Raw genomic sequence first — 288,358 nt, forward strand, 5'->3', positions numbered from 1 at the left:
ACAGTGAACTCGTAACTTCTGATGGCATATTTCTGGTTGACGTCTCTGTTTGACTTGGCAAGGACCATGAGCCTTCCGTACAGTTCCTTAGTCTCCTTCAGATCCACAGTCCTGTCTCTGAGTTTCACTGTGGTTCTCTTGTTCACAGACGTGAACATCTTCTTGTTCTCCTTCTTGACTGGTGCCCAGAGGCTAACATCTCCATTGATACGCTCCGACGCGTAGTCTTCATACAACTTCTGACCAGTGACATCAATGTTCAAGATCTGTGGTACATACTCGTCTGGGATGTAAGCATTCGTTATCACATTGTGCATCTTGTCACCTTCAGTGTCAAATGGATTCCCGTGACTCAGTATCGCAGCCTTGATCTTGTTTATTGCTTTATGCTCCCTCTTGACTGCACTTGGACCAAGGTCATGATGTTCTGTGATCTTGTCACCTTCCAGGCCAAACTGACTCTTGAAGTCTTTTGACAGGTGTGATAATTCTGGTGTAACCATGAAGAATCTCTGTCTAGCATTGGCATTGTTAGAGATGCCAATCAGTCCAGAGTGAATCTTCATCAGCTTGTTCAGATGTTCACATGCATGATCTGGTCCAATGGATACAAACGGGATGTCATTCTTGATTACTGATAGATTGCCAGCTCCTAGTTCTTCCCAGGTCCTAGGGTGATTGGTTCTTAGGTCATACATGTCTGCGATGTATCGGAGCTCCACATAGGAGCTCTATGGTCATGTCTAGCCTATCGAACTTGTTACCATTGGATTCGGGGCCCTTGAAAATGTATGTTTAGCCGTTAGAATCAAAGCTCTATGTTATTTAGAAGCTGAGATATTGAGAAAAATTAGTTCTATGGTGGCAATTTTGAAAATCCAAGATGGCCGCCATACAGGAGTCTGTGCAAATAGCAACATTGGTTTTCTGACTGACTATACAATATAGTTTCCAAAAATATATAGTTTTCCAAATCCCCCAAAAAATCCAACGAAACTTTAAATCTGGACATACTGAACCTGACTATGTAACTTATCATGAGGAAACCATGTACGAAGTTTGAAATCATTAGCATTAAGAGTTTAGAAAAAAAGTCCGGAAAACTGTTCTTTGTGTGACGGACTGACGGACTGATAGACGGAGGGATGGCGTGCAAACCTATAGTCCCCTCCGGTGTACACCGGTAGGGGACTAATAACATATGGATTGAAACGCCAGTTGTAGGAAAATAAGATATGGATTGAAACGCCAGTTGTAGGAAAATAAGATATGGATTGAAACGCCAGTTGTCGGAAAATAAGATATGGATTGAAACGCCGGTTGTAGGAAAGAGATATGGATTACAATGACGGTTGTAGGAAAGAGATATGGATTGAAACACCGGTTGTAGGAAAAACATAATGGATTTAAACGCCGGCTGTAGGAAAGAAATATGGATTGAAACGCCGGTTGTAGGAAAAAGATGTGGATTGAAACGCCGGTTGTAAAAAATTAAAGATATGGATTGGAACGCCGTTTGTAGGAAAGTGATATGGATTGAAACACCGGTTGTAGAAAAAGATGTGGATTGAAACGCCGGTTGTAAAAAATTAAAGATATGGATTGAAATGTCGGTTGTAAAAAATTAAAGATATGGATTGAAACGCCGTTTGTAGAAAAGAGATATGGATTGAAACACCGGTAGTCGGAAAAAGATATTGATTGAAACGCCATTTGTAGCAAAATGAAAGATATGGATTGATATTCAGGTTGTAGGAAAAATATATTGATTTAAACGCCATTTGTAGCAAAATGAAAGATATGGATTGAAATGCCAGTTGTAGGAAAAAGGTATGGATAGAAAAATTCAGTTGGAGGAAAATAAGATATGGATTGAAACGCCAGTTGTAGGAAAATAAGATATTGATTGAAATGCCGTTTGGAGGAAAATTAAAGATATGATGGAAAATGTTGGTGGTCGGAGGCCGTTGAGATTTCTTTCACCATTTTAAAGCTCTTAACTATTTAAGCTCTCGCAGTGTTGTTATTGAAATCAAATGATAAAACAGACTGTTGAGGGGAAAAAGAGGGAGGGGCAGTCAGGGAACCACACAAATGAGGGAAAAGTGATTTTAGACAAGCGTTACGCGTCGGTCCCCCGTCGGTGAAGTGATGTGAGTTGACAAAGTAGAGGACGCAATGCGGCCATCTTGGATTTTGACGTGGCGACCCAATGTTCAATAGCGTTCTCCCTTATGCGTAGATACACCCACACACCAGATTAGAAGTTAGTAGTTGGTTTATTAGTCCCCGACTGGTGTACACCGGAGGGGACTATAGGACTTAGGTTTGCACGCCATCCTTATCCTCCCCCATCCACCATCTCTTATCCTCCCCCATCCACCATCTCTTATCCTCCCCCATCCAAAACCTTGATCTTTTCTACCCCCGCTAATTTCGGTCCCCTTATGTTTTATACCTCTTCCCCCCCCCCCCCACCCCCTCCCACACCTCCTGCCCCCAAGCCCTCTCCCTCCCACACTTCTCCCTGCTCTCAAATGTTGTGGTTGTGTGCTTCCCCTTCTCTCCCCATCTTGTCTTCCGCTCCCTCTTTTTGTATATTTTGTTTGTCTGGTTGATTTGTTTGTGAAATAAATGTTAGCTCTTTCACGAGCTTCGATTCAATATACAAAACAAACAAAAAAAAATCCCTCCGTCCGTCACGCAAAGAACAGCTTTCCAGACTTTTTTTTCTAAACGCTTAATGCTAATGATTTCAAACTTGGCACATGGTTTCCTCATGATAAATTACAGATCAAGTTCGAACTTCACGACGTTTCGATCATTTTTGACAAAGTTATGGCACTTTGAACTTTGGGAATTCTGATGATCCTTAACTCGGTGCCATTTTAAGTTTTAATTTCCTTTAAAAAAGATTTTCCTCTACAATAACTGGACCGATTGAGATCAAATTTTCACCGGAGGGGGGACTCGGTCTGTGAAATATTTTAATCGTAATTATGACGTCACAGGTCACGTGGTTCGGCCGCCATATTGTTTTACATGTAAACACGAAAACCCCTTTTTCTCTGCAACGGCAGATCAGATCAAGGCCAAGCTTTGCAGGCAGAATCGCATACCCATGACGAACAAAAAAGTCAGGAAACATGACGTCATGCATCACATGGTTTCAGCGTTATGACGTTTTTAAGCATGAACCTTCAAAACAGAGCTCCTCCCTCATTTTTGACCCAATCGAGGGGAAACTTCACAGATCTGTTCAGCATGTCAGTCGACTAAAATGTCCTTTTGGAATTTGCAATAGGGCACGTGGTTTGCCAGATATCGTTAAACGAAAATATTTAAAAAAAATGGATATCTCTTGAATCGCTAGTATCTCAGACCGTGAGTTGGTAATTATATAATTCACACAGTGCAATACCTGCAGGCTGCTCCACGGAGCGAACTTGCGGACTTATCAACGAGGCGAGGCGTGACACACGTGTCTCACCATACCTCAGATCAAGTTTGAAAACCATCACCAACCGTGCATAAATTTGCAAATTCGATCATTTTTGACAAAGTTATGGCACTTTTAACTTTGGTAGGGACATGCATTGCACCGCAATACTCAGAATGCTTGTTAGTCCCCTGCCGGTGTACACCGGAGGGGACTATAGGTTTGCACTCCGTCCCTCCGTCCGTCACGCAAAGAACAGTTTTCCGCACTTTTTTTCTAAACGCTTAAGGGTAAAGATTTCAAACTTGGCACCTGGTTTCCTCATGATAAGTTACAGGTCAAGTTCGAACTTCACGACGTTTCGATCATTTTTGACAAAGTTCTGCACTTTGAACTTTGGTAAGTCTGATAATTCTGATGATCCTTAACTCAGTGCCACCCAGTGCCGGTCTGTAGAATATTTTAATGGTAATGATGACGTCACAGGTCACGTGGTTCGGCCGCCATATTGTTTTACGTGGAAACACGAAAACCCCTTTATCTCTGCAACGGCAGAACAGATCGAGGCCAAACTTTGCAGGCAAAATCGCATACCCATGACGAACAAAAAAGTCAGGGAGCATGACGTCATGCATCACATGGTTTGAGTTATGACGTTTTTAAGCATGAACCTTTAAAACCGAGCACATCCCTCATTTTTGATCCAATCGAGGGGAAACTTCACAGATGTGTTCAGCACTAAAATGTCCTTTTGGAATTTGCGATAGGGCACGTGGTTTGGCAGATATCGTTAATTAAAGGAAAATATTGTAAAAAATGGATATCTTGTTTATTCTGGAGTTCTCCTCATGCCGCACCGCGCACCCTCAGCCTTGTTTCGCGAACGCCAACAGCACAACACAGCGCGCGCTTTCGGGAGGGGCGGAGCCAAGCCGAGCAACATATATGTACACATCGATCATTGATCGTGAACCGGAAAATATAATAAATTACTGATGGTTTCAGAGTTATGACGTTTTTAAGCATGAACCTTTAAAACCGAGCCCCTCCCTCATTTTTGATCCAATCGAGGGGAAACTTCACAGATCTGTTCAGCATGTCAGTCTACTAAAATGTCCTTTTGGAATTTGCGATAGGGCATGTGGTTTGGCAGATATCGTTAATGAAACGAATTTTTTTTTTTTTTTTTAAACTGGATATCTCTTGAATCGCTAGTACCTCAGACCGTGAGTTGGTAATAATTTATATAATTCACACAGTGCAATACGTGCAGGCCGCTCCACGGAGCGACCTTGCGGGCTTATCAACGAGGCGAGGCATGACACACATGTCTCAGCATACCTCAGATCAAGTTTGAAAACCAGCTTCAAACGTGCATAAATTTGCATATTCGATCATTTTTGACAAAGTTATGTCACTTTGAACTTTGGTTGGGGACATGTATTGCAGCGCAATACTCAGAATGCTTGTTTTTCCAAGATATTTCGCTCACAAGGTTCAGACATATATATGGTGGTGGCCATCTTGGATTTTGACGTGGCGACCCAATTTTCAATAGCTCTCTTCCTTATGCCCAGATACATCCACACACTTGATTAGAAGTTGGTACTTCGCTTATTTTTCAAGATATTCCGCTCACAAGGTTCAGACATACATGGCGGCGGCCATCTTGGATTTTGACGTGGCGACCCAATTTTCAATAGCGTTCTTCCTTATGCCTAGATACACCCACACACCAGATTAGAAGTTGGTACTTCGCTTATTTTTCAAGATATTCCGCTCACAAGGTTCAGACACATGGCGGCGGCCATTTTGGATTTAGACGTGGGTTGCACCCACACCAAATTAGAATTCGGTCCTTCGCTTATGCACGCACACACGGACGGAGGGGAAAACCATAGTCCCCCTTTCGCACCACGGTGCAACAAAAATGTAAAAAAAAAAAAACTACCGAGAATTGAGTAATTAGGAAAAAATAACGAGATGTGGTCGCTGGATCAGTGAAAAGGAATAACCACACGAACCACCTTTTGTGGGTATTTATCCACCAATGAAGCTGCGCCGTAATTTCATTTTAATTACGAATTTAATTGTCATACGAAGAAAGCGGAAATTGCTGCACGGTCCATATGGCACAACACCACAAACGAGCCCAGTGTTTTAGTTTTTAAGACTTCGTCGGCAAAGGCATTATGTTTTCAGGTTGTCCGTCCGGCTGACCGTCCATCTGATAGATTTTTGTTACCACGATAACTTGAGAACAGATGAAGGTATCTCCATCAAACTCAAACTTGATGTATAATGAGGTGAAGATGAACTGATTAGATTATGGGGTCACCAGGCCAAAGGCCAGAGGTCATGTCAGGTAAAAATGTGATAACCTGAGAACAGCTGAAGGGATTTATATCAAACTTGGTACCGGTATGTATAATGATGTAAACATGAACTGATTAAATATTTGGGTTGAGGTCAAAGGTCATGTTAACTAAAAATTATGTTGCCACACCAACTTGTGAACAAGTGATGGGATTTCGAACAAACTTGGTTTAAGTATATATGATGCAAAGATTAACTGATTGCATTGTGGCATCAAGAGGTCAAAGGGCAGAGGTCATATCAGGTAAAAATGTGATACCTTGAGAACAGCTGAAGGAATTTAAATCAAACTTTATACAAGTATGTATAATGCTGTGATAATGTGGACGCAGACATATCGGTCGATAACGTGACGTCGAAGAGTGTCTTTGTTTCTTTTAAACTGGTAACGAGGTAAATTGGAGAGCAGAAGAGTAGGTTCAAGACCCAGCATTGGAGAGGATGGGAGGCAGAGAAAAACGTGGTACTGTTGGTAAGGGATTGATACATGGTTTCAGCAAGTGTAGTAAAGCTCAGCGGGTTCAATAGACCATAAGGTGGAGGTGATGGTGGACAACAGATAACATTTTGGAGGGAAGAGCTCAACAGGACCAGGGAAGGCAGTTTCATTGGAAATGAATGGAGATGAGCATTTAGACTGAGGGTAACGGAGGTTTCTGGCACAATACTTGTAACCTGAAAGCAACGGAGGCTGGTCTACAGAAGCAAGGCTGGAGTCTGTAAAAAACCAGAGTAGGGAGGTAATTAACTTCACATCCATGAAACCACCCACACTGAGCAAGTAGCACACTTTGAGACTTGGCCTCCTGTCACCTTGCACCAATATAATGAAGGCCTCGACTTCCACAGCCTCCAAGGAGGAAAGATGGAAAGCAGGAGCATTCTGCATTGTACATTTGAATGATGCTTGTACAATGAATGAAAATGCTGTCATTTGGAAAGCCATATTCCATTATAACCTGAGGACAGCAAATGAAATATATGACCCCGCAAAAATCGATGTCCCAAAACAGATTACAAAGTCTTCAGAAAGTATTCGCACCCCATGACTTTTCCACATTTGGTTGTTAAAGGCTGAATTTAAAATGGATTCAATTGAGATTCTTTGCCACTGATGGACACATAATACCACAATGTCAAAGGAGATGTATATATATATATATGAATTTTTTTTTTAGAAATGCTTACAGAGATAGAGAGAGAATAACATTAACAATGGCTAGCTGAAGCCAGGCATATGGAACAACATGGAACAAGCACAGGAACTACACCTCATAATTTTGCAAAGCAACAGTCATGATAGTAGTGGTGGAAAGAGAGGAAACTGCTCAATGCTACGTTAGGAGCAGAAAGTAAGAGCTGTCACACGCATGCAAACGACATTTCCAACTTTTATGCAGTTGACAACCTCCCCCTCCTCTGCCTCTCAACTCGAATGAATTGTGATGCACGTTTATTGGTGTATTGGGTACCATTTTTAAACGTAGTCATAAGAGTTATCTTCTTCTTTCAGTATCATGGGCTGAAGTCACAGCTGTGCAGCTGACGCAACACCCTCTGTAGGTTAGAGCAAGAATTTGTAATTTGTTCATGGTGCTGGCGTCAGCTTGCAGTGTACTCTTCACGAGTGACACAGCGAGATCTTAACGCCCACCAACTAATGCCAGCAGCAGATGAGAAGTCCAGTTTAACATCCATCCGAAGGACGGCACACAAATTGATGAATCACCTTTCCTGCAAAACACCGGAATGACAGTTTATATCTGGGTTTGGATTAAAACCCAGGATGGACAGCTCAGAGATGGTTGTGCGTACCACTAAGCCACACTGCAAAACAAAACACAGACAGACAGACACACACACACAAACACACTATAAAAGTTATCAAAGTTAGGTAAACCTTTTTTGGTACAATCTTTCCACTTCACAAGCCATAGCAGCTACATAACCTGGGCTGCACTCACCCTTAATCAGAGCTGAAATTATCAGAGCCATGTACACTATTAAGTGAGACAGATCCAGTTCTGCCTTATTCGAACACATTGTCCTTGGTGTTTGTACTTGAAGGGGTATTTAAATACCCGACATACAGTTTAACACATTTAATGGGTATCATTGATAATATTTGGCATCATCCCAACTAAAGCCCAAGTAACACTTCTTCACATTAACCACCACTGTTGAATGAAACTGAAGGATGTAGAAATGTCCCGAGACGAAACTGCTTCCCTGACCATTATTGAAACCAATATAAAAGCAAACCACCACAATTATTCGGTCTAACGTTTAAAGTTGAAGTAGTTATTAAATCAAATCCAATAATCTGGAACTTAGAAATGCTATAAAGTCAGATTATTTAAAGCAAAGAGTAAGGTAAAGCAAGAATTACCATTACAGTATATCTAAAATCAAAATTTTCACTAAATCCTGACATGAAAATGAACCATTTAGCAAAAATAAATAAATAATAAATGCCCCTTTTAAAACCTCTCAGTAACTCGTGGAGGTGGCTGTTATTGTCCATGGATGGCTGAAATAAGCTACATACCTTGTCATTATGGGATTGCATATCAGTACTGGGCTTCAGTAATAAAGCAAATCTTGGGTCAAATTCATAACTGAGCTGCAGGTGTGTGCCACACATGCATTCGGGTGGGCATTTGCATTGTTTGGTGTGCTGCTGATAACTCTTCACCTATTCGCAAAATACACCGTGGTATCTATAACGTCCAAGGACCAGTGCTGACATCCGGCTCAACATCCATCCGACGAACGACTGACACATCGATGGCTCGCCCTGCATGCGACACCAGAGATGACGGTTTGTATCTGCGTTGAGATTCAAACCCATGCTAGACGGCTCAGAGGAGCGTGCACATACCTCTCGGTCTAGCCTCTACTGCCATCCCACATCATGTCCAAACTTCATTGAACCAACCGTGAATAAGACACTGCTGCATCTATGGCAATTACTGGAAAATTTTCAAAAGTTGCATTTTGCTGTTTCATGGTGATCGTTTCCCATACAAGGATACAAATGGAAAGATTTGATCATGAGCAGTTAACATGCCCTGTTTTTGAATTTTTTTTCTTTGTTTCACATTTAATACATCATGGGATATTTAGTATTCACAAACAATGATGATGGGACAGCCTGGTTAACGGCCTTTTCAAAGTATTACGCAAACATACCATCACAACGCAGTTAACTTCAACTTAAAAAAAAAAAAAAAACCCCTATAAAAATAAATCACAATTAATCTTGGAAACCAATTGGCAAAACACCATAGAAGATGTATACAGACTTAGCTCGCTGTGCAAGTTGGTATTACCACGAAAGCACATGATTACAAACCTGGATCATCGTGTCTTGTCTGATAAAAGACAGTGTTCAAACTTTGGCAAAATGTATTTTATTTATATTGAATCTTGACATTGAATTATAACCTAAACTATGAGAGATAATTTGAAAATAAACTTAGAAAATTTTAATTACCAACTTACCTACTAAGCACTTACATGGGAGGTTAGCAAATAAATGAAATTTTTTTAACCAAGCGAACTACCAGGTCGCGGTATGTTTTTCCACAACGGCAGTGCGCTACATGCAGGAGAAACACTGCAAACAGCCAAACAACCTCCAAACTGATTAAGTATATATTCACGGAAAAGTACAAAAAGTTGACAGTATGCAAACGGTGACGTATTTACAGCCCGACCCATGTGGCGTGCAAACCCTAGCCATTGGCAGCAGGTTGACTTGTGTGGAACTGCATCAACCAAGTACAACAGATGCTTCTGAACTTCACAAAAAAAAATTAAAATAAAACATGTTGTAACAGAAACACAAAGTGCCAAAAACTCTGTTTAACCGAGTTTGAGGACTGAACTCGGTTTTCATGCATTCTGGCACCAAACCTGAAGAAAATGTGGACAGGTGGTATGGAGGAGGTGGGTGAGGGCAGATAGGCCATTGTTCGAGAGAATGACAAAAAAAAAAAAAGCTACTAGAAAACAATATTGGATCCCTTGCAATTACGAATACGACAAACATCACAGGACAGACCGTGGGACCCGACCCCATCCCAATCAAACCCATTTAGACACTGTACATGATGGAAGCATCTAGTGAGGGGTGTACCAAGCAGCATAGAGGAAAAGGAAATGTCTGGAGCCGGCAATGAAAGTCACAAACAATTGTCATTCCCCTGCCCCCTTTCCCCACAATTTCCGCCTTTCAATGTAAAACGAAGTCGGTCGGTGGAGTGCCAGGCTATACATCCCACATGACCCATTGTTGTAAATCCTCATTCAATTTTGCATTCTTACATCACCTTAGTTTTTAAAACCTCAGTGAGAGATTGTTTCAGCATGGTGAGTGTTGGCTCCGACTGGGCCCATCAATGCAATCCAGTCCACTTTCATCCCACACATCTCCTCCCCTCCCTCCCTTCTCAATCCAATCGGTTGCCAAGAACGTGAAATATCATCACACACTTTCTTAACCGACTACCGACTCCAACAACAAACCTCTGCCTACAAACTTGTAAAAGGCGTTTTAACTTTTGAATTTAACATTTCAACAACCACTTTTGCAAAAACCCATCTTATGAGCTTTGATTCACTTCGCTTCAACCAAAAGAATCCTTCCTAACGAATGGCCACCACGGTTGTATTTTAAAGGCGGTTGGCAATGCCATCCACATCCAGATAACTGAACTATTGACTGTAACCCAACATACTGCCTGAGATTGTGGAGAAATGATCTGCAACGGTTTAAATTAAAAAAAATAAAATAAAAAAATATACAAATCGCTGTACCCTCCGAGATGGTATGCAAGCAAGAGAGCTAAGGCCAGTGGTGCACAAACCACTATTCTTTTTGCCTCCCCCTTTACTCACCTTCATACAACGTTCCAACCAAGCTAATTTGGACTTCAGAACATGAGATACTTGTGCATTTACCGAGATACTTGTGCATTCACAGTAATGCCAGCTAAACGAGTAATAGTTACCCATTTACCTAACCTCACTTTTCATTTTCCTCACATTGCTAATCTGTACAATGAGAATTGCACAGCTATTTTAACAGAGCTTGTTAGTCCCAAAAATAGATTTTGCCCAGAGGTTGATAAATAGTCCGAGAAAATATTCTCTTTAAAAGCTTGTTTTCAAACTTGATCTTATTTTTTGTCCTGTGCAATGTTCATCAGCATCATTAACAAGCTAGAACGTCATCTCAAACTCCCCCCAAAAAACATTTTCAATTTCCTTTGAATTTGTGCATTAAAAAACAACAAAAATAAAATTAAAAAAAATAAAATAAAAAAACGCTTTCAGAATGCCAAATATCAGACCCACACCTGCTTCTTAAGCCTGTCCACCATCAGCTCCACTGCTACTCACAATGCTCTCCACAACAGAGTGACTCACTATAGCCATATTTCTCTTCATTATTGAACCAATTTTCTGCCATCACTGCCCACTTCCAGTACCCCCTAGCGAAGCTTCCATTGAAAGTAGAGCCTGCACTGTCTCTAAGGGGACTCCATGCGCACCGCCAACTCCCCCTTCTGCAACAATGACCACGTCGGCGCCGCCATGACCCGTTACAAATTCTTCGGGGTTCGGGTGTGGAATAAGCAAGCCATCACGTGTCTGCAGCAACACCCGATGGTGGGTGTGCACCATCAACCCTTCCGAGATGGCGGCACCATTTGCTACTGTCACACTATCCCCGATAGCCCCTAGTTGCTTTGGGACCTCGGCAAGTATGATTGGCTCTTGAATTTGGCTTTGATCACCAACACCGCCTTCCCCGATCTCCTGTGGAGCTTCAACAGAGGAAAGGTCAAGACAACGCGTGGCCACATCATCCGCCAAGGCCTCGTCGCCAAAGCTCGGCGTTTGAATGTCCATGGCAGTATGATTGTCGGAGTCGTCACAATCGGGGACTCCAGAGTCAGGTGGATTAGAGGGCTCCATCATGCCGGCCTCCTCAGAACTTGGTCCATCCATTCCTTCCGCTCCCTGGACGAGGGTATCAACAAAGCCGAGCACCTCAATATGGGAGTTCTCAGGCTCAAGAGTTGACTCGGGTGCTGTGGCACCTCCATTCACCACCTCGGCTTCGGCAGTTTTAGCCTCTGCCTCATTTTCAACACAACCAGCCCACACTCCATTTACTGTGTTCTCATCTGCTGCTTGTGCACTGCCACTGGTTGTTTCTGGCTCAATCACAAACACGTCCGGAGACTGTCGACCAACTGACACCGTGTTAGATGAGACCTGCAGCTGGATATTTTCACAGTCTGCAGACCTACCACCTTGCAATCTCTCTGTGGATTCCAAGACTGGCTGACTGGAAGATTCCGACACCAGCTGGACATCGGGTGATGACGGGCTTGCTGCTTCCGTGACATCGCTAGAAGCAGAAACACCAGGCAATGGGCTGCAAGCTGTGGTGGGGGGAAAAAAGGAAAAAAAACAACGTATAAGGTTTGCAGGCTGGAAGAAAATTAAGGAATTGAAGAGGGGAAGGAAATGATCGCTGGAAAAAAAAACAAACCCCAGGAAGCAAAAACGAGAGAGAGAAGCAACAACACAGCACAGAAATGCTGGAGGAGTAGGAGAGAACAACGATGAGTACTTTACTTGGAGCAAATGTCATCTACCAACAAATGGTGCACCGAGTATTGGAAACCATATTTCCAATCAGTTGAACCAAAAAAGGAAGCACCAGATGAAGAGCAACGTTTCACTGCAACTGCAGAATACTTAACGGGCAGAAGGCCCATAATGCAAAACTGAAATCAAGGTGGTGAAACCGTTCATCTGGAACTCACGAGTTTGTGAAGCGGATGAGGTACTTGGAGCAACAGGTTTCCCCGCTGACGGACACGGCGCTGAATCCGGTCGCAGTCTCTTCCTGGGTGGTTCACCCGATGTGCCTTTGTTTGCAGCCTGTGTGCAGACAACATGTAGCAGTGAAGCAACTGAAAAAGCGAAGGGTGGTGAGAAACATCAGAAAAATAATTTGTGGAATAAGGTCGGAATGCAAGTAAGCATTGGAGGGAAAAAGCAAGCAAGTTGAAAGAATCGTACCTCCAGAGCACGCTTCTGTGCATTCTGTGAGGAGGCCGTGACGAACACCAGCTTGCAAGGAGCGGTGCGGTCATAATTTGGCTCACCCACAAGACCAGAAAGCATGCCCAGCGTTTCAGCAACCTGATTTGCACAGAGACGAGCATATTTTCAAGTCTGGTACAATATCCCTTAAAAGGAAGTAGGGCTTGAAGCATACAACACACTGCAAGATCAAAAGATATCATTATCATCATACACAAGTGATTTTAAGAAAATAATTATATTAAATCAAAACTACCAGAGAAGGGTAAGACCCAAAATCATTAAGATAATCTCCTATAAACAAGGAAAGGGAATAAGAGACAACCATAATTAATAGACAAGCATCACCTGTACACCAGTCCAGAATGAGCAGGCAGATTTCACCATCCTGAAGGGTCTTAATGAGCCAGTTCAGTTTTTAAACCGACAATCCATTAGAGACGTGGAAATTTGGAAACAAAAAGTAGCATTATAATCCTGAATACCACTGCCTTTGGCTGGATTTAGACACACAAATACGCTGGATCTGGAACGCCAATACTCCATCCTCACAAACAAGCAACCACTATGTTATATCCACTCAACTTACCCGGTCCGAATACTTATTACTTTACCTGGAGTTGTGTTGCACGTGATGAGACCCGAGTCCATATTAAATTTCTAATTCTGATGCACCAACAGGAAAAAGATGTCACCCAACCTCACAGGTTCTCTCTGATGCCAAATTGCTTTACCCCTCCCTATACGTACTTTAATCACCCTTTCCATAAAGATGTTGTTTAATGTGTACATTTAAACTTTTATTGATTGAAAAATGCCTCGATCTAGAGTTGCAGGTCAAAGATTCCAGGCTAAAGGTTTGAGTCCCAAGTCTTGTTCAGTCTTCAGCTACCTGCGTATCCATCAAGTCACAAGCTACAAATGTGACAAGTCCATTTCACGTCTTTTTCCCATGATCTAAGGCTCGTAATGAAGCTGTCACACACACATCCACAGCCATGGATATACAGACGAATACAAGACACAACAAAGGACTGTTAGACAAGACTGAGCATGGGGGAAGTACCATCACTTCCTGGGGAACTCTGGATACCAGCAACACCACACCAATAGCGCTGCCTTTGATATTTGATATTTTATTTCAGCATTACATAAATGCAAACTGTTTCATCAGTTTGAGCAAAGTATGACTGCATACAGAAAAAAAGGAACATCATAAGCAAAAGCTTGAGTGATGTCCTTTAATAACTTGCATTATATATTGCTGTGATAGTTCAAAGGAAAGAAAGAAAACAAAATTAAAAAAATTAATTTAGCATCATTTACAGTCGTGGCCAAAAATATTGGCACCCTGGCACTTTTTTAAAATAATGCACCATTTCTTCCAGAAAATTGTTGAAATAAAAAAATATTTTGGTATCCACATATGTATTTCTTTGGTTTGCAGTGGAACAAAACAAACAAAAAAAAACTGAAAAAAATTATAAAATCTTAGCTTATTCCACACAGAAATCCTAAAATGGCCCGGACAATATTTTTGGCATCTTTTAAAAGTTGTTAGAAATAATTGGATTTCAAGCAGGTGATTCTCCTTTACTTTAGAATTGAACTCACCTATGGTGAGTTGCAGCTGCCTGCAATATAACAATCACTCATTCAACCAGTTTGAATAGAGAAAAGCAGTCATTCTGCTGTTTTGTGTCACTGTGTGTACAGCAATGGGCATGGAGAAAATAAAGAAAAACCAGAGAATTGTCTGAGGAGGTCAGACACAAGATGGTAGCCAAACATGGACAATCTCAAGGTTACAAGTCCATCTCCAGAGACCTCGATGTTCTGATGTCCACCGTACGCAATGTTATCAGGAAGTTTAAGGTCCATGACACTGTAGCCAACCTCCCTGGACGTGGCCGCAAGAGAAAACTTAATCGAGGATTGCAGCGAAGGATTGTTCAAATGGTGGAGAAAGCACCTTGATCAACTGCCAAACAGATTCAAGCTGACCTTCAGACACAAGGTACGACAGTTTCAACTCGCATCATCCGTCGCCAACTCAATGAAAGGGGGTTCTAGGGTAGGAGACGCAGGAGAACCCCTCTGCCGAGAAAGCCTGACTGGAGTTCGCCAAAACACACCTGAACAAGCCAAACTCCTTCTGGGAGAATGTCCTGTGGACAGATAAGACCAAATTAGAGTTTTTGTGGTAAAGCACATCATCTCCATGTTTACAGAAAACAAAATGAGGCCTTCAAAGAAAAGAACGCCTTCCCTACAGTCAAATATGGAGGAGGCTCAGTGATGTTTTAGGGTTGCTGTGCTGCCTCTGGCACTGGATGCCTTGAATGTGTGCATGGCATCATGAAATCAGGAGATTACCAAGACATTTTGGAGCGCAATGTTCAACCCAGTGTCAGAAAGCTGCGTCTCTGTCGAAGGTCATGGGTCTTGCAGCAGGACAATGACCCCAAACACTCTTCAAAAATCACCAAGGAATGGTTCAAGACAAAACACGATGGACTGTTCTGAAGTGGCCAGCAATGAGTCCAGATCTAAATCCCATTGAACACCTGTGGGGAAAACAGCAGTTGGGAGAAGGCACCCTTCAAATCTGGGAGAACTGGTGCAGTTTGAACAAGAAAAGTGCTCCAAACTGCCAGTAGCGAGGTGTAGGAAGCTCATTCCTGGCTATAGAAAGCACTTGACCAGTTATTTTGTCCAAAGGCCATGCTACCAAATATTAAGTCTAGGGTGTCAATGCCATTTCTTTATATATTCTGATTTAAAAGGATATATTAAGTTCTGAATCAAAAACAAAGGTTCTGTAATATTAATGGTGAAATAAAGAATTGTGGAGACCAAATACTTTTGTCAATTTCAACTTATTTTTGGAGAAAATTGTGAGTTATTTGAAAAGAAGTTATTTGAAGTGCAAGGGTGTCAATATTTTTGGCCACAACTGTACGTATCAGACTCCAATCATATGCCTTCATTACATCAGCCACCAAAGGTGGATGGTTATAAACGTTACATTGCTCAGACTCAATTGACGAATTTGATTTAAACATTTCTATGTTCACACACATGGGTAAGATGTCACTGGGTACGGAAGGTCCTCCATGGGGAGTTTCATTGTGAATACCTCCCCTGTGAGCGATTCTGAGCGTCGGTAAGCTATTGAGCAAACCAGTGAGGAGAAAGCAAGCAGGCAGGTGCACAACCTTGGCATGTACCTTCTTAGCACAACTCCCCTGAGTGTCATCGGTGACCCCTGTCAAGCAGCCGAGGACCTACAGCCCCTTGGGTAAAGCGAAATATCTGGCTGCAACCAAAATATGCCAAACAATGACAATCAGTCACAGAAAGTGACGAAAGGGACACAGACCCCTTGTTGGCTGAGGCTTAATCTGTGCGGCCACACCAAGCAACCAGAATGTGTGCTGTAAAGGATAATGACTGCACCTTCCCCAATGAGGAAGGGGACCCATGCCTCACGATAAGACAGAGCTCCACACCAAAGCTAGAAGCTAAAAAGGTGTCACCTGTTCCACAACCAACTACTAGGTTCCAGCCAATTCGGAGAAGATTAAATGAACAGAGCTGGAGCTTAGAGAAGATCACCCTCCAGGGCAAAACGTACACTACGCATGAAGCATGTGGGATTAACAGTAAAGGAGAAAGATTCATGAACCATTTGAAACAAACAAAGCCAGCAGCCAAGGCCAAAAGAGTTCCATTAAGCAAAATCAATCTACAAGTGGAGGCTGTCAGAGGTTCAGCGAGGGTTTTAAAAAGAGCCCTTGGAACAAAGCTATGAGAATGAAGTTTCACAATCTGGTTCATGAATAATGATCTTTTACTGAAAAAAGGAGGTGGAGATTTTTAGTTCTGCGAAAACTTCCTCCCACTACCTAAAACCTGCATATGGAGATAACAACCTACAGGAGTAATAAAATGCAACAGAAGGGTGGGGAAGGTGGTGAAAAAACCCCCCAAATCACAATCGAATCAAATGAGATCAAGTTGGGGGGTTTGGGGGGGAGGAGGAGGAGGGAAGGGGTACACGGTCGGTATAAAACAAATTTACAAAACTAGGAATTTTAGGAAAGAAGTTGGAGATTAAAAGAGGTGGATTTGGGGTGTTTTAACAGGGGTAGAAAAGATCAATGTTTTGGATGGGAAAGACCAGAGATGGAGGTGAACAGCTGTTTTAAACACCTGGAGGGAGGGGTGGGATTGAACGGAGTGTAAGAGTTTGTTCCAGGGGTGGGAAAAAAGAGGAATGAAAGAGTGAAGGTGAGCAGAGAGTCTTGATTTTGATGGTTTCACCAGAAAAGGGTTACTGGCAGATCTTGTGCATCCTGCAGGAAAAATTGGAGGACAAAGCACAGACAGAGCAGGGGGAGCTAGGCCGGAGAGGACTCGGTAGAATACCTCTTTATGTTTAGGTATAAAACCAACCTGCATGCGGTGAGAGTGTGCAAGGCCCGTAGAATCACCTTCATCGTGGGAGATTCCAATGATTCTGAAAGCTTTGGTTTCAATAGCGTGAAGCTGAGCTACGTGTGAGGCAGGAGAAAAAGAAGACCAGAAAAAGCACAGGGCCCAGAACACTGCCTTATGGAACTCCAGCCTGAACAGGAAGGGGAGATGAGAGAATTCCATTCAGGGCCACACGTTGACTGTGACCAGAGATGAAGTCGGCAAGCCATGTGTGGAGGTTTCCATGGATACCATAGGAGGAGAGTTTGGTGAGCATGGTGGGGTTCCAGACTGTATTGAAGGCACGAGATATGTCAAGGGAGACAGCTCTGATTTCCTGTTTGGCGTTGAGGGCCTCCATCCATTGTTGAGACATCAGAAGCAGCATGTCCAGAGTAGAGTGACCTGGTGTGAATACAAATTGATGATCAGAGATCAAGCCATTGGAGAAGAGGAAGGATTTCATATCAGAAGCGATGATTGATTCCATTACCTTGCTGATGATTGGGAGCAGGCCGATTGGTCTGAAGTTGCAAGGATCCGTTTTTGTAACTTTTTGTGTAAAGTGGTAATGTTGGCTGATTTCCAAGCAGATGGCAGATGACCTTGAGCAAAAGAGAGGGTGAAGATAACAGAGAGAGGGTGAGATAGAGTGGCAGAGCAGGATTTTAGGACCCGTGGGTTGATGCCGTCTGGTCCAGTTGCAGAATCAGAGTCGAGGTTTGACAGAAACATCTCCACCTTGTCAGGAGAGAAGGACACAGAGTTCAGGAGCAGCTGGGTACGACTGGGTAAGGTGGGTACAGAGAGAGATGGGTTTGGGACACAAGATTTTGAAGCAAACACAGAGTTGAGGCATTCGGCTTTTTCACGTGCAGTGTCAGCTGTGTAGCTGTTTGAGGTAAGGGAGGGGTGGAAGGGAAACAAACACCAGAAACAGATTTGACCAGACACCACCAGGATTTGGAGGACGGAGACAGGTTTGAAAGTTTAGTCTTGAGATTCGTGAGATATTGTTTCCTGGCTCTCCTGAGGGTAGACACACACTTGTTCCGAGCTCTGTGAAAGGAACTGAGATTACCTTCAGTTGGATTTACCTTCCATGAGGCAAAGGCAGGTTATTTTAGGGCAACTGTCTCACCACAAGATTCAGTGTACGATGGATGGGAGGAAGGGTATGACAACTGAAGATGAGATGGGATAAATCTGTGCATGAATGAATGAATGAATGATCGTTTTAAGGCCATTTTCCCCGCTAGAGCGGGGGTTAGCCTTGCGGGCCCCATGACAATCATGGTTCCCTGTTTGAGGCAATGTTTTTATGGCCGGATGCCCTTCCTGACGCCAACCATTGGTCACGCTCTTACGATGCGCAGGGATACGGTGTACCTATTCTAAATCGGGGTACACACTGTGATCATTCATCCCAGCAAACTGGTACTCAATTTGCCGACCTCGGAAGGATGACAGGCTGAGTCAACCCCCTTGGCGTTAATTCAGCGATCGACTGGGATTCGAACCCAGGATCCTAGGATCCCAAGCCGGCACCTTAACCGCTAAGCCAACACCATGAGAAAGAGCAATTTACTTTGGAAGAATTCCCAGGATGAGTTGATGTCAGAGGCAGTTGAGATGGGATAAAACATATTATCTAAAGTAACAAGTAGTTCATGCAATTTATACCAAAACATAAAGAGGGCAATTTGATAAAAATGTGCATCTGAAATTGGTAATGTATACTACTGTGTTCAAAAAGTATCCGACCTTTATTTTTCGTGCGTAAAAAAAAAGAAGCTAGGGAGGCGTTGATTGGTGCACGTATGTAGGCGATCCTAATGCGCACGCGTGAATTTTTTCCCACCTGCAGAAGCTGTCATTCGACGGCAGACCGCCGATGAGTGAGGACATGTAAGCGAGCACTGTCGGATTTTCGTTTTTGACAAAATGACAGAAAAACTTGAACAACGCTACTGCATCAAATTTTGTGTAAAGCTTGGCGATTCCCAAGTGGAAACGATCCGCAAGATTCAACACCGTTCATTCCATTATGAAGGAGGATTTGGGCTTCAGGAGAATCTCAGCGAAGTTCGTACCAAAGCTGCTAACGATTGAGCAGAAGCAACTCCGTTTGGAGATCGCACAGGACATGCTGGAGACTGTGAACAGCGATCCCAGCTTCCTCAACACAGTGATCACTGGCAATGAGTCCTGGGTTTATGGGTACGACCCAGAAACCAAGTTGCAGTCATCACAATGGAAGCATCCAACATCCCCGAGGCCAAAAAAAGCAAGGCAGGTCCGCAGCAATGTCAGTCATGCTGACCGTCTTCTTCGACTCCAGAGAAGACATCATGCGGAATGCGACGGACCAGCTGCGCGCCATCCCAAAAGAGGCGTTCCAGCACTGCTTCCGACAGTGGCAGAACCGTTGGGAGAAGTGTGTGGCACCCCAAGGGGACTACTTTTAACGAGATTATTTTAAAAAAATTTTTATCTGGATACGAGTATGTTTTATGAACAACGGTCGGATACTTTTTGAACACACTACGTACATCTGGAAGAACAAGGATTCCATATTAGCTAAGTCGTTGGCATTTGTACAAATGCAAATTATCTTCTTTGGCAGGACGAAAATAGAGTTTATCTTTGATTTATGACATGCCCAACACGTTATGTATGACAAGATGATCGAGTTGTATCCAGGAATTAATATTTGCAACCGTATATCGGTTTTCATTCTCTACCTGACCGCCTACTCAACGTGACACAGAAGTTACAATGTTATGTATCTGTGCATTCCAGTTCAAGTGTTGCTCGATTGTGATGCCTAGAAATGAAGTGCATTCTTTATTCTCTGATATGATATGATTCCATCAATGCTAAGTTCAAACTGTAAATCATTTCTAAATGAATAACTTTTAAAATGTATATAGTTGGTCGTATTCATGTTCAAGGATAATTTGTTACTTCTGAAACACATGGACGTTTTTGATAATTCAGTATACAGGGTTGATACAAGTGTTGCAAAATCAGAATGAGAATAAAATATAGTTGTGTCATCAGCGAAAAAAATTAACTGAAGTATGGATGAAGTATTATAAATATCGTTTATGTAGTTAAGAAATGGTGGAGATAAGAAATAAAAGGATCCAGTATGAACCCCTGCGGCACACCACATATCATAGGACCATCAGAATCAATCGAACAAAATGTTGTACACCGTTTTCTATTTGAAACCAAATTAGAGGAATTACCCTCGCTCCATAATATTGTAATTTCTCTAATAGAATATCATGATCAAGAGTGTTGAAGGATTTACTCAAGTTCATGAAAACTCCAATGACAATCACCTTGTGCTAATGAATTTCTAATTTTGTCAATTAATGAAATAAGGGCTAAATTAGTGGAATGGGATTTTCAAAAACCATATTGACATGATGTAAGCAATTTATTTTGAGTTAGGAATTTGTAGTCTATTATAAAACCATTGGGTCAATACCCTTAGTGCTCACCTATAGAATAAATAGTATACTGCACTAACTAAAGGTATTTTAAACCAATTTGAATGTCTTCTCGAAGACAGGGCAGCATGTAGAATCATACTAACATAATAATAAGACTTTAAACAACCAAAAAACACCCTATTTTGGAGGGCAACCCCTACCCCTCTCACCCCCCATCCTGTATACCTCCTCAGATCCCAATTTTTCTAATTCCTTGAACAAACATTGGTACATCACAGGTGATGAAGTTTGTGGTGAAGTTTCAGTGAAATTGCGTGTGTAGTTTCTGAGAAGAAAGCAAATGCCTATTTTGGGGGGCACCCCTCCTCCCATAGACTCCTAAAGGGGCAGATTTTTTAAATGCTGTGTACAAACTTTGGTACATCACGAGTGGTGAAGGTTGTGGTCAAGTTTCATCGAAATAGTGTGTGTAGTTTCAGAGGAAAAAGCAAATTCCTATTTTGGGGTGGGGGGTCAAACCTGGGGAGTTTTTTTTGGGGGTGGGGGTGGGGGGGGGGTTATGTGAGTTAAATGCATTTGCTGCTTCTCTTGGATTTTCATAACCTTGAGTTACTAGACCATGATGTGAAAATTGTTGTAGCAATTTAGATTCTTTCAATTTATCAAATAAAGTATTCACCCTCCTTTATTTGAGTTAATAAATTATAAATTACTGATTGCAGATAGGAAAATATAGGAAAAGTAGAAAAAGTGGTAAAAGAGGCGCATTGTACTGCACATTAGAAGTTCACTTTCATTCAAAATCAGACGATTTCTTTTCGGCGATTGATAATGTTATTACAAACATTGTCACATTGCTACTGGAGTTCTCTATGCCAATGTATTTATCTGACTATTTATCAATATTTTCCCCGTTTTTGTTTCATCACAACATAATTCCTTTAAAGATGGTGACAATTTGCTGATGATAAATTTCACTGTTGAAAATGTATCCCTCTTAAATTCTGATCTTTGCAAAGGTAGGGATGAAGTCCTCATGAGAGTTACAGTGAAAGATGCATATAATATTTTTATTACTAAATTTTATTTCTATCTGAACAAAAACATTCCTAAAACTAGAAGGGCATTCGGTGGAGTGTATATCTCCACCAGGCATACCTACATTTTGTATCCACTGACAGGTCGGATCTGAGTTCGAACCAGAACCAAAATTTGAACGGCTTATTGAAAACCCAACTCGTCCACAACGTTTTGCAATATCGTGCTACACAGACGGACCCCGACATTTGCGGTCCCAACATTCGCGGGCCCGCGTATTCGCGGCTGATACAATGCGACCTGCTTCAACATTCATGGCCCTGTGCCCTGCATATTCACAGGTGCAAGAAAAAAACCAAAAACTCCCACCAGCCATGCCCAAGACGCTTCTAAAACAACTTTCACACGGCACGCACGCATAAAACCACTTCCAAACATGCATAAACTACTTCCCACCAGCTGTGCACATTGCAGTTCTTAAAGCATCTTCCACTCGTCACACAGAAAGCCACCACTATACGTGTGCAACCACGTGATTCGACATTCTTTTTGCGAGCATATTCACGGTTTTTCTGACCTGCTTTGACATTCGCAACCCTGTGCTTCACATATTCGTGGTTTTTGGTGGGTGTGTTCACGGTTTTTCACGGGATTTTTGATTTTCCCTTATGAATCACAAACCACAAACAAAGTCAAGCGAGGAAAAATCACGTACCATTTTAAAGTCTTTACTATGACTCTGCCAGGGTTTGAACCACTGACTTCCCAGACTCGCAGCGGACGGTCAAACTTATTTAAAGAATTAGTATTTAAAACAAAAATAACACCAAAATTAAGTTGCTCCCAGTTATTTGATAGAGTCCAAATAAACGACGTGACATTACTATTTAAGGTAACATTTCCAAAAATAAATATTTATGTAATTGCACTTGATGCTTTAAAATGAGAATTGTGCACCTGCCTGAATGGACCAAAATTTACAATCAACAAAAATCGTCTGATTCATGACCGAGAGCCATCTGAAACCCTGTAGATGATGCAACAATGTCGTGAAAACAAGCGTTGCACCTCAGGTGTGGGCATGACACCTGCGCTCACAGAGACTGAGGGAAAGCAGACAAGTGGTTTCAAAGGCCTTTGATCAAGGGACAAATGGTGGTGCAGAGTCGTTAAGCCTAACTGGCACCTTATCACCAAAGAAAATGATGTGACGTCCACTCCTGCATCATCAGATGCATATGGCTGCCGAAGCAGTTTCTTGACTAATGGACACAATCCTGTTTGGGGCATCCTGTTCGTTCAGGCCACTCAAATGGCTCGCTCATTCATGCCATTAAGCTGGTACTCATTTCGCCGACCTCGGGAGAATGACAGGCTGAGTCAACCCCACCTGAGGTTAATTCAACGACCGACTGGGATTTAAATTCAGGACCCTAGAATCCCAAGCCAGTACCCTAACTCTTAAGCCAACACCAGGTTTTCACCAAAGAAAAGCAACCTGATATTTGAAATATTTACCTGTTTTGAAGAAAACAAATAGGAAGCATTACTTTTCAACACCCCCTCGTATATACACAAAGACAATTGCCTTATATTACTTACATTAGCCATGTGGGCTCACACAGAGCAAAGCAAAATGTGTTCAGGAATACCTCGCTTAACACTCAGGATGAATTTCTGTAAAAGAGAGCACTAATCGAGAATGCATAAAGGGGGGCCTTTATACGATTTTTTAAATGCCTCCGCTGACAAAGTTGCAGGAGTCATTATGTTATTCGGGTTGGCCGTCCAGCTATCCGTCCGTGATATGCTTTTATTACCGCGATAACCTGAAAACGTTTTATTTATTTATTTTGTATACAGAATCGAGGCTCGTGAAAGAGCTAACATTTATCACACAAACAAATCAAACAGACAAACAAAATATATAAAAAGAGGGAGCGGTAGACAAGATGGGGAGAGAAGGGGAAGCACACAAACACAACATTTGAGAGCAGGGACATCAGGAGATGTGTGGGAGGGAGAGGGCTTGGGGGGGGGAGGAGGCGTGGGAAGGGGGGAGGTGGGAGAAGTATAAAACACAAGGACACCAAGGACTTCCAGGAAAGAGGTTGGTATTTCAAAAAAGTGGATTTTGGGTGAAATTAGCAGGAGTAGAAAAGATCAAGGTTTTGGATGGGGGAAGATAAGAGATGGTGGTGAACAGCTGTTTTAAAGACCTGGAGGGAGGAGTGGGATTGAAGAGAGTTTGAATCGTTCGTTTGAAGGAATCCAAATCAAACTTGGCACAGCTAGTCACGCAAAAAAGTAAGTACACCCCATGTAAAGTTTTGACTTTTTCAACATATTTCAACAAACAGCTATTTGATCTTCATTTCAACAATATTGATAGATAAAGGTGATATAATATAACAAATATCATGAAACATTTACATTTTGTAGTCCATTCTATAATTTAAATAAACATAAATGCAAATTTCGCATGTGGAAAAAGTAAGTACACCACATGAAATGTAAAAAAAAAAAATCTTTTTAACACATGTGGACATATCAATATTTGATCTTCATTTAAACATAAACCCTGGTGTTGGGCTAGCGGCTAGGGTGTCAGCTTAGGATCCTAGGATCCTGGGTTCGAATCCCGGTCGATCGCTGAATTAACGCCAGGGGGGTTGACTCAGCCTGTCATCCTTCCGAGGTCGGCTAATTGAGGACCAGTTTACTGGTAATTCCCTGTTTGTCGTTAAAGGCGGCAAAAAGGGTTGGCGTCAGGAAGGGCATCCGGCCGTAAAACATTGCTTCAAAAAGGGAAACCGAAAAACAACAACAACCACGGTTCCCGAAAAAGGCCAACCCCCGCTTGCGGGGAAAAATGGCCTCTAAAGGTGGTTTTTTATTTAAACAGTATCTATAGAAAGTCCCATAGTGTAGCAGCATAGCAAACCTGTTGTGCATTTTGTGATACAAGCACCAAATTTGGCACAAATGTACATTAATATGTTGCGAACATTTTCAGATATTGGGCCACTTGAAATTCCGTAATTTTTTTTTTCAAATTTTTTCAAATTTCGTAATTTCAAATTTTTCGGGTGACACCGTCACAATTTCGGTCTTCGAGGCCGGCCGATATAGTGGGGCGGCTTAGCCCAAATATTCAAAAGAATTGTGCATTTTGTGATACAAGCACCAAATTTGGCACAAATGTACATTAATATGTTGCGAACATTGTGTGGTCAGCAATGAAGACGAGAGTCTGAATTACATGTATGCAAAAGACCTTGTGAACCAGTGAAGCAAATACACGGGTAAGCATGAATTAAATCTAGGGCATGATATAATTTCCATGATGTTTACCTCTACACTCAATGGTGGAAGGAGGTAATGTTTTGATCCCAGCTTGTCTGTATGTCTGTTTGTCTGTTAGTCCACAAAATTCCAGACAAAGCTTGTAGTAGTGGTAGTTGTAGTGGTAGTGGTAGTGGTGATAACAGAAATTGTTATATAGAACTGAACTTATATTATTATTATATGCAGAAAATAACTTCATTTCTATATGCCCTGCAGTGGACAGGTTAATTGGTTTATGCACTGAAGGGGTCACCCTGGTGTGCACTGCTGTGTTCTGCCTCACTGAGTTGTTCAGGTATGATGTACTCAGCACAAGCTTCCGGTCGGCCCGGAGGTGGGGGTGCGGGGCCTGTCACGGAACGTCAAAACAAACGGCCTGCCGGGGCCGCCCAAAAGTCGGGCATGAGGGGCGCGTCCACTAATGGAACGCCTCTCGCTTCCCAGATCGAGGGCCATGTGGTCAGGAGAACCTCGTCCCTTCCGGTCACACTTTGCCTATCGGCCGGCCTTGAAGACCGAAATTGTGATGGTGTCACCCGAAAAATTTGAAATTACGAAATTTGAAAAAATTTGGAAAAAAAAATTACGGAATTTCAAGTGGCCCAATATCTGAAAATGTTCGCAACATATTAATGTACATTTGTGCCAAATTTGGTGCTTTTTTCACAAAATGCACAATTCTTTTGAATATTTGGGCTAAGCCGCCCCACTACCAGTCAAAACTTTACATGGGGTGTACTTGTGGCGGACACGAAAGCCCACTGGCGTGGTGACATCATTCCGCGCACCAAGTGGGCGGCGGCCACGCCCGAGGGGTAGGCGTGGCCTCAGGATATACACCGGGCGCGCAGCCCGGAGCAGGCCAGTGCTACAGTGACCTCTTTGAATAAAGAACATTAAACTTACCGCGTTGTCCGCTTCCTCCTTGGTAGCAAGTCGCGCGCGTAGCACCGCGTGCTTCATTGGTGCCCTCCGACATTCGAGTCAGCCGTCGCTGACCACCCGAAACCGCCGCAACAATGGCTACCAACGCGGTCTCCATCAAGCTCCCCGAATTCTGGGAGTCACAAGCCGAAGTTTGGTTCCTGCAGGCGGAAGCCCAGTTCCGACTTCGAGGCATCACGGTGGACGAGACCATGTACTGCCACGTGGTCGCCGCCCTCGGGCCCGGCACGGCCACCCGCGCCGTATCGGTCCTAAGGGATCCACCTGCCGACGGCAAGTACGAGGAGTCAAGCGTCTCCTCCTCGCCACGTTCGGCCTTACGGTGGACGCACGGGCCGATCGCCTCTTGGACCTCCCCGAGATCGGGGACACGCGACTGTCGGTCCGTATGGATCATATGCTGGCGCTCATGGGCGACGAAACCCCGAACGCTCTATTCCGGGCGTTATTTCGACGCCAGCTGCCAGCACGAGTCCGCCTCGCTTTGGCTGGTTCCGCGTTAACGGAACCCCGTGCGTGCACTCGCTGCCGAGGCCGACAAATACTACGCGGCTTTGGCCACGCAGGCGAGTCTTGGCGCGGTTGCCGCTCCCGAGGCTCCCGAGGCTTTCCCCGATGCACCGCACCTCGTGTCCACCGCCACGCCCCGCCCACCACCACCGCCGCGAAGAAAACCGTGGCCTCCGACGCCGCAGCTGCCCGCCTGGTGTTTCTTCCACGCCAAGTTCGGCCACGAGGCTCGGCAGTGTCGCCCGCCGTGCTCATTCGGCAGGTCGGGAAACGGGCGAGCCGGCGCTCGGTGGCAACGGTGAGCGTCGGCAATTCAAACAGCCTTCTGTACATAACGGACACCTTGTCCGGGTGCCGTTACCTGTGCGACACGGGGGCGCAGGTGAGTGTCGTTCCTGCCGGTACGTCCGACAAGCACACCGCGGGCCGAGATCCCGCGCTGCTTGCGGCCAATGGTACGTCTATACGCAAGTACGGAAAACGCTGTCTCTCTCTGCGGTTCGGAGGGCAGGTTTTCCGTTGGTCGTTCGTTACGGCCGACGTGCCCATGGCACTGCTCGGCACGGACTTCTTATGCGCTAATGGATTACTGGTCGATGTAAAGCGCAGAAGGCTTGTCCAGGCTGAGACGTTCAGCTCGCTCGCGTGCGCGCTGCCCGCCTCGTTGAGCAGCTCACAGAGCGGCTTGCTGAGCGGTTCCGTTCCGGCCAGGTTCATCTGTACGCTTCCGGCAGCGGACGAATTCGCACGCCTCCTCGCGGGTTTCCCGGCCCTCACGAGGCCCACCTTCTCGGCGGGGACCGTCAAGCACAGGGTGGAACATCACATCCCCACCGCCGGGCCACCGGTCTACGCCCGGGCACGCCGCCTCGAGCCGACGAAGCTCGCCGTAGCTAAAGCGGAGTTCACTACGCTGGAGCGGCTCGGCATCGTGCGGCGCTCCGAGAGCGCGTGGGCGTCCCCGCTCCACATTGTGCCCAAGCCCGGCGGGGGATGGCGACCGTGCGGGGACTACCGGGCACCGGCGCCTCAACGACGCCACCACCCCCAACCGCTACCCCGTCCCCCACACCCAGGACTTCTCCGCCCGGTTGGCGGGGATGTCCTTCTTTTCAAAGGTGGACCTCGTACGCGGCTACCATCAGGTCCCTGTCAGGCCGGAGGACATCCCGAAGACGGCTGTCATCACGCCATTCAGGCTTTTCGAATTTCTTCGGATGCCCTTCGGTTTGAAAAATGCGGCTCAGGCGTTCCAGCGCCTCATGGACAGCGTCTTCTGCGGCTTGGATTTTTTGTACGTCTACCTGGACGACATCCTCGTCGCCAGCGCGTCCCGCGAAGAGCACCTTCGTCACCTCCGCACGCTCTTCGAACATCTGGGCCAGCACGGCCTGATCGTGAACCCCGCCAAGTGCCGGTTCGGTGTCGCTGAAATCGACTTTTTGGGGCACCGCGTCACCAGGCACGGGGCCGTCCCCCTACCGGCCAAGGTGGAGGCGGTGAAGGGGTTTCCGCACCCCCGCACGATCAAGGGGCTCCAGGAGTTCCTGGGCATGGTAAACTTTTACCATCGGTTCCTGCCCCGCATCGCCCAGCTCCTGCGCCCCTTACACGAGGCCCTTCGAGGGAAGCCGGGCAAAGGTGACATTACCTGGATCGAACAGATGGACGCGGCGTTCTCGGGCGCGAAGCTCGCCTTGGCCAACGCCACCATGCTCGCGCACCCGGCGCCCGATGCACCGATCGCCCTCACCACCGACGCCTCGAACTACGCGGTGGGCGTGGTGCACGAGCAATGGGTGCGTGGTGCTTGGCAACCGCTGGCGTTCTTCAGCCGGCAGCTTTGCCCACCCGAACGCCGTTACAGTACCTTCGACCGTGAGTTGCTTGGGCTTCACCTGGCGGTCAGGCACTTCCGCCATCTGCTCGAGGGCCGTGCGTTCACGGCCTTCGTCGACCACAAGCCGCTGGTTTTCGCGATGGGCAAGGTCGCCGAGCCGTCGTCGGCCCGGCAACAGCGTCACCTCGCGGCCGTGTCCGAGTACACGACGGACATCCGACACTTCGCGGGAAAGGACAACCCGGTGGCCGACTGCCTTTCCCGGGCCGTCGCCCACGCAGTCCACCTTGGCATCGACTATGCCCGGATGGCGGCGGACCAAGCCGCCGACCCCGGGGTCCAGGCCTTGTGGACCGCCGTCACGGGCCTCCGTGTCACCGAGGTGCCCTTCGACGGCGCGGGCACGGCCCTCGTTTGCGACGTCTCCCTCGGGCGGCCTCGCCCCATCGTGCCCGCAGGCTGGCAGCGCCAGGTTTTTGACGCCATCCACGGCCTGTCCCACCCGGGCACGAAGGCCTCCCAGAGGTTGGTCGCCGACAAGTTTGTCTGGCATGGCCTCCGGAAGGCCGTCCGCGGCTGGACCAGGACGTGCCTCGCGTGCCAGCGCGCGAAGGTGCACCGGCATACCCAGGCCCCATTGGCCCCATTTACGGCGCCGGCACGTAGGTTCGACCACGTGCACGTGGACCTGGTGGGACCTCTGCCCCCCTTGCGGGGTTTCACCCATGTCCTTACCATGGTGGACCGCACCACCCGGTGGCCGGAGGCCGTGCCTTTGGCGGCGACGACGGCGGCAGACGTCACGCAGGCGTTCATCGCCACCTGGGTCGCCCGGTTCGGCACCCCCTCGGACATCTCGTCCGACCGCGGCCCCCAGTTCACCTCGGAGCTCTGGGCCACGGTCGCGCGGGGGCTCGGGGTCGAGCTGCACCGAACCACGGCCTACCACCCCCAGGCCAACGGCCTGTGCGAGCGGTTCAACCGCTCGTTGAAGGCCGCGCTCCGGGCCACCCTCCGCGACGGCGGCTGTGTCGACAGGCTCCCCTGGGTCCTGCTGGGCCTCCGGACGGTGCCCAAGGAGGACCTGCGCACATCCGCGGCGGAGTTGGTCTTTGGACAACCGCTGCGGGTGCCGGGCGAGTTCCTCCCCGACCCCACGGCACCTTGGTCCGCGGCGCAGGAGCGTTCTGCGCTGCAGGAGACCGCCCGGAGGTTCGCCCCCGTGCCCACGGCACACCACGGGCACCCTCCTACACACGTCACCCCGGAGCTTTGCACCGCGGAGTACGTCTTCGTCCGGCACAACGCCCACCGGACACCACTGCGGCCCCCGTACGACGGGCCTTTCCGCGTGCTGGAGACCGGGGTGAAACATTTCACCCTGGACATCGGCGGCACTCCTGACCGGGTCTCCATAGACCGCCTCAAGCCGGCCCACCTCGACGTGGACCACCCACCGCCGGTGGCTCGGCCCCCGTGTCGGGGCCGCCCCCCTGTGGGCGGACCCCCGGCACCGCCCAGCACCGCAGGCACGCCGCCCCCCGGTCCGGCACCCATCCCGGGTACAGCCGGGGGCATCCCACCTGGCATCCCTGCACCCCGGACGCCAGAGGGCGCTTCGGCCGGGTCATCCGTTTGCCCCGCAAACTGGCCCTCCAGGTGCGCGGGAATTCTGGGGGGGGGGCGCGTGTGGCGGACACGAAAGCCCACTGGCGTGGTGACATCATTCCGCGCACCAAGTGGGTGGCGGCCACGCCTTGGGGTAGGCGTGGCCTCAGGATATATACCGGGCGCGCAACCCGGAGCAGGCCAGTGCTACAGTGACCTCTTTGAATAAAGAACATTAAACTTACCGCGTTGTCCGCTTCCTCCTTGGTAGCAAGTCGCGCGCGTAGCACCGCGTGCTTCATACTTACTTTTTCACGTGACTGTATGTATGATGAAGTAAAGATTAACTGATTCGATTTTGGGGTCAAGAGTTCAAAGCTCAGAGGACCTGTTAGATAAAAATTCTGTCACCGAGCCAACTTGTGAACCAGAGATGGAATTTTGACCAAGCTTGGTAGAACTATATATTACTAGGGCATGCCCGTACTATATATATGCCCGTACTATATATCTATCTAAAATTATATCCCCCCCCTCTATTTACATGAAATGGTTTGGTTCATTCGCAACGCCAAAGCGAACGGCGAACGGCTTGCGAGTACAGTGACAATCCCCCCCCCCCCTCTATTTACATGAAATGGTTTGGTCCAAAGCGAACGGCTTGCGAGTACGGTGACAATCCCCCCCCTCTATTTACATGCAATGGTTTGGTCCAAAGCGAACGGCTTCCGGAGTTTGGTAAAGAAATCGCCATCGCGTGCACAAACGCGCAGGAAAGCGAATGAATCGCAAATTCGGTTTTATTAGTTTTAAAACATAGTTTAACGCCAACATAGTTTGCAAACGTGAAATAAATGAATACGCTCTCAAATGTGCCATCCGAGGCAGAGTGTGTCCTCCACGTTCGGCACACGCGATCGTTCGCTGCTCTCTGATTGGTTGAATCGTTTTTTGGACATAGCTCGGTAAGTAATTGTCCGATTAATATGAAACCTTGAAAAGGCACATCCTCGGGTCCCCAGCAATATACCTGGCAAGTTTCAAGTATATCGGACCGGTAGTTGTCGAGAAACAGCGGTCACAGACAAACAAACAAACGTACAGACGTACAGACAGACAGACAGAGATTACTGGAATTATAGATAGATGATGAAAAGATGAACTCATTAGATTTCAGCATTTAAAATGGCGCAGGTCATGTCAAGTAGAAATGTGATACATGAGAACAGCTGAAGAGGTTTAAATCAAATTCGCAAATCAAATCAAAAACTTGGTGCAAGTATATATAACTAGGGCATTGCCCGTACTATATCTATATCTAAAATTATATCCCCCCCCCCCTCTATTTACATGAAATGGTTTGGTCCAAAGCGAACGGCTTCCGGAGTTTGGTAAAGCAATCGCCATCGCGTGCACAAACGCGCAGGAAAGCGAATGAATCGCAAATTCGTTTTTATTAGTTTTAAAACTTTATTAAAACATAGTTTAACGGCAACATAGTTTTCCAACGTGAAATAAATGAATACGCTGTCAAATGTGCCATCCGAGGCAGAGTGTGTCCGCCACGTTCGGCACACGCGATCGTTCGCTGCTCTCTGATTGGTTGAATCGTTTTTTGGACATAGCTCGGTAAGTAATTGTCCGATTAATATGAAACCTTGAAAAGGCACATCCTCGGGTCCCCAGCAATATACCTGGCAAGTTAAAAGTATATCGGACCCGTGGTTGTCGAGAAACAGCGGTCACAGACAAACGTACAAACAGAGATTACTGGAATTATAGATAGATGATGTAATAATGTGGGCGGAGGTATAACAGTCGACGTCACGACGTCGAAGAGCACATTCTCGTTTATATTGAGACAGCGTTATTTCTTAGGCATGAGGGCTTCAATGCGGTATCCGTCATAGCGCTAATAATGCAGGTGGTAAACATTGTTCGAGAATTTTTTTTTTTTTTACAATAATAATAGACATTGACCAATATGGGGTTTTCAAGGGCCGATGCCGATACTGATATTTATAGAGCATGGGGGCTGATGACCGATATAATATATTATAGAATACAAGACCCGTCGACGGCTGGAGCAAGCAGATGCACGGACACAAATGGAAGCATACCGCGACAGAACTCCTTTTATATAACACTAGCAAAATTACCTGGCGTTCCCAGGTAACAATGAGTCACTTCCTGACAGGGGAATTAAAAAAACAGATCCAGGTGCAGTGGACAAGTGGCGTATCAAGGAAAAATGATGCTCGGCGCGAGATGTCAAATTGCCGTCCCTCGTAACTTCCCAGTTCCCATAACTCTTTGAATGGTGTGTGTGTGTGCGTGCGCGGTGTCCGTGTGTGCGCGCGCGCGTGTGCAGTGTCCGTGTATGTGCGCGTGTGCAGTGTCCGTGTATGTGCGCGTGTGCAGTGTCCGTGTATGTGCGCGTGTGCAGTGTCCGTGTATGTGCGCGTGTGCAGTGTCCGTGTATGTGCGCGTGTGCAGTGTCCGTGTATGTGCGCGTGTGCAGTGTCCGTGTATGTGCGCGTGTGCAGTGTCCGTGTATGTGCGCGTGTGCAGTGTCCGTGTATGTGCGCGTGTGCAGTGTCCGTGTATGTACGCGTGTGCAGTGTCCGTGTATGTGCGCGTGTGCAGTGTCCGTGAATGTGCGCGTGTGCAGTGTCCGTGTATGTGCAGTGTCAGTATGTGTGTGTGCGTGTGTGTGCAATGTCCGTGTGTGTGCAATGTCAGTGTGTGTGCAATGTCCGTGTGTGCGTGTGTGTGCAATGTCCGTGTGTGTGCAGTGTCCGTGTGCGTGCGCAGTGTCCGTGTGTGTGCAGTGTGCGCAGTGTCCGTGTGCGCGCGCGGTGTCCGTGTGCGCGCGCGGTGTCCGTGCGCGCGCGGTGTCCGTGTGCGCGCGCAGTGTCCGTGTGCGCGCGCAGTGTCCGTGTGCGCGCGCAGTGTCCGTGTGCGCGCGCAGTGTCCGTGTGCGCGTGCAGTGTCCGTGTGTCCAGTGTCCGTGTGCGCGCGCAGTGTCCGTGTGCGCGCGCAGTGTCCGTGTGCGCGCGCAGTGTCCGTGTGTGCAGTGTCCGTGTGTGCAGTGTCCGTGTGTGCAGTGTCCGTGTGTGCAGTGTCCGTGTGTGCAGTGTCCGTGTGTGCAGTGTCCGTGTGTGCAGTGTCCGTGTGGGCGCAGTGTCCAGTGTCCGTGTGTGCAGTGTCTGTGTGGGTGCAGTATTTGTGTGTGTGCGCGTGTGCGCGCAGTGTCCGTGTGTGTGCGCAGTGTGTGTGTGCACAGTGTCCGTGTGTGTGTGTGCAGTGTCCGTGTGTGTGTGTGCAGTGTCCGTGTGTGTGTGCAGTGTCCGTGTGTGTCCGTGTGTGCGCGCGCGCAGTGTCCGTGTGTGTGTGCGCGCACAGTGTCCGTGTGTGTGTGCAGTGTCCGTGTGTGTGCAGTGCCCGTGTGTGTGCGCAGTGTCCGTGTGTGCGCGCAGTGTCCGTGTGTGTGCGCAGTGTCCGTGTGTGTGCGCAGTGTCCGTGTGCAGTGTCCGTGTGTGTGTGCAGTGTCCGTGTGTGTGTGCGGTGTCCGTGTGTGTGTGCGGTGTCCGTGTGTGTGTGCAGTGTCCGTGTCAGGGCTGTAACATTTTTACCATTTGGGTTTTGTCATTAAATGTTCACCACAGCTTTATTATGAGAATATGGAGAAGGCAAATTAAAAATTTCTTAAAAGGTCAAAGGTCAGCATCACATAAAATAATCAATTTTCATACGATTGCCCCGTATTTTTCAGAATTTGCATATTGGGGCAATTAATTTGTGGACAGCATAGAGGAAAGACACAAAAACGGCAACACAAAGATTTACCTTTGAATAGTCCTCTATGAATGTGAAAATCAAGCAGCAAAACAATGACAAAGTCTCTGGAAAATCAGCGAAATGCAGAAACCACTGAGAGCAGACAAAATGTTGGCATTTACATTTGCAATGAAATCGTTTGACATGGCGGACATTTGATTCGAGTTCTAAACACATTAGAATTTTTTTTTTTTTATGTGTATTTTTGTAGGTACATTCATATAACGATTAATACAATGAAAGTATATCACACAAAAATGTGAGCTCTATCTGCTGTAACGCCATGGATTGCAAAAGCAGTCTGAATAAAAACAAAAAGGGAGCTCTGTCTACTGTAACGCCATGGCTTGCAAAAGCAGCCTGAATAGCGTTCAGCAGCACTCCAACGAAATGGGTGATAAGGAACAGCTGGCTTGGCAAGCGATAGCAAGCCGATTGCTTCTGGTTGAAATGGCCCAGGAAATTTAAAAACAGATCACAGGTACATTGGATTAACACTCTATCCCATGGAAGTATGAATCAAGTTAAAAATTAAGTTAAAAAACAAAAAAACAACAAAAAAAAACGAACCCCAGAATGAGAATGACAGCCTCGCTTAAATAAATGCATATATACATTTAGTTATAAAAATCGCAAGAAATGGAAAATTTTGTCAGATTTCATTCCAAATTTGGACATTTTTTCAGTCTCCAGCATCCAATCCTCATATCCAAATCCAGATTTTGATGATATGCTGCAATTATGTAATGATTGTTATGAAGTTAAATAAAAACAAGACCAAAAGTCTAACAGTGGCGTAGCTGGGCTTGTAAAATATTATAAACCACAAACATACATGATTAGCTTTTTAAACAGTCGCCAATGCTGCTTATAACATTAAACCAAAAAATTTGGAGGAATGCCGATATCCGTGAGGTAAGTTTTACTTAGAGAACTGAGCGAAGATCTACTGTAATCTTATATACCCCACATGGGTTGGGGGTGTGCTCATTTACCAAGCAGCTAGCTTGCGCTTGCCAAGCCAGCCGTTCCTTAACGGTTTTGAATGGAGTGCTTGCTCGAATGCTTAACCACTTGGCAATCTCTCCACAAGAAACTTGGTAAATGAACACACACCCAATGTTCTTGAGACAGACCATAGATCGACTGTAATCTATATACCCCAAAGAGGAATGACCCTTCCTGTAGCTCCCGTAGTGAGCGGGTGTACTCGTAAATTAAAATGTCAGTCAATGGAGTTAGCCGTCGTCATGGCATCATAAACGTAATGACATAACAGACACAAAACTGCCGCTACTTTAATATGTAGAAGATGATATATTTTAACTTCCAGTAAGTTTGCAGTCACTACGACGGGATTAGTGTTACGATTAGATTTACTATAATATTAACGTTACGTTATCATTATTTCAAAAATGATATTAGTATTAAAAAAACCGAGGCTAATTCCTCACTTTTATTCTCCGTTAATACTGCGGTTATTAATATTAGTGCCGAACAACGCTCATCATTGATTCATGAACCATACACTGCTTCAATCCATTAACTTTGTCTTCATGGCATTGGGATTAAAGTTTTATGGTCATATTTACTATATTAATATTATTATTACGAAAACGATACTACTGAAACGATACACTCCTGTATTAAGAAATCTGGGCTTAATTTGTCCGAAGCGGTCCGAAGATGAGGCATAATGCCTAAGGCCTATACATACCGTTTTGATGGAAGAGCCGTAACGCCGATGCTTTCGATATTTGATGGTCATTTTAACAATCAGCTCGTTTGTGTTTCACACTGTATGAAAAACGAAAAGGGAGAGCATGGCGATTGTGATATATGACAGGTTCGACGATATGTTCGGCCTGAACGGCATATAAATCAAAATGGCGGTGTGTGGAGTCAGCTGCTGCACCGCCATAATGACATCAGACGTAATCACATCACCCTGTCATGTGACCAGATCCTCAGCTCTGATTGATATACGTTTGAGGGGACATACATACATACATACATACATACGGACGGATAAACACTGTTCTAGACGGTTTTGCCCGATGGGCTAAGCCGTAAAAAAACTAACCCCAGAATGAGAACGACAACCTTGCTTTAACCCTTTGAGACGGGATTTTTTTTGATAAAAATACCCCCGTACGGATTAATTTGGCATTACGGGAATGCAACCACGTACTGACGATCTATTTATAGGTATAGTCGATGACGTGTAGTAACGTCATCCATACACAAAACTTTTCCGTGGGTTGCGGCACTGAACATCATCCGTACTCAAAGGGTTAAATAAATGCATGTATACACTAAGTTACAAAATCGCTAGATTATGGTTAATTTTGTCAGATTTCACGCCAGATTTAGACATTTATTTAGTCTACAGCATCCAATCCTCACATCCGAATCCAGATTTTTATGATATGCTTCAATTATGTAATGATAATCGATCGTGTTTCCAGGGCAAGGCATGTTTGAGGAGGCCGAAACAAAATGGCGGCTTAAGAACCCAGCAAGTGGCAGTGGGCTGCAAGATGGCGGGCCGCCATATTGGTGTCTTTTTTTGTTTGTTTTTTTCTTATGAGCACCTCATTCATTATCTTGAAAAAGGGTGTTATAACTAGACTACGGATTTTTATGTTAAGAAAATAGGCCTTTTATGTTTTGAAAAGCAGAAATATTCTTTTTTTATGGGAAAAAATCCCGAAATATTTTTTTCCCCCGTTTTATTAATTTTTTATTATTACCAAGTTTTTCAGAAATCAGTCAAAAAAAGAACAAAAAATGGCAAGCTTTTTCCTGCACAACATTAAGCACTCTGGGCTAGTAAACAGGTAAAAAATGACGTTCAGGTACCTTTATTGCAACCGCATTGTTTGATAAGTAGAGGACTAGAAGAAATTGACAAGACCCTTTTAGGAACGGTTAAAGTAGGTGTTTGAAATCATTATCTTGGTAATGTTCTCCTTGGTGAGGCGGTGTCGGCGGTCGGTGAGGACGTTTCTGTAGACGGAGAAGGACCTTTCCATGTCGACGCTGACGATGGGGCAGTATCTCAAGAGGGGGATGTCGGCAAGCTTGACTCCAGCCGGCACACCAACCTCAGATCCGTGCTGATCTCCATCCAGGATCAAAGCCACTGTCCTCAGCACACCAATGTCGGGATTGTGCTGCAGCACCGCCTTGAACTTGGTGAGCAGGATCTCCTTGCGGCAGCCTCGGATCTTTTTGAGCTCCTCCTTGGCCTGATCAAGGAGCTGGAAGGCCTTGGCCAGCTCCATGCCGGCCTCCTCCAGCTGCTTAAGGATCTTCGGGATGAACGACACGTGGGCATTTAAGAAGACCAAACTGAGCTTGATGTCCGCCTTTCCAAACAGGTCCTTGGCACTCAGGATTGCTATCGCGTCGTCATCGTTCAGCTGGTCCACAATGTCCTTGACGGCCTCGAAGTGCTCGGCATAAAACACCGCGGCGTCGATCCACGCCCCCCACCGAGTCAGAATGGGCTCCGGGGGGAGAGAAAGATTGGGCTGCTGCTCCTTCCAAAGGACAACACGCGACGGGGCTTTGACGAACACCTTCTTCGTCGTGGCAATCAGGTCATTGACGTCCTTGAACATTTCTCGGACTGTCTCGCAGACACGGTGGAGCGCGTGGGCAACGCAAGTCACATGCAGCAAGTCCGGGAAGAGTTCCTTCAGGGCCTGGCCGGCCTTGATCATATAGGCTGCGACGTCGCTGACGAGGACCTTGAGGCACTCCGGCTTGAAATCAGGCCAAAGATAGCGCAGCGTGTCATTGACTGCACGCACGTTCTCCCCGGAGTTGGTCTTCTCCAGAAACATGCACTGGACGAGGTGGGGACGAAAGTACCCCTCCTTGGACAAGCGTCCCGCGATGATGTTGGCCACATATCGACCTGCCGAATCGGTCGTCTCGTCGACGGACAGCCAGATGGGCTGCTGTCCGAGGTCGGCACGGATCCCCGCCAAGGCCTCGTCGTAGCACTTGTCGAGGTAGTGCTTTCGAATCCAGCTTTCATCGGGGATCTGGAGAGTGATGTGCTTCTCCAGAAACGACCGGAGGGCAGGGTTTTCCAATTTCGACCATGGGATGCCAGCGGCCAGCATGGCCTGGCACAGCTCATGAGCCACGACGTCGCACATGTGCCTCTTTCCGCCACCAAAGTCCTCCATGGTGGCTTGCGTGACCGTCCTCTTCTTCTTCAAGGCCAAGTTGCTCTTGTGGCGGTCTCCTCGGACATGTTGGGCCAGCTCAGACTTCTGCTTCGCCCGGAAAGTCTTTTCACAAGCTCGACAGAAAGCCGTGTCACTCGACACGTACTTGAAGGTGGCCCCATCGCCGCCAGCGTTGAATTCCTTCAGCCACTTGTCACGAAGAGCAGCACTCATCTTGATAGGAGACTTGTTCACACTTTGTGTACACTCTCTCACTGTAGTACACCGCCTCACTGCTGTACACGCTGGGGACGCAACGCACGCAACGTTTTGTTTTTGAGATCGATCGCAGTTTAAAATTTCGATCGCAGTTAAAAATTTCGAAAAATTCCCTAATTTTTTTTAGCATTGCCAGACATTTTCGACCAAAAAGGGCATTTTATTTTATTTTTCCCGAAAAAGGGCCAAATAGTTCTTTTCTCCGAAAATAGCAAAATAATTTATTTGCGCGCAAAAAAGCCGTTTTATGTGAAAAAATATTTTTTATTTTTTCACATAAAAATCCGATGTGCAGTTATAACACACCCAAATACCCAGTTTTCATCACTGCAATTTGTTGGAGGTCCAGTTGTATGCATGCAAAGTTTGGGGCCGCTCGATTTCATGGTTTTGGAGTTATGGAGGAGACAGACGGACAGACACTGCCTTTTATTATTATAGGTATATGCATCTAAATAAACGATTTAATAAAAATAAAGGGAATTACACAAAATTGTTGAACTCAAATTAACAAATTTATTTAACAATATATTAGTCACTCAAAAACACAGAAAAAATATCGTGCTCTTGCAAGCATCAGTATTTTTTTTTTTTCCAGTTAGTCTGCTACTCCTCATCTTTTTAAATTAGAAAGCCAATAAAACCAAAGCAAAAAAGATAGGAAAGACGTTAGAGAATGTTTGAAATAAAACGTTTTTGGGTATTTGTGTGAACAGTAGCATTTTCTTCAGTAGGTCTGCACTCTACATCTTATTCTGTTATATCAGTAAAGTTAGAAACAAAATGAATTGGACACACAAAAACAAAGAATTAAAACTCTTTAAAATGTCAATAAATGAGGGGTTTTAGTGCACTTGTTAACAGCAGCATTTCTTTTAGTTTGAGTTCAGTAATCCCAGTTTAGGAGCTGCAAATTGTAATGCATAAAACAAAGTTTCTCTGCATTTTCTCGAGTCAACCTGTTCCTCTTCCTTTCATAGATGGATCCAACCTCACGAAAAAGTATCTGACTTGAAATGGATGAGGGTGGAGGACAGAGAAATTTTCTTGCTACTGGAGCAAGAAGGCTAAGCCTTAGTCTGACTTCATTCTGTTTCCACCATTCTAGTGGCAGACCACTCTTCCGGTCAATGACTGGTTCTCTGAGGTAACAGTCCAGCTCATAATCAACACTCCTCCTGACTTCAGGAGCAGTGCTCTGGTGACTGCGGGCCCCAAGAAGGTTTGCATACATGCTGTCGACAAGACCAGTGGGTTCCTCTTCCTCCACCCTTTGCCTTTTTGGATCTGATCCTCTGTCTTCACTGGTCCCTTGTTGTGAGACACTGTCTTGTTCCTCTTGATCTACCTCCTCCTTCAGCCATTCTTTGGCTTTGTTCAATGTGCCATCAGATGAAAAGGCATGCCTCTTGTAGCGGGGATCCAGTAGTGATGCCAGCACTAAACATTTGGTTTCCTCAATCTTGGAGAATCTTTTGTTCAAGCTCTCCAACATCGTCTGCCGGAGGGTTTTGATTCCCCTTGTGGAGGGACCCTCTGCCTGAAGTAGAATTTTCAGCACTGCAATGCTTGGGATAATACACGAGGCAGATGCCTCTGATTTGCTCATCTCAAGTGTCACCTCTTCAATAGGGACCAAAGTCTCTATCAAATTTGATATGATATTCCATTGATCAGCGCTTGGGCTTGCAAAATGCCCGTGTTCTTCTGCGTATAAATTGAGGGCAAGCTTTTGCTCCAGCATCCTCTGTAACATGTGCAGAATGGAATTCCAGTGGGTTGGAACAGCTTGAATTATGCCATTTAGAGGGAGGCCAAGCTCTTCCTGAATAGCCCTCAGATGCTTTTTTGCAAGCCCAGAGTGATTAAAGTGGGTTGCACATCTCATCAACACACTGATAATGTCCCCCACTGCTCTCTGATTGGTGATTCCATCATTCACGACAAGCTGCAGTGTGTGTGCACTGCAGCTGAAGCCCGGCATCTCTGACAGTCGCATACCTTTAACCAAGTTGGCACCAGTATCTCTGAGAACAAGCACCACTCTTTCTCTGCTGATGTCCCATTGATTCAGCATGCCAATAAACTGCTCACTGATATAATCCCCAGTATGGGAACCATACATGGCCTTGACGTTCAAGACCACCTGCTTCCTTTGCCAATCATCGTCGATAAAATGGCACGTGAGACTCATCAATGATTCACTTACTCCAGACCAACAGTCTGTGGTGAAAGACATATGGGGGCCAGCATTCTCTGGTGAAATCAGTGTCTTTATTCTTTCCACAATATTGGTATGCACACTGTGAAGCATTTCTGTGCAGTAGTATTTATCACTTTTAAGGCTATACTTGGGTTCTGCCACAGACAACAAGCGCTGAAAGCCCACATCAGACACAACTGGAAAGGGCTGGTTGTCTGTGGCAATCATTTCAGTGATTAAAGTGTCCAGTCTTTTTGACCTGTCGTCAGACTTTGGCCATTTTCTCTGTTCATCAAACATCTGGGTAATGGTTGCATCTAATTTTTTCCACTGTGCTTCTTCATAAGTAGAGGGGTGGTGAAACTTCACGTGATTCCAAATGTTTGTCGTGTTTTTTCTCCTCCGTGTTGATGCCCCCATGCTCACCACCTTACCGCAGACATGGCACTGGGCCCTTCCTGGTGTTATTTCGGTGAAATACTGCCACAGGGGACAATATTTTTGTCCAGCCATCTGTAATTGGTCAATTCCATGATTAGTAACATTACATTTTAAGCAAATTAGCATAGCTATTTGAACTCTAGAATATCAAGATATAAGCTTTTAAAATTTCCACTCTCGTACAATGAATACATCTTTCCTAGACTGATTACAAAGTAAGAGGAGAAACAGCGAGACAGACCTGAATGTTTGAGTTGTGATGGAAAGCTTATTGTTGGTTAGCAATGTCACAAAAGAGGATATGGATACAATTGGCATGTCTACATAAAAACTTTCTTCAAGCAGAACACAGCCGAAACAGTGTAATATTTACATCATTGCTTGTTTACCGAAAAGTGCTTTGGCATATAACTTATCACAACTACTCTCATCATTTTTAAAGCTAAGGAAATCCTTACGAGCTGTTGCTCTGCCAGGCAACCAATGAGATTAGGGCTAGGAAGACGTATCCAAAAGCAAGAATACATAGCAAACATGGAATTTTAAATGACACTTGATATATGTTGCATGGGGAACACCTGCTTTCAGAGGAAGGAGGGATACATGATTCTTGTGAAAAATTCATTTGATTCTCATCGTGCATTTATTACTTCCACCAACAAAGGTGGGCGGACTTCATGGCCCAGTTGCATAAAGCATCATTAAGGAAAAATTTGAGGATTTCCTCAACTTTTCCCTTAATGGCATCCTTCAGTTGAGGATGGTTGCATGAAAAAAAATCCTCATGAATGCTTTTTCTTAAATCCTTCCTGAAAGTTAAGGAAGTCCTACCCCCCCCCCCCCCCCCCCCATGCCCCCCTGTCCTTAACCATGAACCTTTCAATTTCCAAAATGGCGCTCTTCATGGAAATTGGTCACTAAGAGGTCGATTAGCACAACACAGAGCCAAATATAACAATACTTCCACAATAGAGTGAAGATTGCATATTGTGAAAAACACTGTGGTGGCACAGTGACTTGGGATAAGATTTTCACTCTTTCATGACATCCAGAATATAATTCTTGTGGTATCGCACTGGTATTTCACTTTTATAACTTCACACTTTCACCATTGTCAAAAAGTTTCCAAACATTTACTGCACACTTGGACGCATTTATGATCATATGCACAATAAGAACTCAATCGAATTAATTTTATACAAGAATCATTTTAAAACTCCATCCACAAACATACGTTCCCTCCCTATACAACATGTAGCAAGCGTGTATGTTACAATATAACAAGCGTGTGTGTTACAATATAACAAGCGCGTATGTAGCAATATAACAAGCGTGTATGTAGCAATATAACAAGCATGTATGTAGCAATATAACAAGCGTGTATGTAGCAATATAACAAGCGTGTATGTAGCAATATAACAAGCGTGTATGTAGCAATATAACAAGTGTGTATGTAGCAATATAACAAGCATGTATGTAGCAATATAACAAGCGTGTATGTAGCAATATAACAAGCGTGTATGTAGCAATATAACAAGCGTGTATGCAGCAATATAACAAGCGTGAATGTAGCAATATAACAAGCGTGTATGTAGCAATATAACAAGCGTGTATGTAGCAATATAACAAGCGTGTATGTAGCAATATAACAAGAGTGTATGTAGCAATATAACAAGCGTGTATGTAGCAATATAACAAGCGTGTATGTTACAATATAACAAGTGTGTATGTTACAATATAACAAGCGTGTATGTAGCAATATAACAAGCGTGTATGTAGCAATATAACAAGCGTGTATGTAGTAATATAGGAAGCGTGTATGTTACAATATAACAAGCGTGTATGTAGTAATATAACAAGCGTGTATGTAGCAATATAACAAGCGCGTATGTAGCAATATAACAAGCGTGTATGTAGCAATATAACAAGCGTGTATGTTACAATATGACAAGCGTGAATGTTACAATATAACAAGCGTGTATGTAGCAATATAACAAGCGTGTATGTAGCAATATAACAAGCGTGTATGTAGCAATATAACAAGCGTGTATGTAGCAATATAACAAGCGTGTATGTAGCAATATAACAAGCGTGTATGTAGCAATATAACAAGCGTGTATGTTACAATATAACAAGCGTGTATGTAGCAATATAACAAGCGTGCATGTTACAATATAACAAGCGTGTATGTAGCAATATAACAAGCGTGTATGTAGCAATATAACAAGCGTGTATGTTACAATATAACAAGCGTGTATGTTACAATATAACAAGCGTGTATGCAGCAATATAACAAGCATGTATGTCACAATATAACAAGAGTGTATGTCGCAATATAACAAGCGTGTATGTAGCAATATCACAAGCGTGTATGTAGCAATATAACAAGAGTGTATGTAGCAATATAACAAGCGTGTATGTTACAATATAACAAGCGTGTATGTTACAATATAACAAGCGTGTATGTAGCAATGTAGCAATGTAGCAATGTATGTAGTATGTAGCAATATAACAAGCGTGAATGTAGCAATATAACAAGCGTGTATGTAGCATTATAACAAGCGTGTATGTAGCAATGTAACAAGCTTGTATGTAGCAATATAACAAGCGTGTATGTAGCAATATAACAAGCGGGTATGTTACAATATAACAAGCGCGTATGTTACAATATAACAAGCGTGTATGTAGCAATATAACAAGCGTGTATGTAGCAATATAACAAGGGTGTATGTAGCAATATAACAAGCGTGTATGTAGCAATATAACAAGCGTGTATGTAGCAATATAACAAGCGTGTATGTAGCAATATAACAAGCGTGTATGTAGCAATATAGCAAGCATGTATGTAGGAATATAACAAGCGTGTATGTCGCAATATATCAAGCGTGTATGTAGCAATATAACAAGCGTGTATGTTACAATATAACAAGCGTGTATGTTACAATATAACAAGCGTGTATGTAGTAATATAACAAGCGTGTATGTAGCAATATAACAAGCGTGTATGTAGCAATATAACAAGCGTGTATGTAGCAATATAACAAGCATGTATGTAGCAATATAACAAGCGTGTATGTAGCAATATAACAAGCGTGTATGTAGCAATATAGCAAGCGTGTATGTAGCACTATAACAAGCGTGTATGTAGCAATATAGCAAGCGTGTATGTAGCAATATAGCAAGCGTGTATGTAGCAATATAGCAAGCGTGTATGTAGCAATATAGCAAGCGTGTATGTAGCAATATAGCAAGCGTGTATGTAGCAATATAACAAGCGTGTATGTAGCAATATAACAAGCGTGTATGTAGCAATATAACAAGCGTGTATGTAGCAATATAACAAGCGTGTATGTAGCAATATAGCAAGCGTGTATGCAGCAATATAACAAGCGTGTATGTCACAATATAACAAGAGTGTATGTCGCAATATAACAAGCGTGTATGTAGCAATTAACAAGCGTGTATGCAGCGATATAACAAGCGTGTATGCAGCGATATAACAAGCGTGTATGTCGCAATATAACAAGCGTGTATGTAGCAATATAACAAGCGTGTATGTCGCAATATAACAAGCGTGTATGTAGCAATATAACAAGCGTGTATGTAGCAATATAACAAGCGTGTATGTAGCAATATAACAAGCGTGTATAATACAATATAACAAGTGTGTATGTGGTAATATAACAAGCGTGTATGTAGTAATATAACAAGCGTGTATGTAGCAATATAACAAGCGCGTATGTTACAATATAACAAGCGCGTATGTTACAATATAACAAGCGCGTATGTTACAATATAACAAGCGTGTATGTTACAATATAACAATCGTGTATGTAGCAATATAACAAGCGTGTATGTAGCAATATAACAAGCGTGTATGTAGCAATATAACAAGCGTGTATGTTACAATATAACAAGCGTGTATGTTACAATATAACAAGCGTGTATGTTACAATATAACAAGCGTGTATGTAGCAATATAACAAGCGTGTATGTAGCAATATAACAAGCGTGCATGTAGCAATATAACAAGCGTGCATGTAGCAATATAACAAGCGTGTATGTAGCAATATAACAAGCGTGTATGTAGCAATATAACAAGCGTGTATGTAGCAATATAACAAGCGTGTATGTAGCAATATAACAAGCGTGTATGTAGCAATATAGCAAGCGTGTATGTAGGAATATAACAAGCGTGTATGTAGCAATATAACAAGCGTGTATGTAGCAATATAACAAGCGTGTATGTTACAATATAACAAGCGTGTATGTAGTAATATAACAAGCGTGTATGTAGCAATATAACAAGCGTGTATGTAGCAATATAACAAGCGTGTATGTAGCAATACAACAAGCGTGTATGTAGCAATATTCCAAGCGTGTATGTAGCAATATAACAAGCGTGTATGTAGCAATATAACAAGCGTGTATGTAGCAATATAACAAGCGTGTATGTAGCAATATAACAAGCGTGTATGTAGCAATATAACAAGCGTGTATGTAGCAATATAACAAGCGTGTATGTAGCAATATAGCAAGCGTGTATGTAGCACTATAACAAGCGTGTATGTAGCAATATAGCAAGCGTGTATGTAGCAATATAACAAGCGTGTATGTAGCAATATAACAAGCGTGTATGTAGCAATATAACAAGCGTGTATGTAGCAATATAGCAAGCGTGTATGCAGCAATATAACAAGCGTGTATGCAGCAATATAACAAGCGTGTATGTAGCAATATAACAAGCGTGTATGTAGCAATATAACAAGCGTGTATGTCACAATATAACAAGAGTGTATGTCGCAATATAACAAGCGTGTATGTAGCAATATAACAAGCGTGTATGCAGCGATATAACAAGCGTGTATGCAGCGATATAACAAGCGTGTATGTCGCAATATAACAAGCGTGTATGTAGCAATATAACAAGCGTGTATGTTACAATAAAACAAGCGTGTATGTAGCAATACAACAAGCGTGTATGTAGCAATATAACAAGCGTGCATGTAGCAATATAACAAGCGTGTATGTAGCAATATAACAAGCGTGTATGTAGCAATATAACAAGCGTGTATGTAGCAATATAGCAAGCGTGTATGTAGGAATATAACAAGCGTGTATGTAGCAATATAACAAGCGTGTATGTAGCAATATAACAAGCGTGTATGGTACAATATAACAAGCGTGTATGTAGCAATATAACAAGCGTGTATGTAGTAATATAACAAGCGTGTATGTAGCAATATAACAAGCGTGTATGCAGCAATATAACAAGCGTGTATGTAGCAATATAACAAGCGTGTATGTAGCAATATAACAAGCGTGTATGTAGCAATATAGCAAGCGTGTATGTAGCAATATAACAAGCGTGTATGTCACAATATAACAAGCGTGTATGTCACAATATAACAAGCGTGTATGTAGCAATATAACAAGCGTGTATGTAGCAATATAACAAGCGTGTATGTAGCAATATAACAAGCGTGTATGTAGCAATATAGCAAGCGTGTATGTAGCAATATAACAAGCGTGTATGTTACAATATAACAAGCGTGTATGTAGCAATATAACAAGCGTGTATGTAGCAATATAACAAGCGTGTATGTAGCAATATAACAAGCGTGTATGCAGCAATATAACAAGCGTGTATGTAGCAATATAACAAGCGTATATGTAGCAATATAACAAGCGTGTATGTCACAATATAACAAGAGTGTATGTCGCAATATAACAAGCGTGTATGTAGCAATATAACAAGCGTGTATGTTACAATATAACAAGCGTGTATGCAGCAATATAACAAGCGTGTATGTAGCAATATAACAAGCGTGTATGTAGCAATATAACAAGCGTGTATGTCACAATATAACAAGAGTGTATGTCGCAATATAAGAAGCGTGTATGTAGCAATATAACAAGCGTGTATGCAGCGATATAACAAGCGTGTATGCAGCGATATAACAAGCGTGTATGCCGCAATATAATAAGCGTGTATAATACAATATAACAAGCGTGTATGTGGTAATATAACAAGCGTGTATGTAGCAATATAACAAGAATGTATGAAGCAATATAACAAGCCTGTATGTAGCAATATAACAAGCGTGTATGTTACAATATAACAAGCGTGTATGTTACAATATAACAAGCGTGTATGGAGCAATATAACAAGCGTGTATATTACAATATAACAATCGTGTATGTAGCAATATAACAAGCGTGTATGTAGCAATATAACAAGCGTGTATGTAGCAATATAACAAGCGTGTATGTTACAATATAACAAGCGTGTATGTAGCAATATAACAAGCGTGTATGTAGCAATATAACAAGCGTGCATGTAGCAATATAACAAGCGTGTATGTAGCAATATAACAAGCGTGTATGTAGCAATATAACAAGCGTGTATGTAGCAATATAACAAGCGTGTATGTAGCAATATAGCAAGCGTGTATGTAGGAATATAACAAGCGTGTATGTAGCAATATAACAAGCGTGTATGTAGCAATATAACAAGCGTGTATGTAGTAATATAACAAGCGTGTATGCAGCAATATAACAAGCGTGTATGTAGCAATATAACAAGCGTGTATGTAGCAATATAACAAGCGTGTATGTAGCAATATAACAAGCGTGTTTGTAGCAATATAACAAGCGTGTATGTAGCAATATAACAAGCGTGTATGTCGCAATATAACAAGCGTGTATGTCGCAATCTCACAAGCGTGTATGTAGCAATATAGCAAGCGTGTATGTAGCAATATAACAAGCGTGTATGTAGCAATATAGCAAGCGTGTATGTAGCAATATAACAAGCGTGTATGTAGCAATATAACAAGCGTGTATGTAGCAATATAGCAAGCGTGTATGTAGCAATATAACAAGCGTGTATGTAGCAATATAACAAGTGTGTATGTAGCAATATAGCAAGCGTGTATGTAGCAATATAACAAGCGTGTATGTAGCAATATAGCAAGCGTGTATGTAACAATACAACAAGCGTTGAGGGCCTTTCACTCACTCACCGCAGGCAGGTAGGTGGTCTTTCTGTCTTCTACCGACTCCTCTCCGGCCTTGCACCCCCAGCTCTCTCTGTGCTCTGTCCCCCAAATATTCCTACAGGTCGCACAAGATCTGCCAGCAACCCTCTGATGGTTAAACTGCCGAAATCTCGGCTCTCTGCTCACCTTCACTCTTTCATTCCTCTTTTCTCCCGCCTCTGGAACAAACTCCCTCACTCCCTTCAATCCCACTCCTCCCTCCAGGTCTTTAAAACAGCTGTTCACCACCATCTCTTATCTTCCCCCATCCAAAACCTTGATCTTTTCTACCCCCGCTAATTCACCCCAGATCCACCTTGTTTGAAATTCCAACTTCTTTCCTGGAAGTCCTGGCAGTGTCCATATGTTTTATACCTCTCCCACCACCCCCTTCCCATGCCCCCCCCCCCCCCCAAAGCCCTCGCCCTCTCTCAGATCTCTCGATGTCTCCATGTCTCTCGGTCCCTGCTCTCAAATGTTGTGCTTGTGTCCTTCCCCCTCTCTCCCCATCTTGTCTACCGCTCCCGATGTTATGTTTTATGTGTCGGTTTGTCTTTCTGTGTGATTAATGTTCGCTCTTTCATGAGCCTCGATCTTGTAAACAAACAAACAAACAAACTAACAAACAAACAAACAAAAAAAAAAAAAAAAAAAAAAAAGCGTGTATGTAGCAATTTTACAAGCGTGTATGTAGCAATATCGCAAGCGTGTATGTCGCAATATAACAAGCGTGTATGTAGCAATATAGCAAGAGTGTATGTCGCAATATAACAAGCGTGTATGTAGCAATATAGCAAGCGTGTATGTAGCAATATAACAAGCGTGCATGCAGCAATATAGCAAGCGTGGGAAGGAGTATGGACGGTTTTGAGGGCGTTCATGGGGGTTATGGATATGGTGTGAGGAATGGGGAAGGTGAAAGGATTTTGGAGTTTGCTGATGGAGCTGGTTTGTTGATTTGAAATACTCGGTTCCAGAAAGAGGTTAATGCAGTGCATTCAGAAAGTATTCAGACCCCTTCACTTTTTTCACATTTTGTTATGTTGCAGCCTTATGCTGAAATCGTTTAAATTCATTTTTTCCCTCATCAATCTACACTCAATACCCCATAATGACAAAGAAAAAAAAAGGATTTTAGAAAGTTTTGCAAATTTATTAAAAAGAAAAAACTGAAATATCACATTGACATAAGTATTCATACCCTTTGCTATGACACTTGAAATTTAGCTCAGGTGCCTCCCAAGCCTATCCTCAGTAAAAGACGCATGAACGCCCGCTTGGAGTTTGCAAAAAAGCACCGAAAGGACTCTCAGACTGTGAGAAATAAGATTCTGTGGTCTGATGAAACCAAGATTGAACTGTTTGGCTTCCGTCTGGCCACTCTGCCATGTAGCCCAGATTGGTGGAGTGTTGCAGTGATGGTTGTCCTTCTGGACGCATTCTCCCATCTCCACACAGGATCTCTGGAACTCAGCCAGAGTGACCATCGGGTTCTTGGTCACCTCTCTTACCAAGACCCTTCTCCCACGATTGCTCAATTTGGCCGGGCGACCAGCTCTAGGAAGAGTCGTGGTTGTTCCAAACTTCTTCCATTTAAGAATTATGGAGGCCACTGTGCTCTTGGGAACCTTCAATGCAGCAGAGATTTTTTGTAGGCTTCCCCAGATCTGTGCCTCGACACAATCCTGTCTCTGAGCTCTGCAGGCAGTCCCTTCGACCTCATGGCTTGGTTTTTGCTCTGATATGCATTGTCAGCTGTGAGACCTTATATGGACACTAGACAGGTGTGTGCCTTTTCAAATCATGTCCAATCAATTGAATTTATCACAGGTGGACTCCAATCAAGGAGTAGAAACATCTCAAAGATGATCAAGAGAAATGGGAGGCACCTGAGCTAAATTTGAAGTGTCATCGCAAAGGGTATGCATACTTTTGTCAATGTGATATTTCAGTTTTTTCTTTTTCATAAATTTGCAAAACTTTCCAAAATCCTGTTTTCTATTTGTCATTATGGGGTATTGAGTGTAGATTGACGAGGGAAAAATGAATTTAAATGACTTCAGCATAAGGCTGCAACATAACAAAATGTGAAAAAAGTGAAGGGGTGTGAATACTTTCTGAATGCACTGTAAGCTTGTCACATACACGTCAGGTGGGTCGACGACAACCGTTGACTACCTGATGGTGCGTAGGTGAGATAGGGGGCACCTCCGGGACACAAAGGTGATCCCCGGGGGAGGATGTTGTTTCACAGCACCACTTGGTTGTCTGCGACATAAGGGTGAAAGGTGCGATGAGAGCTCGGCGCTATAAAGTACCAACCGAGAATGAAGGTGTGGAGGTTGAAAGAGGTGATAGTGAGGGATGCATTAAAAGAGAGGCTGAGTATGACAGAGGATGATGTGGTTGAGCTTGAAAGTGGTTGGAAGTCAATGAAAGATCGTCTGTTGGGAGCCGTTGGTGAGGTATGTGGAAAGAATAAAGGACCACCGAGGCAGTTGGAAACATGGTGGTGGGATGATGAAGTTGGAAAAGAGGATTGACGAGAAGAGGAAGAAGTTAAAGGAGCGGCAGAAGGTGAAGGGTACGGGGGCAGAAAAGGCAGAACATGAAAGTTATAAGGCAGCCAAGACGGCTGCAAAGAAAGAGGTAGCAAAGGCGCAGGAGGCATGCAGGAAAATGTTCGGAGAACGCTTGGATTCGGAAGAGGGTCAGAGAGCGGTATTCAGGATTGCAAAGCAGATAGCGAAAGAGAGGTGCGATGTGATGGGGGTGAGTTGCTTGAAGGATGAAGTGGGACAAATCGTTTGTGGACCCATATGGAATTAAAGGAGGATGGAAGAGATAGATATATGGAAATGCTGTTGAATGCAGAGAATGAATGGGACGGCAACATCGAAAGCAACCCAGTTTTAGGACCGGCAGAGAAGATAACTGAGAAGGAAGTTGAGGAAGCGATAAAAGCAATGAAGAGTGGAAAAGCGGGAGGGCCGACGGGAGTTGTGGGAGATATGTTGAAGGCAGCGGGAAGTTGGGGTGTGAAGAGAATGACAGATATCTGTAATCTGGTGGTGAAAGTAGGCCGCATTCCAGTGGATTGGGAACTGAGTACCCTTGTCCCTCTATACAAGGGGAACGGTGACCCTCTGGACTGTGGCTCGTATCGAGCGATAAAGTTATTGGAGCATGGAATGAAGGTATTGGAAAGGGTGTTGGAGAGGAGGATAAGGAAGAAAGTGAAGATCGACAAAATGCAGTTTGGATTTATGCCAGGAAGAGAAACGACATCCGCACTTTTTATTGTAAGGCAGTTGCAGAAGTACATGGAGAAGAAGAAGAAGTTGTTTCTTGGGTTTGTTGATCTGGAGAAAGCATTCGATCGGGTTCCACGCAAAGTAGTGACATGGGCATTGAGGAAGTTAGGAGTGGAGGAATGGTTGATCAGAGTAGTAATGGCAATGTATAAGAGAGCGCGCACAGCTGTAAAGACGAAGGACGGGAACAGTGGTGAGTTTGAGGTGAAGGTGGGAGTGCATCAGGGGTCGGTACTAAGTCCACTACTATTTGTAGCTGTGATGGAGGTGCTGGCTCAGAATGTAAAGAAAGGTTTACCGTGGGAGTTGTTGTATGCAGATGATCTGGTGCTGATTGCGGAAAGTATGGATGGACTGAAGGAGAAGATGAACAAGTGGAAGGAATGTATGGAGACAAAAGGTCTGAAGGTGAATATCGGAAAAACGAAGGTGCTTTGCAAGTAGAAAAGCATGTGGTGAGGTGGAAAGAACTGGGAAGTGGCCGTGTGCTGCAAAGGTGTCAGAGTGAACGCCATTCAATCTACAATGTGCGCTGAGTGGATTCATCAAAAATGTAGTGGTCTGGGAGGGTCATTAACCAGTGTGGCAGCTACATTCAAGTGTAAGGTGTGCACAGAGGGAGCTGCAGATGGAAGAAATGTTGAGTTTGATCTTGGAGATAGCGTGAAGCTGGAAGGTGCGAAAACATTTTGCTACCTAGGAGACATGTTGAATGGAGAAGGTGGATCAGACTCGGCAACGGTTGCTTGAGTGAGATGTGCATGGAAGAAGTTTCGGGAACTGAGTGGCGTGCTGACGAGGGGAGTGTCGTTGAAGCTGAAGGGAAAGGTGCAAGCTGCATGTGTGAGAAGTGTTGAGGTTTATGGGAGTGAGACATGGGTAATGAATGTAGAGCAGCAAGGAAGGCTGGAAAGGGTGGAAATGCGAATGGTTCGGTGGATGTGCGGAGTATCGTTGAGAGCGAGGAAGATAAATGATGAATTGCGAAAGATGATGGGAACAGAGCCTGTGATGGATGCTGTGAAGAGAAACAGGTTGAGATGGTTTGGTCATGTGTTGAGGAAGGATGAAAGTGACTGGTTGAGAAGAGTGATGGAAATGAATGTTGAAGGAAGTAGAGGACGGGGAAGACCGAGAAAGACTTGGCTAAAGGTGGTGCAAGAAGAAATGCGGGCAAGGTGGTTAACAAGGGGAGATGCAGAAAATAGGGCAAAATGGAGAAGATTGTCATGGGGCCCGCAAGGCTAACCCCCACCCTAGCAGGGAAAATGGCCTTAAAATGCCTGTTGTTGTCGTTGTGTTGGTCTACGACCATGGTCGCTAAGTATATGCAAGTGAGATTAAACCTACATCATACTACAAGATGCAATTTGGCGTCTGTCTGTGTGTCTGCCTGATGATTTTTTGACCGCGACAAATTCCGTCGTTACTTATCCAATCTCAACCAAACTTGACAGGATGACTAAGGTTTACACAATGAAGGTTGTGGCGCATTCAATTGCCCCCATCCCCAATGGAATTTTCTTCCTGAGCGGGTTTTCCCGCCATTGCCGTCAATGGGATTGCGTGCTGATGTGTATAATCCACGTTAAGTTAGCTTTATCGTGGCATTTTTCCAAGGAACTTGGAAGGGGAGGAGATTTTTCCAAGGGGAGGAGATTTTTCCAAGGGGAGGAGATTTTTCTAAGGGGAGGATATGAGGGGGCTCCCTTGACTTTAAGGAAGGATTTAAGGATAAACTTAAGGTTATTCGTATATGCAAGCATCCTCAACTTAAGGATGTCCTTAAGGGAAGAGTTAACGAAATTCTGAAATTTTTCCTGAAGGACGCTTTAGCAATCAGGCCATGGTCCTTATGTTTCATGGAGTTTGATCTGCATCTGACTATTGGTTTCTGAGAAGATTTTAAAAGAAATTACCTGAATTTGAGATAAAACTCCTCTTTTCAGCATCTAATAGGAGGTGGATAGGGAGCACAAACTTGATGTCCCGATGCATCGTACCAAATTTGGTCCCAAGTGGTTGGGTAGTTTGTGAGGAGAATGTTAATGGACTGGACGGACATACATACGTACGTACATACATACATATACAGCTTATTTCCGAGAAATAACCTAAAAATAGATCTACAACATTAAGCTATGTGAGTGTCTCACCATGCAAGTTCAAAATAGAAACGAACAGCAAGACCCATAAACTTGCAAAGCACGTGAACTCGTAAAACCATGAGAATAAAAAGAATTACAAGCTTACCTTTGCCAAAGAAATCAAAGTAGTAATACAATTTCAAAGATGCCTTGAAAACAATTAAACACATCCACCGAGAGAGCAGTCGATGTGAACAGGCAGAGTTCACAAGAGGAAATGAACTAGATCACATGGCAGAAACATCACATGGCCATGGAATAATGTCATGCTAATAGGGGTAATTAGGCAACAAATCTACTGTGAAAATAACTCCGATCTCCTGAGGACTGGAAAGGAAGGGTCTTTTGGATGTGTGTTTCATTCATGCTTTCAAGACTGGTATTACCATCAGATTATTATGCATACCCACAGCATAAAACTTGAAAGGGATTGCATTTTACATTAAAGGCACATGACCACAAGCCTTCAGTGAAACCCAATAACCAAGAACAGAAGGAGACAAGTTATAACAAGAAGGATAATTACATAGATCGTGCAGGTTATAATTAAGAGTAAATATTGCTGTTGTGTGGTGGTAAATGTTGCAAGAATAGCTCATGAAGGAGCGACTACATGAAGGTGATGTGGCAGTAACCGAGAGGCTGCTGCATATGACACAGTATTTGTGTGGGTCTTCAATTTCCTAAATTATTGATTGTAAGAAGTTGTTGAAAGCAGCGGTGCTCAGAGAGGGTTCCGTGCGCTTTATGAGTGTGGCCTTCAAAATCGTGTACAGGTTGTTCGTAAAATATCTCTCCCCTCCATCGCATACTTTGGTGAGAAGCCAACGATGTATTTGAACCGTGTCAACTCAGTACTAATCTGCCCTACTTTGACAAAAGGAAGCAACTGCCTGAAAGGAGTTTTCTTGTAAATGAGGAAAATGTGTTTTTCTTTCTGCTCTCTTTGGCAGAAATGCCAAATATCAGAAATGATATCTCAGAAATGGAGGGTCATGTTACTTTATTTTGTGTACGAACATGTGGAGCATACCTCAAAATACCCTAGAACAAGTGATCTCAATTTCGACAAAAATGACAGTTGCTTCCTTTTGTCAAAGTAGGGCAGTAATGTTCATGGTGTAGAATTACGCTTAGATCGATCGGAATTACTCGCTGTATACCTTGCGTCCTTGCCATTAAATACTTGTGCCACTTCTCAGAGGGGCAAGCAGCTGCAGCTATGCGAGATAGAGCAATAACAGGTCTGTGATGCCCTTCAATGTAACCCTAACAACTCAGTTACACCAGATGGGTTGTAAAAAGTTGTCAACTACAGGTTTACCCCACCTGGAGAAGATTATATAGGTTAGCTCTGTCTGTCTGTCCCACCTGTGGTTTTCTGCACTTTTTTATACCCCATTAACATATTCAACTAAAACTTGGTAAATGGCTTTATTATGATGAGTAACAGAAGTAGTTTGAATTTCAGGGAATTTCACAAATTTTTCACGGAGTTCTGCCATTTTTGCTTGAAAAACAAACAAACAAAAAAACATTCTTTGGGACAAGTAGGGGACAAGTAGGGGACATGAATTGCAAAGCAACTCTCCAGTCTCCATCTTATTATATTATCAATTGCTTCAGCAGTGGACTGCAGATATATGTACAGCTATACTTGGGGTTAGCAATCGCGTTCGGTGCTGGTCGCTATCTTGTAAAAGGTAGTCTGGCTTTATTGGTACAAATATAAATGGCAGCAAGCAAATTCCAATTATTGCAGATGCATCATTTGTGAAGCAGTCAAACATGAGGGAATTAGTATTTAGACAACAACCAACCAGGCATGTATGTATAACACGTAGTTATGACTCCTGTAAATCAGATTACTTAACACGTGAGTCAATTACATCAAAAAGACGAGAAAGGCACACGGTAGAGCGCAATCCTCGGCCAGGCTGAACAGTTTACATTTTGTATCTCACCGATAAGCCAGAACTGCATCCGGCCCTTAACCAAAATCTCATCGGCTTGTTCTTCGCACCTACCCAACTCATCCACCAAGTTCTGCTATAACCCGTCTACAACTTTCTGAAATATCATGCTATATATAGTTTTTGGCCCCAACTCTCAAGGGTGAAGAATCACTTAAAAACCTACATATCTGCGATCGCAAAGCAATCGCCAAGGGTAAGCCTCCCCCGGCCATATTATTTCGGGTCACCACAGGACCTTGACCTTCAACATTTGGAGAGTGCAAATTAAGAAAATGTGTCCCCACCTCCAAACTATCCATAAAACACAACATCATAAAAATCAGAGGAAAATAATTGAGGTTATGATCAAAAAGGTGTTTTTTTTTGTTGTTAAGTAGGTTACAATCCGAAAAAGGTGTCAAGCACACAAATCAAATATCAGGTGCACAGCATCGGTACAGCCACGCTGTTATTTTGCCATGAATATCTTGGAAGGCCAAGCAGTCTGAGATTCTGCATTGGCAAAATGAGCGATAACAAAAAAAGAAAACGTCATTTTCATTTGTTCATTCAAATTCAGTCGTCCTCGTCACACGTCCAAACTGTCCACCAAGTTTAGGCCAAATACATCTAAAACTTTTTGAGATATCCTGCCCACAGACAGACAGGGGTGAAAACATAACCTCCGTCCACCTTAGGTGGTGGAGGTACAAAATAAGTCGGAGGGAATACTCGAATATTTTCATGCTACCATCCCTATATCCTTTAACATTTTTGTCCCCAACCCCTTCAACAAGGTCGGACACAGTGGACATTAAAGCGAGTTCTGACTGACCAACCAATCATCTCTCCATGCACTTTTGTGTATGCGATATTTCAAAAACCGTTGATCATTTCGCTGTCATATTGCAGGTTTCCATTCCTCATGACATCATCTCAACCCGATTAGATCATGGCAATGATTGGCTGAATTATGTTGCCATAACAACCATCTCAGGAATTTGGCTGGTTTACGTGATATTTCAAAAAGCGTTCAAGATTTAGCTTTCATATTACACAGATCTATTCCTCATACCACCCAAAAGGTGGGGGACCAAGAGTATCAGCTACTTGTCCTGTCTCTGCCACCAGAAGCGTCATATTTTCCAGTTTTCCATTCGGGTGTCTGGCATACATACTCCTTCCCGGCAAGTGTGATGCAATTGGAAGCCAAGGCGATGTTGGCGGTTGGTTAGTATAAATTAAAATACAAAGATGGATTGCAATACAAAGATTAACTGATTACATTTTGGGTTCATTATCTTGCACGCCATACCTTAAGTTAGAAACATCTGATGTCTCTTTTCTCGTCTATCTTTTTTGTGTGTCTGTCTCTGTCTGCGCCTGTTTCCTTTGGGTCTGTTTCCTCTGCGTCTGTTTCTTCTCTCTCTCTTAAATTTTTCAGGTGATCTTTAATTGAGATCAAATGTAACAATGGGTTGACAACCAACGTGGGTGGATGCATATTCATTGTTGCAATCATATCAATTACTACTTTCAAGTTTAAAATACTTTTCATTTACTTCTTTATATAGATTCCCAAGTTTACATCCAAATTTTCATAGACTTTTAAAGACAGCAAATCTAAATGTCTCTCCACAGACTTTGGAGGAATGGTGTACAGGTAGCAAGTGATCTAATCTTTTGAGACCATTTCTCAACCACAACTTACACCGTTTGCTTTCTAAAAGTGTGGTTGTGTGGAAGCTGCAACTTCGAAATGATGGATATTAATGGTTCCACGTGTTCATTTGCACATTTAAAACAAATTCCCATGGTCATGAATAGCAACGCCGTATCCGGCTTAGCTTTGAGAAAGGGGTTGTTTTTCATGGTTCGGGCTACTCCCCTTAGTTCCAGTGAAGGGAAATCTTAACGCTACAGCATACAATGACATTCTAGACGATTGTACGCTTTCAACTTTGTGGCAACAGTTTGGAGAAGGCCCTTTCCTGTTTCGGCATAACAATATCCCCGTGCACAAAGCGAAGTCCATACAGAAATGGTGTCGAGATCGGTGTGGAAGAACTTGACTGGCCTGCAGAGCCCTGACATCAACCCCATTGAACACCTTTGGGTTGAATTGGAACGCCGACTACGAGCCAGGCCTAATCGCCCAACATCAGGGACCGAACTCACTCATACGCTTGTGGCTGAATGGAAGCAAATCCCCACAGCAATTTTCCAACATCTAGTGGAAAGCCTTCCCAGCAGAGTGGAGGCTGTTATAGCAGCAATTAGGGGGACCAACTCCATATTAATGCCCATGATTTTGGAATGAGATGTTCGACGAGCACATACGGGTATGATGTTTGGTTGTCCACATGCTTTTGGCCATGTAGTGCATCTCAAAAAGTTGTGGACGGATTCAGATGAAATTTGGTGGAAAGGTTGGGTGTGTGACAAGAATGAAATGTCCATGATTAGATGATTACATGGATCCGTATATAATCATTTTTAAAGTGATTCTTCACCATTGAGAGAATTGGACAAACACGATTTAGAGCATGATATCTCAAAAGGTTATGGACGAGTTATGACGAAACTTGGTGGATGAGATGTTGGGTGACGAGAACAAGCCAATTCAATTATGGTTCAGACCCAGACTATCTGTGGGATACAAAACGTAAACTGTTCAGCCTGGTGGAGGTATGCGCTCTATGTAGTGCAGTTCTAGTTTATACTGTACTTGTTGGAATGGCACAGCACCCATTCATCTGAAAACATGTGTCGCCTGTTCCAAGTTCTTGCAACGCTCACTCCTTCAGACCTAAGCACTTGTTTTCTGTGGGGCTGAGCCTGGTGTTGGCTTAATGGTTAGGTTGCTGGCTTGGGATCCAAGGATCCTGCGCTAGAATCCTGGTCGATCGTTGAATTAATGCCGGGGGGCCGGGGGGGATTGACTCAGCCTGTCATCTTTCCGAGGTCGGCAAATCGAGTGCCAGCTCACTGGTAATTGGGGCACTGCATCAGCGGCACAAACGCGCTCATAGGAAAATGATGCAACCAGCAGCCACAGGCTGCATACAAAAGTAGATGGTATTCATAGAATACTTACCCTGCGGTCAACTTGTTGCGAGCCAGCTCTTCTGTTTTTGAACATTTTTTTTTTCTTTGATCCAATATGGCTGCCAGACCACATGAGCGATGACATCATAAATTTATATTCTCCAATATAATTGTTGCATAGATCACGCTCAATACATTTCAAACTGATCAGACTAAGCGTTGTCCTAGTCAAATTATGACGTCATAATTATGGCACCAATAACGTCATCGTTAACAACACCTATTCCACATATGGAGTTCTTCACAATAAGCCACGTTTTTAAAAAATTTCATGCAGCGGTTTTGGAGATATAGAGGTGCAACATTTTTCGGTTTTTTCAAGATGACACCTGTACCACATGATATATGACGTCATGATTATCATTAAAATATTCTAAAGGAGGAGGCGCTCCGGTGGTGAAAATGTTGTGTCCATCAGACCAACAGATGCTGAAATTTTTAAAATAATGATCAGATGGATAAGTGTTGTATTTGTCAAATTATGATGTCATAACGAAGGCACCAATGACATAATCATTAACATATCTTACTCCCCATGGGGAGTAGTTGACAGTGAACGAGGTCTCAATTTTTTTCCATGGAGTGGTTTGCAGAGATATAGAGGTGCGAAGTTTTTCCAAGGTGGCGCCTGTACCACGTGACCTATAACGTCATAATAATCATTAAAATATTCTACAGGAGGCCCTCCTATGGTGAAAATTTCGTGTCAATCGGACCAACAGTTGCCGAGAGAATGAATTCTTAAAATGCAGACACGGTGCACGTACGCACAAGAATGCTTAACCCCGTTTTCGCTTCGCGAGCGCAAGGTAACAACAACTGTGGGGCTCTCCGTTGCTCGTGATCTGCTCCACTGCACCCCGCCCCCTCCCACCCAGAGTAAATATTAATCGCTTCTTTATGGGGAATCAGTTGCATCAGTAAACAAAAGAGAGCAATCAGGGATTGCAGACCCTCGGCAGGATATGTGTTGTGGGGTGCTTGTGTGTTACATAATTAATAATACAGTAGACATAATTGATGCATTCCAATATGTTTATTTTCCCTCGTATTTTGAAAATCACCAATATGCACAAGGACTGACAAGATGGCCTAAAGGTACACACGCACCTCTGAGCTATCTAACCTGGGTTTGAATCTTGACCCAGCTTTAAACGGTTATCCTAGTGTTTCGCAGGCAGGGCGGATTCAATGTGTGTGTCTTCCTTTAAATGGACGTGAAACTCTACGTCCTATCCACCAGCATTAGTTGGTGGATGTTAAAGACCCCACAGTGTCCTTCGCGAAGAGAAGGTGAGTTATCGCTGGCACCATGAACAAATTCCAAATTCCTACCCTAAACTAATCGAACGTTAGGCCTGGCCAGCCGGTTAGTGAAGACTTGGGCCAAGCAACCGTAATTATAGGCAACCAGGCCTGTGGAGCATTTTTATGCATGGCTCGAAGCATGCTGGGATGTTATTTGCTTAATTAATACATGGGCCACACCTGTGTGGAAGCCGTTGCTTTCAATATACTCGGTGGAACTCATTTACCCAGGTGTTGACATTTTTTTGTCCACTGCCTGCATGTGTAAATGTGAAAGCACACACACACCAATTTTTCATTTAACCATTCCCACACCCACTTAAAAATTATAACATTATGCACATCTACAGAGAAAACACTGATCATCCTACTATATCAAATAAGGCAATTCTCTGAATGTGTGTATGTATGTACATCTGAATAATCATACAACAAAAAAAAGGGTGGGCCGATTTCCCAAAAAAAAATGCATAGGTGTTGGTAGTACCAGAGTCAGGTCATGGGCACAAAAAATGAATAAATAAAAAACAAGTACAGAAACATTGAAAGTACACCGCCCCCATGCCAAATACATAAATATCCCCAAGTGCCGGTATTCCATCAGACCGGTATTCCAATAAATATCCGGTATTGGGAGGGAGAGGTGCACAATAATTGATTGATTAATTGCATAATTAAAATCAACAAATAATAATCGTAAAATAATTTCTTAATCAATTGGTTAATACCACCAGTGTAATACCACCTTAATCAATAGCATACCTCAACCACCAGTGTTTCATATGAAGCTGCAACCTTTTGAAAAGTAATTAAATAAGTCATTAATCCGTTGGTCTCACTATCTGCCATGATCTTTCCTGGGAAAACCACATTTCCAAGCTGGCCTCCAAAGCCAGTCGCCGACTGGGCATCATCCATCATGCGAAGTCCTTCCTTGGCACACCTGAGCTCCTCACCACATACAAGGCTTTCATCCGCAGCTCAATGCAATACTGCTCTCCCCTCTGGGCTGGTGCTCCTTCCTCACACCGAGTTCGGCTTCACGCAGTTGAAACCAAAGCTTTCAGAATCATTGGAATCTCCCGCGATGAAGCGAACTCCGAGGGCCTTTCACTCACTCACCGCAGGCAGGTTGGTGGTCTTTCTGTCTTCTACCTTCTACTCTGTGGCCTAGCTCCCCTTGCTATGTCTGTGCTCTGCCCCCCAAATATTCCTGCAGGACGCACAAGATCTGCCAGCAAAAACCTTCTGGTGAACCTGCCAAAATAAAGACTCTCTGCTCACCTTCACTCTTTCATTCCTCTTTTCTCCCGCCTCTGGAACAAACTCCCTCACTCTATTCAATCCCACTCCTCCCTCCAGGTCTTTAAAACAGCTGTTCACCACCATCTCTTATCTTCTCCCATCCAAAACCTTGATATTTTCTATCCCGTTAATTCACCCTAGATTCCACTTTTTTGAAATACCAACTTCTTTCCTGGAAGTCCTAGCAGTGTCCATGTGTTTTATACCTCTTTCACACCCCCCCCCCCCCCACTCCACTCCCTCCTTCCCGTGCTTCCTCCCCCCAAGCCCTCTCCCTCCCACAGATCTCTCGATGTCCCTGCTCTCAAATGTTGTACTTGTGTGCTTCCCTCTCCGTTATGTTATGTTAGCTCTTACACAACCATCGGTCTTGTATACAAAAAAAATTCGAATTATTTTATTTATTTGAGCAATCATTAAATAAGAAATCGATGAATTGATTCATCAATAATTAATTAATAAAAAGATGAATTCATCAATCAATAAATCAAAAATATCATTTATGACCACCCGAGCAAGAGTGGGGTGGAGGGAAGGGCAGGAGAGGGAGGGGGTGAAGAAGGGAGTGGAAGGGGGTGGGGGAGGGAGAGGTGAGGAGAGAGGGGAGAGGGGTGAGGGAGGGGAAAGATATACGACATATACATCTTTTTGGGGGGGGTGGGGGGAGGCTTTAACAGGCCCCTCCGTTTTGGGTGAGGAGGGGAAGGGACAGAGGAAAAATTTACCAGTGCAAAGAGCGTGTTAACCTCAGTGTTGCCGAGGTAAAAAACGGAAATTGTAATACCCTCTGCCACCAACACCAGGTGGTATGACACGGTACACATTTACATAGAGACTTTACGGCCCCCCCCCCCCCCCCCCAGACCCTCGCATGAAGCCGACATAGCCTATGTTACCCTCCAGACAAAGTTGTATTTGTACAACAAATAAAGTATAAAAGTGTTTATAGCTGGAGTACACGACGTTGCTCAAGTGAAAAATAAACATTTACATATTTGAAATGAAGGCAAATATAATAGAAAAGCAATTACATCCAAATCAGAATCAATCACAAATGTCAAATCATCATTTTACCATTTCGTTGAATATATGCTGCTGAATGTGCCGTTGATCACGTTTCTGAGTTAAGTATGATGATGCTCAGGAAGAAGAGGAAGCCTTACCACCAACTTTGACCGCTTCTGGAATTGTTTGATTATAATATGTGTTCAAATGTCTGGTAATTGTTTTGGATTTATTTATGAGAATGTGTATTTGTATATACCTGTCATTAATCAAAAATTCCCGGCGTCACCGGTGTCGTTCCCGGTGTGTACCCCGGTTCTCGGTGTGTACCCCAGTTTAGAATAGGTACACCGTATCCCTACATGTCGAAAGAGGCGACTAAAAGGGTTGGCATCAGGAAGGGCATCCGGCCAGAAAAACATTGCCTCAAAAAGAGAACCATGACAATTACAACTACATATGGGCAGGGTACAGCCCGAAGTACCCCATGGGGGACCCCACTCCCTCTCGTCAAAACTCAAGGTGGGGAACCCGATCGAAGCAAGGGTGGAAATCACTCCATTTATGACAACGAAACGTCTGATGCCCGAAGTGGAGACCGGTTTCTGAGGTTTGGGACATGGAATGTAGGGACAATGACAGGGAGATCAGGAGAAGTTGTGGAAATATTGGTCAGAAGAAGAGTGGACATATGTTGTGTGCAAGAGACGAGATGGAAGGGAAGTGGTGTGAGAATGGTGAAGGGTAGGCAGGGACAGAAATACAAGTTTGTGTGGCAAGGGTGCCCGGAGGGCGTGCATGGCGTTGGTGTCCTGTTTTCTGAGGATTTTGTAGACAGTGTGGTGAGTGTGACTAGAGTGAGTGATAGGTTGATGATGGTGAAAATGATGATTGGAAAGCTCTTGGTGAACGTCATCTCGGGATATGCTTCACAGGTTGGTCAGAGCGATGAAGAGAAGGACAACTTCTGGTGTGCAATAGAGAAGCTGATGGAAAATGTGAAAGATGAGGAAGTTGTTGTGGTAGGAGGAGACCTAAATGGACATGTGGGAAGGAGTATGGACGGTTTTGAGGGAGTTCATGGGGGTTACGGATATGGTGTGAGAAATGGAGAAGGTGAAAGGATTTTGGAGTTTGCTGATGGAGCTGAATTGTTGATTTGTAATACTCAGTTACAGAAAGAGGATAATAAGCTTGTTAAATACACGTCAGGTGGGTCGACGACAACCGTCAACTACCTGATGGTGCGTAGGCGAGATGGGGGAACCTCCGGGACACAAAGGTGATCCCAAAGGGGAGGAGGCTGTTTCACAGCACCACTTGGTTGTCTGCGACATAAGGGTGAAAGATGCGAGGAGAGCTCGGCGGGTGAAATACGAACCGAGAATGAAGGTGTGGAGGTTGAAGGAGGTGACAGTAAGGGAGGCATTAAAAGAGAGGCTGAGTATAGCAGAGGATGATGTGGTTGAGCTTGAAAGTGGCTGGATGTCAATGAAAGATAGTCTGTTGGGAGTCGTTGGTGAGGTATGTGGATGGACAAAAGGACCACCGAGGCACTCGAAAACATGGCGGTGGGATGATGAAGTTGGAAAGAGGATTGACGAGAAGAGGAAGAAGTTCAAGGAGTGGCAGAAGGCGAAGGGTACGGGGGCAGAAAAAGCAGAGCATGAAAGTTATAAGGCAGCCAAGAAGGCTGCAAAGAAAGAGGTAGCAAAGGCGCAGGAGGCATGTGGGAAAATGTTCGGAGAACGCTTGGATTCGGAAGAGGGTCAGAGAGCGGTATTCAGGATTGCAAAGCAGATAGCGAAAGAGAGGTGTGATGTGATGGGGGTGAATTGCTTGAAGGATGAAGTGGGACAAATCGTTGTGGACCCAGATGGAATTAAAGGAAGATGGAAGAGATATATGGAAATGCTGTTGAATGCAGGGAATGATTGGGATGGCAACAGAGAGAGTAACCCAGTTTTAGGACCGGCAGAGAAGATAACTGAGAAGGAAGTTGAGGAAGCGATAAAAGCAATGAAGAGTAGAAAAGCGGGAAGGCCGACGGGAGTTGTGGGAGATATGTTGAAGGCAGCAGGAAGTTGGGGTGTGAAGAGAATGACAGAGATCTATGATCTGGTGGTGAAAGAAGGCCGCATTCCAGTGGATTGGGAACCGAGTACCCTCGTCCCTCTATACAAGGAGAAAGGTGACCCTCTGGACTGTGGCTCGTATCGAGCGATAAAGTTATTGGAGCATGGAATGAAGGTATTGGAAAGGGTGTTGGAGAGGAGGATAAGGAAGAAAGTGAAGATTGACGAAATGCAGTTTGGATTCATGCCAGGAAGAGGAACGACAGACGCACTTTTTATTGTGAGGCAGTTGCAGAAGTACATGGAGAAGAAGAAGAAGTTGTTTCTTGGGTTTGTTGATCTGGAGAAAGCATTCGATAGGGTTCCACGTGAAGTAGTGACATGGGCATTGATGAAGTTAGGAGTGGAGGAATTGTTGATCATTGCGATGGCAATGTACAAAAGAGCGCGCACAGCTGTAAGGACGAAGGACGGGAACAGTGGTGAGTTTGAGGTGAAGGTGGGAGTGCATCAGGGGTCGGTACTAAGTCCACTACTATTTGTAGCTGTGATGGAGGTGCTGGCTCAGAATGTAAAGGAGGGTTTACCGTGGGAGTTGTTGTATGCAGATGATCTGGTATTGATTGCGCAAAGTATGGATGGACTGAAGGAAAAGATGAACCATTGGAAGGAATGTATGGAGACAAAAGGTCCGAAGGTGAATATCGGAAAGACGAAGGTAATGGCAAGTGGTAAAGCATGCGGTGAGGTGGAAAGAACTGAGAAGTGGCCGTTTGCTGTGTGCTGGAAGGGTGTCGGAGTGAACTCCATTCAATGTACAATGTGCGCTTACTGGGTTCATCAAAAATGTAGTGGTCTGAAAAGGTCATTAACCAGTGTGGCAGCTACATTCAAATGTAAGGTGTGCACAGAGGGAGCTGCAGATGGAGGAAATGTTGAGTTGGATCTTGGAGACGGCGTGAAGCTGGAAGGTATGAAAACATTTTGCTGCCTCGGAGACATGCTGAATGGAGAAGGTGGATCAGACTCGGCAACGGTTGCTAGAGTGAGATGTGCATGGAAGAAGTTTCGGGAACTGAGTGGCGTGCTGATGAGAAGGGGAGTGTCGTTGAAGCTGAAGGGAAAGGTGTATGCTGCATGTGTGAGAAGTGTTATGATTCACGGGAGCGAGACATGGGTAATGTCTCGAAGGCTGGAAAGGGTGGAAATGTGAATGGTTCGGTGGATGTGCACAGTATCGTTGAGAGAGAGGAAGACAAATGATGAATTGTGGAAGACGATGGGAATAGAGCCTGTGATTGATGCTGTGAAGAGAAACAGGTTGAGATGGTTTGGTCATGTGTTGAGGAAGGATGAAAGTGACTGGTTGAGAAGAGTGCTGGAAATGAATGTAGAAGGAAGTAGAGGACGGGGAAGACCGAGAAAGACTTGGCTAAAGATGGTGGAAGAAGAAATGCGGGCAAGGGGGTTAACAAGGGGAGATGCAGAAAATAGGGCAAAATGGAGAAGATTGTCATGGGGACCGCAAGGCTAACCCCCACTCTAGCAGGGAAAATGGCCTTAAAATGCATGTTGTTGTTGTTGTTTGTCATTAATCAAAAAGGCTGAGGCACTACAGAGCGATTTTTTTAAAAAGAATTTTTTTTTGAAAGAAAGTTATTTTTTTGTCCACAACACTCCAAGGCACTCACTGATGAACCTCTGAAAGTTTTACGAAGATCCGTTCAGCCATCTCTGAGAAAAATGGTGACACACAGACAAAGCAGCTTCCTTATATAGTCGGGAAGATATACTCCCTTCTCCCCCAGCCCTCCCCCCTTCCACAGATCTACCGATGTCCCTGTTCTATACTGTTGTTGTGATTGTGTGCTTCCCTCTCTCTCCCCCTCTTGTCTCCCGCTCCCTTCATTGTATGTTTTATGTGTCCGAGCACGTTTTCATGTTCAATGTGTTAGCTTTTACACGAGCCTCGATTCTGCATACAAAACATAGGGGCAATACCCCTGGCGCTCACCTGGTAGAATAAACCGTATACTGCACCGTCTAGGGGTATTTTAAACCAATTTCAATGGTTACCAGAAGACAGGGCAGCATGTAGAATCACACTGACGTTATCACAAAACTTTACACAATACCTATTTTGGGGGGCAACCCCCTCCCCCAACCCCATATACCTCCGAAGACCTCAAATTTTCTAATGCCTTGAACAAACATTGGTACATCATGGGTGATTAAGGTTGTGGTGAAGTTTCATTGAAATTGCGTGTTTGGTTTCTGAGAAGAAGCAAATACCTATTTTGGGGGGCACCCCTACCAGTGGACCCCAAAGGGGCGGATTTTTTAAAATGCCGTGTACAAACTTTGATCCATCACAGGTGGTAAAGGTTGTGGTCAAATTTCATTGAACTAGTGTGTGTAGTTTCAGAGGAAAAAGCTAATTCCTATTTTGGGGTGTCAAACATGGATCCACTTTGACCCTGGTGAACCCCCTTAGACCACGTTTTTTTTTAATGCTGTGAACAAACTTTAGTCACAACACAACAATTATCATTTGTGCCAAATTTGGTCACAATCCAATCAGTGGTTTCGGAGACTAAGTTTCAAGTGTTGACGGACTGACAGACGGACGGACAACACACTATCGCACAAGCTCCCCTGAGCTTCGTTGCAGGTGAGCTAAAAAAGAAAAAAAAAAGAAAAAAAAAAGATCACTTGGTCACCATCGTGTCCGAATATCAGCTTCCAAGCTCAAAAGGAGCCTGATATATTGCCCAGATGAGAAAGAAAATAAATAAGTAATTAATAATGAAATTAAGAAATAATATTGGTAAAATAATTAAATTATTAATCAATATTGGCTAATAGAATACCTAAACCACCACCGTTTCATCTGAATCTGTAACGTTAAAAAAATAATTAAGTTATTAATCAAATAATTAATTGATTAATTGATTAATCAGTAAATCAAAAATACCCTTTACCAAAAATACCCTTTACCCTGTGAAATACCCAAAATCAGTAAATCAGCCAAATCACTTGGTCACTGTTGTGTCCAAATATCAGCTTCCTAACTTAAAAGGTGCCTGAGATATTGCCCAGATGAGAAAGGAAATTAATAACCACTTAATTAAATCGATAATAATCAAGTACTTAATCAATTAATTGATTAATCAAAAAACAAAAAATAACGTTTTAGCCAAAGCACGTGCTCACTTTTGCTGAAATTTCAGCGCCCGAGCTCAAAAGACGGATGAGATATCGCCCGGACAAATAAGAAAACAACCAAACAACCAGAGTGAAAACTGAGTACTCCCTTTCAGTGCGCGTCATCGCCGGGCCCCTTCGGTACCCGGCAATGACGTCATGCAACGCCTGGAGAAGGAATAGCATAGGAGCGGTGGACAAAATAAAATATAAATTGGAGGAAGACGACTTTTCCAAACCTTGGTACATCATGTGTGTTGAAAGGTTGGGAGGTCATGTCAGGTAAAAATGTGACACTTCAAAACAGCTGAAGAGATTTAAATTAAAGTTGGTCTAAGTACGTTCAAACTTGTCAATACGTCCATCCATAAATTATTTTTTTTCCAAAAGGGGAAGGGTCAGAGATCATATTAAAACTCCTGTTAATGTGATACCATAGGCTATGGGATTTAAACGAAACCAAGTGCATAAAACATGACACATGTACAGATTATATATAGAGGTCAAATGTTCTTGAGGTTTTAGGTCGAAGTTAGAGTAAGCAAAGACTTAATGTGGGCGGAGGCCTATCGGTTGAGGTCGCAATGTCAAAAAAAAAAAAAAAGAGCAGATTGCAAACCCTCGCCAGGATGTATTTTCAGTAGTTTTTAAGGCTTTTGTGTTAAACCAAATATGGCGGCCGAACGTGACCGATGACGTCATTATTTTTTACCTAAAACTAATTTATTCCGAGATTATGCTCAAGAAATTTCATCTTGATCGGATGAAGTTTTGTACTTGTCGAATTATGACGTCATAATGGAGGCACCTATGACATCATCATTAACATATTTTATTTCCATGGAGTTCTTTCCAATGAGCCATGTCTCAATTTTTTCTATTCAGCACTTTGAGATATTGTGGTGCAAAGTTTTTTGGTTTTTCCAAGATGGCGGCCGAACCACGTGACCTATGACGTCATTATTATCATTAAAAAATTATACAGGTGGAGTTGCACCGATGGTGAAAATTTCCAGTCAATCGGATTAACGGTTGCAGAGAAATTGATATTTTTTTCTGTGCGGACAAACAAAAACAGACAAACAAACGGACTCGAATGCAATAACCTCTCCTCTGGGTAATTACATCGTTTTCTATGATTGTCAGAGGCACACATACTAAACTCCATCGGTATTAATATTTTCCGATTCAAAATATCATTGAGCTCATACCAGTATCAAATATATATATATATATACATATTTTTTTTTTTTTTTTTTTTTTTTTTTTTTTTTTTTTTTTTTTTGTATACAATATCGAGGCTCGTGAAAGAGCGAACATTAATCACACAGAAAGACAAACCGACACATAAAACATATAACAGGGAGCGGTAGACAAGATGGGGAGAGAGGGGGAAGGACACAAACACAACATATGAGAGCAGGGACCGAGAGACATGGAGACATCGAGAGATCTGAGAGAGGGCGAGGGCTTTGGGGGGGGGGCGTGGGAAGGGGGCAGTGGGAGAGGTATAAAACATATGGACACTGCCAGGACTTCCAGGAAAGAAGTTGGAATTTCAAACAAGGTGGATCTGGGGTGAATTAGCGGGGGTAGAAAAGATCAAGGTTTTGGATGGGGGAAGATAAGAGATGGTGGTGAACAGCTGTTTTAAAGACCTGGAGGGAGGAGTGGGATTGAAGGGAGTGAGGGAGTTTGTTCCAGAGGCGGGAGAAAAGAGGAATGAAAGAGTGAAGGTGAGCGGAGAGCCGAGATTTCGGCAGTTTAACCATCAGAGGGTTGCTGGCAGATCTTGTGCGACCTGTAGGAATATTTGGGGGACAGAGCACAGAGAGAGCTGGGGGTGCAAGGCCGGAGAGGAGTCGGTAGAAGACAGAAAGACCACCTACCTGCCTGCGGTGAGTGAGTGAAAGGCCCTCAGAGATAGCTTCATCGCGGGAGATTCCAATAATTCTGAAAGCTTTGGTTTCAACAGCGTGAAGCCGAGCTAGGTGTGAGGCAGGAGCACCGGCCCATAGGGGAGAACAGTATTCCATTGAGCTGCGGATGAAAGCCTTGTATGTGGTGAGGAGCTCAGGTGTGCCGAGGAAGGACTTCGCACGACGGAGGATGCCCAGTCGGCGACTGGCTTTGGAGGCCAGCTTGGAAATGTGGTTTTCCCAAGAAAGATCATGGCAGATAGTGAGACCCAAAATCTTGAGCGACAGAACTTCTTGGAGAGGATTGTTGAGAAAGTAGATGGGAGGGTTGTCCAGTCGATCTTTTCGGAGAGACATAGTAAGAGTGTGAGATTTGTCAGGATTGAAAGACATGTTCCACTTGTTTGACCAGTCTGTGATTTTGTCCAGGTCTTCAGAGAGTGAGGAGGCAGCAGACTGCCGATCTGAGGGAAGAGGAATGGAGCGGCAGAGAGTGGAGTCATCAGCAAAGAGATAGAGAGGATTTTCGAGAGAGTCAGAGAGATCATTGATGAAGACCAGAAAAAGCACGGGGCCCAGAACACTGCCTTGGGGAACTCCAGCCTGAACAGGAAGAGGAGATGAGAGAAACCCATTCAGGGCCACACGTTGACGACGACTAGAGAGGAAGTCCGCCAGCCATACGTGGAGATTTCCATGGATACCAAAAGAGGAGAGTTTGGTGAGCAGAGCGGGGTGCCAGACCGTGTCGAAGGCACGTGATATGTCGAGGGAGACAGCTCTAATTTCCTGTTTGGCATTGAGGACCTCCATCCATTGTTGAGACAGCAGAAGCAGCATGTCCAGAGTAGAGTGACCTGGTCTGAAACCAAATTGATGATCAGAGATCAAGCCATTGGAGAAGAGGAAAGATTTCATATCAGAAGCAATGATGGATTCCATGACTTTGCTGATAATTGGGAGAAGGCTGATTGGTCTGTAGTTGCTAGGATCTGTTTTTGCACCTTTTTTGTGCAAAGCGGTGATGTTGGCTGATTTCCAAGCAGATGGCAGTTGACCTTGAGCAAAAGAGAGGGTGAAGAGCACAGAGAGAGGGTGAGATAGAGCAGCAGAGCAGGATTTTAGGACCCGTGGGCTGATGCCGTCGGGTCCAGTTGCAGAATCAGAGTCGAGGGTTGACAGAAACTTTTCCACCTTGTCAGGAGGAAAGGACACGGAGTCCAGGAGCAGCAGGGTACGACTGGGTATGGTGGGTGTAGTGAAATTATGTTTGCTCGGAATCCAAGGTGAACCCAGGGTGCTCGCTACGGAAGGGGCCGTCTATAAGAGCGGGACAACCGGGGCGTGCGGTCACTTCAGCGGGACTCACTGTGACATTATCCAGTAGTTGAATGGTATGTACGCCCCTCCCCAAATGCCGCGCTGCGCTAACCATGGTTAAATGGAAACTATCTTTGCTGCTCATGAATGCTCTGCTTTGATACCTGTATGTATGTATGTATTTTCACAGGACGTATTACCGATCTAAAATGATATTAAACCTACCCAGAGGTCAAGTCGTGTCTGAGCTTGATTTCCACGACACTTAATATCATTTTATTTCGCCGAATGGCTGCCCACCGGATGATCGTGGTGCTGATTCTCGGAGCCGACCCACACGCTGAAGGATCTGCTACGGCGTTTGCTCATTGGCGTTTACACCGCAACCGCTCAGCCGAGCTGAAGCGCCTCTACATAACGACACGGAGCGCTGTGCACGGCCGGCGTCAACTCTCGCAGCGGAGACAGCCAACCGACTGCATCGATCGATCGCTTCGCGCAGGGGCCATGTCGTAAATTACTTAATCGTAATCCCTCTCCTGTCATCGCTCCTGCACTGCTCGCCTCGGAGAGGAATGCCCAGCGGAGGACCCGTCGAGCTAGCTCCAGCAACGGAGCTCCGACTACTCTCGCTGCCGGCCTGCCTCGAAAGAAGGGACGTCGCAAGCCTTTTTGCGGGACCGCGTCGTCAAAACGCGACCTGCTCTCATGAGACCCGAACGCCAGAGCAGGCGTGGCGGACTCCGGCTCGATGCCTGGAGCACGACGCTACTGGGCAACGTCCTGCGGCTGATACCCCGTCGGAACGACGGACCCGCTTGGAGCCGCCAGCCGACCCGTCCGATCACAGCTCGGAAGCGCTAACGGCTCCGTCCGAGGGATTCATCCTAGATATGCGTGCCTCGGCCCGAGTTGAGATTCCCACGTGAGTGATCACGTCTCCCATGTCGGCCATGCCTCCACACGACCGGCTCTCTCCGACCACTCGCTACTCGGTGGCCCATCTCCTATGCGCTGATCGCGCACTGCTCGTCGGAATCACGCCGTCACGACCGGCTCACTCCGACCACTCGCTACTCGGTGGCCCATCTCCTCTGCGCGAACGCGCGCTGCTCGGAATCACGCCGTGCCTCTCACGACCGGCTCCACTCCGACCACTCGCTACTCTGTGGCCCATCTCCTCCGCGCGAACGCGCGCTGCTCGTCGGAATCACGCCGTGCCTCTCACGACCGGCTCCACTCCGACCACTCGCTACTCTGTGGCCCATCTCCTCCGCGCGAACGCGCGCTGCTCGTCGGAAGCACGCCGTGCCTCTCACGACCGGCTCACCCCGACCACTCGATACTCGGTGGAACCACCTCCTCCACGCGAATCGACGTGCACTGCTCCCATCGCGTGCTACTATTCTGGGAGGCCCGCGATCCCATCCTGATTCCGATCACCTCCTACACGTGGCGCCCTTCGCGTGGCACCGCACCGTCGCTGGAAGGAATCACTACAAATGCACGACGCGCCAGTTGCGCGCGCCGCCTCTTCACTGGATGGACCCCTTTGCATGCGGTTCCTCTCGCGGGCACTCTGTGAGGCCGGCGATTCTGATCGCGGCCCTCTCTGCGTTGCCGGCGATTCCTCGCTGCTCGTCGGATCCCCTCTTACACACGCATCACGCGCCGCACCGTCGCTGGATGGAATCCCTACTATGCACGACGCGCCCGTTGCGCGCGCCGCATCTTCGCTGGATTCCTCTCGCCGGCCCCACTGAGTAGGGGATCGCCCGGAAACGCCTCAATGGAGGCTCGCTTGGGCCCTGGCGAGGACTCGTCGCAGCACGGACGAGTTTTTATGGACGTCGAGCGGGACCTTCATAGCCTTTCACGACACACGGGCATATGCTTCTAATGGTTGATCGTATACCTGACTACCATGTGTATTCTATAAGTGATCGTTCTTCTTCGTCCTTTGTTTTACTTGATCAAACGGCGTATGCGTTAACCACCTGCGACCATTGTAAAAATGCTGTGCATGGAATGTATGTGGACCGAATGCTTTCATTCTTTTTTATATACACCCCGCGTTTCACCCAATTATTTACTTCGATAAGCTGTTGGATTGCGTTATATTGCGTTTATGTAGTGTTGGTGTAGAGCAGGCTTGACGGACTGAAAGGCCTCCTCTTCATCCTTCATGCTCGATGCACCTCATATGCGATGCTACTTCAGGGCGTCGTATGTGATCGCTCCTTAGACCCGACAGCCAGGCAGGCGGGGCGCTGCTTCGGGTCGTGCGGTCTGTCGCTGCCGGGCGTGCTCGCCATCTCGACTCGGCGTGCTCGCCCCTCGGCTCGGCGGGCTCGCCCGCTCTGGATCACCGGGCCGAGACGCGGCTTTCGGTTTCCCTCGTACGCGGTGCGCCCTAGATGATGCTTTCGCCGTCGGCCGGGTTCGTGTGCTGTGTGCCGATCTCGGGCTCGCTCGGGTGCTGCTGCGCGCGAGACGTTGGATTTCGGTGTGCTGCTTTGCTCCGTCTGGGGATGCCGTTCGGCTGGAGCTCGCCGTCAAACCCGCCCGACCTACTTGATGACGTCATCAACTGTATCACGCGTACGCTTTACAGCATCTTAGACGCGTTCGCTTCGCGGCGTCATTTCGCCCGCATTTCGTCATGACGCCCGACCTACTTGATGACGTCATCGACTATATCACGCGTTTGCTTTACAGCGTCGTACTTGCGTGCGTACATTAGCGTCGTACATTAACGTACTTGCGTGCATCCCGCGATCTCATCGGGGATTCGTTTACATTACCCTGTTCCTTGGTAAACTACGTACCATTTGTCCTTTACGTAAACGACGTAGACAACGTAACGCGGCGCTACCTCAGGGTCGCGCGCCAGCGCCATTTAGGGAGTACACGGTGACCTCGTGAAATGGTGACATACATTGAGCGTCGCGCCAGACTCCCTTGCCACCTGCGCGCGCATGTAACGGGGGCACCGTACTGCCTGCTCGCCCTTGACGCTGGGCTCGCTGTTTATCGGCCAGAGCTCTTGGCTCGTACATTTCGAGACTGCGTGACGCCTAGTCTGATTCCTTTTTCCCTCAGCCTGACCCAGACTGTGAAGGTCGTCTGTCTTCGGTATGCCGCGCGCTGCTACTTCCTCGGGGGGTGGGGTCGGGTGCCTTACGGGTGCCTTACCAGATGTTTACGGGTGCCTTACCAGATGTTTCGGCTACCTCGATAATCTTACGGTTTGTGGATATGTCCATATGACCATGATTCCTAATCTGCAGCGCTTCCTTGGGGTCGCGCTGGTATCACTCATGTGCTCGAGGTTACGTGCGAATACACCGTGACCCATGGAGCGTCTGCGTCTGCGACCTTTTCTCGACATGGCCCCTCCCTGTGATTGGGCCACCTCGCCCCTTTGTGGGGGCCCGGGTGGGTATTGTTGCTCGCCCGGGTGCCGTCCGGTCTACCGACTCCCACCTCGCCCTTGTGGATGGCGTCCATGGATGCTTTTGTGTCTTTGTGTCTTTGTGCGTGACTTTGAGTCCATGGATGGTCGATCCGAGCCATTCCATGAAGGTGTTGCATGGATGGTTTGGTCGGCCATCCGTGGACAGTCCATCTGGGGAGATGGCTGTCTTTGGGTCTCTGTGCCACTGCGTCCGTGGATGGTCGATCCATCCGCGGTCCGGCTGGATCCGTGCTGGATCCGTGCCATGCAATGATGGCGTTGAATGGATGGATCGGTTGGACATCCGGGGATGGCCAATCCATCCGGGACATCTGATATGACAATCATCTCGACATCTAGACCATCCACCCGGGACAACGCTGGGACAAACATGGTTTGTCCAGCCGAGGCTCTCTCGGTCTGCCGATCTTATCCGATCCTCCGCGCGCGCTGTGCCGCTGGACAGGATTGCCTTATGCATCCCGGGGGTTCTGCACGCTTCGCTGGCTTCGGTCGTTTAGCCATGCCGGTCGTCCAGACAGCCTTCAGAGGCTGCTCGTGTCTCGTGCGATCGCTGCCAACGGTAGATTTGCGTGTGAGTTTGCGTTTTGTAATGCGTAAGGACTTTTGGGAGCCAGGGCAGGTACAGACTTACTGTAGTGCTTACTGTAATGACCCACTGTAGCGCCCTCCTGTCAAGTACTCTTACTTACTGTTAAGGGGGCTACTGCTTTATACATCTTCCACGTTTACACATCTTCCACATTGACACACCTTCCTGACATGTTGCCTTGCGACGAATGGACAGTCGCTCTTCGTCAGGCGCACCTTATGCCATGTGTTGCGTAACGCTAAGGTATACCTTATCCATCTAGCTGCTATGCCGACTACCCCACGGGAAGACTCCTGCTACCCACGGGCTCATCGTCTTCTCCCTGGGATGACCACTGCTTGCTCGGTTCGATATCTTCTTGACTGGGATATCCTCCTCAATCCTGCTATTTCTGGGGATTGATGCTATCCCGGCTTACAGGTTGCAGTAACCCTGCCATCGACATGGATTGACGTGACCATTCGTTTATTGCTGATGCTTGGGCAACCTGCCGAGCGGCAGTATAGTTTTAACGGCGGGGAGAATGTAGTGAAATTATGTTTGCTCGGAATCCAAGGTGAACCCAGGGTGCTCGCTACGGAAGGGGCCGTCTATAAGAGCGGGACAACCGGGGCGTGCGGTCACTTCAGCGGGACTCACTGTGACATTATCCAGTAGTTGAATGGTATGTACGCCCCTCCCCAAATGCCGCGCTGCGCTAACCATGGTTAAATGGAAACTATCTTTGCTGCTCATGAATGCTCTGCTTTGATACCTGTATGTATGTATGTATTTTCACAGGACGTATTACCGATCTAAAATGATATTAAACCTACCCAGAGGTCAAGTCGTGTCTGAGCTTGATTTCCACGACAGTGGGTACAGAGAGGGATGGGTTTGGGACACAAGATTTAGAGGTAAACACAGAGTTGAGGCATTCAGCTTTTTCACGTGCGGAGTCAGCTGTGTAGCCGTTTGAGGTAAGGGAGGGGATGGAGGGGGAACAAACACCAGAAACGGATTTGACCAGACGCCACCAGGATTTGGAAGAGGGAGACAGATAAGAGAGTTCGGTCTTGAGAACGGAGAGATATTGTTTCCTGGCTCTCCTGAGGGTGGACACACACTTGTTTCGGGCTTTGTGAAAGGAAATGAGATTTCCTTCCGTTGGATTTGCTTTCCAGGAGACGAAGGCAAGTTGTTTCTGGGCAACAGCCTCACCACAAGATTCCGTGTACCATGGACGGGAGGAAGGGTATGACAACTGAAGACGAGATGGGATAAATCTGTGCATGAGAGAGAGCAATTTACTTTGGAAGAATTCCCAGGATGAGTTGATGTCAGAGGTGGTAGAGATGGGAGACCAGTCCAGATGATTGATGGCTGCTTGAAGACCGTGCCAGTTGGCCTGAGTGAAATGCCAGACTCGTCGACGCTGAGCAGGCTCCCTGAGGATGGTCAGAGAGATGTCCACTTTAACAAGGACATGATCAGATGTTCCGATCGGAGCAGAAGAAGAGCAGCAGACATTTTCAGGGAAGTTAGTCATAACCAAGTCCAGAAGAGAAGATGTTCCGTTGACTGAGATCCGGGTCGGGAAATTGACAGATTGTGTCAGTCCCAGTGAGTCGCAGAAGTCCTTTGCTGAGGAGCCATGGCTGGTGAGAGAGGTACCCACACCCAGCCAACTGGCATGATGACAGTTGAAATCACCACATATGAGGAAGAGAGAGTTGGGATGAGTAGATAGAAGTTGGTCCATATCATCAGACAGCGAGATGTAGATGGAGTCATCACTGTTTGGTGGACGGTACAGCACACATATGAACAAGAGGTGGGAGCGAAGGGGAAGCCGTAGCCAGAGGTATTCCTGGGGGTGAGGTGGAGAGAGTGCAGTGCAGGGCGAGTGAGGAAGAGAGTTTTTGATAAAGATAGCAACCCCGCCTCCAGGACGAGGCTCAGGTCTATCATACCGGAGGAGGGAGTAGCCCGGGAGAGATACTATGGAATCAGAGACATCATAAAGGAGGAAAGTTTCTGTTAAGCAGATCACGTCTGGTTTGACAGAAGCAACCTGTATGGAGAGATCGGTTAAGTTTGAACGAAGGCCCCGGATGTTTGAGGTCCATACCGTTAATGAAGAGGAAGGGGGAGCATCAGATACAGAACAGGGGGGAGGAGGGGTAGGGTAAAATGTGGAAGAGGTGGAAGAGGTAGGGAGAGCTGTTGAAGGTGTGTCAGAGATTTCAGAATAGCTCGGAGAAAGGGAAGGATGGGGCGGACAAAAGGTTTGATGGTGATTGGGTGAGCCACAATGAGGTGTTATTTGAGGAGGGGGAAGAGCGAGGCAGAAGGTTGGGGGAGATGGAGGTGAGAGTTTGAAGGGGGAAGAAGCGGGGAGGACGCTTTGAGGAGGGGGAGTGAGCGGGGGGAAATTGAGAAGCAATGAGGGTGGGGAGATTTGAAGGGGAGGGGTGAGGGGGGAGTTTGGGAGGGAAGGGACAAGGGGAGGGATTTGAAAGGGATGGGATATGGGGGAGATTTGGAGGGGAGGGGTGAGGCAGGATTCTAGGAGGGGAGGGGCGAGGGGGCGTCTTGGCGGGGAGGGGTGAGGGGGTAGTTTAGGGGGGAGGGGGCAAGGGGGGAGATTTGAAAGGGATGGGTGATGGGGAAGATTTGGAGGGGAGGGGTGATGGGGAAGATTTGGAGGGGAGGGGTTATGGGGAAGATTTGGAGGGGAGGGGTGAGATTGGATTTTTGAAAGTGTACGATTTATGGGAAACGAACATTTATTGCAAAATGAGTTTCTTGTGACCTTCGAGTTAAAAATACGTTTAAGGACGCTGGATGGAGGATGGAGTGCAGGAGAGTTTAGGGAATGTAGAACAAAGGCACTATAGGAGATGGATATTTTTTTTGGGATGAATTGATTTGGTGAGCAAGTCGAAAGCAGCCTTTTAAAGAAGAAGAAGAAAAAGGTGTTATAAAATATGACGGAATACATAACTTGAGGGGAAAGTGTAAACATTGAAGGTTAATGAGTGAAAACTATCTGGGGAAATGGGGGAGAAACACGTGGTCGAAGAACGAACGAACGAATAAGAATGAAAAAACGAATGAGAACAGAGAAGGAAATGTTTTTTTTTTTTTTTTTTTGAGTTGAGATTTACACAAGGAAGTAGGCTATGGGTGAAAAGACTGGGAATACAGAGAACGAAAGTTATTGGATCACAAACGACGGACCACTGAGAGAAAAACAAAGCCTCAAGGTTGTACAGTGCACACTGTACAAGGCCTTGCTCGCGACACGGCAAACAGACGATCAATTTATGAAAGATAAACACCGAGAAACAACCAAAGTTGCACACAATAACTTCACACACCGAAAGATAAATACAGTTTCGACAAAATACAATTGTGAACAGACTTAACTTCGAAAAACGTGGAGACCGTGTGGAGCTTCGAAAATCCCTGCCGCCGTCTCCAAGATCTCGCGAGATCTGAGAAATGGCCTTAAAATGGCCTTAAAATGGAAAATGGCCTTAAAATGCATGTTGTGTTGTGTGTGTGTGTGTGTGTGTGTGTGTGTGTGTGTGTGTGTGTGTGTGTGTGTGTGTGTGTGTGTGTGTGTGTGTGTGTGTATATATATATATATATATATATATGTGTGTGTGTGTGTATATATATATATATATATATATATATATATATATATATATATATATATATATATATATATATATATTATACACAGGTTCCAAAAACACGTAATGGTCCAATGGCCTATTACGTGTTCACATATGACATACATCACTGACACATGGTAATTCACGGCATACATCATCCACTCAATCAGATGATATATACACGAGTAGTGCTGGGATTGGTAATTGGCACCGACCGGTATCGCTATCGCTGTATCATAATCGGCACAGGCAGATATCATATTCAGCACAGGCTTTCTAATGAACACCCAATTCATATAAAATAACCAATTGCTTTTAAAACATCCACGAAGACAAAGGAAAACGTGAACATATGTATGGTGCTGAGGGTTAAAAGTTAAAATGACTCTCAACTTCCGAGTAGGTCTTGACGTCATGCGTTCCACTGTTCCAGGTGCAGCAGAGTGCATCAAAGCTTTTAAAATCATGTATTTAAAGATTGTATACACCTTTCTCGTTAGATTGTTGGAGTTTGTTGAAGTACATGGAGAAGAGGAAGAAGCTGTTTCTTGGGTTTGTTAATCTGGAGAAAGCATTCGATCGGGTTCCACGCAAAGTATTGACATGGGCATTGAGGAAGTTAGGAGTGGAGGAATGGTTGATCAGAGTAGTGATGACAATGTACAAAAGAGCGTGCACAGCTGTAAGGACGAAGGACGGGAACAGTGGTGAGTTTGAGGTGAAGGTGGGAGTGCATCAGGGATCGGTACTAAGTCCACTACTATTTGTAGCTGTGATGGAGGTGCTGGCTCAGAACGTAAAGGAGGGTTTACCGTGGGAGTTGTTGTATGCAGATGATCTGGTGTTGATTGCGGAAAGTATGGATGGACTGAAGGAAAAGATGAACACGTGGAAGGAATGTATGGAGACAAAAGGTCTGAAGGTGAATATCGGAAAGACGAAGGTGATGGCAAGTGGTAAAGCATGTGGTGAGGTGGAAAGAACTGGGAAGTGGCCCTGTGCTGTGTGTAGGAAGGGTGTCGGAGTGAACTCCATTCAGTGTACAATGTGCGCTGAGTGGGTTCATCAAAAATGTAGTGGTCTGAGAGGGTCATTAACCAGTGTGGCAGCTACATTCAAATGTAAGGTGTGCACAGAGGGAGCTGCAGATGGAGGAAATGTTGAGTTGGATCTTGGAGACGGCGTGAAGCTGGAAGGTGTGAAAACATTTTGCTACCTCGGAGACATGCTGAATGGAGAAGGTGGATCAGACTCGGCAACGGTTGCTCGAGTGAGATGTGCATGGAAGAAGTTTTGGGAATTGAGTGGCGTGCTGATGATGAGGGGAGTGTCGTTGAAGCTGAAGGGAAAGGTGTATGCTGCATGTGTGAGAAGTGTTATGATTTATGGGAGCGAGACATGGGTAATGAATGTAGAGCAGCAACGAAGGTTGGAAAGGGTGGAAATGCGAATGGTTCGACGGATGTGCGGAGTATCGTTGAGAGAGAGGAAGACAAGTGATGAATTGCGAAAGATGATGGGAATAGAGCCTGTGATTGATGCTGTGAAGAGGAACAGGTTGAGATGGTTTGGGAATGTGTTGAGGAAGGATGAAAGTGACTGGTTGAGAAGAGTGATGGAAATGAATGTAGAAGGAAGTAGAAGACGGGGAAGACCGAGAAAGACTTGGCTAAAGATGGTGGAAGAAGAAATGCGGGCAAGGGGGTTAACAAGGAGAGATGCAGAAAATAGGGCAAAATGGAGAAGATTGTCATGGGGACCACAAGGCTAACCCCCGCTCTAGCAGGGAAAATGGCCTTTAAAATGCATGTTGTTGTTGTTGTATACACCTTTCTCTTTAGTGATAAATCGATATTTTTGTGGATATACCGATTTGTTATTTTTTATCCATACCAAATTTTTTCTTGTATTCAAATTTCCAACACCTGTATATTGATATGAAAAATAGGGGCAATACCCCTGGTAGAATAAAGCAGTATACTCCATTGACTAAAGGTATTTTAAACAGTATCATGGTATTTTAAAACGATTTAAATGGTTGCTGGAAGACAGGGCAGCAGGTAGAATCATATTAACATCACCATAAGTCTTTAAATAAACAAACAAAAAAAAAAACCTATTATGGGGGCAACCCCCCCCCCCCTACACCCCCACCCACCACAAACCCATATACTTCTTCAGACCCCAATTTTTATAATGCCTTGAACAAACATTGGTACATCACTGTTGATGGAAATTGTGTATGTAGTTTCAGAGGAGAACAAATACCTATTTTAGGGGGTCAAACCCCCCACACATCCCTTTAAACCCCGATTTTTTTAAAATTTATTGAACAAACGTTGATGCATCACAGGTGATGAAGGTTGTGGTCAAGTTTCATAGAAAAGAGCAAATACCAACTTTGGGAGGGGGGTGGGGGGCAACCATGCCCGTAAATCCCCCTGGAAACCGATTTTTTTAAATGCCGTGAACAAGCTTTGGTACAACAGGCGTGATGAAGGTTGTGGTGAAGTTTCATCGAAATTGTGTGTGTAGTTTCTGAGAAGAAAGCAAATACCTATTTTGGGGTTGTCAGACCTGGACCCACTTTGACCCCCGGGTAAACCCTCTTCGACCTCGATAATTTTTAATGCCGTGAACAAACTTGAGTTACAACATTCCAAATATAATTTGTGCTGAGTTTGGTCACAATCCCTTCAGCGGTTTTGGAGAAGTTGCAAGTGTTTACGGACTGACGGACGACGCGCCAACGCATAAGCTCCCCGGAAATACGTCCAGGTGAGCTAAAAATTATACCAATATAACTGGTATATCGATATATCGCCGGACCCCGACACATGCATAAATAAAATTGCCTTATCTTATATAGCAAGATACATATTACCATGTCCACAACAAACCAGATTTATTTATATAAAAACTTTACCATCTCCACTACCTACATATTTAATTATGCAGTCGTTTAAATATAACATCTACACAATCCATTTTTAAGGTGCGGTTGGGGGATATGTCCTCAATTAGGATTTGAATTCTGGTTTTGTTCCATCACTAGTTTTCCTGTTCCTCCTCCTCCTTCTCCTCCTCCTCCTCTTCTTCTTCTTGTTACATTTGACCTTGTTCACCCGAGTGTCCTCCTCCCCCTCAACCATTCATCATCCAAGTGTCCCTTTACCTTGTTGTTTGTGTATATCCCACACCCCCTTTTCTCACCATTTTCTTTTTGTTCTGTTTTGGTCTGACCCGTTCCGTGTTCTCGTTCTTCTGCAAGCATTGACTTTGCATACAAAAGAAATAAATAACGTAACGTAAGACTTTATAACTTGTAGAAAAATCGCGATGATTCGTGTAAATTATAGTGGCTTCTGGATATGGAACCGTCTGGTAATAAAGAGCAATTCCTGGAAATAGCGGAATTTTCTTGAAGGTTCACAGCATATCAATATATAAGGCGTTAGAGTTGAAGGAGAGAGGAAGAGGTCAGTCACCTTTTGGTGTGTGCAGTGCCATGTTGGTGTGTTTGAGCGTGGCTTCATGTTATTCCCGTTAACAAAATCAAGTTTGGACAACACTCGACCCCAGTTAGAAATTGATCGATTACAGAACCGAGGTTTGTGATAACCTCCAAAACCAGACGCTGCATCATAGATTTCACACCCGATTAGTGTGGAAAGCTCAATCTAAACAAATGCAGTAATTTTTGTGTTTTTGAAATGTCATGTATTTTTCACTTAAAATGAATTACAAAAATAGCACATTATTTGGAACTGGGATCACAGCATCACAGGGGAAGTACACATATGGGAAAAGGCGAACAAACAGGTGATAATTCAAAGATGATCATTCGTCGAGTCCCAAGATGACCAGCAAAATACTGACCATTGAAAGGACAATTGCAGATACAGGAAGGTTTTCAAGTGTAACCCATGCATAGCTTTTATTTAAAAAAAAATATATATATATATATATATACATATACACATACATACACATAAGGAAGGAAGTCACGAACAAGGGTGGCAGTCACGTGGAACAAGAAACGTGCATAGCATAGTGAGTACCTGCAAAATACAATGGTGGAACACCTCCAATAATCAAGGTATCTGATTTTTTCCCTTTTAAAATAACCGAGTTATTTCTAACATCATTTATGGATTGCTTTTTTTCTGACGAAACATTACATAAACGGTCATCAAAGGATGTGAACTGCTAAGCATGCTGAGAACACGGACCTGTGGGTTGTTAACCTGGAGCGGCTCTTGTGTGGCTGCTGGGCTGCGAAGGTGTTCCGCAGCCAAGGTGCGGACGTGGCCATGTAAACTCTCAAATTCACGGTAAACCGCTGGAAACTGCAATCCACTTCCACCTGCATATTCCACCTGGGAAAGACACCAATAAAAAAATAATAATTCCAAAAACAAAAGGGGAGATGTCATTAAAAAAAAAAAAAAAAAAAAAAAAATATATGGTGTATGTATGTATGTATGTATGTATGTATGTATGTATGTATGTATGTATGTATGTATATATATATATGTGATCTGGTGTTGATTGCAGAAAGTATGGATGGACTGAAGGAGAAGATGAACAAGTGGAAGGAAAGTATGGAGACAAAAGATCTGATGGTGAAATCGGAAAAACGAAGGTGATGGCAAGTGGTAAAGCATGTGGTGAGTGAGGTGGAAATAACTGGGAAGTGGCCGTGTGCTGTGTGCAGGAAGAGTGTCGGAGTGAACTCCATTCAATGTACAATGTGCGCTGAGTGGGTTCATCAAAAATGTAGTGGTCTGAGAGGGTCATTAACCAGTGTGGCGGCTACATTCAAATGTAAGGTGTGCACAGAGGGAGCTGCAGATGGAGGAAATGTTGAGTTGGATCTTGGAGACGGCATGAAGCTGGAAGGTGTGAAAACATTTTGCTACCTCAGAGACATGCTGAATGGAGAAGGTGGATCAGACTCGGCAACGGTTGCTAGAGTGAGATGTGCATGGAAGAAATTTCGGGAACTGAGTGGCGTGTTGACGAGGAGGGGAGTGTCGTTGAACCTGAAGGGAAAGGTCTACGTTGCATGTGTGAGAAGTGTTATGATTTATGGGGGCGAGACATGGGTAATGAACGAAGAGCAGCAACGAAGGCTGGAAAGGGTGGAAATGTAAATGGTTCGGTGGATGTGCGGAGTATCGTTGAGAGAGAGGAAGACAAATGATGAATTGTGAAAGATGATGGGAATAGAGCCTGTGATGGATGCTGTGAAGAGGAACAGGTTGAGATGGTTTGGTCATGTGTTGAGGAAGAATGAAAGTGATTGGTTGAGAAGAGTGATGGAAATGAATGTAGAAGGAAGTAGAGGACGGGGTAGACCGAGAAAGACTTGGCTAAAGATGGTGGAAGAAGAAATGCGGGCAAGGGGGTTAACAAGGAGAGATGCAGAAAATAGGACGAAATGGAGAAGATCGTCATGGGACCCGCAAGGCTAACCCCCGTTCTGGCAGGAGAAATGGCCTTAAAATGCCTGTTGTGTTGTTGTTGTTGGTTACTCCCTCCTCCGGTATGATATACCCGAGCCTTGTCCTGGTGGTGGAGTTTCTATCTTTATCAAAAACTCTCTTCCTCACTCTCCTTGCACTGCCACGCTCTCCACCCCACCCCAGGAGTACCTCTGGCTACGGCTTCCCCTCATCTCCCACCTTTTGGTCATATGTGTTCTGTACCGTCCTCCAAAGAGTGATGACTCCATCTACATGTCGCTGTCTGACAACATGGACCAACTTCAAACCACTCATCCCAACTCTCTCTTCCTCATATGTGGTGACTTCAACTGTCATCATGCCAGTTGGCTGGGTGTGGGTACCTCTCTCACCAGCCACAGCACATCAGCAAAGGACTTCTGCGACCAACTGGGACTGGCACAATCTGTCAATTTCCCGATCCGGATCTCGGTCAATGGAGCATCTTCTCTTCTAGACTTGGTTATGCCAAACTTCCCTGCAAATGTCTGCTGCTCTTCTTCTGCTCCAATCGGTTCATCTAATCATTTCTTGTTAAAGTGGACATCTCTCTGGCCACTCAGAGAGCCTCCTCAGCTTCGACGAGTCTGGCATTTCACTCAGGCCGACTGGCACGGTCTTCAAGCAGCCATCAATCATCTGGACTGGTCTCCCATCTCTACTGCCTTTGACATCAACTCATCCTGGGAATATTATGATGTGTTTGATGAATCATCCCAACGGATGATTTGTTTGATGTACCGAGCGAGGTCTATAAAACGGTAGCTGATGCATATTCTGTTGTTATATTACGTAGCAATTAGAGCTAAAGACAGAAAGAAGTGTTGAATGGTTGCTCAGAGTAATGTTTAATGCAGAAATTGTTTTCACAGAGAAGCAGTTGTCTTCTTTTTCACTCTTGGGAAAGATGTTACTCCATTCTGTAAATATGTATAATGTGATGCGGTTTTTGTATGCAGTCAATCACTGGATGCTTTGAATACTGCTGAACGATTTGGAAATACTGGAACGACAGAATATTGGAAGGCACGACCTTGGCTGACGCCTGACAGGATAACCTCCGAGGTACCCACACCTGCCTCTGAGCTGTCTAGCCTGGGTTCGAATCCCGACCCAGCAATAAATTATCATTCTGGTGTTTTCAAAGACTGGGTGAATCATCAATGTGTGCTGTTCCTCCGATGGATGATAAAGTGGGCGTCCCTTCTTCCGACATTAGTTGATGGACATTAAAGATCCCCACTGTGTCCTTCACGAAGAGTGGGCAAGCTATCGCTGGCCCTGAACAAATTAGAAATTCTGCCCAAACGAAATACTGCTGGGAAGGCAATGGCAAACCACCCAGTATAACCCTTGCTCGGGAAGCTGCTTTGGCAGCACCGACATCCTGTAACGAGTATATGGCACATCAGATATCAAATAAAAATAACTGAATACCAAAAAATAAAATGAATAAAAAACTGAAAAGGAAATTCAAGACATTTAAAAATGATAAGACACGGACATGTGGAGAGGAGAGGGGAGGGGAGTGGGGGGGGGGGGAGGGGAGTGGGGGAGGAAGGGAAGACGGATGCTTTTACTGGCGTTAACCATCACTTAGGATGGGTACTCTTCCTGGTGTATATATATATATATATATATATGGGGTAAATGCACAACTCCTGGCATTTTCTATCCCTAAAATGGCAGGCAACTGTAGATTGCTTTATTGTGCAAGTTGTTTAGCAAGCTGTGCATATCTAACAAATTCTGTTGCAATCGAAGAGCAAAAGAAAAAGACAAACGATGCTTCTATCAACATACCTTCATTAGAAGGATCTCCCAGAGAGAGAAAACCTGGATGAGACGAGGAAAAACAAGCTCCACCAAGTCGTCATCATCGCATTGCTTGAGAAGCTGCAAAAAACATACATAACCGGGAGGGGTGGGTGTGGGTAAAGGAGAGGGGTTCAATTAGTACGAGAAGGGCCAGGTCAAGGGGAGATCACTATGGGCATTACCATGGGACCAGCAACCAAAAAGGGCACAGTCTACCATGGTCACATGCATTTTCACAGCTAGTCTGGACCACCACCAGTCATGGCTTCTGCCCTGAATGGATTCATCAGCGGGCCAAAAAGTGCTTTACCCCTCACATCCCCTCCCCTACTTCCCCACCTCCTTCATGCGAGCTCTCCTTTTCTGTTCGTGGAAAGTGTTTTTGGCAGGTCGACCGACCCGTCGGGCTTTCTGTGCACATCACAAACAAAATCTGTTCACACATGAAATAATAAAGCCTCCTCATTAGTAAATTACAGCACATCATTTGCAAGGTAGCATGTTCAATACCAAATACACAAATCACAGGTAAGATGCACAAAATGTTTTTCTATTTATTAATTATGTACCGCTCAAAGATGAGAATGAAGGAAAGAATGTCATTTCTTGTTTCCACATCTCAACAAGTTTCAAACAAACTGATAAATGTGTACAATATGGACAAAGGTACAAGGTACAATGTGAGATGTTTCTCAACCAATTTGGCTCACTTTCCACATCCTGCTACAGCTTAAACCTCAGAGGGGCTTTGTGTCCGAATTCCTTGTATTTGATACCTGTTAGGTATAAAGAATACCCACAGGAAGTCACCGCCAGATCCTTCTGGTAGCTTTTGTTTTTGGAGTACGTTTGTAATTTTGAATTCCACGACATCCTGGTAAAGCCAGACGTTCTTCCGTGTGTAAAGTCAGACCCTCATACGTGGAGGGGTTGGGGAGACTCACAAACCTAGTAGAGAATGGTGGCAACATTGTCAGCTTAATAAACAAACTCCTCAGTTTGAGCAAACTACATGATCCAATTTGCAGACACATATTTTAAGTCTTCAACGTTTACAAATAGCACAAACCAAAATAGGTGAAATACAATAACAATTCTCTCTCAAAACATAATAATGTCAATGAAGGAAGCTGCAGACAACTCGGAGAAAAGGGCAAAAAGGTTCATACCAAGTACGACAATCCTCTCGACACACACACAGACAAGACAAAGCCGCCTCGAAGGCACCTGCACTACACACCTGGAACCCACGAGGCTTGTCACAAGACGTAAAAGTGGACGTGACGATGACTTCAGGATCCTGGCTCTCTGCAGACACTGCGGCGTTCACCTTGCTGACCTCATCCACAGGAGGCTCGATACTTTCGAGACTTTCGGTGACCTCGGCGCTGCCCCCAGCCCCATTCGCGGCTTCCTCCGGCAGAGCTTCCAAAGCTCCGTGCGTCGGGTTGAGGCGGTAATGCCTCGCTAACCCACCTCGCCCAATGTAAGACTTGTCACAATTTTGACAACGAAAATTCTTTGGCTTGGACGTATAGGACATATGCCCCGCACCTCCAAGTTTGTCTTCTTTCCCCGAGCTCTCCTCTTCCTCCTCCACACTGTATTCCGAATAATCATCGGAATCCGACTGGTGTCCGTCTGCAAGGTCTTCCATCTTGATGAACTTGTAGTCCTTGATCTTGTGAAGCGGCGGCCTCGATATCCGGCCAGAACGGGTCTTGATTTTTAAAGCTTTTTTCGCACGCGCTTCTTTCCCTTCGATGCTCGAATCCCGAGTGGCACGTTGACCGTTGACTCCCGAAACGAGGCGTACGGTAGACACCGAACCAATAGACTGCGCTTGCCGCTGAGACACCACTCGGATGGTGGTCGGGGAACCACCTGCCCCGCACAAGATGAACTGCTGTGGTTGCCCCTGTCCCACAGGCTGCAGCTGGATTATCTGCGAGCCACTTGGTACTTGTCCAGTCAATCCTAGGGTCTGAACTTGGGCAATTGTCTTTGGGGCCACAGTTGTGAGAGTTTGCATAGACCGCTCCTTTTCGCCAGGTGCCTGAACCGTGTCTACCTGTCCCACAACACCAGGGAAAAGAACTGCACGTCAGTGATGGCATTCAAAGGGGAGGATCAGAGGGGGTGCAATCATCAAAAGTATTTGAAAAAAAACCAAAAACGTTTATTTAAATCACAGATTGAGTATTATTATGAACGAAAGTGAAATGTTAACTTTAGCAACTTTTGCTTGATTATAATCAGTCATTTCAACCACTTGAGGAAAACATTCCTTCAATGACACAACATTCGTCCAGGAAGACTGCAGCAAACATCATCTTGGGAATAGAACGAAGCGCAAGTCAACAATCTCACCATTGTGCATACATAATATGTAGATAAGTGAAATGTGAACTTTCGCAACTTTTGCTTGATTATAATCACTCATTTCAACCACTTGAGGAAAACTCAGCCTGTTCATCCTTCCGAGGTCGGCAAATTGAGTACCAGTACACTGGTAATTCCCTGTTTATCGTAAAAAGGCGACAAACAGGGTTGGCGGCAGGAAGGGCATCCGGCCGTAAAACATTGTTCAAAAAGGGGACCAAAAAACAACAACAACCACGGTCCCCGAAAAGGCCAACCCCCGCTTTGCGGGGAAAAATGGCCTCTAAACGGTGGTATAATCAGTCATTTCAACCACTTGAGGAAAACATTCCTTCAATGACACAACATTCGTCCAGGAAGACTGCAGCAAACATCATCTTGGGAATATAACGAAGTGCAAGTCAACAATCTCACCATTGTGCATACATAATATGTAGATAAGTGAAATGTTAACTTTGGCAACTTTTGCTTGATTATATTAAATCACTCATTTCAACCACTTGAGGAAAACATTCCTTCAATGACACAACATTCGTCCAGGAAGATTGCAGCAAACATCTTGGGAATATAACGAAGTGCAAGTCAACAATCTCACCATTGTGCGTACATAATATGTAGATAAGTGAAATGTTAACTTTAGCAACTTTTGCTTGATTATAATCACTCATTTCAACCACTTGAGGAAAACATTCCTTCAATGACACAACATTCGTCCAGGAAGACTGCAGCAAACATCATCTTGGGAATAGAACGAAGCGCAAGTCAACAATCTCACCATTGTGCGTACATAATATGTTGATACGTGCCCGTGCAACAAGCGCAAATACTCACCCCTTTCAGCGCCGGCGGTGGTGACACCGGCGTCGTGACTTCCGCATCGAAGTTTTGGTTTTGCTGCAGAATCACCTGCGCCGCGTTCTGCAGGTGTTGCGTCGCGTTCGTCAGGATGGTGATGGGCTGCCCGAGGATCGCGGAGGTCAACGCGCCCGCGTCCTTGGACATTCGCTGCGGCTGCGGCTGCGACACCAACTGGAAGGTTTGTCCTCCCTGCAACTGTCCCATGGGGATGTGGATGATGTGCGGTTGTCCCGACGCGACGTCCGCCGCCTGCACCGTCACCGAAGCCAACTCGGACTTGTCCTGCTGCTGGCAATTCTGCGCGGCGGCGGCTGCAGCCGCCGCGGCCTGAGACTTGGTCACGTGCTCGATCACCTGCTGCAGCTCCTCCGGACCGAGACCCACGTGATGAACGAACTGTTCCTCCACTTGTTGTTCATCTTGATCTTCTTCCTCCTGCTGCTGCTGCTGCAATTGCAGCTGTTGCTGCTGGTGCTCTTCGAATATCCGCGCCGCCGCATCGCCGTCCACGATCTCCACCAGACCCTGCTGCTTGGCCAATTGCTCGACGATCTGCTGCTGCTCCTCGGGGGTGAGACCCTCTCCCTCGACCAAGGTACCGTCGGGTTGCACGTAGATGATTGTGTTCGTGCCCTGAGCTTCCAGCGCCAGGCGCTCCAATTCCGATAAACCTTCGGCCATGCCCACCGCGAAATCGCCCGTCGTGTCCACTTCGGACACCTCGGTCCCCTCACCGTAGGTCACGTTGACGCTCTGCAACAAAATCGCTTGCGAGGCCTCAGCTTCGGAGTCGGGGCCTTGCTCCACCTCGGCCTGGCCTTGGCAGTCTTCGGCCTGCGCGGCCTCCAAGCTCTGCAGCTGCGCTTCGTCTTCTTCCTGAGGAGCTTGTTCCAGGTCTTGGTCGGCTTCGGAGTCGGCCGGGAGGACCGTTAAGGCTTCGGCCTCGCCAGTCCGCGCCATCGCGGCCTCGTCCTCCTCGTCCGCCATGTTCGCGCGGCACAGACTGCGCGGAATTATTTAATTATTTTGTTTATTCCTTTATTTTTATTCCAATTTTTATTTCAAAACGCACGACGCGGATTAAACGCAGCGAGACGTTTACGTACTCGAGGCTAACGTACGTACGATTATTATTATTATTATTTTGAAGCGGCACAGTTCCGTCGTCGTGATGGTAATAAGGCGGGAGGCGCTCACCTCGGGCCGACTGGGAGGCTGCAGCGTGACGTCACGGCGTAGAAAATGGCGGGAAAGCGAAGGCGGGGCCACGGTCGGGTGAAGGGAGGAGTCAAATATGCCAATGAGGCAACGGCAATTAATCCCGACTCCCGAGGTTATTGCACCGTCGTGGACACGAACGGTAGTAGTTAGTGCACAAAGCTATGTGAGGGGTTATAACGTTATACGAAGGAAGGAAGTATCGAGGAGCAGGAAATGTGGGCGAATTATGTTGAATAAAAGCTTTTAATGCGTGATTGGGACGCAGGGAAACAAAGTACAACTTGTCAATATTTCCACAGGCGAATGAAAAACTGAAAAAAAGTTTCGGTATTCGATAAACCGAAGAGAATAAAACGCAGTTTAAGATTCCGAAAACAGAGGCAGGAAGGGGGTTCAGGTTCATTGGATGAGTGGTATATAAACTGCGAATGTAGCGGTTACCGCTGGATGCACACAATCGCCTTGCACCGGCCAGAACACGGCCAGACGCGCCTCTCCCGGGCATGCCCGGACTCACTGTTCCCGGGCACGCCCGAACCTCCCGGGCACGCCCGGTCTCGTCTTTCCCGGGCATGCCCGCTCTCGCCTTTTCAGGGCTCGCCCAGAGCGTCCGGGCATGCCCGCTATCGCCTTTCCAGGGCTCGCCCAGAGCGTCCAGGCATGCCCGCTATCGCCTTTCCAGGGCTCGCCCAGAGCGTCCGGGCATGCCCGCTATCGCCTTTTCAGGGCTCGCCCAGAGCGTCCGGGCATGCCCGCTATCGCCTTTTCAGGGCTCGCCCAGAGCGTCCGGGCATGCCCGCTATCGCCTTTTCAGGGCTCGCCCAGAGCGTCCGGGCATGCCCGCTCTCGCTTTTCCAGTGCTCGTCCAGAGCGCCCGGGCACGCCCAGCCTCGACTTGCCAGGCCGCAGCCAAACACGCCCGGGCAGGTCCAGACTCGCCTTTCCAAGGCTCGCCTTTGACACCCGGGCATGCCCGGTATAGCTTTTGCCGGGCAAACTTCCCGACATAAATGTGTATATATATTGCTGCCCGATAAACGGGCTTGTCAGAATACCTGAGCTGTTTTGTTTCAATAAAGCAACTCGGACGAATTCCGTCTTTGGTCGCGTCAATTCTTTCGACTCGCGTTGGAGCGCAGTTCCTTCATTGGTGACCTACCGACATGGATACGGCAGTGACGCTTAAACTGCCTACCTTCTGGGAGGCTCACGCGGCTGTTTGGTTCGCTCAGGCGGACTCTCAGTTCGCCCTGCGAGGCATCACCGCGGACGACACCCGCTTCCACCATGTTGTGGCGGCGCTCGGTTCCGCCACCGCGGCCCGCGCCTTGAGCCTCCTCGAGCACCCGCCGGCTGCTGACAAATACGACGCGCTGAAGACACTCCTCCTCGACGCTTTCGCCCTCTCACCGGCAGCACGCGCACGGCGCCTGCTCGCTCTGCCCGAGCTCGGCGACACGCGCCCGTCCGAGCGCATGGACTATATGCTCTCGTTGCTCGGTGAGCACTCTCCGGATTTTCTGTTCCGCGAGCTGTTCCTTCGCCAGCTGCCTCACCCGGTACGCCTCGCCCTGGCTGGCACGTTGATCACGGATTCCCGCGCCCTCGCCAGGGAAGCCGATAAGATCTCCTCGGCGGGCCAGCACATCGGCGCGGTTACCTGGAGCCCGCCGCCGTCCGAGGCGACGCCCACGACACCCGAGCGCCCTGCGCGGTTGGAGGCCGAACTGCCGGTGCAACTGGCGGCCGCCACGCCGCACCGCCCGCTTCCGACACGACGGCCGGGGCCTCCACCTGACCGGGCGTGGTGTTATTACCACGTCAGGTTCGGACACAAGGCTCGGACGTGCCGGCCCCCGTGCACTTTCGGCAGGTCGGGAAACGGCCGGGCCGGCGTTCATTCCCAGCCATGAGCGCCGGCCACTCGGGCAACTTGCTGTTTATTCGGGACAAAGCGTCTGGGCGGCGTTTCCTGTGTGACACCGGTGCCCAACTGAGCGTCATACCCGCCTCCGAGCAGGACAGGCGGGACGCCGTTTGCGGCCCCTCTTTGGTCGCTGCTAATGGCTCGGCCATACGCACTTTCGGCCCACGCATCGTCACCCTCTGCTTCGGCAGCCAGCGTTTTCAATGGACTTTTGTGACCGCCTGCGTCCCCATGGCTTTGCTGGGCGCTGACTTCCTCTGCGCGCACGGGCTGCTGGTCGACGTCAAACGTCGTCGCCTTGTCAACGCCGAGACCTTCAGCTCCCTGGCGTGCACGATGAGCAGCTCCGCGCCGACCGAACTGGTGTGCGCCCTCCCGGCAGCGAACGAGTTCGCTCGCCTGCTCGCGGAATTCCCGGCCCTCACGCGGCCGACGTTTTCGGCCGTCGCGGTGCGGCACGGGATCGAGCACCACATACCCACTACGGGCCCGCCGGTCTACGCCAGGGCCCGCCGCCTCGACCCGGCCAAGCTCGCCGTGGCGAAGGCCGAGTTCGACGCGTTGGAGTACCTCGGCATCGTGCGGCGCTCCGATAGCGCGTGGGCCTCTCCACTGCACATCGTGCCAAAGCCGGGGGGTGGATGGCGCCCGTGTGGCGACTACCGCCGTCTCAACGACGCTACCACCCCCGACAGGTACCCAATCCCGCATATTCAGGACTTTTCCGCCCGTTTGGCGGGACGGGTCATCTTTTCGAAAATTGACCTGATACGGGGCTACCACCAGGTACCTGTCCGGGCGGCCGACGTCCCGAAGACGGCCGTCATCACGCCGTTCGGCCTGTTCGAATTTTTGCGGATGCCGTTTGGCCTCAAGAACGCGGCCCAGGCGTTCCAGCGCTTGATGGACGGCGTGCTGCGCGACCTGCCGTTTCTTTTCGTCTATCTGGACGATATCCTCGTCGCCAGCACGTCCCGCGCCGAGCACCTCCTCCACCTCCGAACACTGTTCGGTCGCCTCAGCGAGCACAGCTTAATTGTCAACCCGGTCAAATGCCACTTCGGCGCGACGACGGTTGACTTTTTGGGCCACCGCATCACCAAGACCGGGGCCGTGCCACTGCCGACCAAGGTCGAGGCCATCACCACGTTCCCGCGTCCCCGTTCCATCAAGGCCCTCCAAGAGTTCCTCGGCATGGTGAATTTTTATCACCGATTCGTGCCCCGCGCTGCTCAGCTCATGCGGCCCCTTTACGAGGCCCTCCGGGGCAAGCCGGCCAAGCATGACATTGTTTGGTCCGCGGCCATGGACGCGGCCTTCGCCAGCGCCAAACGGGCCCTCGCCGACGCAACGCTGCTGGCTTACCCGGTGCTCAACGCGCCCATCGCCCTCACTACGGACGCCTCCAACTACGCGGTGGGCGCCGTCCATGAGCAATGGGTGGACGGGGTTTGGCAGCCACTCGCTTTTTTCAGCCGGCAACTCCGGCCGAACGAGTTAAACTACAGCACGTTCGACCGCGAGCTGCTCGGGCTATTCCTGGCCGTTCGCCATTTCCGACACCTCCTGGAGGGCCGCCCGTTCACGGCTTTCGTCGACCACAAGCCGTTGGTCTACGCAATGGCTAAGGTCACAGAGCCATGGTCGGCCCGCCAGCAGCGCCACCTCTCCGCCGTGTCGGAGTTCACCACGGACATCCGGCACGTCGCCGGCAAAGACAACGCCGTGGCCGACTGTCTTTCTCGGGCCAGCGCGAACGCGGTCCACCTCGGCGTGGACTTCGCGCTCATGGCGGCCGACCAGACCACCGACGCCTCAGTGCAGGCACTCCGTGCGGCGGACACGGGCCTCCGCCTGGCCGACATTCCCTTCGCGGGCACCGTCCTGCTCTGCGACGTCTCCCAGGGCCAGCCTCGCCCCATCGTGCCCGTTTCCTGGCAGCGCCGCATCTTCGCCTCCATCCACGGCCTTTCTCACCCGGGCCGGAAAGCTTCTCAGAAGCTGGTGTCGGCGTTTCGTCTGGCACGGCCTTCGACGAAACATCCGCGACTGGGCCAACGCCTGCACGGCCTGCCAGCGGGTCAAGGTCCACCGCCACACCCAGGCCCCGCTGGCACGTTTCGTCATGCCTGAACGGCGTTTCGACCACGTCCACGTGGACCTGCTGGGTCCCCTGCCCCCCTCGCGGGGGCTCACCCACCTGCTCACCATGGTGGACAGGACCACCAGGTGGCCGGAGGCCGTGCCCCTCGCCTCCACCACCACCGCCGACGTGGCGCAGGCGTTCATCGCCACCTGGGTCGCGCGCTTCGGCGCACCAGCGGACATCTCGTCCGACCGCGGCCCACAGTTCACGTCTGAGCTTTGGGGCGTGGTCGCCCGTTCATTGGGGGTCACGCTGCACCGCACCACGGCCTACCACCCCCAAGCCAACGGGTTGTGCGAGTGGTTTCACCGCTCCATGAAGGCCGCACTCATGGCCGGCCTTCAGGACGACGGTTGAGCCGACCGGCTGCCGTGGGTCCTTTTGGGCCTTCGCACGGCCCCCAAGGAAGACCTCCAGGCGTCCGCCGCCGAGCTCGTCTACGGCCAGCCGCTCCGCGTCCCGGGCGAATTCGTGCCCGACGCTACCAGTCCCTGGTCCGCCGCTCGCCAGCGCTCGGACCTCCAGGAGGCCGCCCGACGATTTGCCCCCGTGCCGACGTCCCGCCACGGTGGCCCCCAGTCCTACGTCCCCCCGGCGCTTCGCACAGCAGAGTACGTCTTTGTGCGTCATGACGCGCACCGGGGGCCACTCCGGCCGCCGTACGACGGGCCCTTCCGGGTCCTGCGACGGGGCGACAAGTCTTTCATCGTCGACTTCGGCGGCTGGCCCGACCGGATTTCTGTGGACCGCCTCAAACCGGCGCACATGGACGTCGACCGACCACCACGGTTGGCCCTTCCTCCGCGGCGAGGCCGCCCCCCGTCCACAGTTCCCCCCGCTCGACCACCCACCACCACGTCGGACCCCTCCCCACGACCCTCCAGGGGTCGCTTCGGCCGGGTCATCCGGACCCCCCTTAAATTGACCCTGCCGGTGCAGGTCGATTCTGGAGGGGCGTGTGTAGCGGTTACCGCTGGATGCACACAATCGCCTTGCACCGGCCAGAACACGGCCAGACGCGCCTCTCCCGGGCATGCCCGGACTCACTGTTCCCGGGCACGCCCGGTCTCGTCTTTCCCGGGCATGCCCGCTCTCGCCTTTCCAGGGCTCGCCCAGAGCGTCCGGGCATGCCCGCTATCGCCTTTTCAGGGCTCGCCCAGAGCGTCCGGGCATGCCCGCTATCGCCTTTGCAGGGCTCGCCCAGAGCGTCCGGGCATGCCCGCTATCGCCTTTCCAGGGCTCGCCCAGAGCATCCGGGCATGCCCGCTATCGCCTTTCCAGGGCTCGCCCAGAGCGTCCGGGCATGCCCGCTATCGCCTTTCCAGGGCTCGTCCAGAGCGCCCGGGCACGCCCAGCCTCGACTTGCCAGGCCGCAGCCAAACACGCTCGGGCAGGTCCAGACTCGCCTTTCCAAGGCTCGCCCTTGACACCCGGGCATGCCCGGTATAGCTTTTGCCGGGCAAACTTCCCGACATAAATGTGTATATATATTGCTGCCCGATAAACGGGCTTGTCAGAATACCTGAGCTGTTTTGTTTCAATAAAGCAACTCGGACGAATTCCGTCTTTGGTCGCGTCAATTCTTTCGACTCGCGTTGGAGCGCAGTTCCTTCACGAATGTCAATTGTCAGACGTTACTATTTTAATTGAAGAACAACAACGGTTGGGACGTGATGTCTAGTATCGGGGTTGAAGTCGGGTTTGGGTGAGATCAATTAATGATGGGCCGAAAACCTTCCCCAGGCGACATAACAATGGGAACAATAGTAGTGGTGATAGTAGTAGTAGTAGTAGTAATGAATAGTGATGGTAGCCATGAGTAGTGGTGAGTAGTGGTGGTAGTAGTAGTGAGGGTAGTAGTAGTGGTGGTAGTCATAGTAGTGAGGGTGGTAGTAGTAGTAGTGAGGGTAGTAATGGTGGTATTAGTGAGTAGTGGTAGCGAGGGTAGTAGTAGTGGTGGTAGTCATAGTAGTGAGGGTGGTGGTAGTAGTAGTGAGGGTAGTAGTGGTGGTATTAGTGAGTAGTGGTAGCAGTAGTAGTGAGGGTAGTAGTAGTGGTGGTAGTCATGGTAGTGAGGGTGGTAGTAGTAGTGAGGGTAGTAGTGGTGGTAGTAGTTAGTGGTGGTGGTAGTAGTAGTAGTAGTGAGGGTAGTAGTCGTGGTGGGAGTCATAGTAGTGAGGGTAATAGTAGTAGTGAGGGTAATAGTAGTAGTGAGGTTAGTAGTAGTGGTGGGAATCATAGTAGTGAGGGTAGTAGTAGTAGTAATAGTGATGGTAGCTGTGAGTAGTGGTAGTAGTAGTAGTAGTGAGTAGTGGTGGTAGTAGTAGTCGTGGTGGTAGTAATAGTGAGTATTGAGTATAGTAGTAGTGATGGTAAGCCGTAGTCGTGAGGGTGGTAGTAATAGTGAGTAGTGAGTATAGTAGTAGTGATGGTAAGCCGTAGTCGTGAGGGTGGTAGTAGTAGTAATAGTGATGGTAGCTGAGTAGTGGTAGTAGTAGTAGTAGTGAGTAGTGGTGGTAGTAGTAGTCGTGGTGGTAGTAATAGTGAGTAGTGAGTATAGTAGTAGTGATGGTAAGCCGTAGTCATGAGGGTGGTAGTAGTAGTGAGTAGTGAGGGTAGTAGTGGTGGCAGTAGTGAGTAGTGAGGGTATTAGTAGTGGTGATAGTAGTAGTGAGTAGTGGTAGTAGTACTGAGTATAGTAGTAGTGATGGTAGCCGTAGTAGTGAGGATGGTAGTAGTAGTGTGGATGATAGTAGTAGTGAGGGTAGTAGTGAGTAGGGAGGGTAGTAGTAGTGAGTAGTGGTGGTAATTGTATTAGTGGTAGCATTAGTAGTAGTGGTGTTAGTAGTAATGGTGGTAGTAGTAGTAGTGGTTGTAGTAGTATTGAGTAGTTATAGTAGGTATAGTATTGATAGCATTATTTGTGGTGGTGGTAGTAGTAGTAGTAGTAGTCGTGAGCAGTGGTAGTCGTAGTAGTAGTGAGTAGTGGTGGTAGTAGTAGTGATTGTTGTTACTAACTGCGCTTCCTCTTCTATCTCAGGAGCTTGTTCCAGGTAGTAGTAGTAGTAGTAGTAGTAGTAGTAGTAGTAGTAGTAGTAGTAGTCGTGAGCAGTGGTAGTCGTAGTATTAGTAGTAGTGGTGTAGTAGTAGTGAGTAGTGGTGGTGGTAGTAGTGAGTAGTGGTGGTAGTAGTAGTGATTGATGTGAGTAATGGTGGTAGTAGCGTGGTAGTAATAGTAGTACTAGTGGTGGTAGTAGTATTAGTGATAGTATTAGTGAGTAGTGGTAGTATTAGTAGTAGTAGTGGTGGTAGTAGTAGTGATGGTAGTGAGTAGTGGTGGTAGTAGTAGTGGTTGTTGTAGTAGTGGCAGTCGTAGTAGTCGTGAGTAGTGGTTGTAGGAGTAGTAGTGAATATTGGTGGCAGTATTAGTCATACTGAGTAGTGGTAGTATTAGTAGTATTGGTGTTTGAAGTAGTGAGTAATGGTGGTAGTAGTAGTAGTAGTGGTAGTAATAGTAGTACCGAGTCGTGGTAGTGGTTATAGTAGTGGTGGTAATAGTAGGCATAGTAGTGATAGTATTAGTGGTGGTAGTAGTATTAGTGGTTGTTGTTAGGGTTAGGGTTATTGCAGTAGTAGTGAGGGTTAGGGTTAGGGTTAGGGTTGAGGTTAGGGTTATTGCAGTACTATCCACTACCACGACTCGCCTCCCCCAAGCCCTCTCCCTCCCACAGATCGCCCGATGTCCCTGCTCTCAAATGTTGTACTTGTGTGCTTCCCCCTCTCTCTCGCCATCTTGTCTACCGCTCCATTTATTGTATGTTTTTTGTGTCCGTTTTTTTTTTTGTGTGACTAATGTTGGCTCTTTCACGAGACGGACGGAGAGGGATGGACGGAGACGGGCGATGTTTTTCAGGTGAAAGAAGGCTGTCTTTGTGATCTGTTTAGTGTATTTGTCGAAGGAGAGGGTTTGGTCAAAGATGATGCCAAGATTCCGGATGTGAGGGGAGGTGGATACTGGGAATGGGAAACCGTCGATGTTGAGGGCAAAGTTATGGGTGGATTTGGTGAGCGTTTTTGGGCCAATGATGATTATTTCAGATTTATCACAGTTAAGTTTGAGGAAGTTGATTTGAAGCCAGGATTTTATTTCAGTGATGCAGTTTGTCAGGATAGAGTGGGTGTCGGTGGAGACGGACTTGGTGGAGATGAAAAGCTGGATGTCATCGGCGAAGCAGTGGAATTGGAGACCATGACGGCGGATTAAGTGACCGAGGATGAACAGGTACAGGATGAAGAGGAGGGGGCCAAGAACTGAACCTTGGGGGACACCTTGGGGGAGGGGAGCAGTGGGGGATTTGCAGTTATTGATGGAGATGAACTGGCGTCTGTCAGAGAGGTATGATTTGATCCAAGAGAGGGCAGTGCCGGTAATGTTAAAGGTAGTGGTAGTAATAGTAGTAGTGGTAGTAATAGTAGTATTACTGATAGTAGCAGTATTAGTAGTGAGGAGTAGTGGTAGTCGTGGTGGTAGTAGTGTTAGTGGTGGTAGTAGTGAGTAATGGTGATAGTAGTAGTGAGTAGTGGTAGTATTAGTGGTAGTGAAAGTGGTAGTAGTAGTGGTGTTAGTTGTAGTGATGGTGGCAGTAGTAGTCATTGTGGTAGTGATAGTAGTATTAGTGGTAGTTTAGTAGTAGTGGTGGTAATAGTAATAAGTGGGGAAGTTAAAATATAAATTCCAATGTGGGAATGTTATCTTTCCGTTTAGATTAGACATAATGCCATTTCTCAGTTAATAATACATTAGTATTTGTCATTTACTGTGTCAGTGCCATCCAACCCCTCCCACCCACCTCCCACCCCCTTCCACGCCTTCTCCCCCCCTTACACGACTCCTCCCCCCCCCTTCCCACGCCTCCTCCTCCCCCCCCCCCCTTCCCACGCCTCCTCCTCCCCCCCCCCTTCCCACGCCTCCTCCCCCCCCTTCCCACGGCGCCTCCCCCAAGCCCTCTCCCTCCCACAGATCGCCCGATGTCGCTGCTCTCAAATGTTGTACTTGTGTGCTTCCCCCTCTCTCGCCATCTTGTCTACCGCTCCATTTATTGTATGTTTTTTGTGTCCGTTTTTTTTTGTGTGACTAATGTTGGCTCTTTCACGAGCCTCGATCTTGTATACAAAAAGAAAAAGAAAAAAAAAAGGTACAAATGGATTCATCAAACGTGAAGCAGCACGGTTTGAAAACATCGCAGTGCTGTTACCTTAAGTTGTGGAGCAAACGTGCTCCATATCAGAACACTAACCTTGCGCATCTCCAGACCATTTCAGATCGAGTGGGGGAATCCAACCCTACATTTGACCAAACATCCCCACTAAGTGAACCCATTTGTCATCAAGACGATAAAATAAATCAAGAAGAAATGAGAGGAGAGTTTCAAAGGACCATCAATATAAAACAGAGCAGGGTTGATTTAATTAATTTATTAAATGCACACTTTGTCCAAAAATAGCATTTCAAATCAAGACGGTCCATTAAAACAATCAGTCTTTGACAGTACTTAGTGGGAAAATGAACTTTTAAACTTAGTGGGAAAATGAACTTTTAAACTTCGTGATAGTGACCAGAACAAACAAATTGTATTATTTATTAAACAAGTGTTTATGGACATGGCAATAACGTACACACGTGTCAGCGAAACAGCTCAAACAGCTCTATTCAGGTCGTGGTAAGTTATGGGGCAGCAGAGGTTTTTTTTTGAAGGCGGCCACACCCAAGGTTATACCATCAAAGTTTGCAGGAGCAAGAATATTAATAAAACAAACACGCAACAGAGGAATGTGTGCAAGACTTCATCTGTGTGACATTCAACCAGCTTCTCTGCGTTTCCTCATTCAGTTTTTCGCAGACGCCACCAACACATCGACTGCTACGGACGTCTTCAGGAGTGACGGGTGGCAAAAGCCAAACAGAAGAACGAGAAGAAGGGATCGGAGGTGCAGACTTATGGCTGAAGAGACGGTTCATTTATCAGTGAAACCATTCTACAAATACAAGGAGCAGATACAATGTTTAACAGAAGAGAGATGTAATGGAAGATGTAATGGAAATAAGCCACGGCAGGCAGGCGTAAAGTGGTCCACAGAGTGGAACAATTCCAGAACAGGTTTTCATGTTCAACTGGATCGGCATCGTTCTCGTGGTCTTGCGCCGCTGAGGGTCCACCACCATTCCATCGACTCATGTTCTCTCACGTCCATCACGCCTCAGCAGGCTCTGTATCACCATAAAGGAAGGTGACGATAAAGAGCGCGATATCTGGCGAAGTCCAGTAAGCAGTGTGAGATGTAACGGCTGACCAATATCTGCTCTGGACAAGGCCCTCGCGTAGTTCAAAGTCTATGCGACAATCCAACTCTGGCATGCCTAGGGGTTGTGGAGAAAAAGGAGAACCAGTAAGATGGCACGTCATCACAAATACTCGGAACTTGCACCATGTCAGAAAACAAAGATTAAAATCGGTCGAAAGCTCAAGGGCGTGTTGAAAAATAATGCCTCCTATTATTCTTCTTCCAAACAGGTAAAGGTATTCGAATGAAACAAAGCACATTAGTTCTTCCCGTTACTGGATGCGACATTTTATGATTCTGACACTCGATGTGTCAGTGCTATGTTGTTAAAGATGGCAGACGTCAGCATGGTGTTGTCACTGCTGTGAAACACTGAAGATGAGTGTTGGGATGACTGATTAGAGAGGAGAGTTGGGTTGACTGACTGGAGATGAGATGCCTGGAGATGAGAGTTGACTGGAGATGAGAGTTGAGATGGCTGACTGGAGACGAGATTACTGGAGATGAGAGTTAGGATGAATGACTGGAGATGAGATGAAAGTTGGGATGACAGACTGGAGTGGAGATGAGTGGAGATGAGAGTTAGGATGACTGACTGGAGATGAGATGAGTGGAGATGAGTGGAGATGAGAGTTAGGATGACAGACTTGAGTGGAGATGAGAGTTAGGATGAAAGACTGGAGATGATATGGGAGTTGGGATGACTGACTCGAGATGAGAGTTGGGATGACTGACTGGAGATGAGATGCCTAGAGATGAGAGTTGGGATGACTGACTGGAGATGAAATGAGAGTTGGGATGACTGACTGGAGATGAAATGAGAGTTGGGTGACTGACTGGAGATGAAATGAGAGTTGGGTGACTGACTGGAGATGAAATGAGAGTTGGGTGACTGACTGGAGATGAAATGAGAGTTGGGTGACTGACTGGAGATGAAATGAGAGTTGGGTGACTGACTGGAGATGAAATGAGAGTTGGGTGACTGACTGGAGATGAAATGAGAGTTGGGTGACAGACTGGAGATGAAATGAGAGTTGGGTGACAGACTGGAGATGAAATGAGAGTTGGGTGACAGACTGGAGATGAAATGAGAGTTGGGTGACTGACTGGAGATGAAATGAGAGTTGGGTGACAGACTGGAGATGAAATGAGAGTTGGGTGACAGACTGGAGATGAAATGAGAGTTGGGTGACAGACTGGAGATGAAATGAGAATTGGGTGACAGACTGGAGATGAAATGAGAGTTGGGTGACTGACTGGAGATGAAATGAGAGTTGGGTGACTGACTGGAGATGAAATGAGAGTTGGGTGACAGACTGGAGATGAAATGAGAGTTGGGTGACAGACTGGAGATGAAATGAGAGTTGGGTGACAGACTGGAGATGAAATGAGAGTTGGGTGACAGACTGGAGATGAAATGAGAGTTGGGTGACAGACTGGAGATGAAATGAGAGTTGGGTGACTGACTGGAGATGAAATGAGAGTTGGGTGACTGACTGGAGATGAGATGAGAGTTGGGTGACTGACTGGAGATGAAATGAGAGTTGGGTGACTGACTGGAGATGAGATGAGAGTTGGGTGACTGACTGGAGATGAGATGAGAGTTGGGTGACTGACTGGAGATGAGATGAGAGTTGGGTGACTGACTGGAGATGAGATGAGAGTTGGGTGACTGACTGGAGATGAGATGAGAGTTGGGTGACTGACTGGAGATGAGATGAGAGTTGGGTGACTGACTGGAGATGAGATGAGAGTTGGGTGACTGACTGGAGATGAAATGAGAGTTGGGTGACTGACTGGAGATGAGATGAGAGTTGGGATGACTGATTGGAGATGAGAGATGGCTGCCCCATTACGATCCTGAGAGCTAGAGATTGTCAATGGAGTACTGCCATAAAGAATCACCAGCCCCACCTTGCCTCCATCAGATTTTCATCTCTTCCCCAAACTTAAGGAACACCTTCATGGGAAACATTTTTCATCCGATGAAAATGTCAAGGCTGCTGTGAAGTGCTGGCTAAGTCAGCAAGACACACAGTGCTATCATAACATCATCACAAAACAACTTGAACGTTGACAGAAATGTATGGACCGCAGTGGTGATTATTGTGGAATAAAGAATGATTTTAGTATCTGTCTTTGTTTAATTTGAATATCTTTACCTGGGAGCAAAATAATAGGTGGCATTACTTTTCAACATGCCATCATCATACTGAAGTTTCAGTTGAACCAACCTGGTAATGGTAATACGCTTTGTTTGGTGGTGAACGGATCAAGACTGTAACCACTTCCTGTTACTCTTCATGAAGTTTATCATCAGCTATCTCCACATAATAAAAGAGCATTATTTAATGGACGACAAAACACCACCAGTCCATGAAATATTCCGACAAAGTGAAGGTCGTAAGTTCGTTCATAAGTCATTGACAAGAGAAGGAATTATGGCATTGACATGCGAAGTGTTAGTAATGTTAGTTAGTTTAAAAAAAGAACGAGAATGGCACTCTTCGATGTCATGACGTCAACTGATATGTCTCCACCCACATTATTACACCATTATAATATTTGTACCAAGTTTGATTTAAATCCATTCAGCTGTTCCCAAGTTATCACATTTCCACCTGACATGGCATCTGACCTTTGACCTCTTGGCCCCGAAATTTAATCAGTTCATGTTTACATCATTATACAATATACATACCTGTACCAAGTTTGAACAAGCGTTGAACAAATGATATTTTGTTCACGAGGTTCAGACATACATGGAGGTGGCCATCCTGGATTTTGACGTGGCGACCCAATTTTCAATAGCGTTCTTCCTTATGCCTAGATACACCCACACACCAGATTAGAAGTTGGTACTTCGCTTATTTTTCAAGATATTCCGCTCACAAGGTTCAGACATACATGGCATCAGACATACATGGCGGCGGCCATCTTGGATTTTGACGTGGGTTGCACCCACACACCAAATTTGAATGCGGTCCTTCGCTTACGCACGCACGCCCGCAAACACGCACGCCCGCACGCACACACGCATGCACGGATGGACGGACGGAGGGGAAAGCCATAGTCCCCCTTTCGCTACGCTGTGCGACGGGGGACAATTAAATGCCTTTAGCTGTTCTCAAATTATAGACCTATTACAAACTTTGACCTTTAACCGTTGTCCTCTTGACCCCAAATTCTAATTATGTAATCTAAAATCATTATACATACCTGTACCAACTTTGAATAAGATCACTTCAGCCGTTCTCAAGTTTAGACCTATTACAGACTTTATCTTTGACCTTTGACCCCAAAATATAATCAGTTAATCTTTAGATCATTATACATGCCTGTAACAAGTTTTAATTAGATAACTTCAGCCGTTCTCAAGTTATAGACCTATTACAGTATTTGACCTATGTATGACCTCTTGACCCCAAAATCTAATCAATTCATCTTTACATCATTTTACATACCTTTGTGGCCAAAAATATTGGCATCCTTGCACTTTTTTTTCCAAATAATGCACCATTTCTTCGAGACAATTGTTGAAATAAAAAAAATATTTTGGTATCCACAAATGTATTTCTTTGGTTTGCAGTGGAACGAAACAAAAAAAAAAGCTGAAAAAAATTACTAAATCTTAGCTTATTAGGGAGTTATTACACACAGAAATCCGAAAATGGCCCGGACAATATTATTGGCACCTTTTAGAACTTGTGAGAAATAATTCGATTTCAAGCAGGTGATTCTCCTTTACTTTGGAATTGAACTCATCTGTGGTAAGTTGCAGGTGCATGCAAAATAAAAATCACTCATTCAACAAGTTTGAATAGAGAAAAGGAGTCATTCTGCTGTTTTGTGTCACTGTGTGTACCACAATGAGCATGGAGAAAAGAAAGAAAACCAGAGAATTGTCTGAGGAGGTCAGACACAAGATTGTAGCCATGTTCAACATGTTCAACAAAAAAATGTTCAACATGGACAATCTCAAGGCTACAAGTCCATCTCCAAAGACCTTGATGTTTCTGTGTCCACTGTACGCAATGTTATCAGGAAGTTTAAGGCCCATGGCACTGAAGCCAACCTCCCTGGACGTGGCCGCAAGAGACAACTTGATCGAAGATTGCAGCGAAGGATTGTTTGAATGGTGGAGAAAGCATCTCAATCAACTGCCAAGCAGATTCAAGCTGACCTTCGGACACAAGGTACAACAGTTTCAACTCGCACCATCCGTCGCCAACACGATGAAAGGGGGTTCTATGGTAGGAGACTCAGGAGGACCCCACTGCTGAGAGAGACATAAGAAATCCCGACTGGAGTTTGCCAAACACACCTGAACAAGCCAAAAACTTTCAGTGAGAATGTCCTGTGGACAGATGACCAAATTAGAGCTATTTGGTAAAACACATCCTCTCTATGTTTACAGAAAACAAAATGAAGCCTTCAAAGAAAAGAACACCTTCCCTACAGTCAAACATGGAGGAGGCTCAGTGATGTTTTGGGGTTGCTGTGCTGCCTCTGGCACTGGGTGCCTTGAATGTGTGCATACAACAACACAACAACAGGCATTTTAAGGCCATTTTCCCTGCAAGAGCGGGGGTTAGCCTTGCGGTCCCCATGACAATCTTCTCCATCTTGCCCTATTTTCTGCATCTCTCCTTGTTAACCCCCTTGCCCGCATTTCTTCTTCCACCATCTTTAGCCAAGTCTTTCTCGGTCTTCCCTGTCCTCTACTTCCTTCTACATTCATTTCCATCACTCTTCTCAACCAGTCACTTTCATCCTTCCTCAACACATGACCAAACCATCTCAACCTGTTCCTCTTCACAACATCAATCACAGGCTCTATTCCCATCATCTTTCGCAATTCATCATTTGTCTTCCTCTCTCTCAACGATACTCCGCATCGAACCATTCGCATTTCCACCCTTTCCAATTTCCATCTTAATGTAAAAGGGGTGGGGGATGGGAAGGGTTACGGGGGAGGAGGGAGGGGGGAGACGATGGGGGGAGACGACGGGGGGAGGAGGGGGGAGACGACGGGGGGAGGGGGGGAGACGACGGGGGGAGGGGGGGGGACGATGGAGAGCAAGGGGGGGGAGAGGTTAGTTAGGTAGGGGTGAGGGCATAAAGAAAAATTTGGCACTAAACCGTTTTGATCTCAAGGACCCTGATCTTTCCTGGAGAAACAAAGGCAATGATACGCAAATCTCCTTGAACCAAAACACTCAAGCAAAGAAGAAAAATTCAATAATGCTTTCTTTAAAATATGTGACAACTTTATAATACGAGTATACTATTAGGGGTACCCGGCGTTTTCAGTTGCTGTTATAATACTGTTGGCATTTTGAAGAAATCAATCTTTGTTTTTTAAGCGGTGAAACCGCTTCAATATTTGGCTACGTCCTTCTGTTCGTCAAAAAATGAAGAAGAAGAACCTTTATAACCCACTGTGTTTAATTCTAAAGAGTTCGAAAGTGTAATTATAGTGTTATAAAGGCTAAATCTAAGGGGTTTAAAAGGGTAATTTTGAAGTGTTATAAAGGGTAATTATAATGGGTTATAGAGGGTAAATCTAAAAGATTATAAAGGGTAATTCTAAAGGGTTATAAAGGGTAATTCTAAAGGGTAATTCTAAAGGGTAATTCTAAAGGGTAATTCTAAAGGGTAATTCTAAAGGGTAATTCTAAAGGGTAATTCTAAAGGGTAATTCTAAAGGGTAATTCTAAAGGGTAATTCTAAAGGGTAATTCTAAAGGGTAATTCTAAAGGGTAATTCTAAAGGGTAATTCTAAAGGGTAATTCTAAAGGGTAATTCTAAAGGGTAATTCTAAAGGGTAATTCTAAAGGGTAATTCTAAAGGGTAATTCTAAAGGGTAATTCTAAAGGTAATTCTAAAGGGTAATTCCAAATGGTAATTCTAAAGGGTGATTCTAAAGGGTAATTCCAAAGGGTAATTCTAAATAGTAATTCTAAAGGGTGATTCTAAAGGGTAATTCTAAAGGTTAATTCTAAAGGTTAATTCTAAAGGGCTATAAAGGGTAATTCTAAAGGGTAATTCTAAAGGGTAATTCTAAAGGGCTATAAAGGGTAATTCTAAAGGGTTATAGAGGGTAATTCTAGAGGGTAATTCAAAGGATGATCATGAGGGGTTACAAAGGGTAATTCTAATGGGTTTCGTTCGTTTCTAAATTTTGCCTATTTGATATTAAAAATGCCAAACTGAACCGCTTCCTTCGGACACGAGTGCAATCTTTTAAAATTTTTTGAGGGGGCCTAAACACGTCCCTACATCCAGTAAGGAATGGGGTCAGGAATCATTTTTTTAATATTGCCTTTTACACAGCTACAAAGGCTTAGGCAGTATCAAGAGATAAAAAAATTTAAAAATCCAAGTTTTTTTAGCCTGTCCCCTGCGCAGCAGGAGACGTCGTTTTGTAATCACTTCTGTGTGTGTGTGTGTGTGTGTGTGTGTGTGTGTGTGTGTGTGTGTGTGTGTGTGTGTGTGTGTGTGTGTGTGTGTGTGTGTGTCGTAACTTTTTTGACCATTTGAGGTATTGTCATCAAATTTTCACCAAAGCTTCATTATGATAATATGGAGAAGGTAAATTAATAATCTGGTCAAAAGGTCAAAGATCAACGTCACATAAAATCGTCAATTTTCATCTGATTGACCTGAAATTTTAAGAATTTGCATATTGGGTCACTGAATTGGTTCACCAATCGGGGTCGGTCACGCACGTGGTAGCTACAAACCGATTGTTTTTTTTTGTAGATCAAAAGGTCAAAGGTCAAGGTTGCGGAAAATCACAAATTTTCACCCGATTGACCTGAAATTTAAAGAATTTGCATATCGGGTCACTAGATTGGTTCACTAATGAAAAGGTAGGAGTCTTTTTTTAGATCAAAAGGTCAAGGGTCAGGTTGCACAAAATCGTAAATTTTCATCCAATTGATCTGGAAATTGAAGAATTTACATATTGGGAACCACTGAATTGGTTCACCTATCAAAAGCTAGAAGCTGATTATTTTTTCGATCTAAAACTCAAGGCTGCATAAAATCATCAATTTTCATTTTGTATTTTTTTTAAACTGTTTTTGTTATTTGAGGAAACGGAAGGAGATGTCTGAATACAAAAGGACACGGACGGGCTTTGCATTTTCAGATATTGTCTAGTTTTTGGGTTCCCTCCCCCCCCCCCCACCCACCCAAGATGTTCAAAAAAAATTTTCCTAAACATTCACTGATGAACCTCTGAAAGTTTGACAAAGATCCATCTGGCCTTCTGAGAAAAGTTGCGGTACACACACACACGTACACACACACACGTACACACACGTACACACACACACGTACGTACACACACACACACACACACACACACACACACACACACACACACACACACACACACACACACACACACACACACACACACACACACACACACACACACACACACACACACACACACACCTTATCGTACAGATTGCTAAATAGCTGCAAATAAAGTATGCCTGTCGTACACCACAAATGCAACGATCGAGCCACGCACGTTTAAATGTAATCAAATCACAAATGTGTTCTTGCTGGTTGCATCATTACTGGGGCAGAGTTACATGATTGATGCACAGCAGCCCCCACGAGTGGACCCATGGATCTCCAATTTGGAAAATTTACCAGCACACAATGGCCTACTGTCTTCAAAGAAAGCACCGAAACACACAATGGAATGACTTGGAGGACATACTGTACCAAATAACTCAGCTGAGAGTGTGGTTTTACAGAATCGTGAGGTCTGCATTTACATGAACCGTAGGCAGTGTTTTTGAAACACCAAAATTAAATTCATCCCACATTGTTATTATCCACATCATTGCCCACTCCACCATTAGACAATAAAAACATTGCCTCAAACAGGGAACCATGATTGTCATGGGGCCCGCAAGGCTAACCCCCGCTCCAGCGGGGAAAATGGCCTTAAAACGATCATTCATTCATTCATTCATTGCCCACTCCACCACCACATGGCTTTCTCTGCTCGACCCATACAATGGTGTGACAACAACATGGTAACATGCCTGGGACTAATGGAAAACTAGCTAATATGGTTTACTAGCAGAAGGACCTGGCGTTGCCGGGCGGGGGAGGGGGGGAGGAGAGGGGTGGAAGGGGATGGGAGGGGAGGGGAGGGGAGGGGGAGGGATGGAGGGGGGGAAGGGGAGGGAGGGACGTGAGCGAGTCTGGCGACGAGGATGGAACATCACGTGATCGCTCTGAGCGAATCAGCGAGCTGTTCTGGCACAGGCTGCGATTCAGTGTATAATGTTCCTCGCTGAAATGCGCTAAGTTAAATATGATTTTAAAATACGGATCTCGTCATCGGAGGTCATTTTTAGGTAGGCAATGTCCTTCCCAGGCCCAATAGCCATGTCTACGCCAGAAATCAAGTACGTGAGCCTCTCCGTTTACTCCTCAGTCACATTTGCTCTACGGCTAGGATACGGCGGCCGTACCCCCCCTAAATTGACAGAAACGTGCGGCGGCCGCAGAGTTTCTGAGGTGGCCCTAGGGCGTATGGCTATCTTTTACAGGCCGTAGGGGTCGCCGTGGAATTATAGCGCGGAGTTATAACTTTTTTCATTTCTTGGTTGGCCGTAGCAATTCGACAAGCCGTAGCCATGACAACTGTAAGTGCTGTTATACATATGAAAATGAACTGGTATATATACCCACTCGTTATCGTCCGTCTGGCTGCACGTTCGCCTTAGGGCCCCCCTGCGGTCGCCTTGCGGGCACCTTGAGGCTACCTTGCGTCTGCCTTGAAAATTCTATGGCCGCCGAAGGGATGCCCTAAGGTCACCGTGCGACATCAAATCAAAGACCGTACGGCACCCCCACGTTTTCGGTCTCCACAATTTCTAAATACCCCGTGCGGCTACCCAAAAAATAAAAACATATGTGACTGCTACATTGTGTGACTGTGGAAATACTGCGGCCGCCCTATAATTGCTAGTGGTCGTAGATTTTTTAGACCCTATGGCCACCGAGCCAAATGTGACTGAAGCATTAGGAGTCTATCGGTAACACACACACACACACACACACACACACACACACACACACACACACACACACACACACACACACACACACACACACACACACACACACACACACACACACACACACACACACACACACACACACACACATTTATTTATATAGATGTGCATTATTTATGAATAAAACTTACAACTGCATGAATCTAACAGAGAGCAAACTAAAATAAGTAAAATAAAGACCAAAAATGTAGCAATACACACAATATTATCATCTGTTACACTCCCAGAAGCATGTTTTCTTTATCAAGATTCATTTTCACTTGTACACTTCTTTAATGGCCACAGTTTTTCCCACATTCTTGTGGAGTTGACCGGGGGAAGTTTTTGCGTCAAGTTTTTCACAAACGGCCTCACAAACTTTCACAAACAAGACCAGATGGGACACCTGCTTAACATTCATTCAAGAGATGGACACACATTGATGAGTCACCTCACCTGTGAAACACTGGGATGACAGTTTATAGCTGAGCATAGATTAAAACCCAGGCTAGACAGCTCAGTCGGGTATGCGTACATAAGTGCTGGGCGATAATCACGATGGGATGATAATCGTGCTTTAGATTTACTATCTTGATAACGATAAATGGAAATTAATTATCATCATAGTTGCTGCGCATGCGCAGTAGGAAAAACGCACCATTAACCCATATAGACAGTGTATTGGCTGCTTTGAGCAGTTAGTATGTTTAGTTTCTCTCCAAGGATATACCCATAATAAATGCAGCTCTATAAAATAAAACAGGTGATATAATATGGAATGGATATTCTCCAAGATGTAATTTAAATGGTATATCATTAAACAATAAACATTAAAACAAACAACCAATTAATCAAGGTGCCAAAACTGCTGCCGGTGTCGAAATCGCCGATCCGTTTGAGTTTGCTTTGTCTGAGCATGAAGTTAAACCCTCAAAGCAACATCATGTCAAAGGTCGAAAAGGTGTTCGGAGTTTTGGTACCTTGTGGACAAGGACAAGCAGATAATCTCGTTCTTCTCTCCTCTCACCATTCTTGTTGGACCAAACATGCGGGAAGCATGGTGTCGTGTGTTTCCTTTTTTATTTGTTTTTTTTTACATTTTTGACGCACCATGGGATTGCTTGGCATTTATTATTTGCGAAGTTCAACATCAAAGTTGTTGTTCTTTAACGACCACTATTATCCCACCTTGTTGGGTCAACCGGGGGAAGCTTGGCCCAAGACATTCATGATCCGGCTGGCCAGGCCTGACATTCGCCGAGTTAGGGCAGGAATTTGGAATTTGTTCATGGTGCCGGCGATACTTACCTGCTCTTTGCAAAGGACACTATGGGATCTTTAACGTCCACTAACCCATGCTGGCAGACTGGACCCCCAGTTTAACATCAATCCAAACGACAGCACACACATTGATGAATCACGCGGCTTGTGAAACACCAAATTAACAGTTTATAGCTGGGTCGGGATTCAAACCCAGGCTAGACAGCTTAGAGGCGAGTGTGCGTTCCTCTAGGGTCTAGGCCATCCTGTCAGCCTGTACAGTTCAACATCAAAGGCGCAATTTTAAATGCCCGAAGAGTGAAAATAGTCATATGAGTTTCTTCACAAATAGTGTGTTCCATTAGCAAGCAGCTTGCTTGGTGTGTTCCGTTAGCAAGCCGCTTGCTATCGCTTGCCAAAGCCAGATGTTTCGTATCAACCGCTTTGGAAACTGCTCATCCAGTCACTTGGCAAAGAGCAAAGCAATTTCGTCCAGGGAAAATGAAGTTTGACTTCAAACAAATTGCAACAGAATTATGAAATAAAGAGTATGAACACACGTAACTCTATGGCTATTCAGTTTGTTTTTTATGTGGATCGTTAGGTTTTGTATGCTACAAGGTTCTCAAGGCACTAATTACATTATTTACTTGTTTTATTTATTTACATTATTTATGTAAATTTACATTATTTATTTAAATTCATTATATATTGTTACATGTTTGTGGGGGGTAGGTAAAAGAATACCATAGGAAAGGTAGCACTGTATAGTGTATAATTTATAGCATGGGTCGTGTGCCGCGTAGAATAAACCTCGATGTAATAAGTAAGGAAACTGTAGCTTAAGGTTGTTTGTGTGTTCTTCACATGGAGGGGGAGGGGGGGAGGGGTTTAAGACATGCTAATTAGTGTAGGGATTAAGGGTAGGTTTCCCCAGTGTGTGATTCCCCCTGTGATCAATCCCTAACATTTTACAAACCAGCTAAGCCGGCGTCATGAACACTTACCGCCGACGAAAGCCAAGGAAGAGCCGATTGGACTAAGCCCCTCCTCTAAAGGACCTAATAGGCAACAGGCCACACCCATGAAGGACATGATTGACCCAGAGGATGTGAGCGGGCGAACTGGGAGGGTAACGACCCAATTGGCTCACCTGAGTGAAGAGGACACACACTCACTCTCACTCTCTGAGATCGGAAAAGATGCTCGCCATTTTTGGTCCTGTGGTGTCAGTGGCGTCTTTGCTTTGCGAAGGAGGAGAGTGCGGACGGACAGCTCGGTGGAGGAGCAGGAAACTTTGCTTCGCGGCGGAAAGGACCATAGGAGTAAAAAGCAGAGTCCGTGGTCAAGGAAAAAGGAACGCGGGTGGTGCTTGCCTCCTGCCTCGTTGCCGAGCACTTTTTGGGGCATGGCGTTCGACGCGTCGCCATCTTCCTGCATGTGGTTTCGGGCATCGTCATCGCTGCCAGCCTCACCAAAAGAACTCGATGGACAAGTGAAGTGCACTAAAAAGGGCATTTTATTTTATTTTATTTTATCGTTCCTCTGTCGAGTGGTGTGAATCAGTGTGTGGAGACGTCTCACAGTAGGATTTTAGTTTTTACCACAGCACTCATTTTTATTCTTTGGTTTATTTTTATTAAATTCATTGTGTTGCATTTTTCATTTGTCGTGTTCATTTATTTGTTGTGGTTTCGGATTAAACCTGTGTTTTATCGTTCAGTTAAACGTCGCATTCCTCCTTTCCTGCGCGAAACAAAAATAACCACCATATTCGGCTGCTCGCCTCAGGAGATAAAATGTTCAGCTATTCGTCCAAGGCTCGTCTTAACTAGCTACGGACAGGACAACTGTTGAGAGGACAACTTCTGCTTATGCAACAAGTAGATGACCCATAAGAGTCCTGAATTTACGGCACTCTGTCACTTTTGATGCAACATTATTTGCAAATGTCTAAATGCAGCTCAATTACACTTTAATAACCTCCAAATATACACAGAGGTCATGTTTAAGAGTTCAAGGGTAATCCAATAAAGGCATGGCATGTCTGAGGTTCCTCAAACAGCAAAATTTATCCTCAAGTCATAGCCATTAAAGACAATTCTACAAGAAAGTTTTGAGTTGCATGATGAATAAAAAAGGTTATAATGCTAATGACCTTTCATTTTGGTTTATCAACAAGATTCAATAAGTTAGAACCAGATGTTAATTTAAAGTGAATGCTTACCCATCGATTCAGGTGTGATCTCGATATCCTCTTCTACTGTATCTTCATCTCCGTTGGGCACTGCCATGTGATGCAGAATTCCTTCTTCAGTGAAAACGATGCCATTTGCGTCGATCATCCCATCATCCTTGTCCACCAGAATTTCAAGTGGGCTTTCAGAATCTGGAGACTGAACTTCTTTGAAAGTTATCTCTTCAGACAGTGGGATCTGACAGTCTTTGAGGTCGGCAGCAGACTGGGAGTCTGCAGGCAAACCTGGTGTGTAAGTCCGAGAGAAACGAGAAAATAGCATTTCTCCTAAACCCTTACCCAATGTTGCTGCACCTGGAAAGAAACGGGAGAAAAATAAATAGATAAAAATAAAATAAAAGACTGGAAAAAAAAGTTATGCATGAAATACATTTCGGTCCATATACATATTACGTATGCAAAAAATAGCGGCATTTTGACTACCTTCCACTTTCTTCCAGTTTACGCCACACGTTGATGAATCACGCTGCCTGTGAAACACTGGGATGACAGTTTATAGCCGGGCTTAGATTCCTTAGTGTGTGTTGTATACGCGTGTACAGGTACTGCATGTGTTTGGAACTTGGAAATCCTGCCGTGCAAGTGCAAACTGACAGAGCAACTGAGATTTCAAGTCAATAAGTGACAGTTGTTGTCGCATATATCCACCCTTACATTCCCATTATGGAACTAGAAGGCATGCGGAAGAGAGCATACCTCTGCCAGTATGAACAGTTTACGTTTTGTATCCCACTGATAGGTCAGATCTGGATTCGGACTTCAACCAAAATCTAATCGGCTTGTTCTTGTCACTTAGCCAACTCATCCACCAAGTTTTGTCATAAGTCATCCACAACTTTTCGAAATATCATATTGAATAATGTTTTTGGCCCTAACACTCAATGGTGAAGAATCACTTTAATAAATTCCAAAATTTTCGTATCCAGATCCAAATTTGAATCTTCACAAATTCGAATCTTCACCAAAATTGAAACATTTCATCCTTGTCACACACCCTACTTGTCCGCAAAGTTTCGTCCGAATCAGTCTCTAACCTTTTGAGACATCATTCCATATATCGTTAATTTTTCCCCTCTCAATGTTGAAGAATCACTTAAAAATTCCCGGATCCAGATTCGAATCTGGATCTTCACCAAAATCTTATAATCTTGTCCTTGTCACATACTCAACATCTCCACAAAATTTCATCCGAATCGTCCACAACTTTTTGAGATATCCTGTTCACAAACATAGATAGACATATGTGAAAACATAACCTCCATCCACCTTCGGTGGTGGAGGTAATAAAGGACCGCTCAACTCATCTGAATTAAAAATATATTATTGGGAAAAATACCAGGGGCACACAAAAGGCCCCTTTATATGGTATGTCGCACGTGGTAAACTATAGAAAAGAAGGGATATTCTTGGGGGAAAAATACCAGGGGCACACAAAAGGCCCCTTTATATGGTATGTCGCACGTGGTAAACTATAGAAAAGAAGGGATATTCTTGGGGGAAAAATACCAGGGGCACACAAAAGGCCCCTTTATATGGTATGTACTATGGGGCAAACTATAGAAAAGAAGGGCATTCCATAGCATTCCATAGCTTGTAGAAAATGCCAAACAATAGAAAATAAAGGGCATTCAAAAAAAATCTGGTGTGCATGCTGGACTACACTTGTGTTTTTAGGAGGAACCAAGTAATGCTCTAGAAACGTTCGTTTAAATGGGCGCCAAATTGATTCATACAGCTAAATGAATAGGTAAATGTATTTTAATTGCCAGATGTAGGGCACCCCTATATATGAACTTTTCTACAAGGTGGTGGTAATAAATCTCCCCACCTTCCCCCCATCTCTCTTAAAAGAGAGCATCACGCGGTCTGCAACACATCTCCATATAAACAACTAGCAGAAGTACCCGGCATTGCCGGGCGGGGGAGGGGAGGGGAACGGGGGGGGGGGGGAGCGAGCCCCTTGGCAAAGCGAGCAATTTTTTTTTTCATAGCGTCATAGCGATTTTTTTTTTTCATAGCGTCATAGCGTCATAGCGTTCATAGCGTTCATAGCGTTCATAGCGTTCATAGCATCATAGCGTCATAGCGTTCATAGCGTTCATAGCGTCATAGCGATTTTTTTTTTCATAGCGTCATAGCGTCATAGCGTTTCATAGCGTCTTTTTTTTTTTCATAGCGTCATAGCGTCATATCGTTCATAGCGTCATAGCGATTTTTTTTTTCATAGCGTCATAGCGTTCATAGCGTCATATCGTGATCCCTCTGAGCGAATCAGCGCCCACCTGCTCTGATTCCGTGCGCTGAGGTAAATATGAATAAAAAATATGGATCGTCAAATATTTTGAGTTCGGCCATGTTCGTCCCACGCTCAATGGCCATGTCTATGTCAAATATCAAGCACGTAAGCCTCTCCGTTTAGGAGTCTATCGGTAACAACACACACACACACACACACACACACACACACACACACACACACACACACACACACACACACACACACACACACACACACACACACACACACACACACACACACACACACACACACACACACACACACACACAGTTTTATATATATAGATGGTATGATGACCCCTTTACAGCATTTTCGATTAGCACTCTCTTTTACTGAACGGATCCTGAGCGCTGAGCTAGGTATGACTTTTGTAAAGTTTTGTTTTGTAATAATTGAGAACTGAAAAGAAAAATTGCTTCACAAAGTTTGTTTCATACTGGAAAGAAAAGCATTGTTGGCAAAGGCAAATGCTGTGCAACTCACTGGACTTGTGCCATTGCTTCCCCAAGAATATAACCAGGACTTCAAATTATTATACAACCTATTCAGACAGTGTGTACAAATTGGGATCACCAGGCTACTTGCATAACCTGATCTGATCTATGCTACGACTGAGGATCATATGGGCACCATGTTGGTATTTATACAGATGCTTATCTCCTGTCCAGGTCAGATCTGCTTAGGGCAGAAATTTGACTAGGGTGTTGGCAACATCTCCCCACCATGGGAACCTTAACATCCACCAGCAATCAATGGTGGCAGCCGGGTCACCAGCTTCACATTCATCTGATGGACGGATTTGTTATATTGCATAATATAACAAGGAAAAAAAGACATAAAATGTCACAGCCCCCATGGTTTTAGTAATTTTGCTCTACTGAGTCAAAGGCTGCCAGTCAACCATTTCTGGTTGGATTACAAAACAGATTATTTCGCATATGTATACTCTCTTATATTGTATTTGTGCAATGTTTGAACAAAACCAGTCAATGCATGTCGGATAAATGGTTGGGGACACGTTTAAGTAACAAAATGGCCACCAGTCGACCATCTTTGATCTCATCTCAAAAACAAATAATGTGCATATGTAAGCCATCGTTCTTTATCTGTGTGCCAAGTTTGAACAAGATTGACAAATCCATCTCCGAGAACTGATTGAGGACGTGTTCAATACCGGGTATTTTTAACAACTAAAATGGCTGCCATTCTGCCATCTTTAATCAGATCGCAAAATAAAGTGAAGAGCATGTGTATGCCATCAAGTGCTGTGCCTGTGCCAAGTTTGAACAAAATCGGTCCATGCATGTCCGGGAAATGGTTGGGGGACACGTTTAAGTAATAAAATGGCCGCCAGTCGGTCATATTGGATCTGGTCTGAAATCCACCAACCTTTTGACACAAGCTGGGACCCCAAAAAGTTCCACAGAAGGTTATTACATTTCCTTTCAGAAAAATATACAACTGTAATGGTTACTAAACGCTGTCCCCCTGTCATGTGACCAGATCCTCACCTCCGATTGGTGTACGTTTGTGAGGGACATACATACATACATTCGGACAGACAAACGCCGTTCTAGACAGCACTGCCCTACGGCTACACTGTAAAAACAAGGGGGCTCTGTCATTGGGATGTGGGATAGTGTCGGATTTTGAGGGAACAAACTCATGTGGGGAGGAGAAGAGGGGAATGGGGCACAAATCGGGATGAAACATGCATCCAGTTCAACCTGCCTACTTAACCCAGACATCTATAGCCATCTATTCGCTCTATCTTTTGATGCCTATCAAATGCAATCTAAAAATAATCAACTGCCCTACTTCACACAACTCTGTGCCAAACTTTTGCGCATTGTGCAAAACAAATACCAAGCACTTTCCAATTAAAAAGCGATTCAAATTATACTTAAATTCGCTTTTTTATCTCCAAGATCGAGGCTCATGGAAAAGGCAAAGTGACGGAGATGTCGTGATGTTAGTACATTCCAGTAGCAGCTGGGATTTAAAGTTCACCAAACATTCAGTGGAATTATTTAATTACCACGTAATTATTTAAAATTAATACAGACTTTTAAATAATGAAAAAGCAGGAATAAGAATATAAAGTACGATTGCATGCAAGCGATAAAAGAACGAAGTTTCATCACAGGGTAGATTTTAAAAAAACAACATAAAATCTCCAGATCATAAGATTAACACAGATAAATACAGCAGTGCAAACGTTAAGGTAAACCAACTTATCTCACTTACCCAGAATCCCTGCCTTGCCCAAGCTTGTAAGTGACTCTCCATAGTTCCTCCGTGGCTGCATGGGTGTTCCTCCGGGACTACATGGGCTCTCAGGTTCCCAGGTTGTCGCTGGCGGTTCCCGTGCGGCACGTGGCCCTGGTGCGAGGTATACAGGCCGGAGCTGATCGTACGGGGTTCTGTTCATTGCATTGCTCCAGTGGATCTGTACTGGCTGGACGTTCTGATAGTGGCGGAGAATTAGCGGCTCCAATCTGTATGCCTGGCAAGTACATTATGATAATGCAATTAGTACAGTATTTGCTTCGATAATCCTTAATCTTATGTACAAACGTGCGTTTCAAAGGTTTTTTGCTCCAACCCTGAAACAATCACACTGTGCCAGAAAAATTACAGCCACATTTTCCCCAAATGTTGAATGAGTGAAGGGAGGTGGGGAAAAGAGATAATGTGGAATGAAGCTCAGTGCCAGCATGGGTAGGTATTAGACGCACAGTCGCACACTCTCACAAAAATTTCCGAGGACTGGGATCTGACGAGATCATTTTATCAAATTATCTTCAGATCTCCAAAAAAATTCACAACGCGGTCATCTCTAATTTAATTCAGTGCCTCAATGCTTTAAAATTTATTTGGCACTAGAGGGGCGACCCGGCGCTGCCCGGCCGGGTGAGCTTTTCCTGGCGTTGGTTTCGGGATGTTGGACATTGAAAAGCTATGGAGGTATTCACCTCATTATTACCTTTTGTTTGTGGGCCATCGTTTTGTGGAGACAAAAGGTCTGAAGGTGAATATAGGAAAGACGAAGGTGATGGCAAGTCATAAAGCATGTGGTGAGGTGGAAAGAACTATGAAGTGGCCATGTGCTGTGTGCAGGAAGGGTGTCGGAGTGAACTCTATTCAATGTACAATGTGCGCTGAGTGGGTTCATCAAAAATGTAGTGGTTTGAGAGGGTCATTAACCAGTGTGGCAGCTACATTCAAATGTAAGGTGTGCACAGAGGGAGCTGCAGATGGAGGAAATGTTGAGTTGGATCTTGGACATGGCGTGAAGCTGGAAGGTGTGAAAACATTTTGCTACCTCAGAGACATGCTGAATGGAGAAGGTGGATCAGACTCGGAAACGGTTGCAAGAGTGAGATGTGCATGGAAGAAGTTTCGGGAACTGAGTGGCGTGCTGATGAGGAGGCGAGTGTCGTTGAAGCTGAAGGGAAAGGTGTATGCTGCATGTGTGAGAAGTGTTATGATTTATGGGAGCGAGACATGGGTAATGAACGTAGAGCAGCAACGAAGGCTGGAAAGGGTGGAAATGCAAATGGTTCGGTGGATGTGCAGAGTATCGTTGAGAGAGAGGAAGACAAATGATGAATTGCGAAAGATGATGGGAATTGATGCTGTGAAGAGGAACAGGTTGAGATGGTTTGGTCATGTGTTGAGGAAGGATGAAAGTGACTGGTTGAGAAGAGTGATGGAAATGAATTTAGAAGGAAGTCGAGGACGGGGAAGACCGAGAAAGACTTGGCTAAAGATGGTGGAAGAAGAAATGCGGGCAAGGGGGTTAACAAGGGGAGATGCAGAAAATAGGGCAAAATGGAGAAGATTGTCATGGGGACCGCAAGGCTAACCCCCGTTCTGGCTGGGAAAATGGCCTTAAAATGCATGTTGTTGTTGTTGTTGTTTGTTTGTTTGTGGGCCATCGGCTGACCCCGCATCCCAATATACACTTCATAGCGGCCTTTTGTGGCCTCAAAACAGACGTCAAAGGCCAATGTGCAGTAGCTTAATCCTTGCCAAGATTCTGAAGTGCCTACACCCAAAGTTTTTCCCTTCTAGGTGCTACGTTTCGGCCGTGAAAGAGTAACGTTCAAACGCACAAACAAACACTTGAAATATTTACAAGATCAAACAAACCAAAAAAAAAAAAAAATACAAAGTTATAATTATTTGTGATAAGATATTTAAAGGCAATGTGCCATAGGAAAGAGACACACCACGGGGTCAGTGGGGTGGAAGATGTTTAAAAGCCTTCGGCAAGCATCACTTGGGACAATATGGGAATGAAAGCCATTACTTCCAGGCCTCACGCCACGCAGTGCCAGGTAGACAGCAAGTGGTGATCCCATGCAGAAAAAGTTTGCCACCTGTGGGTGCAAAGAAAGAAGGATGGATTATGCTAAAGGGAAGGATTGATCTACAACAAATTTGCTATATGAAGATTATGATGACGAAATATCCAAAACAAAATTTGCCAAATTATAGTTTTCAAATCAGTACGTCGCCCAGAGGTAACTACACTTTAGGGCGAGAGTGGACGGGTGAGTGGAGGGAGGGGGGCAGGGAGGGGGGGAATATACTCTGGAAAAACAAATATTAACAATTTTCTCAGCAACTGTGTAATTAAGGTCTCTCATCATAATTATGGCTTTTGGCAATCTCTGGCCTGACCTGGAAGTTTAGAGTAAGGGATCTGCTGGTCATAAGTCGACTCGCTCCAAGCAATTGATGCTCCAGGTGCTCCATTCTGGGTGAATTATAGAGGAGGGGTTGAGAAGCCAGGGATAAATTTAGATATAATCCAAAACATCTTAGCTATTTTATTTATTCATTTCCTATCCAGTTAGGGCTGTTTTTTGTGGTGCTACCTTTTCCGAGGTACTAGCATTTTCGTGCCCATTCCAAGTTGTTCTGACAGCACTGAGAGTCAACCACCATGTAGAGTGGCATTAGATATTGACCAAATAACTACATTATTGACATTTACCAAATGCAAAATGGACTGAGATTGGATAATTAATTCTGTCACTGGTTACATAATTACTGAGGTGTGGCTGCGCTGCTGATGCAATGCCCCCTCTGCACATTAGGACAATAATTTTGGAATTCAGCCAGGTTTCTGACAATCACCTAGTTCTTATGAAAGATTTTGGATCATCAACTTCCACCAGCAATCAATGCCAACCTCACTGCCCCCCCCCCCCCCCCCCCCGAGGAAATGTATGTAAAACTGCTAACTGATTGAGGTGAGTTTCCCTACTTTGGTTAGTGTTCCTTCATGCCTAGGGCAGGCAGAGGTGTGTGCATGCATGTTCTAGATTAAGCAGATGCTCCATGAGCCTCAAAAATATGCAGAAATAATTTTTTTAAAATACTCTCCATTATATCTGGGGCTGCCAGGATGGTCTAGAGGTATGCACACTCGCCTCTGAGCTGTCGAGACGGGGTTTGAATCTTGGACCAGCTATAAACTGCCGTCAAAATTCTTCTTTAACAACAAAATTTTCTGGCCACTTTTGAGCTCCTCACCACATACAAAGCTTTCATCCACAGCTCAATGGAATACTGCTCTCCCTTCTGGGTTGGTGCTCCTGCCTCACACCTAGCTTGGCTTCACGCGGTTGAAACCAAAGCATTCAGAATCAGTGGAATCTCCCGCGATGAAGCCGATTCTGAGGGCCTTTCTTTCTGTCACCACAGGCAGGTTGTTGGCAGTCTTTCTGTCTTCTACAGACTCCTCTCTGGCCTAGCTCCCCCAGCTCTATCTGTGCTCTGTCCTCCAAATATTCCTGCAGGATGCACAAGATCTGCCAGAACCCTCTTCTGGTGAAACTGTCAAAATCAAGACTCTATGCTCACCTTCACTCTTTCATTCTTCTTTACTCCCGCCTCTGGAACAAACTCCCACACTCTCTTCAATCCCTCTCCACCCTCCAGGTCTTTAAAACAGCTGTTCACCACCATCTCATCTTCCCCCATCCAAAACCTTGATATTTTCTACCCCTGTTAAAACACACCAAATCTACCTCTTTCCTGAAATTCCTAGTTGTGTTCATTTGCTTTATACCGTGTACCCCTCCTTCCTCCCCAGCCCTCCCCTTTCCACAGATCTACCGACGTCCCTGTTCTCTACTATTGTTGTGCTTGTGTGCTTCCCTCTCTCCCCCTCGTCTCCCGCTCCCTTCATTTTATGTTTTATGTGTCTGTGCATGTTTTCATGTTCAATGTGTTAGCTCTTACACAAGCCTCGATTCTGTTTCCAAAAATAATAATAATATTAAAATAACCCATCCATACAGACAAGTTAATTCCCCCAGAATTGATGCATTGTAATATGACTTGTAATATCCCCTCAACGAGAGCAGCGCTATGTTTACAAAAACAGCATCGCGGTCCTCCCCGTACTCTGAACCCCAATTTTGTTTATTGCCTGAAACATTCATGTGCGCACCCCGAGTACAACCACTAACTTTGAACTAATTACATTCAGCAGTTCAGGGATGCATTGTAGTCAAACACACAAACCAAAAGACACCGACTCTTCTCAAATTATAGTGTGATCAACTCGTACCTTTTGCGAGTCTTGCACAATTCTTCTAGTATACGTCGTTTCTCGTAGCTCATCCACGGTGCTCCTGCCTCATCTGTGTTATCGACAGCAGCCCCCGTTTCACTCGCACTATGATGCAGCATGCGCTCATACACCTCCAAGGGATTCAAACTGGTCATTATGTCGTACGCAATGACACATCCAAGGGAGTGTGCGACAAGAGATACACAGCCACCACTCTCCTCAAAGTGGACATTCCGCGAACAGAACTGTCTGTACAGACGATTCAGCTCACACTGCAAGCCTTTTATGATCTGCAATAGGGAGAAGAGAAAGGGAGAGGATGAGGGAAAAGGGAAAGAGAGGAGGAAGTATGCAGTTGAACTAGCCCGGTGCCACTTTTGCAGTGCACATTCCCAAGCAAAATTAAATATTGACGACACTTGTTAAAAAGGTTGAGTTTTTAAAAATATAACAATACATATATATATATATATATACAATATATATATTTTTAAAATGTATTGAATACGGTCTGAATACTTTCTGAATGCACTGTATATATATTATATGCAATTGCATGATGTGTGTCAGATTAATTGAAGACCATAGAATTATAACCAGGCTAAGTCACATTTTAGTCATTTCGAGAAAAACGTGAAAAATATTTTGAAAAACGTGAAAAACGTGAAGAACGGGGAAAAAAATAAAAGGTGACTTAGCCTGGTTATAATTCTATGGTCTTCAATTGGAAGTGCAAATCTTCTATAAAATGCGGACGTGACCTAAACTTAGGATCAGTAGGATTATATCGTCAGGATAGAGGTGAATCATGCCCCCTCCCCACCCAATAAAAGACCCAGCTAAATCAAGCTTCACACCAAACACACCTCACAGATACAATGTCAAATACGATGCCTCACCTCATCACGATACAGTGGGCTGGTGTAATACAAGATGTCCATAGCACTGCTGTTCAACATGTCTCGTAATCCTCGAACTTTGTCAAGCGTAATGGAGTCAACTGTATCTGGTAGATGTACCAGATAACCATGATTGGGAAGGAAAGAAAAAGAAAACACTTCTGTAAAGAGTGGAGATAACATGTTGGGTCTTAATTTAATTTGATGGTTTCCAAACATGAAAATTGATGAATCGCTTTGCATGTACTCTTCCTCTCAATGTTACTGCTACCTCATCTCCAGTCCTTCGTTCTCATCATTGCTTGTTCATGGCTACACTAAATTTTGTTCTTTCACCCCTCTCCCCTCCCCCATCCCTAAAATAATCTTCATCACCTGAATTAGAATCAACAGGGGATGAAGGTGGTACATTAGTAGAAATTGTTCCTTGAAATTACCAAAGACAACAACCCTCAGAAGAAATTGTTTGCAAGTTGACATAGTTCCTACAATATGCAAAAGAACCACAATGGGATGGACTATTGAAGATATAAACAGACATGAGCAATGAAATATACTGGAAAATGAAGAAATAAAGTGGGGCGTGGAGGAATACGGGACTTTCAAAATGACGTAATCCATCTCAGCGTGTATGTGCAGAAACTCATAGGAACGAGGTTCATCAGGGTGGCCAAATGTATATCATGCATGCCGGCTAAGGATTGTTACATAAAATGGCTCACAAAGCTGGTAAAGTAATCCAAACATAATTGGAAAAGTACCGAAGAGAAAGGGGTATGCCACTGCACAACAAAAGATTTGTAGAACTTTCCGATCAACTCGCCCAAAAAGTTGATACAGTATGTTGCACCTGTACTGCAAACACTCCCCACTATGTGGGCCCGTGCAAGGCCCATGGACGGGTTGTGGACGAGTGTGCTACCCAACCTCCAAAATCATCCCCGTCAGCAAGTGGACTTTGGACCTTGTGGGATTAGCTCGTGTTATCAATACAGGCTTGGCAATTTATCTAATGGATGTCTGTAATTGGAAAGACGATGCCGTCATTACCAGCATTCAGGTAGACTTCCTACAGGAAGACACCGTATCTGGTTTAGTTGCTTCCTAGCACCAATGGGAAGGTCATACCTGGGCTTGTCAATGCACGGGGTAAGTTTAAAATCATGATATTGTTATGAATTTGGGTAGTGATATAAAGAGCAGAATAGATCTGAGTAGGTAACATGCTTCGAGATGCCGCGGTAAGGAACACTTTCGGTAATAAGTCATGTGTAGGCGTTTTGTCGGTTAAGATGTATAATTGTGAATCTACCAGGAGATTTGAGTGATAGGTAGTGTAGGGATTAAGAATAAGCCCCTGTGTGTCCTCACCTGGTTAGCCAAACCTCTGTCCATTTTGGCACTGCACACCACTTAGAGCTTAGACACTTAGTTAGGATCCCTTAAACCACCTTTAGAGGCCATTTTTCCCCACAAGCGGGGGTTGGCCTTTTTTGGGGACCGTGGTTGTTGTTGTTTTTTGGTCCCCTTTTTGAAGCAATGTTTTACGGCCGGATCCCTTAGTACAACATTAATAACGCCCTCCTCCCTGACATGACTTAGGAAGAAACCAGGCCAGGACACCGCCGATAATGGCCGCCGCCATTTGCACCTCCGACGGGCCTATCCACCTCGCATAGCGCATGCTATAACACCAAGGAACAGAGAACGAGAGTGAGAGTGGCACAGTGGGCATGCACCGGGCGAGCCAGCGAGTTGGTGGAGGATCTGATTGGTTGGCAGCGCGCCAGGGCTGACGTGATGAAGAAGATCGAGATTAACGAGCTCCAAGCGCCATTTTTACGGGAGAGTTCGTTTGAGGTGCGCACGAGTTGAGTGGGGCAGTTCGTTTGAGGTGCGCACAGGCAGAGTTGGCAGTTGATCCAGAGCAGTTGCTGAACGCCATTGCAGTTCGCAGGAGGAGATCAGTTGAGCCATAGGGAGTTGCTGAACGCCAGTTGCCGAGCCCCATTGCGCAGTCGAGTCGATACGAGGAGTTGTTTTGAGCAGCCCGGTCAAGTCGTTCAGAGATCCCGACCCGAGTGGGGCTGAGGTGTAGCCCGAGTGGAGCTCGCTGTCCTGCTGCGGGACCTTGTGGCACTTGGAGCGAGGGACCTCGTGGTGTGCGATCGGGCCTTCGCGTTGCTGTGGTACTTCGGGCGAGGCCTGGTGGCGGCCGAGTGGGGCCGTGTTGGACGGCAGCCAAGAACGCGACGACAGGGACGAGATAAGGCCGCATCCGCGATTACATTTTGCACAACGAATGTGATTCTTTTCATTAATTCATAATCCCCTGTTTGTATTTGATATCTGGTGTGCGGGATCCCGATTTAGGATATTTTATTACCGGCGCGTGCTTTTTCCTGTCCTTGTTTTTCCCTTAATAAACCCTTGCATTATTTTTGTACATATTCCTGAACGCAGTTTTCCGGGTGATTGATTTAACAGCTAAGGCTGCGGTAGCTCTCGCCGCTTCCCTTCATCCCGCGCGCTTGGGGTAGCTTTTGGTTTTGGAATCCGCCATTGAGTTTTCGCCTCGGGAGTAAAGCCTTCATGATCGGCATCCGCAACTCTGGTGATAATCGGAGTTGCGCGACAATATTTACTATTAATCATGTTTGGGTGCAAGGGATGGGAGTAGGAGTGGGAGTTTTACGAGCTGTAAGGGCCGTCATAAATATAATTACATTTTTTTTGGTTTGGTTCCGGAACCACAAGATAAATTATACTAAATTTCTGCATCTATTGGTAAAATGAAAAGCGTGTGTGTGTGTGTGTGTGTGTGTGTGTGTGTGTGTGTGTGTGTGTGTGTGTGTGTGTGTGTGTGTGCACGCACGTGCATACACAAACACACGTGTTGTCTCCACTGCCATTGCTGGCTTGTTCTAATCTAACAGAAATGGTATTAACACAGCACCTCTCTTCCATGGATATTCCTCATATTTTCTATATATTTCCCTGAATCCAATTTGCATTTAGGAACAGAACAATTATGGTTAACCATTTTAAAATTGCCACTCTTTCGTCTAAATGCTGAAAATGATGTTAAAAAGACTATTTTAAATGCAGATGTTACGTTACGCTTGCATCGGCAGGGTAAAAGTGCCCGGAGACATAACCGAGTCACTGAAAATGCACACAAAGCACAAGCGCTAGCAAAAGGCCTCATTTAGCATTCATCAATCATTTTGAAAGTCCCATATTGCAGATAAAAAAAAAGTAACGTACATGGAAAAGTACATATTTTAATTAGAAACGTGGAGGTGTATATCAGACTGAATAAAAACAACAAGTAGAGCTACATTCAAAGCACACTGCCCCCATGCCAAATAAATAAATAACACATCCTCCAGTATTGACATGGGCATTGAGGAAGTTAGAAGTGGAGGAATGGTTGATCAGAGTAGTGATGGCAATGTACAAAAGAGCGCGCACAGCTGTAAGGACGAAGGACGGGAACAGTGGTGAGTTTGAGGTGAAGGTGGGAGTGCATCAGGGGTCGGTACCAAGTCCACTACTATTTGTAGCTGTGATGGAGGTGCTGGCTCAGAACGTAAAGGAGGGTTTACCGTGGGAGTTGTTGTATGCAGATGATCTGGTGTTGATTGCGGAAAGTATGGATGGACTGAAGGAAAAGATGAACAAGTGGAAGGAATGTATGGAGACAAAAGGTCTGAAGGTGAATATAGGAAAGATGAAGGTGATGGCAAGTGGTAAAGCATGTGGTGAGGTGCAAAGAACTGGGAAGTGGCCATGTGCTGTGTGCAGGAAGGGTGTCGGAGTGAACTCCATTCTATGTACAATGTGCGCTGAGTGGGTTCATCAAAAATGTAGTGGTCTGAGAGGGTCCTTAACCAGTGTGCCAGCTACATTCAAATGTAAGGTGTGCACAGAGGGAGCTGCAGATGGAAGAAATGTTGAGTTGGATCTTGGAGACGGCGCGAAGTTGGAAGGTGTGAAAACATTTTGCTATCTCGGAGACATGCTGACTGGAGAAGGTGGATCAGACTCGGCAACGGTTGTTAGAGTGAGATGTGCATGGAAGAAGTTTCGGGAACTCAGCGGCGTGCTGATGAGGAGGGGTGTCGTTGAAGCTGAAGGGAAAGGTGTATGCTGCATGTGTGAGAAGTGTTATGATTTATGGGAGCGAGACATGGGTCATGAATGTCGAGCAGCAACGAAGGCTGGAAAGGGTGGAAATGCGAATGGTTCGGTGGATGTGCGGAGTATCGTTGAGAGAGAGGAAGACAAATGATGAATTGCGAAAGATGATGGGAATAGAGCCTGTGATTGATACTGTGAAGAGGAACAGGTTGAGATGGTTTGGTCATGTGTTGAGGAAGGATGAAAGTGACTGGTTGAGAAGAGTGATGGAAATGAATGTAGAAGGAAGTAGGGGACGGGGAAGACCGAGAAAGACTTGGCTAAAGATGGTGGAAGAAGAAATGCGGGCAAGGGGGTTAACAAGGAGAGATGCAGAAAATAGGGAAAATGGAGAAGATTGTCATGGGGACAGCAAGGCTAACCCCCGCTCCAGCAGGGAAAATGGCCTTAAAATGCATGTTGTTGTGTGTTGTATCCTCCAGCGCAGCACATGGAGACGCAATTGAGAGAGAGCAGTGCACAATAATTGATTGATCAATTGATTGATTAATTACGCAACTAAAATAAATAATTGTAAAATAATTTCTTAATCAATTGGCTAATAGCATAACTAAACCACCAGTGTTTGATCCGAATCTGTAACTTCTTGAAAATTAATCAACCAAGTAATTAATGATTAATTAAATAATTAATCGATTAATTGATGAATCAATAAACCAAAAATACCATTTATAGCCATATCACTTGGTCATTTTCATGTCCAAATATCAGCTTCCTAGATCAAAAGGTGCCTGAGATAATGCCCAGATGAGAAAGAAAATAAATAAGTACTTAATAAATCGATAATAATTAAATAATTAATCAATTAATTGATTGATCAAAAAATAAAAATACCATTTTTGCCAAAGTATGTGCTCACTATTGTGCCCAAATTTCAGCTTCCCAACTCAAAGGATGGCTGAGATATCACCTGGACAAACCAACAAACAAGAAAACAAATGGAGTTAAAACTGAGTACTCCCTTTCAGGGTGCATCATCGCCGGGCCCCCGGGCCCGGCAATGACGTCATGCAGCGCCTGGGGATGTTATAGGAAAGGAGAAGTGTACAATATATTCATAAACTCACCTCCATCAAGCGAAAGTTTTGACCGCCACTCAACAGGCAGGAACTCAACACGCCTCCGTTTTTCCCCCTTGTGGTGCTTTTCCTCCATTCTGCGCACTGCTTCACGCAAACTGATAGACAATTTTTTTAATCAAATATTATTTTATATTGATTGATATTTATTATTGCACCAAACATCCTCATCGTTCATCCCCAAACTTAACAGCTGTCGCTTTATTAATGGCAGATTAACACCATAACCCATAGATGTGACTATCTCATGTCCGTAGGTGATGAGCTGAATGCCAGATGCTAGGCGTCAGGATGACAAATGCCGTCTTACCGGTGTAGTAATACGGCATTATAGTGTTACGTCCAGTGTGGTGTATTATTCATGATTCAATAAGAACTGAATTTTGCAACTTCAGGAGAGGGGAGGGCGGGGGGCGGGAGGTGGGGGGGGGGAGGCGGGGAATTATATATATATTTGTATATTATTCGCAATTCAGCATGTAAAAAGGCTGTGATGAATATCCTATTAATAATTTCGCTCTCTGAATGTGTAGCTAGACCAATATCTATACACCGTCTAATTTTATTTTTTCCCTATTAACAAAATCTGTTATTGTTTTTTTTGCAATTACACAAAGATTGGTATTCCTGTCAGCGAAGCGACTAGTCTTGAATGCTAGTTTTAGTGAAAACAGCCACATCTTGACACCTCCGCCAGGATGAACACTTTACGTTTTGTATCCTTATCCCACTGATAGGCCGGATCTGGATACGGACCTGAACCAAAATCAAATTGGCTTGTTCTTGCCACCTAACCAACTCATCCACCAAGTTTATTCATAATTCGCCCATAACTTTTTAAAATACCATGTTATATATCACTTTTCATCCAATCTCTCAATGGTGAAGAATCACTTTGAAAAATTAAACAATTCTTGAATCCGAATCCATATTCAGATCGTCACTAAAATCGAATCGATTCAGTCTTGTCCCATACCCAATCTGTCCACCAAGTTTTGTCCAAATCCACAACTTTTTGAGATATCCTGCTATATGTTGATGTTAGCCCTATCACTCAATAGTGAAGAATCACTTAAAACATTATAGTAGCCTGATCCAGATCTTCACCAAAATTGAATGAATTCTTCCTTGTCACATATGCAACCTCTCCACCAAGTTTCATCCGAATCCGTCCATAACTTTTTGAGATAGCCCGATATATGTAGTTTTAGGCCCTGCCCCCCAATGGTGAAGAATCACTTTAAAACTTCTAGTATCCGGATCTTAACCAAAATCAAATCATTTTGTCCACGTTACATCTACTACCTCTCCACCAAATTTCGTCCGAATCCGTCCACAACCTTTTGAGATATCCTGTTCACAGACAAACATACACGAAAACATAACCTCCATCCACCTTCGGTGGCGGATGTAATAACACCTTCCTTTATCAATAATAAATCAAGCCTACAACAACACATCAATAACAACAATTTTTTAAAACGGAATGTAAAAAAGAAAGAAGTTTATAAGCATTAGATATTTCGTCTTAATGTAATGTTCGATTTATTATTCTTTCATGTTCACTTACAATGAACTGACGCAAGCAATAAGGAGTAACTATTTAAACTCTATATTAACTAATTTGAAAGAGAAAAAAACCCCCAAAAGATTAAAATGTATATATTAATTGGAACAAGTCTGGCATGTCTGAGATGTGGAATGCTCGGAGCAGGATCATACTACATAATTTTCCCTTAAATTGTGTGACAATATGTGATTTTCCATATAAAAACAAGGACGAGGATAATACTACACAATTTTCCAAGGCACATAATTCAATCCTATATTACCCCAAAAGAAAACAACATTAAAACCAACCGAATCAGTAATGCAGTCACAGTGATAATTTACGTTGGTGGTTCTTTGTCATCGTTTCCCGACATACACGCATCACATGCAGTAAGCTTTGAGTGCAGACTTGGCTTTGGCCGCTTGCTTCATTAGTACCAGCAAGCCAAAGATGCAGTTAATGGGCTCGAGTAAGTGATAAGCTGGTGTTTAAAACGACAACTGTACAAACAATATCAAACTTCTTCAACTTTAATGGTCGCAATTATTTCCACGTTCGTGTGGGAAGGTTTTGTCCAAAGTCTTTCACGAACCGGCTGGCCAGGCAGGACATTCGACTAAGTAGTTGGCCAGGAAAAATTTCAGGGTGGAGGCGATAGCTCGCCTACCCTTCGCAAAGAACACCGTCGCACCTTTAACATCCACCGACTAATTCCGGCAGACGAGACGCCAGTTTAACGTCCATCCGAGGGACTGAACACACATTGATGAATCACCCTGCCTGTAATCAACCAGGGTGACAGTTTATAGCTGGGTCGTGATTTAAACCGGCACACTACAACAAGATAGCTCAGAGGCGAGTGTGCGCACCTCAATGTCATCCTGAGAGCTAACAAACAATATCATACTATCAGGCAAAATAGGTGATTGGTTGGTTATTTTAAGCTTGAGCCAATGGTCATCCTTTATCAATCATTTAAGTTCCCGGCACACTACAACAATATTGTAACATTGATACTGCAATAGAAAAATAAAAAGTGAATTCTTTAATCAAGATAATGTGAATTGTAAATTTAGCTAAAAAGTGGCACATGCACTGCTGAGATCCTACACCTGCAATGCATTTCATACAAAAGTATCTGCTGACCTGCTGCAGAGAGCGTTTGCCATATGCCTACTAGATCGATTCCGGACCAAGCTACACTCATTTATGACGAGCTGATGAAAGGGACAGAACTTTTTACATTAGAAAGGACGCGATTACAAGTTGGTCAGATAGAGGTGTTGTGTGGACAAGATAGGTGCAATGGGGCTTTTCAGCAGAGTGGCAGTGATAGGACCAGGGGCCATATCTTGAAGGTAAAGACGATGAGTTAGGACAGTTTTATGGCAGGTGTCTTTCAGTCAAAGTAGTTAATACTTTGAATGGTCTCTCTGGAGTGGTACTGGTAGTAGAGGGGAGAGCTTTAAATTGGAATTATATAGGTACCTAGCGAGATGCATTGAAGATAGAGGGGAATGGGTATATTGGCATGACTTGTAGTGGATGGGGGATGGATACTGGGTTTGGTGCTGCGCAGGAATGATGGGCCGAATTACCTCCTCCTGTATCAAAGTTCCTTGTGTGTGTGTGTGTGTGTGTGTTGTAAAAACCAGCAGAGTACTCGCCCTACAGGTGATCTTGTTCTCCTCAGCATGCAGCACGTTCTTCTGACACCTACCATTATTTGGGCGGTATATAGGCAACTGACAGCTCCCTCAATTGCTCCCGGAAAAAAAAAAAACGAGTGTGTGCATGAAGCAAAAACACAACTACTGCTTATAATTCAAAACAGCTGACTGCACTGGAAAACGTGGGGACAGGAATATTGTATGGTAAAGGGTGGGACTTGTAATACCCTCTCCCACCTGGGGGATGTGCTACACGATACAACTTTGCATGAAGAATTTGCGTCTCCCCTCTCAAGACAAATATAAAAACACCCTAAACACTAATTAGAGTCATGCTGATCCTATTTAGCAAGTCTGGATAATTGTAGAAGTAGCGTGACAAACAAATACAAGCAAACAAACACCGGTCAGTGAATTATAGTAAGGATTCTCAAAACATAACTCGAATGCAAAAAGAAAAATACAGAAATAACTAGAACGGCACTAGTAGAGCGCATAGTCTTGCCTCGCACGTGCATTCTGAACAAAAATACCATCGTTAAATGAATATGCTACTATTATGGCCCACTGCTGTTATGGCACATATACCCGTATCATCGATGCACCCTATTATGTCGCATAGTTTCTTGGCATGGGTTATGAATGTCAAATTAAATTATTCACTCACATCGGGTCATACATCAGACATGAAGTTTCCGATTTTTGGATAAAGATTTCAATTCAACCAATTAGGGCTGGAATACCACTTCACCAATAACATCATTGTTATCACCATATGAACCCCATGGAGAGTTGCTGACATATGCCAAGTTTCAATTTTTTTCGTTGAGCGGTTTTGCAGAAAATGATGTCCAATTTTTTTTCCTTTAATCCAATAAGGCTGCAATACCATGTGACCTATGACATCAGAGTTTACAATAAAATATTATCCATAGAGATTCCCTCCTGTGCTTAAGGTTTCCCATCGATTGGACAAGCGGTTGCAGAGAAAACAATTTTTAAAGGGAAAATGCATGGACACACGCACACACCAATAGTCCTGCTTCCCCTTCGGGGCGAGACTAATAATAATAATAATAATAATGCTAATAATGATAATCTATACTATAAGAGGGATGTTTGTATGTGTGTCGCCATTGTTCTTACAAAAGGCAAAAAGGATCTTAACCAAAGTCATTATTTACTTTTAACGATGTGTATATATGAATTAGGAGGAAGATAATTGTGTTGGATTTCATGGTCATTTGACAGTTACAATTCCACAGGGTTTCCGCATATCTCATGGGATTGTGAGTTGGACAGGTGACCATGATAGACCATGACTGTTTCGATCGTGGTTTGTAGGAATTGTCTTCAATTGCGGTTTCTGTGAAGTCTGTGACTGCATGATAGGGGAGCGAAAGGCATTAAATATTCCGCTGTTTCGATGTGGTAATATCTGTTTGCTTTTATGAGTTGGGAGAGGGTGTGAAGTTGTGGTGGTGGTGGGGAAAGGGGTAAAGGAGAGAAGGTTTGAAGGCTTGGAGAGGGGAGGGGATTGATGCCGTTAGGGTTGGGATTGGAGGCAGAGATTGAGGACTTGTGGTTTGGGAGGGGGCAGAGCGTTGATGACTGAGGGTTTGTGAGGGGAGGGGGTAGGGTTGAGTACTTTTGCCCTCATTTCAAAATCTTAATGTTTTTTTCACTTGGGCAATGCCAGGAAACTCAGCAAGTAATAAAGGGCCAATTACAAGTTTGACCCTTGCAATAGTGCTCAAGTAGGTCGAAACACATTGGCCAACATATTGGATGGAGCACATTTATAGGTGTTGTGTACATCTTTTGTTCTATAAAACAAAAGCCTGCATATACATTGGCAGATTTTACAAAGACCCCTTTGTCCACTGAACTCTCCCATGCCGATGCGCTACGCCCCCTGCACCTTCACCCATTGCCAATGGTGTTTATGGCACATGGCTCTGCCTTTGGCCAATGTGCATCTATGATATCCCTATGGCACAACATTTGGCACATGACAAGTTGTGAAAGGCATACCCTGACAAACTTCGTCCCACACAACAAACTGGGTAAATGTTTCACATTGTATGTCTACAGTCTTCACGAGAATCATACAGCACGGATACAAATGGAATCGAAAACCAATTGAAAATATAGGAATCTACCACCTCAACATGACAGTTACAAAGTTACTCGGTCCAGCGCGTAGCTCCGTCAGTTTCAACAGTTTATGTTTTGTATCCCACTGATAGGCCGGATCAAGATCCAGACTTTAGCCAAAATTTAATCGGCTTGTTATTGTCACCTAACCAACTCACCCACCTAGTTTTGTCACAACTCGTCCACAATCTTTTGAAATATCATGCAACGTCATTTTTGGCCCATCTATATTAATCCGGATCTGGTGAAGAATCACTTGAAAAATAAAAAATAAAAAGACTGGAACCAGATCTTCATCAAAATGTAATAAAAAGTCTTCCACGTCACACACCAAACCTGTCCACCAATTTTCATACGAATCTGACCAAAACGTTTTTGAGACATCTTGTTCACAGACAAACAAACTGACAGGGGTAAAAACCTAACCTTTTTCCACCTTTGGTGGTGGAGGTAATAAAAAGGAAAATCAAGGCTAGGAGGCTATGACTGAGAATTTCGTCTTCACCACATCATAATAAAATGGCTCCATGCAGGTATGTCTGAACCTTATCCAATAAATAAAGAAGAAAATTCTGTGAAAGCCAGTTTGTTTGGTCTTTTATACATTTGGACCCTGCAGGAACCAGTGCAAGCAACTTTTTATGGCCTCCTCTTTCATCCAGAGGAAGGTCAAAGGCTATGTTTGGATAGAAAAATAAAATGACCCCAGATAAAACCAGATAATTGGCCTTCGGGCCCCCATCGGGTCTTGTGCTAATAAACTGCCTGGGTCTTTTTCCCCAGGGAGAAATCGAGTAATATGTATTGTGAAGATCGTATGTTGAGGTTGTATATAGTGATTTGTTGTCAACAACACGAATTTAATTATTAAAATGTGTTTACACGTGTGCCTGTTATTAAAAAAGATTGCTTTACACAGGTTTATTACAACACTTCCATGTTCAGTAGGCCTCGAGCAAGTATGTTGCTTACACACTGGGGTTTTCCCGGGAGCGATTGAGTAATATGTATTGTGAATATCATATGTCGAGGTTTTATGTCCGCAAGTTAATAACAGAAACTGTGCATTCCCTTGGTAAGCAAAGCCAACATTCCCCAATTTGTCATGCAGGAAATATTTAAATATAGATTTCATTGAATATACCTAGGCAACGCGGGGTACTTTAGCGAGTAGAATCTAAAACAGCTTGGCCAGCCTTTACCTAATTTTGCATATGTGCTTGGGATACCCAGAATCAGATCACAGGCACAAATCCCCTCACCCCTCCCCCTGCACACACCCCCCACAAGGACACGTATTCAACTTGCGATTTTCACCTGTACATGTGACACAGTGCATATTCATTATTGACCCAGCTGGAAAGAACGAGTATTACTAGCCACAAACAAAATAAATCCCCCCCCACTCCTCCTCCTCCTCCTCCTCCTCCTCCTCATCATCATCATCATCATCCCTTCCCCTAAGTGGGTGTTTCTAGTTTGATAAATGTGAAAACAAAAATTTCCTACTTATTACGCTGCCTGTCTGCTTGTTACCACATTCCACGTCTGCCTACTCCCTTCTGCTCCATTGTCAGCCTGACAATGGAGATCCGGCCAAAACAATCTGTCATTTGGCTCTTCCATGAGCCTCGACTTTGATTTACACAAACAAACAAAAAAAGACCAAATGCAGGGACTTCAGGTAAAAGAATGCAAGACCCGATTCAATATTGGATTGGCAATCTCGTGTAACATTCAGTACAGACGTGGTTGTGTTACGAATGATACGTCTATGGTCCATCTTCTGCCCAATGCCATGCACCACAAACACAAGATGCGAGATGTCAGGTGGTCGGTCCAATGGAGAGGCGTCCTCTTTGTACCCCCGGTGGAGCCGCGTACCACTACTAGATGCTGTGACAGTGAAAGAAGGAAAGGGACGAAGCCTCAATACATGCCTTTTGCCATATTTACCATTCCACAATGCAAACTTCAAAATGGCTACAACAGATTTTACTCTGGAAGAATTGAGAATTACTATTTAAAAAAAGAACATCAAGTATCTCTACAAACAAAAAGCTGCGAGTTATGAGTGTTATTAACAGACACACAGAAGAAAGAAAATGTAGAGCCATTGCGTCAATATACCTTTTGATAAACCGAGCTTCAGGCCGACGGTCCGGGCAATCTTGGAGGTGGCCGCGTCACTATACAGGTACACCTCACTTATGCCATTCCAATCTATATGGCTGCCTTGAAGTTGGAGGCTGTGCACAACTGGAATATGCATAATACACATCACCTTCATCATCTGCACCACCAGCATCATTATTGTGACTGTCATGCATACCGTGACTATTACAAGGCTTTAGCTAGTCTTTGGCATCACTAAGGAGTGACCATGATTTATTTTTTTTCATTCCTAACTTATGTAAAGAAACACCGTTTGCGTACCTTGCCAAATAAGATGGTGAGCACCAGGTGCAATTAATTTCTGGCTAGAACCCTGCATCATTATACATCACAACTACACTAAAAGGAAATAATTGCAGCAATAAATAGAAAAGCCACTAGACCAAACTCGATGGCACGCCAACACAAATCCCCATGCTTCCCACCTAAAGTAAAGTTGAAAGATGGAAAAAAGTTCCACCAAGAATGACAAAATATCGAATTTTAAGTTTTTTAAAATTCCGTTTTGGCCCTTGTAACCCAAGGACAACCCTGGGGCATGAAACCGAGTTAATATCCAAAAAATTGTTACATACTCCATGCTTCCCTAAATGTTGATTGCATAAGTTTCATTTAAAAGCCGTTTTCAAATGTACCCAAAATTGAATTTTTTGGTATTAGACCTTTTGACCTCACACCAGGACCGGGGGATTTCCCCCCCCCCCCCCCTCACCCCACCGATCCTGGTGCAGAAAAATACAAATAAACAAACCTATAGTCCCCGCAGTGAAACTGGTGGGGGACTAACAAAAGCAGACTTCTATTGAGAGGAGGGATTTGTAAACATCCATCAGCCCTGCTTTGTGTATAGTTTGTTTATGATCGGCCGGTCAGAGGATTGATACTCCTATTAAAGACTGAACCACATCCATCACAATATACATACTGTACCTGGAAGTAACAAAAACAGTAATAAAAAGAAAATGGAGAAATAATAGGTCCAGAAGGCAGTGAAGGAAAGCAACAGGAAGGTGGTACAAGGTGATTGAGGAGAGATATGACAAGAATAATGTTGGTACGGTACACCAGAAGACCTGGGTTCGATTCCCAGTCTGGCCATGTAATTTTCTCACATATATCGACTGAATATGACAGAGACCTCAGCAGGGGAATTCCCATGAATTGCCACGGAAAAGGTAAAATGTGCAATAATCAAAACAAGAAATATGTCTGCATAGCACGATGGTTGCGAAATCCCTAAAATAAGTTGTTGGCCTATGATGGCCACAAAAATAATTGGTGGTTGAATTCAGTGACCTTGTCTGCAAATACTCTTAAAATTTCAAGTCAACAACAACACAACAACAGGCATTTTAAGGCCATTTTCCCTGCAAGAGCGGGGGTTAGCCTTGCGGTCCCCATAACAATCTTCTCCATTTTGCCCTAATTTCTGCATCTCCCCTTGTTAACCCCCCTTGCCCGCATTTCTTCTTCGACCATCTTTAGCCAAGTCTTTCTCAGTATTCCCAGTCCTCTACTTCCCTCTACTTCCTTCTACATTCATTTCCATCACTCTTCTCAACCAGTCACTTTCATCCTTCCTCAACACAAGACCAAACCATCTCAAACTGTTTCTCTTCACAGCATCCATCACAGGCTCTATTCCCATAATCTTTCGCAATTCATCATTTGTCTTCCCCTCTCTCAACGATACTCCGCACATCCATCGAACCATTCGCATTTCCACCCTTTCCAACCTTCGTTGCTGCTCTACGTTCATTACCCATGTCTCACTCCCACAAATAATAACACTTCTCACACATGCAGCATACACGTTTCCCTTCAGCTTCAACTATACTCCGCTCCGCTCCTCGTCAGCACGCCACTCAGTTCCCGAAACTTATTGCATGCACATCCCACTCTAGCAACCGTTGCGAGTCTGATCCACCTTCTCCATTCAGCATGTCTCCAAGGTAACAAAATGTTTTCACCCTTCCAGCTTCACGCCATCTCCAAGATCCAACTTAACATTTCCTCCATCTGCAGCTCCCTCTGTGCACACCTTACACTTGAATGTAGCTGCCACACTGGTTAATGACCCTCTCAAACCACTACATTTTTGATGAACCCACTCAGCGCACATTGTACATTGAATGGAGTTCACTCCAACACCCTTCCTGCACACAGCACACGGCCACTTCCCAGTTCTTTCCACCTCACCACATTCTTTACCACTTGCCATCACCTTCGTTTTTCCGATATTCACCTTCAGACCTTTTGTCTCCATACATTCCTTCCACTTGTTCATCTTCTCCTTCAGTCCATCCATACTTTCTGCAATCAACACCAGATCATCTGCATACAACAACTCCCACGGTAAACCCTCCTTTACGTTCCGAGCCAGCACCTCCATCACAGCTGCAAATAGTAGTGGATTTAGTACCGACCCCTGATGCACTCCCACCTTCACCTCAAACTCACCACTGTTCCCGTCCTTCGTCTTTACAGCTGTGCACGCTCTTTTGTACATTGCCATCACTACTCTGATCAACCATTCCTCCACTCCCAACTTCCTCAATGCCCATGTCACTACTTCACGTGGAATCCTATCGAATGCTTTCTCCAGATCAACAAACCCAAGAAACAACTTCTTCCTCTTCTCAATGCAGTTCTCCTGCAACTGCCTCACAATAAAAAGTGCGTCTGTCGTTCCTCTTCCTGGCATAAATCCAAACTGCATTTCGTCAATCTTCACTTTCTTCCTTATCCTCCTCTCCAACACCCTTTCCAATACCTTCATTCCATGCTCCAATAACTTTATCGCTCGATACGAGCCACAGTCCAGTGGGTCACCTTTCCCCTTGTATAGAGGGACGAGGGTACTCAGTTTAAAATTTCAAGTCAATCAGATGAAAATTGAGGATTTTAGAAATTCAGCCTATGTTGATCTTTTGGCCTATCGCAAAGTTAAAGTAGGCAAGCTATCGCCGGCACCATGAACAAATTACAAATTGCTACCCTACTACTGCTGGGAAGACAATGGCAAACCACCTGGTGTACCCCTCAACCTTGACCAACCAAGAGAAAAAATATTTTAAAAGTTACAAATAAAAGTGAGAATACAAAGAAGAGTTAGAGAACAAGTAAAGACAAACAGAAAAAGAACAATGAAGCAGAAAGAAGAAAGGCTTGCAAGGATAAATGTTTTACAGCTCACGCACATCATTGACACGGGTGGATTAACACCTCACAACGGACACAGAAAGAGGTGTGCGAGAAAGACAAGCAAGTAGAACGTGTTATTAGAAATCAGAGCACACAAAGGAAAAATGCACTGATTCCAAAAATAATATCTTTGCAGGACGGTGTCACAAACTTTCATCCATTAGGCGAGTGTGTAATGGTCTTACAGAACAGATGACGAGTCAATTACAAAAGGATTAACAATGGGTGAGCAAACATACAACAGAAAATAAATAAGGCAGTGACAAGTACAGCGACATATACAGTTGTAAATACAAATAGAAAGCATCTTCTTTAGTTGAATACAAGTCGTGACCAATGATGGTAGTAGCCGCTGCGAAAAGAGCAGGACGATACAATGATCACGAGGATTGAAAACAAAGAATACAAACGAAAATGGATGCAGTGTTGTTATGACAACAGCAAAAGACAGAAAGTGAGGTCATCGATTTAAAAACAGGCCGAATGCATACACATACATAGGCTTGTGTGCAACGCAGCGTCTCCGATTGGAAATCACGAGGAACAGTCAGAGTTAGACAATAAATCCATAAAATTGTGGGCGAACAACAATGCAATCGGCACACGTGGTATTAACGTGCAAACACATTCGCCATGGCAAAGACTGCTCAAAATGTAACCGTCCAAGTTGTTACTACGTGTTATGTAATGAATAATGTGCACACAGCTGGGTCCCTTTGACTTGATCAGTCGGATTCCGTGCGACGGGACATAATTGGGGCACTGGTTCACATGAAGGCCCCTTTTTATATGTTCTCTATGTTAGCTCTTATATGAGCCTCGACTTGGTTTACAAAAACCCCCCGTTAATCCACCTCCTTCAAATTCCATGTTTTCTTTCCTGAAAGCCGCGTAGTGTCCATTTTGTTAATCCCATGTAACCCCGCCCCAGCCATCTCTCTTCCACAGATCTCCTGATGTCCCTGTTCCCTACTGTTGTTGCGATTCCCTCTCCCTCCCCTCCCTTAGCCTCCGACTCCTTTTTTCATATGTTATATATATATGTATATATATATATATATATATATATATATGTTAGCTGTTGTACAAGCGTCGACTTGATATACAAAAAGGCCTAATATTAGTGAGTAGATGGGTGTGAAAACAAAGTGAGGTGTTGTCCAAGGGCTTTATAATGCTGTATCATCTACATAAGGGATTCTGATGTACCATACTCTGTTACAGATCCTCGGTGCTGCCGAATAATTTGTTCAGGATACCGGCGATAGCTCGCCTACTCTTCACAAAGGATAACGTGGGATCTTTAACATCCACCAACTAATACCGGTAGACGGGACGCCCAGTTTAACGTCCATCCGAGTGACGGCACACATATTGATGAATCGCCCTGTCTGTGATCCCACAGAGTGCTCCGCGAAGAAAAGGGGTCTTGTTGCAGACACCCTGAACAAACTACAAGGGTTTGCCCAAAGGCTAAGCCCAAGGCTACTGGCCAAATAAATTCCAGTCGAACGTCAGTCCTGCCAGATGCTTCATGAAGCAATCGGACCAAACTTACACCATGTCCGACCACACAAGAATGAGATTAATTGGGGCTGCTAAAGTAGTAGTAGTAGTAGTAGTTTTATCATCCCATCCCAGTCCCCAAAATCAAAACTTCGACCAAAATCAAGTCCAAAAGAGTGCAAATGGTCTCCAAGTCAGAAAAAAAAGAATGCCCGTTAATAAAGTCAAAATATTTTGCAGCCTAATCGGAAAGAGGTTACATTATAGGAAGGAGAAGAGGGGTTAAAAAATTATTTTAAAAAAAAATTGGAGTTAGTTTACATGCGTGCACATTGTTCCAGTAACACGAGTTTTATCCAGGTTTCCATTTGTTTTAAAAGAATTTCCTCACCACTCAGAGTTTCCATCGGGGATTTCGGTGGTCCTTCCAGGTCAATGGACTCCACTTGTCCTTGAAATTGCGCCAGATATTCCTCCTCGATGAAATTCCCATCCTTTTCATCGACGGGGGCCCAGGTTCCATCCATAAACCACTGGCCTCGCATAACAGGCATGGCCTCCAACTCTGTGGGTCACAGTCATAAAGGTCGCTCTGCATCTCTTGGTCATGTTTCCGAGGTGTCAGAGCACTCCATCACGTTATACATGGGAATTTGTGGTACACCACCATTACAACGAGTCTCATTTGCATGTACACTTAAGGCAAGTTTCACTTTCAGGTTATTTGTGAATGCGCAACGGTACAAGGGGCCACATTCACACTTTGCTTTTCATTCTAATGAGTGAATCCGATTCCATTGAAAACCCGCACTCGGTGCTTCGACAAGATGCGTAATGCTGCAGTACATAGTACATCATCCTACAACTATTCAGTTAACCTGATCTGCTCGTACAAGTATTTACATGCTAATGATGGTCTTTTGACAGAGAGACAATACTCAGGATTATCATTTAGAGGATATACATTTCCACCCATAAAAGTAAGAGTGGGCTATACGTGGTTCAAAAATACTTTTATTGTTATTCTTCTTAGGTGACAGTTTTTTTGTATTCCATTTGACCTATCTCAACATGAAATGACAAAATTTTCGGCCTGGGGTCCAAGAAAAAAGTGTACAGGGCAAAAATTGTAGCGTCAAAAATAGACGATGTGAAATAAAAAGACAATATAACTTATGTCTTAATAAAAATATGATTACTCAACATCGAAAACATCAAAAATATGTCAACTCAAAACATACAGCAAAAATATGTCTCAACTCAACATCTGAAGGTTTGACACTACTTCTAATTGCATAAATAGATTGCCTGACCCCATAAACATAGGGTTAGACACCACAACCAAGTAAAAAGACCCAGAAATGACAAAGTCATGGCTAAAAATGTGATTTTTCAGGGAAAACGGCGGCCATTTTGGATTTTTGCCCTGCACACTGTTTTCTTGGACCCCAGGCCGAAAATTTTGTCATTTCATGTTGAGATAGGTCAAATGGAATACAAAAAAACTGTCACCTAAGCAAAACAAAAAATGACCCATTTATAGCCCACTCTTATTAAAAGAGCACTCTATAAACTCTCGGCTAATGGAAGTGAGGTGACGGAGGGTGTAAAGGCAACAAAGCTCCCATGGTAGGGTGGTGGAGCCACGCATGGACGACACGCAAATAAATCAACAAACAGCAAAGAGGAGAGATGTATGCCTTCCCCCATACAGTAACCTGAAAGTAAAAGGGTTGGGGTTGTTTCTTTTTTCGGGGGGGGTGAGAGGAAAACACACCAACAGCAGGGTTAAAGGGAAAAAACTTGGAAAAATAAGAAATGTGGGGGGTGGGGGGGGGGAGGGGATGGGGATGAGGGGTAGAGGAGAACATATGGGTTGAAAGGATGGATACAGAAGCAAACTCTCAGGAAGGAAAAACTGGAAAATTGTAACGAGGTGGAATTGGAGGGGGGGGGGGGGGAGGTGGGGAGGAAAGATCATGGTTTTGGATTGGGGATGATCTGAAATGGTCTTGAAGACCTGCAGGGAGGGATAAGATTGAAGAAAATGTGGAAGTTGCCTGCACAGGCAGGGGTTGGGGGGGGGGGGGGGGGGAAGAGACAGAGCATGGAAAGAGCAGAGGGTGCAAGACCAAAAAGCAAATGGTAGAAGACAGACTACCGACCCATTTGCGATGTGAAAGTAAGAGGCCTATAAACTCAGCTACGTCGCACAATATTCCAATTATCTTGAAGGCCTCTGTTTCCACGCTGTCAAGCAGAGTAAGATGCGAGGCGGGAGTTAATGGGGGTAGAAACAAACTGTGAAAGAGGAGAGAGAAGAGGTAAGAAATACAGTAACCTGAAAGTAAAAGGGTTGGGGTGTTTGGAGGGGGGGGGCTGGGTGAGAGGGGAAACACACCAACAGTGGGGTTAAAGGGAAAAATATAAGGAGACTTGGACAAATAAAGAATGTGGGGGGTGGGGGGAAGGATGAGAGGTAGAGGAGGATGCATGGGGTGGACAGGATGGATACAGAAGGTAGGGATTTGGAGGGATTTGGAGGGGTGGGGTGACGTAAGATGGTGCTGCATCGCTTGCTTGATTCCTCGGAGAGAAGAGTGGGATTGAACAGTCTCAGTAAAGTAATTCCACAAAAGAAAAAGAGGAAGGAAAGAGTTGAGATGTGCAGTGCAGATGTGCAGCCTGGATTTTGGGAGTTTAGTTAATGGACGGACACACACGTGCCTCCTGGAGAAGCTGGGGAGGGTCGGAGAGAAGGCACAGGGGGAAAGACCTACATTAGGAGAATTATGCAGTTGGAACAATAACAAATGACATCAACGTTAACAAATGACAAATGACAACGTTAACAAAATGACAAATGCCATCATTTGGCGTTGATGCCAGCTTTTCCAAACAAACTTATGGTCTTCATTCATGGTCTTATGGTCTCACCATTCACACTTTTGGGTGGTTAGTTTCTGGTACCGGGTCAAGGTAATGTGCCTATCTCATTGTAACAATGTCAGCATCATCATCATCATCCAGAAACCGCCATCAATAACATTATTAATAGAAAATTCACAGAAAATATTGCAGAAACGTCATTTCCGGTGTTCATTGTCGACCTCGTTTTTGGAGACCTTCCCCAAACCACACTGGTGAGTGTGTGGCCGCAGATAAAAGAAGGTCATGTCCTGGTGGTCTTTGATGGGAATGCGTTGGATGGTCATGTCCTGGTGATCTATAGAATAGAACCGATTATTTATCAGCCAGGGTCACGACCCTCCTGAGCTCAACAGCTTACCGTGCCAGTAGATGGGATAGCATTCCTTGCGCCCCACGTTGACCTCGTGAAGACCTCCTCGGACGCACACCAGCTCACACTCGGCGTCCAGATCATCGGCGGGCACGGGGCCCCGAGCTGAGCGCTCGCCCTCGGGAGACGTTTCCTCGGTGGAAGAGCCGCTACCCGCAGGTAATTCGTCCATCTGGTTCCTCCCTGCGATGGAGCTGTTCAACGGCAAGCCCAACACCTGGCATCGCCGTCTGTGGGCCGCCTCGATCATCAGAGAGTCCGAACCGTTGAAAGGTTTCCACGAACCTCCATCGCGGTAAAACCAACGCACCTCCTCAGGTCTCAGAGGAGCGACAGCCTGTCCGGGCAGGCCGGCTCGGACTTCCTGACGAACTCCGCTCTCTTCTTCTTCGTCGTCGTCGTCGTCGTCGTCGTCCTCATCATCGTCTTTGGCGTTATTCGCAACCGTGCCGGTGTTGTGGTAATCCGCCGTTGGGTCGTCACTTTCTGGCAACTCCAGTGCTTCCACCTCCATTGCGTCGCTCGTTCTCATTTACCCCACCCTTCTTACCCACTTTCTCTTCTAGATTCCTTTTGCTTTATTTTTTCTTTTTACCTCATTTAGGAAACCTCATCGAACCGCTCTTTTTCTCGGCATTACACCTATTCTTCTTCATCATATCGCGAAAGGTTTCTGGAATGATCTTCTTCCTCTACGTAATTGCTCCGCCCAGATAGCGGTTTCTCGTCCAATCGGAACACGGCCGCCTGTGTCACCGCTGGTTTTTTTTCTCTCGTCCTCTTCTTCATCACAAACATTTTCCTTCGCCTTCGCTACGCTTCCTGCTATAGTGCTATTGGTGCTAAAAGTCTCATTTGAATTATAACATGCGAGGCCCATTACATCAGATCCCACGGTGTATTTAGAGTAACGGAGGTGAGCTATCACCGGCACTGAGCCCAAATTCCAAATACCTGCCCGAACTACTGCGGGGAGAGGGATGGCAAACCCCCCAGCATGACCTTTGCCAAGAAACTCCTTCGGCAGCACCAACTCTCTATATAGTACTAGTAGGGTCAATATACGAAAAAAACTCACCTAACCCCCAAAAAATTGATACAAAAGGTTTTTCAATGGATTCTGGTACCATTGGGCATGCTAAATAACATACTAAAAATCTAGTAACATCTGACTTCCGGAAAGGGGTCATTTTCAAGATGGCGTCCAAGCTTAAAATGGCCATACTGAAGGAGCTGTGGCTCCCACGTCGATCGAAAGAATGGACGCGACAAAAAGCTTGAATTCATCTGAGCTGCTTTATTCGAATCAAACACTCAGGCACTCTGGGAAAAACGTTTTACGGTCGGCAATATATATCTATTCCGCCAGGGGGTTTGCCCAGGCCTGGCGCCAGGGGGCGTGGCCCCGCGGGCCGGCTGCGGCCTGGCAAGCCGAGGGCGAGCCTGCCCGGGCGTCCCGACCGAGGCCTGGCAAGTCGAGCGCGGGCCTGCCCGGGCGTCCTGGACGAGCCCGGCCTGGTGATCGCTCCGCGTCCTTGATAGGTGCAAGGCGATTGTGTAACCCCAGCGGCAGCCGCTACACACGTCCCCCCAGAATCGACTTGCACCGGCAGGGTCAACTTGAGGGGGGTCCTGATGACCCGGCCGAAGCGACCCCTGGTGGGTCGTGGGAGGGGGTCCGGTGAGGTGGTGGGCGGTCGAGTGGGGGGCACCGTGGACGGGGGGCGGCCTCGCCGCGGCGGGAGGGCCACCCGTGGTGGGTGGTCGACGTCCACGTGCGCCGGCTTGAGGCGGTCCACTGCAATCCGGTCCGACCTGCCGCCGATGTCGATTACGAACGACTTGTCGTCCCGTCGCAGCACCCGGAAGGGCCCGTCGTACGGCGGCTGGAGTGGCCGCCGATGTGCGTCGTGACGCACAAAAACATACTCCGCGGTGCGGAGTGCTGGGGGGACGTAGGACTGGGGGTCACCGTGGTGGGATGTCGGCACGGGGGCAAACCGTCGGGCGGCCTCCTGGAGGTCCGAGCGCTGGCGAGCTGCGGACCAGGGGCTGGTAGCGTCGGGCACGAATTCGCCCGGGACGCGTAGCACCTGGCCATAGACCAGCTCGGCGGTGGATGCCTGGAGGTCCTCCTTGGGGGCCGTGCGAAGGCCCAAAAGGACCCACGGCAGCCGGTCGGCCCAACCGCCGTCTTGAAGGCCGGCCATGAGCGCGGCCTTCATGGAGCGGTGGAATCGCTCGCACAACCCGTTTGCTTGGGGGTGGTAGGCCGTAGTACGGTGGAGCTTGACCCCCAGGTTGCGGGCGACCGCGCCCCACAGCTCGGAGGTGAACTGTGGTCCGCGGTCTGACGAGATGTCCGCCGGTGCGCCGAAGCGGGCGACCCAGGTGGCGATGAAGGCCTGCGCCACGTCGGCGGTGGTGGTGGAGACGAGGGGAACGGCCTCCGGCCACCTGGTGGTCCTGTCCACCATGGTGAGCAGGTGTGTGAACCCTCGTGATGGGGGAAGGGGGCCCACCAGATCCACGTTGACGTGGTCGAAACGTCGTTCGGGCACGGTGAAAGGTGCCAGCGGGGCCTGGGTGTGTCGGTGGACCTTGGCCCGTTGGCAGGCGGTGCAGGCGCTGGTCCAATCGCGGACGTCCCGACGAAGGCCGTGCCAGACGAAACGCGCCGACACCAGCTTCTGGGAAGCTTTCCGGCCCGGGTGGGAAAGGCCGTGGAGGGAGGCGAAGATGCGGCGTTGCCAGGTGACGGGCACGATGGGGCGAGGCCGGCCTTGGGAGACGTCGCAGAGCAGGACAGTGTCCGCGCAGGGGATGTCGGCCAGGCGGAGGCCCGTGTCCGCCGCCCGGAGGGCTTGCACCGTGGTGTCGGTGGTTTGGTCCGCCGCCATAAGCGCAAAATCCACGCCCAGGTGGACCGCGTTCGCGCTGGCCCGGGAAAGACAGTCGGCCACGGCGTTGTTTTTGCCGGCGACGTGCCGGATGTCCGTGGTAAACTCCGACACGGCGGAGAGGTGGCGCTGTTGGCGGGCCGACCATGGCTCCGTGACCTTGGCCATGGCGTAAACCAACGGCTTGTGGTCGACGAACGCCGTGAAAGGTCGACCCTCCAGGAGGTGGCGGAAATGGCGGACGGCCAGGTGTAGACCGAGGAGCTCCCGGTCAAACGTGCTGTATTTGAGCTCGTTCGGCCAGAGCTGCCGGCTGAAAAAAGCGAGTGGCTGCCAAACCCCATTCACCCATTGCTCATGTACGGCGCCCACCGCGTAGTCGGAGGCATCCGTGGTGAGGGCGATGGGAGCGTTGAGCACCGGGTGAGCGAGCAGTGTTGCGTCGGCGAGGGCCCGCTTTGAGCTTTGGAAGGCCGCATCCATTGCTGCGGACCAGGCGATGTCGTGCTTGGCCGGCTTGCCCCGGAGGGCTTCGTAGAGGGGCCGCATGAGTTGAGCAGCGCGGGGCACGAAGCGGTGATAAAAATTCACCATTCCCAGGAATTCCTGCAGGGCCTTTATGGTGCGGGGACGCGGGAAAGTGGTGATGGCCTCGACCTTGGTTGGCAGCGGCACAGCCCCGTTCTTGGTGATGTGGTGGCCCAAAAAATCAACGGCCGTCGTGCCGAAGTGGCATTTGGCCGGGTTGACGATGAGGCCGTGCTCGCTGAGGCGCCCGAACAGTGTTCGGAGGTGGAGGAGGTGCTCGGCCCGGGACGTGCTGGCGACGAGGATGTCGTCCAGGTAAACGAAAAGGAACGGCAGGTCACGCAGCACGCCGTCCATCAAGCGCTGGAACGCCTGAGCCGCGTTCTTGAGACCAAACGGCATCCGCAAGAACTCGAATAAGCCGAACGGCGTGATGACTGCCGTTTTAGGGACGTCGGCCGCCCTGACAGGTACCTGGTGATATCCCCGTATGAGATCAATTTTCGAAAAAATGACCCGTCCCGCCAGACGGGCGGAGAAGTCTTGGATATGCGGGATCGGGTACCTGTCGGGTGTTGTAGCGTCATTAAGACGGCGGTAGTCGCCACACGGGCGCCATCCACCCCCCGGCTTTGGCACGATGTGCAGTGGCGAGGCCCACGCGCTATCGGAGCGCCGCACGATGCCGAGGTGCTCCAACGCGTCGAATTCGGCCTTCGCAACGGCAAGCTTGGCTGGGTCGAGGCGGCGGGCCCTGGCGTAGACCGGCGGGCCCGTGGTTGGTATGTGGTGCTCGATCCCATGCCGTACTGCGACGGCCGAAAACGTCGGCCGCGTGAGGGCCGGGAACTCCGCGAGCAGGCGAGCAAACTCGTTCGCCGCCGGGACGGTGCATGCCAGCTCGGTCGGCGCGGAGCTGCTTAATGTGCATACCAGGGAGCTGAAGGTTTCAGCGTTGATTAAACGACGCCGTTGGACGTCCACCAGCAGTCCGTGTGCGCAGAGGAAGTCGGCGCCTAGCAGAGCCATGGGCACGTTGGCGGTTACAAACGTCCAAGCAAAGCGTTGGCCGCCGAAGCAGAGGGTGACGTTGCGCGGGCCGAAGGTGCGGATAGTCGATCCGTTGGCCGCAACCAAGGAGGGGCCGCAAACCGCGGATTGCCTGTCCTGGTCAGAGGCGGGCATGACGCTCAGTTGGGCGCCGGTGTCGCACAGGAAGCGCCGTCCGGACGCTTTGTCCGTGATGAACAGTAAGTTGCCCGTGTGACTGTGGCCGGCGCTCATGGCAGGTAATGAACGCCGGCCTGGCCGTTTCCCGACCCGCCGAAGGTGCACGGGGGTCGGCATGTCCGGGCCTTCTGTCCGAACCTGGCATGATAGGAACACCACGCTTGGTCGGGTGGAGGCTTCGGACGTCGTGCTGGACGTGGTCGGCTCGGTATAGCGGCCGCCAATGGCGTCGGCAGTTCGGCCGTCGAACGCGCCGGGTGCTCGGGCGCCATGGATGGTGCATCAGGCGGCGGCGGGTCCCATGTCGCCGCTGCGATGCGCTGTCCCGCGGCGGAGATTTTGTCGGCTTCTCTGGCAAGGGCCCGGGGATCTGTGATCGTCGTGCTTGCCAGGGCGAGGCGTACCGGGTTAGGCAGCTGACGGAGGAACAGCTCCCGGAACAGGAATGCCGGAGAGTGCTCGCCGAGCAGCGAAAGCATGTAGTCCATTCGCTCGGAAGGGCGCGTGTCGCCGAGCTCGGGCAAATCGAGCAGGCGCCGTGCGCGTTCCGCCGCTGGGAGGGCGAAAGCATCGAGTAGAAGCTTCTTAATCGCGCCGTATTTGTCAGCAGCCGGCGGGTGCTCGAGGAGGCTCAAGGCGCGGGCCGCGGTGGCGGAACCAAGCGCCGCCACAACATGGTGGAAGCGGGTGTCGTCCGCGGTGATGCCTCGCAGGGCGAACTGAGAGTCCGCCTGAGCGAACCAAACAGCCGCGTGAGCCTCCCAGAAGGTAGGCAGTTTAAGCGTCACTGCCGTGTCCATGTCGGTAGGTCACCAATGAAGGAGCTGTGGCTCCCACGTCGATCGAAAGAATGGACGCGACAAAAAGCTTGAATTCATCTGAGCTGCTTTATTCGAATCAAACACTCAGGCACTCTGGGAAAAACGTTTTACGGTCGGCAATATATATCTATTCCGCCAGGGGGTTTGCCCAGGCCTGGCGCCAGGGGGCGTGGCCCCGCGGGCCGGCTGCGGCCTGGCAAGCCGAGGGCGAGCCTGCCCGGGCGTCCCGACCGAGGCCTGGCAAGTCGAGCGCGGGCCTGCCCGGGCGTCCTGGACGAGCCCGGCCTGGTGATCGCTCCGCGTCCTTGATAGGTGCAAGGCGATTGTGTAACCCCAGCGGCAGCCGCTACAATACCTCAATTATTATTCAACCTAGAAAGGTGGTTTTGGTGTCTAACCCTAGGTTTTAGGGCCCAAGGAATCCAATTGAATCAATAAAATTACCATCAGTTAATTATTTATTGACAAGTCCAAGATGGCATCCCAAGGTGACATCCTGATCCACTAAAATGGCTCTGTTGAATAGTAGTCAACCTAGAGAGATTTTTTCAGTGTGTATACCTAGGTTTAAGGCACCCAGGAAATCATCAAAATTACTTAAATAAGCACAAAGTAATCAGGTAATCAAGTAAGCCAGGTTTACCAGCCCATTAGGCATTTGTTGTCTTATACAGTTAGTCGCTATTCATCGTCATCCTCCGACTCCTCTGGAAGAAACTTGTTATGTGGATTGTCACATTCTTCAAGTTGGCACGGTCCACAGGCAGTAGTACATGGTAGTCCATATCGTCTACAAGAGCAGCGGAGTGTCTTGCAGGCAGTGGAGGGTGTCCGCATTGTCAGACCTCCAGTGGTCTTTAACGACCTCAAGTTGTGTACATTTCTTCTGGAAATGTCAAAAAAATATGGATTTTGTTTGTGCGTACATGTACCAAATAATATACTTATTCCTTTTGAGATGAAAATAAATTGTTTGTCAGATTTTTCAGTCCCCCCTCCCCCCTCCCCTCCCCAATACAAAATAGTCTGTCCCTTGTGATAACCTCTCAAGCTTTGTACAAACCTTTGTCTGTAATGATCACTGAATACTGTGGATTGGATTCACAGGTGGCAGTGGTGTAGACACATTACACTCTTATCTCCAATCTGAAACACACACTTGGTTCATTAGCTGGTGAGTCGGAAGATGACGATGAATAGCGACTAACTGTATAAGACAACCAATGCCGAATGGGCTGGTAAACCTGGCTTACTGGATTACCTGATTACTTTGTGCATATTTAAGTAATTTTGATGATTTCCTGGGTGCCTTAAACCTAGGTATACACACTGAAAATATCTCTCTAGGTTGACTACTATTCGACAGAGCCATTTTAGTGGATCAGGATGTCACCTTGGGATGCCATCTTGGACTTGTCAATAAATAATTAACTGATGGTAATTTTATTGATTCAATTGGATTCCTTGGGCCCTAAAACCTAGGGTTAGACACCAAAACCACCTTTCTAGGTTCAATAATAATTGAGATATGGCCATTTTAAGCTCCCGGCGGCCATCTTGGACGCCATCTTGAAAATGACCCCTTTCCGGAAGTCAGATGTTACTAGATTTTTAGTATGTTATTTAGCATGCCCAATGGTACCAGAATCCATTGAAAAACCTTTTGTATCAATTTTGTTGGGGTTCAACCATATATTGACCCCTCTAGTAACAGGGTATGTATGGTACAACTAAAGTACATGTATACTGTTATGAAAATGGGACAAATTATTCAACTCCGAGCACATTACCCGTTGGCGCTCGCAGCTGAATATATCAATTGTTGCCATGGCAATATTCTGTAGAGAATTCCATATCTTTGTCCATTGTCTTAGATCACGTGACCTGCAGTGAGCAGACTGACGCTGCACACAAACTTTCATTACCTTCGCAAAAGCGGAAGGTTATGTTTTGATCGCTGTGTATTTATTTGTATGTCTGTGTGTGTGTGTGTATGTTATTCGCATAACTCAAAAAGTATTCAACCGAATTGCATGAAATTTGGTGGGATGATTGGTTATTATACGGGACACATTTGATTAGATTTTGGGAGCAATCGGGTCAAAGGTCAAGGTCAAGGTCACGAAAAGGTCAAAACTGTTCACTGTTCTGTTCCCTACACTCCCATGCCAAGTACAGAACAGTAGCTGCGGCGAAGGTATGCGCTCTACCGAGTGCCCGTTCTAGTTTGCGGATATTTTCGTTTACGGACATTTTCCGACTGTTTTGTGATTTTTCCTGGGATACATTTTAATCTTTCAACTTGAAAGAATAAGCAAAGAGAAAGACGAAAGAATTAAAATGGAGAACAAGCACAGATACGTTCAAAGTACACTGAACCCATGTCAAATAATAAAATATCCTCCAGCGTGGCATTACCGAGGCGCCTCTGGCACCTGGCAATACCGCCATGCAGCTCATAGAGACTGTATTGGGAGGGAATGAATGAATGAATGATCGTTTTAAGGCAATTTTCCCCTCTAGAGCGGGGGTTAGCCTTGCGGGCCCCTTGACAATCATGGTTCCCTGTTTTGAGGCAATGTTTTTATGGCCGGATGCCCTTCCTGATGCCAACCCTTAGTCGCCTCATACGATGCGCAGGGATACGGTGTACCTATTCTAAACCGGGGTACACACCGGGATCATTCATCCCAGCAAGCTGGTACTCAATCTGCCGACCTTTTTTTTTTTTTCTTTTTTTTTTGTATACTGAATCGAGGCTCGTGAAAGAGCTAACATTAACTTCACAAACAAATCGACCAGACAAACAAAATACACAAAAAGAGGGAGCGGAAGACAAGATGGGGAGAAAAGGGGAAGCACACACACACAACATCCGAGAGCAGGGAGATGTGTGGAAGGGAGAGGGCCAGGGGGGAGGAGCCGTGGGAAGGGGGGGGGGGGGGGAGTGAGAAGTATAAAGCACAAGGACACCAAGGACTTCCAGGACAAAAGTTGGTATTTCAAAAAGTGGAATTGGGGTGAAATTAGCGGGGGTAGAAAAGATCAAGGTTTTGGATGGGGGAAGATAAGAGATGGTGGTGAACAGCTGTTTTAAAGACTTGGAGGGTGGAGTGGGATTGAAGAGAGTGAGGGAGTTTGTTCCAGAGGCGGGAGAAAAGAGGAATGAAGGAGTGAAGGTGAGCAGAGAGTCTTGATTTTGGCAGTTTAACCAAAAGAGGGTTGCAGGCAGATCTTGTGCGACCTGTAGGAATATTTGCGGGACAGAGCCCAGAGAGAGCTGGGGGGGCAAGGCCAGAGAGGAGTCGGTAGAAGACGGAAAGACCGCCAACCTGCCTGCGGTGAGTGAGTGAGAGGCCCTTGGAGTTAGCTTCATCGCGGGAGATTCCAATGATTCTGAATGCTTTGGTTTCAACAGCGTGAAGGCGAGCTAGGTGTGAGGCAGGAGCACCAGCCCAGAGGGGAGAGCAGTATTCCATTGAGCTGCGGACGAAAGCCTTGTATGTGGTGAGGAGCTCAGGTGTGCCAAGGAAGGACTTCGCACGACGGAGGATGCCCAGTCGGCGACTGGCTTTGGAGGCCAGATTTGAAATGTGGTTTTTCCAGGAAAGATCATGGCAGATAGTGAGACCCAAAAGCTTGAGTGACAGAACTTCTTGGAGAGGATTATTCAGAAAGTGGATGGGAGGGTTGTCCAGTCGGTCGTTTCGGAGAGACATCGTAAGAGTGTGAGATTTGTCAGGATTGAAAGACATGTTCCACTTGTTTGCCCAGTCTGTGATTTTGTCAAGGTCTGCAGAGAGTGAGGAGGCTGCAGACTGCCGATCTGAGGGATGAAGAATGGAGCGACAGAGAGTAGAGTCGTCAGCAAAGAGATAGAGAGGATTTTCAAGTGAGTCAGAGAGATCATTGATGAAGACCAGAAAAAGCACAGGGCCCAGAACACTGCCTTGGGGAACTCCAGCCTGAACAGGAAGAGGAGATGAGACAAACCCATTCAGGGCCACACATTGACTACGACTAGAGAGGAAGTCCGCCAGCCATGCGTGGAAATTTCCATGGATACCAAAAGAGGAGAGTTTGGTGAGCAGAGCGGGGTGCCAGACCGTATCGAAGGCACGTGATATGTCAAGGGAGACTGCTCTAATTTCCTGTTTGGCATTGAGGACCTCCATCCATTGTTGAGAAAGCAGAAGCAGCATGTCCAGCCAGAGTGGAGTGTCCAGGTCTGAAACCAAATTGATGATCAGAGATCAAGCCATTGGAGAAGAGGAAAGATTTCATATCTGAAGCAATGATGGATTCCATGACTTTGCTGATAATTGGGAGAAGGCTGATTGGTCTGAAGTTGCTGGGATCTGTTTTTGCACCTTTTTTGTGCAAAGCGGTGATGTTGGCAGATTTCCAAGCAGACGGAAGATGACCTTGAGCAAAAGAGAGGGTGAAGAGAACAGAGAGGGGGAGTGAAAGAGCGGAAGAACATGATTTTAGGACCCGTGGGCTGATGCCGTCAGGTCCAGTTGCAGAATCAGAGTCGAGGGTTGACAGAAACTTTTCCACCTTGTCAGGAGGAAAGGACACAGAGTCCAGGAGCAGCTGGGTACGACTGGGTACGGTGGGTACAGAGAGGGATGGGTTTGGGACACAAGATTTAGAGGCAAACACAGAGTTGAGGCATTCAGCTTTTTCACGTGCGGAGTCAGCCGTGTGGCCATTTAAGATGAGGGAGGGGATGGAGGGGGAACAAACACCAGAAACAGATTTCACCAGATGCCACCAGGATTTGGAAGAGGGAGACAGATAAGAGAGTTCGGTCCTGAGGACGGAGAGATATTGTTTCCTGGCTCTCCTGAGGGTGGACACACACTTGTTTCGGGCTTTGTGAAAGGAAATGAGATTTCCTTCCGTTGGATTTGCTTTCCAGGAGACGAAAGCAAGTTGTTTCTGGGCAATAGCCTCACCACAAGATTCCGTGTACCATGGACGGGAGGAAGGGTATGACAACTGAAGACGAGAAGGGATAAATCTGTGCATGAGAGAGAGCAATTTACTTTGGAAGAATTCCCAGGATGAGTTGATGTCAGAGGCAGTAGAGATGGGAGACCAGTCCAGATGATTGATGGCTGCTTGAAGACCGTGCCAGTTGGCCTGAGTGAAATGCCAGACTCGTCGACGCTGAGGAGGCTCTCTGAAAATGGTCAGAGAGATGTCCACTTTAACAAGCACATGATCAGAAGAGCCGATTGGAGCAGAAGAAGAGCAGCAGACATTTTCAGGGAAGTTAGTCATAACCAAGTCCAGAAGAGAAGATTCTCCGTTGACTGAGATCCGGGTTGGGAAATTGACAGATTGTGTCAGTCCCAGTGAGTCACAGAAGTCCTTTGCTGAAGAGCCATGGCTGGTGAGAGAGGTACCCACCCCCAGCCAACTGGCATGGTGACAGTTGAAATCACCACATATGAGGAAGAGAGAGTTGGGATGGGTAGATAGAAGTTGGTCCATATTATCAGACAGCGAGTTGTAGATGGAGTCATCACTGTTTAAGGATTGAATGAATGAATTGAATTGAATCATCACATCACATCACTGTTTAAGGACCTCGGAAGGATGACAGGCTGAGTCAACCCCCCTGGTGTTAATTTAGCGATCGACCGGGATTCGAACCCAGGATCCTAGGGTCCCAAGCCTGCGCCCTAACTGCTAAGCCAACACCAGGCTGTATTGGGAGGGAGGTGTTCAATATAATTGATTGATTAATTGCATAATTAAAATCAATAAATAACGATCATAAAATATTTTCTTAATCAATTGGCCAATAGCATACCTCAACCACCAGTGTTTCATCCGAAGCTGTGACTTTTTGAAAATTAATTTAAAAAGCCATTAATCGAATTTTTTTTATTGATTCATCAATAAATAATTAATTCATCGATTAATTGATTAATCAATAAATCAAAAATATCCTCTAGGGCCACATCACTTGATCACTGTCATGTCCAAATATCAGTTTTCCAGCTCAAAAGGTATGTGAGATATTGCCCAGATGAGAAAGAAAATAAATAAATGATTAATATAATGAAAATAAATAAATAATAATCATAAAATAATTAAATAATTAATCAATTGGCTAATAGAATACCTAAACCACCACCGTTTCACCCGAATATGTAATTTAAAAAACAAAATTCATGGAGTCATGAATCGAATAATTAATCGATCTTCAGCGTGCGTCAATAAATCAAAAAACCTTTGCAGCCAAATCACTTGGTCATTGGCATGTCCAAATATCAGCTTCCGAACTCAAAAGGTGCCTGAGATATTGCCCAGATGAGAAAGGAAATTAATAAGTACTTAATTAATCGATAATAATTTGAAAGGGATGGGAGATGGTGGAGATTTGGAGGGGAGGGGTGAGGGGGGAGTTTAGGAGGGGAGGGGTGAGGAGGAGTCTAGGAGGGGAGGGGTGAGTCCAGGAGGGAAGTGGCAAGGGGGGATATTTGAAAGGGATGGGTGATGGGGAAGATTAGGAGGGGAGAGGTGAGTTTGGATTTTAGAAAGTGTTGTACGAATAATGTGAAACGAACATTTATTGCAAAATGAGTTTCTTGTGACCTTCGAGTCAGAGATACGTTTGAAAATGCTGGAGGAGGGGTGGAGTGCAGGTGAGTTTAGGGAATGTCGGAAGGAGGAACTGTAAGAGAAGGATTTTTTTTTTGATATGAATAGATTTGGTGAGCAAGTCGAAAGCAACCTATTAAAGAAGAAGAAGAAAAAAAGTGTTTCATATACGACAGAATACAGCACTTCAGGGGAAAGTTTAAACATTTTAAAATTAAACAGTGAAAACTATCTGGAGAAATGGGGGTGAAACACATGGTCGAAAAACGAATGAATGAATAAGAACAAAGAAGGAAATGTTTGGTTTTTTTGAGTTAAGATTTTAAACAAGGAAGTATGGGGTGAAAAGACTGGGAAAAAACCAAGAAAACGAAAGTAAATGGACCACAATCGACCGCTGAGAGAAAAACAAAGCCTCAAGGTAGGAAACAAAGTACTAGGCTGCAAAAAACACGGCACAAACTAACCGATTTTATACAGGTATGCACGATTTACACCGAAAATCTTCCTCGGGACACACTGTAGGTACACACACCATAAAATAAATACAATTTTGACAAAAATACAAATGGGAACAATTATTTAACTTCGATAGCGTGGAGAGTGTGGACAGCTTCGAAAAAAAACATAACCTTGCCTGCAAGACCGGAAGCGGAAGTTTTTAGGTAAAAATAAATGACTTTAGTAAAAGATAAAAATAAATGTTTGTGAAGGAAAAAGGAAAACGCGGCACAGAGACCGGAAGAAGAGAGATCGATATGGGCAGAAGAGGAGGAGGAGAACGGCCATGATAGAGATACAGCCGTGAGTCACGTCGAGGCTACGAGTGGACTTGTTTTTTTATATTGGTTGCGAATGAGTTGAGGCTTCCCGTGAAAGGGATTGTTTGCGACATCGTCATATATAGCGAGTGCAATTAAACCTGTTTCTCAGGTTTTATCACCAAGTGTGAGTCATCGTTGGAGAAATCAAGCGCCTCCATTACGGGCCGATACGCCATTTTGTTCTCAAAGAAGAAGAGGCTGTCTGCTTGGTGCATCTTGTTTTGCCGTTGAAATTTCCATATCAATCTCATCGTGTTTGCCGTTGGTTTACCTATCGGCTCAAATCCCGTATCGACATCTCACCTCGTAACTCCTCATCCACAGCCGTGCCAATACCTGCCTGTTGTTTTGCCATTCTGCACGACCTCGACTTTCACCCCGCGTGGAGATTCGTGCATGGACTTTGGGGAATGTTAAATCCTACTCACAGTTGGCGTGTTGAGTTCATTGCTTTGAGAGCATTGAGGAATGATGGTACCATCATATGTATTGTTCATTTGATGCAAGTGATATTTTCATTAAACTTTATTTAAGTGTTAATGCCCTCGCCTGAGGAGAGGGTATTGCATTTGAATCCGTTTGTTTGTTTGTTGGTTTGTCCGCACAGAATAAATATGATTTTCTCTGCAACCGTTGATCGGATTGACAGGAAATTTTCACCATAGGTGCAACTCCGCCTGTATAATTTTTTTATGATAATTATGACGTCATAGGTCACGTGGTGCGGCCGCCATCTTGGAAAAATCGAAAAACTTTGTACCTCTATATCTCCAAAAGCGCTGAATAGAAAAAAATTGAGACGGCTCATTGTAAAGAACTCTCCATGGGGAATAAAATATGTTAATGATGATGTCATAGGTGCCTCCATTATGACGTCATAATTCGACAAGTACAAAACCTCATCCCATCATGATGAAATTTCTTGAGCGCCATGTCGGCATAAACTGGCGGAGAAAAAAAAATGATGACGTCACTTCTCTTACCAAGGCCCTTCTCCCCCGATTGCTCAGTTTGGCCGGGCGGCCAGCTCTAGGAAGAGTCCTGGTTGTTCCAAACTTCTTCCATTTAAGAATTATGGTGGCCACTGTGCTCTTGGGAACCTTCAATGCAGCAGAAATTTTTTCGTAGGCTTCCCCAAATCTGTACCTCGACACAATCCTGTCTCTGAGCTCTGCAGGCAGTTCCTTCGACCTCATGGCTTGGTTTTTGCTCTGATGTGCATTGTCAACTGTGAGACCTTATAAAGACAGGTGTGTGCCTTTCCAAATCATGTCCAATCAATTGAATTTACCACAGGTGGACTCCAATCAAGGTGTAGAAACATCTTAAAGATGATCAACAGAAATGGGAGGCACCTGAGCTAAATTTCAAGTGTCATAGCAAAGGGTATGAATACTTATGTCAATGTGATATTTCAATTTTTATTTTTAATAAATTTGCAAAACTTTCTAAAAACCTGTTTTGTCTTTGTCATTATGGGGTATCGAGTGTCATTATGGGGTATATCAAGGCAAGGCAAAGTCATTTCACAGACACGTGAAAAAGTAAGTACACCCCATGTAAAGTTTTGACTTTTTCAACATATTTCAACATACAGCTATTTGATCTTCACTTCAACAATATTGAGAGATAAAGGTGATATAATATAACAAATATCATGAAACATTTACATTTTGTAGTCCATTGTATAATTTAAATAAACATAAATGCAATTTTCTCATGTGGAAAAAGTAAGTACACCCCTACATTTATCACGACTTCAAATACCTAAAATTAGAATCGGGTGCACCAGCTCAGGTGTAAATGATTAGAACATCGTTAGAGAAGATCTTGGAGAAACCTGTCTTATTTAAACCTCAGACATTTAGTTTGGTTTGCTCTTTGTTGTTGAAGTGTGCAGCGTCACCATGCCTAGATCAAAAGAGCTCTCTGAGGCCTTCAGAAAGAAGGTTATAGATGCCTACGAGTCTGGGAAGGGATTCAAAAAGATCTCCAAACAATTTGAAATCAATCATTTGACTGTCCGGAAGATCATCTACAAGTGGAGAAGATTCCAAACAACTGCCAACTTGTTCAGGCCAGGCCGCCCCAGCAAGTTCAGCCCAAGAGCAGACCGCAAGATGCTGAAAGAGTTTTCAGGAACCCCAGAATGTCATCACGGGACCTACAGGTAGCTCTTGCCACTGTTGATGTCAAAGTGCACGAGTCTACCATTAGAAAGAGGCTGCACAAAGAGGCTTTGGTCGTGAAAATCAAAGACAGCATTTGACCACAAGAACCTGATACCAACTAGAAAGCATGGTGGTGGAAATATTCTGGTTTGGGGCAGCTTTGCTGCATCAGGGCCTGGGCAACTCACCATCATATAATCCACTATGAATTCTTCATTGTCCCAGAGGGTGCAAATAGTAGAAGTCATGAAGAGTAACAAGTGTGCAAAATTTGAAGATGATTGGATGTACGGTCTGGAAGCTGGAAGTTGTTATTGCGTGAAGAAGAAGAGTCTTCGACTGTGGACGATTAATTATAATTTATCACATGCACAGACTTGCAGGCATCGTTTGACACAATGTCCCGGGTTAATTTGAACCTCAAATAAAATTATAATTCCAGATTTGTCAGTGGCTGAAGTATATTAAACGAATAAAACAGATTTGGCAAAATTCGAACTTTTTTTTTAAAAGATCGCATATTCACCCAGGGTGGTGAGAGGCTGAAGAAGAAGAAACCTCGCATGGGCTTCCCAGACCAAATAATAATTCTGGCTCTGCGATTTTCAGGTTTATTTATCTATATATCTACATATCTGTGCAGTGTCTGTTGTCACTGAACTACTCCCTGAAACTTTTGTTTCCGTGGTTGTGAAGTGTTTTTAATAACATGGTGGTGGTTTTGAATCACGTGGTGGTGAGGTATTTTGAATTATGTGGTGGTGAGGTGTAAAATGACGTGGTGGTGAGGTATTTTTAAATCACGTGGCTGGGAGGTGTTTTTAATTAACATTGTGATATGAAAATAGTTTTCATATTTGTTGTAAATGAGGTTTAAACTCGTGGTTATGCGTTAGAGCGGTGTAATTTTTTAGCTGCGTCGTCTTCAATGTTCATTTTTTTTTTCTAATAAAGACATATGTCATTTTAAAACCACCAAAGTGTGTATTAGGTTTCCCCATTTCATAAAATGTATCGTTTGATACGTATAATCACGGAGGTATATAATAAACCTGGAGAGCCAATTGGCCACCTCGCAGCATTAGCCGCCGTGAAGCCACCGGAAATAGTCTGGCGGCCATATTGGGAAGCCGATCGTTTTGTAAACAAAGCCTGTCAAAGCAAAGGCGTGGCGCACTGATGATGCAGCTGGAGCGAATTTTAGGACCGCCGACTATTTAATTAATATAGAATACTAATATTTGAACTGATATTCGGGCTCAGAATCCCGTTCTTTAAGGAAATGGTGTTCATTAAGTTTGAAGTTGATCCTAGACGCATTTTTCCTGGGGAATCCAATGGTTTAGAGCTTGTTTGAAAAAAAAGTGCCCAAAATTACCGCTCGGTGTTCTTTATCGTTCTTCTCATGACCCAATCACCCACTAGTAGGAATAAGAATCCTGACATGTTACACCCCTGTTTAACTCCTGTCTTCACCTTGAACCATTCTGTTGTTTCACCTTGGTCGACGACCGCACATTGAAAGTCTTGGTAAAGGGCTTTTACAAGGTTCACTAATTTTCCAGGTATGCTGTATTTCTTCATTATGACCCAGACTTTCTCTGGGCAAGGAGTCGAAAGCTTTCTAGAAATCTATAAAATTGAGGTACATCGTCGTTTGCCATTCTTTGGCTTGTTCAATAATATTCCTCAATATAAAGATCTGATGTGTTGTCATGTTATATGATGTTACTTAATTCAGTCATTATATTGTAACTAAGATGTGTATGTTTCTATTACCGAGATGTTAGAAACCACGCAGATATAATGATAACCAGAGTTTATTCTACACTGACATGGGTCAGCAACACATCAACAGTGAGTCAGTCACATAAATGACATGAAACGTTGTCATGTAGTTAACCCACACAATTCTTGGGTTTCGGAAGTTTTTGCTATTCATAACATACAAGACTTACATGTTGCAATGGAACGTTCAGCAGGACATGGTAATTGTTACATGAATAATGGAGCGGAGATATAGACATCTCATGCAACACATCTTTTACAGTTTAAATATTTACATGAAGTGTTGGTGAACTCATGAAGGTGAATAAATGAAGTGCCGCTGCCTTTGTTCTTCAGCATTCTGATCACAATAGCTTTTGACACACCAGAGAATGTTGTGTTGAGCATTTCAATACAATTGTCGGTGACCATCCCATTCTCCCTCAGGTCTTCCACGATGGTATTCAGGGACTCCACTTTTCTGGCTAACCTTCTGTTGTGTTGCTGACTCACTTTTAATTTTTTTCGAAAGTTGTCCAGCTTGTGGACTGCTTCATCGAGCTTGTGCTTCAATACCAGTGGACTTGTGACGGAGTAGGAGTGATCTGTGGTCTGAAATGAGGGTCCCGCCTCAGGTTCAGGATCTTGAGTAGTGGCTTGAGGTTCTGGTGTATCTTCTTGGATGACAGACCTGGCCACTGGCGCTTTCCTCAAAACTGTAACCTATTTGGAAAGAAAAGAAAAGGTGAACCATTAATACTCATTAAGTTGTTTTTAGGGCTGAGCCGAATGCTTAGAAGCTTCGTTCATTAGATTGGGGTTCTAATTAGAAATAGATGTGACTGCGTTGGACGTATTGTAACATTGTTTCAAAGACTAAACATTTTGTTAAATATTATTACAACAAAGCTTCGGGGGGGAAATGCCAAGAAAGTGTACAAAATGGGATTCGGCTCAGCTCTAATTTTTTTAAAAAGCAACTGAGTTGTTCTCCATAAAACTATGTCTTAGGAGCTGCATATGAAGCAGCAGACATGGCATGTGATGGGTTACTATCATAACATAGGTGGAATACCAACATAATACAGTGGAGCCCGCTTATTATCATACCCCCTGTGCAGGATGAAATTATGGCAATATCCGGGATATTCCAATGGGCAGGATTCAAAATGGCGGCGGCCCTGAGAATGGAAACGATGTTTTCTGTGGGATCAATGTATGCAGAGAATGAATTCAGTGTCTTGTGACTTGTAGGTGTGATAATCAGCCATGCATGACTGCCGCCTAGCCAGATGGCAGAGTTAATGAGCGAGGCCACAGGAAGGTATGATAATAATTGGGAAATAACTATGCTTGGAATCAATTGTGAGCAATTTGACTATGAAATTAAGTGGGATATGACATTATTCTATGACATTACATGGGAAGATTCACTATAGTTTATATAGGAACTGGTTTTGGATTTCACTATTCTAGGACTATAGACGGGATATTCAAATAAGCGGTATGACTTTAAGTGGGCACCACTGTATGGGGAATACCAACCTAACATAGGTGGAATACCAACATAGCATAGTTTACCTTCTTTAAATGTGCTGGGAAGTTGAAACAGCTGGGGACGGACTTCGGCTTCAGTCGGACGGTTTGACCAGTCCTGTCGAAGTCACTCTCATTGAAGTGATCACTGCACAGAACTGTGGTGCCTGGGGTGGGGTAGAAGGACTCCCTTCTCAGGGCAGATGTCCATCGAGAGCACAAGTCCTTATCCTTTGGAAACCTTGAAACAAAATACATTGTGCTCACAAAATGTGGTTGCGGGTCAAAACCTCAGAGGGCAGTCACAACATCCGAGTCAAAACGACTCCATATCAAAATAATATTTTGAGTTTCATATGTATAGTTAAATACAACTTCATCTGCTAATGTTTGCCATGTGTCGGACTTTCGTACCTTCCACAAGTAACCCCCATTTGCTCTTTCTGCTCATGAGTGACACAGGAGGGCATGGAAACCCTGACAGTAGTAGACTGGACAATTAAGTTAAGCTCATCACAAATTAAATCACTTGACAATGATCACGAGCTGACGAGTCAATCTCGATACTTCAATCTGAATCAATGAATGAGTCAATCAGACATCAGTCTGACATACTCACATAGCCCTAGTGAATACACAATACAGTTATATTTGAGATCTGTGTCGTATTGCACACCTTGCGCGTGGTCTAACATCATCAAATTCAAACACAGTGTTCAAACTTCATTGAAACTACATTGAAACTTAATTGCCTAGCCCCACCACCGTGACCACGCCAAAAACTGAAAAAGCAGAACACCCGCGATCGCGGTTTGTCACTTACTTGTGAAATGTGCATGTGGAGGCCTTCCCTGAGGTATTTGTGCTGTCAAATGCAACACACTGTGGCATTTTGAAACAGCGCGTTCACAAATAAGACTCCTTACAGTCGGTAAGCATCCAAAATGAATCAGAAATTGTGAGATCAGCTGATTGTGAGATCAAACACGGACGCAGACACAATCGGCTTCCCAATATGGCCGCCAAGCAACTTCCGCTAGCTTCAGCCGACAGCCGTCATTGGCTCTCCAGGTTTATTATATACCTCCATGGATTCTCCCCAGAAGAATGAGTGGTCGCATTAGTTTGCACGACTTAAAATGAGCGAGTTTTGTTTTGACGTTTGGGCCAGTTTTTCATGTTGTATCCCTAAGGAATGAAACGAACGTTTTCCTGGCTTACAATTTTATTTGAAGTCACACATGCCTCAAAATACACTCACTTATATATAATTGAACGCTGAATCCGAAAATGTAAGTAAAATTGCCTTGTTTTTTTAAAACATTATCTTCTATATATTCTAAATATATATCTGTGCAGTGTCTGTCTTGTGTTGTCTTGTCTTGTGTTGTCACTGAACTACTCCCTCAAACTTTTGTGAAATCGTACTATTCCAACTTGACCCACGGCGGGAGTATGCGCTCTACTGAGTGGCGTTCTAGTTTAAATTATACAATGGACTACAAAATGTAAATGTTTCATGATATTTGTTATATTATATCACCTTTATCTATCAATATTGTTGAAATGAAGATCAAATAGCTGTATGTTGAAATATGTTGAAAAAGTCAAAACTTTACATGGGGTGTACTTACTTTTTCACGTGACTGTATGGGGTATCCTTCACCCTATTCTAAATTGTTCCAGAGTGCAGAGTTGTTTAATATGTCAATATGGCCTTGGCTTTTACAAACACATGTTTCAATGTGGTTGTAATACATTAAAACTTTTGTTTCTCTGCCATGTTACACCCTCTTGCAGATGTTTTGATTTGATGTCCTCGTGCTTTTTCGTTTTTCTCAGGTTAGCAACACTCAGGATGCCTGGTGTTGGCTTAGCGGTTAGCGTGCCGGCTTGGGATCCTAGGATCCTGGGTTCGAATCCCGGTCGATCGCTGAATTAACGCCAGGGGGGTTGACTCAGCCTGTCATCCTTCCGAGGTCGGCAAATTGAGTACCAGCTTGCTGGGATGAATGATCCCGGTTTAGAATAGGTACACCGTATCCCTGCGCATCGTAAGAGGCGACCAAGGGTTGGCGTCAGGAAGGGCATCCGGCCATAAAAACATTGCCTCAAACAGGGAACCGTGATTGTCATGGGACCCGCAAGGCTAACCCCCGCTCTGGTGGGGAAAATGGCCTTAAAAACGATCATTCATTCATTTTCATTCAGGTTAGCAAGAGCAGAGTTCTTGTAACATTCTGTTATCGTATATCCCCGTACCGTTCTCTTGAACAAGCCGTGGCACAGAGATAGCCGATCGATCTTACAGGAGTGACCCAGATCGCCCGCCTTCATCAAAGCAGGGCCACGGCAGAGTTAGAGTTAGACAAGAGGGAAAGGGCCGGTCCATGGGGACCGGTCTGCACTCTGACCGAAGCCTCACTGCCCTGACGAATCGGGGGCAGCAAGGAAGAATGGGGAAGATTTTGCCCACGGCTTGCCTTGACTGGTACAACCACCGCGAAGAGGCGTCCCTGATAGTTGTAACATTCTGTTAGCAATGTTGCTGTAATTGGGCCAACTAGGTGCTGTTCTGGCTGCAGTTTTGCGATTGTGGTGGAATGACCGGAAACTGCAACCACTCTTTAGTTTTCACAACTTAATCAGCTCTGTGTCGAGAGAATGGAAAACGACCCTCGCTCCACAAACGGAACAAGACTACTAGATCGTTTACACGATACTAAATCAACTTTACACCTCCTTCATAAAGCGGGGTGGATTTTGGTCAAAATGAAAAGTGTTCTATAAATAATTAAATTGATTGACTTTCTTTTCTTGGTGTGACAGTTGAAATACAACAACACTGAGTCAAAATAACACTGCTTTTGTATTGAAATTCCAAACACCATCAAGGGTTTAATCTCCCATTCCACTTCCATCAAATCTCAGGATCGTCATCACTGATGGCTTTGTGATCGATTGGACAGCCACCAGCACATAGGCCGGGTACAGCATCCACATTCATCCATCAATTAGATGATTCGATCAAAATAAATGATTATGCTTTGGCAATCAATATTTGCACATTAATTTGTGTGCTTTCAGACATCATCGTTTTTCTATTGGTTACTTACATGGGTATATTACACGCCATGAGTGAGATCAATTACAACATCTGATGGTGTAAACTAACAGTTCCAAGATGCAGAATGATCTCGGTTTTGATACAAGACAAATCTAATAGAACATTTAATGCTGGCACAATCCGAAACATTAAAAATGTATATCTGTGATGCAATGATATCATTTTATGGCACCGCATGTCTCGCACACGATTTATTTGCACCCACAATAAGGATAGCGATGGGACAAAAATAGCAGGTGGACACACCTGGCCCATACTGGTGTTATGACCAGCATTTTGCGTTGCACTATCTGATGAACTCCTGTAATGCTTATTCACTTCCTGCTTTGTGCCTTGTTTCTGATGTTCTCTCTGAAAGATGGAATGACTTGCACATTATTAATTAAAAATAAACGATTAAAAAGAAAGATGTCACTGAAAACATGAAAATTAAGTTCACATGTTGCCTTGCCAAACATCAGAGGCTCAGACAACAATATTTTTTTTATATGATCAGTAAAGTTATGCCTCAAAAAAAATAAAAAATAAAAATGAATCACTGAATACTACAATTTCCAAATGCCATAAAGCTTATCGAAGAGGCTGAAGCTCCCATCGGTGTGGCAGCAGCCCAATGCCGAGAGGCCTAATAAGCCAAGCCAGGCTTAAGAGCCTGTTCTACCTCCAGAAAGCAAATTGCGTTCAATGATAGCCATGCTCACCCAAAAGCTGAAATGCTGGAATACTCTCATCATTTATAGGACAAACATCCAATAGGCGAATATTATAAAGGGTGGCCATTTTGAATCCGTTTTTGGTAAATCCAGGCTAGCTGTGATCAGGATGTGGACTTTGAAATACATCACTTTTAGAGGTGCCCTGATGCTGCCTGCAGATCCAACCAGGTACTCGCCAGGACCATATTGCAGCACAAAGAAAGTATGTTGAAATGTTTGTTCTCCAAGGAGAGGAAATAAAAACTTGTAACTGCTTCGAGTGTGGGGAGTAAAGGGTGCAGGTATGTGTGAAGGTCAGGTGAGATGAAAACTATGGCAGCGTTGAAGGTTGGAGGCAGGAGGCGGGAGGCGAGGAGATCACTTGCGTGGCTGATTTATTGGCATCTTTTGTTGGGTAATGTTATGTTTCTCTGTCTTGGGGAGGGGCTTTTGATGTGCCACTTGTGCAGCTTGAGGAGTGAAATCTTTATCTCCCTGAAGTGGGTGGGGAGGTAGGCAACACAAGGGAATGTCAAACTCTATCAACAATAAACATTCAATGTTATTACAGCTGCAATTAATGGCCATCTTATTAAGCATCAAAGTGGGAAGAAATTGTGAAAAATTATAAGTAGGGGAAGGAGGGGTGAAGGAGAGGGGAATGTATTAATTGTAACAGGAACGGCCATTGGAGGACTTGAGTCGAGTCGAGACCGAAACAAAATTAACTAGAACGGGCACTCGGTAGAGCGCATACCTTCGCCGCAGCTATGGTAAAAATACGATTTTGACCTTTTCGTGACCTTGACCTTGACCTTTGACCCGATTGCTCCCAAAATCTAATCAAATGTGTCCCGTATAATAACCAATCATCCCACCAAATTTCATGCAATTCGGTTGAATACTTTTTGAGTTATGCGAATAACATACACACACACACACAGACATACAAATAAATACACAGCGATCAAAACATAACCTTCCGCTTTTGCGAAGGTAACTAGAACGGCACTCAGTAGAGAGCAAACCTCGGCCTGGTTGGCCATATCACTCAAAAATTAAATAATTCTCATATCCGAATCCATATTCAGATCTTCACCAAAATCGAATCAATTCTTCCTTGTCGCACACCCAACCTATTCACCAAGTTTCGTCCAAATCCGTCCACAACTTGAGATATTTTGTTCACAAACAAACAAATGGACAGACAAGCAGACAGGGGTGAAAACATAACATCCATCCACCTTTGGTGGCGGAGGTAATAACACAGCGTTCAAACAACCATAATTTGCCCACAATTTGGCTGTGGGTACTCATGAAAAATAAATGCTTAAGTTTAAATACGCAAGAGGATTGACTCGAGAAACAAAAGGAAATAGACATCAATGAAAAAAATAAACAGTACAAGAATAACTACTGTAGATATCTGCAATCACAAAGCTTACCTTTGGTGATTGCCCGCGACCCAATGATGTCCATATTTTTTTTGGATCGCCATATTATAGGACCTTGATCTTCAATATTTTGGGATAGAGTATGAATTAAGAAAATGTGCCCCTATCTACAATCTATCCAGAAAACTAAACATCATGAAAGCCAGAGCAAAATTTTTCAAGTTATGATCATAAAGGTGTTTTTTGTTAATTAGGTCACAATCCGAAAAACTAGGTCAAGTACACCAACCAAATATCAGGTGTACAACTTCAGTGTATGTGCACTATTGTGATGCAAGGATATATTAGAAGGCCAAGCGGTTTTTGATTCCACATTGGCAAAATGGAGAGGATAAAAAACACATTATAATTTTCAGACTGCTATTTGACCTTGACCGCGTTATTTTTTTCAGTCCACCATTTGACCTTGACCTTTAACTCGGTGAGGGATGCGATGTAAATTAAGCATGAATGCGCCTTGATCGAGGTTATCTGGAGGGCAATTTTGTTCCGATCAGCCAAATCTTAGTCGAGTTATGGTGAATATGTTAATATGTCTTTATAATAGGGTAATGATCTTAAAATTAGGTCAAAGTCAAAGGATTATTGCAAAAGTTAATTTTGAAAGTCCTCGGACATTGGCAGAAAAAAGGGAGAAAAACCTGAATGGTGGTTTAGTACTTCAAGGGTTATAAGAAACTCTGGGGTATCATTAAAATTGGGGGCGCTAATTGTAGAAACAAACCCTACAACAGCTATAAGCCTCCCCCTATCCTATAAGGGGAGGCTTAATAAAAACATAAGATAATAATTAGGGAAAGAATAGACATATGAAAGTGAAATTACCGAGGAATCAGAGAGATGACTAAACAATCGGTCTCTGGCGTTGCTAATTGGGAATGTGACACAACAGTGAATCTGAACAAATAATAAGAGATATCTAACTGAAATGATCAATTCCCCTAGGCCCGAGGGCAATTCCCCTTGCTGTATGTTATCCTTGGTGTCCTTGTGTTTTATACTTCTCCCACCCACCCCCCCCCCCCTTCCCACGCCTCCTCCCCCCAAGCCCTCTCCCTCCCACACATCTCCCTGCTCTTAAATGTTGTGTGCTCTCAAGTGTTTGTGTGCTTCCCCTTCTCTTGTCTTCCGCTCCCTCTTTTTATATATTTTGTTTGTCTGGTTGATTTGTTTGTGAAGTAAATGTCAGCTCTTCCACGAGCCTCGATTCAGTATACAAAAAAAAAAAAAAAAAAAATTGAAAGATTGATGTTAAATTATCATCCTTTCTCCAATTATAATGAACCTCACACATACTTTAACCGAAAGTGGATGGAGGTTGTGTTTTCACTCAAGTCTGTTTGTTTGTATGTGAGCACCATCGAGAGCGATTCTTCATCATCGAGCGATGGGGACAAAAACGAAATATAGCATGATATTTCAAAAAGTTGTGGATGGTTTAAGACAAAACTTGGTGGACGATTTGTTTAGGTGAAAATAAGACAATTAGATTTTGGTTCAGTTCCGGATTTAGATCCGGCCTATCAGTGGGATACAAAACGTAAACTGTTCAGGCTGGCGGAGGTTTGCGCTCTACCGAGTGTCGTTCTAGTTTGCCATTGGAATTTCTAATCAGAATGCAAATGTTCAGCGAACTATGTGGTTGGTAAACAAGCTCATCACAGTTGATAGCAATCACAGTTCTACGATACTCTTCCATGAGTGAACATGGATTTTGTATACTGAATCGAGGCTCGCGAAAGAGCTGACATTTACTTCACAAACAAATCAACCAGACAAACAAAACATATAAAAAGAGGGAGCGGAAGACAAGATGGGGAGAGAAGGGGAAGCACACAAACACTTGGGAGCACACAACATTTGAGAGCAGGGAGATGTGTGGGAGGGAGAGGGCTTGGGGGGAGGAGGCGTGGGAAGGGGGGGGGAGGGGGGGGGTGGGAGAAGTATAAAACACAAGGACACCAAGGACGTCCAGGACAGAAGTTGGTATTTCTAAAAAGTGGAATTGGGGTGAAATTAGTGGGGGTAGAAAAGATCAAGGTTTTGGATGGGGGAAGATAAGAGATGGTGGTGAACAGCTGTTTTAAAGACAGATAAACAGTATAACTCTCATTTCTATTTCATCAATGGAAAACACACACAAACAAACAAACATCTCGCATTGCTTCTTTACCTTTGTCACGACCCCAGACACCACCATAGGAAACTTTGGTGGACTGCAGGCACGATGAGGGAGACAAAAGGCCAAAGAGACTATATTAGAGTTATATTCCGAAGGTAATTTCCATTTTTCTTTTCTACTGAACCCCTTCCACTTTTGCTTGCACAAAATGACATCATATTTGAAGGACAACCTTTTATATGCATCCAATTTACTCAACCTCCCTAATTTATGAGCATTGCTACTTTGTCTTAATGCAGCTCTTTATCATCACTTTTCAAGCTATATTATAACTCGAGGCTGCAAGGAACAGGTGCTTTGTTAACTCACAAGTTGTCATAACGTCATAATGACAATTATGTAATAGTGAAGAGCCAGAACAATGATTCTATTGATCTTCACATCTTATAAACAAAAGTCATGCATCATAAAACTTGGTCTTGGTTTCCCTCGTCAGATCCGAGTAGAATGAACATTCGCTGCAAAACACGAGATTGACTCACCATAAACAAGCCATCCTATTCTTTACAATTTCCAATTGTTCCCACATTCTTGTAGGGTTGGCTGGGGAACGTTTTGGTCCAAATATGTCGCAAAACCAAATATGTCTGGTTTGACTTTGACTGTAGGTGGCAGGAAGTTAGAACGTTTTGGATGCCAGTGATAATTCCGCCATACTCTTTGTGAAAGACACCATGAGATTTATCCACCAACACACTTCAAGGCCCGCTGGGCCGGTTACTTTGAGCGGCTGTACCAGGCTGACCCACCGGCTGTTGAGTTGGATGTCAGGGGTGTTGCTATCCCAAATGCTGCCCCCCCCCTCCCCCAATTAACTGTGAACCACCTTTACTTGTGGAAACACAGGCGGCTGTGAACCGGCTGAAAGGGGGCAAACCTCCTGGGATTTGTGGCATTCATGCTGAGCTTCTCAAGGCTGGTGGAAATGCTGTACTTTAGTCGTTGCATGCAGTTTTGTGCTCTGTTTGGAGCACAGGCATCATCCCAACTGACTGGAAGAGGGGCCTTGTTTGTCCCCCTCTGGAAAGGGAAGGGTGATCACCAGGACTGCAACAACTAACGAGGGGTGACGCTACTCTCTGTGCCGGGCAAGGTCTTTGCTTGGATCATTCTTGAGAGGGTTTGCCGCAATCTACTCGAGCACCAGCGACCAGAGCAGTTGGGCTTTACACCGAAGAGGTCAACGATTGACTGTATCCTTGTGCTTCGGGTCCTCACCGAACGCAAGCGAGAGTTTAGCTAGGGGCTGCTATCAGCCTATGTTGATCTCTGCAAAGCATTTGATTCGGTGAATCGGGATGCCCTCTGGAGGATCCTTGGTCTTGTGAGGTGCCACCAATGCTGATCAATCTGATCTCTGAACTATACCCTGGTACTGAGAGTGCTGTGAGGTGTGGTGGCTCCATCTCTGACTTATTTCCAGTTGTTACTGGAGTTCAGCAGGGGTGTGTACTAGCTTCCCACATTCTTCAGCGCTTGTATGGACTGGATTCTGGGGAGGATGTCGGAGAGGTCAGGCTGCGGTGCATCGCTTGGGAGTGTCAAGATCTCTGACCTTGATTTCGCAGATGATGCAGTCATCTTTGCGGAGACGCTGGATATTCTTACGGGGCGGGGGCCCTCCAGGCACTGAATGAGGAGGCAGAGCCGCTGGGATTACGGATTTCCTGGGTCAAAACCAAGATCCAGGCTTTCAATGACATCTTGTCTGTGCCTGTTTGTGGCGAAGATGTTAAGGTCACGAAGAGATTCACTGACCTTGGCAGTGTTATTCATGTCTCCGCATGTTGGGAGCCAGAGGTTAATAGACGTCTGGGTCGGGCCTGGGGAGTCATGGATTCACTGGATCATGGGGTGTGGCACTGTCGGTATCTATGCAGGAGGACGAAAGTCAATCTTTAAGTCCTTGGTGCTTCCAGTCTTGCACTATGGATGTGAGACTTGGACCCTTACCAAGGGCCAGAGAATGAGACCTAACTTCTTTGGAACAAAGTCTCTTCAGAGAATCCTTGGCTATCGCTGGTTGGGCTTTGTGTCCAACGAGCGGTTGCTGAAAGAGATTCAGATAATGGTCCTTTCCTGTATGGTCCGTGAGCATCAGTTGCGGCTCTATGGACATGTGGCTCGTTTTCCGGACGCTGATCCAGCTCACCAGATACTCTCAGCAAAAGAGCCTCATGAGTGGAGGATGCCAATGGGCCGACCGCGTGCCTCGTGGTTGCAGCAGGTTGATCGGCATCTCAAGGAGAAAGGGATGGGCTAGGCATCAGCCTGGGAGATGGCCAGATGGAGGCCCCTGGACTACCGTCGGAAAGTGGATGCGGTGACGCGCTGCTCTGGCACATGCTCCCATACCTGACCTGATACTGGAAGACGGGTCATCTAGATTAACATACTGCCAATGGACGGCACACTGATTGATGTATAGCCCTGAATGTGAAACACCCAGGATGACAGTTTATAGCTGGGCATACATTAAAAGAAACTCAACTAGAGAGCTTAAAGAACATGATATGGACATCATGAACATCACCTTTATACACCAGTTCCGGTGTTGGCTTAACGGTTAAGGGGGCTGGCTTAAGATCCGAGGGTCTTGAGATCAAGCCCCTGCCGTGCCGTTGAATTAACACCAGGCGGGTCAACTCAGCCTGTCATGCTTCCGAGGTCGGCAAAATGAGTACCAGCTTGCTGGGAAGAATGAGCCATTCGAGTATCCTGTGTCGGAGTGGCGACACATCCAGGATTGTGCTTCCGAGCCAAGGAAAAAGTGCTGAAGACGTGAAATGAGCGATTCTTCTTCTTCTATGTATTGTCACCTGGTCAGTTGCGACAAGGCAGGTCTATTTGGGGGAATCATCAGTGCTTTCAGAGGAGAACAAGGAAGAGGGAACGTCCAGTGAGCCGGCGGTAGTGTGTAGGGAGAAGGGTTGGCAAGTATATTGTCATCCATTTAAGGTAAGGCGTAGAGGATATCATTGCGATTCATTTTAAGCGTTTTTTTGTTTGTTTGTTTTTTTGTTTTTTGTTTGTTTGTTTGTTTTTTTGGTACACAAGATCGAGGCTCATGTAAGAGCTAAATAGAGTTTCGAGTTTCTAGCTCGAACTGGAGTGTGGAAGGGGAAGAAGGAAGCTGTGTGAGAGGCTCACTGGATTTGGAGGAAGTTTAGGGAGGCAGGTCGAACACTGTAGGTTGTGAAGTTGGTTGTTTGGCGGTTTCTTCTGCTGCAACAGGAGTGGTAACTGAGCGTGGAAGATTTATGGGGATGTATGTGTGGCGTGCTTGTTTTACGTTTCTTTTTCTCTTTTGAGCAGGGTATGTTGTGAGGTTATTGGGTTGGGTGGTTGCTCTCACATATAATTTTGGTGCAGTTGAGCCTGAGAGTGAAAGTTTTTGTTTGTTTGTTGTGGTTTGTGTTCTTCTTGATTGGGGGTGGTGGATACATATGTATCCATGTGTAGTTGCTGCATGTGGATGCATTGCGTGTTTGTCAGTGGATCGTATTGAGGTTGTCGGGCTAAAACGGATGATGCTGAGGAATTTGACTGAAGAACCAGTGAGCTCAGCATTGATATATGTATTGTTACGTTTGTAGGGGTTAGGCAGCGATTACCTTAGTCCAGGTAGAATTGAAGAGGTTGTGTGCTCTGACTGTCGTGAAGAAGAAGAAACCCCATGTAATAAGTAGGAAATTTGTGTAGACCATATGTCGTGGAAGAGCTTGTATCTTCATCCCCATGAGAGGGGTGGGGTTTGTTAATTAGCAAGGGATTATGGGTAAATTAATCCCCTGTATGTAATCTATCTATAATTCCAGTAATCTCTGTGTGTATGTTTGTATGTATGTATGTCTGTGACCGCTGTTTCTCGACAACCACGGGTCCGATATACTTTAAACTTGCCAGGTATATTGCTGGGGACCCGAGGATGTGCCTTTTCAAGGTTTCATATTAATCGGACAAGTAGTTACCGAGCTATGTCCAAAAAACGATTCAACCAATCAGAGAGCAGCGAGCTATCACGTGTGCCGAACGTGCCGAACAGACTCTGCCTCGGACGGCACATTTGAGAGCGTATTCATTTATTTCACGTTGGCAAACTATGTTGGCGTTAAACTATGTTTTAAAACTAATTAAAACTAATTTGCGATTCTTTCGCTTTCCTGCGCGTTTGTGCACGCTATGGCGATTTCTTTACCAAACTCCGCAAGCCGTTCGCTTTGGACCAAACCATTTCATGTAAATAGAGGGGGGGGGGGGGGGGGTTGTCACCGTACTCGCAAGCCGTTCGCTTTGGACCAAACCATTTCATGTAAATAGAGGGGGGGGGATATAATTTTAGATATAGATATAGTACGGGCATGCCCTAGTAATAATAATAATAATAATTCATTTATTTTGTATAGCGCTTTTCAAGAAGCCCAAAGGCGCTTTGACAGAGTGGAAAACATAATGCATAACAATACATGAAAACAACAATTGCAAAAAGACAAGAATCAATAGGGAAATATTTAAAGCAAAAGGAGGGAGAAGGAGAAGAGATAGTCAGGGGTTAAATGCTGTGGGTTGAATGTTGAATGCAGTGTTGAACAGGTGGGTCTTTAGTGATGTTTTGAATGTGGTGAGTGAGGAGGAGTCTCTGATGGTGTGAGGTAGTGAGTTCCAGAGGGTGGGAGCAGCGATGGAGAAGGCCCTGTCCCCCCAGGATCTGAATTTGGTCCGGATGGAGGGGGTCAGGAGGTTGGTACCAGCAGAGCGGAGGTTGCGGGTGGGAGTGTGTCTGGAGAGGAGGTCAGCCAGGTAGGATGGGGCCAGGTTATGGAGGGCTTTGTATGTCAAGAGGAGGATTTTGTACTAGATTCTCTGGGGGATGGGGAGCCAGTGAAGCTTGTAAAGGACGGGGGTGATGTGGTCACGGGTCCGGGAATGGGTGAGTAGACGGGCAGTGGAGTTCTGAATGTATTGGAGTTATGGCCTCGGCCTCGGCCATTTAATGGCCTCGGTTATTTTTGCTCTGCTCCTTATGACACCAGCAGCACACACACGGTAAGAAATCGCCCATTAACCACACTAAATAAAAACCAACCGGAAACAGGACATTGAGCACTATGTAGTGTCTCACATACCTCCAATCAACTGTGGATAACATCGACCTGGTGAGCACACAGGCACAGAAGGTCCGTGAGGCCATGCCTCGAAGAGCAGTGATTGGTCCAGGATTTGATTGGCACAAGGGCTGGTAACGTGGGACTCGCTGATAGGAGCGGACATGGAGACGTCGTGAAATGACGTCAGCCTCGCGTACAAAACAATTAGAATGGTGGACATTTTGGCTCTCGGGTTCTGGATCTGGTGGTGAACGGTCATGTCCCGACATCGCTCTTCTTCTTTCATTCATGAGTCCTGGCTTTTGACAACAAACGGTCAAGGCTCTGGACTTCCTCGCATCTTCTAGCTGTGGTGTTTGTGTTGGGGAACAAGATAGCGAGGATAAGCGCGGCTGGAAAAGCGAACTGTGCACGGAGGCCTGGTTTTCCCGCCCACGAGCCACGTGGCAAAGCGTGCGGTTCCCACCAAGGTAGGGGAGAGAGGAGGGGGCAGGGGGGTTGACGATTCCTGACGAGATTCAAGAACAGCTCGGAGCCAAGTGCCCTAAAAATAACATTCATTTTCCAGTTATTTTTTTCCCTTGTGTTGTAATTAAGTCTGTGCGTGGGCGCCCCAATTAGGAATTCAGTTTTGCCGCGTTTTATTTTGTTACCGGCATTCTCTTTAATAAAGCCGGCACCCTGATATATACTGCATATTGACAGTATATATCAGGTCATGTATTCAGGACAGGTCAGTCTTTTGAAACTGCCACTGGCAACATGTAGCCCAGTGCTACCTGCCACATGGTCAGGTTGTCGGCGACTAGACAGACACCCCTCACTGGCTTTGCTAATGGGGAGGGTGACTGTGACACCCTGCCGGGACCAAAAACAATACCTGGCAAAGGGCGGATGAGCTCCCATAAGAAGCCAATGGCCATCCAGTAAGGAGATGGTGTCTCCGAAAAAACACCCATTCAGTTTGGACCAGTTTTAGTCATACCAAAGACTTTAAAGATGGTATGTATTGCTTCCTTTCTTGAAAAGGATAGAGCACGGACAATCCCTATTGGTTGGAATCCATAGGTAGGAGAAAATTCCTTCTGATGAAATGCCCCGCTGAGTATGGTGAGAAAAGCCGTGCCATTGTTGTGACGTTGCATGTACCCAGAGTATCCCAGGATGTGACAGCAGTGATGGCACTTCCCCCAAGCTCAGTGGCTGTGTTAAGTGTTTGTCTCGTCAGTATGTCCAGGTGTGTGTGTGTGTGTGTGTGTGTGTGTGTGTGTGTGTGTGTGTGTGTGTGTGTGTGTGTACTGTATTACAAGCTTTAGCCTATGTATTAAAATTGATATATATATATACACATATAATTTCAAAACACACCTGGTCACAAGTGTGTCTCACTGACCGGGTCCTCAGCATCAACCCGTTTCGGCCCTTCAACCTCGATACGGTCAGCTAAGGTGGGCCAGCAGGGGCACGTACGCCTCCAAATGCAGCAGCTACACCCGGATGCGTACATACCCCCACCCCGAGCCAGTGAACACGGACTACAACAACAAAGCCACCTCCACTCCCAGAATCGACAGCCCTTCATCCACTCACTCACACACCAAAAAAACAAACAAATAAAAACAAGCGACCACCACCCTTACACAGGCCTGGGGATTTCAGATCTCATCGGTAACCGTTTTTCGGTTCCGTGATTTAAGTTTATGGGAACCGATGGGAAACAACATTCCGGTTCCGTGCCCAAACCTAATGGGAAACGATTTTTTTCTTCCTTTAGAATTTGTAAAGCAAAACATTTCTAATAAAAAATAAAAATTGTCGTGTCCAATAATAAATCCTGTCATTTACATGTGTGCAATGTAATTAACGCATGTTCATTATTGAGGTTGATGTTTATTATCAGAGAAGAGCAAATTCTGTCAATATGATTGTGTATACCCTTATGAAATAAAGTTTTATTATTATTTTAAGTTATATGATGAATGGATGAATGAATGATCGTTTTAAGGCCATTTTCCCCGGTAGAGCAGGGGTTAGCCTTGCGGGCCCCATGACAATCATGGTTCCCTGTTTGCGGCAATGTTTTTATGGCCGGATGCCCTTCCTGACGCCAACCCTTGGTCGCCTCTTACGATGCGCAGGGACACGGTGTACCTATTCTAAATCGGGGTAAACACCGTGATCATTCATCCCAGCAAGCTGGTACTCAAAGCTTAAGCTTAAGTTATATGATGATTCTCCATTTTTTTAGAACTGACTTTCACAATATTTTCTGTCTCATGAGTTGTAACGCAAGACAACAGACACCGTTAATGCTTCAACTATTATGTAAACCAACAACGAATTGACCCCCCTCCCTCCCCCAAACCCCCCCCGCCCCTCCTCTGTTCGGTCTGCACAATTTGAGAACCCCTCCGCGTCTAGCATAGCACTGTACTTACTACTACTGTACATACTAGTTGATTCTCCATTATTAGGTTTATGATACTCACAGCTTTTCAGAATTTCTCCACCACAGAATTAGAGAGAAACAAATCAAAACAAAATACTTATTTCAAGTCAAACTGAACAGTTTAATAACATAGCACAACTTCCATAAGTTTCGGTGGAACAACTTAAAGGTCATAGTAAAGCGCGGCGTTACGCGCGCTGCTTGTGAGCAAGGAGGAAGCGGACAAGCGGTAACATATAAACGTCTTTATTGTAAGACTACACTGTAACTCTGAAATGCTCCGGGCTGGTCGCCCGGTGTATATCATGAGGCCACGCCTACCCCTCGGGCGTGGCCACCGCCCACTTGGTGCGTGGAATGATGTCACCACGCCAGTGGGCTTTTGTGTCCGCCACACGCGCCCCCCCAGAATTCCCGCGCACCTGGAGGGCCAGTTTGCGGGGCAGACGAATGACCCGGCCGAAGCGCCCCCTGGCGATCGGCGGCGTCCGGGGTGCAGGGATGCCAGGTGGGATGCCCCTGGCTGCCCCTGGGATGGGTGCAGGACCGGGGGGCGGCGTGGCGGCGGGGCTGGGCGGTGCCGGGGGTCCGCCCGCAGGAGGGCGGCCCCGACGTGGGGGTCGGGCCACTGGCGGTGGATGGTCCACATCGAGGTGGGCCGGCTTGAGGCGGTCTACCGAAACGCGGTCAGGAGTACCGCCGATGTCCAGGGTGAAGTGCTTCGCCCCGGTCTCCAGCACGCGGAAAGGCCCGTCGTACGGGGGCCGCAGTGGTGTCCGATGGGCATCGTGGCGGACGAAGACGTACTCCGCCGTGTGAAGCTCCGGGGCGACGTGCGTCGGTGGGTGCCCGTGGCATGCCGTTGGCACCGGGGCGAACCTCTGGGCGGTCTCTTGCAGAGCGGAGCGCTGCTGTGCCGCGGACCATGGTGCTGTGGAGTCGGGGAGGAACTCGCCCGGCACCCGCAGCGGTTGCCCGAAGACCAACTCCGCCGCGGATGCGCGCAGGTCCTCCTTGGGCGCCGTCCGGAGGCCCAGCAGGACCCAGGGGAGCCTGTCGACCCAGCCGCCGTCGCGGAGGGTGGCCCGGAGCGCGGCCTTCAATGAGCGGTGAAATCTCTCACACAGGCCGTTAGCCTGGGGGTGGTAGGCCGTGGTTCGGTGCAGCCGGACCCCGAGCCCCTGCGCAACCGCCCCCCAGAGCTCCGAGGTGAACTGGGGGCCGCGGTCGGATGAGATGTCTGAGGGGGCGCCGAACCGGGCGACCCAGGTGGCGATGAAAGCCTGCGCGACATCGGCCGCCGTTGTCGACGCCAAGGGCACGGCCTCCGGCCACCGGGTGGTGCGGTCCACCATGGTGAGGACGTAGGTGAAACCCCGCGAGGGGGGCAGAGGTCCCACCAGGTCCACGTGGACGTGGTCAAACCGGCGTTCCGGCACCGTGAACTGGGCCAACGGGGCCTGGGTGTGCCGGTGCACCTTGGCGTGCTGGCACGCGAGGCACGTCCTGGCCCAGCCGCGGACGGCCTTCCGGAGGCCATGCCAGACAAACTTGTCGGCGATCAGCCTTTGGGAGGCCCTCGCGCCCGGGTGGGACAGGCCGTGGATGGCGTCAAACACCTGGCGCTGCCAGCCCGCGGGCACGATGGGGCGAGGACGCCCGAGGGAGACGTCGCACAAGAGGGCCGCGCCCGCGCCGTCGAACGGCACCTCGGTGACGCGGAGGCCCGTGACGGCGGTCCGCAAGGCCTGGACGTCGGGGTCAGCGGCCTGGTCCGCTGCCATCCGGGCATAGTCGATGCCGAGGTGGACTGCGTGGGCGACGGCCCGGGAAAGGCAATCCGCCACCGGGTTGTCCTTCCCCGCGACGTGCTGGATGTCCGTCGTGTACTCGGACACGGCCGAGAGGTGACGTTGCTGCCGGGCCGACCACGGCTCGGTGACCTTGCCCATCGCGAAGATCAGCGGCTTGTGGTCGACGAAGGCAGTGAACGCCCGGCCCTCGAGCAGATGGCGGAAGTGCCTGACCGCCAAGTGAAGTCCGAGCAACTCACGGTCGAAGGTACTGTAACGGCGTTCGGGCGGGCGAAGCTGCCGGCTAAAGAACGCCAGCGGTTGCCAAGCTCCACGCACCCATTGCTCGTGCACCGCGCCCACCGCGTAGTCCGAGGCATCGGTGGTGAGGGCGATCGGTGCATCGGGCGCCGGGTGCGCGAGCATGGTGGCGTTAGCCAAGGCGAGCTTCGCGCCCGTGAACGCCGTGTCCATCTGCTCGGTCCAGGTAACGTCGCCTTTGCCCGGCTTACCTCGGAGAGCTTCGTGCAGGGGGCGCAGGAGCTGGGCGATACGGGGCAGGAACCGATGGTAAAAGTTCACCATGCCCAGGACTCCTGCAGCCCTCTGATCATGCGGGGGCGCGGAAACCCCTTCACCGCCTCCACCTTGGCCGGCAGGGGGACGGCTCCGTGCCTGGTGACACGGTGCCCCAGAAAATCGATTGTGGCGGCGCCGAACCGGCACTTTGCGGGGTTCACAATCAGGCCATGCTGGCCCAGGCGTTCGAAGAGCGTGCGGAGGTGGCGTGGGTGCTCTTCGCGGGACGCGCTGGCGACGAGGATATCGTCCAGGTAAACGTAGACAAAATCCAAGTCGCGCAGGACGCTGTCCATCAGTCGCTGGAACGCCTGAGCCGCATTCTTCAGACCGAAGGCCATGCGCAGGAACTCGAAGAGTCCGAATGGCGTGATGACCGCCGTCTTCGGGACGTCCTCCGGGCTGACGGGGACCTGATGGTAGCCGCGTATGAGGTCCACCTTCGAGAAGAAGGACCTGCCCGCCAAACGGGCGGAAAAGTCCTGAATGTGGGGGACGGGGTAGCGGTTGGGAGTCGTGGCGTCATTGAGACGGCAATAGTCCCCGCACGGTCGCCATCCCCCGCCGGGCTTCGGCACGATGTGCAGCGGCGACGCCCAAGCGCTCTCTGAGCGCCGAACGATGCCGAGTCGCTCCAGGGTAGCGAACTCCGCTACTGCCAGCTTCGTCGGCTCGAGGCGGCGTGCCCGGGCGTAGACCGGTGGCCCGACGGTGGGGATGTGATGGGCCACCCCGTGCTTGACGGCCCCCGCCGAGAAGGTGGGCCGCGTGAGGGCCGGGAAGCCGGCGAGGAGGCGGGTGAATGCGTCTGCTGCCGGAAGCGTACAGACCAACGTGGCCGGAACCGAATCGTTCGGCAAGCCGCTTGGCAAGCCGCTCGTTGAGCTGGGCAACGCACAAGCGAGCGAGCTGAACGTCTCGGCCTGGACAAGCCGTCTGCGCTTGACGTTGACCAGGAGCCCATCAGCGCACAGGAAGTCCGCGCCAAGCAGTGCCATGGGCATGTCGGCGGTGACGAACGTCCATCGGAAAACCTGCCCTCCAAACCGCAGAGAGAGGCAGCGTTTTCCGTACGTACGGATGGGCGTCCCGTTCGCGGCAAGCAGCGCGGGGCCCCCAACCGTGGCGTGCTTGTCTGACGTGCCGGCGGGAATGACACTCACCTGCGCTCCCGTGTCGCACAGGTAACGGCGCCCGGAGAAGGTGTCCGTTATGAACAGCAGGCTGCTCGAACGGCCGGCGCTCATCGCCACTATTGAGCGCCGGCCCGGGCGTTTCCCGACCCGTTGAAGGAGCACGGCGGATGACACCGCCGAGCTTCGTGGCCGAACTTGGCGTGGAACCAGCACCAGGTGGTGGAGCTGGAGGAGCGCGGCTGGCTCCGCCAGGCCGGTGGAGTTGGCGGGTTTCCCCGTGGTGGCGGTTTTCGCCGCGGCGGTGGGCGGGGCGTGGCGGCGTTCACGAGGTGCGCATCAGCATGCTGCTGAACATCAGCGTGCTGTAGAAGCTGATGCTGTGGAACATGCTGCTGAACATCAGCGTCGAGGGCCATGACGGCCACGCCGACACTCGCCCGCGTGTCCGAAGCGGCGAAGTACCTGTCCGCCTCGGCTGCCAATGCTCGGGGTTCCGTTAGCTCGGTCCCGGCCAACGCGAGGCGAACCTGCGCTGGAAGTTGGCGCCGGAAAAGCGCCCGGAATAGCGAACCGGGGGCTTCGTCGCCCAACAGTGACAGCATATGGTCCATTCGGACCGACGGGCGCGTCTCACCGAGCTCGGGGAGATCCAGGAGGCGGTCGGCCCGTGCGTCGTCCGTGAGGCCAAACGTGGCTAGGAGTAGCCGCTTGAGTGCCTCGTACTTGTGGCCGTCCGGTGGGTGGCGAAGGACGGACACAACTCGAGCGGCCGTGCCGGGCCCGAGGGAGGCGACGACATGGCAGTAGCGCAGGTCGTCGTTGGTGAGGCGCCGAAGCTGAAATTGGGCTTCGGCTTGAACGAACCAGACTTCGGCCTGGGCCTCCCAAAATTCGGGAAGTTTAATCGCCATTGCCTTGTCGTTGGCCATTGCAATGGCGTCGTGTTCGGAAGGATCGCTACGGCAGATCCAACGTCGAGGGTCACCAGTAAAGCGCGGCGTTACGCGCGCTGCTTGTGAGCAAGGAGGAAGCGGACAAGCGGTAACATATAAACGTCTTTATTGTAAGACTACACTGTAACTCTGAAATGCTCCGGGCTGGTCGCCCGGTGTATATCATGAGGCCACGCCTACCCCTCGGGCGTGGCCACCGCCCACTTGGTGCGTGGAATGATGTCACCACGCCAGTGGGCTTTTGTGTCCGCCACAATAGGACAATAAATGGATTGTATTGCAAACTGTGCGATGTTCCGCAAGTCCCATGTCCATATAATACATCGGAACAACGTGAAAAAGTTCGTATTTAAAATCGTGTCCTATAAACTTTAAGTAATATCAAACGTATAATATCAAAGTAGGACTTCAAATATAAATTTCAATATAGATTTTCTTGACCGAATTGCATGTTCGTCTTGCCGAAATCATTCAAAACTGTTGGCCCCTCTACTTTCAGGTAACATATACATGTACTTTCAGGTAACATATACATGTACTTTGATATTTGAGCTTTGCCGGCCTAATTCTGTTGGAAATAAAACTTAACTTCTAAAATAGTTAGCTGAAAATCACATGTGAAGGCAAATACTACATCTTTTTGCCTTACACTGCCTTTCTGCGATGGGAAACGTACTTTCGGTTCCGTGTTTTTGCTAACATGTTACCGACACGCTACCGGTAACGATCGTTTCCGTGAAATCCGCAGGCCTGCTTACAACATGCACCACTCAAACAAAAACACATCCATGCAAAACCACACCCACTCCTGCAAAAAACACACACACACACACACACACACACACACACACACACACACACACACACACACACACACACACCTCCATTTCTCTTCCTCGCTCAGTCACTACCCCTTTAGGTTGATATGAAGCACCACCAACAACCTCAACCTACACCGTTCGAAGTGCCTCCATAAACTTCCTCCATATCCAAAGTGAGCCTTTTGTTACGTGGTCCCCTCGGTGACTACCTGGTCTCGGTGACCGCCGGACCGTGAGAGGACCTTCGCCAGAAAGTAGTATTATATATATGCGCTTTCGCAACGCAATCCCTATGAATTCCACCCAAGAGAAACTGATGTGCAATGATATATTTCCAGGGTAAGGATATCATATGATTTCAATGATACAATCACGGATATTCCCCGAGCAATCAACAACAAACAACCATCAACAATTCCCAATCCACAATCAATTCCCTATATGATTAAGATGGCCATCTTATATATGGGTGTCCACTTCTGTACTCACGACCCCCTTTTGGTCTCTGCCCCTCACAATGTCTCTGGGCCCCTCCTGACCGAGATGCTGGTCGGCGTCGCCGCACTCGGGCGGTTGAACGAACCCCGGGTGGACGTGTTTCCACCGGGCAGGTATCGTACCAGGCACCGCGGCTGCAGCCCCTCGTGGCCACGCGAAGCGGGTACGGTAAAGCAAGCCAAAAGCCCCACGCCGCTTGCAAGGCGTGTTAGGCCCCAACGTGCGACCCGTACGCGTCTGTTTAGACGGTGCCGCGAACGGTGCCAGACGCGGGGTCGATGCACGGCCCCACGTCAACTTGACGTCTCCACCGGGTAGGTACACGTCCCGGTAACTCCTCTCGCCAGACGGGCTTCGGAACGCCGCTTTTCCACGCAGCGCAAGGTCGATCCCACCTTTCGTCGGAGCGGGGCGAGGAAGAAGAAGACTCGTCGCTTTTCTTCCTCGTGTCTTTTTCTCTTCCGTTTCCGGTCACTTCCGTTTCCGGACACTTTTCAGAAGGGCTCCTGACCCTCCAACCACAACAACCCTTAATCTATTACACATGGATAAGCAAAGACCTGAATGGTAATTCACATACATTCACATAAATATGTAACACTCCCCCCCTTCAAGAAAGAAAGTTTGAACCCAGCGAAAACTTTCTTTGCCGGCCAATTTGGAGAAACAAACCAGATAACTCAACCCCCCCACATTATCAGTTCCCCCCGGGCACAGTTATCACTTAAAAATAAAGCAACCAAAATTTCACCACAACCCCTCCAGATTACTCCCTCTGGACTAAGCACCAGCAACGACATTGTCCCTGCCAAATCAAACTCCATCTCATGACCCTCTGACTTTGACCGTCAGTTTCTTGTGAATGAAGGTTAAGGGGTTGATCAAAGATCCAAAGTTAAGCAACTCGATAGCACTTTTTCCGGGAGGCCAAGCCGAGTATTCCCTACATGGATGCCTTTAGGAACGTGGAGTTCACGGTTAGTCCGTGCAGTAAAGTTCTCTACATGGGCGCCTTGAGGAACGTGGAGTTCACGGTTAGTCCGTGCATGAAAGTTCACTACATGGACGCCTTTAGGAACGGCGTTCACGGTTAATCCGTGTAGGAATCTTGGCTCGGCGGCTCCGCCGCATTCAGTGCTTCAACTTCTCAGAACTTCCCTAATAATTAGGGTGGGACCACTTGTCCCTGTAGTCCCATGAATAGCGGTCTCCTTCTCGGCCACTACTTTGCCAATCCTTCCTTCGGGAGCGGCCGTAACTCAGGGAGCCTCCATAATAATATTGATTGCGGCCACCACCAAAACTACCGCCCAGTTGTCCTCTCCTGTAGGCCTCTCGACGCCTACGAAATGCCTTCCCTACTGTTATGGTCCGACCCTCCAAATCCTTGCCATTCCAATTCTTCTCTGCCTCTCTGGCGTCTTTTGTGCTGGCAAACGTGACAAAGCCGAACCCTCTTGACTGTTGCGTTTCCCAGTCTCTTACCAACCGCACTTCCACCAGCGGCCCATATCTGTTGAAGACAGAGGTCAGAACTTCTTCCTCTGTTTTGAAGTTCAGTCCCCCTACAAATAACTTGGCACTTTTGTCGCCATCCCGAGCTGGTGTGGTGTTATTTTCCCTGCTGGGCTCTTTACCAACCCTCAGGTTACCATAAACTTGACCCCCGGCCAAATCATTCCCGATAACCACAGATACACCCTCTACAGGAAGCGTGGCTTGTAAACCGACGGTGACCGGTCCTGACACCAAATCGGACTCCAAATGGATGACATGAAGGGGAGCACTAACACCGCCCCCGATCCCCTGTAAACGAACACTATCCCCCGTTGCCGTCTCCTCGGACCATGGCAAAATGCCTTCAAGCATTAAAGCTGATGTGCCCCGTGTCCCTCAATATCCTAACCGGTTTCCGGTTAGTCGAGGCTCCATCCCGTGACACAAACCCCTCTGAAATAAATGGTTGGTAACCCTTTTGGTGGCGATTTCTCACAATGGCCATTGCATTTGGAGTCATAATAGTCGGACTCCGCTCTGGGTCTTCCCTTTTCATGCGGTAACAACTGGACATCCAGTGTCCAGGTTTCTTGCAAAAAGCGCAAGTAGGCCCGGAGGAAAAACTCGTGGTCTGCCTCGGGCCCCCCGAACTATAAGTTTGTCTTGGGCCCGCATCCCTCTGATTTCGAACAGGTGGGGTATCATAGTTGTCCCCATAATCATCTCGAGGCCGCCACCATGTAAGGTCGTTCTCCGCACCGGGTGTTCCATAACTCCCCTGCTGAAGTCTAGGCGAGGAGTTAGGTTTGTGGACCCCTATTCGGTGGGTTAAGGCATAATCATCTGCCATGGTGGCTGCGTCCCACAACTTTGGTACTTTCTTTTCCTGCAGGTACACTTTGATGTCCTCGTGGACACACTGCTGGAATTCCTCCACCAGGATCAAGTCCCGCAATGTTTCGAAGTCTTTCCCGACTCCTTTTGACTCACACCACCGATCAAACATGTTTTCTTTCACTCTGGCAAACTCCACATGGGTCTCACTCTCCCTCTTCCTGGCATTCCTGAATTTTTGCCTGTAAGCTTCCGGAACCAACTCATAGGCTTTGAGGATGTGCTTCTTCAGTACCTCATAATCTGCACATTGGTCCATTGGTAGCGCCGAATAAATTTCCTGAGCTTTCCCCACCAGCACACTTTGCACGAGTATGGTCCAGGCCTCCTCCGGCCAGTTTAATTGTCGAGCCACTTTCTCAAAGTGTGGAAAAAATTTCGCGACTTCCTTTTCACTGAACGGTGGAACCAGCCTCACATGTCTGCCCACATCCCAGGTTTTCTGGTTAGGTGTCGACCCCGTCAGCAAGGGTGGTGCCTCTCCCCGTTCTCTCATTAACTCCAGCTCCTTGAATTTGATTTCTTGCTGAAGCTCCATGTCACGTTGCTTTAATTCCCTTTCCGCTTTTCTCTCCTCTGCTTCGAGGTCCCTTGCAGCTCTCCTCTCCTCTGCTTTTCTCCCTTCTAACCTTTCCTGGAGTTCTCGTTCCCCTCTCCTTTCCTCTGCTTGTTTCTCTTCTCTCCTCGCTTCTGCTTTCCTTTCTTCTTCTTTTAACCTTTCCTGGAGTTCTCGTTCCACTCTCCTTTCCTCTGCTTGTTTCTCTTCTCTCCTCGCTTCTGCTTTCCTTTCTTCTTCTTTTAACCTTTCCTGGAGTTCTCGTTCCACTCTCCTTTCCTCTGCTTGCTTCTCTTCTCTCCTCTCTTCTGCTTTCCTTTCCTCTTCTGATCTTTCCTTTTCTGCTTTCCTTTCTTCTTCTGCTCTTTCCTTTTCTGCTTTCCTTTCTTCTTCTGCTCTTTCCTTTTCTGCTTTCCTTTCTTCTTCTGCTCTTTCCTTTCTTCTTCTTTGATCCGTTCCTGGCTCCGTAATTGCAACTCCAGTTTCCGGAGCTCAACGTCTTCTGGTTCTTCGGGTAGCCACTCCCAGGCTAACTCGTCCCATGTTCCTAATCCCACCATAGATTGTATCACCGTGGCCTGCAACTCTGCCTTCCTCAAATTAGTTCGGACCTCCAAGTTAAAATGTTTGGCCAATTTCAAGAGGTCCGACTTTAGTAACGCTCGGAACTGTGCCTCACTCGGTGTTACCGCAAAGTTCTGTGCCACAAACGCCATGGTGACTATCGTTAACACCTGTTAACCTTCACCCAAGACTTTACCCCAATTTCCCCAAAAATTTACCAATTAATACTTAATTAATAAATTTTAATTAATAAAAATATTATTTTATTATTTTATACAAATACACTTTTAGATCCCGGACGTAGACCCAATTGCGAATCCGCAAATCGTAATTTGGACGAGCCCCCAATTCTGTTACGTGGTCCCCTCGGTGACTACCTGGTCTCGGTGACCCCCGGACCGTGAGAGGACCTTCGCCAGAAAGTAGTATTATATATATGCGCTTTCGCAACGCAATCCCTATGAATTCCACCCAAGAGAAACTGATGTGCAATGATATATTTCCAGGGTAAGGATATCATATGATTTCAATGATACAATCACGGATATTCCCCGAGCAATCAACAACAAACAACCATCAACAATTCCCAATCCACAATCAATTCCCTATATGATTAAGATGGCCATCTTATATATGGGTGTCCACTTCTGTACTCACGACCCCCTTTTGGTCTCTGCCCCTCACAATGTCTCTGGGCCCCTCCTGACCGAGATGCTGGTCGGCGTCGCCGCACTCGGGCGGTTGAACGAACCCCGGGTGGACGTGTTTCCACCGGGCAGGTATCGTACCAGGCACCGCGGCTGCAGCCCCTCGTGGCCACGCGAAGCGGGTACGGTAAAGCAAGCCAAAAGCCCCACGCCGCTTGCAAGGCGTGTTAGGCCCCAACGTGCGACCCGTACGCGTCTGTTTAGACGGTGCCGCGAACGGTGCCAGACGCGGGGTCGATGCACGGCCCCACGTCAACTTGACGTCTCCACCGGGTAGGTACACGTCCCGGTAACTCCTCTCGCCAGACGGGCTTCGGAACGCCGCTTTTCCACGCAGCGCAAGGTCGATCCCACCTTTCGTCGGAGCGGGGCGAGGAAGAAGAAGACTCGTCGCTTTTCTTCCTCGTGTCTTTTTCTCTTCCGTTTCCGGTCACTTCCGTTTCCGGACACTTTTCAGAAGGGCTCCTGACCCTCCAACCACAACAACCCTTAATCTATTACACATGGATAAGCAAAGACCTGAATGGTAATTCACATACATTCACATAAATATGTAACACTTTCAAGACAACCTGGCCCACTGTCACAAATCCTCCTTCTGTCTGTCCCACACACTTCAAGCCGAGCAAGAAATGCAGAAAAGGAATTGCCAATATACCCTCGACACCCCACCTCAAATGGCTGAAAAGAAACTCGCCAACCCTTCTCCCGACACTCTGCCTCCAGCTCACTGTACTTTCCTCTCTTCTCTCGTGCACCTTCTCCATGTCTCTTCCCAAGGTACAGACAATTCCCCGAAGATGACCTGTCCTGTTGCACCTGACCAAATTAAAATGTCAGGCCACAACCTTATCACACAGATCTCCTCTGCGAATACCAATTGTGGCTTTAGGTCTGCCACCACCTGCCAATCACAAGCATCTGACAGCCCTCTTGCTTTCCACCTCATCCTCTTTGACAAGACACCTCTCCCCCATTGGTCTCCTTCTCCACTCTTCTCTCTAGCTCAGCACCTCTTGTTGCAACATCTGCACTACCACCGCCAGCACCTGATCATGCCGCCATATGTATCTTCCTGCTGCCAATGCTACTGAGCATGCACTCAGTGCATGCTGCACCGTTCCCAAACCTCCACACAAAGAACATCTCTCCTCCTGCAACAACCCCCACAATCTCAAGTTTACTGGTGACGGAAGCACATCATACGATGCCAGCAACAGGAAACTCAACAATATTGCCTCCATCCTCCAAATCTCTTTCCACTTCAATGTCCTCACCTGCACACCTTCCCACCACATCCAAACACCTTGCTGTGCCTGTCCGACTGCTTTCACATATCTCCCCTCCTCCTCCTTTCTTCTCACCTCCTTCTCAATAATCTTCCTCCTCTCTTTCACACATGCCTTTCCCCATTGCTCATGCTTCATCCACCCCAAGCCATGCTTCCCGTGCTGTACCATCCCCACGACCTCCTCCTGTTGCAACCACCCCTCCATCTCATCCACCTCTGCTCTTGTATTCCACTTCCGACTTCCCTTCTTCTCTGGGAGAGCATTCTTTACCACTGAATCACTTGAATCACTTGAATCCCGCAACATCATTAACCCCCGCACCCTCACCACCTTAAACTCCTCGCTTAATGATGTCAAGAGAAACTGGAGTTTTCCACCCTGACAATAAAAGGCAATGTTCGTCAAACAGCGTGGCACTCCCAGCCACCTCCTCACAACAACCTCCATCCTCTCTACATGCCCATTCACAATATCGTACATCAATGGCCATAATACTCGTGGCATCAACCCAAACTTCAAACACCATACCTTCAACTTACCTGGCAAACCACATCCATCAATACTCTTCAAACCTCTCAAAAGCTTGTATATATATATATATACACAATTAGAATTTCAATATATATATATACACACACACGACATGGCCAGAAGTATATGGACACCCCTTCTAATTAGTGGATTCGGCTGTTTCAGCCACACCCATTGCTGACATGTATATTTAATCAAGCTCACAGTCATGCAATGTCCATAGACAAACATTGGCAGTAGAATGGGCCGTACTGAAGAGCTCAGTGACTTTCAACGTAGCACCGTCATAGGAAGCCACCTTTCCAACAAGTCAGTTCATCAAATTTCTGCCCTGCTCGAGCTGCCCCGGTCAACTAAGTGCTGTGAAGTGGAAACGTTATTGTGAAGTGGAATCGTCTAGGAGCAACAACAGCTCAGGCACAAAGTGGTAGGCCACACAAGCTCACATAACGGGACCGCTGAGTGTTGAAGCGCATAGCGCATAAAAATAGTCTGTCTACAGTTGCAACACTCACTACCGAGTTCCAAACAGCCTCTGGAAACAACGTCAGCACAACAACTGTACGTCGGGAGCTTCATGAAATGGGTTTCCATGGCCGAGCAGCCACACACAAGCCTAAGATCACCATGCGCAATGCCATGCGTCTGCTGAAGTGGTGTAAAGCTCGCCGCCATTTGACTCTGGAGCAGTGGAAACGAGTTTTCTGGAGTGATGAATCACGCTTCACCATCTGGCAGTCCGACGGACGAAACTAGGTTTGGCAGATGCCAGGAGACGCTACCTGCCCGAATGCATAGTGCCAACTGTAAAGTTTGGTGGAGGAGGAATAATGGTCTGGAGCTGTTTTTCATGGTTCGGGCTAGGCCCCTTAATTCCAGTGAAGGGAAATCTTAACGCTACAGCATACAATGACATTTTGGACGATTGTGTGCTTCCAACTTTGTGGCAACAGTTTGGGGAAGGCCCTTTCCTGTTTCAGTATGACAATCGCCCCGTGCACAAAGCAAAGTCCATACAGAAATGGTTTGTGAAGATCGGTGTGGAAGAACTTGACTGGCCTGCACAGAGCCCTGACCTCGATGCCATCAAACACCTTTGGGATGAAATGGAACGCCAACTGCGAGCCAGGCCTGATCATCAAACATCAGTGCCCGACCTCACTAATGCTCTTGTGGCTGAATGGAAGCAAATCCCTGCAGAAATGTTCCAACATCTATTGGAAAGCCTTCACAGAAGAGTGGAGGCTGTTATAGCAGCAAAAAAGGGATGGGGGGGGGGGGGGGTGACCAACTCCATATCAATTCCCATGATTTTAGAATGAGATGCTCGACGAGCACATACGGGTGTGATGTTCGGGTGTCCATACTCTTGGCCATGTCGGGTATATATATATATATATTTATTTGGGTGGTCCACAATTTTTAATTTTTTGGGAAATGTCATGTTCTCACCCTCCAGAACTGTTCCAATACCTAAAAGAAACACTGCTGGTGAAATAAAAATGAAATTGAATAATATTTATGGGTAGCTCATGGTCATCAAAGTTTCCCCATATGGTCTTACACTAACGTCTTACAATACCATGGACACTGAAACAGTTTCTGATTGTCGCATACTTTTACAGGAATTTTAAGTTGAGTTATGAATACCCTGCATGCCTTTTGATGTTTTATGAAGGAAAATATGTTTTGAGGGGTCTATGCAGTATGCATTGTACCCTGTAGAGTAGGCTGGCCGGAGCATGTGTGTTAATTGAACAAGGACTGGGCATCGAACTGCTATTTCTTGCTCGTCGCCACCACATACTTGAAATTGTGATTGGAGCAGTGTTTGTGAGCTGCATAGGGCCCTCCTCTGGACCAGAGATCTTAATCTTCAAACGATTCCAGGCTCGCTGGGAATTTCTGGATCAGGATAACTTTGATAATGCAACCACAGATGAATTGGTTAGTGAATCCCTTTCTGATATCAAGGATGATGTTCTGCTTTTCGTTGGGAGTCAACTTTTTTTTTTTCTTCTTTTTTGTATACTGAATCGAGGCTCGTGAAAGAGCTGACAACCGCGAGGGAAAGACAGCACAGGTGGACCACGAGGGAAAGACAGCACAGGGGGACCACGAGGGAAAGACAGCACAGGGGGACCACGAGGGAAAGACAGCACAGGGGGACCACGACGGAAAGACAGTACAGCTGAAAACTTGCTGAAATCCCGCCAAGAGATGATTATCGGGAATTATTGGAACTGTGTGTAATCTTTCTGGGTGGAGTTCCTGCAAAAGGAGTCCGGTTCATGGCCCCAGGACCCATGCACCATGCCCGTTGGATGTCAAAGGTCATCTATAGCCTGAAGGTTTGGATGTTCAGAAGTCAGTTCAAACTCACTAGCAAAGAGCAGAAAGGACTGAGAGACATTTCCATCTTCACCATCCGTATTTACATCAGAGCATGGATGACAGCTCCTCTTGCGGCTTCTGCCCCAAACAGTGATTTGCTTCTTCTAAAATCTCTGGTGCAGTACAAAGATGTAAACCAAGCAATTTCGAAGGCAGCAACCATGAAACTAGCAGGCCATCTGTGGTACTTATCAGAGGACCTGGTTGGTCTTGCATTTTTTGACAAGAATGTGCCTGCAGCAGTGAAACAACAAATGATCCGCGCACTGGAGAATGAAGGACAATGAAGGACAAGACTGTCTTCTACCGACTCCTCTCCGGCCTTGCTCCCCCAGCTCTCTCTGTGCTCTGTCCCCCAAATATTCCTGCAGGTCGCACAAGATCTGCCAGCAACCCTCTTATGGTTAAACTGCCAAAATCAAGACTCTCTGCTCACCTTCACTCCTTCATTCCTCTTTTCTCCCACCTCTGGAACAAACTCCTTCACTCTCTTCAATCCCACTCCTCCCTCCAGGTCTTTAAAACAGCTGTTCACCACCATCTCATATCTTCCCCCATCCAAAACCTTGATCTTTTCTACCCCCGCTAATTCACCCCAGATACACTTTTTTTTTGAAATTCCAACTTCTTTCCTGGAAGTCCTTGCAGTGTTCATATGTTTTATACCTCTCCCACCTCCCCCCAAGCCCTCCCCCTCCCACATTTCTCCCGATGTCCCTGCTCTCAAATGTTGTGTTTGTATCCTTCCCCCTCTCCCCATCTTGTCTACCGCTCCCCTTATTTTTTGTGTTTTATGTGTCGTTATGACTTTTTGTGTGATTAATGTTAGCTCTTTCTTGAACGTCGATCTTGTGTACAAAAAACAAAAAAAAATTCCTCCGAACCGCATCCAAATTGATCTGGGAAATATTCAGGAAAGTGGTTTGGAAGACTGTTACACAGAAATCCCGCATGATTTTTGAAAAGATGAACCTTCCTGACAGTTTTCTGGGAGCAGACCCAGAGACTTAGGAAGACCGAGACGATTTTAACGCAGCGTGTGAGACTGTGAAGGCCATGAAAGTGGTAAATGACCATGCGGAACGAGGAGTTGCACTAATTCAGGAGTTCAGTGGACTGCTGACACATGATGAAGATCAACTTCAGTTCCTGCTGCAGGTTGTGCAGGAACACAGGAAAACATTCCTTGACAGCAACAAGAAGACCCTAACTGGAAAAGACTGAATAACCAGCTGGTAGATGTGTTTAGAATTTGTATGTACTGTATGTGTAATTTGTGTATTGCGTTATATACCAAATTCACCTGTATAGTGTATAGACTATATATACTGAAATTTCAAGTTAGTTGAGCTACCTCTAAATATTAAAATGGATCCCTAAAACTTCACATAGTGTTTTTAGGACCAAATGATCAATTATATGGATGGTGAGAACATTAAAAAGTTGTTACAATTTTTTTCTCATATTATTCTGGACCACCCAAATTACATATGTATATATATATATATACTAGCTGAGGTACCCGGCTTCGCCCGGGTTGAATAAGAATAATACAAATATATGATGAAAAGAACATGTATATTTTAGAGCAATATCACAGTACATTTCCTACATGACGTTTTTTCAATTTTCAATTTCTCAAAACCTCTGGGTATACAACATTTCTGGTTTTCTTACTTGGTGCCAAGACATAAAGATTGCTTGGTTTTCCAACCCTCGAGTAGCCCACGTACAGCTGGCCATGGGCAAACACTTGTTCTGTGAAGTTCAGGCCTACAACCGTCATTGATTGCCCCTGTGCCAGAAATATGTCTTGAAATATTCCTGAAATAAGTTGTTGACCTTTTGGCCTATGTTAACCTCAAAAATAATTGGTGGTTTAATTCAGTGATCTGATGTGCAAATCCTCTTCAAATTTCAAGTCAATTAGATGAAAATTGACGATTTTAGAAATTTGGCCCATATTGATATTTTCACCTTTAGACCTCAAAAATAATTGGTGGTTGAATTAGGTGACCCGATATGCAAATCCTATCCAAATTTCAAGTCAATTGGATGAAAATGTAGGATTTTTAAAACTTCACCTTAAGTTGTTGACCTTTGGCCTATGTTTACTTTTTGGCCTATGCTGACCTCAAAAAGAATTGGTGGTTCAATTTCAGTGACCTGATATGCAAATCCTCTTCACATTTCAAGTCAATCAGATGAAAGTTGAGGATTTTAGAAATTTGAAATTGTTGTTGACTTTTGGCCTATGTTGCTCTTTTGGCCTATGGTGATCTCAAAAATAGTTGTTGGTTGAATTCAGTTTGCTGATATGTAAATCCCATTCAAATTTCAAGTGAATCGGATGAAAATTGAGGATTTTAGAAACTAAAAAAAAAAGTGGTTGACCTTTGGCCTACGTTGACCTTTTGGCCTACGCCGATCTCAAAAATAGTTGGTGGTTTAATTCAGTAAGCCGATATGTAAATCCTATTAAAAGTTCAAGTCAATAGGATGAAAATTAAGGATTTTAGAATTGAGGCTGACGACTGTTGAGAAACTCAGTTGGGAGGTTTACTGCCTGATCTGCATGTCACTTTGTCAAGAGAATCATAATTTCTTTAATGACCGGGCAGCGAACGTCATTATGTGCGACATTACGTCACTCCTACGGACGTGAAAACATTTGTTTTCCTTAAAAAATATATTTAAAATAAATAAAATAGTACATAAATTAACAATAAAAGAAGCTAAAAAACAATTTAAAATACAATAAAAAGCACATTAAAAATATATAAATATGTACGTACAGTATACTGTACGTACGCGCAACCGCTGATTCGCATTCAAAACAGAGGCGACGTACAGTATTCCTTTACTGTGTCTGTGTTAGCCATGGGTCCGAAGAAGGATAATGCTAGTGTTTCCAAGCGTAATGTGGTTACGATGGACGATAAGGTAAATCTGATTAAAAGGTATGGAAAAGGTGGAAAAGTGTCGGTGATAGCGCATAGACCTTATCGCGAATCGGAACCGCAATGCGTCATGGGATCGGAAAGGGGCAATAGCGCCGCCACAAACTACACCATGGAATTGCAGCTGGCGCGGTTTTTTAAACCATTGATATTAAAATAAAAAGTAGCCTATAACCACCGGAATTTTATGCTGATTCCGAATCTGTGTCTAAAACTTTTCTTCGATGTGTAGTTCTTGAGTTATAAGCGGACATCCAGACAGACAGACACTCCTCCTTTATTTATATATATATATATCTATATATATATCTATATATATATATATATATATATATATATATATATATATATATATATATATATATATATATATATATATATATATATATACAGACTTGGCATTTAATATGGAATATTTTTTTTGTGGGGGTGAACTTACTTTTCAAGATGACTTAGAACCAAAAGTTCATTAGAATTATGTTGAAATTATTCTAGATTTTGTTAATGTGACCTTTAAAAGAAACAAAAACCACATTTGACATTTCGAAGCAAATAAATTGATCCTTGAAAGTGATGTAAACTGATATCGAACTCAATTCACGGACAGTACTGTGTCAAACTTCTGTACGTTTTCCAGAAGTATCTCTTTATTTTGCACATTAGCCAAAAAAAATTTCAACAAAAACAAAAGCTAAATTATGACTGGGATTACGGACAGTAAAATTACAGTTCAGTACTTCGTGTAGCCCCCACGAGCATTCAGGAGAGCACGTACACGTCGAGGCATGCTGTTCACGAGATTTGCCAAGGTTTGGACAGGAATCGCTTGCCATGCAGTGACAATAGTCTGCTGCAATTCATGCACAGAGGTAGGATGCTGGTCCAAGTAGTCGATTTGACGCGTTAATTCTGCCCACAAGTTCTCTATCGGATTCATATCCGGGGACATGGCAGGCCACTCTATATGCTCTACACCACGGTCAGCAAGAAAGTGTTGGATCATGCGAGCACGAAGAGAGTGTCCATTGTCATCTTGGAAGACAAAGTTTCCTCGAAAGGCTGCACGAGCAAATGGAAGCAATGTTTCTTCCAGAATGACCCTGTACTTGAACTGGTTCAGGTTTCCATTCATAACAACCAGGTCAGTTTTGACCCCTGCATGAAAAGCAGCCCAAACGGTCACCCCGCCACCTCCAGCTTGGACTCTTGGCACTATACAATCTTCGTTGTGGGCTTCATGCACTTGTCTGCGCACTCGGACGCGGCCATCTTGGCGATAGACCAGAAATCTAGACTCGTCACTGAAGGTCACGTGATTCCAGTGTCCTGGCTGCCATTGACGGTGCTCTCTGGCCCACTGCAATCGGCGCTGGCTGTGTTGTTTGGTCAGGCATGGCTTTCACAGGGGACGCCTGGCACGATAGCCTGCTTGAACCAGTCGTTGGTTGACTCGCCTTCTGGATACAGGCACATTTGTCAGTTGATGCCACTCAGCCCTACGCCGATTAGCTGACTTGGTACGGCCATTGCAGACTAACCGGTGCAGCTGGCGATCATCTCTCCTTGTGGTTCTGCGTGGACGTCCTGGCCTCGGTATTGGAGTAGGGACTTTAGTCTTGCCCTGATGTTCTTTCTGGACAGCAACGGTTTCCTCCTGGCACACATCCCATGTAGATCAAATTTGTGCAGCCTCTTTCTAATGGTAGACTCGTGCACTTTGACATCAACAGTGGCAAGAGCTACCTGTAGGTCCCGTGATGGCATTGTGGGGTTCTTAGACACTTCTTTCAGCATCTTGCGGTCTGCTCTCGGGCTGAACTTTCTGGGGCGGCCTGGCCTGAACAAGTTGGCAGTTGTTTGGAATCTTCTCCACTTGTAGATGATCTTCCGGACAGTCGAATGATTGATTTCAAATTGTTTGGAGATCTTTTTAAATCCCTTCCCAGACTCGAAGGCATCTATAACCTTCTTTCTGAAGGCCTCAGAGAGCTCTTTTGATCCAGGCATGGTGATGCCGCACACTTCAACAACAAAGAGCAAACCAAACTAAATGTCTGAGGTTTAAATAAGACAGGTTCCTCCAAGATCCTCTCTAACGATGTTCTAATCATTTGCACCTGAGCTGGTGCACCTGATTTTAATTTTAGGTATTTGAAGTAGTGATAAATGTAGGGGTGTACTTACTTTTTCCACATGCGAAATTTGCATTTATGTTTATTTAAATTATACAATGGACTAACAAAATGTAAATGTTTCATGATATTTCTTATATTATATCACCTTTATCTCTCAATATTGTTGAAATGAAGATCAAATAGCTGTATGTTGAAATATGTTGAAAAAGTCAAAACTTTACATGGGGTGTACTTACTTTTTCACGTGACTGTGTGTATATATATATATATACATACATGGCCTGCCTGGTCTACACATAAGACGTCGGCCATTGTAGCTTACAGCGTTAGTGTGAGAATCTTCTACGATTATCCCAAAGACTCAATAGCTCAGTGGGCTGTTCCCGCATTAGCGAAGATGTCCCTCTTTACACTCGCCCCATGTGGGTCTTAAATGATGTGTATGTATAATTTATGTATACCATATATTATATAATAAACTTGTTTCAATAATGTTAAGCAAAATGATCAACATGGAAAGATGGAAACAATGGACTGAAAATTATCAATTTATCTACTTTGACAATATTTGTCCCTCTGGAATGTTTTGCATCTTACACTTCAGTTACGTATTCCTCATCATCACTGGAAGGAGTTGGGGGAGCAGGTGGAACGCTGGGGATGTGTTTTTGCACAATGCGTTTCCCACCAGCCTTCACTGCACACACACCAAACGGGTGGGTATCAGGTTGTCCTCCACAGAAAATCAGCATAACAGTGTACCATATTCAGGATGAAGGAAGTGTCCAAGCAATATCACTTTCCAAACCATAAACATTCCAAATAAATACAGAAAATGGATGGGTCATATTTATAATTAACTGAACCAAGGTGGATTGTACCTGATACCTGACACACATTTGTCAAGTTTTGAAGGTGAAGCAAACATATGCACACATTCTTCCAGTAACGCACTTCTGAGTAAACTCTGTAAATGTATTGTTGCGGTTTTAGAACCCACACTTTCTTGTAAATATCCCATCATTAAATGGTTAAAGGCAGTGCCGTATATTAACAGAGTCTGGCCAGCCTTTGATCTGCTCAACTACTGCCGTGATTGGTCGAGCCCGCGTCACGTGGTTTACAGGCGCCATTTTGCATACCACCTCAGCCGAGCAGCTTTCCCGCTGCACCCATTCCGTGCCATTGCTTCGTATCGTTGCATGTTTCATTGAGTAATATTTCAATAAAATCAACCAATATGGTGTGTTGTGCCGCTTGGGGATGTTCTGTTAGACCAGGAGAAGGTCGTATAATGCACAGATTTCCTCGAGACAAGGAACGAAGTGCTATTTGGGCGGTTAAAATATGCCGAGTTGGATGGAATCCATCACCTTACTCATATTTATGTTCAGTAAGTGAAATCGCTTAATATATATTGGTTTCAAATCAAAAGTGACGTGACACGTGTGTATTAGGTCTCTGGTGAGCTTAACATTTATTTAGTCAACCATATATATATATATTATACATATTCCCTGTAACATTTTTCATGTAAATATGCAGTGTATAGGGTATATATATATATATAAGGGATTATGTATAATAACTGAAAATCAGGTATTATACATAATCCCTTATTATACATATACCCTGTAACATGCACTGTATATATGCTTATATATCAGGAAATACTTGTTTATGACGCAATATTTGTCACCGTTTGTGTCAGTTTCCTGAGTAAAGTGTTTTTTGAAAACGTAACATTTTTTGGGGGAAAATAATACTGTTTCCAAATATTATATTGCCAAAAAAAGCAGTTAATTTGGATTGTTTCAATAGATAGGACTCTGCACGACGTTGTGGGTATAGGTTGATATGGAGCCCAAGCACACAGCCGTAAAACGCAACGTAAAGTTACGACCGGAGAGCATGGCAGCAAAAGTATGGCAATGTGAGCGCTCGTCAAGAAATTGAAATAGGATATATGTATATACACGTACAGTCGTACACATTTGATATATATATCTATTTTATCTAAATATATCACCAGGGTTATAATGTTTAATGGTGGATTTCTTCAAGAATAACAAATAAACAATGTACCTCTGAGTCTGTTTACTTTTTTTATTGCTGATTATGGTGCGAGTCAAGTTATAACAACATTTGAGAACCCAAGCTAATGAATAAAATAATAGACATTGTACTTTCGTAGCATTATGGGAATATTGTATGTTACGTTTCCAGATAATAGATGAAAACTAGTATACAAGCTCCATTTTATCAAATTACAATTTCATGCCAAGAGAAATAAAATTTATCAGTATGCTGTATGCAGCTGACAATAAATCGTGTGCCGCGACAGGCAAACAATTCGTGTGAATAAATGACGCCGCTTGCAGATTTTATTATTCCAATAACAAACAACACGTCACTTTAACTTGAATTAGTTGTTCCTCATTAAATCTGCGACCAAACAGTAATAACATCGATTCCCTCGTCACAGAACTACAGGATTGCCACAGCTGACATACATCTCGCAGTGCCAGCGTGCGAAGTTAGGTATGCAACATGGCACCAGTATTTCAGTTGGCCAGACTCTCAATATACATGGCACTGGTTAAAGGTAGCACCCCATAGTTAGTCCACAAGCAACACGTAGGCCACCATAGGATTCCAGTTATTTCATTAGTATGTGTTTTAGATACGGCCGTGTTTCCAATAGTTGAATCTGCGTTGTGTCAATCAAATAAGGAGTAGGCCCCAATCCATTCATTTAGGCAACCCCCCTCTCCAAGCGACGCCATTAAGCGCGCCCTCCTGTCTGTGCCCCACGGCCCTCCCAATTGTTACGCGCCTTGCCAGCAGCGTTCGCAGCCTCGCTGGGCTTCCGCCCAAACGCCGCCATGGGCCACGAGGTGAGGCCCGGAGGAAGGGGGCGGAACGCCAGGAAGAAGGTGTGGCCACGTCAACCCACCATCAGGGCGTGGCCGGTAAGCAAGCACCAGCCAAACAGGGCTGTAGTAAGATCGCCTGATAGGCGTGGCTTTTGGGCTCGCGGAGCGATCGCTGCTTGAATTATAAAAGCGCGAACGCAAAGCCCTTTCACAGGACTCTCGCGAAGCACTCGAGTGGAAGGTTGGCATTTGAGAAGGACTTGGAGGACTACTGTGATTTGAAGGACTGACTAGAAGAGCGCGCTTGTGAAAGGACTCTGGTTGGAACCTTGTGCTAAAGCAGGACATTGGAGAGAGGGGGCGTTTGGCACGAGCGTGCACTTATTACATACGCCGCTAGGACACCAGCCTTCCCCCCATTGTATAATTGTCTGTTCGCGTTCCACTACACGCGAAGCTGCCTGCCGGGTTTCGTCCGTTGGACCGGAGCCTGGGCCGGAGCCGGGCTGGAGCCTGGACGCGTTGGTGACCATCAACCATCTACAATCCCTGTGTGAGTGTATCTGAGACGGGCCCATTTGTCCTGGGGTATTAAGAATAAGACTGTTTAAGGCTGCCCTGTGTGCTTCTTCTTCCTCTTCCTATCCTGTACATTTCTTTTGTTTCCTCTTCTTCTTTCTTTGTACCTAATTAATAAACCAATCTGTTCTTCCTATTTTCTGGGTTTCCTCTTATTCGATCGCATCCGTCTTTTCTCTTATTGGGTAAACGTGGCACGATCGGAACCGCCATAATCGGGTTTAGTCCCTGTTAACGGCCCGAAACGCGGCTCGCTTCGCTCGGCGTGTCCACTAACGCCGTGGTTCGGGCGGGAGTTATTTCCTTGCTTCACGGTCGGTGTTAGTAATTAGGTATTAGGACTAAGTCGACCAATAGCCCTACCTAATACCGACCGGAAGGAACGTATAACTTCCAGGACTCGGGTTGGCCAGATAAAAGGACAAGGGGATTAACCTCCCCCGCCCCCCCTTGATAAGGGGAGAGCCGACGTCTGAGATCCGCAACAATATATTTGGTATATTACTGTGTATAAACTGTTGTTGTGATCATACAAGCTTGATATTTGGCACATAAAGATCCCTAACTATAGGGTTATCATATATTTGTCCTGTGACAACAATGTTTTTAAAATGGCCGCCATTTATATGGTATATTAGGGTATATGGTATATGGTATATGGTATATTAATTTGTATAAACTGTTGTTTGAATCATACAAGCATGGTATTTGGTACACAGTTAAATATTCTGACTATTAGAGTCATCACAGATGTGTCCAATAAAAATGGCGCCCAATTTTTAGTAAGGCAGATAGGTGAAATATTTGGGAGAATTGTGCATTTGATGATACAAGCACGAGAGTTGGCACACAGTTAGAGTATGCCCTAAGGAAGATATAGATTTGTCCTGTGACAACAATGGCGGCCATTTTTTCAAAAAAAGGACAAATCTGCAATGGCCCTATAGCCAAATGTCTTTCTTAGGACATACTCTGACTGTGTGCCAAATGCCATGCTTGTATCATGAAAGGCACAATTCCTGCACCTATCTGCCATACTATACACCTAAAATTTGATACAGAACGTATTGTTTAATATACACAAGAATATAAGACCCATCGCTTTTCTGCCAGGAACACCAATCCTATAGATAGAGTGCATGTGAAAGGAATGTTTGAGGAGAACCATATCGCATCGGTCCGCCACTCCTCACGTATGAAGAATACAGTGCAGAGGGGAACAGGGAAATTCTACCATTTTTGCTTAAACGTAATACATAGATGGTATAGTGTTTTGGCCAACAGGTTTAAAGATAAAATAAATAAAAATTAACTTTCATCCTTTAAAAATCGTGCGAATAAATTATTAAAATCTAAGATGCTTTTTTGTTTTGTATCCTTTTCTCACCTGTATTGCAATGCTTTGCGTCCTGCTTTGCGATGCTTTAAATGGCGGTGTATAATCAGAAATACTGTTTGATATATTACTGTTATATGAATAAAATATTGAATAAAGGAAACGTTTTATTCCTCCCCACACCCATTTTTTTGTTCGTCTCAAATAGATGGTAACAGCCTCAAAATCTTGTGTCCCAAACCCATCTCTCTCTGTTCCCACCTTACCCAGTCGAACCCAACTGCTCCTGGACTCTGTGTCCTTCTCTCCTGACAAGGTGGAGAAGTTTTTGTCAAACCTCCACTCTGATTCTGCAACTGGACCAGACGGCATCAGCCCACGGGTCCTAAAATCCTGCTCTGCCGCTCTATCTCACCCTCTCTCTGTTATCTTCACCCTCTCTTTTGCTCAAGGTCATCTGCCAGCATCTTGGAAATCAGCCAACATTACCGCTTTACACAAAAAGATGCACAAACAGATCCTTGCAACTACAGACCAATCAGCCTGCTCCCAATTATCAGCAAAGTAATGGAATCCATCATTGCTTCAGATATCAAATCCTTCCTCTTCTGCAATGGCTTATCTCTGATCATCAATTTGGATTCAGACCAGGTCATTCTACTCTGGAAATGTTGCTTCTGCTGTCTCAACAATGGATGGAGGTCCTCAATGCCAAACAGGAAATCAGAGCTGTCTCCCTTGACATATCACGTGCCTTCGATACAGTCTGGCACCCAGCTCTGCTCACCAAACTCTCCTCCTATGGTATCCAAGGAAATCTCCACTCATGGCTTGCGGACTTCCTCTCTGGTCGTCGTCAACGTGTGGCCCTGAATGGATTTCTGTCATCTCCCCTTCCTGTTCTGGCTGGAGTTCCCCAAGGTAGTGTTCTGGGCCCTGTGCTATTTCAGGTCTTCATCAATGATCTCTCCGACTCTCTGGTAAATCCTCTCTATTTCTTTGCTGATGACTCTACTCTCTGCCGCTCCATTCCTCATCCCTCAGATCGGCAATCTGCAGCCTCCTCACTCTCTGCAGACCTGGACAAAATCAGACTGGTCAAACAAGTGGAACATGTCTTTCAATCCTGACAAATCTCACACTCTTACTATGTCTCTCAGAAAAGACCGACGGGAAAACTCTCCCATCTACTTTCTCAACAATCCTCTCCAAGAAGTTCTGTCACTCAAGCTTTTGGGTCTCACTATCTGCCATGATCTTTCTTGGGAAAACCACATTTCCAAGCTGGCCTCCAAAGCCAGTTGCCGACTGGGCATCCTCCTTCGTGCGAAGTCCTTCCTTGGCACACCTGAGCTCCTCACCACATACAAGGCTTCCATCCGCAGCTCAATGGAATACTGTTCCCCCCTCTGGGCCGGTGCTCCTGCCTCACACCTAGCTCGTCTTCACGCTGTTGAAACCAAAGCGTTCAGAATCATTGGAATCTCCCGCGATGAAGCTATCTCCGAGGGCTTTTCACTTACTCGCCTCAGGCAGGTTGGTGGTCTTTCTGTCTTCTACCGACTCCTCTCCGGCCTTGCTCCCCCAGCTCTCTCTGGGCTCTGTCCCCGAAATATTCCTACAGGTCGCACAAGATCTGCCTGCAACCCTCTTATGGTTAAACTGCCAAAATCAAGACTCTCTGCTCACCTTCACTCCTTCATTCCTCTTTTCTCCCGCCTCTGGAACAAACTCCCTCACTCTCTTCAATCCCACTCCTCCCTCCAGGTCTTTAAAACAGCTGTTCACCACCATCTCATATCTTCCCCCATCCAAAACCTTGAACTTTTCTACCCCCGCTAATTTCATCCCAAATCCACTTTTTTGAAATACCAACTTCTTTCCTGGAAGTCCTTGGTGTCCTTGTGTTTTATACTTCTCCCACTCATAATGCTGTAATCCCAAGTTCAAATCCCAAACTCGCAGCCTCCCACCTTCCCCCCCCCCCTTCCCCAAGCCCTCTCCCTCCCACACATCTCCCGATGTCCCTGCTCCCAAATGTTGTGTTTGTGTGCTTTCCCTTCTCTCCCCATCTTGTCTTCTGCTCCCTCTTTATATATATTTTGTTTGTCTGTTTGATTTTTTTATTGTGATAAATGTTAGCTCTTTCACGAGCCTCGATTCTGTATACAAAAACAAAAAAAACAATCGGACCTCGGGTCCTGAAGCTCACCTGGATCAGGAGCAACAGTCATTGATGTCATAAAATTTCGCTGCTGATGCAACGCCCTCTGTAGGTTAGAGTAGGAATTGTTAGCGTTTTTGGCCCGATTTCAACCCATTAACGACTTCAGATTTTGATGCGGTCAATACACCTTCGTTAGGCATCAGATCTGAAGCTTGCTTGTGGCCAAGTTTCATCAAAACCGTGTTTTGTTTAAGAGATAATGACTGAAGTGTTTGGAGTCACTCACTGTCTGACTGACTGGCATACCTATGGACACTATTCGATCGCATAAGCTTACTGGACTAAAGTCCAGGTGAGCTAAGAAAAACAAGTACAAAAAGTTTTAATTAAAACAAAAGCCGCGTCGATGTTACACAATGCCTAGATGCAGCTGTGCCTATAACGTCGATGTTATAGGCACAGCACATTCCTATTGATTCGATTACTTGATGTTATTTTTGTGCAAAGTGAAAATATATCTCGGCAATTTCCCGTGTGTGGCGACGAATTTTTAATATATCTCGGCATTTTCCCATCTGTTATTTCAGGCGGTGTATGACTGACCATGCCGCGATGTAAAAAAATATATATCTCGGCAATTTCCCGTATGTGGCGACACGTGAACGAAGCTATGCTCCTCTCTCCACATTATTGTGACGACGTATAAATTAAATATTTCATCGTGACGATTGTCATCAAATGGACGAATTTTTAATATATCTCGGCATTTTCCCGTCTGTTATTTCGGGCGGTGTATGACTGACCATGCCGCGATTTAAACAAAATATATATATCTCGGCATTTTCCCGTCTGTTATTTCGGGCGGTGTATGACTGACCATGCCGCGATTTAAAAAAAAAAATCTCAATGGACTTGAAGTTACAGGCCTTTGAGAATTCATTTCGTTCTATAAAGGGCAACTTTCATCGGATTTTCTCCCCGTTTTTTTTCAACCGAGTCTAAAACTATGTTAGCGACTGTGAAAAATGAAATGATATATCGAATTTGATTTGAAATAAAACTGTGTGAGAGAGGAAGACACCATGGGCCTACAAAACAGGCCTCAAAGCTATGCGAGTTAATAAAATGGTGGATATTTGTTTATACGAAGCCTCTCCCAAAATGGGTGGAGCTATGGTTCCCAGAATGGGTGGAGCTTTGAGGTTTTGTCTTCTCTGCAAGAACAAGAACAAGAAGAAGAAGAACAAGAAGAACAACAACAACAGCAGAGGGCACTCTATTAGCAGCGTCTGCGACGCAGCTAAAAAAAAAAAATATATATATATACAGTATATATTGTTACAGACGCGGGTTTTAGATGTTATATTGACCGAGCGGTGGTGTATTTAACCGCGTCCGAACAGTTACTCCCCGATTAAAACCCGATTCCACCCGACGTTGACCAGATCGCCCCACAGATATTCAATCGGGAAATCTCTAAAGCGACCGAAAGAGAATGAAAAAGAAGAAGAAGAAGAATACGGAGGAAGAACAGATTTTATTATACACACACAAGCAATGGATGGAAGAAGCAGTAACACAGCGAATCGTTAACTTACACTATTCATTTTTACTTAGCCCCAAGACAACGAGTAGGACAGGACGTTCACACTTACACAGGGGATATTGCAGGCAGGTAGGGCTTGAGATGGATTGCTTGAGAGGGAGGCTTGAGAGGGAGGCAAGGTCGGGAGGCCGCAGTTCGCAATTCCTCGCGGTTTTGGCGGGAAACCCTCCGTCGTGTATCCGCTGCGGTAGACGTCACGCGCTGGTTCGGCACACCTGCTCCTCTTCTTGGGGTGGAGCCGTCTCCCTCCTTTCAGCGCGTCTCTCCAGAGCTGGTTTCCTTGCCGAGTACCTCTCCTCTTTGGCTTGGAGCGTTTCGCATCTCACCGCTCCTTTTTGGTGCAGCCTCTTTGCTCATCTCCCAGGGTCATCTCATAAAGCAGTCCCTTACAGTCGCTTTTATCACCTCGGGCGAAATCAAGCCGCCGGCTCCGAGGGCACGCCTACCGGGTCGCTCACCGCGGTGTTGATTGGCTGTTAGGGCTGGTTCACTCCTTCCCTCTTATGACGAGGTGGAGACACGCCTTTCTTCCCCAAACCTACCTCGTGGCCAATGGTGGTTTGAAGAAAACCGCCCAAAATGCGGAAGGCAATTGGAAGGGAGGTTTTGGGGAAATTGGAAGGGAGGTTTTGGGGAAATTGGAAGGGCCTACGCTTATTTTGTTTGATACAATGCAAAGTCAATCTAGTGGGAAACACATATTTAGCCTACATGGAATAAGGAAATACACTATTTAAAAGATATATCGTGACCTGCGTGTAAGTTTCATGGAATTAACTAGGACGCCGACTGCGACCATTATTTACATTAACAGGGTGTTACCGTACTTTTGTAACGTTCACATTGTAACGTTTCCACATTCGTTACACTGCACCCTCCTTTCTTCAGGCACGTTCTCGGGCCTATTAAACTTGAACTTAATGTGACACGTAGGTGTAATTCCCTCTACAATTAACCTGACCCTGAGTGTGACAATCTTAAAACACAAATAAGTATGTCCCCCTATTGCATTGCATCCTGTCTAACAGACTCAAGCCCACAGCTAACCGAATTACGGAATTATTCTCAAACTATACATTTACGGTGGGGAGCGTTATTTACAATGACGTGATTTCTTATTTACAACGCAACCCAGGACCTGTGTTTTTTCTTTTTTCTTTTTAGGGAACAAGAGAAAGAAATTCCTGTTGGGAGGGAGGAGACAGCACGCATTGCATCGATGCACCAGTACCAATACCACCAAAGCACCCAAAAGCACCAAAAGCACCACAAAGCACCCAAAAGCACCATCCGGTGCGCAGTCACCATGGTTCATAATAAACACAACAAAACAACTGGTGGTGGACTTCTCTTTCTCTGCTGGGCCGATGTTCTTCCCGACGTCTTCTGGCTTCATGCGGCCTAGTTGGAAATAATAAAAAGCACTACTTGTGTCCATTTTTATTTAGGGCCTCAGGGGCCAACTAAGGGTGGTTCACCTGTTTGGCATAGGTGCCACCTTACCGAGGTCCGCAAGCAAGATTCCCTGGCCACTATGGCCGGTCTCCAACAGAGGTGCCCTGCCCCAGAACCTGGGGTCCATCAAGTGGTACTTGGCCGCAGAACAGCGGTCCATACAGTGGTACATCAACGCAATGCATGCTGGTTCTGGGAATCTCGGGCGCACAATGGCCACCTCACGCACGCTCCCATCGGCGCACAGGTCATGTGGGAGACAAAAGAAAGACAATTGAGCGAGGGGTAAGGTCACAAGGGTACACGTCAATAAGGCAATGCAAGGTGAAATGCGTACGGAGGGCGAAGTGAGAAAGCTCGTCCCTACCGTACGTCACCCCCCTGTCACCTACCCTACCCTTGCCCTTGCCCTTACCCCATATGTACAAAATCTACACATTACCAATTCGTCACTACTGTCACGTCTTCCCCATATTTCCCCTATACCAAATTCGTCACCACAATCCCTCTACTTCAAAATTTGCCATCACCAATTCATCATCAATCCTCATAAGGAGGGAGAGATGGAATTATGCACAATGTCACATCCACGTCATGATGCGTCTCACAATCCAAACATTTGCATCATAAAAAATAATCAAAACATGGCATGGTGTGGAGTACCTGTCACCTCAGGTGAGTGGCTGCAGATGGTGCGAGGAGATCCTTCATCCTAACTATCCTCTAAATGACTTTAACACACTTTACACTACCCGGGGTCTCTCCCTGCCAATCCATTGGCCAACTTACACTATGGGTTCTAAAAACCAATTCCCATTGACCAAACTGTGGTGCTTTTCAATTTGGGGTCTCACTCCCCCGATTCATCTCCCGGTGCCCTCGCACAATTTCTGGGCTGCGACGTCTAGCTCTCCCAACAGGTCTACCCACCTGCACACCTCCACCACTGTAGTTGCCACCCGAGCTTACCTAGCTCCTCACCCTAACCTATCTAACTGGGGCAGGCCCCTCCTGGCTCTGTCACCCCACTTGGTGCCCTCTGGCACTGGGCTACCCGGGTCCGTCCTCCGGATCCTCGGGCCCCATCCACAACAACTACTACCGGCTCCCAGAGCCCACCTGCGGCCTCACCTGGCCGACATCCTCACAGTGGTGGAGTGCCCAAACAACTACACACACTAACAGGCTACACGCCCAGCCATTTCCACAACACTAATGCACCCATCCACATACCATTCTGCCAGCCGCACCACAGATGCCAATATCCAACCACAATTTACCTGTACCCTCTACCTAACACTTACACTACCCGCCCCGGGTATCCGTGATGGGGGTCCACTCTTCCCCCATTCACACCTTCGCACCATCCACTCCACTCCACAATTTCCACCATTCTCACTCCACGACCATCCATTCCAATACTCCAGATATTCCACACTACCATTTATTCCACACAGCCACATACACCTGTTGTTGCACACCTGTGCCCTCACACCTGGTGCCACCTGCACCCTCCTTTCTTCCTGGACCATTTGGTCAACACAACACGCAATCACCACTACTCCCTCATACACTGCTCCACACACCTGTTCAGTTGCACACCTGTGCAATCACACCTGTTCCATTCTCACCTGTTCAATCCTCACACACACGGCATCATCTCAGCTAACTACCCCCCTCTGAAACTTGCGCTTCCCAGTCGTCCCTTTAAACTATTGCGCTCCCACGTCATTATAATCCACACTAATCTACCTGCGTCCCCACTACAGGTATCAGTCACTAACTAAACTTAACGTTACCTAATGTCATCTTCGCTAGATCCCTACAATTATCCAAGCCCTCCCTGGCTCGGTTGCCATAGCCACCCCATAAACTATTGCGCATTTGCCCCCACTTGTGAGGGATGGTGGATTTGCCATCCCACCACATCGGGGGTCTCTCACTATAAATTTTGCTCGTCCAAATTCCAACCAATTCAAAAATTTTCCATTTACTGCCAATTCTACTCACTTTTCTAAATTTCGTATCAATTCACTATCACTATTACCATCACCCGTCTACTTATTACATCCTCTCGGTGCGCCAATTCACGTCTACAGCCCGGCTTCGTACAGCCGAGCAATGAACGCGGATTCTTTTGTGCCGGCGGCTGGATGCGTCCCGCATTCGGGGCAGGGGCGGGGGCTTACCCGGGCCGAGATCGAGATCCCACGCACCACCTCGGCGTGGAGCCATCCAATGTCCCGATCTCGACCTGCCGGCACGTCGCAACAAAACGTGGTCGCCATGACGACCCCTCCTATCCAGCTGCCCGCTCCGCCTAGTGGAGCCCGGACGCGGCCGTTCCAAGCGAGGCACAGCGCGGATCGCGTACGGCGGTTCTTTCGAAACCGCCGTGGTTCGGATCCCCGCTGGTCCTCGCGGCACGCGAAGCTGCCCGACGCGCACCGAGGGCCCGATTCGGCTATAAGTCGTTCTAACCTCTAACCTGGTTACCGTCGACGCTTCACCTGGATTCTTACAAGCATACGCTACCCCTTTCTTGCTCATACATGCAGCTGTTCCCATTCTCCTCGTACCTTTCCTTACACACCTTGGTACACTCATTCCGCTCGCCGACTTGGTCACACACCTGACCACCGAACACTTTGGCACACATTCGTTGGTCGCACACCTCACCAACACACCTCTTCGCGCCCCCTCCTCGGTCACTTCCTCTGTGACAATCACAGGTGTGCTCTCATTCGCACACCCAACCACGTGCCTCACTACCAACTCAAATGTGCCTTCCCACACACGCTCTACCATTCCAGGTGTGCATCCTTCCATTCCAGGTGTACATCCTCGCTCACCTGTCATAACCAACTCACGCTCCGTTTCACTCTCACTACTCTCACCTCCATTCTTGACCGCGCACTCACCCTTACTCTCGACAGCACACTCTTTCCTCATGCACCCGTCCGTTACACACCTTTCTCGCGCACACCCTCCCGTTACATCCTCTGTAACACTCACCACAGGCGTACACTTCCTCGTTACATCCTCTGTAACACTCACCACAGGTGTACACTCTCTCGTTACATCCTCTGTAACACTCACCACAGGTTTACACTCTCTCGTTACTTCCTCCGTAACACTCACCACACCGCGCTTCCATGTACCCCCTCGCACACGCGCTTCGACCAACTCACTCTTGACGGCACACTCACTCCTCGGCGTGCACTTTTTCCTCACACACCCCATGGTCGGACATTCTCGCACACCTCTTTTTTCGCACACCTGACCTGTCACACACTTCACCAACGGCCTTTCACGAACACCCGGATCCAAACCAATCCCCAAGCCGACTGAAGCTTTCCTCACATCATATACATTGCCACTCACCTCCGTACTTCGTCTCCGCACCTCCTTTGCCACCTGCAAACTCTTTATTTGGTTAGTGAGCATCACATTATGAGTTGAGCACCGACCTTGCACATATTCCATCACCTCCTCCTGGATTTCTCTTTTAGTTTCTGTCCGTTTCTTCTTAATTTCACTCACCTCTTCTTCCACTTCCTCTAATTTTTGTTTAACCTCTTTTATTTCTCGGTGCGTCTCTTCAAGTTCGTCCTCTAAGGCTACCGTGACCGTCTCTATGTGCATCCTCACCTGCCGGTCCTTTGTCTCCATTATCTCTGTCACCTCGTCCACCCTCATTGTCAGTTCCTCCCGTACCATCTGACATTGCCTCTGTGTCGTTATTAATTCGTTTTTAATTTCTTTTTGTGTCGCCTTTAACCCTCCGAGTACTGCAGTGTTCCTTTGAACCTGCTCCACTAACTTAGTTTGTCCCTCTGTCAGCTGTTCCACCTCCTCCGTCAGATCTTCTATTCCCCCTTGTAACTTAGCCGTATTATTTCTCACCTCTTTCTCCATACGCTTCTCACCTCGCTTTACCTCCTCGCGTAGCCCCGAAACCTCCTCACTTACCCCTCGTCGTATTTCTTCCATCTCTTTTGTAGATGCCACCCTCATCTGTCCCAATTCATCCCTCTGAGCATCCAGTTTGGTTTCTACCCCGATTTTCACCTCCTCTATCTGCTCTCCCATTTGTTTGATTTCCCTGGCAGATTGTTCCCCTATTTCCCGCAATTTGTCCTCCATCCTATTTTCTAACCCCATTAACCCATTTTTCACCTCTTTTATCCCGTTGTCTAACCCCTCAAAATTATTGTCTAACTTCCCAATTTTCTTGTCTAACCCCTCAAAATTTTTGTCTACCTTCTCACCGGTACCCCTCGCTTCGTCCCTCATTACCCCCATTTGGCCCCCTATCCTGTTTTCCATCCCTTTGAAATTATCGTCTGCTTTTACCATAAAGGCCATCATCTGTTTCATAAACAGGTCCAAATTCATTGGCATCTCTGGCTCGGCTGCCGCGACCACGGCCGCGGCTAAATTTGGTGCCGCTACACCCACGTGCGCGAGGACGCCATTTCGTGCGCCTGATACCCCCTCAACCACACCTTCTTTACTCTCCTCCACCCTTTCCTCCACATACATTTCCCCGAGGTCCTGGGTCGATTCCACCCTGTCTATCTCTCCCACCGACATCCGATCGCCTTGATTGTCCATGGCGCGATCTCAAAATTCGGGTTTTGCTTTATAAAACAAAATAAATTTCGGCAGCTTGTAATTTTGAGCGCGTTAAGCGCGCTTCGGGTCCGATTTCGGGTCCGATCTCCCTCCTCGACACCAATTGTTACTCTAATAGTACAATTGGTGTTCCAAAATTTGGGCCTAACAAATTTAGTCCCAGGTCCGAATCCCACTCCTCGACACCAAATGTTACAGACGCGGGTTTTAGATGTTATATTGACCGAGCGGTGGTGTATTTAACCGCATCCGAACAGTTACTCCCCGATTAAAACCCGATTCCACCCGACGTTGACCAGATCGCCCCACAGATATTCAATCGGGAAATCTCTAAAGCGACCGAAAGAGAATGAAAAAGAAGAAGAAGAAGAATACGGAGGAAGAACAGATTTTATTATACACACACAAGCAATGGATGGAAGAAGCAGTAACACAGCGAATCGTTAACTTACACTATTCATTTTTACTTAGCCCCAAGACAACGAGTAGGACAGGACGTTCACACTTACACAGGGGATATTGCAGGCAGGTAGGGCTTGAGATGGATTGCTTGAGAGGGAGACTTGAGAGGGAGGCAAGGTCGGGAGGCCGCAGTTCGCAATTCCTCGCGGTTTTGGCGGGAAACCCTCCGTCGTGTATCCGCTGCGGTAGACGTCACGCGCTGGTTCGGCACACCTGCTCCTCTTCTTGGGGTGGAGCCGTCTCCCTCCTTTCAGCGCGTCTCTCCAGAGCTGGTTTCCTTGCCGAGTACCTCTCCTCTTTGGCTTGGAGCGTTTCGCATCTCACCGCTCCTTTTTGGTGCAGCCTCTTTGCTCATCTCCCAGGGTCATCTCATAAAGCAGTCCCTTACAGTCGCTTTTATCACCTCGGGCGAAATCAAGCCGCCGGCTCCGAGGGCACGCCTACCGGGTCGCTCACCGCGGTGTTGATTGGCTGTTAGGGCTGGTTCACTCCTTCCCTCTTATGACGAGGTGGAGACACGCCTTTCTTCCCCAAACCTACCTCGTGGCCAATGGTGGTTTGAAGAAAACCGCCCAAAATGCGGAAGGCAATTGGAAGGGAGGTTTTGGGGAAATTGGAAGGGCCTACGCTTATTTTGTTTGATACAATGCAAAGTCAATCTAGTGGGAAACACATATTTAGCCTACATGGAATAAGGAAATACACTATTTAAAAGATATATCGTGACCTGCGTGTAAGTTTCATGGAATTAACTAGGACGCCGACTGCGACCATCATTTACATTAACAGGGTGTTACCGTACTTTTGTAACGTTCACATTGTAACGTTTCCACATTCGTTACAATATATATATATATATATATATCTCCCTATCTACTTGTCTCCTAAATATCTCCCAAGGAGGGAGCTCTATCGTAATTACCTCCACACCGAAGCTGGACAGAGGTTGTGTTTCACCCCTATCTGTCTGTCTGTCTGTGAGCAGGACATCGCAAAACGTTATGGATGGATCTTGGATGAAACTTGGTGGTGGAGAGGTTGAGTGCTTGACAAGGACGAATCGATTAGATTTTGGTGAAGATCCGAATACTAGAGTTTTTAAAAGTGATTCTTCACCATTGAGACATAGGGCCAAAAACAACATATATCAGGGTATCTCAAAAAAGTTGTGGACAGATTTGGACGAAACTTGTTGGACGAGTTGGGTCGGTGACGAGGACGAACCGATTCGGTTTTGGTTCAGGTCCGGATCCATATCTGGCCTATCAGTGGGATACAACAAGTAAACCGTTCAACCTGGTGGACATATGCGCTCTCCAGAGTGCCATTCTATTTATTTCTGCTTTTCATTCTAATTATTTTAAATCTACAAACATGCAAAACCCCCTCCAACCCCTCTCCATAATGCACAGTGGAAAGCATCCACAGATAAGCTTGGCGGGGGCTCCCTTTTTGTCCCCCGTCGCACAGCGGAGCGAAAGGGGGACTATGGCTTTCCCCTCCGTCCGTGTGTCCGTCCGTCCATCCGTCCGTCTGTCTGGGCTTGCATGCGTGCGTGCGTGCGTAAGCGAAGGACCGCATTCGAATTTGGTGTGTGGGTGCAACCCACGTCAAAATCCAAGATGGCCGCCGCCATGTATGTCTGATGCCATGTATGTCTGAACCTTGTAACCTGCATATCTTGAAAAATAAGCGAAGTACCAACTTCTAATCTGGTGTGTGGGTGTATCTAGGCATAAGGAAGAACGCTATTGAAAATTGGGTCGCCACATCAAAAGCCAAGATGGCCGCCGCCACGTATGTCTAAACCTTGTGAGATGAATATCTTGAAAAATAAGCGAAGTACCAACTTCTAATTTGGTGTGTGGGTGTATCTCGCCATAAGGAAGAACGCTATTGAAAATTGGGTCGCCACGTCAAAATCCAAGATGGCCGCCACCATATATATGTCAACCTTGTGGCCGAAATATCTCGAAAAATAAGCAAAGTACCAACTTCTAATCTGGTGTGTGGGTGTATCGAGGCACACGGAAGAATGCTATTGAAAATTGGGTCGCCACATCAAAAGCCAAGATGGCCGCCGCCACGTATGTCTAAACCTTGTGAGATGAATATCTTGAAAGATAAGCGAAGTACCAACTTCTAATCTGGTGTGTGGGTGTATCTAGGCACAAGGAAGACCGCTATTGAAAATTGGGTCACCACATCAAAATCCAAGATGGCCGCCACCATATATATATGTCTGAACCTTGTGAGCGAAATATCTTGAAAAATAAGCGAAGTACCTTCTGGTGTGTGGGTGTATCTAGGCATAAGGAAGAACGCTATTGAAAATTGGGTCGCTACGTCAAAATCCAAGATGGCCGCCTCCATGTATGTCTGAACCTTGTGAGCGAAATATCATATCATAGCATGTTTTCTGCGTGTTCCACTTTGTCAACTCACATCACTTCCCCGACGGGGGACCTAGGCGTAACGCTTGTCTAACTGCCCATTTATTTATTTATTTTACTCTTCATATAGTCTTCATCATATAGTCTCTATGTAGCTGCTGCTCGCACAATCGATTCGTTTTGGAAAGTTGTCACAAGAGGATCAAGTGAAATTGATAACAAACTTCCCAGACAGCATTTTTTTTTGAGTACCACCACAGCAGTTTTCCCATGGAGACCGCCATGTTTTTAAGCGGTGCCGAGCGCTCCGTTCCGTTAGAGTACTTGCTTGAGCGCCTAGAATCAAGCGAGCCGTTTGGCAAGCAGTAACCAAGTTTGTTAACGAAACACCCCCCCCCCCCCCCCCCACGCATTACAAAGGGGAGGGGGAGGTGCCAAAAAAAAGTGTTGCGTATTTTGTGTACGTACGGCCCTTTATCGCCAAGCTTTGCGTCATCTACGTCAAATTGGGAAAGCTGACTCTTCACGTCGTGTCCCAATCAAACATGCATATGATAAATAACAACGGTCCCCAAGGATTAGCGTTTCTAACAGTGATGTATTGCTTGGATTCTGACGTACCGTACGGCGTACTGACTGTTTGCTATTGCCTTCCCAATTGAACATTTTCACATTTACAAATTGCAAGCATCGTTTGTTTGTCGTTTTATACAGCACATAATTGTTTGAATTTACCCTTCACACGTACACTGCCGGTTAAAATTAAATGCCGTTTAAGCGGTGTATTGCTGTTAGTAATTGATTTGCTAATCTCCGCCCTCAGGAATTACGGAAAAAGCGAAACGTTGAACTAATAAATAAACACAGTTGCGCAAAGTGCGTGGAGCTCGGGGCGAGGCCCCTTACCCGCCGGAGGGTGCCCTGCTTTCAGCTGTGGCTCCTTCGGAGGTGATGCCATCTTCGGCAGGACTGAAGTGTCAGGGGAAGGCACCCGGACGATTTAGGAAGGATTAGACGAGATGAGGAACGAGCACAGGACGACGCTTGCTGCCAACGTGGCGGGAATAGGGCGGGGACGTTGTGGGAGTGGATGAGGGCGGAGGAAAGCAGTGGGAGTTTCATCGATTGTGTACAAGTGTGACTGTGAGGACCGCCAGATGTATCGATTAAGCCTTAATGAGGCTGTACTTTGCGGTGCCATGAACTTCATGAAGCAAGGAAATTAAATGGCATTTTCAATTTAAGCCATAGAAGGTCCGACTAAACGTGCTTACGTAATAAAGTCCAAGTATAGCACGATATGCAAAGCTAATTCGACTTTCGATGGTTTTGATTTGCGTCGAGTCTCTCTGCAAAGACGATGCCAAATGAGGCGGTGTATACGACCGTTGCTTTAGCGGCGCTGTTCAACTCCTTTGATTCATGATGTTTCTAAATAAAATTAACGGAGTAGATCTGAGGATAATAGTTTTATAGTTTTAAATAACCTGAGAGGGGGAAAAAAAATATTAAACCTTATTGTCAAAACGGTTGAAGCGAATTGCCGGTTTTGTTCTACTTTTCTGACTTATCTTTCATACCTTCTCCCACAACGTTTAAAAATTTTGATTTTTTACATTTGTTTTTAGCATTTCCAATTCGTCTTTTGTTTTTGTTTTCTTACCATTGGATAATCGACCTTACAATTGGGTTACCATTTCCGGTATATGCAATACAAGTTTGTTTGCGTTGGGAGGTGTATGTTCAACAAAAGTCAACAGAAAAGTAGGTATTTTGTTTTATTGACAGTGAAAATACCCACCTAAATAAGTATGACAAGGAGATGCAGTTTATTCGTATCTTTTATGAATATGGAATTTAAAAAAATATTATTTTACAAAAGCCGGAAATGAAGCGATTTCGTTAGTAAGACCGATCGCAGGCATCACTATGGGCTTTTCTTGGCCCTGGCAGTACAGCTTTCAGCCTTTCTTCACGTGAGCAAGACCACCACCTGATAGATTTAACAAGTATCCACTATTCGGAAAGGTTCCTCAACCTCTTGTTTGGTAGTGCTTTATTGCCCAATGAGAGTTACCCGAGCAGGTGGTGTAGACTGTAGATGTAAACATGTACTCGCAGCTATTCTCTATGCAATGTCAATGTCTCCTTTCCAATGAATGTAGTTTATATCAATTGGCTTGCTTGTTATTCCCCCCTGAACGGACGATGTAAAAAGTACAATGATATTTCATAATCTGCTTGACGATGTACACAGTTTCCAAAGTCTGGAATGATTGGGACATTTATTTTGCAATTTTTTTTTTTTTAAAATAGAATAGCAATGTACTATTATAGAATAGCATCACACACGGGTGGGAGACCAAAATCTCGGAAAAAAAATTTTTTTTTAATTGCGAAATGCTTTGAAAACTATCACCCACTTTAAGACGCATGCGGGGTCCCCAAAAGCAGGACAAAAAAAAAATTGTAGAGTTGGCCCCAAAACTGTGGGAGCTGTGTAAAATTTTACTGTGTAAAATCCATGTACTAAGTTTGCGAAACTGTGAATGGCGAACCCGTAAATTAGTTTACAATATTTTTTTACAGCGTAGCCTATTGGGCAAAGCAGTCTAGAACAGTGTTTGTCCGTATGTATGTATGTATATCCCCTCAAATGTATACCAATCAGAGCTGAGGATATGGTCACATGACAGGGTGATGTGATTACATCTGACGTCATTACAGCGTACAACGGCTGACTCCGTACTCCGGCATTTTGATTCCAATGTCGTTCAGGCCGAACATATCGTCGAACCTGTCATATATCACAATCGCCATGATCCACCTTCACGTTTTTTCATTCAGTGTGAAACACAAACAAATCGATTGTTAAAATGATCATCAAATATCAAAAGCATCGGCGTTACGGATCTTCCAACGACACAGTACTTATAGGCCTTGGGCTTCATGCCTTCATGGCTCACCTTCAGGCCGCTTCGGACAAATTAAGCCAGCTTTCTTAATACAGTAGTATTGTTTTCGTAATAATAATAGCGTTAATACGAATAATATAGTAAATATAATCATAACACTGCAATCCCTTTGTCGTTATTGCAAAGTTTCTAGATTGAAGCGGTGTATGGTTCATGACTCAGTGATAAGTGGTGTACGGTACAAATAACGCGGAAGTAAGAAATTAGCTGCAGATTTTTAAAAAGTAATATAATTTTCAGAATAATGATAACGTAACATTAATATTACCGTAAATGTAATCGGAACACTAATCCCTTCGCAGAGACTGCAAAGTTACTGGAGGTTAAAATATATCATTTTCTATTTATTAAAGTAGCAGCAGTTGTGTCCGGCCGTCACGCTTCGTCATTACGTCTATGATGTCATTACGATGGCTGACCACCGACTGACATTTTACTTTACTTGTACACCCACTCACTTCGGGAGCTGCAGGAAGGGTCATTCCTCTTTGGGGTAGAAACATTACAGTCGATCTATGGTCGGGTCTCAAGAACATTGGGTGTGTGTTCATTTACCAAGTTTCTTGTGGAGAGTTTGCCAAGTGGTTTAAGCATTCGTGCAAGCATTCCATTCAAAACCGTTAAGGAATGGCTGGCTTGGCAAGCGCTAGCTAGCTGCTTGGTAAGTGTTGCACACCCCCAGGCTTGCATCCTTCCAGTTTCGTGTTAAACAGCAGGAAAAGTGGGTTTCATTGGTGGTTTTCAAAACAAAACATCAATTGGTGGGTTTCAAAAGGCAGCTACGAAAAACGGCAACAGCAGGAAGGGTCATGTTATTTACCCAACCATTGTGGGGTATATAGATTACAGTAGATCTTCACTCAGTTCTGTAAGTAAAACTTACCTCACGGATGTCGGGATTTCTCCAAATATCAAAATATTAAAGCCCGCTTGGAGTTTGCAAAAAAGCACCTAAAGGACTCTCAGACTGTGAGAAATAAGATTCTGTGGGCTTTCATGTGTCTTTCACTGAGGAGAAGCTTCCGTCTGGCCACTCTGTCATAGAGCCCAGATCGGTAGAGTGTTGCAGTGATGGTTGTCCTTCTGGAAGTTTCTCCCATCTCCACACAGGATCTCTGGAGCTCAGCCAGAGTGACCATCGGGTTCTTGGTCACCTCTTACCAAGGCCCTTCTCCCCCGATTGCTCAGTTTGGCCGGGCGGCCAGCTCGAGGAAGACTCCTGGTTGTTCCAAACTTCTTCCATTTAAGAATTATGGAGGCCACTGTGCTCTTGGGAACCTTCAATGCAGCAGAAACTTTTTTGTAGGCTTCCCCAGATCTGTGCCTCGACACAATCCTGTCTCTGAGCTCTGCAGGCAGTTCCTTCGACCTCATGGCTTGGTTTTTGCTCTGATATGCATTGTCAGCTGTGAGACCTTATATAGACAGGTGTGTGCCTTTCCAAATCATGTCCAATCAATTGAGTTTACCACAGGTGGACTCCAATCAAGGTGGAGAAACATCTCAAAGATGATCAAGAGAAATGGGAGGCACCTGAGCTAAATTTCAAGTGTCATAGCAAAGGGTATGAATACTTATATCAATGTGATATTTCAGTTTTTTCTTTTTAATAAATTTGCAAAACTTTCTTAAATCCTGTTTTCCCTCTGTCATTATGGGGTATTGAGTGTAGATTGATGAGGGAAAAAAATGAATTTAAACGAATTCAGCATAAGGCTGCAACATAACAAAATGTGAAAAAAGTGAAGGGGTCTGAATACTTTCTGCATGCACTGTACGTGTGCCGTACCTGTCTGCATTTTAAAAATTCATTTTCTCGGCAAGCGTTGGTCCGATTGACATGAAATTTTCACCAGAGGAGGGCCTCTTCCTGTGGAATATTTTAAGGATGATTATGACGTCATCGGTCACGTGGTACAGGCGCCATCTTGGAAAAACGTTACACTATATTTCCCAAACCGCTCAATGGAAAAAAATTTGAAACATGGCTCATTGTCAAGTACTCACCATGGGGAATAGATATGTTGATGATGATGTCATCAGTGCCTTAATTATGATAATAATAATAATAATAATAATAATACATTTATTTTATATAGCGCTTTTCAAGAAGCCCAAAGGCGCTTTGACAGAGTACAAAAAACAAATGCAAAAAGACAAAAATCAATAGGTAAATAATCAAAGCAAAAGGAAGGAGAAGGAGAAGAGATAGTCAGGGGTTAAATGCTGTGGGTTAAATGTTGAATGCAGTGTTGAACAGGTGGGTCTTGAGTGATGTTTTGAATGTGGTGAGTGAGGAGGAGTCTCTGATGGTGTGAGGTAGTGAGTTCCAGAGGGTGGGAGCAGCGATGGAGAAGGCCCTGTTCCCCCAGGATCTGAATTTGGTCCGGATGGAGGGGGTCAGGAGGTTGGTACCAGCAGAGCGGAGGTTGCGGGTGGGAGTGTGTCTGGAGAGGAGGTCAGTCAGGTAGGATGGGGCCAGGTTATGGAGGGCTTTGTAGGTCAAGAGGAGGATTTTGTACTGGATTCTGTGGGGGATGGGGAGCCAGTGAAGCTTAAAAAGGATGGGGGTGATGTGGTCACGGGTCCGGGAATGGGTGAGTAGACGGGCAGCGGAGTTCTGAATGTATTGGAGTTTATTGGTGATTATTGAGGGTGAACCATGGAGGAGGCTGTTGTAGTAGTCCAGGCGGGAGGTGATGAAGGCGTGGATGAGGGTTTCTGCAGCCATGGAGGAGAGGGATGGACGGAGACGGGCGATGTTTTTCAGGTGAAAGAAGGCTGTCTTTGTGATCTATTTAGTGTATTTGTCGAAGGAGAGGGTTTGGTCAAAGATGCCAAGATTCCGGATGTGAGGGGAGGTGGATACTGGGAAACCATCAATGTTGAGGGCAAAGTTATGGGTGGATTTGGTGAGCGTTTTTGGGCCAATGATGATTATTTCAGATTTATCATAGTTTAGTTTGAGGAAGTTGATTTGAAGCCAGGATTTTATTTCAGTGATGCAGTTTGTCAGGATAGAGTGGGTGGCGGTGGAGATGGACTTGGTGGAGATGAAAAGCTGGATGTCATCGGCGAAGCAGTGGAATTGGAGACCATGACGGCAGATTAAGTGACCAAGGGGGGGGGACAGGTACAGGATGAAGAGGAGGGGGCCAAGAACTGAACCTTGGGGGACACCTTGGGGGAGGGGAGCAGTGGGGGATTTGCAGTTATTGATGGAGATGAACTGGCGTCTGTCAGAGAGGTAAGATTTGATCCAAGAGAGAGCAGTGCCGGTAATGTTAAAGGTGGTTTCAAGTCGGGTGAGGAGGATGGTGTGATTGATGGTGTCAAAGGCGGCGCTGAGGTCGAGGAGGATGAGAATGTTGAGGTTGCCGGCGTCAGACCATGATGACATGACATTATGATGTCATAATTCGACAAGTACAACGCTTGATCTGATCAGTATGAATAAAACAAAAATTCCTCTGCAACTGTTAGACCGATGGACACAAAATTTTAAAAATATGTGCGGCTCCTCCGGTAGAATATTTTAATGATAATCATGACGTCATAGGTCACGTGGTGCAGACGCCATCTCGGGAAAAAATCGAAAATAGTTGCACCTCTATCTCCAAAACCGCTGCATGGAAAAATTTGAAACAGGGCTCATTGTAAAGAACTCCATATGGGGAATAGGTGTTAACGACGACGTCATTGGTGCCATAATTATGACGTCATAATTGGACAGGCACAACGCTTAGTCTGATCAGTTTGAAATGTATTGGGCGTGATCTATGCAACAATTGCATTAGAGAAAAAAAATGTTCAAAAACAGAAGAGTTGGCTCACAACAAGTTGACTGCGCAGGGTAAGTATTCTATGAATACCATCTAGTTGCATGCAAGCGATATGCAACCAAATACGGGGTACAAACTTTTTACTGCTCTCATTTACTTCAAGTTAATATTTTCCAATACAACTAAAATGGGGGGGACTGAACATACAAAGTGCTATTGTTCTGCAGTGGTACAACATATATGCATATAAATACCAAGAAATAAAAGATGACCTTCTGTATTCTTACCTCATATTCATCTTTTGATGTCAAATCCAAATTTCTTAAGTGTATAGCAATAATAACAAATTTGACTTCACTGTTCTAATACTTCACTTCACAATTACAAAGTACAGAGGTCACTGTACTTTGCATTGTTCAATGCTCTGTATTAGTTTTATTATATGTAGTTGTTCTAGCTCTCACCTTTGGCCTTTCAGTCTTCAACCCAACATGGAGACCCGACAAAAGCAGCTGGCTGCTTGGTGTTCCCTTGTACTGGAGTATTGTCGACATCATCGCCTCTACGCACTGGACCTCCAGGAAGCACAAGAGAGTGTCTTGTTTAACAATCGACAAATCCAGAGTATCCTGCGATAGTTGTCGGGCCTTTTGTGCTTCAGAATTCACTAGTTTGTGTTGTTCCATCTCGTCCAGCACACCAAGAAGCAGATTTATTTTTTATTTTCCATTGCTGGAGTTTGTGGAATGTAACAATACAACAACAACAACAACAACATGCATTTTAAAGGCCATTTTCCCTGCTAGAGCGGGGGTTAGCCTTGCGGTCCCCATGACAATCTTCTCCATTTTGCCCTATTTTCTGCATCACCCCTTGTTAACCCCCTTGTCCACATTTCTTCTTCCACCATCTTTAGCCAAGTCTTTCTCGGTCTTCCCCGTCCTCTACTTCCTTCTACATTCATTTCCATCACTCTTCTCAACCAGTCACTTTCATCCTTCCTCAACACATGACCAAACCATCTCAACCTGTTCCTCTTCACAGCATCAATCACAGGCTCTATTCACATCATCTTTCGCAATTCATCATTTGTCTTCCTCTCTCTCGACGATACTCCGCACATCCGTCGAACCATTCGCATTTCCACCCTTTCCAGCCTTCGTTGCTGCTCTACGTTCATTACCCATGTCTCGCTCCCATAAATCATAACACTTCTCACACATGCAGCATACACCTTTCCCTTCAGCTTCAACGACACTCCCCTCCTCATCAGCACGCCACTCAATTCCCGAAACTTCTTCCATGCACATCTCAGGGAATGTAACATGGAATGCAACATATAATGTGGAATGTAACAATAAAGAGATGGAATTCACATTGACATCATACATTTGTATTGTTCATGAACTTTCCTTGACAGATGCATAGGAAAGCTTCCATCGGAAGTTGTCATTATAGTCCTTGAGGAATTAAGAAAAAAAGGTGAGTTGTTACCCATAACATTTTTTTTCATTCGTCTTGTCCATCTTTGTAATCCACTACACCTTCACTTTATCACCTCTTGTGTACTTTTATTTATTATTTCCTTTCGCTCCCAATCCTGGTGGTCACTTAATGGTTAAGACAGTTTACTTCGGATGTTAAGGAGCTGAGTTCAAATCCCAGCTGTGCCAAAATAATACCAAATGGGCCCACTCAGCCTGTCGTCCTTTTGATGGTGGCAAAATGAGTACCAGCTTGCTGGGAGTAAGAGACCAACAACTGTTGCTATTGGAATCAGTAATGCACCTCCCTCCTCTTCGTAGAAGCCATAGAAACCATGTCACCTCCAACTTTGGTCAATAACTTACCTTATATATATATATATATATATATATATATATATATATATATATATATATATATATATATATATATATATAATACGAGTTTCCTTACAAGGAACGTCGATGCCAGAGGAAGCCGTCCGGGCACCCATCAAAGCCTGTGCTATTATTACCAACATATGGTTGTTTATCTGTGCTCTAATCATTTAAATATTGAGCATCAATCAAGGAAACGGCAAGTACTTTGGTGTGATTTTAAAATCTTTGGTGTGACTTGGACATGGTTTGAACCGCCGTCCTCGCAGACTCAGAGCAGATGCTCTCACCATTAAACCATCTTACCTTAACCTCCCCCCCCCCCCCCCCCCCCCCCCCCCCAGTAAACGTCTGAAATGTATTTCATGTTCTGTAATGATTGTGGAATGTAAGTTTTGAGTTTGGGACATGCCCAAGTGTGATGCTGCCATCAGTAATATTGCCATGTGATCCGATCCTTTGTCTTCAGGCAATGTAGAATGGCAGGACAAAGGAAAGAACCGCTGCCTGGTGCTCTGGAGGAGGCCTGAGGAGTGGGGGAACCTTCTGTACCAATGGGTATGCAGTGATGAATGTTGCAAAACGATTAAAAGACACTCTTCCTCTCCAATAATTCATCCAAAGCAAGATGGTGTGCTACAATGAGATTCTTCTTCCTCCAGTTATGAAGGATGCATTGAAATTGAAGCAGGAAAATGCATACCCTCACCCCCTTTCAAATAAGAGCCCCCCACCCATCCCTCTTGAAATAAGAGCCCCCACCCATCCCTCTTGAAATAAGAGCCCCCACCCATTCCCTTGAAATAAGAGACCTCCACCCATCCCCAATAAAACAAAATACCACACCCACCTCCTTGAAAGCAGAAGACCCCCACCACCCCTTGAAATCAGAAGACCCCCCACCACCCCTTGAAATCAGAAGACCCGCACCACCCCTTGAAATCAGAAGACCCGCACCACCCCTTGAAATCAGAAGACCCGCACCACCCCTTGAAATCAGAAGACCCGCACCACCACTTGAAATCAGAAGACCTGCACCACCCCTTGAAATCAGAAGACCTATCCTCCCATCCCATTCTCCACCACCCTTCATACAAAGTTGCGGAGGAGCGGCCTGAGCTTGCAGAAAGAGGGAGAGTTTTTGCAGATGGTGAAGATAGTTCTGGTGAAGCAACAAAATGCATATCATTCGATACCCACTGATGGGCAGCATACATTACGGCGAAGGTTAATGTAATGTATCACTATTAAATAGATTGGAATCGAACAACATGGCCCATTTAATATCTATTGATTGGAGCTTTTTCACAATTTATGGCTTATTGAGCGACAGCCAACACTGGTGTCCATCCGTGATTTTGCTATGATGTCCTGACGCAGCATTGTTTGGTAATGTGGAATGGATGCATGTCGATGGACAGGATGCATGTCGGTCATGTGGAATAAGAATCAGAAGAAATGTTTTTATGTTGCCCAAGTATGAGTTTTAGATATTAACCACCGTGTGTTCTTCATCAGGTAATCAAAGTGGGTTTGACGAATACCGTGTGCACCTTGTATGAACTCGTCAACGGGGAGGATACCGTAAAAGAAGGTGAGTATTCGTATTGTATTTGTGATGGTTTTAGTCGCCAGTTCTGCGTGATAATTCAGAGGTACGCGCACTCTCCTTTGCGCTATTCTTCCTGGGTTTGAATCTCGATCCAGCTGTAAACTGTCATCCTGGTGTTTCACATGCAGGGCTATGCATCAATGTGTGCATCGTCTCTCGGATTGCCGTTAAGCCGGAGGTCCCGTCAGCCAGCACTTGTCGTTGTTGGAGGTTAAAGATCCTTTTGCGAGGAGGAGGCGAGTTATCACTGACACCCTGAACAAATTAGAAATAACTGATTCTTGAGTCTACTATCCTGTGACGGAGTGGCATTCTGTCCAGGATTGGTTCTGGACTTTAAATGTTTCTCGACTCGTTGTGACAGCCCTGCCGAAAGTATGGCCTTTCATTATTACAAGCCGAAACCCGTGGAACATCCACGGAAGGGAGGATGTGGTGTATGGATAGGGTGTACCATTATGGATGGCATAGGGGATTTGCTTGTCCGAGTAAGAGTTAGGAAGAAAGATGAGAATGAAGAGTGCGTATATGCACAACGATCGCCGACACCGGCACAAATGCATGCTCTGGATTGTCCACTCAGTGGACGGCTTGCTTTCGCCTTCGCCTGTCCAATCAGCGGACGGCTTGCTTCGCCTTCGCCCAGCAGACGCCAATACGATGGCGTCGTAAGATGGCGTCGTATCGGCAGTTAATCGGATGCTTTTAGGCCCCAACGTCGGCTAATTCAGATTTTTCGAGTATGGCTGTACGTGATAAACAAAGAGCGCGGTTCGTAGATCGTAAATCCATTAGTGCCGTGGGCATCGGGTCACTGGGTGCGGCGTTAAAGGGATAACAAAGTCGAGTCCTTACGCTATTATTATATAGATTATTGGTATCCAAGTACCCTATCTTCAGCAGCATAAAACAGTTTTTATACTCTGGTTCTGGTTGGTATCTCCTCTTGATGATGAATTTCATTTTCATCAACTCTAATTCTACATTTGTACGTTTTCTCAATTGCATAGCTGTTTCAGCCATGTTTTATGCCCCTTTTAGCCCTGCTTCTATTTCTTTCGTATGCAGCACATGACTGAAGGTAGTATAATTTGTCGGAGTCGCAGCTGTGCTCCTGATGCAGTGTCCCCTGGAGGTTATAGCAGGACTTTTCCTGGGGTTCTGGCGATATTTTCGCCTGCTTTAACACCAAACCGTGCAAATGTTTGCATCTCATAGATTGAACAGTTTTCATTGCTCATGAAACTAAGGACCAAGGGTACCCCGAAACGTTTGTACCTTTTATTTACAAATAAAAATGAAGTATTTAGCTGTGGGGAACATGGGGAAGCAGGTATGTACTCATAAATGTCAGAAAAACGAGATGTATCGATGATATTTTCATTGCCTTCACTCTTGCTCTTCCTGCACCCCTTCTCTCCTTTTTTCCTGTTGCACCCTCCTAACTTGCATATGTAGAGTTCCATGGATTGGAGGAATGGCTGATGCTGCGCGCTCTACAGTGCCTCCAAGATGAGGGAAAAGCTGAGGTTTTTGGTGTTGGGGAGGGCCAAGGCGTCAAATTTTTCTAACCTGTTGGTTGTGTGTGGAGGGGCTGCAGAAGGAGGTGGTGGGGTAGGGGAGATGAGAGCATGTGAGGAGAGAAATAGGCTTTTATTTTTGCATTGCATGACCAATGAGGCTTTCCTGGAAGTTGTTGGGTTTGTATATCTAAACCAAAAAAGCTTTTCCCAGTCCTTCAGGACTGCACTTCCTGTGGTGCACTGTGGGCCAAACTGCAGCCCCACCTGGCATTGTTGAATCATCCTTGCATCTTTACAAGCCCTTCCATTTCTTGTGATTCTGATATGGATTTTTCCTGCACTAAAACTGTTTGGTGAAGGGGTAGACCGCCCTCCCCCGCCTCTCCCCCCTGCTTTCCTGTTGCTACATTTTGCAACCATCACGTGGCAACATATAATTATTATCGAGCTATTTCTCAAATAAATGTTGATAACTACACTATTAAGGGTTGATGATATTGGTAACTATCATGAAGCTGGTTTTGTACTTTATATTCCCAAACGGGCATCCTTTTTTTGTCATCCTTTTGCCGAATTGCATCATTGTCGTACTACATACTGCTCTGCACTCGGGAGCTGCGTTCATGTTGATCTTCTAGGATCATTCGAGCATTTGTGGCATTTTTATGCGCATAAAATATCACGATGCAGTTTTGATGCTGAACTTGCGCTTGTGACTTGGAATTTAAAAGTGGCAGGAAATTATGATGTGAACCAAAGGGTTTTCAAAAGAGAGAGTAACAAGTACAGATACATTCAAAGTACACCGCCCCCATGCCAAATAAATAAATACCCTCCAGCGCGGCATTGTCGGGGCACCCAGCAATGCCGCCGTGTAGCACGTAGACCCTTTTGGGAGGGAGAGGTGCACAAAAATTGATTGATTAATTGCGTAATTAAAATCGATAAATAATAATCATAAAATAATTTATTGATCATTTAGCTAATAGCATACTAACTAACCATCAACCACCACTATTTCATCCGAAGCTATAACTTTTTGAAAATTAATTAAAGTCATTAATTTAAAAAAATTAATTCGTTAATCAAAAATATCATTTATAGCCATATCACTTGGTCACTGTCGTGTCCAAATATCAGCTTCCTCACTCAAAAGGTGCCTGAGATGTCCACATGAGAAAGAAAATAAATATGATTAATAATGAACATTATTAATTAATAAAATTAATTTTAAAAATGATTAATGAGCCCTGGTGTTGGCTTCGTGGCTAGGGTGCCAGCTTAGGATCCAAGGATCCTGGGTTCGAATCCCGGTCGATCGCTGAATTAACGCCAGGGGCGTTGACTCAGCCTGTCATCCTTCTGAGGTCGGCTAATTGAGTACCAGTTCACTGGTAATTCCCTGCTTGTCGTAAAAGGCGACAAACAGGGTTGGCGGCAGGAAGGGCATCCGGCCGTAAAACATTGCTTCAAAAAGGGGACCAAAAAACAACAACCACGGTGCCCGAAAAAGGCCAACCCCCGCTTTGCGGGGAAAAAATGGCCTCTAAAAGGTGGCTTTTTTTTTTAATGAAAATAAATAAATAATAATAATAAAATAATTAAATTATTAATCAATTGGCTAATATAATACTTAAACCACCACCAAGTCATTGTCATTAATTCATTAATCAAATTCATTAATCGAATAATTTATTAATCAGGCATTAATCGAATAATTAAATAATTAATTGATGGATAGATTAATCAATGAATCAAAAATACCCTTTAGAGCCAAATCACAGGCTGTCATCCTTCTGAGGTTGGCAAAATGAGTACCAGCTTACTGGTAACGGACGCTGCATCAGTGATTCAGCCATACACACCCAGAAAATGATGCAACCAAGCAGCCATAGGCAGGCACTGGTGGGCAAATGACTTGTACAGCTTACTTTTATGGTACAATAAAATGCTAGGGAACGAACATAGATTGGATAACTTTGGCAGTTATCCAGCACTGATATCTTATGTAACTCGTTGACTAAGTTTAACAGTTGTATCAACTATAGTGTTGAAATACTCCGCATTCTCTGAGATGACATTTTCACTCACATAGAAGAAGCTTCTCTCGAGGCAGAGTAAAGGAAAGAAGAAGAGTGGCATCTGTGCCGAGCTAAGCACCTCTTTTCGAGCTACTTTTACACAAACCACCACTTCTTTGATACAGTTAAAATCGTGAAAATACTAGCATGTGCTTGATAGAGCACATACCTCCACCAGGCCGAACAGTTTACGTTTTGTGTCCGACTGATAGAGTGGATATGCATCAGGACCTAAACCAAAATCGAATCGGCTTGTTCTTGTCACACACCCAACATGTCCACTAAGTTTCGGCCGAATCAGTCCACAACTTTTTTGAGATATCGTGCTATGTCGGTTTAGCCCCATCACTCGATGGTGAATAATCATTGAAAAATTCTCTGATCCAGATTCACTTCTTCACCAAAATTGAATCAAATCTTCCTCGTCACACACCCACCATGTTCACCAAGTTTCGCCTGAATCCGTCCACATCTTTTTGAGATATTCTGTCCACAGACAAACAGACAGAGGCGAAAACATAACCTTCATCCACTTTCGGTAGTGGAGGTAAAAATCGAAAATAATACACTTTCTATTGAGTGAGCAAATATAATCAATCACGTTGGTTACGATGGCTTCAAGCTTTAAGGGAGTGGCTACCACCACTACCTTGTCACGTGGGCCAGTCACGAAAATATCCAAATGTGGCCAATTTGGATACTTTAAAGGTGCTCAGAATTATTGGTCTTTGAATTTTTTTCTCATTTTGGCAGAGCTGAATCAAATATGTACATTATAAACCATTAATATTGTAAATGTGCTTGCAGATATAGGTGCAACATCATCGAGTGACGGATAGAGCACGAGCGTGTCACTTCACGTTTGTGATCCGCCATCTTGGAGTACCATAAAACAAAGTGAAGCTATTGTTACGGCCTGAAGCACACCAAGCCAAGCCTTCAATCACACTCTTTATTTATGGATTATCACACAAAAAATCTCTTCCTACACATAAAACAAAGAATGGAGAAGAGGGAAAAACCAGAGTAGGCCGGTCCAGGAGTAGGCCGGTCCAGGAGTAGGCCGGTCCAGGAGTAGGCCGGTCCAGGAGTAGGCCGGTCCAGGAGTAGGCCGGTCCAGGAGTAGGCCGGTCCAGGAGTAGGCCGGTCCAGGAGTAGGCCGGTCCAAGAGTAGGCCGGTCCAAGAGTAGGCCGGTCCAAGAGTAGGCCGGTCCAAGAGTAGGCCGGTCCAAGAGTAGGCCCGGTCCAAGAGTAGGCCGGTCCAAGAGTAGGCAGGTCAATGAGTAGGCCCCAAGGCAGGCCCAACAGTAGGCCCCGTGGTAGGCCCAGCACGAGAGGGTAGGAGTAGGCAAGTCCACAGGTAGGCCCCAAGGCAGGCCCAACAGTAGGCCCCAGGACAGGTCCAACAGTAGGCCCCAGTGCAGGCCCAGCATGAGAGGGTCAGAGTAGGCAAGTCGATGAGTAGGCCCCAAGGCAGGCCCAACAGTAGGCCCCATGGTAGGCCCCAGTGCAGGCCCAGCACGAGAGGGTAGGAGTAGGCAAGTCCACGAGTAGGCCCCAAGGCAGTAGAGGTACGGCAGCAAGAGTTCGATCAACGTCGCCCTTCAGGTAGAGAGGCGGCTGCAGGGGGGGGTGGGGGGGTTGATCAGGCATACCCTTCAGGTGGAGATGGCAGCTGGAAACTCTACAACCCCCGAAAAAGCACTCCGCCATGAGCCCTCCTCCAAAATGGCCACTCTCTCTCCTCTGAATCACCTTCCTGGCCCCTCCTCTGCCCCACAGCCAATCATAGGCTTTATACACGTGGACCAAACCACTTGGTCTCACTCACAGGGGGGTGGAGGGGAAGGAAGAAGAAAAAGGTCACAGACCGTAACACCTCCCCCCCCTTAAAGAAGAAAACTTTACCCCAAGAAAAGTTTTCTTTTACAAAGGCAGGTTAGTCTTAACCCAGCATAAACAGTGCAATAAACAAACAGCCACCTCTCATTGTGACATTTACAGGCATCATAGCTCAAAATGCAGGGGCATGAAAAAAAAAACCCAAAAAAAATTTTTTACGCTCGAGATAGAGCATCTGCAACTGACATTATGTCGACCCGAAATATCTTCAATTTTCAAGGGGTACGGCTGTACTAAAAGCCCCCATCGGTTCCCTCTCAGAGGCTTGTAGAGCAACGCTGTCTAATTCGCTAGAGTCAATATGTTGATACTTTATATGACCTACCAATTGGCCAGCCGAGGTCAGCCTCACGCTCATCGTACCTTTTAAGCATATTAACATGGCACACCCGGCGGGGTTTCTGTCTGTCATGGGTCCGCACCACGTAGTTCACCTCACTCAGCTTCCTTTCGACCACGTATGGACCGCTAAACTTCGCCGATAGTGGCTCCCCAGGCAGAGGTAGTAAAACTAGCACTTTGTCTCCAGGCCTAAAATTACGAGCTGTCGCATTCAGGTCAAACCGGACCTTCATTACTCGTTGATACTTTCAAATGTTCCTTGGCGACATTGCAGGCGGTGGTAAGTCTTTCCTGGAAAGTACATACGTAGTCCCGAAGGTTGGGGTTCTCAGTCTCTTCGAGGAATCTTTCTTTCACTACTGGGGAAACACAAACCGTATCGCCAGCCAAATCATTTCCCAATACGAAACTAATACCCTCTATGGGGAGAGTGGGGACTATTCCTACCATCACGGGTCCTGTGATCAAATCAGACCAAGTTCACCCTATGTAAGGGGACTGGGACATAACGACCTGCAATGCCCTGGATTAAGGCACTCGCTTTCCCCGAACTACTCAAAGTCGAGGGTAAAATATTAGACAACATCAACGACTGGGCTGCCCCACTGCCCCAGTATCCCTCAGAATAACTACGGACTTGACTTTCCCGTCCCAAGACACTTGGCCCTTTGACACAAAGGGTTTATAACGGTCCTGTACAGGGCTCGTAAGGTCAGCTGTATCCTTAACCTTAACTGAAAGGGTACGATCATTGTGGCTGTCCACTTTGGTTCGAACCAATGCAATAGGTCTAATGGAGTCTCCCTGCTTCTCCTCCCTTTGCAATTTCCAACAATTCGACTTCAGATGTCCCCTCTGTTTACAGTAATAACACGTGGTGGCCAGTCCCCGGCGAGATGCCTGACTCGACCACTCAAACTCTATCCAGAGACGGCCGCACCAATGGACCCCTGTGGTCTGTCCACTCCCCCTCTGGCTGGTCCTCACTAACCCCCTTCTTGTTATCCCAGGTGGTACCATAATGAGGAAAACCAAGGCCTCTCTTATGGGCAAGTTCATAATCATCTGCACCAACAGCAGCTTTTTTCAACTCACCAACCTTATGATCCATAAGGTGTGTCTTAATGTCCAAGGGGATACTGTTCCTAAACTCTTCCATCAAGATAACCTCCCTGAGATTACCATAGGTCCTGTCCACTTGCAGAGAACGATACCACCGATCAAAACTCATTTCCTTCTCCCTCGCAAATTCAACAAATGTCTGCCCAGCCTGTCTTTTTAAGGTTCGGAACTTCTGCCGGTATGCTTCCGGAACTTGCTCATAGGCTGACAACACAGCCTTTTTAACAGCCTCATAATTCTCTGACTGATCCTCCGACAGAGCTGAATACACTTCTTGGGCTCCCCTATGAACCCACTTTGTAGTAGCAGGGTCCAGTATTGTACGGGCCACTGAAGACGCTTTGCTATCTTTTCAAAAGACAGAAAAAACGTTTCCACCTCCTCCTCGTTAAACTTGGGAACAAGCCTAATGTTCAGAGCCACATCAAAGGAATGGGGGAGATCATTTTGACCCCCACCTGAATCGCTGGAAACCGGTTGGGCCTGTCCCACCTGAATTTCTAATTTTCTTAACTCAAACTCTCGTTGCCATTCTTCTTTTTCTCTTTCAAACTCTCTTTGCTTTACTTCCTTTTCTCTTTGCTGTTCTTCCTTTTCTCTTTCAAACTCTTTGCTTTTCTTCCTTTTCTCTTTCAAACTCTCTTTGCCGTTCTTTGTCTTCTAACTTTAGTCTGAGCTGTCTTTCTTCTGATTCTATCCGGGCTAATTCCAAGGCTTCACTCCTCAATTTTACCCATGGTTATAAACCCATGCGACTGACAATAGCCGAAACAATCTCCACCTTTTTCATGCTAGATGTCCCACTAACCCCAAGATGATCAGCTACAGCTCATAACTCTACCATACGTAACAGTTCTATATCTTGCACCGATAGCCCCTTATTCTCCACAAATTCCTTCACTTCAAAATCCATCTCCTCAGCCATGGTGTACAACTGCAGTAAATATAGAAGTATCAGCACCGTAAACAAAAGTCAAATTATCTGCCAATGAGAAAACTTACTAATGCGAAAAAAAACAAAAACCTAAGACAGGTATCATATAATCCAGATCCCGGACGAGCCCCCAATTTGTTACGGCCTGAAGCACACCAAGCCAAGCCTTCAATCACACTGTCTTCATTTATGGATTATCACACGACAAATGTCTTCCTACAACATCAACACTGCCTACACATAAAACAAAGAAGGGAGAAGAGAGGGAAAAACCAGAGTAGGCCAGTCCAAGGGTAGGCTGGTCCAAGAGTAGGCAAGTCCAAGAGTAGGCAAGTCCAAGAGTAGGCAAGTCCAAGAGTAGGCAAGTCCAAGAGTAGGCAAGTCCAAGAGTAGGCAGGTCCAGAGTAGGCAGGTCCATGAGTAGGCCCCAAGGCAGGCCCAACAGTAGGCCCAGTGGTAGGCCCCAGGGCAGGCCCAGCACAAGAGGGTAGGAGTAGTCAAGTCCACGAGTAGGTCCAACAGTAGGCCCCAGGGCAGGCCCAGTGGTAGGCCCCAGTGCAGGCCCAGCACGAGAGGGTAGGAGTAGGCAAGTCCACGAGTAGGCCCCAATGTAGGCCCAACAGTAGGCCCCAGGGCAGGCCCAGCACGAGAGGGTAGGAGTGGGCAAGTCCACGAGTGGGCCCCAATGCAGTAGAGGTACGGCAGCAAGAGTTCGATCAACGTCACCCTTCAGGTAGAGAGGCGGCTGCAGGGGGGGTTGATCCGGCATACCCTTCAGGTGGAGAGATGGCAGCTGGAAACTCTACAACCCCCGAAAAAGCACTCCGCCATGAGTCCTCCTCCAAAATGGCCACTCTCTCCTCTGAATCGCCTTCCTGGCCCCTCCTCTGCCCCACAGCCAATCATAGGCTTTATACACATGGACCAAACCACTTGGTCTCACTCACAGGGGGGTGGGAGGAAAGGAAGAAGAAAAAGGTCACAGTCCGTAACACTATACATGGACTGACTGCATCATTGTGCTTACATTTGTTAAAATAGTGAATTTTTGCACTGTATTTGGTTGTGCCAATCATGCCAACAGGCAGGATTTGTTGTGTCATTGACTGCCTACACAGAACAATATAAAGATTGATATGCAGGCTTGACTTCGAGTTATGAGGGGCGTTCAAGATGCATTTGGAATGAGATTCTCACAATAATCCAAAAAGTGTGTGTTTGTCTGTGTGTGTGTGTGTGTAATCACGATTCATCGGTGGGTTTGCGAGCGGCAAATTTGATCGATCGTGGTGACGTAAAATGCCGTAATGTTTTGTCCTCGTACTGCTAAACGGAAGGGTTTTGAAAGTGCCAAAAGGAGATTTGTGTCCTACAGTGTTCACTGTTCAAATATATAATTCAATTCAGATAAAATAAGGATTTCAAATGCTGTAGAAAAATAAAATTCAGAGGTTTACCGCCATTGATGCAGCGTCTTTTACACCGCATTATTGAACACATTACATTCTGTGCCTGTTATTTGTGTCCTTTATGACGTCCTTAAAAACAGCAAGTTTCCTGTTTGGAATGATTTTTAATATTGTTTGACTGCCAAACGGTAAAAAGATTATCTCACACCTCTCTGCACATGTGCGATTGGGTCAAATTCAGAGCCAAAGTTCTGCTAATCTACAGGTTCGTTTTCCGATTCATGTTCCGATTTGTATTCAAAATATAACATTCAATTGAAATCAAGTTTTTCCTCATTCATAAACTGACATTTGTAGATAGACAAAGTGAAACAGTTACTTAACCACACTTTTTGCTTCACGTACCGTAATCAAATCAATTCCAAATGGAGTTGAGGCAGTTTCCAAGGCAAAAGGGGGTCACACTGATAATTATTGATTATAGGTAAAGACAGACAGGCCAAAAACGACATATAGCATGATATTACAAAAAGTTGTGGATGACTTATGACAAAACTTGGTGGAGGAGTTGGTTAGGTGACGAGAACAAGCCGATTCGATTTTGGTTCAGGTCCGAATCCAGATCTGGCCTATCAGTGGGATACCAAAACGTAGACTGTTCAACCTGGTGGAGGTATATGCTCCACCGCTCCACCGAGTGTCGTTCTGGTTTTGTGGTGTTGATTTCGTCTTGTTGAAGCGTTTGACTTACAGGTACCACAAAGGTGATTTTGAAGGACGTCGTTTTGTGACTCGAAGGTGGACGCTTCACATTTCAATAACATCCTACCACCTACTTTAAAATAGGGACAATGTCCCTGGACTCACCTGGTAGGACCAGGGAACCACTGGCAGGCGTGGATTACCCACAAAATATGTAACGGTGTAGAAAGTAAATACTGTAACTATTCTGGGGGACAAAACCCTGGTTTTTAATGTCGTGAATAAACTTTGTTACATCATGGGTGAAGTTTGTGGTTTCATCGAAATCGTGTGTTTAGTTTTGGAGAAGTTCCGAGTGTTTACATATACAGCCTGACTGATGGACTGATTGACGGACACCGCGTGATGCTAATACCTCCCTTGAACATTTTTTGTTCCAGGTGAGCTAAAATTGAGAAACCATTAAAGTAGTTGTCTTAAAATACAAAGTCTTTAAATTGGAAGCAGGACATGAATAAACTAGAATGGCACTCGGTAGAAAGCATACCTCTGCCTGGTGAACAGTTTACTTTTGTATCCCACTGATAGGCCGGATCTGGATTCGGACCTGAACCAAAATCTAATCGGCTTGTCTTTGTCATCTACCCAACTCATCCACCAAGTTTATTCATAATTCGTCCATAACTTTTTTCAATATGATGTTATATATCACTTTTCACCTGATCTCGCAATGGTGAAGAATCACTTATAAATTAAATAATTCTCATATCCGAATCAATATTCAGATCTTCACCAAAATAAAATATAATCGTCCTTGTCACATACACAACCGGTCCACCACGTTTCGTCCAAATCCGTTCATAACTTTTTGAGATATCCTGCTATGTATCGTTTTTGGCCATATCTCCCAATGGTGAAGAATCACTTTTAAAATTCTACTAACTGGATCCGGATCCGGATCTTCACCAAAATTGAATCGATTCTTCCTTGTCACATACACAACCGGTCCACCAAGTTTCGTCCAAATCCGTTCATAACTTTTTGAGATATCCTGCTATATATCGTTTTTGGCCATATCTCCCAATGGTGAAGAATCACTTTTAAAATTCTACTAACTGGATCCGGATCCGGATCTTCACCAAAATTGAATCGATTCTTCCTTGTCACGCACCCAACCGGTCCACCAAGTTTCGTCCAAATCCGTTCATAACTTTTTGAGATATCCTGCTATATATCGTTTTTGGCCATATCTCCCATATCCTGCTATATATCGTTTTTGGCCATATCTCCCAATGGTGAAGAATCACTTTAAAAATTCTACTAGCCGGATCCGGATCCGGATCTTCACCAAAATCTAATCATTTCGTTATTGTGACATACGCTACATCTCTGCCAAATTTCGTCCAAATCCATCCATAACTTTTTGAGATATCCTGCTTTATATCGTTTTTGGCCCGATCTCCCAATGGTGAAGAATCACTTGACAATTTAAATAATTCTCATATTCGAATCCATATTCAGATCTTCACCAAAATCTAATCGGATCTTCCTTGTCAGACACCCAATCTGTCCACCACGTTTCGTCCAAATCCATCCACAACTTTTTGGGATATCCTGCTTTATATCGTTTTGGCCTTATTTCTCAATGGTGAAAATTCACTTTAAAAATTCTAGTAGCCGAATCCGGATCTTCACCAAAATCTCATAATTTCGCCCTTGTGACATACGCTACACCTCTGCCAAATTTCGTCGAAATCCATCCACAACTCTTCGAGATATTTGGTTCACAAACGGACAAACAGACGGCTACCTCCATCCACCTCCGGGGGCGGAGGCAACCACAGCATCGTGACGTAAAACGACGAACGTTAACTATTCTATTGACCAATGAGAGTTCAGCAGATGTTTTGAAAAGCAGGAAATGGCGGTGCGCGATGTAACTGCGATTGCGATTACTCAGTAAGTTGTATGTGCGCACGGCCGGCCATGATCATAACAACGACCCAGGCGTCGGCGAGTATCTGTTTGAGGTGTTTTGTGGTTGTGACGTCGTCGGTACGGTTTAATTTGTGCTTTCTGGTGACGTATCCGCTGTGGGGTTTGTGTGTTGTTCGGATCGTCGGGCCGCAGTGCGTTCGTCGAGACGAGATTGTGCGATGAAACATGTACGGCCTTCGCTGTACAACAGCACGTGTACATAGACAACTTTTAATGAACATCGAGTGTGCTCATGGAGCCCAGATTGTGCTGTAAGTGTATGTGACTGATCGGTGGTCCGTTGTCATGCCTTGTAACGATCTCTGTGAGAGGACACGTGACCTTCCGTGGCACGGGGCTTGTGTTGTGACGTCCTCTCTGAGTCTGAGTCTGGGAGGTCGTTGGTTCAAACTCCAACCGACTCATACCAAACTTTCTTTATTCTCAGCATTTTAAGGGATAGAGCATGGACAAAACGCTGGGAAGGCAATGGCAAACCACCCAGTATAATAATAATAATAATAATAATAATAATGCATTTATTTTATATAGCGCTTTTCAGGAAGCCCAAAGACGCTTTGACAGAGTACAAAACATAATGCATAGCAAAACATAAAAACAATTGCAAAAAAAAGAAGAATCAATAGGGAAATATTCAAAGCACAAAGGAGGGAGAAGGAGAGGAGATAGTCAGGGGTTAGATGCTGTGGGTTAAATGTTGAATGCAGTGTTGAACAGGTGGGTCTTGAGTGATGTTTTGAATGTGGTGAGTGAGGAGGAGTCTCTGATGGTGTGAGGTAGCGAGTTCCAGAGGGTGGGAGCAGCTATGGAGAAGGCCCTGTCCCCCCAGGATCTAAATTTGGTCCGGATGGGGGGGGGTCAGGAGGTTGGTACCAGCAGAGCGGAGGTTGCGGGTGGGAGTGTGTCTGGAGAGGAGGTCAGCCAGGTAGGATGGGGCCAGGTTATGGAGGGCTTTGAAGGTCAAGAGGAGGATTTTGTACTGGATTCTCTGGGAGATGGGGAGCCAGTGAAGCTTGTAAAGGCACCTTGACCCTTGCCAAGAAACTGCTTGGGGACCATCAGCGCTCTATAGACTATGCTGTAGCAGAATTTGTGTTCTCTTGTTGTTGTTTTTGAAATAAAGGGGTCTAGTTTCATGGAGTTAAATAGCAACAAAATCAGCAGGTTTGCAGATGAGCAGGGGATGTGAGAGTGGGAGGGGAAGTTTTGATGGACAGGTTTGGGTGTGTGGCAAGGCCAAATTGATTCGATTTTTTGTGAAGACCTGGATCTGATTAAATATGGATCCGGATGCTACAATTTGTGATTCTTCATCATTAAGAGATGGCCAAAAAACGATATTGTAGTATTGCACGATATCTCGGAACGTTGTGGACAGATTCGGATGAAACGTGGTGGCCATGTTGGGATTGTGACAAGGAAGAATTGATTCGAGTTTGGTGAAGATCCGAATACGATAATTTTTTATAATTTTGCAAGTGATTCGTCATTAAGAGATGGGGCCAAAATCGATATACTGTATAGATATTTCAAAACGTTGTGGACGGGTTATTGCAATTTATCTAGGTGCTGCCAAAACTGCCAAAATGCCAAAATCTGCTGCCAAAAATTAAACTTTTTTTATTTCAACTTTTAAAAAATAAAAATAAAATTAAACTGCCAAAATCAAGACTCTCTGCTCACCTTCACTCCTTCATTCCTCTTTTCTCCCGCCTCTGGAACAAACTCCCTCACTCTCTTCAATCCCACTCCACCCTCCAGGTCTTTAAAACAGCTGTTCACCACCATCTCTTATCTTCCCCCATCCAACACCTTGATCTTTTCTACCCCCGCTAACTTCACCCCAAATCCACTTTTTTGAAATACCAACTTCTGTCCTGGAAGTCCTTGGTGTCCTTGTGTTTTATACTTCTCCCTCCACCCCCCCCCCCCTTCCCACGCCTCCTCCCCCCAAGGCCTCTCCCTCCCACACCTCTCCCTGCTCTTAAATGTTGTGTGCTCTCAAGTGTTTGTGTGCTTCCCCTTCTCTTGTCTTCTGCTCCCTCTTTTTATATATTTTGTTTGTCTGGTTGATTTGTTTGTGAAGTAAATGTCAGCTCTTTCACGAGCCTCGATTCAGTATACAAAACAAAAAAAAAAAGGTGCACGAGTTGGTTAGGTAACAAGAACAAGCCGATAAAATTTTGGTTCAGGTCCGGATCCAGATCCTGATATGAAACGTAAACTGCACCTTGGTGGAGGGACGTGCTCTACTGAGTGCCGTTCTCTTTCCAAAATGTTTATCTTGGCCTATCCTCTGCAACATTTCTTTATTCATAACATGGCCATTGCTACCATTGTTACTACCTCGTTTTTTTCCCGCCCTGCCTCCCTAACCTTCCTCTTCCTCACATTAAAATACATCTTTTATTTTCTAGCTCATTACCCCAAAACTTCTCGGCTTTCCAGTGTCTGAATTTTTTGAACTATTCACCCAGTATTCCAAAACATTGCATCATCTCCGAACTTGCGTACTCTTAATCCTCACCTCTTATTCTAGATAACTTGTATAAATTACAAATATCAATGGATCCAGAAGTTGCCCATGGAACTCCACCATTTGCTAATTCCCATCCTTGCATTTGCTCATTTGACAAGTACTCGGTTTCCTGTTCATAAGCCATTTTACTATCCAACCTGCTGACTTTCTTTTGATGCGGCTTTCTCTATCCTTGGCTCGGAACCCTGTAAAGTTGTGATTTACCCTGAGTATACATGGTGCATCCCAATGTATTTTGTATGTAGGATCCTGAATAAAGTGGAGTTGTTCCTGGATTGGCCCTCAAAGCCACCAGAGTACCATGGGGTGCTACATGTGGATGATGAGCAGGCACATAAGCGTTTTGTGGAGCTGTACGTCCGTCACCAAACCCTGAACCTCTTGGCTAATCTCAAGGATGGCCAGCTGCCTGCCTTTGAAAATGATTCTGGTGAGGATTTGAACACATTGGGATTGGCTTGCCGTCGTTTGCCGAATGCTGAAAGTGTGATTTGAGATGATGTTTTGAAGCAGATATGGAATGCCAAGCCACAATGACCTGTGATGAGGCGGCCTGGATTGCCTGTCAAGAGGGCGAGGCCCGTATCCAAGAGAGTACTCGCTCCCTGGGCTTGCAGCTCGCTGAGCTTTCCGGCCTACGCTCATCACTTGGGCAGAAACTGGACGGCCTGCAGGTAAAGGCAAGAGCAGCTACCTGATGAGACTTGAATTTATTCAAGATGAACCAATGTGTTTTGCTCTGTTTCTTTGTAGCGGGCCCTTAGATAACAAAGCAATCCTTTTGCGGAAAGAAGCGGTAACATTGTTTTATTTATCAAATATATCTACTAACACAGTCCTCGATGCCTGCAGGATAAATTGGCTGAAGCTGAAGACACAAATGTGAAAAGGGTAAGGTTCTGGCAGCATGTGGCTCTTTTGTTGATGTACAAAAGTTTCAAACTTTCCATGAGCTTCTGAAACTGAAGCAAACATTCCAGACAGTTTCAGAGGCGATTTGTCAGCTCTGCTTGTTAAGCTTTCTCCCTCTGGCATGCATGGCCCCTAGCACTTGGATGACCAGTTTGTCTGCATCTATATACATATATAACATTTGTATTATGTGTGTGTATCCAAGCAGCATGGCATACTCAGTAGCATCCTTTCTTCCAATCTTTCCTGAATGTTTTGCTTGGTGGGGAATACTACAAAATATCTTTTGAGACGGCATAGCACTAATTAATATTGATGATGTGGTGTAGGATGAATACACGTATACATACACGTAGACACGCACAGGCACAGATCAAGGGTCATGGAAGTGAGGTGACCAGGGGTAAAAAGATAATAAACTAGAACGGCACTTGGTAGAGAGCATACCTCCGCCAGGCTGAACAGTTTACGTTTTCTATCCGCTGATCGGCCAGATCTGGATTCGGACCTGAACCGAAAGCTAATCGGCTTGTTATTGTCACTTCCCCAACTCATCCACTAGGTTTTGTCATGACTCCTCCACAACTTTTGTGATATCATGCTACATATCGTTTTTGACCCCATCACTCAATGGTGAAGAATCACTTTGAAAAATAAAAAAATTCTCTGCTCCGGATCCGAATCTTCACGAAAATCGAGTCGATTCGTCCTTGTCACACACCCAACACTTGTACCTTTCTCAGATCCAGATCCGGACCTCTCCACCAAATTTCGTCCAAATCCGTCCACAACTTTTCGAGATATCCTGTTCACAGACAAACAAACGGACAGACCGGGTGAAAATATAACCTCCATCCACCTTCGGTGGCAGAGGTAACTATGAATTTGCAATGGGGCAGTAGGGCCACAGTTGGACACAACCAAGGGAATAATTTGATGGGAAAAGGAATGAGGAAGGGTGGAAACAGTAACATACAAGTAAGGAGGTTGAGATATGGAGAGATAATTTGAGAAAAGATTGAGATTATAGAATCTCAATATAGAGTTGTAGGCAACAGTTGTGGAGGAGCAGAGAGAGCTAGACTAGAGGAAAGCACCAACCTACCTGTGATGAGAGTAATAAATCTTGTGCTTTGGACTAATCATGGAAAATTCCAATAATGATAAGAGCTTTAGATTCCACAGAATCCAGGAGACATGTGATGCTGCCCACCACCCCATGGTGTGTGGAGTAGCGGAGAGGGTGGAGGAGGGTTAAAAATGTGTTCCTTCATGATGATCCAGTCTCTTGAGTTACTGCTCTCATCTTACCTGCAGGAAGAGCAGTTGAATCGAGCTGTGGAATTGTGGGAGCAGCATATGGCAAACCTGCATAGACACAAAGAGCTGTTTGATGACAGCATGGCGAAAGCAAATGCCTTAAACATGAAACGGTCCCAGACTCGTGAGAAGCTGGAGCGTCAAAAAGAGTAAGGTTTTTTTTTTTTTTTTTTTTTTTTGGAAGCAGTATATTCTTGCACTTTATTAGTCCCCTTCCCAGAGGAGACTACAAGTTTGCTCTCTGTCTGTCCCACCTGTGGTTTTCTGCACTTTTTTTTTTCCATACCCATTAACATATTCAACTGAAACCTGGTACATCGATTTATTATGATATTGTTATGTCTGGTGGCTAGTGATATGCAGAGCAGATAGAGCTGAGTAGGTAACATGCTTCGAGGTGTCGCGGTAAGGAAACCTACCTGTAATAAGTTCATGTGTAGGCGTTTTGTCGGGTAAGGAGTATACTTGTGAACCTACCGGGAGGTTCGTGTGTTAAGTAGTGTAGGGATTAAAGAGTAGCGCCCCTGTGTGTCCTCACCTGGTTAGCCAAACCTTTGTCCCGTTTGACACTGCAGACCAACATAGACATTCCGACGGATCCTTAGTACAACACTAAATAATGCCCTCCCCCCTGACATGACTTAGGAAGAAACCAGGCCAGGATACCGCCGCATGGCCGCTGCCATGTACACCTCCGAGAGGCCTGTCCACCTCGAATAGCACGCGCTATGACACCAGGAGCAGGGAGTGGGAGTGACACAGTGGGCGTGCACCGGGGCGAGTCGGTGGAGGAGACTGATTGGTTGGTAGCGCGCCAAGGCTGACGTCATCGGCCAGCAGATATTAACGAGCGCCGAACGCCATTTCGGGGAGTTGGTTTTGAGACGCGGAAGGACTTGGGTGAAGTGAGTTAGTTTTCCGGTGAGATTCCTGGCAGTCCCGGTGCGATCCCGAGTTGAGATTCCTGGCAGTTTCCTGGCCCTGGCAGTCCCGGTGCGATCTGGAGTCTGAAAGAGTTGTTGGTTCAGAGCAGTTGCGCGGCAGTTGGTTCGCAGTTCACGGCCTGAGTTGACGAGTCGTGGAGTTGCTCTCTTGGTTTTGGACATCTACGCTCGTGCTCTGGTAGTCTCTAGCGGTGCTCGGTGCTTTGGAGCGAGGGACCTCGTCGTGTGCGAACGGAGTGGGCGTTGGCTCGGGCCTTCGCGTTGCTGTGGTGCTTGGAGCGAGGCCTGGTGGCGGCCGAGCGGGGCCGTGTTACACGGAAGACGACAAGACAGATAAGGCCATGACCCATTACCCCAAACATAACAAACGTTTTTCTTTATTAATTTATCTCCCTCGTCTCGTATCCGAAATCTGTTGTGTGGGGACGTCCCGATTAGGATATTTGTTACCGGCGTGTGCTTTTTCCTGTCCTTGCCTTTTTCCTTTAATAAACCCTTGCATTATTTTGCATCCCCTGTTAAACCTGTGCCGCTTGAGTTAATCCTCTGCAGGAACGGAGCTGCAGTCGACGCGCTCCAGGTAAGCTTTTGCCGCAGCCTCCATTTTCCTTCTCCCTCCCGTGCGGCCATAGTAAAATCCGTGTTTGGTTGTTGCCTCCGAATAAGACCGTTTAGGCTATCCGCGACTCTGGTGTTAACTGGAGTTGCCCGACAATATTGTCGTGCGACTCCGGTTAACACCAGAAGGTCGTGGATGGACCGAAACGGATTTAATGGAGGTGATAACCAATACGGATTCGGCTATATGTCATGCGGGAGGAAGAAGGAAAATGGAGGCTGCGCAAATGCTTAACTGCGACACTCCGACCCTGTAGGGGCAATCAACTCAAGCCGGTACAGGTTTGAATGGGAAAGGAAAATAATACAAGGGTTTATTGAACCGGAACGCAGGAACAGGAAAACGCGGTAATAAACTAATAAAGAAGCCTAAATTGGGACGTCCCCACACACAGATATCAGAAACGAGACACAGGAATATGAATTGAAGGAAAAGAACACGTTGTGTAAAATGTAATGGGGATTGGCCTTATCTGTCCCTCGTCTTGTCTTGGTATCGTCCACCATGCGGCTCCAAGCTCCACTCGTGCTTGCACGCCACCAGGCCTTGCTCCAAATTCCAAAGCACCCACGAGGTCCCACAGCAGGAAAAGCACCGCGCGTCCAACGCAGGCTAGCGGCTCCAAGCGAGGTCGATCTTCACACACGATCGGCCTGCCACGTCCCAGTCAGCTCTCCCGAAGCAAACGTGCAAGACGCAAGCGAACTCCACTCGGGCTATGACTCGACTCAACTCGGGCTGTGCAAAACGAAGCGCCGGATGTCCAAAAAGGCTAGCTGCGCAAACAAGAGCACAAACCGCAAGAGAGCAAGAGCCGCAAGAGACCTGTGCTGCGTAGGACAAAGAAGAGCCAGAGAGAAGCGAGAAAATGGCGTTCCGCGCTCCCTTAAATAACCTTTTCGGTGACGTCAGCCTTGGCGCGCTACCAACCAGCGACTTCCACCTCTCGCACTCGTTGGTTGGAGGTTCGCACCCAGAGCGCCGACCAATCACAGGACCGTAGCGTGGCGATAGCTCGTAGCATGTAGCGTGGTGATAGCACGTAGCGTGTAGCGTGGTGATAGCACGTAGCGTGGTGATAGCGCGTGGCACTCGATGTGGTTAGGCCTGTCGGAGGTGTAATTGGCGGCGGCCATCATCGGCGGTGCCCTGGCCTGGTTTCTTTGCCTGTTTCTTCCGAAGTCACTGTCAGGGAAGGGAGTCATTTAATGTTGCACTAAGGAGATCCTAACTAAGTGTCTAAGTGTGTGCATTGCCATAAGGGACAAAGGTTTAGCAACCAGGTGTGACGCACAGGGGCGCTACTCTTTAATCCCTATGCTACTTATCACTCGAACATCCTGGTATGCTCACAGGTATACTCTTAACCGACAAAACGCCTACACATGAAACTTATTACAAGGTCAGATTCCTTACCGTGACAGACGAAGCACGTCTGTCGCATGTCGTTGAGTTGGGAGGGGGAGGGGGGGCATTTGGCAGGGGTTCATTTGACCTACACAGATCTATCTGGCTCTACATATCACTACCCTACCGACATAACATGTTGCAGAAGAAGTTTGAGTTTTGGGGCGTTTTGCCAATTTTTCATGGAGTTGTGCCCTTTTTTGTTTGGACCAATAACATTTATTGGAACTGGTAGGGGACATGTATTGCAAATCAATTCTCCCTCTTATGATTGTCATACAGACTGCCACATCAGGCAACTTCTTGTGATTCTTTTTATTTATTTATCTCGGTCTTGCTCTCCACTATATTGCTTCAGTAAGGTTTATTAATTTGCAGATTATCTATGAGACTGTGTCCTGCAATGTCTAGCCTGGGTTCGAATCTCGGACCAGCCATAAATTGCCATACCGGTGTTTCACAGGCTGGGTGGTTCATCCATGTGTGCAGTCTCAGGTGGATGTTAAACTGGGTAATCCCGTCTGCTGGCATTAATTGGTAGACGTTAAAGATCCCATGGTGTCCTTCGCAAAGAGTCGGTGAGCTATCGCCGGTACCCTGAACAAATTACAAATTCCTGACAAAACTACTCAGTTGAGCATCAGGCCTGGTCAGCCAGTTTGTGAAAATGTTGGGCCAAAAACTCCCCCCCAGCCTACCCCACAAAAACGTGGGAATATTTTTGCCCAATTAAAGTGGAGAAAGATGATCGATTGATTTTCATTACTTCACTGGTTATCAATTGGAATACCAAATTCCGGTGGTCTTCCCGGCGATAATTAAGCAGTCATTTTACCTGCTTGATCTTTAGCTTTGCTACTCATATAATCATGTCATTCTCCTGAATGCCTCCTCTCCCCTCCTCCAGACGGACCAAAGAATTGAATCTCATCGAGAACCTGTTGGGGTTTAAATTGCTCACTTGTTCGGCTGAGCATTTGTCTATTGAGGTCTACACCCCACAGGACACCACCACAAAGCTATGTTTATCATTGGACAAACATAGGAGAGTCAAGGACATTACTGTAAGTGGTTTTGTTTCTATATTTGTCATCTTGCTTCCATCTACCATTCTACCACACTCAATGGTTGCCTGTATTTTGGCCATACCACAAGAATACCAATTTTATAATATCTTTACTGACCAATTTTTTTTTTTTCAGTCCGGCAGCACTGCCTTGAATCTCTCCGATGTACTTGAGTGTGGGACCTGTGGTCCAGATATCCCAACTGTGCTACTGACAGTGATTCAGCAGCTAAGACAGCAGTGAGGGTTGGAAGGTTATTTATTTATTTTATTTTATCACAACTTTTGTTTTATTGACAAATGCCCCCCTCCCCCTCCCCCTCCCCACTCATCCCTTTCAATCTAACCCCCAAAATCTTTCCTTCCCGACCCCCAGGCAGACATGCTGATCATGCTGGATTTTTTTTTTTTTTTTTTGCTCGCTATGGAGTCACGACTCTATGTACATTCCATATTTCCCTTGTTTTCAATGTTTCCTTTTTGTTTATGTTTCATTAAAATAAACCTTTTGTTTTGTTTTCAGGCTGCTTGTTTAATTTAATTGATATATTTGAATGTAAATCTCCCCTCCACCTCCCAACCAAGATTCCATTTTGTTGTGATATTTGCAACAACGACAAAAAATCTGGGTCTGTTGCTCATGAAAGATGTCATACATGTTTTTTTTTAAAATACAAGTTAGAAGGCTCGTAATGGAGCTGCCACACACACATGGACATGCTGATGAGACGAACAATTACCACAGCCGCTGAACTTGGGGGAAATGCCGTGACTTCTTGGGATACTCTGGGTACCAGCGACTTCCGAACAATGGCACCGCGCCGCCTTTCTCACTGCACGATGCGGGGCATTTCCATCTGTCCGTCAAAAATGAAGAAGAACCTTTCTAACCCACTGTGTTCAATTCGAAAGTGTAATTTTAAAGGGGTTCATTTGTTTCTTGGCTTTGCCTCTTTCATGTTAAAAAAATCGCACCTGTGTCTGAAGGAAGCAGTTCAGTTTGGCATTTTTATATGAAATTGGCAAAGCCTAGAAACGAATGTCACCCTTTAGAATCACCCTTTAGAATCGTCCCTTCCCCTTCTCTCCACCCCTTCCCTCCCACTCCCCCTACCCTTCCCCTTCCTCTTCCCTCCCTGTATCAGCTTAGCAAATCTGGATGGGGGTAGTTTCTCCCATTATTCTTTGCAGATTTGCTCCAGCTCTGTCAAGTTGGATGAGAAGCGTCTGTGAACAGCAATCTTCACGTCTTCCCAAAGATTCTCAATGGGATTCAAGTCTGGGCTTTGGCTGGGCCACTCGAGGACTTTCACGTTCTTATTTTGAAGCCATTCCAGTGTTGCTTTGGCTGCATGCTTGGGGTCATTGTCCTGTGGGAACGTAAATCTTTGCCCCAGTTCACTGTCTTTTGCTCTCTGAAGCAGGTTCTCCTCGAGGATTTGGCTCCGTTCATTGATCCCTCTGTCCTTACAAGTCTCCCAGTCCCTGCCGCTGAAAAGTATCCCCATAGCATGATGCTGCCACCACCATGCTTCACAGTAGGGATGGTGTTAGATGGGTGATGAGCTGTGTTCGGTTTCCATCAGACAAAACGCGTAGGTTTTTTATTTATTTATTTTTATTTTGTTTTGCTTTATCCTTGTATTTTTTTTTACTTTCTCTTAGCCTCTTACCTTGAGTAGCTGGCTGTATGCCGTGTCTGGGTTTATATCCATAAAAAAATAGTCCCCCTTTCGCTCCGGTGTGCGACAGGGGACAAAAAAAGGTCAAGGTTCAATTTTCATCTAATCAGACCACAGAATATTTTGCCTCATGCAGCAGAGATTGTTTTTCCTGGCAGGTTCTCCCATTTCAGGCAAGGAACTCTGTAGTTCTGTCGGAGTGCTCATTGGGTTCTTGGTCATCTCCCTGACCAAGGTCCATTTTGCTCGGTTGCTCAGTTTGGTTGGACGTCCAGCTCTAAGAAGTCTGGGTAGTTCCTTATTCTTTCCATTTCCTAATGATGGAGCTCACTGTGCTCTTGTGAACTTTCAACACTAGAAATTATTTTATACCCTTCCCCAGATCTTTGCCTCCTCACAAATATTCTTGGACTTCACGGTAGAGTTTCTGCTCTGACCTGCATTGTCAGTCAACTGTGGGACCTTGTATGGAAAGGTGTTTCTTTCTAAATTAATTTAATTGGCCACAGGTGGACTCCAATCAAGTTGTAGAATGTAGATACATCTCAAAGATGATCAAAGGAAATTTGATGTACCTGAACTCAATTTGGAGTGTCATAGCAAAGGTGTTGTAGACTTATTGACTCGAGACATTTCAGCTTTTCATTTTTCATTATTTTGTAAAAAGATTTCAAAAACAAATTCCACTTTGACATTAATGGGGTGTTATGTGTAGATCAGTGACAAAAAAAATCTCAATTTAATCCATTTTAAATTCAGGCTGTAACAACAAAATGTGAAAAGGTCAAAGGGTGTGAATACTTTCTGAAGGCACTGTGAAAGCCTGTTGTGGTGGCTGGCCTAAGGTCTTGAGTTTGAGCCCCTATTGTTCTATTAAATACCACCAGGTGGGTTGGCTCAGCCTGTCATCCTTCCGAGGTCGGCAAATTGAGTACCAGCATGCTGGGATGAATGATCCCGGTGTGTACCCCGGTTTAGAATAGGTACACCGTATCCTTGCGCATCGTAAGAGGCGACTAAGGGTTGGCGTCAGGAAGGGCATCCGGCCATAAAAACATTGCCTCAAACAGGGAACCATGATTGTCATGGGGCCCTCAGGGCTAACCCCCGCTCTAGTGGGAAAATGGCCTTAAAACGATCATTCATTCATTTTCATTCAAACGTATATGGTTGCTTGTTTGTTTGTGACCAAAAGGTCTTTTTCTTCTTCAAATAAAATGAACACCCAAAACAGTCCATGAACTCTTAATTACGTTTAGACTGCTGAGACCCCTCAGACCTTTGATGACCCTTTAAATCCCCCAAGACCCTTAAGACCACCAAGACCCCTGAAGACTCAAAAGACCCTGAAGACCCAAAATACCCCTAAGACCCAAAATACCCCTAAGACCCAAAACACCCCAAATACCCAAAATACCCTTAAAGGCCCTGAGTATCCAAAAGACCCAAATGGCCCAAAAGACCTGAAAGACCCAAAACACCCTGAAGACCACAAAGACCCTTAAATACACTGAATAACTAAAATACCCCAAAGATCCTTAAAGACCCAGAGGAACCAAAAGACCCCTAAGAAGCAAAAGCCCCTGAAGACCCAAAACACCCTAAAGATCCAAGATCCAAAAGACCCTGAAGACCCAAATGGCCCTGAAGACCTCACCAAAAGACCTCACCAAACTCTCCTATGGTTTCCATGGAAATCTCCATGCATGGCTTGCGGACTTCCTCTCTGGTCGTAGTCAACGTGTGGCCCTGAATGGATTTCTCTCATCTCCCCTTCCCGTTCAGGCTGGAGTTCCCCAAGGCAGTGTGCTGGGCCCTGTGCTTTTTCTGGTCTTTATCAATGATCTCTCCGACTCTCTGGAAAATCCTCTGTATCTCTTTGCTGATGACTCCACTCTCTGCCGCTCCATTCCTCTTCCCTCAGATCGGCAGTCTGCAGCCTCCTCACTCTCTGAAGACCTGGACAAAATCACAGACTGGTCAAACATGTGGAACATGTCTTTCAATCCTGAAAAATCTCACACTCTTACTATGTCTCTCCGAAAAGATCGACTGGACAACCCTCCCATCTACTTTCTCAACAATCCTCTCCAAGAAGTTCTGTCGCTCAAGCTTTTGGGTCTCACCATCTGCCATGATCTTTCTTGGGAAAACCACATTTCCAAGCTGGCCTCCAAAGCCAGTCGCCGACTGGGCATCCTCCGTCGTGTGAAGTCCTTCCTAGGCACACCTGAGCTCCTCACCACATACAAGGCTTTCATCCGCAGCTCAATGGAATACTGTTCTCCCCTATGGGCTGGTGCTCCTGCCTCACACCTGGCTCGGCTTCACGCTGTTGAATCCAAAGCTTTCAGAATCATTGGAATCTTCCGCGATGAAGCTATCTCTGAGGGCCTTTCACTCACTCACCGCAGGCAGGTAGGTGGTCTTTCTGTCTTCTACCGACTCCTCTCCGGCCTTGCTCCCCCAGCTCTCTCTGTGCTCTGTCCCCCAAATATTCCTACAGGTCGCACAAGATCTGCCAGCAACCCTCTGATGGTTAAACTGCCGAAATCTCGGCTCTCTGCTCACCTTCACTCTTTCATTCCTCTTTTCTCCCGCCTCTGGAACAAACTCCCACACTCACTTCAATCACACTCCTCCCTCCAGGTCTTCAAAACAGCTGTTCACCACCATCTCTTATCTTCCCCCATCCAAAACCTTGATCTTTTCTACCCCCCCTAATTCACCCCAGATCCACCTTGTTTGAAATTCCAACTTCTTTCCTGGAAGTCTTGGCAGTGTCCATATGTTTTATACCTCTCCCACCCCCCCCCCCCCTTCCCATGCCTCCCCCCCAAAGCCCTCTCCCTCCCACAGTTCTCTCGATGTCTCCATGTCTCTCGGTCCCTGCTCTCAAATGTTGTTTGTGTCCTTCCCCCTCTCTCCCCATCTTGTCTACCGCTCCCGATGTTATTTGTTTTATGTGTAGGTTTGTCTTTCTGTGTGATTAATGTTCGCTCTTTCACGAGCCTCGATCTTGTATACACAAAATAAAAAAATAAAAAAAATAAAATAAAAACCAAAACCAAAAAAAAACCAACACACCATGAAGACCTAAAAGACACCGAAATGATCAAATATGCCTATCCCTCTGAAACCACATGTGGTGTATGATAATCGAGTCACACTTGTAGTGTATGATAATCCCACTTCTGACAGTGACACCATTTAAGATAAGTCTTTTATTATATATCAGCTCATAACCTGCGTGGCGTATTCTCGCGAGATTTCACCCAATCCCGCCCGAGTGGAAAGGTTATATAGTAATTCCCAAACACGAAACCAAACACACATGGAACAGGAACATAGCATGACATTACACATACCCAACCCAGCTGACCAAATTTCGTCCGAATCCATCCACAACCTTTGGAGATATCCTGTTCGGTGGCGCAGGCAACCAGGACAACAAGAACGGCACTCAGTAGAGAACACACCTCCACCTGGTTGGTCAGATCACTCAATGGTGAAGAATCACTCAAAAAATTATACCACCTGGATCTGGATCTGATCTTCACCAAAATTGAATCGATTCTTCCTTGTCACACACAACCTGCCCAACAAGTTTCGTCCAAATCCATCCATAACTTTTTGAGATATTTTGTTCGGACAGAAAAACAGACAGGGGTGAAAACAACCCAAATCCACCTTTGGTGTCGGAGGTAATAACATAACTCCCCTGTGGGCTTTGCCACGGGATCCTTCAAGTAATAACAAGCGTTACGCCTAGGTCCCCCGTCGGGGAAGTGATGTGAGTTGACAAAGTGGAAGACGCAGAAAACATGCGATGATATGATATTTTATTTTGTTCACGAGGTTCAGACATACATGGAGGTGGCCATCCTGGATTTTGACGTGGCGACCCAATTTTCAATAGCGTTCTTCCTTATGCCTAGATACACCCACACACCAGATTAGAAGTTGGTACTTCGCTTATTTTTCAAGATATTCCGCTCACAAGGTTCAGACAAACATGGCATCAGACATACAAGGCGGCGGCCATCTTGGATTTTGACGTGGGTTGCACTTGCACCCACACACCAAATTCAAATGCGGTCCTTCGCTTACGCACGCACGCACGGACACACGGAGGGGAAACCATAGTCCCCCTTTCGCTCCGCGGTGCGACGGGGGACAATAATGTGTGCACGATGACGATTAGGAAGGTGTAAACGGCGTTTACACCTCCAATCTAAAGGTGTTTGAAATATCGAATCTAAGACTCAACATTCCCAAATAAATAGTATTAATAGTATTATGTCGATAAAGTCAGGTGAAGGACGTTGCACACCGTCCATTTGAGAAAAATTTAAGCATATTATCGCGTTACCGATCTGGTGGATGTTAAAGAATCCTACAGTCTCGTTTAAAGTGGACGTTAAAGATTCTTCATGAGTTTCATATAAAGTGGACGTTAAAGATTCTTCATGAGTTTCATATAAAGTGGCCGTTAAAGATTCTACATGAGAGTCATACTGAGTGGACGTTAAAGATTCTTTATGAGAGTCATATAAAGTGGACGTTAAAGATTCTTCCTAGTCATACTAAGTGGACGTTAAAGATTCTACATGAGAATCATACTAAGTGGACGTTAAAGATTCCCACATGAGTTTCATATAAAGTGGACGTTAAAGATTCTTCATGAGTTTCATATAAAGTGGACGTTAAAGATTCTTCATGAGTTTCATATAAAGTGGACGTTAAAGATTCTTCCTAGTCATACTAAGTGGACGTTAAAGATTCTACATGAGAATCATACTAAGTGGACGTTAAAGATTCCCACATGAGTTTCATATAAAGTGGACGTTAAAGATTCTTCATGAGTTTCATATAAAGTGGACGTTAAAGATTCTACATGAGTGTCATACAAAGTGGACGTTAAAGATTCTTACATGAATTTCATATAGAGTGGACGTTAAAGATTCTGCATGAGAGTCATACTAAGTGGACGTTAAAGATTCTTCATGAGAGTCATACTAAGTGGACGTTAAAGATTCTTCATGAGAGTCATACTAAGTGGACGTTAAAGATTCTTCATGAGAGTCATACAAAGTGGACGTTAAAGATTCTACATGAGAGTCACTACTAAGTGGACGTTAAAGATTCTACATGAGTGTCATACAAAGTGGACGTTAAAGATTCCTACATGAATTTCATATAAAGTGGACGTTAAAGATTCTTCATGAGAGTCATACGAAGTGGACGTTAAAGATTATTCATGAGAGTCATACTAAGTGGACGTTAAAGATTCTTCATGAGAGTCATACTAAGTGGACGTTAAAGATTCTACATGAGAGTCATACCAAGTGGACGTTAAAGATTCCCACATGAGTTTCATACAAAGTGGATGTTAAAGATTCTTCATGAGAGTCATACTAAGTGGACGTTAAAGATTCTACATGAGTGTCATACAAAGTGGACGTTAAAGATTCTACATGAGTTTAACACAAAGTGGACGTTAAATATTCTACATGAGAATACTAAGTGGACGTTAAAGATTCTACATGAGTTCCATACAAAGTGGACGTTAAAGATTCTACATGAGTTTAACACAAAGTGGACGTTAAATATTCTACATGAGAATACTAAGTGGACGTTAAAGATTCTACATGAGTTCCATACAAAGTGGACGTTAAAGATTCTACATGAGTTTAACACAAAGTGGACGTTAAATATTCTACATGAGAATACTAAGTGGACGTTAAAGATTCTACATGAGTTCCATACAAAGTGGACGTTAAAGATTCTACATGAGTTTAACACAAAGTGGACGTTAAAGATTCTACATGAGTTTAACACAAAGTGGACGTTAAATATTCTCCATGAGAGTCATACTAAGTGGACGTTAAAGATTCTACATGAGTTCCATACAAAGTGGACGCCAAAGATTCCACATGAGTTTCATCCTAAGTGGACGTTAAAGATTCTACATGAGTTCCATACAAAGTGGACGTTAAAGATTCTACATGAGTTCCATACAAAGTGGACGTTAAAGATTCTACATGTGAGTCATACTTAGTGGACGTTAAAGATTCATACATGAATTTTATACAAAGTGGACGTTAAATATTCTACATGTTTCATACAAAGTGTTGTAAATCAAAGATACAACATTGTCCCAAGAGTAGGTTTAATCGAAATCGTTCTCGAACAGCATCTAGAGAGAAACCAATAATCATTGTATTGTGGCGGACACATTGTCAGTGGGCAATAATTCCGCGCACCAGTGGGTGGTGCGAGCGTCCGGGCGTGGAAGTGCAGCTCGGGCCACGCCCGGAGCGAAGGCGTCACGAGGCGCAGGGTGGAACCGAGGACATGCCACGCCTTTCGGCCAACCGGCCACGCCCGGGGGCAAGGCGTGGCCTCGGGACATATATGCGGGCTCGATAGTCGAGCCCGCCCAGTGCTTACGTGCAAGCTGTTAATAAAGCATTTCAGTTTGTCCATCGCGTTGTGGCCTACCTTCTTGGCAAACGAATCGTGTGTGTGCACAGCACCACACTGGTGACCCCGACTGTTTCAGCCGTAGCTGACCCCTGAACGCGCCATGGCTCCCAATGCTGTCGCCGTCAAACTCCCGGAGTTCTGGGAAGCGCAAGCCGACGTTTGGTTTGTGCAGGCCAAAGCTCAATTCCAGCTCCTGGGCATCACGGCGGACGAGACCATGTACTACCACGTGGTCGCCGCCCTCGGGCCCGGCACTGCCGCCCGCGTCGTGTCCATCCTTCGGCGCCCGCGGGGCGACCACAAGTACGCGGCGCTCAAACGTCTCCTCCTCACCATGGTGGACTGCACCACCCAGTGGCCGGAGGCCGTGCCATTGGTGGCGACGGCTGCGGCTGACGTCGCGCAAGCCTTCATCGCCACGTGGGTTGCCCGGTACGGCGCCCCCTCGGACATCTCGTCCGACCGCGGCCCCTAGTTCACCTCGGAGCTCTGGGGAGCGGTGGCGCAAGGGCTCTGCATCAAGCTGCACTGCACCACGGCCTACCACCCCCAGGCCAACGGCCTGTGCGAGCGCTTTCATCGCTCAATGAAGGCCGTGTTCCGGGCCAGCCTCCGCGACGGCAGCTGGGCTGACAGGCTCCCCTGGGTCCTGCTGGGCTTCAGGACGGCGCCCAAGGACGACCTGCGCGCGTCCTCGGCGGAGCTGGTCTTTGGACAACCACTGCGGGTACCGGGCGAATTTATCCCCGACTCCATGGCCCCCTGGTCCGCGGCGCAACAGCGCTCCACCCTGCAGGAGACCGCCAGGAGGTTCGCCCCGGCACCGACGGCACACCATGGTTGCCCGTCCTCCCACTTCGCCCCGGAGCTTCGCACGGCGGAGTACGTTTTCGTCCATCATGACGCCCACCGGGCACCGCTGCGGCCCCCGTACGACGGGCCCTTCCGCGTGCTGGAGGCCGGGGACAAACATTTCACCGTGGACATCGGCGGTACTCCGGATTGTATCTCCGTGGACCGCCTCAAGCTGGCCCACCTCGACCTGGACCACCCCCCGCCAGCAGCTCTGCCTCCGCGTCGAGGCCGCCTCCCGGCGGGCAGACCCCCGGCACCCCTCAGCCCCGCCGTCCCGCTACCCCCCAGCCCTGCACACATCGCCAGAGGGCGTTTCGGCCGGGTCATCCGGCTTCCCCGCAAGCTCACCCTTCAGGTGCGCGGGAATTCTGGCGGGGCACGTGTGGCGGACACATTGTCAGTGGGCAATAATTCCACGCACCAGTGGGTGGCGCGAGCGTCCGGGTGTGGAAGCGCAGCTCGGGCCACGCCCGGAGCGAAGGCGTCACGAGGCGCAGGGTGGAACTGAGGACATGCCCCACCTTTCAGCCGACCGGCCACGCCCGGGGGCAAGGCGTGGCCTCGGGACATATATGCGGGCTCGATAGTCGAGCCCGCCCAGTGCTTACGTGCGAGCTGTAAATAAAGCATTTCCGTTTGTACAACGCGTTGTGGCCTACCTTCTTGGCAAACGAATCGTGTGTGTGCACAGCACCACAGTATTAATATTACTTCAGGTGAATACAGGTGCGTACAGGCGGTATCTCAATAAACGAGCAGATAGTGTACATTGCAGAATCGTTACCATTCTACGGAAGCCCAGAGGTGCTATAGAGTTACATAGCGATGATGGATGAAGAACTCCCCTCTGCGCTGAAAGGCAGTCTCTTTTATAGGAGCCGCGGAGGTGTTGCGTAGCGTCAATGAGGAGAATAGCATCAGTGTCGTAACGTGGATGACGATTTCATCACATTCTCCCCACGCTTAAAACTTGACTAGCTGGTAATGAACAGTAGGCACATATTGATAAACAGCAGAGGGATACATGGGAATGCAAAGAATCAAAATACATCGGAAAGGCTGTTACTGCCAGTCGAAACGCCCAGGGCGTCATCAATCCCGATTGCAGGGTTACTGCAATTCAACCGCGCACTCATAGCCTGGTTAGCAATCATTTTCCAGATATAGATGTATCGAGGAAGGAAATCCCAAACAAGAAGATATCGAACAAAGCAAGCAGTGTACATCCCGTGGGTCCCAGGGAGGAGACGAAGAGCCCATGGGTCGCAGTAGTCTTACAGTGGGGTAGTCGGTACAGTAGCTAGGTTGGATAATTTGTACCTTGTCGAAGAGCGAATCATCATTTGTCGCACGGCGCATTACAGTAAGCCTCCACGTCGGCCTTTACCTGTACTAAGCTCCCAAGGGTTCATGTTAGATCCATGTTGGGTCCATGTTGTCATGGAATAATAGCGAGGACAGGAGTACACATCGAGGAAGAGAGAGAGAATCGATGAGAGCCATTCGGAGCCAATAGTTCGGAGCCATTAGCTAATGTCTCCCCGGCCGTCTGTCATGAACTATATTTATATTTGCAGCCCTTCACGACCAGGCCTCACCCGGCACAGACGCCGTACGTCCCCACGCACGTTAAAGTCAATCATCAAAGAAATCTCACCCGCTCCGCGATTCATACTCCTCCGAGGCCTCCGTTCATCTCGAAAACGCAGACGGGCATATCTCATCCCGTCCTGCAGTACAGCGCTCTGTGGATCGGTAATTACCTCGGACGGACACGCATGGCATGCGATGTCACGTGTACCCTATCCTAAATTGTCCTTCCGGTACCTTAATTAGAGTTAAAGCTCGGCGGAACGAAGAAGATCGGCTATACCGGATTCGCCAACCATCCATCCATTCAATGCTGGGCATTGAATGGCTCAGATCTAGCTGGATCGCTCCACGCACTGACTCCATAGAGTTCCGCAATGTTCTGGATGGATTTGCCATCCATCCATTCAATTCTGGGCATTGAATGGCTCAGATCTAGCTGGATCGCTCCACGCACTGACGCCATAGAGTTCCGCCATGTTCTGGATGGATTTGCCATCCATCCATTGTCCCGGATGGATTTGCCATCCATGGATTTGCCCTATCGACAAAACCGAGAGAATGTTCTCATCTCACCCCCTCATCCATCCCCTCCTCCGAGATTGCAGCTGCGCGCTGTGTACCGAAGTCGAGCGACCTTCACAGTCTGGGTCAGACGGAAAGGGAAACAGGCAGCAGCCGGGCGAGGCATCTCGCAGTCTCGATCCCGGCGCGAATGTCGTGGAAATGAGCCAAGAGCTCTGTCCTAGAAACAACAAGCCAAGAGTCAAGGGCGAACAGGCAGGATGGTGCCTCCGTGTCTAGCTCAGGAGACAAGGGAGTCGGGCGCTACGCTCAACGTTACCATTTCATGGGTCACCGTGTACCCCAAATGCCCCATTGCATGGTCCTAGCGAATAACGGCATGAGTCCCCGTTGAGTGCTTGACGCCCTGAAGGCACTATGGTCCCAGCGAATAACGGCATTTGAGTCCTCGTTGTTGGCTAGACGCCCCGAAGGCACTATGGTCCTAGCGAACAACGGCATGAGTCCCCGTTGAGGGCTAGATGGCGCGGGCGCGCGACCTCTAGGTAGCGCCGCAGATAACGTTATGACATGCACATATGTGCTGGGGCAGTCAGGTTGAGTATTTCCGCTAACCGTGGAGTTACCAAGGTACATGGAAACTCGAGTAAACAAATCCCGATGACGAGAGCGCTTGAAGCACGCAATTACGGTAATGACGCCTTAGGGCAAACGCGATTAGTTGGTGACGTCATCAATTGGTTCGGGCGCGTGCGGGCGGGTTTGACGGCGAATCGCCCCGTCCTCGGATTCCCAGAGCTGTGTTCCAGCTGAGTGGTATCCCCGCACAGAGCAAAGTGGCGCACCGAAACACTAGACTCGCGTCCATTTGGCACCAGCACTCGAGCGGGCTCGAGATTAGGGTACCGAATACGAACCCGGTCGACGAGTGGATTGTATTTCCTAGGGCGCACAGCGTTTGAGGGAAAACCGAAAGTTGAACTCGGCCTGTCGAACCAGCGCGGCACGCCGAGTCGAGTGGGCGAGCACGCTGGGCAGCGATAAATCGCACGTCCTGAAGTAGCGTCTCGTTCGATAGCTATCGGGCCATGTTTGTCCGGAGTTAGATGCGGGAAATAGCATCAACAGTGCGGTAGCCATTCCCGCTATCACCTGAGCAAAGAGGATGGTGGCCGTGGGAAAGACCGGTCGGCGGTCATCCGAATACATCGTGCTATGGTATATGATCATCTAGTTTGATACGACATTCCCCTGTTGTGCCCGAGTGCCATGCAAGTCTATGAAGATCCCGCTCGATGTCCTCAGAAACTGCCGTCAGACGAGGCTCGCTGCCTGTCCGTTAATCGGGACAGAGATGACGGTGCCGACAAGCCGGGCATCCGTGCTGTGGCGAATCCTCGAGTGGTGCCAGACGAGCCTCAAGCGTTGAGGCGATTCCGGGCAGCGGAGTTCGCCGGCCTCGCTGAGTAGCCACGTGTAGGTGGGATTCCGACCAGCAGCACTCGGGGCTGCCGGCCTCGCAGAGTAGGGCCCGCGAGGGGAAACGCACGCGATTCGTGTGTAGAAGGGGTTCCATCCAGCGATGGTGCAGCGCGCACGACTTGCGCGTAAAAGGGTTCCATCCAGCGATGGGTGCAGTGCGCGCGATTTGTGCATAGAAGGGGTCCATCCCGCGATGGGCACAGCACGCGATTCGCGCATAGAAGAGGTTCCATCCAGCGATGGGTGCAGCGCACGCGATTCCTGCGTAGAAGGGGTTCCATCCAGCGATGGGTGCAGCGCACGCGATTCCTGCGTAGAAGGGGTTCTATTCAGCGGTGGTCGGATATGCCGGTGGAGTGAGGCACGTTAGACCGGTGCGTCGTGAGCACACGCGTAGGAAATCACATCTCGTGCGCGGCACGCAAATCCCAGAGGACTCTGATTCTCGCATAAGCAGCCGCTGGCGTTTCCCGTAACCGAGGCAGTCACAGCCAGACTCGTACCTTCGGCCCCGAGCATGTCCGTCGTCCCGACGGGGTTTCAGCTGCAGGACGTTTCCCAGTAGCATCGTTCTCCAGGCGTCTTGCTGGAGTTCGTCACGCCTGCTCCGGCGTTCGGACCTCGGGAGAGCACTTCGTGCTCAGACGGCGTAGTTCCGGAACGAAATGCTTGCGAGGTTCCAATGCATCCGGTCTCTTCGTGGCAGACCGGCAGCGAGAGTAGTTGGAGCTCCGTGGCTAGAGCTGGCTCGGCGGGTCCTCCGCTGGTCATTCTTCTCCGAGGTGGGCAGTCGCAGGAGCGTGGGCATCATCGCGATTCCGAGCGATGTCAGGAGAGGATTACGATTAATTGTTGTAAATCAAAGATACAACATTGTCCCAAGAGTAGGTTTAATCGTAATCGTTCTCGAACAGCATCTAGAGAGAAACCAATAATCATTGTATTGTGGGAGCTGTGCTCGCACGATGAAGCCAGACAAAATGGACGACACAGGACCGAAGTTTCACCGAGCTATTTATTTAGCTCAAAACCAAAGAACTCAAAAGCACTGAATCCGCCCCTCGAACGGGCGGCAATTTATATCGCAAACTGAACACACAAAAGCCACGCCTCTCAGGCGGGGCGTGGTATGCAAAATAGGTAAGTCACGCCTCCCGACGGGGCGTGGTATGCAAGGCAAGTGTTCGCCCGAGAAGCGAAAGTCTGGACACGCCCGGGCGAGTCCGGACACGTGACCGCTCGCCGGTTGCGTCATCGGCCGGTGCACGGTATTGTGTCATGCTTCCGGTAACCGCTACAGTATTAATATTACTTCAGGTGAATACAGGTGCGTACAGGTGATATAACAATAAACGAGCAGAAAGTGTACATGGCAGAATCGTTACCATTCTACGGAAGCCCAGAGGTGCTGTAGAGTTACATAGCGATGGTGGATGAAAACTCCTTTCTGCGCTGAAAGGCAGTCTCTTTTATAGGAGCCGCGGAGGTGTCGCGTAGCGGCAATGAGGAGAATAACATCAGTGTCCTAACGTGGATGACGATTTCATCACACTAAGTGCACGTTAAATATTCTACATGAGTTTAATACTAAGTGGACCTTAAAGATTCCTACATGTGTTTCATATAAAGTGCACGTTAAAGATTCTACATGAGAGGCATACTAAGTGGACCTTAAAGATTCCTACATGAGTTTCATATAAAGTGCACGTTAAAGATTCTACATGAGTTTAACACAAAGTGGACGTTAAAGATTCTACATGAGTTTCATACAAAGTGCACGTTAAAGATTCTACATGAGTTTAACACAAAGTGGACGTTAAAGATTCTACATGAGTTTCATACAAAGTGGACGTTAAAGATTCTACATGAGTTTAACACAAAGTGGACGTTAAAGATTCTACATGAGAGGCATACTAAGTGGACCTTAAAGATTCCTACATGAGTTTCATACAAAGTGGACGTTAAAGATTCTACATGAGTTTAACACAAAGTGCACGTTAAAGATTCTACATGAGAGGCATACTAAGTGGACCTTAAAGATTCCTACATGAGTTTCATACAAAGTGCACGTTAAAGATTCTACATGAGTTTAACACAAAGTGGACGTTAAAGATTCTACATGAGTTTCATACAAAGTGCACGTTAAAGATTCTACATGAGTTTAACACAAAGTGGACGTTAAAGATTCTACATGAGTTTCATACAAAGTGGACGTTAAAGATTCTACATGAGTTTCATACAAAGTGGACGTTAAAGATTCTACATGAGTTTCATACAAAGTGGACGTTAAAGATTCTACATGAGTTTCATACAAAGTGTACGTTAAAGATTCTACATGAGTTTCATACAAAGTGGACGTTAAAGATTCTACATGAGTTTCATACAAAGTGGACGTTAAAGATTCTACATGAATTTCATACGAAGTGGACGTTAAAGATTCTACATTAGTTTCATACCAAGTGGACGTTAAAGATTCTACTTGAGTTTCATATAAAGTGGACGTTAAAGATTTTAAATGAGTTTCATACAAAATGGACGTTGAAGATTCTACATGAGTTTAATACAAAGTGGACGTTAAAGATTCTAAATGAGTTTCATACAAAATGGACGTTGAAGATTCTACATGAGTTTAATACAAAGTGGACGTTAAAGATTCTAAATGAGTTTCATACAAAGTGGACGTTAAAGATTCTAAATGAGAGTCATCATAAGTGGACCTTAAAGATTCTACTTGAGTTTCATATAAAGTGTCCGTTAAAGATTCTAAATGAGTTACATACAAAGTGGACGTTAAAGATTCTACATGAGTTTAATATAATAATAATAATAATAATGCATTTATTTTATATAGCGCTTTTCAGGAAGCCCAAAGACGCTTTGACAGAGTGCAAAACATAATGCATAGCAAAACATAAAAACAATTGCAAAAAAAGAAGAATCAATAGGGAAATATTCAAAGCACAAAGGAGGGAGAAGGAGAGGAGATAGTCAGGGGTTAGATGCTGTGGGTTAAGTGTTGAACAGGTGGGTCTTGAGTGATGTTTTGAATGTGGTGAGTGAGGAGGAGTCTCTGATGGTGTGAGGTAGCGAGTTCCAGAGGGTGGGAGCAGCGATGGAGAAGGCCCTGTCCCCCCGGGATCTAAATTTGGTCCGGATGGGGGGGGGGGGGGGTCAGGAGGTTGGTACCAGCAGAGCGGAGGTTGCGGGTGGGAGTGTGTCTGGAGAGGAGGTCAGCCAGGTAGTAAACAAGGATGTATCAATTGAATGCAGGTTTATTAGCAACAACGATGAACAATCAATCTGCAAGACAAAGAAAGCGATGGTAGATATTAGAATAAGATAATAGATACAGAATATGCAAATAACAATGCGCAGTATTACACAAGATGAGAACGCAATAGAGAACAGCACCATACAAGAGTTGTCTAGGTAGGATGGGGCCAGGTTATGGAGGGCTTTGTAGGTCAAGAGGAGGATTTTGTACTGGATTCTCTGGGAGATGGGGAGCCAGTGAAGCTTGTAAAGGACGGGGGTGATGTGGTCACGGGTCCGGGAATGGGTGAGTAGACGGGCAGCGGAGTTCTGAATGTATTGGAGTTTATTGGTGATTGTTGAGGGTGAACCATAAAGGAGGCTATTGCAGTAGTCCAGACGGGAGGTGATGAAGGCGTGGATGAGGGTTTCTGCAGCCACGGAGGAGAGGGATGGACGGAGACGGGCGATGTTTTTCAGGTGAAAGAAGGCTGTCTTTGTGATCTGTTTAGTGTATTTGTCGAAGGAGAGGGTTTGGTCAAAGATGACGCCAAGATTCCGGATGTGAGGGGAAGTGGATACTGGGAAACCGTCGATGTTGAGGGCAAAGTTATGGGTGGACTTGGTGAGCGTTTTTGGGCCAATGATGATTATTTCAGATTTATCACAGTTAAGTTTGAGGAAGTTGATTTGAAGCCAGGATTTTATTTCAGTGATGCAGTTTGTCAGGATAGAGTGGGTGGCGGTGGAGATGGACTTGGTGGAGATGAAAAGCTGGATGTCATCGGCGAAGCAGTGGAATTGGAGACCATGACGGCGGATTAAGTGACCGAGGGGGGACAGGTAAAGGATGAAGAGGAGGGGGCCAAGAACTGAACCTTGGGGGACACCTTGGGGGAGGGGAGCAGTGGGGGATTTGCAGTTATTGATGGAGATGAACTGGCGTCTGTCAGAGAGGTATGATTTAATCCAAGAGAGGGCAGTGCCGGTAACGTTAAAGGTGGATTCAAGTCGGGTGAGGAGGATGGTGTGATCGATGGTGTCAAAGGCAGCGCTGAGGTCGAGGAGGATGAGAATGTTGAGGTTGCCAGCGTCAGAGGAGAGGAGAAGGTCGTTGGTGATTTTGAGGAGAGCAGTTTCAGTACTGTGGTTGGAGCGGAATCCGGATTGGAATGTTTCATACAGGTTATTGGCAGAGAGGTGATGTTTGAGTTGAGTGGCTACAGCGCGTTCCAAAACCTTTGACAGAAAGGGTAGGTTGGAGATGGGTCTGAAGTTGTTTAGGGTGTCAGGGTTTAGTCCAGGTTTTTTCAGAATGGGGGTAACAGCAGCAATTTTGAGGGATGGTGGGACGATGCCTGTAGACAGGGAGGAGTTTATTGTTGCAATGATAAATGGAGAGAGAGCAGGAAGGGAGGCCTTGACAAAGCTGGAGGGGATGGGGTCAAGAGTGCAGGTGGCAGTTTTCATTCCGATGAGGAGTTCAGAGAGGTCAGTAGGGGAGACTGGGGAGAATTGAGACAGGGGCTGGCAGGATAAGGGGGGGCAGGTGGTATGAGGGGGAGCGGGTGCGGCGGTGGTCAAGCTGTTGTAGATGTTTTCAATTTTGCGTTGGAAGAATGAAAGGAAGGAGATGCAGTTGTCTATTGTGAATGACTGGGTGGTGGTGTTCAGGGGGCTGAGGAGTTTGTTTATTGTAGAGAAGAGTGCTTTTGGGTTTCCGGAGCCAGAGTGGATAATTTGAGAGTAGTAGGCGGAGCGGGCGCGGGAGAGGGCATCTTTATAGTGTTGTATGTGGTCCTTGTAGGCCTGGGAGTGAACTGTGAGACCTGTTTTATTGCGGAGTCTTTCAAGTTGGCGAGCACGAGTTTTCATCAGGCGGAGTTCAGGGGTAAACCAGGGAGCAGAATGGGTGAAAGAAACTGTTTTGGTTTTTATAGGCGCAAGTTGGTCAAGGCAGGAGGAGAGAGTGTGGTTGTAGTAGTCAGTGAGGTCAGAAGGGGTGTGGAGGTCAACGAAGGGAGAAGTGGACATTTTTTCAGAGAGGGTCGATGAGAATGAGGTAGGTGAAAGAGCGTTTAGCTTACGGAAGTTGACAGTGCGATAATGCCTTGGTGCTGGGGTGGGGATGTTGATGGTCAGAGTGATGGCTAGGTGGTCAGAGAGAGTGAGGTCGGAGCCAGAGAGATGGTGCAAAATTAGTCCAGTAGAGCAGACAAGGTCCAAAATGTGACCACGGTTATGGGTAGGAAAGTTGACATGTTGAGTGAGGTTAAAGCAGGTGAGTAAATCAGTGAAGTCAGTGGTTAACGTGGAGTCAGTGGAGTCCATGTGGATATTGAAATCACCAAGTGGACGTTATGTACAGATTAACTAATTGGATTTTGGAGTCACGAGGTCAAAGGTCAGAGTCTGTAATAGGTTTTTCTTACCGCGATAACTTAAGATCGGCTGAAAGGAACTAAGTCAATCTTGGTGGTATCACCTGTGGAATAAACTCAAGTGAAATCACCAATCACCAATATAAAGTGGACGTTAAAGATTCTATATGGAGTCATACTAAGTGGACCTTAAAGATTCTACATGAGTTTCATACAAAGTGGACGTTAAAGATTCTACATGAGTTTCATACAAAGTGGATGTTAAAGATTCTACATGAATTTCATACTAAGTGGACGTTAAAGATTCTACATTCGTTTCATACAAAGTGGACGTTAAAGATTCTACATGAGTTTCATACAAAGTGGACGTTAAAGATTCTACATGAGTTTCATAAAAAGTGTACGTTAAAGATTCTACATGAGTTTCATACAAAGTGGACGTTAAAGATTCTACATTCGTTTCATACAAAGTGGACGTTAAAGATTCTACATGAGTTTCATACAAAGTGGACGTTAAAGATTCTACATGAGTTTCATAAAAAGTGTACGTTAAAGATTCTACATGAATTTCATACGAAGTGGACGTTAAAGATTCTACATGAGTTTCATACAAAGTGGACGTTAAAGATTCTACATTCGTTTCATACAAAGTGGACGTTAAAGATTCTACATGAGTTTCATACAAAGTGGACGTTAAAGATTCTACATTCGTTTCATACAAAGTGGACGTTAAAGATTCTACATTCGTTTCATAAAAAGTGTACGTTAAAGATTCTACATGAGGTTCATACAAAGTGTACGTTAAAGATTCTACATTCGTTTCATATAAAGTGGACGTTAAAGATTCTACATTCGTTTCATACAAAGTGGACGTTAAAGATTCTACATGAGTTTCATACAAAGTGGACGTTAAAGATTCTACATGAGGTTCATACAAAGTGTACGTTAAAGATTCTACATTCGTTTCATACAAAGTGGACGTTAAAGATTCTACATGAGTTTCATACAAAGTGGACGTTAAAGATTCTACATGAGGTTCATACAAAGTGGACGTTAAAGATTCTACATGAGTTTCATACAAAGTGGACGTTAAAGATTCTACATGAGGTTCATACAAAGTGGACGTTAAAGATTCTACATGAGTTTCATACAAAGTGGACGTTAAAGATTCTACATGAGGTTCATACAAAGTGGACGTTAAAGATTCTACATGAGTTTCATACAAAGTGGACGTTAAAGATTCTACATGAGTTTCATATAAAGTGGACGTTAAAGATTCTACATTCGTTTCATACAAAGTGGACGTTAAAGATTCTACATTCGTTTCATACAAAGTGGACGTTAAAGATTCTACATGAGGTTCATACAAAGTGTACGTTAAAGATTCTACATTCGTTTCATACAAAGTGGACGTTAAAGATTCTACATGAGTTTCATACAAAGTGGACGTTAAAGATTCTACATGAGGTTCATACAAAGTGGACGTTAAAGATTCTACATGAGTTTCATACAAAGTGGACGTTAAAGATTCTACATGAGGTTCATACAAAGTGGACGTTAAAGATTCTACATGAGTTTCATACAAAGTGGACGTTAAAGATTCTACATGAGGTTCATACAAAGTGGACGTTAAAGATTCTACATGAGTTTCATACAAAGTGGACGTTAAAGATTCTACATTCGTTTCATACAAAGTGGACGTTAAAGATTCTACATGAGTTTCATACAAAGTGGACGTTAAAGAATCGAAACGAGTTTCATATAAAGTGTTCGTTAAAGATTCTACATTCGTTTCATACAAAGTGTTCGTTAAAGATTCTACATGAGGTTCATACAAAGTGTACGTTAAAGATTCTACATTCGTTTCATACAAAGTGTTCGTTAAAGATTCTACATGAGGTTCATACAAAGTGTACGTTAAAGATTCTACATTAGTTTAACACAAAGTGGACGTTAAAGATTCACATTAGTTTCATATAAAGTGGACGTTAAAGATTCGAAACGAGTTTCATATAAAGTGGACGTTAAAGATTCTACATGAGTTTAATACAAAGTGGACGTTAAAGATTCTACATTAGTTTCATATAAAGTGGACGTTAAAGATTCGAAACGAGTTTCATATAAAGTGGACGTTAAAGATTCTACATGAGTTTAATACAAAGTGGACGTTAAAGAATCTACATTAGTTTCATATAAAGTGGACGTTAAAGATTCTACATGAGTTTCCTCTCTGGAGAAAGAAATATTCTTTAAAATGAAAAATCTAAAACGGTGAAATTGATAATTCCTGTGACTCATATCCGACGGAAGTGAGGAACAAATGTGTATACGTATATTGTATTCAAAAATAATGTATTTAACTATTGACTGAGGTGTTATTTACACCTCGCTTAGTACGTACTTTATACACAATGAGAGTCAACAGAGGGAGGCATTAACCTATGTTTTTACAAATAACATTATTTGTCTCCCCCGTTTATTTCCACGTTCCAGGTTCCTGTACACCTCGATATATACTATATAGTATATGTACCTCGTTTTGCGTGTTTATTTATTTTCCCCATCATGGACAAGTCAACGGTGCGGTTGTGGCCGTGCTGGGAGCCGCTGGCCGTAGGTGTGCTGCCCGTTCCTCCCGCGAAGCTCGGCATCCGTTACTTGAGGAAGGTTTCCGCTTACCTATGGGCCCGAGCTCAGGACGGAGTGCTGCCAAGGTAGGTACTTGTGGATCTTATATCATAACTTGTTGGAAGGGTTTTGTGGTTTTCGTGTTGGATGTATGTACCTGTACCTGTACCTGTACCTGTACCTGTAGTCTCGGCTGACCTGTGCACCCAGGCTCGGGATGGGGTGCTGCCAATACCAATGTACCTGTACGTACCTGTGGATCTCACCAACTCATTGTAATGTTTGAAGGGTTTTGTGGATCTCGTGCAGGTTAATGGTTATGATCTGGCTCAGCTTACCTGTGGGCTCATGGCCGGATAGAAACTGAAGGAAGGGTGTGTGTGTGTGTGTTTCGTGTGTGTGTGTTTCGTGTGTGTGTGTTTCGTGTGTGTGTGTTTCGTGTGTGTGTGTGTTTCGTGTGTGTGTGTGTTTCGTGTGTGTGTGTGTTTCGTGTGTGTGTGTGTGTTTCGTGTGTGTGTGTGTTTCGTGTGTGTGTGTGTGTGTTTCGTGTGTGTGTGTGTGTGTTTCGTGTGTATGTGTGTGTGTTTCGTGTGTGTGTGTGTTTCGTGTGTGTGTGTGTTTCGTGTGTGTGTGTGTGTTTCGTGTGTGTGTGTTTCGTGTGTGTGTGTTTCGTGTGTGTGTGTTTCGTGTGTGTGTGTTTCGTGTTTCGTGTGTGTGTATTTCGTGTGTGTGTGTGTGTTTTGTGTGTGTGTGTGTGTGTTTCGTGTGTTTGTGTTTCGTGTGTTTGTGTTTCGTGTGTGTGTGTTTCGTGTGTGTGTTGTTCGCGTGTGTGTTGTTCGCGCGTGTGTTGTTCGCGCGTGCGTTGTTCGCATGTGCGTTGTCCGCGTGTGTGTTAGTGTGTGGGTGTTGTCCGTGCGTGTTGTTCGTGTGCGTGTTGTTCGTGTGCGTGTTGTTCGTGTGCGTGTTGTTCGTGTGCGTGTTGTGTGCGTGTTGTTTGTGTGTGTTGTTTGTGTGTGTGTGTTGTTCGTGTGTGTGTTGTTCGTGTGTGTGTTGTTCGTGTGTGTGTTGTTCGTGTGTGTGTTGTTCGTGTGTGTGTTGTTCGTGTGTGTGTTGTTCGTGTGTGTGTTGTTCGCGGGTGTGTTGTTCGCGGGTGTGTTGTTCGCGGGTGTGTTGTTCGCGTGTGTGTTGTTCGCGTGTGTGTTGTTCGCGTGTGTGTTGTTCACGTGTGTGTTGTTCGCGTGTGTGTTGTTCGTGTGTGGTGTTCGGTGTGTGTTGTTCGGTGTGTGTTGTTCGGTGTGTGTTGTTCGTGTGTGTGTTGTTCGTGTGTGTGTTGTTCGTGTGTGTGTGTTGTTCGTGTGTGTGTTGTTCGTGTGTGTGTTGTTCGTGTGTGTGTTGTTCGTGTGTGTGTTGTCCGTGTGTGTTGTCCGTGTGTGTGTTGTCCGTGTGTGTGTTGTCCGTGTGTGTGTTGTCCGTGTGTGTGTTGTCCGTGTGTGTGTTGTCCGTGTGTGTGTTGTCCGTGTGTGTGTTGTCCGTGTGTGTGTTGTTCGTGTGTGTTGTTCGTGTGTGTTGTTCGTGTGTGTTGCTCGTGTGTGTTGTTCGTGTGTGTGTTGTTCTTGTGTGTGTTGTTCTTGTGTGTGTTGTTCTTGTGTGTGTTGTTCTTGTGTGTGTTGTTCTTGTGTGGGTTGTTCTTGTGTGTGTTGTTCTTGTGTGTGTTGTTCTTGTGTGTGTTGTTCGTGTGTGGGTTGTTCGTGTGTGGGTTGTTCGTGTGTGGGTTGTTCGTGTGTGGGTTGTTCGTGTGTGGGTTGTTCGTGTGTGGGTTGTTCGTGTGTGGGTTGTTCGTGTGTGGGCTGTTCGTGTGTGGGGTGTTCGTGTGTGGGGTGTTCGTGTGTGGGGTGTTCGTGTGTGGGGTGTTCGTGTGTGTGTTGTCCGTGTGTGTGTTGTCCGTGTGTGTGTTGTCCGTGTGTGTGTTGTCCGTGTGTGTGTTGTCCGTGTGTGTTGTCCGAGTGTGTCGTCCGTGTGTGTGTTGTCCGTGTGTGTGTTGTCCGTGTGTGTGTTGTCCGTGTGTGTGTTGTCCGTGTGTGTGTTGTCCGTGTGTGTGTTGTTCGTGTGTGTTGTTCGTGTGTGTTGTTCGTGTGTGTTGTTCGTGTGTGTTGTTCGTGTGTGTTGTTCGTGTGTGTTGTTCGTGTGTGTTGCTGGTGTGTGTTGCTGGTGTGTGTTGCTGGTGTGTGTTGCTGGTGTGTGTTGCTGGTGTGTGTTGCTGGTGTGTGTTGCTGGTGTGTGTTGCTGGTGTGTGTTGCTGGTGTGTGTTGCTGGTGTGTGTTGCTCGTGTGTGTTGCTCGTGTGTGTTGCTCGTGTGTGTTGCTCGTGTGTGTTCTTCGTTTGTGTTGTTCGTGTTGTTCGTATTCTTCGTGTTCTTCGTGACATTCGGAGCACTCTACTCTATACAATTTTATATTACCTCGACTAAGATATTTCATTACCTACCCCCACACACTGTACTGTAGTCTACTTAAAGTACCAACACAGGGTCTTCCCAATTCACTCATTTCGATTTGCAACTTCATCTTAATGATTAGGTGCCTCACTCACTACCTGTGGAGGTGTATTATACGTACCAATATGTACAGGCATACAGCATTCCTCCCATCACCAAATAACACCTGGAATAAACCGTCTTTTAATGTCACATCTGGGATGCAGCAGCACCAACTTTTTATGATATAAATATAGTGGGGGTATACATTTAAAAAATAAATAACTTCAAATATGGAAAATCCCTCATCCTTGACTCATTACTCTGATGCTTGCGATACATAACGGTGTGCTGCCGGTACGCTTTTCTGAAATTCCCTTCAGCCTCTAGGGTAACTACCCTGAATGAACTTTGGTGATTATGGTTACATGTGGTGGTCGGGCAGGTTTGCCAATTGCGATAGTTCTGGTGATACCGAGAGAGAAAGATTACTTTGAGAAGATGAAGGTCGTGTGTTAACGGGGTCAGTATGAAACAAATGCCTCTTGTTTTATTTCTCAATAAATGTAATAATTCCAACTAGAACGGCACTCGGTAGAGAGCATACCTCCGCTAGACCCAACTCATCCATCAAGTTCTGTAATATGTCATCCACACAACGTTTTGAGATATCGTGCTATATATCGTTCTTGGCACTATCTCTCCGATGGTGAAGAATCGCATTTAAAAAAAAAATCTCACTTCCAGATCTTCACCAAAATCGAATCATTTCATCCTCGTCACATATCAAAGCTCTCCACCAAATTTCGTCCGAATCTGTCCACAACTTTTTGAGATATCCTGTTCACAGACAAACAAACAAATTGGGGTGAAACCATAACCTCCATTCACCTCCGGTGGCCGAGGTAATTACAACTAGAAAGCATCTGACAATGCAAAGCCCAACAGCGTCCACTTTTTATTCAGACTTATTCTTCCATATGCTAAACCTGATGAAAACAGCTAAAAAAAAATGCAAAAAGATTGATGATTTTTGGCCATCTTGACCTTTTAACCATTTTTTTTTCTTTGACCATAAACTTTTGATTAATCTTCAGTGATCCAATATTCAAATCCTGCTCAAATTTCAAGTCAATCAGATGGACATTGACAATTTTGTGACTTTGACTTTCTTAACAGAACACAAGTTGCACTCGATTAATTTGATCACTGACGTCGATATGACTGACATTGATATTTTATGCAACCTTGATCTTTGACATTTTGATCTAAAAACAAAAAACAATTGGCTTTTAGCTTTTGATTAAACCAATTCTGGGACCCAGTCTGTAAATTCTTTAAATTTCAGGTGAATCGGATGAAAATGGACGATTTTATGTGACGTTGACGTTTGGCATTTTGTCCGAATTATTCATTTGTCTTCTCCATATTCTCATAATGAATCTGTGTTGGAAATTTGATGACAAAAGCTGAAATGGGAATAAAGTTACGGCTGGACTGACAGACATAGACATAGACAGACATGTACAGGCGTGCGCACACACACTCATCGGGAGTGTCGTACATATTCTTTAAATGCCTATGGATATCCACTTGAGGAATGTCTTCCGCAGTAAGAATCTAGCGGGGCAGCCATTTTAAAGCGAGGTGTGATGTAGCCATGTGATCGATCACAGTATTATACCGATCAAGTTAAATGGGTGATCTATACACAAACCTTTCATTGTGATCTCGCGTAGTTTTTCTTACGAACTGAAAAATAAGTGCATTACCACCGTACCGACTGTAGTGAAAATGTATCAAAGTTGAACCCAGGTGTGATGCTCTCTTAAACCACTGAGAGGCGCCTATAAGACCTCGGACGTCCGCGACTCCGGGCCACTCCTGCGACATTTACTCTATGACATGTAGACTCGGATGGTACGTGCATACAGATATTCTAGGCTTGCTTGCATTGACTAATATTATCGATCCTTCCTATATGATGCCAAGATCCTGATATATATTGCATGATTGTATTCTACAGGATGTTGCCAGAGATCTGATTGTTATTAAACCTACCTATGGGACAAAGTTGTGGACTTGATTGATTTCTACAACACCGACCATCGTGTATATTTTGTGGTTATTGCTCATTGTGCCTTGTGGTGTAGATTGACGTGGTCACTGTGGCGCCGAGTGGCTTGTGCAAAGCTGCAACTACCAGAACACACAGCTTGGGTGTACTTTGAAGTCTTTGATTCCCTTTCACCGGAGTTCACAGTCACTGACAGGCTGGAACGGGCTGAGCAGCTTTCTCAGTGCAGCAATGAGAGGGAGTTGGAGGCCAAGAGGGCCATGGCAAGTTGGAAAGCACCTTTGCACACCCTGCACCGCACCGAGGTCTTAACGCTTCCATTGCAGTTGCGATTACATGTCTGAGCCAGGATGCCATTTGAAAGGTAGCGATGACAGAGTTTTGAGTAAAAGTTACTCGTGAGCCGAAGTGTTTCGTCATAATGCTGACGGTGGGTCCAAAAGCTACATCCTTGGTTGCTAAGGCTTGACCAAGCTCTTATTGGCATGAAACAATGCTGACCTGACCCATTCTGATCTTGTATCCTTTCCTTCCTGTGCCCAATAGCTCTCGGTGGATACCCTGACCTTCCTGTTATTTCTGCTGGTGCAGCAGACTCAGCGCGTCTCACTGCGCTCATCATTACATAAAGATGACAGCTGGCCGGACCAAGGCCCAAGCATGCCTGATGATGATCGGCTGGTGACACAGAACAAGGTAAGGCAACAACTTGCGACCTTGCTCCACTCATCATTCTGGATTGTGTGTTGTCATCCTGGAAAGGTTGCCTTGTTACAGCAGGTTTCATTGTTATTATACAACTGGGGTGTGTCACACATTATCAAGCATCTTGCTATTGCCCACCAAGTGGCTTGATTAACAACATGGCGGCCTCCAATGAAAACCATGCTGTCTGGGTCGTCCTTTTCAGTTTTACTCGATCCTCTTGTGATAACGTCCCAAAACGAATTTATCTATCTATAATTCCAGTAATCTCTGTGTGTCTGTGTGTCTGTGACCGCTGTTTCTCGACAACCACGGGTCCGATCTAATTGAAACTTGCCAGATATATTGCTGGGGACCTGAGGATGTGCCTTTTCAAGGTTTCATATTAATCGGAGAAGTAGTTACCGAGCTATGTCCAAAAAACGATTCAACCAATCAGAGAGCAGCGAGCTATCACGTGTGCCGAACGTGGCGAACAGACTCTGCCTCGGACGGCACATTTGAGAGCGTATTCATTTATTTCACGTTGGCAAACTATGTTGGCGTTAAACTATGTTTTTAAACTAATTAAAACTAATTTGCGATTCATCGTAACTGCGATATGCGACCTTCCGGACAGTCAAATGAGGACGTCACTTCCGGACTTACGGATAGTCATAGTGACGACGTACTGATGCTGAACGTGGCGAGCAGACGCTGCCTCGGACGGCACATTTGAGAGCGTATTCATTTATTTGACGTTGCAATCTGTGTTGATTGTTGTAAGGTACGATCGATTGTAGTACACGTTTATAATAACTCTGCCGATACAGGCCCGATTAACTGCAGCGCCATCCGAGCTGCGGCGTCAGGACGATACATTCATTGTACGGTCACATCACGCACTTACGGGCACGCCCATGGGCCCATGGGCACGCCCAGACATTTTTTTTTTTTTTTGGCAAGGAACGGGCACCCACGTACGGGTACGTCCTAGTTGTGTTAACAGCGGCTACAGAGTATGAGTAAGAGGGAAAGAAATATAAACAATGGGGAGTCAGAAGGGGGAGCCCCCTGCCAAGCTTTTCTATGGCCCCTACCATTTTGCATTTTGGGGAAGGGGAGAGAGGTTTGTGGGTGGTTTTTTGTGGTTTTCTGAATCTTTCCCAATTAAAGTATGAAATGCACCTTTCAATAATGAGTACACATAACAGGGGTTTGCCTCTGAACATTTATTTGGTTGTAATATCGTTTTGAATCCGATTACCACGGCCATTTTTGCCAACATAATGACGCACCTTAATCGCTTGCTCCACTTGCTGAGCGGCTTGCAAAGTGGTTGATACGAAATGGCTGGCTTGGTAAGCGATAGCAAGCTGCTTGCTAACAGTACCCACACCTGTTCCTGCGGTTGTGAAGGAAACAATAAAATAATTGCATATTAACAAAGATATTGTATTTTTTGGTTACCCATAAAAATAACCCCAAGGTCTTGGATGATCGGCACCATCTTTCCTTCATACTTTCAAGTTTCTCTGAAGCGCTGCGCCTTTTGCTGCCCCCCGATGAGACGTCTCTGGACGGCCTTGCTCCAGTCGCTTGCCTTTCACATCAGGCTGTCAAGGCCCTAGATCTCCTCGTGGAGGGTAGGGCATCTCCAATGAAGAATGTGCTTGGACTCTCGATATTGGCAGCCTTGCCAGGCCAACGGGATAGTAGTGGCTGGTTAGGACCGAGCCAGGGCTTTGCAGCAAAATCTTTGGAATTCTGGACACGGAGTCGACTTGGCGCAAACCCTTGCAGTTTGTCATCATGCGTGCAGTATGGCCGCCAACTTTCTTGGGCCGAGCATGGTGCGTTCTGAACAGTTTGTGGCTATACATATTATTCATTTATATCGTGTCTGCTTGATCTCTTTGTCTTGAACCTCTCCAATCTTTTCCTTCGATTTTCGTGGTATTCTTTGTCATTATTGTTGGGGAATTTCTTGCTAAAGTTGGGAGTTGTGGGCGATCAACTAATTATGTCCACAAAGCGGGTGCAAAATGGAGAAAATGCCAATTAAGAACGATAATGGGAAGGATGTGTGAGTAGTTTGAGAAATTAAAAAAGAAGCAGGTTGGGAGAATATATGAGTAAAAGGAAAGGAAAGGGTGAGGTGCTCAAACATTATGCCATTGTTCCTATGTTATAAGTAGATGGCCCGAATGACCATTTTCATGAAGAAATTCCATCAACCGATGCACGTCTTGAGAGTTTGTTTCTTTCTGACTTCTAGGAAGAGGAACTACCAAGCGAGTACGTGTGGCATTCTGTAGCCACAGTGGCAGTAAAGTGTTGCTATTAAGTGACTTGAGTGGTCAAACAGTAGCACGGAGCTCGGCTCGCCTTACTGGAGCACATGTTGTTTTGCATCGCTGTTCATCGGCATACATTTACTTGCTGTCACCGATGCGGTATGTGGATTTGGCGTACCTTGCCTGTACCTGGTTGGGATGTAAAAAAATTTCAAGCTTGGGCTGCCTTTATAGCTATTTTGAAAGTATATATATATATATATATATGTATATGTATAATTATATATATATATATATATATATATATATATATATATATATATATATATATATATATATATATATATATATATATATATATATATATATATATCTGTGCAGTGTCTGTCTTGTGTTGTCACTGAACTACTTTCTCAAACATTTGTGAAATCGTACCAAACTTCTGGTATGCACATATCTCTCCCGTCGGTATGTCCTAAGGGTATTTTTTTTGAAAAATTTTCGATTTTTTTTAATTTTTAATTTTGGAATTTTTTGGGGGGAAATTTGTTATTTTCAACTTAAGTTTTCAACTTCAATTGTTTATAAAATGTGATATCACGTATATTACAAATACATTTGAATATTGAATATTTTGAATTATTGTTTGAATTATGATTGCTTTAAACCATGACAAAACGGTAACTTGGGTACAGTCATTTATCTATACTAGGGCATGCCCGTACTATATATATATCTAAAATTATATCCCCCCCCTCTATTTACATGAAATGGTTTGGTCCAAAGCGAACGGCTTGCGAGTGGTGACAATCCCCCCCCTCTATTTACATGAAATGGTTCGGTCCAAAGCGAACGGCTTCCGGAGTTTGGTAAAGAAATCGCCATCGCGTACACAAACGCGCAGGAAAGCGAATGAATCGCAAATTCGTTTTTATTAGTTGTAAAACATAGTTTAACGCCAACATAGTTTGCAAACGTGAAATAAATGAATACGCTCTCAAATGTGCCATCCGAGGCAGAGTGTGCCCGCCACGTTCGGCACACGCGATCGTTCGCTGCTCTCTGATTGGTTGAATCGTTTTTTGGACATAGCTCGGTAAGTAATTGTCCGATTAATATGAAACCTTGAAAAGGCACATCCTCGGGTCCCCAGCAATATACCTGGCAAGTTAAAAGTATATCGGACCCGTGGTTGTCGAGAAACAGCGGTCACAGACAAACGTACAGACGTACAGACAGACAGACAGAGATTACTGGAATTATAGATAGATATCTACACATCTCGGCAGTGTCTGTGTTCTCACTTAACGACTCCCTCAAACTTTTGTTTCCGTGGTTGTGAAGTGTTTTTAATAACGTTGTGGTGGTTTTGAATCACGTGTTGGTGAGGTATTTTTAATTATGTGGTGGTGAGGTGTTTTGAATTATGTGGTGGTGAGGTGTTTTGAATTACGTGGTGGTGAGGTGTTTTGAATTACGTGGTGGTGAGGTGTTTTGAATTACGTGGTGGTGAGGTGTTTTGAATTACTTGGTGGTGAGATGTTTTTAAATGACGTGGTGGTGAGGTGTTTTAAATTTCGTGGCTGTGAGGTGTTTTTAATTTTGTGGTGGTGAGGTGTTTTTATTACGTGTTTTATGGCTGTGAGGTGTTTTTATTGCGTGTTTTATGGCTGTGAGGTGTTTTTAATTTTGTGGTGGTGAGGTGTTTTTATTACGTGTTTTATGGCTGTGAGGTGTTTTTAATTTCGTGGCTGTGGTGTTTTTATTACGTGTTTTATGGCTGTGAGGTGTTTTTATTACGTGTTTTATGGCTGAGGTGTTTTTAATTTCGTGGTGGTGAGGTGTTTTTATTACGTGTTTTATGGCTGAGGTGTTTTTAATTTCGTGGTGGTGAGGTGTTTTTATTACGTGTTTTATGGCTGTGAGGTGTTTTTATTACGTGTTTTATGGCTGTGAGGTGTTTTTATTCCGTGTTTTATGGCTGTGAGGTGTTTTTACTACGTGTTTTATGGCTGTGAGATGTTTTTATTTCGTGTTTTATGGCTGTGAGGTGTTTTTAATTTCTTGAGGTGAGGTGTAATCGTCCCAAACTTCCATTCTGCACCGACCCCTCCCCTATGTGTGTGCTGAGAGGTTCTTTCTTGACAAAAAAAAACATTCAACCTGAATCTTCAACCTAAATTGCCTATAAAAATGTAATATCACAAACAACAAATACATTTGTGCAAAATAATTGTTTGTATTATGATTGGTGTAAATCATGACAACACAACAACTCAGGTACAGTCATTATCCTCAGCTAAAATAAGCCCGTTCCTCAGTAAGCCGAGCCAAGCTAATATATATATATATATATATATATATATATATATATATATATATATATATATATATATATATCTGTATAATTATATATATATGTATAATTATATATATATATATATATATGTATAATTATATATATATATATGTGTAATTTTATATATATATATATATATATATATATATATATATATATATATATATATATATATATATATATATATATATATATATATATATATATATATATTATAATAATTATAATATATATTATATATATTATAATATAATTATATATAAATAATAATATATATTATAATAATAATAATATAATTTTTGATATACTGTATATATATATATATATATATATATATATATATATATATATATATATATATACACAAAGAATTAAGTTAAGCACCCCCCCGTTTTTTTACAACCTCGCACATTACAAGTTTGTTGTCGTCAAAACAGTGTAATATACCCATGATATTGCTATATTTTCTGGAGAAGTGATATTATGGTCACATAAAAACATAACAATCATGCCGTTTTCAATATTTTATTCTGAATAATTTAAGGTGAAATTTTTTGGGAATTTTAGGCATATTTTCACCTCAATTTAAGTATGGAGCTATAGGTCCATCACGGACAGTGTGGATGACGTTTATGTTTTCTAACGTACAGTCATTGTTCTGAGAAGACCTCTAGCGATCTTTGCGTCAATAACGTGTGTAGGACCCACGTGATCGGATCACTGACTCAACCCTACGTCTCATAGACCCTGTAAGCCGTCGTATGCGTTGCTGTGGCAGGTTGTTCCATTCCCGATGTAATGCACGTTCCAATTCATCCAGATTGGCTATTGGAGGGACCATCTTCGCAATTTGTCGTCCCAACATGTCCCAACATGTCCCAAACGTGCTCGAGGGGGTTCAGGTCAGGACTGTACGCAGGCCAGGGGATGGTTGTCACAGCACCTTGCTCCAGCAAGGCTCGGACGCGTCTCGCACGGTGAGGCCTGGCGTTGTCATCCATGAAGATGGGTCTGCTGGCGAGGGTGTGGTCATCGAAGTGCGGGATTACGGTGGTATTCAGGATTTCCTCGGCATATCGCTCTCCGTTGAGGTTCCCTCGCACAGTTATCAGGTCCAATTTACAGTCATGGGAGAAGCATCCCCAGACCATAATCGAGCCACCACCAAAGGGTACCGTTGGTTGAATGTTTTTAGGTGCATACGCGGTGTTTTTGTGGCGCCACACCCGAACACGCCCATCTGTCACGTACAGCAAGAACCGGCTTTCATCCGACCAATGAACTCGCCTCCAAGACCGGATGTTCCATCCACGTCGCGCTAGGCACCATGCCAAACGCTCCCTCTGATGTCGTTCGAGTAGCCTTGGACGCTTGATCACTCGTCTTGACCTTAAACCGGCCGATTTCAGGCGGTTCCTCACGGTACGGTGACATAGCCTTCTGTTGGGCAGCCAGTTGTCCTTCAGGAAATGGCTCGAGGCGAAGGGATATCGTCGCACCAGTCTCAAAAGCGCTCTATCTTGGCGGACTGTTGTCACGCGAGGTCTTCCAGACCTTGGGCGGTCCTTCACCGCATCCGTTTCCTGGTGTTTCTGCACCAACCGACTGATCACCGAATGGTGGTAACCAAACGTTCGAGCTACAGCTTTTCTGGACATTCCGGACTCGATCATGCCTATTATCCGCCATCTTTCTCCGTCCGACAACCGTCTACGAGCCACCATTACGAGAAAATGACCATGTAACCCCCACACGAGCTCAGGCGTGACTTGCAATAACCCGTGATGATAGTGCATTTTCAGAAAATCACGACCACGTGGATGATAACACGTGCTGCACGAGCGATGGGCGTCACAGATGAGTGCACTCATCTGCATTTCATCAATGGATAATTGCTAATGTCATACCAATCATTATTTGATCTCACATACCTTAGAATATATGCCAATGTATACATATACACAAAGAATATATATTAGGGGGTGCTTAACTTGATTCTTTGTGTAGGGGTGCTTAACTTAATTCTTTGTGTATAGATAGATATAGATATATATATTGTTACGGTCCGCGGATAAGATGTTGTTTGCCGAGCGGAGGCGCCGCGGCCGAACAGTTTTTCCCGACTCACCCGATCCCCTGAACGTTGGCCAGATCGCGCCACAGCTATTCAATGAGGGAAAAGACAAAGACAACACGGATGTGAAGAAGAGGAAGACGAAGGAATAAAGGTTTGAAATACGATTACTATTTATTACTATTTACAGGCTCAAAGAAACCAAGGAGAAGGAAAGATAAGAAAATAATATAGACAGAGGGACGGACCAGAAGGACACAGTGAAAATCGCTCGCTTATCTAAACAGGCTTAACTAAATCCCCAGGGACAAAACAAACAGAACAAACTCACGTACACGAATGGGGAACTTGCAGGCAGGAATGACAGGAGGTGGGTGGCTGGAGCTTGATCCCGCACGGGACGTCGGGCTGGACCTCGACGGCCGCCGATGCCACCGATCCTGTCGTATGCGCGGGGTAACGGGTCGGAGCTGCTTGGTGGAGCCAAGCCAACGCTGCTGGTGGGGGGTCTGGCGTGACGGGTTCTCTCTCCCTCTCTCACTAACTCCAGGACTCTTTCTCTCTTGCTTAGTCCAATCACTCCTCACCACCGACAACTCAACGCAACCACTGACCACCACTGACGACCAACCCCCGCTCTGACCAAAACCACACAACTCAGCTCTCCTCGCAACTTCTTGCGCGCGCGCCTTTATAGCGCCTCCGGCGATTAAGCCACCGGCTTTTAGGACACGCGCATCGGTGTGCTCACCTCGGCCCTGGTTGGTCGCGCGACCCTCTGGCTCCGCCCTTGATGACGACGGGCGGGCACGCCTTTCTTCCCCGACCCGAGCACATGTTCAATGGTGGTTTTGGAGCGAAAACAACCCACAGCTGTAACAAACTGGCAAACTGCCCAGTGCAGTTGGCAATGGAGACTTGGAGGGGATGTAACTGGAAATTGAGGCTTGGCAATGGAAGTTTTGGGAGTGGGAATGGGGAATGAAGGGAATCTATCTATTTTCTCTTGGTGCAATGGAGTGTCATTTTAATGGAAGACAAAGCCTTAACCTATACACAGAATAAGGAAATAAACTACTGAACAAGGGTATTATAGTGTCCTTCAATGTATGCTTTATGGAATTAACTACCGGAACGCCCTTTGACCTTTATACACACTGGAGCAAGGAGGGCTCAGACTAAAGCATATTTCACAACAATTTACAATACAATACAACACAATCAAAAAACGCAATCCTCATTTCTGCAACAATATATATATATATATATATATATATATATATATATATATATATATATATATATATATATATATATATATAATATATTATATTCAACAATATTTATTTACTTGTGATCTCCATCACAAATACATATTTCACTGTTTTGTCTTTTATGCCTTCCCAGCCAAAGGCCGGAGGCATTGTTTTTGGGTTGTCCGGCCGTATGCCCTATATATATATATATATATATAATTATTTTTTTTATTTTTTATTTTTTTGGGATCGAATGACGGAATTTCCACCAAACTTGGCAGAAGTATGGACTGTAATACAAAGATGAAATTATTAGATTTTTGGTTCAAAATGCAGCAAGAGGCCATTCGGCACATTATACCTGCGCCAATACATTGTGTTTTAAAAAATGATTGTACTTTCCATCCAGTACCTGTTTTGATGATACCAAGATGGGTCTTTGGGTTTTTGCGAACAAAATGGGCCAAATCGGTGAATGTTCAATCCATCATGGTGCCCAAACCACAGTCAAGTCTCGCTGAATTTGAACTAGAAATCTTGAACTCTGGTAGTTAAGAAATATGATTAATATTATGACCAATAATTAATACAGTACAGTTGGCAACATTTGTTGGTTGAAATGTAGCCCATGCCATCGGGTACAAGTCTAAGAAGCACCATGATGGGAGAGAGACAGTTGTCAAAGTTTGGTCAAAATGATGATCCTTTAGTATTTCATTGTTTTATTTCAGTAAATACGTAATCTCATCTGTCATAAATGAATGAATGAATGATCGTTTTAAGGCCATTTTCCCCGCTGGAGCAGGGGTTAGCCTTGCAGGCCCATGACAATCATGGTTCCCTGTTTGAGGCAATGGTTTTCATGGCCGGATGCCCTTCCTGATGCCAACCCTTAGTCGCCTCTTACGATGCGCCGGGATACGGTGTACCTATTCTAAATCGGGGTACACACCGGGATCATTCATCCCAGCAATCTGGTACTCAATTTGCCGACCTCAGAAGGATGACAGGCTGAGTCAACCCCCCTGTTGTTAATTTAGCGATCGACCGGGATTCGAACTCAGGATCCTAAGATCCCAAGCCGGCACCCTAACCGTTAAGCCAACACCAGGCATAAATGAACAGACAAAATTAGTCACACAACCACAATGACGCATGCACTCACTACCATATTTTCACGCAAATAACCCGTGGGCTATACGTTAAATTAGTTACAATTACAGTTCTTTCACATATTTTACCTACACGTGCACGCACGCATGCACAAGCACACCCATACTTCCAAAACTATTTAAGGTACTGGTAAATTGTTTTCCGTCAAGCCCACAAAGTCCACCTCTTCTGTGTCGCTGTGAAACAGTTGAAGCAGCTCGGAGTCGGCAAATGTGGGTCTGTCGCAATCCATTTCGTCATCACTCTCTTCCTGCCTCTTCTTCTCCAGAAATCAATTTTCAGTTTGAATTCGGCCTTGAAACTTTTACGTGTTCTCTTGCTTGTACTGACAGCAGGGGTGTGTTAAATTGCCAAGCAGCTAGTTAGCGCTTGCCAAGCCAGCTGTTCCTTATCGACGGTTTTGAATGCAGTACTTGTTTGAGTGTGCAGGCCACTTGGCGAAAAGCCAAAGTTAAATAGGTTATATTATAATTTAAATATATAATTTCTGCAAAAGCAAGGATGATCTAATCGTACTAACACTGCATTCACGATATAGTTGCAATTCCTTGCTGTTCATAACTCCTGCACGTGTATTCTTTTTTAAAATGTGTTTTCATGTAAACAGTTGTTTTTTTTCGAAAATCTGTGTGCGTTCATCACTCACGTATCTTGAAATTTTCTGATTCTATTAAGGTTCAAAAATATTTCGTCCCCCAAACTGACCCCAAACAGCTCTGTAACCTTAAATCGATGTCGACGACTTCAGCTGGTGCTGGGTCCTGTAGAAACAAGTGTACGACTGTGCGGATGCCGAGAGGTGACCGTTGCTGCAGCATGTCGCCGTCTTGGCATCATTTCCTCCTCTTCCTGCACTCTGCACTTGCTCACACCATCACGACCACTTGTGTTCACTGGAAACGAAGGACTCAACTTTGCACCTTTGCACGTATACTACCCTTTGCTCGAGGAGCACATGGCATATTGTGGTCTTGCCTCCATCCCAAACCTGTGGGACAAGCCACTTTGTTTTGGGATAGATAAATGTAGCCATAGTGAGGTGAGATTGTATTCATTGTAGTCATTGATGTTTTTCATAATCACCTAAGTTCCTATTTCTTAAAGTCCAACTTTGACTCTCATCATTGCTCTTCTTCTGCTATACAATCCCTCCCTGCAGTCTGGGACCAAATGTCAACCTATGCCATATGGTCTGCTTCCTCCTGACGACCTGCATCCATTGTCAGTGCCTTTTGCCATGTCAGGCTTGACTAGTGAGATACCTGGAGGCCTCCCAAAGATCTACCAGAAGGCTTTGGATAGGAGGCAGCGCAGAATACAGTCTTGGGAAGGGCTTGTTCGTGAGGCCAAGCTTACAAGGTGAGCCAGAGAATTGGCCTGTTGGTGGCAGTTGTTTGGCACTGTCTGTACATGCTTTGGGTATATGCCTGCACTGCCAACACACAGGCCCCATTGGTTTAAACCGTCTTCCTACCAATGTGGGCTAATTCATTTGTGCTTGTGTATACCTTCGAAGGCAATGTGGCGATGCTCCGTGTTTATTTATTTATTTTCTTTCTTAATTTAAAGGGTGGATTGACAGAATGGCCTAGAGGTATGTATTCACTTTGTGTTGTATTATTATTAGTGAATACATAGTGTATTCACACACACACACAGACACAGACACAGACACAGACACACACAGACGTGGGAGTGGATCACGTGTTTTGTTTTTGGGGTCTTTATGGGTCTTGGGGTCTTTTCAGTGTTTTTGGGTATTTGGGGTCTTTATGGGTTTTTAAGGGTCTTGGGGTCTTTTCAGTGTTTTGGGATTTCTGGATATTTAAGGGTCTTTTGGATATTTTGGGTCTTCTGGATATTTAAGGGTCTTTGGGGTTTTTTGGGTCTTCAGGGGCTTTTGGGTGTCTGTGGTCTTTTGGGTATTTAAGGGTCTTTGGGGGTCTTTTGTGTCTTTATGGTCTTTTGGTTCTTTAATGGTATTTGGTGTATTTGGGGTCTTTGGGTCGTCGGGGTCTTTATGGGTCTTTGGGGAATTTGGGGTCTTCAGTGTCTTTTGGGTATTTAAGAGTCTGCGGGGTCTTTTGGGTGGTTTGGGGTCAATTGGGTTTTCAATGACGTTTCTGTCTTTATGGCCTTTGTCTGTCTTTAGGGCCTTCTGGGTCTTCATGTCTTTTGTGTCTTTAACAGTCTACAGGGTATTTTGGGTGTTAAGGGTCTATTTGGTCTTTAGGGTGTATGGGGTATTTTGGATTTTCAGAGTCCTTAGGGGTCCTCTTGGTCATTTGGGTCCTTGGGGTTGTTTGGGTCTTTTGGTTTTTTTGGGGTCTTTGGGTCTTTGGGTTTTTTGGGTCTTCAGAGTCCCTGGGGTCTTCAGAGTCCCTGGGGTCTTCAGAGTCCTTGGGGTCTTCAGAGTCCTTGGGGTCTTCTGAGTCCTTGGGGTCTTCTGAGTCATTGGGGTCTTCTGAGTCATTGGGGTCTTCTGAGTCATTGGGGTCTTCTGAGTCATTGGGGTCTTCTGAGTCATTGGGGTCTTCTGAGTCATTGGGGGTCATTTGGGTCCTCTTTGTCATTTGGGTCCCTGGGGTTGTTTGGGTCTTCAGGGTCTTTTGGGTCTTTGGGGTCCATTGGGTCTTTGGGATATTTTGGGTCTTCATGGTATTGGGTCTTCAAAGTCCTTGGGGTCTTCTAGGTCTTCATTTTATTTTGTGTCATTAACAGTCTACAGGGTATTTTGGGTGTTTGGGGTCTATTGGGTCTTCGGGGTCCTTGAGGTATTTTGGGTCTTAGGATCTTTCGTGTCTTCTGTGTCTTTGGGGTGCATTGGGTCTTGAGGGTCTTTTCAGTCTTTTGGGTCTTTGGGGTATTTTCGGTCTTTGGGGTATTTTCGGTCTTTGGGGTATTTTCGGTCTTTGGGGTATTTTGGGTGTTTGGGGTTCATTGGGTCTTTGGGGGTATTTTGGATCTTCAGAGTACTTGGGGTTCTTCTGAGTCCTTTTTGTCTTTTGGGTCCTTGGGGGGGGGGGGGGGGGGGGTCTTTTGGATCCTCGTGGTGTTTTGGGGTCCTTTGGGTCTTTGGGATATTTAGTGTCTTTGGGATATTTAGGGTCTTTGGGATATTTAGGGTCTTTGGGATATTTAGGGTTTTCGGGGTATTTTGGGTTTTCAGAGTCCTTGGGATTTTCTAGGTCTTCATTATCTTTTGTGTCTTCAACAGTCTACAGGGTTTTATTGGGGTCTTTGGGTATTTTGAGTGTTTGGGGTCCATTGGGTCTTTGGGGTCTTCTGGGGACTTGGGGTCTTTTGGGTCCTCAGAGCCTTTTAGGTGTTTTAACCAGTGGACACACAGGCGTGTTCAAAGATTGCCTCTTAAATCACCCCACTCAAATCCCTCCTAAATCACTACTCAAAGCCTTTAAAATCTAGCCTTAAGGAGGGACACACACATATTGTGTTTTGTATGGTAGATGTATATATTTTCTGAAACGCCTTGTTTTTTTTTTTTTTTTTTTTTTTTTTTTTTTTTTTTTTTGTATACAATATCGAGGCTCGTGAAAGAGCGAAAACTGCTCAATCAAACGAAAACTGCTCAAACGAAAACTGCTTTATTCAAACTGCTCAATCTGGGCTGAAACAGGCCCAGAACACCTTTTAGAACACCTTCTGGCTCGAACACCTTTTAGAACGTAGTCATCGGTCTGTGTCCCGTGGTCTTGAACACCCCCCATGTCTTGATCCTTGAGCACACAACAATATTCTTAGTTCCCCTATATCCAATGAAAATAGTGACAGTTGAAATTGTCACAACAATTTCAAAGGTAAAATAATTAAGTGGTGACCTTTAAAATTATCAACTTGTGATGCTAAACTTTGCAAACATCTCTCATTCCAGGGAGCAGCGGACTGCGCTCAAAGACTCCGTGGAGCAGACGTTCTACACCTGGCTTCAGCAGATGGGATTTAAACAGCAGCTGGACAGCCTGCTGGCATCTGGGGCACCTGCAGACAAAACATGACTTTACCTTCTGTTCCGTTTCCTCACACCTGCCATCGTAGTCGTTCACGCAGATTCATGATTGCATCAACTGAGCTTGCACCCAGAAATGAGAGTTTCTGCTAAGAATGCAGAGAACTTTCTGTCAACATTCTGGATGTATTACTTACTGTTGGTCCTTTTCAGGGAGTCTCAATTTGCATAACGTGTAATTGTTTGCGGTTTGTAAAGATTGATGAATAAAGTGATATATTTTGTATGTGAAGTCTGTTTTATTTTTCCTCTTTTGGCTTTTTTGTGGGAGTTTATCTGGTGAGGAACGTATCTTACTATAATTCACCAAATGTCCGTCTGTTTGTCCGTTCGAAGGTACCGCAAAAACGGCTGAATCAATCGCAACGATATTTTGGGTGGGTAATCCTAGGACCCCTGGAGTAAAATAGGCTATATTGTTTTTCCAAATTTTCCAGTTTTTCCAAATGATGGAATAATATTTACCGATATGAACAGTGATGTGGCTTTTGTTGAAATTCTACAAATACTGTTTATTCTACGTACCAGGAGAGAGTAGATCGACTCCTGACGAACTCTTCCTTTATAAACGTGCGGCTCCGAAGTAACATGGCAGCGTGTGCAAAGCGACTGAGAAACAGGTGTAGCGGCCGCTTCCGTGTTACAGATTCGGCGCGCACTCTTCACACATAAACGTGCGCCTGAGAAAGACGTGTAGCGGCCGCTTCCGTTTTGCAGAATTCAATCTTTTTTCAAAATGGGTGCCATGTACTGTTTAGATTTTGATGATTTGCGTGTGATATGATTCAACGGATGTTTATATGAATCGTTTAAAATAAAAAAAGCCTTCAATTTCTGATATTTTGCCTTTACATTTGGGCTTCCCAATTGAAGCCCCGCCCATAGGGCCTTTGGGGCCTTTTGGGTCCTCTTTGTCATTTGGGTCCTGAGGGTTGTTGTTTGGGTCTTTTGGATCATCGGGGTCTTTTGGGTCTTCAGGGTCTTTGGGGTCCATTGGGTATTCAGGGTCTTTTCAGTCTTTTGGGTCTTCGGCGTATTTTGCGTCTTTGGGGTATTTTGGATCTTTGGGGTATTTTGGGTGTTTGGGGTTCATTGGGTCTTTTTGGTCTTTGGGGTATTTTGGATCTTCAGAGTACTTGGGGTTCTTCTGAGTACTTGGGGTTCTTCTGAGTACTTGGGGTTCTTCTGAGTACTTGGGGTTCTTCTGAGTAATAGGGCCTAAAACTGTATATAACATGAAGTTTTCCAAAAATCAAAACGTAAGCTGTCCAGCTTTGTGGAGGTTTGCTCTTTTTTTTGTGTACAAGATCGAGGCTCGTGAAAGAGCTAACATTAATGACAAAATAAATAAATAACGGACACATAAAACATATAATAAGGGGAGCGGTAGACAAGATGGGGAGAGATGGGGAAGCACACAAGTACAACTTTTGAGAGCAGGGACATCGGGAGATCTGTGGGAGGGAGAGGGCTTGGGGGGAGGAGGCATGGGAATGGGGGGGGGGGGGGGAAGGGGGGGGGGGAAAGGTTGGAGGCTGCGAGTTTGGGATTTGAACTTGGGATTACAGCATTATGAGTAATGTGCTCAGATAGGAATGCTGAACAAGACCATCCTAAGTGAAGGAGCTTGGCCAAGAGGAGTCGCTTTATGTCCACCCACGATGATTATTAGGACGTTCAATTGATCCATTGCTGAACTTGACAAGTCGTGCAGTTTTCTCACCTTTAATACAGAGAAATACGTATAGTGTTTCGAGAAGTCTTTTTTGTTTTTCTTCTTTTTTTGCTGATGAACACCCAATACTTAAATTGCAAATAGGTAAATTTGCGTGAACATATAGGGTAGGTGGACATGAAAGCCCAGTAGTCAGGGCCCTTAGGGATATTTTGGTTCAAATTCTTCCAAAAGCATCAAATTTGGCACAGATGTTGCCCATGCCATACTCTTTCGATTTTTGACGGGCGCCAAGACGGGCGCCCACCCCTCCCCCCCCCCCCAGGCCGCCATATTGGCGAAATACAAAATGGCTGTCACCCGGATTAGAGGAAAACAGTTAAATAACCAAAAGGGTTGGAACTATGTATGATACCAATTTTCTGGGGTTTTCGAGGTCGAGGAATCCAATTCTGATGTTATTTTGATCATTTGAGGTCAAGGTCAACCCTCAAGGTCATCTTAAAGGTCATTTTTGGGTCAAAATAGTCATTTGTCAAGATTTACAAGGAGTACCTCATTTTATCTGCCTCCGGGGAGGGTAATCTAACCCTGACCTTGATGTGATGTTTCAAGATAATATTACATGCTAGGGTCATGCATTATAGAGATCCCATGAACCAGAAATTAAGCAGAGGTCGTCATATTCATTAATAGGTAAAAAACGAAATGAGTTAGAATCACAAATAATACCACTTTTATGTGATTTACGGTATAGGAGAATCCTATTCTAAAGTTATTTCGATGGTTGGAGGCGATATTTTGCCACTCCATTTTAGGCTCCAAGGTAAAAAACAGCAGTTTTCACTAATACAACACAAACATTATTCAGGAACAATTTTATTAAAGTACTTCAGAAATAACATCTGCAGACAAAATAAAGTAACTACAAGTATGCAGCACTGCATGACTAATATGCTTTCAAATGTTGAAAATACAAAAAAATGGAAAGTTTAGCAACAATATGTACATTGTAACAATGATTGTCAGTGATTGACATTGCTTCCTATGTGTCTCTGGCGTATTCTCTATGAATCGCCGCCATCATTGTTAATGCACCCTCCTTCGCATTGGCAGAGGACCGTACATCGGACACCAGCACGGTTGCATTTACACCTTCCCGTGCAGGCCTTTTTGCAACCACAGTGTAGGAGAATGGCGCATGCCATTGAAGCATCGCTGAGTGTGGTCCATAATGGTTGCCAGTTATTGCTGCCATCCTTTTGCCAGCCCCAGTCACTGAAGTCAGGGATTTCCTGTTGGACTGTGGTGGCCTGATTCCAGTAGAAACTCGCCTGTAGTAGAGCTCGTTTCACATGCTGGAACAGCACGGCTTGGGTAGGTGGGATGTTTTCCAGTGATCTGCTTCCAGTGGTGAAGAGATGATGCCTTGCTTCGTTGACACTGGCTGCACCGCAACCCTTGCTGTACATTAGTATGACAAACCTTTCAATCTGCTGCATGTGTATGGACTCGAGTGTGAAGAGGTCAGGGTCCTGTGTAAGAGCCACTAGTGTGTCGGTGAGGTCAGGTAAGCTGGTCCAGGCCGCCCAAGCAGTCTTCTTACCACATCCAAGAATCTGTGAAGTCGTGTCACAGCCAGTGAGGCTGTGGAAGAGGGGTAGTGCCAAGGACTTTGACGGACCGAGATTGGAGCAGATAGTATGGACTGGAATGTCACGGTACTTTTTTCCAGTTCCGAAGCCCACCCAGAGCTCTGATAGGCCAGAGGTCTCAAAAAACCTGACTGCCAAAACCACGACATCACTGTCCACTGTGCGAACATAGGTTGTTATATGGCCCTGCTCTGCAGCATGTGCCAGATGCAGGAGGATCCTGGTGTCAGCCTCGGTATGGTTGCTTGGCTGAAGTGTAGTAAGGTCACAATGTCGGTTGGAGAGCACGGTTTCGAAGTGGGTACTCAGGAGGAGCTTTCCACCCATGTCAGTCTTGGAGATCTGTGTGCTGATGAATGAGAACAGCTCCCTTTTGTTCTCATTTTTTAGGAAAACACTGTTCCATTCACGCTTTGGGATTGGGGTGCTGCCAT

The 288,358-nt window shown here is 45.7% G+C and overlaps 7 protein-coding genes and 1 long non-coding RNA gene across 22 annotated transcripts; 3 read left to right on the forward strand and 5 right to left on the reverse strand.

Moving 5' to 3' along the window:
* Nucleotides 1-5,825: 5,825 nt before the first annotated feature.
* LOC137417354 (uncharacterized) lies at nt 5,826-7,642 on the reverse strand. 2 transcript variants are annotated; one of them, XR_013620944.1, is made up of 3 exons: nt 7,545-7,642; nt 7,288-7,372; nt 5,826-6,532 (listed from the first exon to the last, which is right to left on the reverse strand). It is a non-coding gene; the product is annotated as an uncharacterized LOC137417354 (long non-coding RNA). The 2 variants fall into 2 exon arrangements; XR_010982422.2 differs by lacking the exon at nt 7,545-7,642 and having other exon boundaries at nt 7,288-7,424.
* Nucleotides 7,643-9,212: 1,570 nt separating this feature from the next.
* ZNF839 (zinc finger protein 839) lies at nt 9,213-90,331 on the reverse strand. 2 transcript variants are annotated; one of them, XM_068103219.2, is made up of 8 exons: nt 89,096-90,331; nt 87,123-87,953; nt 86,222-86,293; nt 85,868-85,960; nt 82,790-82,936; nt 12,920-13,042; nt 12,661-12,778; nt 9,213-12,273 (listed from the first exon to the last, which is right to left on the reverse strand). In XM_068103219.2, the coding sequence occupies exons 1-8, from the start codon at nt 90,107-90,109 to the stop codon at nt 11,291-11,293; spliced, it is 3,381 nt and encodes a 1,126-aa protein (XP_067959320.1). In that variant the 5' UTR covers nt 90,110-90,331; the 3' UTR covers nt 9,213-11,290. The 2 variants fall into 2 exon arrangements, with proteins under 2 accessions (XP_067959320.1, XP_067959321.1); XM_068103220.2 differs by having other exon boundaries at nt 12,661-12,810; nt 89,096-90,252.
* A 9,545-nt stretch (nt 90,332-99,876) lies between these two features.
* On the reverse strand, nt 99,877-144,737 carry DDHD1 (DDHD domain containing 1). Of its 4 annotated transcripts, none has more exons than XR_013620945.1 (13): nt 143,996-144,737; nt 141,098-141,271; nt 135,952-136,080; nt 135,570-135,717; nt 128,431-128,540; nt 123,161-123,267; nt 122,259-122,551; nt 120,359-120,434; nt 119,905-120,054; nt 117,917-118,175; nt 113,341-113,664; nt 103,460-103,584; nt 99,877-100,834 (listed from the first exon to the last, which is right to left on the reverse strand). XR_013620945.1 is itself a non-coding variant. In XM_068103241.2 (12 exons), exons 1-12 carry the CDS (start codon nt 144,537-144,539, stop codon nt 100,668-100,670), a joined length of 2,481 nt encoding a protein of 826 aa, XP_067959342.2. In that variant the 5' UTR covers nt 144,540-144,737; the 3' UTR covers nt 99,877-100,667. The 4 variants fall into 4 exon arrangements, 2 of the variants coding, with proteins under 2 accessions (XP_067959342.2, XP_067956762.2); XR_013620946.1 differs by having other exon boundaries at nt 135,633-135,717; nt 143,996-144,709; XM_068103241.2 differs by lacking the exon at nt 103,460-103,584.
* A 16,171-nt stretch (nt 144,738-160,908) lies between these two features.
* Nucleotides 160,909-163,619, reverse strand: LOC137415098 (THAP domain-containing protein 2-like). The gene is made up of 3 exons (XM_078766032.1): nt 163,226-163,619; nt 162,448-162,643; nt 160,909-161,589 (listed from the first exon to the last, which is right to left on the reverse strand). Exons 1-3 carry the CDS (start codon nt 163,291-163,293, stop codon nt 161,128-161,130), a joined length of 726 nt encoding a protein of 241 aa, XP_078622158.1. The 5' UTR covers nt 163,294-163,619; the 3' UTR covers nt 160,909-161,127.
* Nucleotides 163,620-165,252: 1,633 nt separating this feature from the next.
* On the reverse strand, nt 165,253-215,328 carry DAP (death associated protein). 2 transcript variants are annotated; one of them, XM_068103228.2, is made up of 4 exons: nt 215,146-215,328; nt 197,325-197,424; nt 169,852-169,894; nt 165,253-166,719 (listed from the first exon to the last, which is right to left on the reverse strand). In XM_068103228.2, exons 1-4 carry the CDS (start codon nt 215,195-215,197, stop codon nt 166,603-166,605), a joined length of 312 nt encoding a protein of 103 aa, XP_067959329.1. In that variant the 5' UTR covers nt 215,198-215,328; the 3' UTR covers nt 165,253-166,602. The 2 variants fall into 2 exon arrangements, with proteins under 2 accessions (XP_067959329.1, XP_067959328.2); XM_068103227.2 differs by lacking the exons at nt 197,325-197,424; nt 215,146-215,328 and adding an exon at nt 174,987-175,972.
* Nucleotides 172,727-226,471, forward strand: VPS25 (vacuolar protein sorting 25 homolog). Of its 2 annotated transcripts, none has more exons than XM_078766033.1 (6): nt 172,727-172,818; nt 221,475-221,620; nt 222,425-222,478; nt 223,328-223,416; nt 224,377-224,452; nt 225,929-226,471. In XM_078766033.1, the coding sequence occupies exons 2-6, from the start codon at nt 221,488-221,490 to the stop codon at nt 226,039-226,041; spliced, it is 465 nt and encodes a 154-aa protein (XP_078622159.1). In that variant the 5' UTR covers nt 172,727-172,818; nt 221,475-221,487; the 3' UTR covers nt 226,042-226,471. The 2 variants fall into 2 exon arrangements, with proteins under 2 accessions (XP_078622159.1, XP_078622160.1); XM_078766034.1 differs by lacking the exon at nt 172,727-172,818 and adding an exon at nt 216,128-216,215.
* A 9,909-nt stretch (nt 226,472-236,380) lies between these two features.
* On the forward strand, nt 236,381-245,812 carry LOC137415101 (uncharacterized). Of its 6 annotated transcripts, none has more exons than XM_078766035.1 (8): nt 236,381-236,444; nt 239,268-239,452; nt 239,536-239,702; nt 239,875-239,913; nt 241,252-241,403; nt 245,132-245,288; nt 245,427-245,544; nt 245,667-245,812. In XM_078766035.1, the coding sequence occupies exons 1-7, from the start codon at nt 236,407-236,409 to the stop codon at nt 245,532-245,534; spliced, it is 846 nt and encodes a 281-aa protein (XP_078622161.1). In that variant the 5' UTR covers nt 236,381-236,406; the 3' UTR covers nt 245,535-245,544; nt 245,667-245,812. The 6 variants fall into 6 exon arrangements, with proteins under 6 accessions (XP_078622161.1, XP_067956771.2, XP_067956770.1 ...); XM_068100670.2 differs by having other exon boundaries at nt 236,396-236,444; nt 239,533-239,702; XM_068100669.2 differs by lacking the exon at nt 236,381-236,444 and adding an exon at nt 236,465-236,515 and having other exon boundaries at nt 239,533-239,702.
* Nucleotides 245,813-260,883: 15,071 nt separating this feature from the next.
* On the forward strand, nt 260,884-284,820 carry TBCCD1 (TBCC domain containing 1). 3 transcript variants are annotated; one of them, XM_078766037.1, is made up of 9 exons: nt 260,884-260,937; nt 266,040-266,260; nt 270,801-270,987; nt 271,271-271,420; nt 272,898-273,261; nt 273,687-273,864; nt 281,282-281,606; nt 281,727-281,926; nt 284,460-284,820. In XM_078766037.1, the coding sequence occupies exons 2-9, from the start codon at nt 266,112-266,114 to the stop codon at nt 284,581-284,583; spliced, it is 1,677 nt and encodes a 558-aa protein (XP_078622163.1). In that variant the 5' UTR covers nt 260,884-260,937; nt 266,040-266,111; the 3' UTR covers nt 284,584-284,820. The 3 variants fall into 3 exon arrangements, with proteins under 3 accessions (XP_078622163.1, XP_078622164.1, XP_078622162.1); XM_078766038.1 differs by lacking the exon at nt 260,884-260,937 and adding an exon at nt 265,843-265,868; XM_078766036.1 differs by lacking the exon at nt 260,884-260,937 and adding an exon at nt 265,844-265,855.
* Nucleotides 284,821-288,358: the final 3,538 nt, after the last annotated feature.

Source organism: Myxine glutinosa, chromosome 12, assembly GCF_964187855.1.
Source record: "Myxine glutinosa chromosome 12, kmMyxGlut1.1, whole genome shotgun sequence".
Taxonomy (NCBI): Eukaryota; Metazoa; Chordata; class Myxini; order Myxiniformes; family Myxinidae; genus Myxine; species Myxine glutinosa.

Bases quoted from the DNA above. Each gene is read 5' to 3' on its own strand.
- VPS25 (XM_078766034.1), top strand. From the start codon at position 216,169: ATGGGCTTTTCTTGGCCCTGGCAGTACAGCTTTCAGCCTTTCTTCAC. The intron at 221,621-222,424 runs GTATCCTGCGAT...ACAGATGCATAG, and splicing joins TAACAATCGACAAATCCAGA to GAAAGCTTCCATCGGAAGTT. The intron at 224,453-225,928 runs GTGAGTATTCGT...TTGCATATGTAG, and splicing joins GGAGGATACCGTAAAAGAAG to AGTTCCATGGATTGGAGGAA.
- ZNF839 (XM_068103219.2), bottom strand. From the start codon at position 90,109: ATGGCGGACGAGGAGGACGAGGCCGCGATGGCGCGGACTGGCGAGGCC. The intron at 86,294-87,122 runs GTGTGTAGTGCA...TGATGTGCACAG, and splicing joins ACAAGCCTCGTGGGTTCCAG to AAAGCCCGACGGGTCGGTCG. The intron at 12,779-12,919 runs GTACGATTCTTT...GTCTGCACACAG, and splicing joins CACAGAAGCGTGCTCTGGAG to GCTGCAAACAAAGGCACATC.
- DDHD1 (XM_068103241.2), bottom strand. From the start codon at position 144,539: ATGAGAACGAGCGACGCAATGGAGGTGGAAGCACTGGAGTTGCCAGAA. The intron at 123,268-128,430 runs GTGAGTTTATGA...TACATCTACCAG, and splicing joins AAAACTTTCGCTTGATGGAG to ATACAGTTGACTCCATTACG. The intron at 118,176-119,904 runs GTGTGTCTCTTT...TGTACTTGCCAG, and splicing joins TCCACCCCACTGACCCCGTG to GCATACAGATTGGAGCCGCT.
- DAP (XM_068103227.2), bottom strand. From the start codon at position 175,258: ATGAATGAAAGAAGAAGAGCGATGTCGGGACATGACCGTTCACCACCA. The intron at 169,895-174,986 runs GTATGTGAGACA...TCGTGCCTGCAG, and splicing joins TTATCCACAGTTGATTGGAG to TCCACCAAAGTTTCCTATGG. The intron at 166,720-169,851 runs GTAAAGAAGCAA...CACCCACTTCAG, and splicing joins TGTCTGGGGTCGTGACAAAG to GGAGATAAAGATTTCACTCC.
- TBCCD1 (XM_078766037.1), top strand. From the start codon at position 266,112: ATGGACAAGTCAACGGTGCGGTTGTGGCCGTGCTGGGAGCCGCTGGCC. The intron at 266,261-270,800 runs GTAGGTACTTGT...CTTGTGGTGTAG, and splicing joins CAGGACGGAGTGCTGCCAAG to ATTGACGTGGTCACTGTGGC. The intron at 273,865-281,281 runs GTATGTGGATTT...GACCCCAAACAG, and splicing joins TACTTGCTGTCACCGATGCG to CTCTGTAACCTTAAATCGAT.
- LOC137415098 (XM_078766032.1), bottom strand. From the start codon at position 163,293: ATGCCACAGTGTGTTGCATTTGACAGCACAAATACCTCAGGGAAGGCC. The intron at 162,644-163,225 runs GTAAGTGACAAA...TTTTGTTTCAAG, and splicing joins TCCACATGCACATTTCACAA to GTTTCCAAAGGATAAGGACT. The intron at 161,590-162,447 runs GTAAACTATGCT...CTTTCCAAATAG, and splicing joins TCCCAGCACATTTAAAGAAG to GTTACAGTTTTGAGGAAAGC.
- LOC137415101 (XM_068100666.2), top strand. From the start codon at position 236,649: ATGTACGGCCTTCGCTGTACAACAGCACGTGTACATAGACAACTTTTA. The intron at 239,453-239,532 runs GTGAGGATTTGA...GATGTTTTGAAG, and splicing joins TGCCTTTGAAAATGATTCTG to CAGATATGGAATGCCAAGCC. The intron at 245,289-245,426 runs GTAAGTGGTTTT...TTTTTTTTTCAG, and splicing joins GGAGAGTCAAGGACATTACT to TCCGGCAGCACTGCCTTGAA.